At 40.7% G+C, this 285,228-nt stretch overlaps 22 protein-coding genes and 1 pseudogene across 35 annotated transcripts; 7 read left to right on the top strand and 16 right to left on the bottom strand.

The window, feature by feature from the left end:
* Positions 1-22,929: 22,929 nt before the first annotated feature.
* Positions 22,930-24,956, bottom strand: pomp (proteasome maturation protein). The gene is made up of 6 exons (XM_034212025.1): positions 24,826-24,956; positions 24,421-24,518; positions 23,868-23,928; positions 23,578-23,679; positions 23,351-23,444; positions 22,930-23,258 (listed from the first exon to the last, which is right to left on the bottom strand). Exons 1-6 carry the CDS (start codon positions 24,901-24,903, stop codon positions 23,191-23,193), a joined length of 501 nt encoding a protein of 166 aa, XP_034067916.1. The 5' UTR covers positions 24,904-24,956; the 3' UTR covers positions 22,930-23,190.
* A 1,124-nt stretch (positions 24,957-26,080) lies between these two features.
* cunh11orf65 (chromosome unknown C11orf65 homolog) lies at positions 26,081-29,866 on the bottom strand. The gene is made up of 9 exons (XM_034212114.1): positions 29,742-29,866; positions 29,096-29,186; positions 28,922-29,014; positions 28,792-28,845; positions 28,481-28,690; positions 27,245-27,375; positions 26,771-26,941; positions 26,569-26,624; positions 26,081-26,182 (listed from the first exon to the last, which is right to left on the bottom strand). The coding sequence occupies exons 1-9, from the start codon at positions 29,744-29,746 to the stop codon at positions 26,115-26,117; spliced, it is 879 nt and encodes a 292-aa protein (XP_034068005.1). The 5' UTR covers positions 29,747-29,866; the 3' UTR covers positions 26,081-26,114.
* A 45,929-nt stretch (positions 29,867-75,795) lies between these two features.
* LOC117543632 (receptor activity-modifying protein 3-like) lies at positions 75,796-99,054 on the bottom strand. 2 transcript variants are annotated; one of them, XM_034212023.1, is made up of 4 exons: positions 98,717-99,054; positions 83,200-83,229; positions 82,533-82,695; positions 75,796-77,935 (listed from the first exon to the last, which is right to left on the bottom strand). In XM_034212023.1, the coding sequence occupies exons 1-4, from the start codon at positions 98,766-98,768 to the stop codon at positions 77,680-77,682; spliced, it is 501 nt and encodes a 166-aa protein (XP_034067914.1). In that variant the 5' UTR covers positions 98,769-99,054; the 3' UTR covers positions 75,796-77,679. The 2 variants fall into 2 exon arrangements, with proteins under 2 accessions (XP_034067914.1, XP_034067915.1); XM_034212024.1 differs by having other exon boundaries at positions 82,533-82,692.
* A 1,771-nt stretch (positions 99,055-100,825) lies between these two features.
* On the top strand, positions 100,826-112,536 carry zmp:0000000991 (mucin-12). The gene is made up of 5 exons (XM_034212087.1): positions 100,826-100,996; positions 104,031-104,137; positions 104,240-104,408; positions 105,775-105,820; positions 106,504-112,536. The coding sequence occupies exons 1-5, from the start codon at positions 100,896-100,898 to the stop codon at positions 111,745-111,747; spliced, it is 5,667 nt and encodes a 1,888-aa protein (XP_034067978.1). The 5' UTR covers positions 100,826-100,895; the 3' UTR covers positions 111,748-112,536.
* Positions 112,537-114,246: 1,710 nt separating this feature from the next.
* On the bottom strand, positions 114,247-130,016 carry LOC117543614 (annotated as a pseudogene).
* Positions 130,017-134,557: 4,541 nt separating this feature from the next.
* On the bottom strand, positions 134,558-155,856 carry slc22a17 (solute carrier family 22 member 17). The gene is made up of 10 exons (XM_034212026.1): positions 155,370-155,856; positions 153,579-154,117; positions 146,330-146,433; positions 144,938-145,092; positions 144,590-144,755; positions 143,873-143,997; positions 142,879-142,984; positions 142,445-142,668; positions 141,440-141,551; positions 134,558-140,605 (listed from the first exon to the last, which is right to left on the bottom strand). Exons 2-10 carry the CDS (start codon positions 154,050-154,052, stop codon positions 140,329-140,331), a joined length of 1,743 nt encoding a protein of 580 aa, XP_034067917.1. The 5' UTR covers positions 154,053-154,117; positions 155,370-155,856; the 3' UTR covers positions 134,558-140,328.
* A 5,558-nt stretch (positions 155,857-161,414) lies between these two features.
* LOC117543657 (CCAAT/enhancer-binding protein-like) lies at positions 161,415-164,686 on the bottom strand. Its single transcript, XM_034212074.1, has 3 exons — positions 164,603-164,686; positions 163,318-163,596; positions 161,415-162,905 (listed from the first exon to the last, which is right to left on the bottom strand). Exons 1-3 carry the CDS (start codon positions 164,603-164,605, stop codon positions 162,600-162,602), a joined length of 588 nt encoding a protein of 195 aa, XP_034067965.1. The 5' UTR covers positions 164,606-164,686; the 3' UTR covers positions 161,415-162,599.
* A 466-nt stretch (positions 164,687-165,152) lies between these two features.
* On the top strand, positions 165,153-170,504 carry ngdn (neuroguidin, EIF4E binding protein). The gene is made up of 11 exons (XM_034211944.1): positions 165,153-165,189; positions 165,476-165,535; positions 165,968-166,039; positions 166,432-166,569; positions 166,662-166,746; positions 166,831-166,883; positions 167,110-167,221; positions 167,367-167,541; positions 167,710-167,863; positions 169,970-170,033; positions 170,317-170,504. Exons 1-11 carry the CDS (start codon positions 165,169-165,171, stop codon positions 170,334-170,336), a joined length of 954 nt encoding a protein of 317 aa, XP_034067835.1. The 5' UTR covers positions 165,153-165,168; the 3' UTR covers positions 170,337-170,504.
* A 1,323-nt stretch (positions 170,505-171,827) lies between these two features.
* pabpn1 (poly(A) binding protein, nuclear 1) lies at positions 171,828-186,834 on the bottom strand. Of its 3 annotated transcripts, none has more exons than XM_034211991.1 (7): positions 186,357-186,834; positions 184,175-184,283; positions 181,315-181,382; positions 178,714-178,820; positions 177,633-177,720; positions 176,970-177,163; positions 171,828-173,650 (listed from the first exon to the last, which is right to left on the bottom strand). In XM_034211991.1, the coding sequence occupies exons 1-7, from the start codon at positions 186,489-186,491 to the stop codon at positions 173,611-173,613; spliced, it is 741 nt and encodes a 246-aa protein (XP_034067882.1). In that variant the 5' UTR covers positions 186,492-186,834; the 3' UTR covers positions 171,828-173,610. The 3 variants fall into 3 exon arrangements, with proteins under 3 accessions (XP_034067882.1, XP_034067884.1, XP_034067883.1); XM_034211993.1 differs by having other exon boundaries at positions 171,828-172,545; XM_034211992.1 differs by lacking the exon at positions 186,357-186,834 and adding an exon at positions 185,953-186,104.
* A 383-nt stretch (positions 186,835-187,217) lies between these two features.
* Positions 187,218-193,348, bottom strand: zfhx2 (zinc finger homeobox 2). The gene is made up of 2 exons (XM_034212006.1): positions 191,124-193,348; positions 187,218-190,259 (listed from the first exon to the last, which is right to left on the bottom strand). Exons 1-2 carry the CDS (start codon positions 193,278-193,280, stop codon positions 189,864-189,866), a joined length of 2,553 nt encoding a protein of 850 aa, XP_034067897.1. The 5' UTR covers positions 193,281-193,348; the 3' UTR covers positions 187,218-189,863.
* Positions 193,349-193,405: 57 nt separating this feature from the next.
* Positions 193,406-199,279, bottom strand: LOC117543626 (zinc finger homeobox protein 3-like). Of its 3 annotated transcripts, none has more exons than XM_034212008.1 (4): positions 199,142-199,279; positions 196,917-197,075; positions 195,523-195,583; positions 193,406-195,207 (listed from the first exon to the last, which is right to left on the bottom strand). In XM_034212008.1, the coding sequence occupies exons 1-4, from the start codon at positions 199,145-199,147 to the stop codon at positions 193,481-193,483; spliced, it is 1,953 nt and encodes a 650-aa protein (XP_034067899.1). In that variant the 5' UTR covers positions 199,148-199,279; the 3' UTR covers positions 193,406-193,480. The 3 variants fall into 3 exon arrangements, with proteins under 3 accessions (XP_034067899.1, XP_034067900.1, XP_034067901.1); XM_034212009.1 differs by lacking the exon at positions 199,142-199,279 and adding an exon at positions 198,578-198,722; XM_034212010.1 differs by lacking the exon at positions 199,142-199,279 and adding an exon at positions 198,535-198,719.
* Positions 199,280-199,834: 555 nt separating this feature from the next.
* On the top strand, positions 199,835-202,399 carry thtpa (thiamine triphosphatase). 2 transcript variants are annotated; one of them, XM_034212066.1, is made up of 4 exons: positions 199,835-199,953; positions 201,119-201,188; positions 201,371-201,868; positions 201,978-202,399. In XM_034212066.1, the coding sequence occupies exons 2-4, from the start codon at positions 201,119-201,121 to the stop codon at positions 202,076-202,078; spliced, it is 669 nt and encodes a 222-aa protein (XP_034067957.1). In that variant the 5' UTR covers positions 199,835-199,953; the 3' UTR covers positions 202,079-202,399. The 2 variants fall into 2 exon arrangements, with proteins under 2 accessions (XP_034067957.1, XP_034067958.1); XM_034212067.1 differs by having other exon boundaries at positions 199,840-199,953; positions 201,374-201,868.
* A 2,415-nt stretch (positions 202,400-204,814) lies between these two features.
* dcaf11 (ddb1 and cul4 associated factor 11) lies at positions 204,815-219,094 on the top strand. Its single transcript, XM_034211960.1, has 15 exons — positions 204,815-205,050; positions 205,945-206,179; positions 206,898-207,025; positions 209,922-210,040; positions 210,283-210,347; positions 210,452-210,552; positions 210,855-211,001; positions 212,109-212,163; positions 212,520-212,588; positions 212,836-212,893; positions 216,323-216,508; positions 216,712-216,865; positions 217,280-217,432; positions 217,648-217,754; positions 217,966-219,094. Exons 2-15 carry the CDS (start codon positions 205,959-205,961, stop codon positions 218,065-218,067), a joined length of 1,665 nt encoding a protein of 554 aa, XP_034067851.1. The 5' UTR covers positions 204,815-205,050; positions 205,945-205,958; the 3' UTR covers positions 218,068-219,094.
* Positions 219,095-220,163: 1,069 nt separating this feature from the next.
* On the top strand, positions 220,164-224,116 carry LOC117543599 (fat storage-inducing transmembrane protein 1). 2 transcript variants are annotated; one of them, XM_034211962.1, is made up of 2 exons: positions 220,164-220,663; positions 221,590-224,116. In XM_034211962.1, the coding sequence occupies exons 1-2, from the start codon at positions 220,338-220,340 to the stop codon at positions 222,221-222,223; spliced, it is 960 nt and encodes a 319-aa protein (XP_034067853.1). In that variant the 5' UTR covers positions 220,164-220,337; the 3' UTR covers positions 222,224-224,116. The 2 variants fall into 2 exon arrangements, with proteins under 2 accessions (XP_034067853.1, XP_034067852.1); XM_034211961.1 differs by having other exon boundaries at positions 220,170-220,702.
* Positions 222,721-227,412, bottom strand: psme1 (proteasome activator subunit 1). The gene is made up of 12 exons (XM_034211963.1): positions 227,257-227,412; positions 227,094-227,139; positions 226,868-226,900; positions 226,688-226,750; positions 226,224-226,325; positions 225,180-225,237; positions 224,635-224,732; positions 224,329-224,397; positions 224,151-224,218; positions 223,759-223,813; positions 223,527-223,613; positions 222,721-222,955 (listed from the first exon to the last, which is right to left on the bottom strand). Exons 2-12 carry the CDS (start codon positions 227,130-227,132, stop codon positions 222,875-222,877), a joined length of 753 nt encoding a protein of 250 aa, XP_034067854.1. The 5' UTR covers positions 227,133-227,139; positions 227,257-227,412; the 3' UTR covers positions 222,721-222,874.
* Positions 227,413-231,456: 4,044 nt separating this feature from the next.
* On the top strand, positions 231,457-242,503 carry pck2 (phosphoenolpyruvate carboxykinase 2 (mitochondrial)). Its single transcript, XM_034211994.1, has 11 exons — positions 231,457-231,488; positions 235,946-236,158; positions 238,162-238,346; positions 238,437-238,507; positions 238,680-238,815; positions 238,902-239,089; positions 239,315-239,477; positions 239,565-239,780; positions 240,057-240,194; positions 240,767-240,862; positions 241,186-242,503. Exons 1-11 carry the CDS (start codon positions 231,457-231,459, stop codon positions 241,653-241,655), a joined length of 1,908 nt encoding a protein of 635 aa, XP_034067885.1. The 3' UTR covers positions 241,656-242,503.
* LOC117543622 (sialic acid-binding Ig-like lectin 14) lies at positions 242,272-247,885 on the bottom strand. Of its 2 annotated transcripts, none has more exons than XM_034211995.1 (7): positions 247,813-247,885; positions 246,872-247,255; positions 245,788-246,099; positions 243,871-244,134; positions 243,687-243,765; positions 243,533-243,572; positions 242,272-243,087 (listed from the first exon to the last, which is right to left on the bottom strand). In XM_034211995.1, exons 1-7 carry the CDS (start codon positions 247,883-247,885, stop codon positions 242,863-242,865), a joined length of 1,377 nt encoding a protein of 458 aa, XP_034067886.1. In that variant the 3' UTR covers positions 242,272-242,862. The 2 variants fall into 2 exon arrangements, with proteins under 2 accessions (XP_034067886.1, XP_034067887.1); XM_034211996.1 differs by having other exon boundaries at positions 242,858-243,087; positions 243,687-243,773.
* A 5,146-nt stretch (positions 247,886-253,031) lies between these two features.
* Positions 253,032-254,979, bottom strand: LOC117543613 (sialic acid-binding Ig-like lectin 7). The gene is given in 5 exon segments (XM_034211985.1): positions 253,032-254,011; positions 254,084-254,289; positions 254,291-254,384; positions 254,458-254,814; positions 254,934-254,979. Coding segments are annotated over 5 exon segments (1,077 nt in total). The 3' UTR covers positions 253,032-253,637.
* A 1,302-nt stretch (positions 254,980-256,281) lies between these two features.
* On the bottom strand, positions 256,282-262,296 carry LOC117543665 (sialic acid-binding Ig-like lectin 12). The gene is made up of 9 exons (XM_034212095.1): positions 262,138-262,296; positions 260,069-260,106; positions 259,781-259,830; positions 259,233-259,634; positions 258,579-258,881; positions 258,243-258,506; positions 257,764-257,857; positions 257,655-257,694; positions 256,282-257,492 (listed from the first exon to the last, which is right to left on the bottom strand). The coding sequence occupies exons 1-9, from the start codon at positions 262,261-262,263 to the stop codon at positions 257,232-257,234; spliced, it is 1,578 nt and encodes a 525-aa protein (XP_034067986.1). The 5' UTR covers positions 262,264-262,296; the 3' UTR covers positions 256,282-257,231.
* Positions 261,642-266,873, bottom strand: LOC117543667 (vascular cell adhesion protein 1-like). 4 transcript variants are annotated; one of them, XM_034212099.1, is made up of 8 exons: positions 266,642-266,873; positions 265,848-265,951; positions 265,395-265,769; positions 263,820-264,125; positions 263,466-263,741; positions 263,307-263,391; positions 263,133-263,190; positions 261,642-262,473 (listed from the first exon to the last, which is right to left on the bottom strand). In XM_034212099.1, the coding sequence occupies exons 2-8, from the start codon at positions 265,918-265,920 to the stop codon at positions 262,387-262,389; spliced, it is 1,260 nt and encodes a 419-aa protein (XP_034067990.1). In that variant the 5' UTR covers positions 265,921-265,951; positions 266,642-266,873; the 3' UTR covers positions 261,642-262,386. The 4 variants fall into 4 exon arrangements, with proteins under 4 accessions (XP_034067990.1, XP_034067991.1, XP_034067992.1 ...); XM_034212100.1 differs by having other exon boundaries at positions 263,154-263,190; XM_034212101.1 differs by having other exon boundaries at positions 265,881-265,951.
* A 117-nt stretch (positions 266,874-266,990) lies between these two features.
* Positions 266,991-271,681, bottom strand: fen1 (flap structure-specific endonuclease 1). The gene is made up of 12 exons (XM_034212103.1): positions 271,478-271,681; positions 270,696-270,814; positions 270,328-270,430; positions 270,098-270,200; positions 269,807-269,870; positions 269,517-269,626; positions 269,051-269,187; positions 268,807-268,873; positions 268,531-268,662; positions 268,286-268,437; positions 267,431-267,545; positions 266,991-267,328 (listed from the first exon to the last, which is right to left on the bottom strand). Exons 2-12 carry the CDS (start codon positions 270,775-270,777, stop codon positions 267,251-267,253), a joined length of 1,143 nt encoding a protein of 380 aa, XP_034067994.1. The 5' UTR covers positions 270,778-270,814; positions 271,478-271,681; the 3' UTR covers positions 266,991-267,250.
* Positions 271,682-271,714: 33 nt separating this feature from the next.
* Positions 271,715-280,383, top strand: tm9sf1 (transmembrane 9 superfamily member 1). 2 transcript variants are annotated; one of them, XM_034212094.1, is made up of 9 exons: positions 271,715-272,142; positions 273,660-273,871; positions 274,451-274,582; positions 274,796-274,918; positions 275,123-275,478; positions 276,950-277,104; positions 277,278-277,463; positions 278,501-278,774; positions 279,377-280,383. In XM_034212094.1, exons 2-9 carry the CDS (start codon positions 273,665-273,667, stop codon positions 279,768-279,770), a joined length of 1,827 nt encoding a protein of 608 aa, XP_034067985.1. In that variant the 5' UTR covers positions 271,715-272,142; positions 273,660-273,664; the 3' UTR covers positions 279,771-280,383. The 2 variants fall into 2 exon arrangements, with proteins under 2 accessions (XP_034067985.1, XP_034067984.1); XM_034212093.1 differs by having other exon boundaries at positions 271,715-272,193.
* On the bottom strand, positions 280,118-283,297 carry nanog (nanog homeobox). 2 transcript variants are annotated; one of them, XM_034212096.1, is made up of 4 exons: positions 282,755-283,297; positions 281,761-282,131; positions 281,533-281,670; positions 280,118-281,285 (listed from the first exon to the last, which is right to left on the bottom strand). In XM_034212096.1, the coding sequence occupies exons 1-4, from the start codon at positions 283,161-283,163 to the stop codon at positions 280,938-280,940; spliced, it is 1,266 nt and encodes a 421-aa protein (XP_034067987.1). In that variant the 5' UTR covers positions 283,164-283,297; the 3' UTR covers positions 280,118-280,937. The 2 variants fall into 2 exon arrangements, with proteins under 2 accessions (XP_034067987.1, XP_034067989.1); XM_034212098.1 differs by having other exon boundaries at positions 280,118-281,279.
* Between the last annotated feature and the right edge of the window lie 1,931 nt (positions 283,298-285,228).

Below are 285,228 nucleotides of genomic sequence, written 5' to 3'. Positions count from 1 at the left end.
AATTTATGCACAAACTTTAAGACCTAATATAAATAAAAGGGTCGCGTTAGAAAACAATTCACTCACAGATCCATAATCATGAAGGTGGAATCTAACTATATCGATAATAACATGTATGGAGCCAGGGGTAGAAACATGTTTTTTTCTGCTGTAAAGTTGGGCATTTTAACATGGGGGTCTATGGAAATTGCTCCTTTCTGCAGCCATCGTCTATCGGCCAATATATGAACTGCAGTGTGTGGCACTTCCGTATTGGCTTCCCGGCTCTACCCCATGTCAACATGTTACTGAAGTAAATAATGGAGTCAAATGGAGGCGTTTCAGGCGAGAGGGGGGAGTCTGTGGGAGAGACACACCCTCAGGAGACCATTAAAGGGATAGTGGAAATCCGCGAATTTTGGGTTTAACTTATGTATTTGTATTCAAAATAAGCATAATAAACAATTTTTTTTAATTTCATGCGCCTAGTTTCATTTTATTTTCAATTTTACTACGCCCTCTCAATGAAACGAAATACTTCGGGAATCGTCGGGAATCTTCGGGTGATGACGAGAGCATAGGAAGACAGGCACAAACAATGGCGGACATTCAATAGCATTTGCATGTGAATAGCCGAGTATATTGCCATAAATATGATGATTGATTATCAGTAAAAAATTCTACGTGACACAACGACATTGGATTAACCTTGAGATGCGTTTTTATTCCGTTGAACACAACTTTTGATCACAAATCAAAAAAGGTAAGACGTAATTATTGTAATATTTTTGGAACCGGATGTTGTTTACTTTCTCTTTTCTGGCTGATAGCTATAGGAATTCGAGGTCTTACAGTGATGACATTACATGTGTGGAATCTGTGGAGTCTCAGCTTTAAATCGTATATCTTGTTTGTGCAGTTAAGATAGTAATAAGGGCATTTCTACCGTGTGTTGTGTGTAAAAAAGCGTTAGCATTAGTTAGCATTGTTTCGCTCAATGCTAATTCAAAGGCTTGGTATTACGCTTGTGTTTTTTCTAGCTAACAATTGTTCTTATTGGCAGTTAGCGGAGTTTCTTACCTTTAAAAGGGTATGAAACATTAATAGTTTCATAAATGTTAAGAAGCCCTGAGACATGTGAGAGAAAAAAAACTGTGGGAGGGGTCCACTGGGGGGACCTTCGGGATTAACTGGTTAACAATTATTAATATTTGTAAAGGCTACAGGTGATCTTAAGATGCGTGAGCTATGCTTAGGGACCTACCAGTCAAGATGATTTGTGCGTAGGGGTGCATCATCTGGCGCCTGGTCCTGGTCATCCTCGCCATTGCCCATGCCGTGAACCATCACCTCGGGCTCGGGCTCGAACAAATAAGGACGTAATGGTCCATCGTCTGGCTCAATATTGTCACCATCGTCGCTTACTGAACCGGATTCAGATTCAGTTCCTAAAACGACATTTTCGTAGGAAAGCCGAGAGGATGTTTCTGATGTTTCGCTATCATCACTGGATACCTCGTACAATCCTTCTTCTTTGTCTGGTATATTTGCCCTTCCACGTTCATTCTGCATAGACGCCATGGTTTGTTATCGTATCGTCTTCCTAAGTTTTCGTCACTTCCGGTTTGGCTGAGTCGAACATTTCGTTTCTAAAAAACTTCGGGGAAGCTGCAATAAAGTGCTTCTAACATGCGTAAGGCATTTATTATATATTTTTAATCAGGTATGATTGTTTTGGTATGTAATTATGCTTGTATATAAGTTAAAACGAAACTATTTGAGGTTCCATTTCCACTATCCCTTTAACATATACAATAGCCTATATAATACACTACAGGAAAGCACAAATAAACAACATAGGGCCCCTTTAGCACACACACATGCGTATTTCTGTATATGAAATGCTTTTTTAGTCCGCAAGATATGTCTTTCGCATGTTCCATCAACATCCAACTAAAACAGCAATGTTGTGCTAAACTGCAAAACCCATTAGTTAACAATCACCAGCCAACAACAAAGTGAGAATGATTTCTAACTAATTTGTCTTTAGAAAGGGCTTCCTCTGAAGCACCAACAGACAGGGTTGTGCATATGCTGATACAAAGTAGTTGAAATGGATGGAGGAACAGTCAGTCTGCTGTATCTAAGCTTTGAAAAATGTCCTGAAAAAGCCTCCCTCAGACAACAGCAAGGCAGAGCTTTAGCATACTGCTGCGACCACAAATGAACTCTAAACAAGGGGAATAAAGAATATGACATTATGCCCTTTTTCAGGGATAATGCCCTGATGTCTAAGTTCAAACAAAGGTCCCAAAGGACTTAAATCAGACCCTGTTTGATTTAAAATCTATTTATACAGAGACCTTTTACTTTTTTTCCAATTCTTCCAATTCATTGCTGCTGGTATTTTGAAGAGTGAAGGACTTAAATCTCATCAGGACTAGTGGGGGGGAGGGCGGATTAAGAGTAACACTTTGGGGGGTGAAAGCTGATCCCTGAACAGCCTGCGGTGCCGATGTCAGCGTCTCAGTAATCTGTGTCTTCTGGACAAACTACAGCAAGAGTCTGACCTGAGTTCACCCCAGCCTCTGATGCACAAAGCCCAACAACACACCACGCTTAGCCTACTAACACACATGGCCTTACAAAACCTCGCAATATACTTGACTTATTTGGCATTACTTAAACAAAGAGGGATATTATGGTGAACAGAAGGTTTCTCTGTGGTGTGAGAAAACTCTCCATCTGACCCAGGATTTAAAGATTAGCATGAGGATAAACATGTGTATTTTCTTTTTCTAACACATAAAGCATCTCTGAGGCATCTGTTGACAATGAGATCACGCACCACATCCACAAGGAGCATGGTGGCAAACAAAAGAAGGAGTTTCAGCATCAGTTAGCGGGTAAAAACTAAGAATTTAAAATGTAAAACCCACAACACAGATCGAAGGGGTTTTGCTTATCTTTTCCCCTCTTAACCCTTCGCCACATGCACCACTCACAAAAAATGTTGATCAGCCTGGGGAGGCTTAACCAGAGCAGTCTACAGTAAATGTGTCATACTAATGTAAAAACACATTATAATCTGTTCAAAGTGGCTAACCTGCAGCTTTTTCTCATCGTCTTCTACAGATCAAAACTGAAATATGGTAAAAGGAAAGCAAAATAAGGCTTTGCTTCTGCAGCACGGAAGACCGACTGACAACATGGAGACGAGTCTGTGTCTTGTAATTGAATTCCTGTCAGATTTGCATAATGTGCTAGCTGTCAGCTTGTCATACGCACATCTCTCCAAACTTTCATTATGCCTGTTAGAGTGCCCACACACTGGTGCCCACATGGTGAAACACACAGCTATGCTCGCATACATATGCACACCCACAGAGCAGTTATAATCCTGTCTCTTTCTTACAGCTACAGTTCCACCCCTGACCAGCCGTCTTCTGCTAGTGTGGTTTCTTTCGAAGCTGTGTTTGACATTAGTTAAAGTGTCATCCAACTTCCTGCTGATTCACTTCTGGACCACAGATGGAAGCAGAGCCTTGCCTATTTTGATGCCTTTTCAATGTGCCATTTCATAAAGTTGTTTAAGCGAGCTGTAGCCTTATAAAGGCAGAAGAAAGGCATTTCAAAGGCAGCGAGGGAGGAAAAAGCAACAGGTTTTATTTAGTTTTCCGCCAATCTGCCAGTAGCGCCTGTGCCAAGGCGAGAGCGGGCTGAGCACAGTTAGCATCTGCAGACACTGTGGTGTACCAAGCAGCAAACACAGCAGATTAAAGAGGGGACACTGGAGAAAAACACTAACAAGGACATCCAAATACACAAATTGATATTTCAGTCACAGGACTTTTATTTAAAAGAAATCCTGTTTGTGAATTTATTTTATAGGCCTTCCATGGTGTTTAATTCTGTTTTGTCTCTCTTCCAAAAGCCTGCTTTCCCCCATGCCAGGAGTATTGGCACACAATAATAGCATAAATAAACAAAGCTGTATGCCATTTCAGGTGTCAGGAGGAAAATATGAAACTTTCCGAAAGCTCTTCTGTCCAGACAAACAATTGCCTCAAACGTGATCACACACACTGTCACGTTGTTAGCAAGCCGAGCATGGATAGCGAGTAGAGAGAAAAACGAGATGCAGCATTGCAGTGTCTCTCTGGCCGGAGACTGATGGGCCGGGGAACTCATTGCATTAGGGAAAGAGGGGTGGAGGACTACACAGAGGAATAGTCACCACACATACACACCAGTAGAAATGCATCCTGCAAACACAAATGGCCTGTCAGCATCAATACCAGCCCCAGTGTGTCACATTTATGTGAAAGGTTAAACGGAAACAAATGGTTGATTTGGCCGGGCACTGGAGCTCGGCGGGGGACAGAGCTGCGGGCCATCCCAGGACAGAGGTGACCACGGCAGGAAGAAGGCATCAATGTGTGACACTGAGTAGAAAAAGTAGTTTTTACAAAAAGTTTACTGTGAAATAACATTACCCTCTCAGAGTGTGAGAAGCACCTTTAGAAGTAACTGAAGCTAACAACTAAAGAAACTAATACTTTAACAAAGGAATCAATGTGATAGCAGCCAAACTGGTTCAGCACTTTTGTGAGCTCCCTGGTTATTCAGTGAAACGTGGATGACCTTAAACTTTTTGATGTTAAACACGACCAAAACTGAAGTTATTGTACTTGGCCCGAAGAATCTACGAAACAAATTATCTAAGGATATACTAACTATGGATGGCATTAATTTGGCCTCCAGTGAGACTGTAAGGAATCTTGGTGTTATATTTGATCAGGATTTATCCTTTAACGCCCACATAAAATCAATTTCAAGGACCGCCTACTTCCATCTACGTAACATTGCAAAAATCAGGCATATCTTGCCTCAAAACGATGCAGAGAAACTAGTCCATGCATTTGTTACTTCAAGGCTGGATTATTGTATCTCTTTATTATCAGGGTGTACCAAGAAGTCAGTCAAGTCGCTTCAGCTGATTCAAAATGCTGCGGCTCGTGTACTAACCAGAGTTAGGAAAAGGGACCACATTACTCCTGTTCTGGCTGCCTTACACTGGCTCCCTATAGAACACAGGATAGAATTTAAAATTCTTCTTCTCGCCTACAAAGCCCTTAATGGGCAGGCGCCATCTTACCTTAAAGAACTCATTATACCCTACTGTCCTACTAGGGCATTGCGTTCCAAGAATGCAGGGTTGTTGGTTGTTCCTAGAGTCTCTAAAAGTACAATGGGAGCCAGAGCCTTTTCTTATCAAGCTCCACATTTGTGGAATCAGCTTCCAGTTTGTGTTCGGGCGGCAGACACCCTATCCGTTTTTAAGAGTGCGCTTAAGACCTTCCTTTTTGATAAAGCTTATAGTTAGGGCTGATTAGATCCAGCCCCTAGTTTTGCTGATATAGGCTTAGTTTGTCGGGGGACATCTTACTTCTTCCTTCTCTCTGTCTATACCTGTGTACTCTCATGTTCCGATTAACCCAGCTTCCCCAAATGTCTTTCTTTTTGGTGTCTATATACGCCGGGATCCGGAGTCATGGATGATCCTGCGCTCCTCTGTCCTGGATCGCGAGCCCTGGATCTCGAGTCGTGGCTGTGGTCCTGGATCATAGGCCCTGGATGGATATCCTCGTGGATTCATCTTCCTATTATACACACATGCATTTCCAAACATTTGGACTACCTATGTTGCAAATGTATTATCTTTTCAATTTACACACGGCATCTATTGCACGTCTGTCCGTCCTGGGAGAGGGATCCCTCCTCTGTTGCTCTCCCTGAGGTTTCTCCCATTTTTCCCTTTAAACTGTGGGTTTTCTCCGGAAGTTTTTCCTTGTACGATGTGAGGGTCTAAGGACAGAGGGTGTCGTATTGTCATACTGATATTTTGTACAAACTGTAAAGTCCACTGAGACAAATGTAACATTTGTGATATTGGGCTATATAAATAAACATTGATTGATTGATTGATTTTTTACTTTTTCAACCCCCCCCAGAATTATGAAGTTGTCAATGGACCTTCATCCTTTGCTACTGTCATAATTACAATGGTTGCAAGAGATGCAATTATCAACATTTGAATTGATAATAAAACATTTCTAGTTCCTATAGCAAAACATCTTGTGACATTAAGTACTTTTACTCTTGAGCCAAAGGGTACTTTAAGTTCAACAATGAGATGGTATTCATTTGATTCATAGCAAATGAGTTCAGAGATAGTGTGAATAACTAAAGCTTATAAACCAAAAAACAAGTAGCTCTATACTGGCATAACATTGAGGCACACATGTGTAGAGGGGGCTGAGTTGAAATGTAGTTCTTTATTTACCTCCTAATTTCAGTTATTAGTGCACTTACATGGTGAGCATCAGAAAAACTGCATTTGTGTGTAATGATACAAATGAATTGCTTAGCCCAGGTCCCACAGAAGAGGTCAATCTGCCACTAAATGTTCATAAAGAAACCACAACTGATGCTATCTCCACTATTAACACTACTATTATAAATACATCTTCCCACACACCAACCTCTCCCACTGCTTCTGTCAATAACACTGCAAATACTTTGTCTTCAGCAACCACAGTTGTCATTAGAATTGTAAATGATATCATAAATTAATCACAGCAGGATTATCAGTTCCTGCAGTAACTATGGTTTTAAATCTACTAATTAAATACTCCTCCATTATAAGGCGGCCTGGCTGTGCAGAGGGTGAAAGACTTGTGCTCAAGGAATTGCAATAATGAAATCAGCCCTGTAGTTTAACCTTTCGCCTCTGCAGAAACAGGAACACGCTGCCATTTCCTGTGTGCTGGCTCATTCCTCATCCCATTTTTAAATATAAACTATTCCTCCAGCAGATCAACCAGATTCAATCCAAACTCAAAATGTTGTTATTGACGTCTTTGATGAGTTAATTATGCATTTACATAAAGGTCAGGGCGACAGCTGACGTGATTCACTCGACAGTACAGTATGGGGTCTATTTTTCCTCCCTTCCCCGACACACACCTCCTGTAAGCATGCTGGAGTTTATTTTCACATGTCACGTCATCAGAAATGTTCCCCTAATAGATGTTGTGAGTGTCCAATGTGGCAGGTTGGGAAAGGTGTCGCACGCAGGGATGAGTGACGCTAATGAAAACGCCCCTGTTGACGTGCAATCAGCTAACCACTACTGTTAACATGATAATCTGTCAATGAACATACACAACAGCACTGTTTTGGCTGTTACAAAACAAAAGGAATTGACCCACTTGGGCTACTCAGTGTGGGCCGGAGTAAAATTGACTTTACAGGCCCAGCGGAGATTGTGATTTTTTGGAAGGGGACTTCAGAGAAAGAATGCGATAAGAATAAACAACTCACCACCCACGGACAGCCAAAGGGAGACAAACATAGAAACCATACCTGGGAGGAGAAAAAAGGGAAGAGATTACTATGCAGAACAAAGAAACACAACAAATCTGAAGTATGGAGCAAGGATGCAGAAGCAGCATTGATTCTAATCCAGAGTGATAAATCATTAAACGCAGCTGTGCATTTGCACTGTGAGAAAAACAATCAACAATTCACAGGAAGTTCATTCATTTCCTACAGAGCCGAGGGACTATAACGGCAGTTGATGACTGTCAACCAAGAAGTTTGGACAACTATTCTGCCTGGATGGATGGGCGTTTGGTAACGACCAATCAGATCTTTCTCCATTTCATACAACTTATTTGGAGACTAAACGAAAACAGCTGTTTTTATAACCTCTATAATATCCATTTAATGTAGACTTTCAACGAAAAAGGTTAGCAAATTATATTTTGCACAATTTTGCGCAGCTTTGAAGTGGTTTATATTTAAACGGAAAATAAATAACTATTGGATATCAAGTGCCAAATCCAATATTTTGAAGCCTTGAGTAAAATCATGTTGTAATGGGGACTTGGATGTTTACGTGTTGACATTGAACATGTCTAAAACTAAACTAAAACTGGCCACAATGGTCACAAGACATTAACAGCATTATTATGCAGCCATGCCTCCAGGTGACTGCAGAAAAATCCACCGATTACACTTACATTAGAAATGGTGATGGGATTAATTCTATGTCCTCCTGAATTTTATTTGCATATTTTTGTCCCTCCGAGGGGCTTGGATAATCCCATTAATATAAATGGTGTACGGTTTGTGAGCAGTTAAAGGTGACTCATGTTATGAGCACACTGCAATTTTCTGCTGATCATATGGTGATGAATCATCACTTGAGTTCACAGCATGTAATACATACTGATTAGTATATTGGGTAATACTCTGTCTTAAACACAGGCAGGGCTGAGACACTAGCAACAGGGAGAGTTCAAGTCAAATAATCAATACACTGGGATTACTTGACAGTGGACATGGCCCATTTTCACCATATGTAATAGTGACTATGAGGAATTTTAGAAACATGAATAAAATACGTCTGAGGAAAAGGTGGGATTGACGTCAGAAAAACATGAATAGAAATAAACTGGTCCTTTTAATCTGTGAGACAGGATCTTACTTTTATTCTAAAAAGGTCTGTTGGCAGCTATCCAGAGCAGTGCTTTGTTGCCTTGCCATATTAGATTAATCGAATAAGGAAAATAAAAGGTTGAGCCGTGTCGTCTGACTGTGATAAAAGCAGAGGGGAGTCCAGGCCGGGGGGCGGGTACACACATCTACTGCTGCGATCTAACATTTTCATAAACACACTTCAATGTTCAAGGTAAACCTCTGGGAAACTTCTCAGAGTCAAAACTAAATCCAATCCATTCAGTCAGACATGATACACATATGTGTAGCTTCAGTGACTCATGAGTTTCCTGCAGTATAAAGAAATGCAGTAATCTCTACAAGCATTGAATTATTTAAATGGCAACTGGGTTTTCCTACTTTGTAAATCTTCAAACTATATGGTCTAATAAATAAATGCAGTCTTTTTGTATATTAGTTTTTTTTTTTTAATATGTGGTCAAAAAACTAAAAAGGCTTTGGTATGGCAAGTTCAAAGTCTGTATCTGCCTTTGAAAATCCATACCGATCAGAATAAAGTTGCCTTGAATTCTAAGACGTTATAGGCATGAGAATCTAGAAAGGCTCCCGAGAGAACCTTTAAACTTCTTTAAATTTAACACACTCCCAACAAAACACAATATATCAAAGACTGGTGTTTTTTTAAGTATGCAAAGGCACTTTGTCTCTCCCCTCCATGATGACTTATCGCGGTGCAGTCTGATTTGCTGAGCTGCATCTATGTGAGGTGGGAAGTAAAGAGAAAAATGTGAGAAGTTTCTCCAAAGTAGTGCTGTGCCTCGGAGGAATCCTCCTTGTGTCCTTGAGAGACATCATGTAGTGTGACTTAAAGACTTTGTATTCCTTCCCCCCGCCCTCTCTTTGCCTCCCACATCCCCAGGTTGCCGGAGGGGGTCTCTCCGCTCCGATTGGTTTTATTGGCAGTGGTTCAGTCGAGGAGGATGCCGGCGTGGCTCTCGATGTCTTGCTTGATAAAGATGGATCAGCTCATAACATTAGGCAAAGCAGTTCTCTTTCCCATCTCATTAAAGAGACAACACTCAAAGCGAACAGAAACATCCTCCAGTGTCACAGAGATTCATGTTGGGCTTTTCATCTCTTAGCTGTGTTTTATAGAAGGCTTATAGTCAGGTTGCGTATATTTATAAAGCACAGTCACGACACTACTGAGTTCCCTAATAAATGTTAAAGGACTTTTGCATGTGGCTCATATTCACGTGTCTTCTTTTCTAAGCAAGTGAAGCAGAGTAATATCTGTCATAATGAATAAACAAGAGCTACTGGAAATGGTTTGCATGCCATGTTAAGTGACAGAGAAACTGTCAAACCCTTTGTGAAAACAATTTGAGATGAGCTACAGTGTTTGAGTCTGACCTTATAGGCTCAAGAAACATAGCTATATTTAAACAGTTGTCTATGTTTTGCTATGTCTACTACTTTATTAAAAATGAGTTAATTGAATTGACAGATATGGCAATTCAAATGTAGCTTAAACTCACCCAATCACATCAATGTAACTACAGACAAAAGCTGAAATGCCACTTAGCATACTGCCTCTCTGCTAAACTAGCTTCATTAGCAGGACTCAAGCTGTTCTTTACTGCTACTTCCCCATTTAGTTAAGTCGAGTACTGTTAGAAATTCAAATCAATGTTTTGAGAGCATAATGTACCTTAAACATACCTTCAGTTTAAATGCTGTTTTATACTGAAAAACAAGAAGTTCTTGTGCACAACCAGTTGTTAAGCTTTACTCTGAAAATCCGTCATCTCCGGTTAGCATTTAGCATGAGGCTAATATACCATTTACTATAGAGGTGAATTTAGCAGCGAGATGATATGATGTTGCACACCGAAACCTACTGATTTCAACACTACAACTATAGAAGTCGAGATATTATTATTGTTGAATATTAAATTAAGGTAGTTTATTTGAGCACGTTATTGTTTACAGATGTGGGTAGCATGCGACAACATTCGGAACGACCGGAAACCAAACTGCTGTGAAGTATTTCCTGTATTTTTGGAGTATTGATTACAGCGTTTTAGAATGTGTTAAATGAAAAGTCATGAAAGAGTTAAGGAGGAGAAAAGGCGTGTTTAAATATATATTCAATGTACAATGTCTGTATCCTCTGATATGCGTAACAACCAAGCGGAAAACTGTGGGGAAGAGCCGGGAAGCCAATACGGAAGTGCCACACACTGCAGTTCATATATTGGCCGATAGGCGATGGCTGCAGAAAGGAGCAATTTCCATAGACCCCCATGTTAAAATGCCCAATTTTACAGCAGAAAAAAACATGTTTCTACCCCTGGCTCCATACATTTTTATTATCGATATAGTTAGATTCCACCTTCATGATTATGGATCTGTGAGTGAATTGTTTTCTAACGCGACCCTTTTATTTATATTAGGTCTTAAAGTTTGTGCATAAATTAGGGCGTGGTCACATTGAGTGACGGCTCTGTCAAGTGCCTGCCGCTGTTAGCTTCTTGTCTCTCTGCTAGCTGCTCCGTGAAGATAGCTACAGGGACTATGCCTGCTCAGCTCATCCAGGAAACACAACTTGTAGCCGGCCGTGGTTGTTTGTTCTTCATGCTTATATATCGGACTATTGTGACTCGCTCTGCGGTTAAAACAGACGGTGCATGAATGCGGTTTTGCGGTAAGTGAAATTCGAGTGCTTTATTTATGTGTTAATGTTTTTAATCAGCTACGTAATGAATGGTAAGGCTTGGGTTAGCATGTAAGCTAGTGGTAGCTACATTGGTGCTAACGATTGTAATCGTAGCCTCCAAGTTAAAATCATCGACTGTATATACATGCCCAGCGCCGTGGGAGGGCCAGGGAGGGCCAGGCCCTCCCATTTGACATTCTTGCCCTCCCCCAATAAACACGATTTTTATTATTTATAAAAATTAAAAAACATTTTTTTTTAATTTGTTTTATTATAAATAAACTGTGAACTTTCATGCTACGATGTATGTGATGTCAGATAGTAACTAAAACAAAAAAATCGCAGGCTACGTCAAATAACTTCATGTGTCTGTTGTGATTTGTGATTCGTCCACATTTAGACCAATCACAGCGTCACACTCTATTCTATTCTGGATTTGTTTATTGTGCATTCTGTAGACTCCCATTTATGTTTGAATTACACAATGGACATCAGAAATTGGCTCAAAAGGTCTAAGGATTTATTAAAACGAAATAGTGATGAAAGAGCTGGAGCCGATGCAGCTGCTGGCGACCCTGCACCTGCCGTTGCAGCAGCACGCCTTATGTCACAAGCTTGACCTCGGCAAACCCCGGGGCTGAGTTAGCGAGCCCAAGCCTTGATTCATCAAGGCGGCCGCCACCAACGCTGTCCCGCTACGAGGCACAGCTCCTTGTGCTCCTACCATCACCACCTGCGTTGCCACCTTTATATATACAGTCTATGGTTGCCACACCCTGTACCACACCCGCCAGCATCCTCCTGCTCAGTGCCGGTGCCTCCACTACAGACGCTACCTTGCAGCACATCAACAGGTATTGGGCCAGCAACCGCTCAAAGATCAACAGCCCCAGATGATCTTGGGGTTAATAAACCCAACCAGGTGAAACTGGATCGTTATCCAGGGAGATTGTTTTCAGGAAAGAAGCGCACTTTTGCCGCTGCATGGTACAACAGACCATGGCTTGAAGATTTGTTAAAAGCAGACGCAGCCTTTTGTTTCCCCTGTAGACAGTTTAAAGTAAATAGTAAATACATCTTCATCTGATGCGGCTTTTACTGTAAAAGGTTTTTGCGACTGGAAACACGCATTACAGACTGATACAGGACTGCCAAGGCATGCCGCATCAAAAGAACACATTTCATGTGAGAGTTTGTGGAGAGAGAGAGAGATACGCAAGGAAACAAATAAGGAAATTAGTACTTTGGTGCAGATCAGCTGGCACGGAGCCGTTATTACGTGTCAGCTGTCGTTGATATTATAGCTTTGCTCTGTCAACCAACTCCCTCTCAGAGGTGACCATGATTCACTCCACAGCATGTCCGAGTCAGGCAGTGGGCTCTTCCTATCGCTGTTTGAGTATGCAGTACAAGTACAAAGATGCATAGTTGGCCAAAATAATGGAAAGCATTCCCCACACAGCAACATACACCTCTCACGGCGATTTACCAGTGTTTGTGCTGCCACGCACACAATGTTTCAAAAGTGGTTTCGATGTTGCCCTTTATTTGTGTATGTATTTGCGATAAGTGTGCGTCTTTGCGCAATGCTGTTGGGCTTGCTGTTTGATATATATATTGTGCCGCAGCACGTGACGGTGTTGTGTGCCCTCCCATGAAAATCATATGCCCTCCCTTTAGATTTGTTCTGGCGCCGGGTCTGTGTATATATAAAGGTTAAAACGAAATAGACAAGTGTTAAGTGGGATAATACTGTTGAACAAACGGCTTCTGTTTGAGGTTGATAAAATAAGGTTACATCCTTGTAACTTAGAGATATTTTATTATGTAGGTAGAACTGTATGCATCTAAGATTAATTTAAATTGGCTATGCTCAAGTATGTAGACAAGCTAATGTCGAAGTAGTGTATGTGAAATCAACCTCACAATAAGATGTGTGTATATTACAATTATTAATGTCATATTTCAAGATGATTACTTAGATATTACAATATGGTTGGTTGAGCTGGAGTTCATTATTGAGCTTACACGTTAACGTCACAGTCATCTGAAGAACGAACCCAAACCTTGTTGTTTTTATTAATTGCATTACCAAATGGGTATCAAATAAACAGTAAGCATTGGTAACACAACTTCCAAAGTTACAGTAAAATAAAAAGGCCCCTGACTCGGACAATACACAATCCAACATGTTCAACAGAAGAAAATCAGTTATATTGTTTGTACACATGGTACTTTACATATATATCTGTTTGTTTAAGGTGTCCAGGTGATGCAGACAGGCTGGACCAGAGAGTGAGAGACAGAACTGGACTCCTCACAGCAGTGAACTTCAGCACAGGTACAAAGACTCTTTTTTCATACTGTACAAAGAATCAAGAAAGATATTGGTTTAAATGAATGAAGTATTGACTTGAATACACTGATATACATTCCATTAAACAATACTAAATACTAGATCACCTACACATCAGTTAAGTTGAGGGTTTTTTCCATGCAAAAAGTTACATTTAGATATTTAGCAATATGACTTTGTCAGCTTTCTAATGTAATGTATTGAAGGCAAAGATATTTAACACATAGTGAGAACTGCTACTATTTATCTCTCAATATTGTCTGTAAAAAACGTGGTAAAAGTTATTCTTTCAGTGAGACAACAGAGCAAGCTTCTACAGTTGCACTACGTTTTGACAGTTAAATATTATTTTGATAATAACATATATTTCAATGTTGATGAACTTCATACTGTTCATTCATAATCTGATTGTCTTTGTAGCTCATTGTTGAAATAAAAAAAAAACATTCCAATTACAAAATAATTATATCTACAGCCCCTAAACACACAAACACACCGCTTTCATAAATAACACACTTGTTCTGCAATAATATGTTTTATGTTTCCTGTCATTTTTGTTAGGAAAGGACATGCCTGAAAGACATGACATTTTCTCCTTCTCTGAGGGTCAAGAAGAACATCCAAGAGGAACATTAAAAGCTGATGTTATGAGATTTTAAGACCAGTACAGGACATTCACTAAGAAACTACTTTTATTGTAAACACAGTCAGCTGATCGAATGCAGCTATTTCCACATCTACACTCCATCAGCTGATTATTTCTATTTGCCTCACTTTATGAGCTTTACAACATGTACCTTGTTTTGCAACGTCACAAATAAATGGGGCCAATCTTCAGTCAGATGTGAATGTGTAATCTAACATTTTCAGTAAGAATAATGGACAAAAGGAGTGCAAATACAAATACAATTTATTGAAATGTGAACCAAAAGTTAATCAAATGTTTTAAATAAAAAGCACATATGGACAGAAGGTGTAAACCTATTAAATGTATTAAACACATTTAGTCAAATAAAGTGACCGACTAGGCCTGTGCAGTTGGTATCAGCTTTGCCCAGCATGGGCTCCTTCATCAGGCCTGGTCCTCCTCGCAGAAGAAAGACCCTCAGTCCTCTCCAAACCAACAGACAGGACGTCCATCACACGGAGGTTTCTCCCTGAAGTCTCTGCTGCTCTCTGGACACCACGTTGTCTCAATCCGTCCACACTGAATATGAGAGGGGGAAAATGAAAATAATAAATGCTTTAGACAATAAGAAACATAAAGTTGACTGTTGAGTTGCTCAGTTTTTTTAGATTGTCAATACTATTACTGTATAACTAATATCTCAGGTTAAGAGGCACATTCAAATAAAGATTGGTCTTTAAATACATTTTGTCTTTTGAATTGTTTGTCTAAAGTAAAGGATCTATAACTGGTACTTAGTTTTAATGAAACAGTCTGGTTATTATGCTGTATGGAGGAGGCCTCACAGGTAAGAGCGCTAACTAGCTACCATCACATGTACCTTAGCTTGACTTAAATGTATTAAACGTATAGTTAAGTGATATCAAAATATAAATAACTAATGTCATGCTAACATATTAATATTTGCTTGATTCCAGTGTTGAATTTAGCACAATTGCATACAAACGTTAAGGGGTTTTAAGATTCTGAAGTATTATGTTAAAACTCAATAACTTAGATTATTATTTATAGTTTTGCTGAATAGTTTCATGTCCGCTTACCTTAGAAACGCAAAATGCGACGGCAGCGTGCAGATGGGGAGCATGTTAGCTTAGCTTGGTAGCTTCAGCTAGCTCTGGAACTTCCAGCTCGGTGGCAGCAGGTCCCGCCTCGGCTCCGTCTCTTTGCCCTTATTTGGAGCAGGCTGGAGAAGGCGGGAGTTGAACTCTGGCGTCACTGTCGAGCCGTTAGTGGCCGACTCCGCCTACTAAGGGCTTCACGGCAACTCTGCAGAATCCTATGGGTGACGTCACGGACCCTACGTCCATTTATATATACAGTCTAGACTCTATGGTAACAACGGATGTCACTACCCGATCTGCAGCTCTGCCCGATCTGCAGTGCGCATGTGCGAGATGGTCCGCCATATTGGACAACTCCGGACGGCAACCCAAGTAGGACAAAATTGACACAGTGGCTTTTGGCAAAGCTCAAAAGGAAAACTCGAGAGAGATGAGTTATTGTTATTACGACGTGACTTCACTATTATTTAACAACTCTTTTTATTGGGTTCTTTTATTTGGGGTTAAGTACATTGTCAGAATAAGTGAGGAATGAATGTAACTTCTGTTAGACAGCCATATGCCATACATTTTTGCACACATTCACAGTAAATATGTATTCAGTAAGATAGCTGTCTAACAGAAGTTACATCCATTTCTCACTTATTCTGACAATGTACTTAACCCCAAATAAAAGAACCCAATAAAAAGAGTTGTTAAATAATAGTGAAGTCACGTCGTAATAACAATAACTCATCTCTCGAGTTTTCCTTTTGAGCTTTGCCAAAAGCCAGTGTCAATGTTGTCCTACTTGGGTTGCCGTCCGGCGTTGTCCAATATGGCGGACCATCTCGCACATGCGCACTGCAGATCGGGCAGAGCTGCAGATCGGGTAGTGACAACGGACATTAAAACGTTGGAGAGCGGGCCCGCAGGGAGGAGCCAGTAGAGGATATATAAACAACCGGACCTGAGGGGTTCGGCCTCTTTTCCCTCTGCTAGCGAGAGCCAGAGACAGCTGCTTTTCTGTCGGACAATATCCTGTTTATGAGTTTACCACGCTTTTTATTAATTAAAGTACCAATTTGAAAACATCTCAGAGACTCCATTTAGTCTCCTTTTAAGCTTCTCTTTCCTGGACACGAGAATAACCATCACAGATTAACAGTACCTAACCAAATTACCATAATGTTAGCTAAAAAGAAAACGGATTTAATTTGTAACATTTGGTTTTATTTACAAGTACAACTAAAAAGATAAATGATTAAGTTTAGTTTAGCTATAAAGCTATCTCACCAGCTAGCTTTAGCTTCCACATGAATCAGCACCTTTGCTTTAGGTATGTAGCATCAGTTAGCTGCTTTGATGTGATAGCAGGTCAATTATGGCATTTAGCATTTGTTAAAAACAGGTCAGCTTGACTCAATATGGACCTAATGTATAGCCACTTGGCCAGGCAGCATGGTGATAGGCCTAATGCCAATCAGTTTGTTCTCCTCTAGATTGGAGCTGTGTGACTTGAACTGACATTTGTGAAGAAAGAAAGGAAGGGGCAGGTGAGAGACAAATAGCATGACATTTTATCCATCTGTGAGATGTGGCGGAAGCAGCGGGGACTGCGAGGGTGTCTGACATTTGATGATGGCGTGGGAGAAGAGGCCTGTCCTTTACAAGGTGTGGGAGTCAGGTTTAAATTGTGTTACTTCACTGCGATTGATGTAGAGACGTCCCCCACCCACTAAGAGGGAGACATGAAGAGAAAGAAGGAGGGAGAGTTTAACACCCACGACAAATTGATGTTAGGCTACGCACCATCAGTCAAATCCCCATGAAAGGACAGGAAGTTGTCTATTTTGATTGCACACATCCCAGGCGCCTTCTTGTTACGAGGAATTTGCATTGCGACCTATATTTTTCTGCCTATTGACAATTAGATTTAAGAGTTTCAAAGTATTCAACTCAAGCAGCTTTTATATCATCAACTTGCCTAAAAGGGGAGATAAGAAGCCTGCAGTTTTCCTGTCAGTGGGTGCTGCTGAGGCGCAGGCCGTCAATAGAGAGGCTGAGAGAGCCAGCGCGCAGAATAGCATCCGCCTCCCACAGAGGCTCCGCGGGAACGCACATATTCTGGTGCAATAGCTCCAATCAACAGCTATTTAAAGACTGCAGAGCGTGGGTTCAAGTCTGAAACTAGATAGCGGAAAAACATTTGATTATTTTTGCATCAGAGAACTTCTTCTCTTTGTAGTTAAAGAGGAAGCCAATGTGTGATTATCAGCCACAGGTGTAAATAGAAGTTTATTATTCATCAGGGGAGGTGTATTGATATACTGTTAAGAAAAGAAGTGTGCACTGTATAGCGGAAAAGCTGATCATTAGCATTAATTAAGACTAATCTCATTCCCAGGAAGTTGAAGTGCATCTGTGACCATGGCAACCCGCTCCTGAATGGTGAGTGGCGGTGAGGCTCGTCGTCTCTGCACTTCCTCCGGCAGTCATTGTGATTTGTGGAGCAATTACCACGCAGCTAGAGGAGAAGCAGCACTTCAGCGAGACAAGTCACTGTCCTGCCTAATGCGTGACATCCTGCCGCTGTCTGCTACCACGGGCTCTCACTCAGGGGCCAGCACCTGAGTCTGGAGGGGGAGGAAACCACATGTTATGTGTGAGTTGAAGATGGAAATGGGGTCGAAAAGTTTGCTTTGGGTAAGAAGGTACGGGATGTCTGAAAGCTGAAATATAAAGTCAAGCAGAGAGTGTGTTGGTTTACTAACTGGGATTAAAAATAGCTCTGCAGCTCAGTGAACGGTGCCCTGAAACAAGAGCTAAATCACAGAGGCAGTGTTTGTGAAATCTCACAAGAGAAGATATCCTCCCTACACCAAAACAAGCTTTATTTGCCTTTTTTCATAAATGCGTCTCCCTGACATAATCGTAATTATGTCTTATCTGCCTTTGACTGTACATAAACAAAAGTGTACAGAGCTAGTGGCTCAGTCAGTAGGGGCTTGGACTGGGAGCCGTAGGGTCGCCGGTTCAAGTCCCCGACCAGACCTAAATATGGAGTGTGGACTGCTACTTGGAGAAGTCCCAGTTCACCTCCTGCCCTGCCGTGGTGCCCTTGAGCAAGGCACCGGACACCCCCATTGCTCCCCGGGCGCTGTACAATAGCTGCCCACTTCTCCTAGTACTAGACTCCTGGTACTAGGATGGGTTAAATGCAGTGGCCAAATGTCACTGTGTGCTCTGCATGTGTGACCATTAAAGAGGGGTTTCATCCCTCCCATTCTTCTTCTTCTGTTTTATGGGCACGGCGGTGCTTTGAGCTACATCCGTTTGCTAACATGCTCAAAATGACAAAGCTACCATGCTAATGGTAGAGCAAGTATTGGTATAGTTTAAAATTGTCGATTAGTACTCAACAATACAACCTGCATCTAAGGCCAACAAGGATGTCATACAGTTTGCAGATATTTGGTCAAATTTGAAAATATTGCCCGAAAGATAGCGTTAGATGAAAGTGTTAAGTGTTTACAAAAGTGATTGCAATTCATCCTAAGTGCCTAAAGGAAGTTTTAGGGCAATCCATCCAACAGTTGTCAAGACATTTCCCTAAAAAACTAAATTATCCTGTCGACCATAATTCATGCAACTTGTACAAAAGTTCCAGCCTGGACCAACATGGTCACCACAGAGCTATGTGTAGCTAAAGAGCCAGTCTGCAGCAACTACAGTGCACAGTTTAATTAAAGACTAACTCATACAGTCACAGATAAATATGTTGTACCAAGATCAATTTGAAGGTGTACAGATTGTAAAGAATAATGGATTTTAGTGTTACACCCCACACAGTAAATAATGAAAGAGTCTCTTGTTCAGGTCAAAAGTGAGGTTTGTGTGTACTCTACTGACTTCAGTACCCTAGTGTATAGTAGGCCTACAAGCTCCATGGACATTTTAAAAAGAGATCACTGGAGCAATGCACTTTGTAATGCTTGCTGGATATTTCCAGGCATTGCTTTTACATGCTGTATAATCTGGATTTGCTCAGTGACAGCACATGCAATGTTAGCAGAAAAGTCACTGTGGATCAGGGGAAAACATATCTAGTGTATTACAGTATGTATCATGGCTACCAGCTGGCCCGGGCTGACCCACAGGGAGTGTTATTTGTTGTCAAAGACAGCATCATGAGGCTTTAACAGCCTTGGGCTAAGCTGCTTTCCAGCCATGTATGAAGAATGGCATCAGGCTATCAGCTGAGTCCCCTTAGATCAGGGGTTCTCAAAGTGCGGCCCGCGGGCCAATGGCGGCCCTCGGAAATGTTTCTGGCGGCCCGCGATGTGACACGCTGAAATGCATGCGTTATATTTTAATCCTCCATGGTTCGTATCTAGTAAGAATTATAATGGAATTTAAGAATGGTAAAACTGCGCCCCCTGGGTTGTCATTCCTAAATTATGAATGACAGCTTGTGGAAAGTTTGCTAGACTACTGGTTGCATGGCAACTAGGCATCTCGCGAGTTGCGGTTAAGCGGAAAATCTGTTGTAAGTTATCATAATCAGAAACGGGAGTTAGCTAGCGATTTTAGCTAGTCACTGTCTGTAGATAACCCAACTTTGTGTCCTCTGCAAGTTCTTAATGTATACTGTATGTATAATTGGTTAGTAAAATAAAGAAAGGATTTGTTTTGGAATTATTTTGTGTTCCGTTTTTTCTTGGGCGGCCCTCAATCCAATATTGGGTACCTAAATTGGCCCTCACTCATCAAAACTTTGAGAACCCCTGCCTTAGATACTAAAACTAAATGTTCATAGCTGAGCCTTTACCAGCACAGGACCTGTTTATCTAATGTACTGGATCAGAAAGTGGGTTAACAGAAACACTGCAGGACAATGTGAAAAGCTCAGTGTGGATTAATACTGCCATCTTGTGGTCAAGGAGGAGATGTAAATTGAGGACGTAAATAACCAGCATAACAATTTAATTGAAAGCTACATCAGACAGTAAGTAAATGATTTGGAGATAATACGAATCTTATATATTCACTTAAAATAATAAATTGAATGCAGGACTATTACAGTGTATTTATGGGCCGTTATTATTTGTTTTGTCTCGGAAAGTAAGGCTGACAGTTATCAAAGAGTATTTTAAGTGTCAAGAGAGAAATCCGCATATAGATCAAAAACGGTCACAAAGCTCGTACACTAAAGCAATTATAACCATACACTTTCCTTTGATAACCAGTAAGCCTTACTAGCGAGACACTGTTAGTAGTTTTATAATAATACCTGACGTATGTGGCGGAAACTTGGGTCGGTAAAAGTTAGTACGAGTTCATAGAACGGAGAAAAACAGTATAACAAAAACTCACCCAAGTGATGGCTAACTGTTAACTCACGTGCATGTGTACGCTCTGCTTCCTTTAGGATATCTCCTCATTCTCGTTGACTCCAGGGTCAAGAAAAAAAAAGTTCGTTTATATTCTTATATATCTAGCATCCATGATGTGTTAATTGTTTGCATGTAACGTTAGTTTATCTAGCATACAGCGGCAACATAGTGAATTGCTGTCAACAAGGCCTGCAGCAGACGACATGTCGGACGCATGGCGGCTTGTTTGTCAAAGCGTATTCATATTAAACGTGAAACAAACTACACGCCATTTGCTCCGCAGCAGGAATACATGCGCCAGGTGTAAAGTAGATCGCATTGATGATGAGATGAGATTTCTTGCTTTACAGTTAGCTTAGATAAGTTAAAACGTTTAAATGTAACTGAAAATGTGCATTTGGATGTTGACAGGTTACCATAAACAATACAGCATACCCTATAAAATAAAGTAAATAGGCTGAATTTTTATTATAAAACTGTTCTGAATCTACAGCCACCACTCAAATCAATAACATGCCTAACATTAAATAGGTCAAGCTCCTTACTTTTGATTATCATTTTATCACACACCCAAACTAAATAGATCCAATAAATAACTAAGAAATCCACACTTTGCTCAAACTACACTGTGTTTGTTATGGTGTGTCTTCTCCAGGCTGTCTTCTAACATGATCAAAGTAGCTTTAAAGTGCAAGTTGTTTATGTTGGGAATGACTGACTCCGCGAGTGTATGCCATATTAATTTTTCATCAATAGGGAAGTTTCACATATATTTCCCCAAAGCAAGTGGTTGAAGCTCCCTTTTATGCAATTCATCAGTGTTTCATCAGCATCAGTTTGGCCTGAAACGGGTCTGTTACTGGTTCACCATTAAAACCATCAAAGTAATATATTAAATGTATGAATATCATATAGGCTGCAGTCGGCACATGAAACCAAACGATGTTATTGTATCTATTGTTGATGTATTTATCCCATCTTTCTCTTCATTTTGATTTTTAAAAGTAATGACATTTAGTGTTGTTTCTCAAGCAACTATGTGTTTATAACGTGTTTCAATTTGGCAAAACAAGTCTTTGGTCGTTATGGCTTATTAAAAAAAGTAACAGCAGTAGCAACAACTTATTATCTTTTGTACTATACGTGTTTTACAGTTATATTTCATTGAGTGTAGGAGATTTGTGACTTATAGACGGATTTGTCTCTCGACACTTACTCATCATCTTTGATAGTTAGTCAGCCTCCTAGTTAGTGTCATACTTACCGTTTTATCTTCAAATGCAGCCGGACTATCGTATTGGTTTTGGTTGTACACCATTGTTCAGACTACAGTTATTTTTCAAAGTTCCTATGAACACTTATCATCGCTGCCTATCAGAAAAAATGTTTTTTTGAACTAAATTCTCTGTTGTGACGTTTTTTCCCAGAATGCTCTGCGGGACGGGATTTGTTGTACATTTGACCATTTCAAGCTTATCTACACAAATATGTATGTTGTATTGGCATGGATATGTACTCATAATTTATATTCGTTGTGGACCGTCGTTTTAATAATTCTCCACCGTGTCTGAGAGACACATATCTAAGCTGCTCCATAAGTACACTCGCTACGTCGCTTCTAATTTCTCGGTTGGTCCGACGGCGGTGAGATTTCAATTGATTACTACAGTGAGTTATAGAACCTCTACGTTCCTTCTCTCCCCTGCGCCACCGCCGGCATTGACTAGCCTTTTGACTGTTTTAGCTTCGAGTTTTAATAACATATGTATAGCACATCCTTACAGAGAGCACTAGTAACAATGTTGAGCAGTACAGCATTTGTCTCAGGTAAAAGTTAAACTACATGGTTTTCAAATGTACTCAGATTAGAGTAAAAAAAAACAGTTTACACAATCGCCAGTAGCATGGTATTAGAAACAGTTTACACAATCGCCAGTAGCACGGTATTAGGCCATATGACAGTTTATGAGTGCAACATATAAGTAGTGTTAAGTGTTGCAATGTAGCATAATTGGTATCAAACAGCAGACATCTATAAAATAATGTCAGATTTTCTTTAAAGACTACCCGAAACTGAAGAATAGCAGCTGTTGACAGAATAAACACAACATCCTGTGACCTGATGAACACTTTCAGCATTTGTAATGGATATATTTAGACATGAAACATTATTCTTATCTTGCAAGGTAAAGAATGTATGAAATGAATCCGACACATCACATGAGGAAAGTTATGATGTTTATTAGAAATAACAACCGGATTGGAATCATACAAAAGCAGGACTGAATGCTTGGCTGAATGACTGTTTAAAACTCCAGATCTATGTGATTGACAGGGTGACCCAACACACACACACCCCCATCAAACCCCTTTTCTTTCCCCAAAGATTACCAACTTAATCCCCAAGCCAATAAACAAATGGATGCAGACAAATAATAAACCTAAATCTATGCATGTAGCTGTGTAATATGTGTGTCCATCATATTTTACATCAGTCCAAGTTTGTATTCCACCATCATGTGTGGCTCGCCCATCATTTCACTCTGGGTTGGATCTGCAGGGGAACAGAATGCAAACACAGGTTAAATATATTATTCAGAAAGTTGAGTGAATTGCTGTGTAAAGATGAAGGGCTGAGGTTCTCACCGTTGAGGATGTCCTCAAAGCCAATGGACTCATCATTTCCTCGCAGCGTATCTAGAGCCAGGTTTGAACTCTGTAAGAACGGCAGACGCTGGATCTGGAAGGGGGGGGGAAATCAGACAACAAGAGTTATGGAGGGAGAAGACTTAAAAGAAAAAGCAATGTACAGGGACAGGCGAAAGAAAGAAAATTGACAGTCAGGATTTGGGAGTATGCTGTGTGTGTGTTACCTGTCTAGCGGCTCTGTACTCCATCTGTAGTTTAAGTGGAGCATGCAGACCCTGGATGTTTCTGAGAGAAGAGAAGTTCATCTTGTCCTGGTTCAGCATGAACTGCACACCACAGAAAGACAAACCTCTTCAGTACTTTGGGACAACAAGGACATTTTCACACATTTCACACTTGTTCTGACTTACTGCTACTGATTTGGCTGTAACAAGACATTCTAACTCAAAACAGTTTTGTAGTTAAAACACCAGAAAGAAAATATACTGTGCCGAGTTTTCTAAAGATTACTCACATTTTTCTCGGACAGCTCCAGCGGGTGACTTGGAAGGAGCTCATTCTTTACGCTGGTAAATCTGTGTAGCAACAAAAAGAAACGTGACCAGGTGGAATACAGTATCATGTAAATGTACTGTGGTTTAAAGAGGTGCTGCTATTATAAACTTTGACCAAAAAAGAAAGGTTAGTTCAACATCCTCTTACAAGGGAAAGTAGTCAGACACATAACTGTGTGATGGCAGGATGTAATGGATAATAACAGGTACAAACGACCCAATATTGATTATGTTATAGTTGCGACTAGCAATTTCATAAATGGACAATATTATTGTGTTAATTATAATATTCGGATAAGCGGTAGAAGATGGATGGACAATAATATTTACAACAAAACAAATTGAAATGGGAAATCGTGTTTGGACAACTATCCATGTCAATTAAGTGGAAAACATACAACTAAAACCGGCATTTTTTAACAGTCGCACTGTTTGTGCAAACAATGTAGAATACGGTTAATATATATAGCATTAGATTACACAACAGTAATATTATTTGTTGCCATGTCTCACCCACTACGCAGAGAGTCCTGCACACCATAAGCTCCCTGTGGACACAAGCCTGCCACAGGTACGCTGTCTTTCAGCTGAGAGCGGAGTCCTCGTGTATTCTGTAACAATAAAATATTCACATTCACAACTAATATCTAATAAGAATAACTAAGTTCCAAAAAACAAAAGCTAACATCATCCTTAGCTAAGTTAGGGAGCCTCGTAGTTAGCTAAGAGCTAACTAGCATTAGCTCGAGTGACTAATCAAATTCACAACGTAAATGGGCTTCAGAGGATTCAAAGACAGAAACAAAGATGTGGGCAGGTGGAATAAATACGCGCATAAATATAGAAAACAATTACATTACAGTAAATATGCTAACGATAGAATAAGTCATATTACATGAGATAACACTATAGCCATACCATTGTGATTCCGTTTCTTCCACTTTCTGTTGGACACACTTGAATATCCGGTTGAGTCCCGTTTACATTACGACACATCCGGTTCAAGACGATCCTGTGTACCTTTCACTTGTAAAAATGCCCCGTTGTCTGTTAAATTTGCGCACAGTATGCGTAGTAGGTTTTATTTTAATATTTGTGTAATGTTTGACAGGTCTACCATATCTAAATACTACAATAAACGTCAACATCTTGCATGGATATCTTTATAAACATTCCATGAGAGGTTATAGACGTATGGGGGTATAGCTCAGTGGTAGAGCATTTGACTGCAGATCAAGAGGTCCCCGGTTCAAATCCGGATGCCCCCTCTTTTGCAGCGTTTGAGTTTATATTTCAAATCAATTGAAAGAGAAAAGTAGACAGACACTAACATCAGTGCAATCGATCCATCACATGCTTTTAATTTTAAACATTTCCTCTTCATACACTCCTAACACTCATAGCTGGGTCTCAGAGTAATTGACCAGTGCTCGTCACTTGATGATACTTGATGACATCTAGTAAATATCATGTTATTAGAAAAAACAAAAATAAATACAATAAAATGTCTACAGGCGCCACAAGGAGGGATCACCCTTTCCTCGAAAATACTTTTTGATAAATTATCTAAGAGTGTCTCTCTTAGCAACTAATTTGACTTACATGCCAATTATTGAAGCCATCTTTGTGAATTTGAACAGTACACCATGTTTTCCTTTTTGAAGACTCATTTTACATACATGGAAAGTCAGGGACACATACTGATCCTTTACTCAAAGTTATATATTTGGCGAACAGGCAACATCCAAATGAGACCCTAGAGTCCAGTGATTATCAGAGACATGAATGAATTCTGTGGATGCAGCCAGATGTCTCGAGCTAATATCAGTTTGATCCTTTTCAATGACACAGAGATTCAATAATAGATTGTTGATTGCGGGTAACAGGAGTTCATCTCATTAAAACCCTTTTAATGACTAATAATTATTTGAATATAATCACTTAACCGCTGTAATAGCACAAATCAACATAAACTCATCACATTGATCATATTTTTCTAAAGTGATTATTGCATCGATAATAACTTGATTGCATGAATAATATGTCTCTCGGAAATTATAATTACACTGGTTTGTGTCCTTTCTTTTAGATACAGTAGTGTTGCTCCTGATATGGAGATTATTTTAGAACATGTTTAAATGTGTATAGTTAAATCATCACATAAGCACTGTGATGGTTTTAACATAAATTACTTTATTCTGTATAATCTAACCGTCTTCAGCAGCCACAGCAGCAAGCTCGTGTTGATCTAACCTGGGTGGATATGAATATGAATCTGTAAGACGAACAGGAGGGCAAGAGAAAAATAAATAAAAGGGAGAAGAAGGGAAGAAAAACAGATCAATGGCAAACTGTAGGAAACAAAGCCATGTTCATCAATAGGTTTTCTATTACAGTATGTGAGATTTACACTATAAATTAAGCATTGGTAGTCCTTACTTAACTTTAACAGCAGATGGCGGTACAGCATACCATAACATGATTTCCAATGTGACAAAGATTATATTCCCCTTTACCCCCTTTAGTTTACCTCTTCGGCTTTGCAATTCCTGGATTCCTGAACTCGCTTGCTACATTTGTTTTTATTGTTCAAAGACAGCTTAATAATTCTGTTAGACAAAACTTCAGACTACTACAGATACACAAAAAAAACATATTTACCTTTGCTTGGCTCAGAGGAGTCACTGCAGGCCAAACCTCTCCAATCCTGCATGTACCTGCACAGGCAAGAATATATATATATTATTTTAACAAATAATGAAATAATTTCAAATGACAAGCAGTCTTTCCAACCGAGAGCATCAGAATGTCACAAACGTTTGCCGTTTACTACATTTGTTGACAGTGGAGCAGAGGATCTTACTCCTCAAAGTTGAGAGTGTTGGTCCAGGCCAGAAGCTCATCCAGCTCCCACTCCAGTATCTCAGCATTTCCCTTCTCCTTAATGGTTCCCATCACTTCCTGTGCTGAATTCTCCACCAGTATCGCCATGTGTCGATGCACCGGGTGAGTCTGCAGACGACCCTGGTTATACCTGTATGTAAGTCAAAAGGACATACATGTAATCACACCTTCGAGTTGTATTCCCTAATGTTTTTTATTAGACTCTCACATCTTTAAATATATCACAACATTTGTTTTTTGTTAATGAAAGGGTTTTCAAAAGTCAATAGCAATCTGTCTTTAAGTAAAACTGATGTTCAGCTTTGTGACTGGAATTTGGTAATAATACACAATCGAGGCTAGCCTTAACAGTTATCCTGTCATGACAAATTGAGGTCAGAGGGGCTGTTGCACAAACCAAATGCCTTGCTTTCGAAAAATACATAAAACTCACATGTGCTTCAGCCATTCTATTTTCCTCTTCTTCCGCCACATGTCTATATCCTGTTGCCGCTGCAACCTGGAATGGTGAAAGTCCATTTCCTTGTTAGCGCCGATCTCTTCGGGCTCACTCATGGACGCCACCTATCAGATAGGAAAGGAAACATAAAAACACTGACATCAGCTTTTAGTGGTTAACAGTTGATCTCAAATCTGACCATGTGTTTGGTTAAGTAAATGTACAAAACAGGTGGTTCTCCTTTCAAATTGTTCTAAAGGAAATGTCCATCAAACTACCCTGGCACGATCCAGGCTTGTTTAGTTTTTTCATGACTGTTAGCCACAAAGTGAAAATATCACCTCTCATCTCAGTGTTTCCCCTAGGATGGAGTCATAGCAGCGGTGCTTGGGTCCGGCAAAATGTGAGCACGGAGCGCGTGGAATTTTTCAGTGTGTGTGCGCCCAGCCAATATGTTTCTACAGTATGTGTCTGCCAGCACAAGAAAGGCTCTTGAGGCTCTACAGGTGTATTTTGCTAAATCACCTTTATTGAACATATAGTAACACAAATACTACACATCCACATAACAAACAATCAAAATAAAATGTATGCAATTTAATTATTTGGGGAGGTGAGGTGGAAGATTTTTTTTTTTAAATGTTGAAGTTAAATGCATCAATCTGGTGCACTTTGAGCACAACATGAATGTATGGATACAGCTCTCAACACTCATATGAAAGGGAGCTGTATTCTTTTCAATAATCCAAAAATCTTTAGAATATGATCAAAACCAATAACAAATCATTTAAACTTGTTTATTCTTATCTTATGTTACCTAGTTAGTATTCTTTCTTTTTATTTATGCATATTTTACTAATCACTCCCCTTTTAAACTTTTTTTTTTTACTGTCCTATAGTACACATTGGAATGATTTCTTACTTTATTTTTTACAACTATATTAAATAGATAAAGGTGTGCTCTCTCTAGCTCTCTCGCTCTCTCTCTTGCTCACAGAGGCTGTGTGCTCCTCCGTGGCGATGACGCGAGCGCCACGTGTTATTATTTTAATGTATAAAACAAAAAAGATTAAAATATTTTTTTTTTTTTGTGGTACCTGGCTGGCGCCCCGTAGCAGCGTTACGGTGCTGCTGAATGTATACAGGGGAAACACTGCATCTGTAGTGCATACTTTTCTTTACAGATAAATAACAGGCAGAACTGATAACTTTCTCTGACACGCTCTTCACCTTGTTACAGAAGAGCCTCCAGCTGTTGTTCTCCAATCGCCGGTACCATCCTGATCGGTCCTCCTGCTTAAGAGGCTGGCCTTGTTTATTCTGTTGAGCCACAGGCTTCTTCAGGTCTGGCTGGGTGTAGTCCTTCGGGCTGCTGGCACACATATCAGTAATGGGTCGATGGGTGTAGATCTTGTAATATATGTTGGGTGGAAAGGTCATCTTGAGGAAAAAGGATTAGCAAAATGTAATCAGATATGTCTAATTAGCACATTTACTTAGCTGTTAGGGGATTTAGCGCTTATTCATTATGTTGCTCCTACCCCTCCAAGTCGAAATCTGATGAACACGCCAGCGGCAGCATCCAGCAACTCTGCCTGCCACAGGAAAATTAAATCTCACTATTTATTGTATTTCTTCTTTTCATTTTATAGGGAGTATCATTTCTGTTACCTCTCGAGGATTGACAGATTTTAGGATCTTCTTGGGATCGCGCTGGTTGCACTCATTGATAAGACATTTGACATACTTGAACACCTCTATGCACTACAGTTTGGAAAAGAGAAACAGTTTAAGTTAATGTCTGTTGACTTTTATGTTTGCATGTACTACAGTGTGTACGCCCACCACATGTCTTCTCCAGGCCTTCTGGATTACTGTGGCTGCTACCTGCTGCAGGGTCTCCTGTCGAGGCTCCTGGGGACCCTTGTCCTGAGAGCTGGAGGCATATTGAGAAATGTAAAGAGAGAAAAGGATGAGAAGATGGGTAGAGGTCAGGTGCAACAAAATGAAACTATGAATAATATTTCTTGTAAGGTGCCCTGTTTTTATTCAAGTATTATATGCAAGCACAGTCCGAATCATTATCTGCTTCTTTACACTTTGGCTTAACTTAGGGAAATAGTATACCTCTTGTTCTACAACCTGTATTAACAATTAGTTTGTCATTATTTCACAGACAAATATTTTACATACAAAAAATTGATATATAATGTAATGTAATACAACTGTTGTAGCCCTATTTTAACGTTGTTTCTGATTTTGAAAGCAGAACATTTGATATATAAATAAATATGTGTTGTGTGATACATAATTACATGAATTATTTAAACATGTCAAAGAGTATCCTATGCTACCATTTAAAAACAAAACAAAACACAGGCTACACATCGTGTTTCATGATACATTATTTGATAATGCCAGATTTAACAGCGTGAATAAAACGTTGTTAATTAGCATTCACGCTCAATATATACAAAAAGCATATTCTTACCTCATAACTTCCTCTGTACTTACATGAATGTCTAAAGTTAAAAAGCTAACTAGCTAGTTTAAGCTAAATGCTAACGCGAGTTGAGAGATAATTTCATTAGGCTACCTAGCAACAAGTGGCTAAAGCTGCCGGAACTACTTTCAAAACAAAAGGGTTAGTTGACGGTCAAGTTGATATAATACTGCAGCAGCCACATTTTCGGGTAAAACTATCAAAATACAAAAACGTAGGTCACTTTGTGATATCAATAAAAATGCTGCCTGAAACGACCAAAATGTATGCTTTTATTTTGAAGACAGAATCCCATGCCATATGTGCAGTGTTCTGGCAAAATAAAGACTGGTGCTTCATATTTTCAGTTGATTAAATGTTATAGGGCCAGTCACCAACTTGTCACCAATGAACATGCTGCAGCTGAACGCAATGAATCAAATACAAATCCAGTTACATCCAAAAATAAACTTTCAATTTCAGCGCCCTCAGTCAGCTGTGGCAGTTTCACACTACATTTAAATCAAAAGAAGAAGAAAAACCAGTGTGAAGCTCTCTGTATTTATGAGCGGCTGGATATGTAAATATACATTTGTGTTGCTCACAGAGATAACCTATCTGATATGTGTGCTTCCCAAACTAATTGTGCTCATAATTCAGAACCAAAACAGTTGCAGATATGAATTGCTAACTAGACAGATGTCCATTATGTAAATATCTGCAGAATGCATTTCTTAACCAAAGCCTTTGGTCATGTCCCAAAACTCCATCCAGTTTTCTTCAAAGCAAAAGTCGGCTTCTTCTTTCAACTTGTTTATTTTCTCCAGTGGGAATGCTGTGTCATCTTGCCTCCAAACAAGGACGGTCATTTGTATTTAAATATTCCCAGACTTGCAGCACATAGTAGAAGTAGACTATTATATACTCAAAATCCAATTTTTTTGATGACTACATTTAGATTTCTAAGTATGTTGTTGGTTTACTGCCAAAATGTGATGTGAAGGCAGAGGAGGATAAGCAAGCTTTTGTCAATTACCTATACCACACACAATACATTTCAGATTGTGTGAGACAAATCAGTTTTGACAAGCAGTCAAATTAGTGGGAAATTAAATTGTTTTTTCATTTTAGGTTTGTTGACATTCCTGTTCTGTTCATTATTGTTAGAAAACACAGCTCTACTAATTTGTTTTAATTTGTCTGGCTGCCGAGTGAAACGGCAAGCCACAATACGAACACCTTCTGAAAGAGTGGACCTGATGAAAAGAGAAAGAGGTTTTTTTCCCCCAATTCACCTGATAATATCTGAGCAGATGGAGGAAGAGGTGATAAGATTTTTGTTATCTGCAGACACTTTAATCCAAGATTCATTCACTTCCAAGCCTCAATGGTCCTCATTGAGCCGTTCGCAGCAGAATACAAATTATCTTTGATGTGTGGGGGAAAAAAACATATTTCTGATTGAATGATAGATGTCATTGTGTATGCCGCCCTTGACCTGTCACTGGCACATATGAAAACAGGAAGATTAATGTGCTGTGCCCTTGTACATAACACAAGGGCACAATTCATATTCATACCATAACCATGGGTGTACCAATGTTCATATCAACTCTACATATTAACTAGGTGTGCAATATTTAGATAGCATAGGAGTCACTGAATAGTTTCTCTCACACAGTCATACAGCTGTGGTATTTCCTCCTTTGATTTGTGATTGTTGGAGTATTTCTGTTGTGGTTTAAGTTGCTTTTACCTCAGGGCCCAGGAGAAACAACTCAATTGAGAAGTGTTGTCTTTCCACACCCTAATCAATATGAGACAATACAAACACAACATTTATCACTTTATTGAGTTCACACAGCCACAGGCAGCTGGATTTTATTTATTTTAATCACAATCGTTAACAGAGTATTCCTCAGGACATTCTTTATTTTACTGCATGGCATCTTGTGCCATTCAACAGAATGGGTAACTGTTTAAGCTTTAAACAATAGGGGGCAGTATAGGACTAATGCACACGGGACAAAGGTGTTAAGACATCTGGAAAAAAATCTGAGTTACAAGAAAATGTTGAAATATATAGATAACAAAATATTAGTTCATAATTGTAAACTGTATTTAGATGATGATGCAATCACTTATCCATCCATACATTCATCCATCAATCCAGGATTATTACATTTATTTTTTATAATTTAAACACATATGAAAACAAATTTGCGTGAGGCAGGATTTCATTGTATTTATCATCTAACAGCTGCCAAATTAAGCGTTTAAGGAGAGTTGCTGCCCAAATTGTAAACCTACTTGATACAAATGTGTTATTTGGGGCTTTGGGCAATACATACTGCTGACTTAAATGAAGTTGTTCTAATCCCATGCTGATTTAGAGAAGAAAAATCGTGCATTTATTTTGTCTTGTTTAGACTTTCACAGCTCTCTCTCTTTACCTGCCTCAATGAGAGAGAATCTCACACAGGTAGCTTGTTCAATATGCTGCAGCATCAATATTAACTGGCACCAAACACAGAGACCGTGGTACCCCAGTGTGAGCATATCTTCTCTATTATTTAGCATTGATTTACGATTTTAATGATTGGTTTTAAAGCACATAAAAGCCTAGCCCCTAGATTTATTGTTGAACTTTTAACTTTTTATGAGCCTTTTATCCTCAAGCAACCCTTTCGGTAGGACCACAGGCCAGTATTAAGAATAAAGGTGACTGCACTTTCTCTATTGGCGCCTGCATTATGAAACAAACTATGTGAAGACATTGGGTTTGCAAAATCACATTTATCTTTCTAATTTCTTCGAAAAACATACTTTTACTCCCTTGGCACTGAAAAATATTCGACATTGTATCTCTGTTTATTAGTAGATTTAGTTGTAGTGTTGCTGCATTTGGGTTTTGTTATATGTAAAGTGCTTTTTTCGGAAAATAACTAGAAATATTAAAGATATTTTTTTTATACATGATCTTAAATTACCAGCTATAAGACTGACGGTACAGAACCCTCATCAGCCAGAATCAGCTGTTACACCAAATGCAAATTATTAATTATAATGACTTGATTCAAACACCCTCAAAGTAATAGATAAATGGTTGAAACACCAGCTCCTGTTAAAGGTTACGGTATGAATTTAAGGGTGAGCAAACCTACTTTAAAAAGTACATAAAAAATCTAGCTTGAAATCAATCAAATGTCACTCACACGTGGGTGGTAATCTGAGAGTATAAAAGATTAGGATCTGCAGACTTTTAAAAGCAAATCATACACAAACATACTGAAATATTATCCTTTAATAAACTCAATTGAATATGACATTAAATAGGTAGAATGTATTCAGAGGATGCTCATAAGGAGCACCCAAGTGGTCTGCAGGTAAAGCCAAGCTGCACCCAAAATCACAGTCATCACACACTGAACTGTTTTCTGCACATTCATTGTAACTCCTGGTGGATACAAGCTCTCTCTAAACACACACAGCAGAGGACCATGACTCAGGGCTCCATGCAGTGTGGTCATGGAGCAAAAGCTTCTTGTCTCATCAGCCCCACAGGGTGAGAGAGACTCAGTGGCTACATTCTTGTTTACTCTTGACACTTCATAGGGTTTAGAAATGGAAACTTTAATTACACATGTAGCCACACACAGACGTGAACACACTCACACATACAGACACTTCCAACACCAATTACAAGTCTGAACAAGATCACAGAGGCTTCATTTATTATTAAAGTGTCCTTAGCGATGCCTGCAGTCAACTGTGCATTACTTACTAGCTAGCTGGAGCATTCACACTACAGGTAAACGCAGATTTAAAGGACCTTTTTTTAAGTCTATCACTTCACATTACATGCTTAATTACTAATGGTCCCTTCTGCAAGAACAACTCCTATGAAAAAGTGCATTCTTATGTAAAGTGTGAAGATAATGTGTGGCATTGTGGTACATTTTTGTACGTTAAGGTAGACATTGATCCATGGGCCATAATAGGGCCCCTTTAAGAGTCATCTACAATCAAATTTACTAGGTACAGTTGCTAAAATAATTTTAAGGGATGAACACACAGAAGTATTTTCTTTAAGACGAGGGCAAAGGATTAGTTTACAAATTATAAACTTTCGCATTTTTCCTTTGTGCTTGTTTTCAGCCTTTAGTCTTTATTGATAAAAAGTTATGTAACATAACATTGTTTGTCATAACATTGTTTGTTATGTTTGAGCTCATTAACAGTGCATCACCCTATAAACAAATTCATTTACAGGGAACAGATAGCTCCAGGGTAGATTTGTATTGAGTCAGTAAACCACTGAGAATTGGCTACAACAAATATTATGTGCGTAATAATATGGTTTCCAACAAGCTATAAACAGAATGTTAAGATTGGATGTTCTACTTTTGCTTTTATATTTTATCTTAAAAAATGAATGGTTTGGGTTATCTCTAAAGTCCTGCAGTGGTGGACTGTACATAAAAATGACGAGAAAGACATGGTATCATTCTGTAGTTACTGACCTTTAAGATGTAGCAGAGATATAGAGAACAAAGCCCTGTACTTTATCAAAGTCATTCATCCCCTACACACTTAAATCAATATGTGGGACAATAAACCAAGCTTCTTCCAATAAAACTAATAATAGACTTAGGAGGGCCAAGGCGGAGGACAAACTGTAAGAACTTGAGTTTGTCCTTTCATTCTCTCGCTTCCTCACCGGCTCCATTGTTTGCTCTTCTTATCTTGCGTTTTATTTTCATCTTTATCTTTGATCCAGCGTATCTCTGACTCTCCTCTGACTCTCCTCTGACTCTCCTCTATTCATTTTCTCTTTTTCCTTGCATGTATTTGTCCTATTACTTCCTGTCATTTGAGAGTGACAGTACGGTGTATATCTATGGATTGAATGAACATGCAATTTAAATTAATGGCACTGTTTTTCCAGCTTTTCTTCACTCTTCTCATATTATTTTTGCTCCTCATTTCAACTCATATAGACTTAAATGAACAAACAGTCATTTGCCTTTTTTCATTATTTACCTTTTCTCTTCTTAGGCTTATATTTAATGGCTTCCTTTGAAAGTGCTTTCAGAGGAAGCCATTAGCTCCTGAGAGTCAATCTTTACCTATACTGTTTCTGCACTTCCTCTGTCTGTCTGTTTGCTCTCCAACCCGCTGTTATCCAGCGCTCCCTCTCTGAACAACTTAGCGACCCATTCTGGTTTTCATCCAGCTGTCCATCTGATGAAAGAAAGAATGTGTTGCTCTCCAAAGAGATACGGTCCAAAGCAGGCTGTCCAAACGTCTTTGACACTTGAGTGGTATACATGCAGGAATCCAATAGGATTTAGGGTTAAAGGCGCCTAAACAATCTCAATAAAAGATTGTACTCAAATTGAACTGAATAGTTATTTTGGGCTTTACTGGCCTTACCTTTTGTGTGCAGTATGGACCCATTAAGCAACTTCTAACATTGCATCAGTTTAACTTAAAGGGGCCCTATGATGCAATCACAACAGATCCTGCCAGATAACCAATCAGAGCAGAATGGACTCTGGTTTCAGAAAGAGGTTAAAAAGGGATGCTGCCAACAAAAAAAAGCGTGTCGCAGCAGAAGCAAAAAGTACACATTTTAACCTAAGAATGAGCAGAATCTGTCCTCTTTAAGCTAATGTTATCAGTCCTATCAGTGATCTTGAAATGCAGTATTATCCCGTTAATAAAGCCCAGTGGATCCAATGTTTCGTGAGATGATCAGAAAGGTTGTAAATAATAACGTCTTGATATTCATATATTTGATCTAGTTTACATTTGCATAAAGCTAAGAGGTAGTGCACTTGTAATGTCTGAATTATCTAAAACATATATCCAGAAGGTTGGCTTGTAAAACAGATATTTTTGATTTTTGGATAATAATGTTCCCGTTTGCTTTTCGTGTCTTCCAAACACTGGGGAAGTGTTTACACCTGTATAATTAACTGACTATGTTTATTTCCCCTTTTTAGAGATGTCTTATTAATTAGCCCAACATAAACAATGCTAGAACAAAAATTGCCAAAATATCAAAGCTTTGAGTGAGTTCTCTTTTCATTAATATTCATGGAAGTTGTTGTATGCAGAGTTTAATAATTTTCTAAGTAAAAGATTTAAGTAGTCTAGCTAAAACAATACCACCCAGTCCAATTAAGCACAGAATATGGACAGTGACTTTCATGTCTCTATTCTTTTGGAGGACTAATTAAAGATGCTATCTGCTGTGTAATAGCACCAACTGAGAGCCAGAAGCTATGGAAAAACAAGCTCATCTGAAAGTGAAGCATGGCATTGGCTCTCTGCTACTTTCATTTCTATCTCTTATAAACATGCATTTGATGCTTATATCGTTTTAATCACAGCTTGCAAAACTATTTATAGAAGCAGGCAATCATGCTTGGTGTGTGTGTACGTGTGTGTGTGTGTGTGTGTGTGTGTCTCAGGTGGAGGTGTATGCAATCAGGATACTTGTTGTTGTTGTTGTCCACGTAAAGAGGGTTGATTGCAGAACCACACAGACACTGGCCCTCAAACATCATCACAAACCACAAGAAGCCTGTCTAAGAGTGCTGCTTTTTCTCCTGTTATTATAATTTATTTGAGTGGAAGCCCAAAATAAAGACTCCCTGATCATGTGGATGTATTGATTGTTAAATAAATAACAATTCAAAAACCCTTATATCCTTTTAATCAGATTATAAATTGTGTGAACAAGCTGCAAGTTGTTAACATTTTGACAGTTTTCATTATTAGCTTGGTGTGTTTTGTATCTGCACTGTTCAGTATTGTTTGACCTCGCAGCTTCCATCCTTTACATCACAGCTCCTCCTGCTCCTAGCATACAAGCAAGCAATGGACGAGCTCAAGTTGGCTCAGAAAACCGTATCAAGGTTCAGACAGTTGCAAGTGGCAGGCTGATTACTTATGTATTGATTCTGGACGCCTCATTTACAGCGAGGAAACATTTTACCGGTTCTTTAAGAAAGGTGGAAACTGTTTACTTAAGGATAAGAAATAACAGTTTGCTTCTTCCATTCTCCTTGAAAGGAAATTATGTTTTCCTTTGCTCAATATAACATCAGCTGTAGAACAACTTGCTTGCTTGTACTTAAGAGCAGTCAAGCTTTGCATGTGAATTTGTATTTGGAGGAAAGAGAGTGCCTTGATATCCCGATCACCACAATGAAAGGCTAGTGGGGTTTCACTAATGACCACATTTCTCAGACTAGAGTGAAATCCTCCTAAATAGGACTGTGCCTGTGGCAGCAACAACGGGAACATCAAACGCTGTCTATTTTTTTCAAAAGTGTATAATTGGCAAAATAATCATAAGCAGCAGCGGGTTTTCTGCTTTTCTATTCTTATGAATTCCATTATTTTACCCATTTCCTGTAAGTGGTAAAGGCCTGCCTTTTAACCAGAGTGAATAGCTCAAAATGACTGCACTGCACATCCAGTGAGTGTTTTCTTTTCATCCCTGACGCCATGCTGCTGAGTAATGAATATGTGCAAATTCTATCTATAAAGAAGAACACAATAATGAGTCTCAGGGTTTTAAAAAACGTGTGATTGGAAGAAGTTGAAAACAACCCCCAAAGACCAACAAAAAGCAACCTTTAGTCACGTTAGCATTTAGACAAAACATCAGCCAACCAATGCCAACGTTACCATTTGACAGAAGCTGTGTATGTGTGTGTGTGTGTGTGTGTGTGTGTGTGTGTGTGTGTGTGTGTGTGTGTGTGTGTGTGTGTGGTGTGTGTGTGTGTGTGTGTGTGTGTGTGTGTGTGTGTGTGTGTGTGTCAGTAGAACACAGGTGCTTCCTCCTTCTACAGCTCTCTCTACTGACCTTCCCCTTTAAGAAAATTACCTAACTTGTACTAATATCCAGAACATACACACACAGATTTAGCCCAGATAAACTTTTTTTTCCTCATTATTTTTAGCAGCTTGAGTCATGGTTTCTTCCATTGTTCAAGATTAACACACTTGTTCAAAGCTGTTTGTAAGGTATTTGATAGAGCCTGTAAAATCAGAAATAGCCTCAGTCTGTTTTGTTATCCCAGGGTTGAATATTCGGTGCTATTTTAACACGGCCTTAACTGGGAACAAAAAAAACAAGGATTCCTTCCCCTCTGTGACCATTATAAAGGTTTGAATAGAGACACTGATTGTATCGCATGTTTCCCACTGGGCTAATTTTCAAGTTCCAATAGCAACATCAGCAGGCAGCTCAGGATGGTAGAAACAGAGAGGATGTTGTATAAAATCCAATCACTGACATTGGTAAAGGAGTACTTGCTTGTATATCAAGCATATATATATATATTTATTTATTAAAGAATCTGAAGCTAGACATCAGTGAAAATTGCCACAGCGAGATACAAAATCCAGCTCTTCTCTCTCAGTCATCACTCTTGACACAGATATGGTTTCCACAGGATGGGTGACTTAGTGCCGGCACGTGCAGAATAACCCTATTGATGGCTTTTCAGTCTGTCCAGAACTTCCCATAGAGCTCCTGCACAGCCCACAGGTTCGCTCTACTGTAAAAGGATGCAGGATGCCAGGTCTGAGCTGCACGATGCTTATATTAAAGGAAACAGGAACACATTGGCTCCAGTGGCTGTTGGCGTGCCAATAGTTACACAGTGTGTCTTACTTTACTCCTAACAAAGTTCACCGACTGAGCCACATCCTCTATATGAAGGAAGAGGAAACTTCTCAAGTGGTTTTAAGTAAATTATCACCTCGATAGGACCAGATTTATTGACAACAAAAGGTTAATGAATGCAATTCAATGAAAGGAAATATTGAATATTTATTGTTTAAGATAAATACGTAAGATCCGAAAGCACGTTTCAAGAGGCTTTAAAGAACAAAAAAGGTCCACAATATGTTTCCTCTTAATTAATTTTTATTTGCACCATTTATACTTTGCATCTGCAACAGTGAAAATCAATTTATATTACATTTTAGAAGCTACAGTAGTTTGTGGTCAGCTTCAAAGCACACAACTTTGACATGTTATTACATTACAAACAAGCGCCTCATTACACAAACACTGACACAGAAAACATTAGCATTGATTTGGAGTCATGTTCCAAATAACCCGATGAAAGTAAGTCCGATATTCACTCTGTTTATGTTTTGCTTTTCAAATGAGTCCTTCTCATGTTGCTAAATTGTGCAACATGAGAATGCATTTGTCAGTCAGTAAATGAGTTACTGCTACGTAAATGCTATTGTATTTCATCCACTCCTGTGTAGCTTCATTAAATAGGAGCAGGATTTATAGGAAACACTGACTAATTCTCTCAGCCCAAAGTGAACAATGCCATCCTCACGGCTTCCAGAATACACAAATAAAGTTTTTCTACAGCTGTAAATCACCAGAGTTCATATATTAATTCTTCCAACATAATTCTAGGTACATTTGTTATGCTTATTTTTCAAATTGAGTGCTTGAGTTATAGATTTCATCAAAGAATAAGCTTGAAGTTGGACGTACTTTCAGGTTGGGGTGGTGCCTAGTGCTTTGATTTTTCTAAAGGAGTACATTACAATACAATCTACAGTATAGAAAATGTGGTAAAAAATATATAAATAATCAGAAAACTCAGTCCAATTATTCTTAAACGTTTGTTATTTGTTATGGTGTCATTTTCTTTCACATTAACAAAAAAAACAGATGATATAATGATAAAAATGCGTTGTACACCCTCAAGCGTTTTCCCAAGCTGTTTCCTGGATCCTTTATTTTTTCGTTGTGTGTGCATTTATGATCTGAGAAAGTGAGCATCAATATCTTTTGAAGTTTTGGTGTACTAATGAAGTTATTTTGAGTCTTGTTTGTGTATGTGAGGTGCATGTAAAGCCAACAACAAAAGCCATGTGTCCACCTCAGGGACAATGATGAATGGGTTGAAAAACATATGGATTGCTCCAATTTCCAACTGAACTGTTTTTAAAAGAACACTATGAATGCCATCAGAATAACTTCAATAATATTCACATTTAACACAATAAGCTTCGAATAAAAGAAGTGTAACTATTTCAGGGGACATGTGGCTTGACTTGTCATGTCACAAATTCCGACAGGGGAAAAAACCACTGTCCGAGTTGATATATTTGGGCAATAAATCGACTGTCTACGTATAATGCTCATTTGCAGGGCAAGTTTATTCTAATCAAACGACATGTGACAAATCTCAATTATTTTGTTTTGACTAAAAACGAACTGGTTTGCATTGACAACGTTAGTTATTCATTATATGCCGCAGATCAACTAATCCGGGGAGCGGATTTATGACCATCCCAACAACAACGTCTAAATCCATTTAGGTTGATGTTTTCCCTTTAGACAAAAATGTTTGTGGAGCTTTAAGAGCCCTTAATTCACTCTAAGCATTGGTGGAAAACCTGCTTCTTTTGAACATCATTGGAGCTACAATATAAAATAAAATAAAAGACATTTGGAAATGCCAAGGGAGCACTCTTGCAGACTTCAGTCCTGACAGCAGGGAACAGGCTGTCATCACTCATAACCACTACTATAAGAGAGTAAACTATTGACGTTCTGATTCAATAGAGAAATACTAAAGTAGTGTAAGAGAAACACGTTCTGACGGGAGTTTCCTCTTCCCTACAGTACAACGGCTAATATTACACACAACTTCTGTGAGTACAACAAGACAACCACAAGTCAGTACAGAATATCTTAGTGTACTCTGTCGTTATCATGCTTTATAGTCGTTATGTCTTAAACAGCATTCTCTTAGGAGAGAGTGAGAAGCTGTAATTTCTCTGTCAACAATATAATAATACTATATATGTGCAGGTAGCGCAGGGTTGGCACTCGCACAGTGATACAAGCGCTGTACAACCAGGGATTATATACAAACTGCTGATGTAGTCTGCTCCTTTTGCATAAAGACACAAGATATCATTTTATTATGCATTACACCAGTGGTTCTCAAACTTTTTCGTTCAGGCCCCCCCTTTGGAGAAAAAAAAAAGTCGGGCCCCCCCAACACAAATAGTCAGGCTCAGTGGCGGCGCCAGAGATTTCTTTTGGGGGTGCTGTGGGGTAGCTTGACCTTTCATAGAGGGTGCTCAAACATTTAGGGTTTCCCATTAATGTACCGGGCGCTACAGTGGAACTTTCTACTGCAACACTCCCCACGCATATACACTATATGTACCCGCGACTGTTACAATGAAGGCTCGATATCAAGTCTCGGCATATAGGTGTAAGCAGGGGTAAAGTGCTATTTTTATAGGTGGTGTGTGGACCTCACATAGGGGGGTCCGGGGGCATGCTCCCCCGGGAAGATTTTTTAATATTGAAGTTGAAAGCATCAATCTGGTGCACTTTGAGAGCAAAATGAAGAGATCTATGGATACATCTCTCAACACCCAGATGAAACAGAATTGTAAACAGATTTACTATTTCTTTATGGATATTTTATAAATCACTCTTTTAAACTTTATTCTTGTTTTACTGTCATATAGTATTTCATAGCTGTTTTTCATGTATTCTCTTATTTTTTATAACTATAATGATCATATAAACGTGTGCCTCGTTCCACACACACACACACACACACACACACACACACACACACACACACACACACACACAGTGGCACACACACACACACACACACACACACACACACACACACACACACACCACACACACACACACACACACACACACACCACACACACACACACACACACACACACACACACACACACACACACACAGAGCCGAGCTTTAATGAAACACAGAGACCCAGACGTAATAGTACTGTATCATATTATTTTCGAATCAATAATTTTTCAAAATATGATTTTTTTTTATTTTTATAATCTTTTTTATTTTTTTTAATAACCATTTTTCCTCCTGGTCTCTCGCACCCCCCCTGTCATGCCTCTGTGCCCCCCTGGGGGGGCGCGCCCCCCACTTTGAGAACCACTGCATTACACCAACACAATGCTCCCTGGTGCAGGATTATTTCACGGTGATGACGTTGTATTAATAATGTATGGTATGAGGACAGTGTAACATGATTTCATGCATTCTTGCTGACTTGAGCTTCATAATGTATCTACATGTCAACATAAAAATGCAATCATTTTTCTATGGGAGTGTGCTAAACAGGCAGCTTTAGATTTACATTTACATGCATTTTCGCAAAATCGCTGATCCAGCTTTTTAATAAGAAGCAAAAAGCACTGAATGATGCATGCTGGGAGCTAACTGTTATAAAACAGCCATCTTCAGTTTACACCAACTTGTCCTCTGCAATTTAATTTAGAAGCAAAAATAATTGATACTAACTGGGTCCCTCTGGGGTCGCAGGCAGAAAAATAAATGAATGTGTTAATCCTTACAGAGGAACATGTAAACCGTGTCCCTGGATTCACAATCTGTCACAGTTTTGTAATCTATATAATTGTAATGGCACCATTGAATTGAATATGAATGTACTGTTCTATGTGGTATTTTATCTGCTACTGTATGAATATAATATGTCTAAAGGGAACTTATAATAGTCTGTGGTACTGAATAATACATTCCAAGCCACCTTTCTTTACTTAAGGGCATTTTATGATATATTTATATATTTAATAGGGTACTGTGATATTCTTACAGGGAGCGTTTGCTTTGAGATGATTCCCTTATTTATTTCTATGTTTTGTTTGAAGGGGCTTTGTTTTTATTTGGCTTTTTTTGGGTGTTTGGGAGTTTCTCTCCCACACACTCCCCCCCCCCCCCCCCCCCCCCCCCCCCCCAAACTCACTCACACTTCCATTGGCTAGCACTCTAACAAATGATAGGGTAAGGGGTTGACCAATCACAACAGAGCCGACCAGCTAACAAATCAGAGCACATTAAGGCATGGAAACATTTCACAGTAATTGAATACTCCAAATAAATGCCCAAAAGGTACCTGCACAATAATAAAATACACTTAGTGGATTACAAACCATCTTCACATGTCTTTGTACTTTTTCCTCAGCATCTCTTACAGTTCACTTTCAATGATTCACAGCAGTTGTAAATGTATCCTCCTCCTCCTCCTCCTCCTCCTCCTCCTCCTCCTCCTCCTCCTCCTCCTCCTCCTCCTCCTCCTCCTCCTCCTCCTCCTCCTCCTCCTCCTCCTCCCACTAACCGTCTGTACCCTCACTCCATCCTTCCTCCACGTTGTCACCTTCATTGCTCTAACTTTCCACCCACTCTTTTTCCCTTCCCTTTCCTTTCTGTCTTTCATGGCTTTGTCTCACATCAGTCCTCTGATCTCCCCGGCTGCTTCTTCATCCACCTTATACCTCTCATTTGCTCCTGTGTTTCCATGTTTCCTGTGTCTCCTCCTGTATGCAACATCCTCTCCTCAGATGGATTCGTCAATGACCCCTTTAATGCAATTACTGCTCATAACGTCCTCTGAGGCCAACAATAAGATACATTTATGGGAAATAACCCAAATGAAGTCGGGCTGCAGTTAAGGCCATTTGAGATGACCTAAGATAAACTATAACATTAGTGGCGTCGTGTGTGCAAGAGAAAACAGTATAAAACAGTTTCCCCTGAGGATAAATAGTGGTGTAACTACTCAAAGCACTGGAAGCCAAATCCAAAATGACTATACACTCATGATATGCATTTCCATTAATGCTTCTCAGCAGCCTGTGTGCATTAATCACATGATGTTTGCTTTGTGTTTCTGAGTGGAGGCAGTGTTAGGGGGGCTGCTGCCTCATTTGAAAAGCTGTGGAATAATTTTGTTAGGGCTTAGATTGCCAGGCTTCCGTCACAATTATGTGAAGCTCCATGTGGATGTTGCACTCCCACGGGCGGTCGTTCTCGAGAGGCTGAAATGTGAGTTGATGTGCTTCAATCACACTAAGAAAGGTGAGTTTTGAGGGATTGTTTGAATCATGTGAGAGTGTTGGCGGATCTGACGTGGTTGGGGAGGAAGTTCCAGAGTGTGGGGGAGGCTGCAGCGAAGGCCCTGTCACCCCAGGTCTGGAGCTTTGTCCTGATGGGCTGCAGTAGGTTAGCTTCAGTTAAGTTTTAGAAAATTGTTTTGCATCCACATTTTAATGTCAGTGAGGCAGGTGCTGAGCTGGGAGTGTGTGGTTGGAGAAATTGATTTTGTTGAGAGGTAGAGCTGTGTGTCATCAGCATAACAGTGCTTAAAGGGGACCTATCATGCAAAATGCACTTTGTGATGTCTTTTATACATAAATATGTGTCCCCGGTGTGCCGGGGAACTCACGCAGCGTCAGCAAATAAAACCCTCTCTCTTTTCCTCCGTACCCAAATCTTTTAAAAACAGGGGTACAACGAGCGGATACAGATTTGCTGCCGATCTGACGTGAAATCGGCAGCAGACCCACAGAAAGTTGCTATCAGAAACAATGCCTGATGTGTTTTGGACGTAATCTCGTCTTTGTTTACATTAGCAAGCCTCGCTAACACTGTACTGGAGAGCACAAGTGTTTAAAAAGCAGGAAATAAAAAAAGGAACTCACCTTGTGATAAACCCGCAAGAGAAAAAGCATTTGAGCTCCATGCTGTTTCAGAAATAATCTTTGATGTGGTTTAGAACAGGATGGCGTTTTATCACAGCAGAATTTAACTTTATCTCCGGTAGAATTCTGATCAGGCATTATCTCCACCTCCTCTTCTTTTTTTTTTCAAGCTAAGGACCCAAAATCCGCGTTTCTCTAACAGGGCTGCAAAAGAGGGGTATGAGCAGTATGAGGCATGGCTACAATGGGTAAACTGTTTGGTATTTTAAGCAAAAAACTTCACAGACATGTTTTGTATAGGTATGGCCCTACAATATATGTTTTCAATCTAGCATAATAGGTCCACTTTAATCATCCCCATCAGTGGTTTGGACTTAGTTCTCTTTCTCTACAGTCACCAGATTCTGATCCTGCAACATAATGAGTTGCTGTTATGTTTTCTGGGGAGTGTGGGAGAGAAACTGCAAAGGCTAAAGGCTAAAAACGTTGGTATGTTAGCCTTTGCAGACCATTTACATGCACAAAAACCTATATAACACGACAGGAAAGGAAAAACACAGAAAGCATAACAGGGCCCCTTTAATACCAAACATTTTTTCTTTTGAATAGAATGCATGTTTATTGCCCGCATAAATCAGCAGTTTTCCCATTGCTGTATTGTTGTGTTTGCCACTTCAATGATCCGATTTAAGAGTTCATCATTAGCGTGTTGTGATGGATATGATAATAGAGATGATGATGTGAGGGCAGCACCCCTGATGGTAAGACATGTTGTGGAACATGCTCTGCTAATAAAACCTGTGGCTTTTTTGATTGCTTTTAAATAAACATTGCCACAGCTCCATACCTCTTGTGGTATTCATGTCATTATGTCCAGTGCAACATAATGACATGGACTCTGAGGATTTAAACATTAAACTAAATTATTATTATTTTAATATATTTATTATGCAATACCCGCGACCCGACCCGCATCATCTTTGTTTTACCCAGAACTGAACCCGGAAAAAAGCGTTTGAAAAAATACCACCCGCGAATCAACTTTTTTGCGGGTCGGGACCCGATGCAGGACTCTGCATGGAGGTATATCACAGCAGCACCTGTGGCCAGCTTATTATCCACCTGAACAGTGTGGAGGTAATGGACTTCTGAAATAAACGTGCTTATGTAACAGACACTGCAAAAAGATGGAGATGCAATAACACTGAAGAAGAGGTTGTCTTGTAAGGACAAAGTTCAAACCTGTAAACTTTTGTACCGGCTCCCTTTGGGAGGTTTACAAATCTCCTTTGATATTCAGGATAATTAAAGTAATTATAGTAGGCAGACAGCTTCTTAAGGCAAGGTGAGGCGTAACGTTTTACAGTCTGATTAAAATCCTCTTAAACCACAGAGGACACATTTCTGGCTAATTAGGATTAACACTGAAATACAAGGTTACAGATACACCTTGGCCATCTTTTTTAATTCATACCTTGTACGACGTATAAATAGCACAGCTCCAACTCTTTTAAATTAACTAGATAATTGGTACAGAATACTTTCTCTTTTCAACATATGCTAATATAATTAACAATATTTTATTTTATAAATACATTGATTTCACCTAAAACCTATTTTCATGACATTATGGTTCATCCTGTAATCCATGTTAACACTGGTATCCATTTTGGGGACATGAGTGTCAAATTCAATTCCAACAGTCTAACTATAGCATATTTGTATGAACGTTGGCTGTTAAAACATGCCTTGATAATACATTTTGTATTATTATTGTTTACTGACAGATCAAAGTGTTTTTACCTCACAGCCACATCACAAAGTATTTCCTTCTCTCTCACATATAATAAATGAGACCTATTGTATGAAAACACACTTGCTGTTGTTGATCTCATACGGAGAGATTGGATGTTGCATAAATGCTATTGGATAATGGGCTTTCCGTCCAATTTGATATTTTGTTCAGATACATTAGACTAAAAAGACAGCCGGAACAATGTCTGGATGGTTGCAGACATTGTAATAAACATTGTCATTGTGTAAAGTCATGGATAAATTGTTTTAAAGAACTTCAAGTGGTTAAAATCTGCTACCATAACCATTGTAAACGGTATATGTAAGAACAGAGAGCTCGAGGGGTAGCTTAGAAACAATAAAAACAGCACAGAGCTTAGCATATTGTCAAGGTTTTCCTTTAAAAATAAATGTAAATCGAAATATCCTCAAATGCTGTGTCTTTACATGCATTACAGCGTCCTGTGTTTCAATTCCTAACAATATTTGAGTCAGAAACTTTAGACAGAGAGAGAGAGAGAGAGAGAGAGAAAGGGTTCAGAAGATTAATCGATGTTAAGAAGAGTCAGACAGAAGATGAATCAAACATGACAGAGTGCCCTGCACAGCTAGCAGCATTGTCGGCTTGTCACAACTCTACACATCACATTACTCTGTGGATAACTGAGAATATCTACTGCATTACCCATTAAAAGATGATATTCATCTTCAGAAAGGGTGTAGAGATAGAGAAAGACACACACAACAAAGGGAAAAGCCTGACAAAGACAGAGAGATAACACTGATATGCTGCTTCAATTCCTTCAACAATATAACAGCATTTTAAAAAAAAAGTCATAATGCCTCACCAGCAGCATCTCAAAATCTACTCCTCTCAATCTGAAAATTGGATAATATGTCTTCTTTTTTTCCAACCAAACTCATCTGGCTGAGTAAATATTGGATCATTTGTCAAAACTTTATTCATAAATTCTACTCTGCTCCGGGATAAAGTCTGAATAATGCAAGTGTGGAGGAAAAAAATATTAGGAGGTGTTTTGGAAGCCTTAATGCGATTCCATCGTTTTGTATCCTTCTGCTTCCTAGCTTTGATGTTTCCTCCCAAACGTTGAGACACTTTTACAGAGCTGTCATTTGTTCCTTTGTGTTTCATTTCTTGTCTGTCTTCCCCCGTCTCTCCACCCTCCATCCACACCCTGTTCTTGTTCTCTGTCTTTTAACCTGCTTGATTATTTTCTATGTAAAGCACAAAGCAGCTTAAACTGAGTCAGCAAGGAAGGGCTTTAGGTGCATATTCACTTCTCTACCATCAATCTTCTCTTACTAAATAAAGCACTACTGTATACCCAAGACACAAACAGGGACTTTTGCAGCACAAGCCATGGCAGAAAAAGGCAGAACACGTTTTGATTAAAATGCGATGGATGATCATACAGCTTCCAAAACAAAGACAAAATAAATACATTATAATCCATTATTTGCTGTTTTAAAGTTTGTAAAGGGTAAATATATTGACACAGTTAGATAATTAGACTTAATTGCTTGATTGTCCTGAAAATGTGCTTTTGTTTAAACCGTTAACTTACATGGTTGCTCTAACCTGTTTCCTCAAAGAAAGGCTAATCTTTGCCAAATTATTATGATTTAATACCCAAGATTTTGACTAAAGGACAATTCATTAAACATCTTCTAATAATTTATTGAAAGATCTCATAAAGCTTTACTCAAAATTACGACTCAGTTTTCATAATAACAAAATGTTTCCCTTTTATTTTTTATCGAGAAAATAGGACAATATTGTCACCATATTGCCGCTTTTTGTAAAAAAAATTGCAACATAGTTCTCTTCGGGCATTGGCCCTTAATGCTGACATTAAACAGGACCTATGGACGTGTAGCATTAATTAGAAAAACACATCCATGTCAATATGATGTTTGCCAACAGCTATACTGTATGTGGCAGTCCCTGAAGACAAGTCAAAGAAAAAGGTCTGCTTCAAATGAAAAATATGTTTCATTAATGTTAAATTAACTGAATAGTAATGAGGGAAAGTGGGGCTGTTAAATGAAGCAATGTAACAGTAGGAATGTATAAATACACAAACACACAAATGTGATGAATGGAAATGATTTCCAGCTCTCACACTTTGAACGTTGTGTTTACACTCACCATACATCCAGCCATGCATATCACTTCCTGACATGTGTGCGTTCAATCCTGCACCCTGCAGGGTTATCTGAACCCAGCAGGTGCAAAACTAAAGGTAAACTTTCACTCATTATTTTACATCCACACACACACACACACACACACACACACACACACACACACACACACACACACACACACACACACACACACACACACACACACACACACACACACACACACACACACACAATGCCATAACAGCAGGAGGTCAGGGTCGCGGTCGCTGCCAGCATAAACTAAGACTCATTACTGTAACTTCACATCAGCGCACAAGTGACCGGAGGTGAATAATAAAGGGCGACCATTACAAGGAAACATTTCCAGTCATACACAGGTCAGCGGGTTTCTGAACTCGCTCCTCTGTTCCAGCACATGGGAACTGTGTCAGGTCAAGACGATGTGCTAAAGAAACCATTAAAGCGGGTCAGAACTTTCTCTGTTTCTGCCATTGAGACGCTTTCCCAGGGAAATGATTTGAGCCTTATCGGGACAAAAGGCGTCAGGTTCGAGCAACGGGGCAGTGTACATCAAAAGAACAATGGTTTCTCCCATACTCCTGATTGCCATGGCAATTTTCCTTGCTATTGGGCGAGAAGACATTGCTTTTGTCACGTTGACCATGTAACAGTTTTAGACTTCAGAAATGAGTAAACCCCATTCTTATACGCTAAAAGGTATAATCCCATCCATGAAAAAAAGGATTTATCCATCTTTCTAATCTTTTTGAGCCGGCCTTTTGGGCTTTTTTCAGCACCGTTTTCTCCCCTTTAAAGGACAAGAAAAGGCCATTTGATAGCATCACTGACCTGCCAAGTGGCCTCAACTGGCTCGGAGGGTATTTCACAGACACGATCCCACACACACACACCCACACCCACGCTATGTGTGGGCTGAGGCCGCAGGTGTGCAGATGCTCATAAAAACTAAATTGGAGCACAGCCTGTGTAATGGTGTGTGTGTGTGTGTGTGTGTGTGTGTGTGTGTGTGTGTGTGTGTGTGTGTGTGTGTGTGTGTGTATGCCGCCACACAGACGCGGCTGCCATGCGAGGTGAGGTGTCAGATGGAGCAGTCAGCGAGATAAGAAGATGAGTCAGATAGTGAGGCTGAATTCACAGTGGTTTTAAAAAGGTATTTTATCAGCACAACACCTCAGTGCTATCTACATTCTTCAAATTTCTCTCTCCTCTCTGTTTCCTGAATGTCCTGTATCAATAGCATTAGAAAGCCTTAGAAAGATACAGACCATCAACAAACTCCGCCTGTCAGATTGACTGCGTTATGATGGAATACAGCAATATGAGACTGCGTAAAAGTGAGGATTTGCATCCATAACTCAAAGGTGTTTATGTTTCCTCCAGGCGTTCATTATTCTCTGCATCTTGAAAGAACAATCACAGATTAGCTCAGTCGAGATTGATGTCTTTCATAAGAGCAGATACGATGACAGCAAATATTACAACAATCTACAAGAAACATCCATTACACGCCAACTGCAATCCATCTCCACCATTAAAGCTTTGGTTTGTTAAAGTATTAAGGGACATTTCAGGGAGCGGCGTAGCATCATATTACCTGTCAAAAACGTTAAGGGCACAAACAAAAGGCACACCAAATTACTCGAAGTCTGTTCACTCAGCGCGAAGCATCGAGCAGTAAATAGCTGTCATCTGTTTTGTTTTCCCCGCAGAGCCGAGAGCTGTAAGCCTGTCCGCAGGGAGGAAATTAAATTAGTAAAAAAGATTTTACATTAAAGCCAAGATATATGCAGATGTTTTGAAGTTATTATTTCAATATAAAAAAGATCCTCGTTTGGCTCATTTAAATAAATATAAAAAGTACTGGGTAAGTATTTTACGTGCAATGGAGGGTACCATAAAATACACCCCGTTACGTCCAATGTTAATACAAAATACACCAGTTGTAGCCCCCCATATTGGCTGCAATACTTTTCCTGAGTACTGACATAATGTTTAATATCTATTTGTTTGGTTTTTACAATGGCAAATACTGAATATAAAAGGGTTTTCTTTTTTTGTTGCATGTACTGTAGGCAGCCATTGAGTATTTTATCAATACCCCATAAGGGAATTATTTTTATGTTCTCCTTGTTTAGGCCTATGTATATTCATTCTGACATCTCAACACACCATAATTCCCCTTGGGAACCTCAGCCAGTAGCTTTCAGTAAACTTCCTGTTTCCCAAGAGCTAACAAACTGTAAAACTGTCAGTCTATGTTGTGCTAATGTGTGTATTCAGTTGTGTTGCTTTGTTTTGTGTGTGTGAGTGTTTTCATTTTACAAGCCAATTCTCTTTTGTCAGAAAGCAAGTCAGGTCAGGGGTAGATTTATCTGCCTGTGGAAAAGATTATGCAATAAACATTTGACGACTGCAATGAAGTGAACAGAGGAGAGTTAGAGGAAGCTAATGAAGGGAGAGGTAATTAGCATGTTTTGCATATAGGACTAGACAAGCCTGTAAAGCCTACAGCATGGACGTCAGTAATTCTTATCTGGGTAAAGAATATAGCCGATAATGAGTCACTGGAATTGATATTTTTCCCAAAGTGTGAGGCAAAATATCTCTTCCTACTCCTCATGAAGCTGCAGAATGATTTATCATAAACAGAAGAACTGGCTCTTTTTGCACGTAAACAAAATGGCAGTGATTTAAAGCTGTACTATGGATGTTTATTTTCTATCTTAAATCAGGATGTGGGGTCAAGTAGAAGAGAGTGCACCATGCCTGTTTAACCGGACCCTATAAATCCACTGTTTGCCTATTGAAATGCTGGTGCTGGCAGAGAAAAGTTTTCCAAACACAGGAGATAGAAAACTGAAAGTAAGGAACAAAATGAACAGAAAATGTCACACTATATCATTTAATTGTAATAAAGTTAATTAAAAAACACTTTAAAGTGTAAACCACTGAGCTGAAATGTCACTAGGTGCCCAGCTGCTTAACTGTCTATCATCAGCAATGTGGAGGTTATATAACTCTTCAGGGAGTCTGTTAATTTCAGAAACGTTATACCAAGTTTTCATGATATCTGCATTATTTCAATTCTGCACCATGGGGTTTCAGTGCCTCTGCAATAGCAACTACTGAAACTAGTAAATTCAAGTCTGATCTGCTTTCATCGCAGCTCTTCTTCTTCCACTCCAAACTCTCTCTCATTAAACAAGAATGCCTTGAATAATCTGGGCAGGAGATTTGGTTTGTTTAATATGAAACACTTTAAGACACTCATTTTAATCATAACACACAAGTCCTTCAACCAGGGGTCTGTTCATCTCGAGGAACAACACTCAGGACATTAGGTCTGAAAGAGTTCAATGATCTGGAGGAATTCCATGATGGAGTGTGTGTGTGTGTGTGTGTGTGTGTTTCAGGCAATTGTAAATTCACACAGACCATGACCCTTGAGGCACCCTTTAGTGTAATGACACGCAAGACTGTGCTGTGTGTGTGAGAGTGTGTGTGTGTGTGTGTGTCTCTCTTCACTCTCACACGCAAGTCCTTTTTTTTTGTGGCATGAACAATTACCGACCTTCATATTTCATTGCATAAATAATATATTACCCAAAATGATTATTGAGATTCAAACTAATTTAAAACAATAATGTACCAAAGTCAACTTGTTATCCAGGTTTCACATTTTCTTTGTTTTTTCTAACTGTTGCCATCCCTTCACTTTTATAATCCAGACTGAACCGTCATTTACATTCGAAGTAGGGTCAATAACCCAAACTGTAACAAAAAACATTGCCTACCAAAAATGGAGGTAAGTTTGGATTTGTTCAACACATCATGTCAATCTTTGAGGCCATTATAATAAAGATCTGAAAAGATGCAACATCTTTCAATGGTACAAAACAAAGCAGATCATTTGCTCTGCTGCTGTATACTAGTGCCAGATAAATGATTGGAGCAGCTGCTTCAGTTTAACGGTTTTTGTATGCATCTTTGCTTCCTGAAGAAACCATAAGTCAACATGAAAGTAGCGGAGGGAAAGGCGTCACTAAATGGATTTAAATGTCACAAACTAATGGCGAAACATAATGAGAAGTCGCAGTTCTGCTCAGAGATCCGCTTCACTGTCAAGCTTACTTAATATCCTCCCAAAGATGTATTTGAGATGAGTTTCACCAACGTTAACATTTTTAGAAAGAGAGACGTAATGTGACATCTCGGAAAAGAAAGGGTACACATGTATCAGCTACTCTATCTTTATGCCAATTATACATTCCCTGATGCCCTTTGTTATATGACATGCAATTATAGTGAGCTCGTTAAGATAGGATACTAATGAGTTAATAAAAACTCCATCCCCCTTTTTCCCTGAACAGGATATATGAAAAATGTATGTATGGACTAATGAGTTATTGGAAAATACCATATCTTCTCGTGTCATTGCATACACGCAAACATGCTAATTTTGAGGTCCAAGTGAAACTACATGGAAAATGATACAGAGCAAATTTGACTATAATCGCTATATAGTAAGTGTAATGAGGAGGCGTATTAAAAGTGTACAAAGAATGCTTGGAACAATACGAGTGTTGTGCTACGTCAATAACATTATTTAAGAGTTATTTCCCACTGTCAAACTTCAATTAAAACCACTGGGACTGATAGTGATTACATTACGAAGAGCTGAATTGAAAAATGATGACATACCTCTCAAATTTACATGAACTTTTGAAGACCCCATTACTCTAGTGTGCATTTCCAGAGAGTCCACATAGCCTGTGTTTGACCCTATGGGTAATGTTAACTGTGATCGTTATTCTCGCGTCCAGGAAAGAGAAGCTTAAAAAGGAGACTAAATGGAGTCTCTGAGATGTTTTCAAATTGGTACTTTAATTAAAAATAAAGGCGCGGTAATGTTACAAACAGGATATTGTTCAGTCAGGAGAGAAAGTCTGCAGCTTCCTCTCCCAGGTGCCGGCCGTGCAGAAGAGAGCTTACAAGCATTCGTCCTTCCCGCTTGCTGGCTGTTCGCTCCTCCTCTCTGGGAGCTGTGGTGACGTAGGAGACTTCCCCCCTCGTTCTCCTGTGTGACCGATATCGCGTTAAACAGAGGATTTCGACATTTTACATTCATTGCTTACTTCCACATGCCTTATCTCTTTCATAACTGTATATGTAATACATGTTAACGGCGTCAATAGCCACTTTAATGATACTAATGGGCGGTAGTCCCGGATGTCGTCATGAAGGATTTTCAGAATAAAAGCTTAACAACTGGTTGTGCACAAGAACTTCTGGTTTTTCAGTATAAAACAGCATTTAAACTGACGGTATGTTTAAGGTACATTATGCTTTCAAAACATTGATTTTAATTTCTAACAGTAATTACACCCACAATGAGTTTAGATGCTCATTTGTGGATGGCCACACGACCAAGGGGTCCCCGGGATTTATTGTCAACAAAACATAGAGTACACAACTACAAACCAGCCTGCCTGCACCATGTACATCCCACAGTGACCTAGTGTTCCCACTAGCTGGAACAAAGGTGTCATTTGTGTGGGACGATATAATTATGCATGTTGGTCTGAGGCACATGAGTGCTGATCCTGGCTCCTTTTGTCTCCTCAGGGTTACTCTGCATCAGTGTCTTTAATAGCTCTGCAGCTTTAATGTAGGTAAGTAGGTGCTAAGTTGCTGCATTGGAACTCCCCAAAAATACTATCTGACATGCTTACCAGCACAGTTTGGGATTTTACACAATATCTGTCACAACAGTCTTGAATTAGAGGTCAGATACAGTATCAACCAGTCCACTTTTGAAATTAGTTATAATTTGCTAATGTATTTTTTTAACAGCAGAAAAAAATAGGTTTACAGGCAGCACTAGTTTATGGAGTTGGGTTTTGTGTATGAACATTTTTCATAAACTAGGACAATCCATTACCCTGTTTTCAGAGAAAGGTAGTTAAGTGGTCACTAAATCACAGAAACATTTATCTCTATTTGATTTACCGTGTTCCCCAAACAACATAATATGGCCTCAACTCTGCTGGTGGTGCACACAACCTTTGTTGATTTTCCAAGATGTATTTTTTTTCTGAAATTACCTCCTTAGCAAAAGTATAAAGGAGGAAACATTGTACAAATGTAATGGTTATCCACCTAGATCCACCTGAAATTAGATAGAAGACCAACATCACCCGGGGACTTGCACCACAGGAAATAGGTGTAACTGTTCAAGGATTTACCGTAGTGAGCAAAGTATGCTCCATATACTCACCAAGTGCAGTCACACAGACAGCAAATGGCACTCCACTAAAAGAAAACATGCAAACAAATGAGGAAACGTTGGTTAAACAATCAAAACGGTGATCACAAAACAGAAAAGGTAATGTAAGCAGGACAACAGCTGTGTAAAGCAGCAGGTGGGAGTGAAGTCTAAGGAGGCCAACTTGTGCATGAGTTAAATTAAATGGCTTACCTGTAACACCAAAAGCAACAGAGACTAAAGAAAGGGCCATATGGTTGGGGGAGGAGTCAGGCCTTGAGCTGCATTCAGGGACACTAAGCATTTTGCCACACCTAAGCATATTGATTTCATATGTTAGCTTGTCTTTGAGCACCAGGAAAAGCGCTATATAAATACCGTGTATTATTATTATTATTATTATTATACTTCCTTCATATACACAAAATACTGCTTGTGAATCCTGTACATGTGCATAAGATATTTAAATTACATTACATTGCATTTAGCTGACGCTTTTATCCAAAGCGACTTACAATAAGTGCGTTCGACCAACAAAATACAAACTTGAAGAAAACAGAATCATATAAGTACATCAGGCTTCATAGAGCAAAAACATTTCAAGTGCTACTCAACTGGCTTTAGATAAGCCAGCCCTTTATTAGTATATAAGTGCTTTGTTAATAGTTCTATCGCTCGAAGTGGAGTCGAAAGAGATGAGTTTTCAGTCTGCGCCGGAAGGTGTGTAAGCTATCTGCTGTCCTGATTTCAATGGGGAGCTCATTCCACAATTTAGGAGCCAGGATAGCAAACCCACGTGTTTTTGCTGATGGGAACTTGGGTCCCCTTCGCAGCGAGGGTGCAGCGAGCCGTTTGGTTGATGCAGAGCGGAGTGCACGTGCTGGGGTGTACGGTTTAACCATGTCCTGGATGTAGGAAGGGCCAGATCCATTCGCAGCATGGTACGCAAGTACCATTGTCTTGAAGTGGATTCTAGCAGTTATCGGAAGCCAGTGAAGGCAGCTTTGGAAATAAAATAAATGTTAAGAGCAGATACACATACTCACATTTGAATCATGCAATCAGACTGGATTTTTCCATCAAGCCTGGAGACCGCGCTGTGTTGTTTGGAGCGGGAACACAACTGCTAATCTTTATCTATACTTGACTTTATAATCAAAATAAAGATTATTTTCAAAGGTTCAAAATATAATATTCATGGTCTTTGCCTAGATGTATGGAGCTGCTGAGGCCTTTACATTACATTACATTACATTACATTGCATTTAGCTGACGCTTTTATCCAAAGCGACTTACAATAAGTACATTCGACCAGGAAGACACAACCTTGAAGAAAACAGAATCATATAAGTACATCAGGTTTCATAGAGCCAAACATTTCAAGTGCTACTCAACTGGCTTTAGGTAAGCCAGTCCTTTATTAGTATAAAAGTGCTTCGTTAATAGTTCTAACGCTCTTTAAAGTTCAGATATTATTGATTTCGATGTACACAGTATAATCAGTCATGTAATGTCACCCCTTTTCTTACCTGGATAGAATGGAGACTGTTTGTGCCCTGCTTAGCCTATATAAAATAAAAATAAATATATATAAATATATATACATTTTTATTTTTGTTTCATTCATTCGAGGCAGCGTCTGAAATGCCTTATCATCTCATTCCAGTTACTATCAATACCTCCCAGTCATTTCCTTTTGAGTGTGGGGAAAATCCTGACAATGAGTCAAACCCAGTGGGACACCAGGTCCTGTTAACAATGCTTCTGGCTCACATCCCAATGTTAGGCTTTCCCCCACTAAAAATAAATCAATGCTCTATTGATATCGTAATGTGGAAATCAACCAAAATGTGACTGCAACATCCTGAGAAATGTGAGAGAAATGATTTTGTTCTCCCAAATCACCGTGCTGCAGGCTAGACCAGAGCACAATAGAATCGAAATCCACCACAAGGGACGGAGTCAAATGCAGAAGAAAATACAATCAAGCAATCTGATTGTGTTGTCATTGTTTTTATTTTATGTGGCAACAATAGAAAACATGACACAGAGAACTTTCTGAAAGCTAAAAGAAATACGCCCTAATAATTAGCGTCTGGCTGTCCAATTAAAACAGCTGACACATGCACGTACTATAACAGACACTATTAGTTGTTTATTAATGTTGACCTAACATATGGGAATCTGTGCTGTCTGGTTTTTGTTTCTCACACACAGCATCCAGGGCTGACAGCAGCTCACTGAGTAGCATTAAAGCTTTGGTAGGTCCAGTAGCTCACCTTGTGGACATTATTTGTGTGGGTGCATTGGTTTTCCCATGTGTATTCTCTTGTTCCGATTAACCCAGCCAAATATGTTTTCTTGTTTTGTATCAACGCCGGGAACCGGAGTCGAGGCTGATCCTCTTGCTGTAGTCCTGTGTCTTGGATCCTCTATCCCGAGTTCTGGATTAAGTCGTGGACTTCGGGTCGTGGCTGAACCTGTCTCTGCGGTCCTGCCTTGGGTCTCGTCATGCTGCTTCCCTGATGGCTTCCACAGGATTGTAGCTGACATCCTCGTGGATTCATCTTCTTATTACAGACACATGCATTTCCTAACATTCGGTCTATATGCTATAAAATGTATTAGCTCTTCGATTTACACACGGCATCTATTGCACGTCTGTCCGTCCTGGGAGAGGGATCCCTCCTCTGTTGCTCTCCCTGAGGTTTCTCCCATTTTTTCCCCTTAAACTATGGGTTTTCTCTGGAAGTTTTTCCTTGTACGATGTGAGGGTCTAAGGACAGAGGGTGTCGTTTTTCTCATACTGATATTCTGAACAATCTGTGCTGTTGTATTTGCTGTAAAGTGTCTCTACTGTAGGCTATTTTTATTTTATGTACAGCACTTTGGCTCGACCAAAAATCGTTTATAAATGTGCTATATAAATAAAACTTGATTTGATTTGATTTGATGGCATGACCCTGTAAAGATTGGCAGAAAACTATGCTATATGAAAATATATGAGGGATTGTCAGATAAGGAAACATGTCTCAACCTGACTCAAAACAAGAACGTTGCAACCCATACTGTAGGACACCCATAATTACTTTTTTCCCACAATATCCCATATATAATATTGTCTCGTCCCAATGAGGTAAACATTGAAGAAGACAAATTGAACAAAATGTGAGATAAAAAGCAGTGGCATCCAATCAGAGAAAAAGGGAGTGAAAAAGATTGTACTCTTACTGTGCCCACATTCCAAATGCCATTTGCATAATGCAAGTTGCGATGCCTATAAAATAACTTCATGCAAACCCTAAAACTTAGAAGACACATGGCACACAGACATGGGGGACATGAAGTCTGCATGAAAAACATGCTAAACCACATAGTCTTAAAATAAAACAAAACAATAAAAACCAAAATCTATGATCCTGTAATACAAAAACAGATCTGTACAGCTTTACAGTATATCATGATACTCCGCTCAATGATGAGTGTCTCTCAGAACTCAGGACATCTGCTGTCATGGATCTGTAGAAGCAGCAGACAGCCAGCTCTGCTCAAGAGTCGTCTAATCTAAATGCCTCAAAGCTGACAGCGTGAGTGTGTTTCGGGGGTTATCGAGTGGTCTCCTGCCATCACTAATGCATACTTGACATGCGAAGAACACTTGACAGCGATATCTTGTCGAACCAAAGGAGAACAGCTCTCTGTGCCAAATATGGCTGAAATCACTTCAACTCCCCTCAACCTGGACCTTTCCCCTAGGTCTTCACATTTCTCTCAACAGATAAACCGTGTTTACTACGCATTCAGCTCATAGTTCACATAGCCGATAAAACCAATCCCCATTTAACACGCTACTTGTTTTGCATTAAATGTGTGTAATTTCAACGACACTATCCGGATAACAACTCTGACATCTTTGTAACAAATGTGTACTTTATTCAGACTTTTCATTTCTAGTTTGTGAATTAAATTACAACTGTTGCTCTCAAATCTTATTAGCTATTGCTAGCTAATTAAGCTAATGTTAGCTTAATGCAATGGTTCTCAAACTTTTTCTCTTTGGAGAAAAAAAAAAGTCGGGCCCCCCCAACACAAATAGTCAGGCTCAGTGGCGGCGCCAGAGATTTTCTTTTGGGGGTGCTGTGGGGTAGTTTGACGTTTCATAGAGGGTGCTCAAACATTTAGGGTTTCCCATTAATGTACGAGGCGCTACAGTGGAACTTTCTACTGCAACACTCCCCACGCATATACACAATGTACCCACGACTGTTACAATGAAGGCTCGATAATCAGCTCACATACATAGGTGTAAGCAGGGGTAAAGTACTATTTTTATAGGTGGTGTGTGGACCTCACATAGGGGGGTCCGGAGGCAAGCTCCCCTGGCAAGATTTTTAAATATTGAAGTTAAATGCATCAATCTGGTGCACTGTGAGAGCAAAATTAAGAGATCTATGGATACCTCTCTCAACACCCATTTGAAACAGAACTGTAAACAGATTTCCTTTTTCTTTATGGATATTTTACAAATCACTCCCCTTTTAAACTGTATTCTGTTTTTAATGTCATATAGTATTTCATACCTGTTTTTCATTTATTCTGTTATTTTTTTATAACTATAATGATCATATAAACATGTGCCTCGGAAATAATTGTTTACATTAATGGTGACCAAAACTTTGAGACCCACTGAGATAACACTGAGAGAGTCCTTTAGCTCACTGAGTCTCTCAGTCTGACAGGAGAGGACTCTCCTCCACTTTGTTGTTGAAAAAACTCCTTATATCCGTTAGCGTAGCTCGCTAGCACCAGAAGCTAACAACAACGATCTCCGGTACCGGTGCGCTCTCTCTCGCTCGCTCGCGCACACAAAATGGCTCGTTCCACACACACACAGAGCCGAGCTTTAATGAAACACAGAGACCCAGACGTAATAGTACTGCATCATATTATTTTCAAATCAATAATTTTACCCCCCCGTCATGCCTCTGAGCCCCCCAGGGGGGGCGCGCCCCCCACTTTGAGAACCACTGGCTTAATGAGTTTAAGATGGCCTACTGCTATAAAAGTTGGGACCGGAAGAATTGTTGACATTATGGGATTATAAAGTTGTCCAACTGGCACTGTCACTGGAAACTTAGCTAAAATGTAAATTGAAATTAAATGATTGCAGATTTGCTGTAAACTAGCTAGCTAACGTAGCAAACCGTGTCATTTCAAAAATACTGACACACACACACACACACACACACACACACACACACACACACACACACATATCAGACCCCTGTAATAGACTTGAGACCTGTGCAGGCCATAAATCCTCTCACCCATTGCATGCTGACCCTGAGCAGGATAAGCGTATAGAAAATGGATGGTTAGAGGAAGAGAACATAAACACAACACTTGCTGTAGTATACAGTACGCACATGCAACATACACAACCTGATCTATCAAATTATGTAAATGGGATCAGGTTAAGTGGTGCTTGGCCTTACATAAAAACACAGAGAATATAAAGGATTTTGGGGCTTTGTGTATGTATTTCACTGTGTATCACATTGTGCAGAATTACATTTGCCATTCCAATCCTGCAGACAAACATACATTTGTTCACTTTGTTTATATCCACCGCCTACTGTAATGCACATCTTATTGCACACATTCATCTGTTTCCTGCACATTTCATAAGCCTTGTGGTTGTTATGAAGTCTCATGGGTGTCTTCAGTCCTCCGTCTCCCACACATCAGTGTCTCCTCTCTGGCAACAATTCCAGGAAAGCTTCTTTAAAAGCTTTGGGACGCATAAAGACGCACAAACACAGTGTTTATGGTTGATAGACAAATATGTATACAGTACATGTACATGCTCATAAAATACACAAGAAACGTTATTTAACTTTTTTTATTTTAACATATTGCCTGGTGTGTTATATATTTAAATATAAGGAGAAGCAATGGGAATTGTAATTAACTAATTACTTGCTTTCAACATAAAAGGAAGCCCTTTGATATTTTGTAGATAGAGGTTGTGATTAAATGTGAAGCTCCTGCTCTTTCTATTGAATTGTACTGTTTAATGTCAGTGAAAGGATTCGTTGATGAGAGCACTAAGGGTTGCGACATTATGCGTGGATTTGGTTTGAACAAATGACATAAAGCAGAAGCTGCAGGTTTGATTAAAAACAGTAGCCCACTGTTTCTCCCTGACTGACCGGAAATGTTTAACTAGTGTTTTTATTTTTTTTACTTGAATGTTCCCTAACTAGACACCCCAAACAAAAGCAGATTATGTGCTATTTTGTGTCCACAATATGTTGTTTTTTAGACTAAGAGAAAATAAACATCCACAATACACATTTGTTGTTTATTTTTATACCCCTTTGTCTATTTGCTTCTGTGTTGTTTTCTCCCAAATTCTTCCAAAGCATTAGATAATGAGTCATTTGCACATCTGAACATAACATCTCAGAAAACTTTTATTACAAAGAATAAGTGTCTTAATTTTAGTGGTCAAGTTTAATGTTGTTGAATTAAATTGCGTTATTTTAGAAACAGGAAGTGGGAAATTGTTGTAGTCACCTCAGGGTACATGCACCAACGTGTGTTGACATTTATCTCGATGAAAAAAAATGATAAGAGTAAGCAGCTCGGAGTTTCTCTCAGAGCCTTAAAACACTTCACTGTCTGCTGGATCTTCAGATATAAAATTGCCCCTGCCACTGTACACAGATCCATGAAATCATCGCAAAAATAGACTGACTCTGGGTAATGAGAATATAGATCGAAACTTCTTTTTCGAAAGAACTCAACATATCACCAAGAACTTTTTTGCACTGAAAGTTGAGATTTACACCCCAAAGGAGGCGATACAAAGACATGCCAGGAGGCTAAGAAGACTGTTCAGCCTCTCTATCCTGAATAGATGTTCCTCGTATAGTTCTCAGCATGATTTCCCACATTGAGATGACTTTCATGGTGGCTTATTGCCCATAAAACCAATCTCCAGCTAGTAATCGCCTCTGAGGTTTATATATGTTCACAAAGCGCCTGCACCCAAAGGCCCCATCAATCACAAACCACTGAGCTCTCATTCGAACCTCATTCCAACAGAGTTAAGGTCTCATCAATCATTGGCTCTTAAATGTTGGGGGTTAATACAAAAGCATGCGGCATTCACATGACCAAAAATAGAAGAACAAATTCAAGAAGTTTAAAGAGAAGAAGTCAAACTTGTGGCTATTTTATAAACAATACTAACAGCTGATGGTAATAAAACTGAGCAGTTTGTTTATATAGAGAGCTTACTAAGTCATGGTCAGACATGGGAGATGAAGCATGTTAAATTAACCAAACATGGATGAGCTCAGGCTGAACACCACTTTAACACACGAGATGTCGTATACGTTGTAGCCAAATCTAAAAGAAGTTCGGTCAAACAGTTTGGGATTTGTGGTCAGGCCACACAGTACATGTCCTCAAGAAGTGAAGTGGGAGGCATATGCAAGTTCTAGTTAAAATAAATATTCATAAGCATGGAGGAGGAAAAGAGGAGAGAAAAAACTATGGGTTCAAGTGTTGGGTTATGCTTATTCGCTGCCATATTAAGTCAGCAATGTAATGACAAATGAAAGCTTTGTCTATCGCATGCATCACACACTTAGATTCCTTCTGCTTCAACACTAGCTAAATATAAACATAATCTAAAAATATCTAGTTTAGTCTGTTTGGTCAAACTTAACTCCACCATCCGATGACACTACTGGTTACAAAGAAAACACAAGATGGCAATCCCCAAAATGTCAATCTCGAGGCTTGAGATTGGAGCAAATGGTGACGACGAGGTAGCTACATACTGTAGGCTTTGTTTATACTGTGTATGTTTATAACCAACGCCAATGTATTCAAATGTTTTCTCTAAACATCAGAATTACATTGCGATCATTTCTAAAGTTTAGCCAGCAGCATGAGAAATCTAAATTAGAGGAGGACTAGACAGTTTGGGACCCCTGAGAACCATCTCTGGGGGTCCATTGTCTTCCTCATGTTGAGTCAGTGACAGGCAGGATGCAGGCCAGTGGTCAAACCAAACTGCATATCTGTGTGTAAACACAGCGAATCTCCACAGGACCTTTAGCCCAAACACAAGATAAAACCAAACATCCTTCCAAAGAAATACAGTAAAGAGAAAGGGGGGGTTATGTGTACACGAGGCTATAATAGGATCCAATGAGGGCAGTGTAAACCGTGGTGCATAGCCAAATATCACTGGGATGACATTGGGAGCAATCAATGCCTTTCAGTGTTTCTGTAATATTTGTTTACCCCTGCAAGTAAATTGGATTGAAGTTTCTTGGCTCCAAAAAGACAGGGGCATGATAGATACTGTACAAGCGCATTGATTGGTTGGATAGAAGGGACAAGTTGGCCCTTTCAAAAAGAAGCAGGATGACAGGACAAGAAGCGTGGGTGAAGTCTTAACGAAGGAGGAGGAGAGGGAATGTACTGGCCTCCCTCATTACACTTTCAAGATCCCTGAATGCCAAAAAAGATCAGTGGTATTTCAACAATCAAACAAAGTGTCCATCCATTTTGAATCAAGCTGCATTTTAGACGTGTGCTTATAATTAATTTACATTTGAGATGTTATTCATAACTGAGACAAAACTCTTTGTCCCAGTTAAATGGGATTGGGCAAATCCTAAATCCAAATCCGTATTAAATCATCCACTGATCATCCTGGATTGGAATTCATTAGCTTTCTCAGAATTAACGTGAAATGCAAAGATGCTTTGTGCAAAGAGAGATAATAAAGTGTATAGAGAAAGGCTGTTATTGTAGTCTGTTCTGAAAAGTGTTACACAGAAGAAGACTTCAGTATTGGATGCTGTACACCATGTTTTCATTTATATTAGAACATTCAGAACATTCATAAAATAAATGCTGTATGTAAGAACTGTTTTGTGGGTAGCAGCAGAGAAATAAAGAATGACTGTAGTTTCAAATCCTTGAGTAAGTAAGAGACAGCTTCAATATTTAAGGACACGTTTCATTATTTTGTTGAATAACATTTCTATGAAACTCTAGCAAAGAGGATGTGAGTTTACCATCACGTTTTAAAATGGAAAATGACACGAGGTCAGCTGTAGTTTTGACCCTCAGACGGGAGAATCTGCGTCATGCCTTCAGAATTGATGACTCACTTTGAATGAAAAACGGCCTTCAACAGTACAAACATCTGATTGGATAGTTTATGGAATAATGTTGGCCATGAGTTGTATGTTCCCACTCGTATTTCCTGTCCCCAACTACAGGATGTCATGCTAAACTGTGTCCTTTAAAACAGTCTGCAGTGACTGAGGTCTTTTGTGGCGTGAAAGGCAAATCTGGGACAAGTAATATCTTCCATTCTTCTGTCACTGTTGAAAACACTTCAAGGCTTCTCTCTTTGTATTACACAAACTTCTCAGAAATAAACAATTCAGCAGTCGGCTTTACAGAATCGTCAAACAACTCTAAAAGCAACGGTTGTGTGGGGTTTAGTTTTAAGCCTGGTGAATCTCAGCTGCTTGTAACAGCTCATTGTTTATGCACATCTTCACATTTTTAAAAAAGGGTTGTAAACTGCAGCACAGCAGGGAACTGCAGGAGATTAAAGGATCTTCTGAAAGCTTGAGGAATCATACCCTTCGCATCAGAAAGTGCTTTTTGTGACACACCCTGAAGCTCAAGATGGACCAAATCACAGATAAGAGGTTTTTTTTAAAGCAGTGGAATAATAATAATAACCACCTCTCAGATTCTGCAGCTATAATGCGAGTAATTATTGAACAAAAGGACTGGGTATAATGACTACTCTCTGATGTATTTGAATAAAAAAAGTAAGTGCAGTTTTATAGCTACAAAAGTTATTTGCCGAGATTGATTAAATATAATAAGTCAGAATACATTTTTTCTCAGTTCTGATATTTTCATTTCGCTAAGCTCTACCAATGGCTTTCCTTTTAAGATTTCAGTGTGCAGCATGAATAATCAGCTTGTTCGAATGGAGGAACAGAAAGGTGGGGAAGCAGTGGAACATGTAACATGAGATTATCACCTGTAGATGGTTATAATTCCAAAGTAAAATGTTTTTTAGTGGTATCAGTTATCAATCAATCAATCAATCAATCAATGTTTATTTATATAGCCCAATATCACAAAGTTACATTTGTCTCAGTGGACTTCACAGTTTGTACAGAATATCAGTATGACAATACCACGATATAAATGATATAGTATCAGATACAGCATTTAGATATTCCATTGTTAAACCTTCTTTTATCCAGTCTGTATTCTTCTTACACTCTGCTGACCCCTTAACACCGGTCAGAGGGATTTCTTTGTCATGAATGATTTAGTCATTTTCTGCAGAAATCTTCATGCACCTCCTGAAAGGAAGAAATACACCGTTTGAGTCCTGGACAAAAACAATGAAGACAAGGGACAAAGAGAAAGCTGTGGATTGCTAAAGAAATAAAGACATGCTTTAAAACATCATCCATGAAAAACACATATTTACTCTTCATCATCATTGGTGCTTTGCTTTGTTGACTAAGAGGCAGTGATTCAATGAAAAGCAATGGAGAAAATGATCTGATTATTATGGTCATTTTACAGAAAGGAGTCCCAGTGATGAAATGGGTTATTTTGCATATATGTAAATGAATATGTCTGATATCTACAGCAGCTTTTACATACAAATGCACACAAATATCGACAATTCTTCACAATGGCAGCTCCTTTCTTTTCTGTGGATTCACAGTAATCCCAGCCTCAGGGCAGATTCTCACAGTATCTCACCAAAAGTATTCTCTTTTTGTATTATCTTCATATGTAAAACAGCATTTCACACTATGACGGGTTCTGCATGTCACTCAAACCTTTTTCCTGCGGGATGCTGGCGGCTCGCCGTGGCAATATAATGACACTCAATGATTGCTGTCTGGCTGTCAATCGTAAAACTGAGACATCACTTTGTGTTGTATGTGTGGGATCGATTGTCATTCATAACAACTTTACATTCCAATCATTGTGGGCAGCTATTCGTTTCAAGGACATGTAAGATGTGAAATGCTCCCTTTAAAATATCAGTTTCATTCCATTAAAAACATTATATGTTTTCAAAACATTACATGTTCAGGAATGTGATTATATAAAAATCTTGCGAGTCCTTGGAAGGCGTAAAAAACACTGCAATGTTTCCATCTGTAAAAGCAGAATTTGAATGTGATTTGCACACCTCTCATAGAAATAGAGACATTTGGCTTGACAATTTAACTGACATATTTATTCCTCCTTTACCAACTGTAAAAAGAGAAATCAGATATAGTTTTATGCATGCAGAAACACATGCCCAACATACAAATGCTGAAGGAATGCATTACATTTCAAAGTCTGCACTGGCCTTCGAGATATCCTGGAGGGAGTTTCACTTTCAACTGCTTCACTCTCGTGACATTCGACTGCCTCTCCTCTCACTGGTGCTGATGGGTAATACAAAGACAAAGAAATCTAGCCAGATTTACAGGCCTGAAGGTGGAGGGGGTCTGCAGCTGATGTCCTTTCTGCTCTCATGGGATTCACACCACATTGCAGATCATACTAGACTCTTTGTTTTTGCATGTTTGTGCTAGTTCAAGATCTAGTAGGTCAGTACAACCTAATCTGTGTATGCAACACATTCTGAGCATAGCAGACTGACTGTCAGAGCAACCTTCACAGCCTTTATGAGGATATTAAACCCACTTCATCCAACCGTTTGAACGGGTATGCTTTGATAAGAGGCAATGTAAGACCTACAGTATGTATAACATCAAAAGGTAAAAGAGCAGTCAACTCCGACAACTTGAAATTTGAAGAGTTTGTCTATTTAATTCAGGTTCAAGGCCACTGTTTTTTCTTTTGATTTAAATATTAGAAAGCTTACGTTGGTGCAGTTTGTCACTTTATATGAAAACATAGCATAATGTACTGCAGGTGGAAACATTCCTTCACACCAGAGGGTTTGATGTGACTTTTCAACTCCTGCTGGTTAAATCTCCAAATCATCATGTTTCGAAAAGATTTAAAATGTTGAGTTGCAGTACTTTGAGCACTTTTACCAGCCCACAATTGCTCTCAACACAGACCCAGGTAGGTGTTTAAAGCTTTAAGGGCATTTTCACATACTCACAAAGTGGCACTAAACAACTAATAATTCTATAATATCTCTGATTGCTTGGCAACACATGTTTAACAAGGCTTTTATTGGAGGGTATTGACACAGGCAGCACATGAAGTGATTGGATCTGTAGTTTCTCTGAGTCCTTACCTAAACTCAGAAATAACGATGATGTTTACTTTTATTACCTGACTGATTCATGTGAATTTTAAAGGGGACTGGCATTGGTTTTATGGAGTTTTAAAAGGTGCAAAAACCATTCAATTGTACAGGAACTTCTTGGTATCCCTTAGAGACTGTATAAGTGGACGTAGTCATCATAAATTAAACAAGTGTATCGGTGTAGTAGAGCAATCAAACGCTGGAAAATACTGGAAAATACATTTTTAGGTGAAGGAAATGGTAAAAGTATCTTTAATGAACTGAAACAGACTCAATAAAAGTCAACGTTGTAAAAGGAAAACACGGAGAGCACCCAAAGGGGTCCAACAGGTCAATTCCAAGGTAGACCGGTCCTAAAGAATACCCTGCTTCATTGTCTATTTTCTGATAATATGGATGTTAACACAATTAAAATGGCACTGTAGTAAACTAGAGATTGAGAATAATGTTCAGACTTCTATGCAATTGAACTTGTTTTCCCAAATAGTAGAGTCTCCTCCTGCTGGCTTTTAGAGATAATCCTAGTTTAAGGCATATCCGCATTAGTTTCACTTTTCAGTCCTTGGGGTTACCCTCTTGTATCCCCACACATACTGAGAAATGTCCTCTCCTGCACCCTCGAAAGTGTCCTGACAGGGTGCTGCTCTGAACAGGATTGCACGGCCAAGCAAAGAGTTGTTCCTTGGGCTGAACATCGGATATGCTTTGCTTTAAACTGCTTAAAGGATATTTATACCAAGCACTGCAAGAGTAAGCATCCAGATAACAGCGTTCTCTCCCTGTTGGGGTTTTGAAGAAGGTCAGCACTGAGAGGCTCAGGAAGACTGCTACCCTCAGGCCACTATGATCCTGAATGAAGCCACTGCCTTAGACAAAAGGACTCAAAAAGGATATCTCTGGGGGTTTATTTGAAGCCTTTCTTTACTTGTGTATTACCTTTCACCCCATACTTCACCTTGAAGCTAGGTAACAAAGAGTGAAGCAAACTTCAGAAACGTTTTCTCCCCTGAAGATATTCCTTACAGCATAAAAAAACACCCTTATGTGGTGAGATGGGATTATTCTTTTGGGTCCAGCATGACTCATCTGAAACATTAGACACTATTTCTGTCTCCTTGCTTGCTTGCTTGCTTGCTTGCTTGCTTGCTTGCTTGCTTGGTTGCTGCTTAAAAAGTCAAACAGGCCTCTGTGTCTAAGGTAAGTGTAAAGGCATGCTAATAAATCAAACCGCTCCTGTATATTCCTGTAAGTTTCATTATTTGCCTGGATGCTAAAAGAAACATAAAACAAAAGGAGATGCAAGGGTTGATGATGTCACAGGAAATCCTGTTTAGAGACAGTTCAGCTCGTCTACTGGTGCATTGTGGGAGGTCACACAGTAGGCAAAAACATGAAGAAGATCAAAATAATGACATGCATCATGAAATATTCACATAAATACAGAATAATAAATCAGCCAGTTATGTTTGCATTAGCAATCAGCTGTGAGTGTTTTCATGAGTGCATATTAGGTGAATGCAAATCAACAAATGTAGATTGAAAACGTATTAATATGTATATCTCTACTTGTGTGTGTGTGCACTGTACTGTATGTGTGTAAAAGTGTGTGAGTGGGTGTAAACAGGAAGACAGGTCTGGAGGGAACTCTGCTTTTAGAATAAGGTTTCTTTGAATCCACTGTTGTCCTCACAGCAGCAGGATGCAACACCCAGAATGCAACAAGGCTCACACACGTCACCGGAAAAGTGAAACTAACTTCTGAGGTTACAAATACCTCAGAGATATACTTATACCTAAAAAAACAATAAACACTTCCTACTGACATCATTTGTGTCATCCATGAGCTTATTCCAAGACTTCTTGCTGTGATCTGGATGTAGGCTTCCCGACAACAAAATAAAGACAATAATTTAGAACATTTAAGGTAATATTTAAACCATTTGGGAAACACATTGAATAGCTTTCTTGACTAGTTTGAGATGAGAAAAGGGATACCACTCACAGTCATTGTGTTAAAAATGAAGCTACAACTAAGTTAGCCTAGCTTAGCATAAACTAACAAATCTGGTAAACAACTAGCAGACTGTCCGAAGGTCCAATACTGAAATTTATCTCAGTAATATATTAAATCCAGTTGCTTAATCCATACACAACATTTTCCATGAATTCATCGAGGTTTAATTACTATTACTTGGCTAGCATAATGACTTTGTCATCAGTGTTGATAAGAAATGCTAATTAGTGATCTTTAAAGGTGCCGGTAGATGGATTTTATCAACTTTAGATGAAAAGCCATTTACTGTCTTTATGCTGAGTTACTTAGCTGCTGCTTATAGCTTCTCATTAACAGACATAAGTGAGTGATATATCAATATTCTCACTTTACTCTCAGATAGAAAGTAAGCAAATATATTTCCCCAAATCTCAAATGATTGCTATTTCTGTGTTCTTTAGTAGGCCTTACACATCAAAAAAAGTCAACTAAGCTTATATTTCACTGAGATGGTTTCTTTGCATGAAGATCTGACAGAAAGTCTAGCAGTGCACTTAATAGCAAACGGTAATGATGCATACTTGTGTGTCTGCTAATTTCAAGTGACGAGCCACTGATGCGTACTTGCTTCAGTTTCCTATCGTTCCCATGCACCAGAGGGGTTTGCTACTAAAGAGATACCCAGGAGCATCTATAAAAGCTTCTGCTAACATGATGTATTACCAGCTGAATGATCACTGTGTCACATCAACAAGGCGAAGAAGTAACAAGATGAGGAAACTGTGAACATCTGCCAGCCTGTAAATCTGCCAGAAAGATAACTCAATAAGATTTCTCTAAAACAGGAAGTCAGCATAATCGTTATCTTCCACGTGTTCTTTCTCTACAGCGTGCACATCAGATTTTCACTGCACTGCAGCTATGACCCAGTTTTCAAATGACGAATCATTAAAATGTCATTGCATCTATGCACTCAGAAGGAAAATCAGAAATCTTGCATTCATATTGTATGGGTTATTGCAGAGCAGAGAGAGTCACTATGAGTTAGAGTTAAATCTATTCCTCCACCAGCAGCTTGTCAGTGAAAATAATGCCAAGATAACCTAGAGACGGCAGAACATTGACACAGTTATTGCAGAGTTGTCTCAAAGCAACAAACTCAAAGGAGAGATGTTGCAGAAATCAAATAAACTCTGAAACAGAGCCGGGAGTCCTAACACCATGTTACTGATGTAATGCTGTTATTGGAAAAACATGATACAAGATGTTGCGAAAATGTGCAGACATATTATTGCAAATATGTCTGTGCTTATAACATGGCACACATTCAATTAGTGATGAACTCTTAGATTGAGCTGCTCTGTTCCAGCAAAGTGCGTGTGTGTGAGATAGAGAGTGTGAGTGGGTGTGACAGAGTCCAGCTGCGTGGTGATCTGGCCAGCAACAGGGCGAGGAGGGCAAAGGGATCACTGGGGGAAAGGATAGAGGAGGAGGACAAGGGGGAGAAATATATGAGAAAGGTGAAAGCAGGAACGGGGATTAGAGGGATGGAAACAAGTCTGATCGGCTGATGAGGAACAAGCACTGGAGCTGGAGACGTTATGAGGCTGTCGTATCCAATACATTTGGTGTCACAGTAGTAATGTGTTTTGGCAGCCCTGTTTCCTTGTGCTTTTTTTGTTAAAGTATTCTGAAATGTCAGGGAGTAATCAGGGACTCTTACATTTCCTTCAATAGTCGTTTTCAGACCTAAACTTTGTTGCTTTCCTTAGAAAATACAAGATATCTCAAGAAAACAGGGTTCGTTTTTTCAGTGTTTTAACGATGGTGCATTAAATCAATCAGTTGCCCAGTACTTTGACATTTGTTCTGCCAATTGCACGCAGCTGTAGAACAAGAAGTGCAGTGAAAAGACGTCACTTGGAAGGGGAAATTATGTTTTTTTCCAATCTGTGTAGGGTCATTTAGCAACGAATGCTGTAGTGACGTTAAGAAATCACAAGGGCATATTCAACGATCAGCGTAATAGAACAAAAATGCAAAACTGGGAAAGAGTGGTTTATGGGGGTGGAGGGGCAGAGTGGGAACTAAAGAGGGTGAAAGATTGAGAGGATGTCCTGTTTTGGGTCATGTGCTTCAGAGCCTTTTACTGTGGGAAAATGTACGTGTATGTGTGTGTGTGTTTGTGTGGGGTCTGGTTGTGAGAACTGACTTTTGAAGGCCCACAGTTCTTGTAAAGACATGTTTGATAGTCGGCGTGGTGATTTATAGTCGTTAGAGGATGTGCGGCTAGCAATCTAAGGGCCACATCTAGTTAATGTAAGTCAATACAATGTACCTCGCAAATTTAGAGGACCCCATTGTCATGTGTGGACAGTATGTGTGTGTGTGTGTGTGTGTGTGCGTGTGTGTGTGTGTGTGTGTGTGTGTGTGCGTGCGTGTGTGTGTGTGTGTGTGTGTGTGTGTGTGTGTGTGTGTGTGTGTGGTGTGTGTGTGTGTGTGTGTGTGTGGTGTGTGTGTGTGTGTGTGTGTGTGTTTAAAGAGAGTTTCCTTCCCCACTCTGGGGCCTAACACAAACATGCCCAAGACTTAAACCATTAATTATAAAACTACAACATACAACTTCACACTGTGTACATTACATCTAAAATAGAACCATTTAAAAACACGAGCGTGGGTGTGCAGGCTGGGATCCAGACAACAGGAAAAGAAAGGGAAATTTATGTCGGAAGCTGAGAAAACAGTAGCTCCCTTTAAAACATATATATACAGACTCCATATATTAGCCTTCTTTTCACTATCATGTGGTATCATATATGAGCTTTAATCATTGCAACTACATCAGGGTTGAAGATTTCCGTATTTGTCGCTACCTTTAACATATATTATTTATATCTGTCTTGTTTTAAATGTCATCTACCATGTTTTTTTGTGAAGCAGTTTTGAATTAGCTTGCTGTTCCAATGTGCTATATAAATAAACGTGCTTTGCCTTTATCACTACTCTACGCCCTCACTGATAATGTTCAGTTTATCCTCACAGTATATTATATAGCATATCTAGGACATGCATCAGAGTAGATATGCTCAAAACGATTCATGCGCAACCTGAAATGTTGTCATATCTGTGCACTGGTGTGTGTCAGTGTGCAGTCTCGGGTTGGACTGATAATAATAGCTGGTAATTAAAAGATAGAACATGTTTAATTTATTATTGAGTTAACCATTTCTGCCATAAGGAAGGCTCTTCCTTTGTGTGCAGTCCCTTCATTCTTATGCAGTTATATTCAGATTTCATATAGCAGGGACATGTAAGCATGTGGCAGAGGGCAAACAGACTGCAGGGTTTATTTTTCAACTAAAAACACCACCAGCTGATTTCATTCAGCTGGTGGTGATGAGCTCATCAGTGAGATCACCTGCTGAGATGTCCTGATTGGCAAGGGCCAATAATATTCCTGACATTTAAGCATGAGTATATTTGAGAAAATAAGCAGGAATTCACTAGTTTCAATATTATAATGCAAGCAGAAAATAACTTTAATAAAGTGCCGGATACTGACATACACTTTGTAAAGCCACAGTTGAGCCACAGTTCTGCTCTCACACTTCCTTCAGTGCTTTTGGTAAAAACCGCTGGGTCAACCCACTTCCCTGTATTCTTCTGTCAACTCTGGGAAAAGCTTTAATATCCTTCCTGCTTTCAAGATGCTGGCCATGGAGGCGGCCATCCTTGAGGGCAACTGCACCGCAATGTGTCCCCTCACCGTGAACTATTGTCTGCTCTGTTTGTGTCTCTAAACTTTGCTGTTTTGCCTCTCAAAAGAAACAAAAAACCCTTGTCTGGCTTCCTGGACAGTTTCAAATTGAATAAATATTGCCTGATATCTTGCTGTTTGTTTGTTTAGGTGGGGTCTGTAATGATACTGTGATTGTTTTTTTGGTCATTCAGATGGACTTTTCCGGCTTTGTGTCTCCCAGTCGAGACTCGACAGCAATGTCAACATCATTGACCATCAGCCCCTGACAGTGAGGACTGCATTGTTTGACTCAGAGTTTATTTACATGATGCGATGATAACATTTAAGCCTACATTGCTGGGTTTTTCTTTGTATTGTTTCAAGTTTTACACAGACACGTAGCAAATCAGTCATGGTTTAAAATGTTTGGCTCTTTGTATAAGTCGGGATAATACTGTTGTCTTAATAAGAGAATAAAAAAGGCTGAATGCAGTCACACAGAATAAACTCTCCCAGGGCTTTCGTCTCCTCAAATGTTTTGACTGAACAAATTCGATGCATATTCCAACAGCACATATTCTCTGGGGTCGTACATTTGTTTTCCACCTCATTTAAGAAAAGGAGAAATTCATGGGACATCATTTATAAAAAAAGACACAGAGTCAGAAAGAGTATGATACAATTTTAAAGTGATGACAGCAAACATCGTTTCTTTGTGTCCCAAACCTTTTTAGTATCAGTGTTAAATAATGCAAAGGCTGTATTTTTTGGAGTCATACTTGACTTAAACGCTATTTCCAAGATGGAAACTTGCAAATATAATTGTTGGCTTTGTATCAACAAGGCTTTCACAACAGAATGCGGGAAATCCAAATGAATTAATCGTCTTTTTCTACGCCATCATACAGACAATTTAAATGGATTTTTTTGTCTAGCTTCTTTCTATTTTCTATGTACTTTGCTGTTATATCCACATATCTGCTCGGGCTCTACTTAATAATTCATTAACGCGGTTTATCTAACAGGCATATCCAGGGCCGGACTGGGACAATAAGTCAGGCCGGGAATTATACACCCAGCCAGGCCACTACCAGTTTTCTTTTGTGCTATTTTCCTGGATTTGTTTGTCAATATTTACAGCGTTGCTGCCCATAGTGATAGCCCTAAACTTTAAATCTACTACCCCAGAATAAACATATGGACATGGGTTACTATTTAAAAAAAATGTTCAAATCTATTTAGGAACCTATCCATGTGAACATATTTTAAGTGGAGGTGGACCTCAAATCCTCTAGGGCGGTCCGGGGGCATGCCCCAACCCCCCCCCCCCGGTAAGATTTTATTTTTTAAAAGGGGAGATAAAGAGACTACACCCATATGAAACAGAACTGTATACATTTAAATAATTATAAAATCATAAGAACATGGCCATAACCAATAACATACCATATCCAATATGAAAAAACATTGAAACTTCTTTATTTATTTGTTTTTGGTTCATTTATAGTGAGTGTGTCTGGGCTCCTGAACCAGCCTCACTCGTCTCCCCCCTCTCCCCCTGCTCCTCTTTGAGGCAGCAGCTTTTAGCTCTCAACACGTTTTTTATTATTATTCATGCATATTTTACTAATCACTCCCCCTTCAAATGGAAATATGTGTTTACATAAATGGTGACCAAACTGTTTGAGACCCACTGAGATAACTCAGACTAAGTTAACTATCTAAACACTCAGAGAGTCCTTTACCTCACCTGAGCTGTAGTTATCAGTCTCTCAGTCTGACAGGAGAGGACTCTCCTCCACCTTGTTGACAGCTCATTATATCCATTAGCGCCGCTAGCTAGCACCAGATGCTAACAACAACAATACACGTAACCGGTGCGCGCGCTTTCTCTCTCGCTCGCGCCCGCCACACATACACACACCCTCCCGAGCTTGAATGAGAGACCAATCGAGGGCTTTAGTGTATGCTCTGTATGAAAGTGGCCATGTCGGCAGGCCACATCATGTAGACAGCCAGTCACCCTCTGTGAGGCAGAGTCAGACCCACATTTGCGCAGCGTTGCGTTCACAATATATATATAAAAAAATCCTCAGGCCAGCAGGCCACTTAACAGGCCAGGCCATCGGGAAACCTCCCGGTCCTCCCGATGGCCAGTCCGGGCCTGGGCATATCTGTACTATTAACTCCTGTCTCATTGTTTAAAAGCAGTACCCTTTTCGCAGAGCATTGTTTCACGCAGCAGAGGGTTGAAACAAAGAACGTAGGTAAGTAAAACAAATAAATAAAAGTAGCTGAAATGCAGCTAATAAGCTACAAAATCTTTCCCCATTTTGAAATCACTCAGTTTGTAGAAAAGCAAATACTTTGGGAGATTACTAGTACAAGAGCACTAAAGGTTTATTCAACATAAAGTGTCTTCGTTAAAGCAGCGATAACTTCTAATCAGACCGAACAACTGATAACTCCTATCACCAGCAGTGCCTTAACAATCAGTAAATATTAAATGTTATTATCGTTTTGTAAACTTACTGTCATTGTAAATGTGAACACAGAAGTGAATATGCATAGTTTAATAAAGTTGAGACAATTTTAGTTTCACGCTCCTTTGGCACCATGCATATTGGATACATCAGAGATTGGTTCAACAGAGCCAGTGTTACTTTCATATGGACTCCAGATCAAAAAGCAAATTGGGACATCGAGCGTCTGGGTTTAATAATTGCCTTGTATATAATATAAGTTAAATAATTCAGTGAGCAGATCTTCAAAGTGTAATATTTACACGTTGATGAAAGCCAGTTATCTTTTAATCCTACACAGACACTTACTTTTACACGACACAAACTGAAAAAGGATTAGGATATGCAGGTTTGATTCATGAGCAAATTCTAAGCAGTTTTGTGTCATTGGGGAAACACCTACTGGTTTTCAATAGTCGGTTACACAAAAACAATGCTACTTTAAAAACTCCCAAGAGAGTCAAGTCTACAAGGAGTCTTAAAAACTAAAGGAAGGCCGTCTGAATCAAGTATGGGAACTCCACTGGTAACAATGTAAAATTACTCAATGGAGAGGTAACAGATCGTAAAAACATTAAATGGCCACACCAGGGGGAAAAAATGGCGACCACAGACGATCTCAAAGTGGGATTTGATTTTATGAAAAGCATTTTACTTCCTCTACCGGCAAAATCTCAAAATCAGTGCACAGTTTAAATATTTTTTCCATTAAAGTATATATTTATACATCGAAAATGGGTACATTCAATTGTATTGTATCACATCATAACGGAGTGTTTTGTGAAATACAATTAAAGGAGGCCAAAAGATGCAAGTGGCATTGTTTCTTACATAGATTATAGAAATATCTCAAAGTTAATGTCATTGTGATTTAATCTGAACAATTGATGCAAAATAAAGATCTTTTCTGGCAATAAAACATAAATTAACAAAGTTTTTCCATGGTTTACAAATGGTTTACACGCATTGGCAAGGTTGTTGCACTTTTTTAGATGATTGTGAATTACAAAAGAAATGAATGCATTTCATTGTGCAGAAGATACATATACATTGATTCACAAACAAAAGCTGAGAAACATTGCATCACAAAGAAACTTGTAGCAGTACATGTTAACTTGCTTTTTCTACAAAAGGAAGAAGCGCAACCAGTTATTTTAAGACAGCTTTAATCAGTTTCCACAGACAAAGATTGGCAGGTGAGGAGCTGACAAACAGACATTGATGCGTTATGCTTTGGAAGAAAATAAAAAAGCAATGCTTGGTTTAGTTTGCCTCGTGGCTGTTAGGGACTGCAGTTCAAAGAACCAGCGAAGTGGGAACATTAAATGAAGCCTTCCCCTAAAGGAATTCACTTCAAAGCATCAGTGTGTACTTCTCACTAGGGAGGCGATGCAGATACAGTAGACAGCACAGAGAGCAGAACTGTACAGTGTGAGGTCTCAATTGCAGTCCATAGTTCTGTTTCCATTGAGAATCCCTCTTAGTATTTTATTCAACAGTATCTGATAAGTTACACTGTTATAAAGCAGTCCGTGGAGGCTCAGGTAAGTAACACAAGAAATTCCCCAAATATATTAATCATAGTGTTGCTGTGTCTTTGGGTTGCACACCAGTGTATCCTCTTCCAGTAGTGACAATCTATTCAGTAACTCAACAATACGATACAACTTGCGGAATCAATATAAAGTCCAGATTTGGCTGAAAATATCATGTTAAAATATTTAACAAACGGTGTCTTCTGGGAATCTAATTTCCCACCAGTTTAGACTTGCCTCTGACGCTTGGTGGATGCTTTGGCCTTCAGCGACGGTTCAGTGCTCAGACAAGAATCTCCGAGGTCAACGGTCCGGATCCATGAGCTTTGAAGAATACACACAGATTCATTCGATCCCTGCTGGTCAATTTACCCAATAAGTGTTGTCAAACGACCTAACTCCTCTGTGTCCTAAAGGGATAGTTCAACAATCAAGAAAATGGGTTTAAGAATTAAATGAGAAGATTGACACTCCTCTAATTCAAATGTTCTAAGTAAAGAAAGGTACTGTTAGCAGCTGGTTAGCTTAGCTCAAGAATGGAAATAATGGGAAACAGCTAATATGGCTTTATACAAATGTAACAAGATCAACATCTTAAGCTCCCTTATTGATACTTTTCTCATTCGAAACAAAAGCGAAACAGTGTTAATTCACAAGGGGTTGTGTTGCCTCTGTTACCAGTCACAAAATAAATCAAAGTAGTAAAGAATCAACTGTAGAATTGAAATATTTGATAAACATGTTGAGTGACAGTATATCAACGTCAGAACTGTGAAAAAAACCTCAAGAAAACACAACTTTGCAACTGCCTATGTCTGGTTTGCAGAGCCACTTATGGGGTATTTTGACCAACTGAAGCAATCTCCCAAAAACTCTGTGCACTCCTTTGTATATAAATGTTTTAATGGAGTAGGTTGGGACCTTGAATTCTGTCTTTCTTCTCCCTCTACTTCCGTCTTCCTCTTGTCTTAGGCCAGGATATCGCTCCTCTTGCTGCACCAGACCACCAGGGCGATCATGGCCAAAGTGAGGAAAACTGGAACGAGGATGAGGATGGTTAACGTGTCGTCGGGCGGGTCCACCCATACAACGTGCTCCAAGGTGCAGTTGGAGAAAAAGTGCTTGTGTATGTGGATGATGTAGCTCTCTACCAGCGGGTTGGGCCAGTAGCAGCTGACGATGTTGGACTTTATCTCCGTGCAGAAGGTGAAGCGGTGGTACTCACTGGGGAGAAACACGGGAGGAAGAGAGAGGGGAAAAGATTAAAATCACACTTCTATTTTAGGTATCCCTGGAGTGTCAGACTTTTAATCTTAATACTTTTAGGGTACTTAAATGGACACAGTTCAAGGGATGAAACTACTGATTTGCATATAATGGTAGAGGTGGACAGTTTATTAAATGAATCACACCACGTCACACAACCCTTTAAACCCCTACTATGGTTGGGCTTGAATTAATCAAAGATATGATGGTTTGGTAAGTAATCCATCATTGTGCCTGGCATTATTCTGCCTTTTACTTCGATTAGGCCCAGGCCCACTACTCTTCTCCATTTCAACAGGCGATCAGTGCCTTCATGGAGATTCAAGGCTTAGAGCTCTGCTTTGATGAATCCATTCAGCCAGCCGAAATCCCTCTTTCCTGAATCCTCAGTCCTCTAGATCCAGATTTGTTTCTCATTACATTCAGTGCATTCTCACCAGCAGAACAGTAACAATAGTTATATTGTCTATAAACCCCTAAAATGGGTCTAAATCCTATGGATAAAATGCCTTGTTTACATCATTTGGATGTAAAGCTGTAGAATTTATGAGAAATAAAAACTAAAACGAAGGCACAGCCGGTAAAACCCATGTTATCATTGTTCAGCTTTACAATGCCTAAAAAGGCAGTTACTTGTTAGAAATTGGATTCAGACCAGAATTTGACCTTTTTGACATATGTCAAATATATTCTACAATAAATGTGTTGATTAGGAGAAAAATTCCAGGAGCTATAAACAAAAACAAACAAGCTGCATTAATCAGACGCCTGTACGTAGCCGGAGAGACAAACAAAGGGCATCAAGTACTGCCTGTTGTTATAACTGAAGAAAATACACACATATAAACGTTAGTGTTGACAATCAATCTCTGACTCTGATAACTTAACATAATGTAAAATGCTATATGTATTCACCACTCCTCTAATGACATAATATATGGAAATGTTTATGCTGCCGCCCTCTGTACTGGACATATATAAGGCTCTGACGTCAAGCTGTAACCATTGATTTGAAAGACATTTACTTAAGTGCTGCAAATCAAATAAACCCTGCTGCCTGGGGACATATGTATAGTGCATTGCGGGCAAGGAGGCACAACAGGCCGGTGATAACAACAGTGTTTGCTGAGAAAGGCTTCCTGTGAAATCTGAACTCAACAAAAGTATATTAATAAACCAGCGTGAAAGCTCAAATGTTCACGTGGAAACTGCAATACAAAGTGTTGCACTATTTGGATTGAGGCCCAAATTGCAGATTTTAGATCCCCTATGCATAATCATATCAAATATTTTCTAAAAATGTGATTTACGTCACTGCCAAGAACTTCAGACAAATACAGCAAGGGACTGTTTGGGGACTAAAGAAAATAACAGGATGGAAAGAAATACATTAAAAAACGATCAAAATGCAGCACGGAGGACTGTAGGGATTAACAGACTTTTGAAGTTATTTCCCAGATGTAATACATAGCAGCTAACAGGTTTTCAACTGCATTATATAAAATGCATTGCATAACTTTGAAAATAACCACAAACACAGAACAGGCTCATTCTTTGACTGATATATTTGTGCATGCATTCACAGACATGCCATTTTTGGCTACTTAATGAAAATAAGCCTATATTTTGTATAATAGTGTCTAATATGGAGTTTTCCTCAGATTGTCATTCCATAACTCCTCATGGAAACCCATAGTGAATCCTACACAAATAAAACTGCCTGGGGGGTTTGTAGCTCTGGAAGGCAAGATAAGATAATGTTCAACGGCTGATAAACTGAATGGAAATATAAATGGTGCACCTCCAAATATGCATTATGACTGGCTGCCATTTGAATACTTTGACTTTGTATATCCGCATCCATTTCACCCAGTTTTACCCTCTAAAACTGATAGCTGTGCTCACTGGTTAATCAGATTAATGTTATTACAAACTGTCCTGTAATGAAATTCAAAAGAATGAGGCAAGAATTGGTTGGGACTTACCCTACTATAACACCATGTGAAAAACAGTGCATCATTCTATCATTTCAATCATGAAATGTTCTCTCCCTCCATGGCAGGCCGCTTACAGTTGATAGTAACAGTCTCCTGCCAGTAGTGCGATCCACATAACCCACTTAAAATTAGGCTTACTCATCCAAATGGTCAATTAGTTGTCATGAGTTGCAGCAGGAAAAAGCTCTGATGACTTTAGAGCAGCATCTGGTCGGCACAGGGGCAGAAGATAACTCCTGATAGTAAACATATGTAATATAAAAGGGTCCAAATAGACCAACACTGCTGTTCCTCAACATAAGGCTGCCTGCTCCTGAAGCTGTAAACCACACAGGGCAGAAAATCAATATGTTATTAGACGTAAATGATTGAAGTGCGTTGAATGTACCCACTGTGGTCTGTTTACACTGTTTGTTTGGCTGTACCAGCTCAGTTGGAACCAAAACAGTCATGTTGGCCGGGTGTTTGTCCTATCACTGCAGGGAGGCCCGGCTCATTTGTCAATGAGAGGAGGCCTTGCAGGGGTCGATGCTTGTTCAAACACGAGGCCCCTCGCTCCAGCCTTCTCAACACTCCCTACATCGCTCTCACTCTTTCTCTCATGCCTTCTTATCATTTTTTCAAGGCTCTAAAGTAGGTTGCTTCCAAGAAACTCAACGTATCCTCCGGTCATGTAAATGAAGTATCATACACAAATTCACCCAAATGAATCATTCCTGTCATAAAAATGTGGACGTATGTAGGCAGAGTTCCTGGAAAGTCATGCAGCGTTTCCCACTCGATTATGGCTATGAAACAATCTTTGTTTTTATAGTTAGTGCCCTGAGGTGGTTCCTGGATGTTCCCAGAGCTAGACATGAAAACACTGGTGTCTTTGGTTCATGTTTGGCTGACATACTCTTCATGTGGTTGATCTTATCTTAAGGTTGCTGTTTCTTTATCCCACATTTCAAATTGCCTTTCATTCATAATCACTGAAATAGATCGATGTGTGAAAGTGTCATAAATAAACAATGTTTCTGGAAATCAGCATGTAGGTCTGACATTCCCTCGAGAGAAATATTGGCTTAAAAAGAAGAACAGAAGAAGCGTGACGGATGGGGAAAGCAGGTGGCTGTTCTTCCCAGAAATCTTCAAATTTTGCTCACAAATCTGTGACTCAGATGACTTTGATGTTGATTTTAAGCTCCCATGTACACAAGAAACTTCTCCCTCCCCTTCTGGCTCTTCAGTTCAAGGAAAGAGGTCAGAGGTGAGTGGAAGGAATGAGTTGAGAGCTGGATAAAGATAGATGCAGATGGGTGGTCAAGGCTAATGGGTCAATGGGTCAAAGGTCAGATGCTTCGTAGAAAAACAGAACTGGTTTTGGGAATCAAATCTCCAGCTGTTCTCCCACCCACAGACTACCAGCCAGCTGCATGAGGTCGAAATGGATAACAGTTTTCTTTCAAACGTGTGTTTATTGTTTTTTTAAAGTCCACCTGTATGACAACCCCTTAGCTTATACTTCAAAAATAGAGCACTCAGACATGAAGGCAAAAGTATTTGAGAAAAGAAGAGGGATAAAGATAAGAGCTTGAAAATACGGGGGGCTTTTTAGTGCCCAGATGTCACATTTATTTCATGGCTTTCTACTGGTTGACAGGTTTGCTCTGCAGTCACTCGTAATAAGCTGTACTGGTCGATTAATGTAAGGAGACAGTTTAATTTGACTCCTGTGTGTAGAGCAGATAACTGTCTACTAATCTTACTGGCAGCAGCTCATTTTAGGGCACATCTTTGGGCTCTCTATAACAGGAAATGAGCTTTTTCCGTGTTGCAGGCCAATTTTGGTGTCTCAATAATTAGGCCACCATGTCATGGCAAGCACACCGTAACCTATTTTAAGAATGAATTAAACAGGTGCAGTTATTTCCACGCTGTAGGGCCGAAATCTCCATAAGAAGATGAAGTAGGAGTAGCATTGCATGTTGCCGTTCATAATCCATTTTGGGAATATAATAAAATCAGGTTACTGGCCGTGAGAAATGCCTCAAAATACAATTAGCATTGAGCTGATTCTGTGAGTGTGGGTGTTTGTCTAAATGAATTGCGCTGCTACATGTGATGCGACAAATACATATATGCAAAGGGAAGCAAATATACAGTATATGAAGGTATTATTCGGATACACCGATTCGTCATCAATTGACATAATTTGCCACACGTGTTGCCACCCCCTTTAGCTCAGTCTTTACAGTAGGCAGAAACAATGAGGATAATCAGAAAAAGTCAATATTCTGAGGATTATTTTTTATATGTAATCATGAGATATTCAGACTTTCAATACCAACAGTAACCATTAAATGCTAACAGCCAAAGCAGAAAAAGGAAAAATATCTTAATGCAATATGGCCCAATGCAATTCTGAATGAAATGTTCTCACTGTTGAAACGTCCTGTATATTTCCACTGGGCCTATTCATTTATAGGATCATGATCATTTACACAGCTCCATTATTTGATTTCATTTGCAGCTAACAAACACAGTATATACATATATATAAAATATGTTTGTACCTGATGAAGTGTGTGAGGTTACACCAGTAATGTGGCTCTATGTGACCCATCTCCCGCTTGAAGTCCTCTCCACAGACCTCCACCTCCCACTGCAGACGGGACTCATTGCAGGGTTTCCTCGGCCGGGGGGGAGTGGGCTCTATGTTGATACTGTCAGTGGCTGCTGAGGAGGAGGAGAAGGAGAAGGAGAAGGAGAAGAAGAAGAAGAAGAAGAAGAAGAAGAAGAAGAAGAAGAAGAAGAAGAAGAAGAAGAAGAAGAAGAAGAAGAAGAAGAAGAAGAAGAAGAAGAAGAAGAAGAAGAAGAAGAAGAAGAAGAAGAGAAGAAGAAGAAGAGAAGAAGAAGGAAGCAAGGAAGAAGAAGAGAAGGAAGAAGAAGAACGAAGAAGAAGAAGAAGAAGACAGAAGGAATGAAAGAGAAGAAGAAGTAAGAAGAAGAAGGAAGAAGAAGAAGAAGAAGAAGAAGAAGAAAGAAGAAGAAGAAGAAGAAGAAGAAGAAGAAGAAGAAGAAGAAGAAGAAGAAGAAGAAGAAGAAGAAGAAGAAGAAGAAGAACATTTATAGGTCACATATCCCCATTTGTGTGGGATAACTCTGATAAATAGTGATGACAGAAAAGTAACTGAAATGAGACATGACAAAGATGGATGGATGGATGGATGTATTCCTTACCTGACAACCCTCTTATCATCCAGGCATTGACTGTGAAAAAAAAGAAAATATTATGAATTTAGAGTGATTAGAAACAGCTAGGTTCCCACGTGTTAATTAACAAGTAAATAAGACCATCATCTGATAGAAACTAACTTATTGGGTTAAAAATGTATTACAAAACAAAATCCTTTTCTTGCATCTGAACTCAATCTGTTGCATTAAGTTACTGCTAATTCAAACCTCACATTACTCTTGTTTCACATTTAAAGCTTTGCTTAAGTGCACTACATGAAAGCTTTTATTGTAAAGCAACTATATAGAGTTCGCTATAATTTCATAACATCAACATGCGCACTTTGTGACGACCTACTTCCAGGTGGATTAGCTGATCACATTTCATGCAGTAATTCCAGAAGAGATAACAGCCAAGGTGAGCCGTCAGATAAGCAGTTCCAGACAACAGGTTTTTTTACTAAAGGGAACCAGCACTTTAAGATCAATATCAAGGTAAACAACAGCTTTTACCACGCAATTCTGTTAGATGGAAGACTACATGCACATGGCTTAGCAAGGTGTGCAATTTTCCTAACCCTATTATTGCCTGAGATCCAATGCACTTTCAACTAGCGGCAAAACGATTCCCATCAGCCTCTCGACAGGCATAACAGACCATATAGCTTGTACTTTCATGTGAAAAGTGATGGTGCTTTTGGACTACAGATAGCCAACAGCCAAGAAGAGCAGGATTCATACACAACTGTCTTTTGTTTCAATTAGTTAGAGGAGAATCCAATTGACAAATAAGAACGAAGACCATCTGAACTTTGTGTTTATAATCCATTTAAGTGAACATTTTCATGAATAACTGAAAGAAAACATCATTATGTTCAGTCTTTCGGTGAACACCCAGCAGAGATAAAGAAGGAAAGAGAAAAACAGAGATTGATCGTGATAAAAAAATTGATATCCCAATGATACTCCTCCACACAAAAGGGCATCCATCACACAAATTCCCTTTTTCCCCACCTAGCTTTTTTCCCAAGCTCTTGCACACAGCAGCTCCTTTTTTACCGCAACAGAGTGTTATAGATGACGGAAGCTAAACATGCTGCTGCACAGGAAGGTGTATCTGCCTTTGAAGTGTAACACTTACAAAGTGGAGAATCTGTCTGAGAGACGCCCCGTGGGACAAACACTGCTACTAAATTAGCATGCTAAATATAGAGACCTCCCTGTTTGAGCATGTGAGGATGTTTCAACGTGGAGTGTTTGTGGAGGATCATATTATTGTACCTTACAGTATCAGCGGTTCCCGACCTTTTTCAACTCGGGGCCCACTTAGGAATTTAAAAAAAATGTGCGGCCCACATTCAACCATAAACCATACGGAGGCTAAATAAAGTTCTGAGAACATGTGACACGTTGTTAATCCAGAACAGACAAGGACTGTAATGACCGTTGCTAAGGAGGATCAAGAAAGAGAAAGGAAAAGAGGTTAAAATTTAAAAAAATCTTAATATCATACTACTTCCCTGATGGCTCCCACAGGATTGTTGACATCCTTGTGGATTCATCTTCTGATTATAGACACATGCATTTCCAAACATTTGGTCTACCTACGCTGTAAAATGTATTATCTCTTCGATTTACACACGGTATCTATTGCACGTCTGTCCGTGCTGGGAGAGGGATCCCTCCTCTGTTGCTCTCCCTGAGGTTTCTCCCATGTTCCCCTTTAAACTGTGGGTTTTCTCTGGAAGTTTTTCCTTGTACGATGTGAGGGTATAAGGACAGAGGGTGTCGTATTGTCATGTCTGATATTCTGAAATGTAACATTTGTGATATTGGGCTATATAAATAAACATTGATTGATTGATTGATAATAATGAAAAAATGTCCACACAAATCATAATGTTTTGCAAATTATTTGGCAGCAAATATTGAATTTACATTTACACCCTTTAATATGTTATTTGGGCTTTTAGATGAAGACCACACACAGTTAATAAATACAACGATTCCTCTGGCGAAGTCAATCAAGGAGTAATCTTAATTCAAAGTGTTTGAAGAGTAGATTAAAAACACAATTTATTTTGGAAAAAATTATTGCCACAAAAAATCAAACACTCAACACGCCATGAAATGGGAAATAATTAGCTCTAACGAAGAGTGGGATTAAAAGAACAATAAATATGTTTGCCATGTTTTTTTTTGGTGGTATTTGGTTGTCAACCTATTTTTGTTTGTGAAATGTTGAAGTGATGCTACTGGCTGTATCTTTATTTCTTCTGTTTTTGTTTTGTTGTTGTCTGAGATGGGAATGTCATGTTAAAACTAATTAAAATTAAAAATGTTTTAATTATTTGACGGCCCACTTGCAATGCCTTGCCAGGCCCACAGGTTGGGAACCGCTGCCTTAGGTGATCGTCTACGTAATATACACAGAACAATATTTGAGTAGATTTTGACCTGGTTTCAATGTATCTGTACTGTTGATTTGGTTTTGTATTGTTTCACCTGGTTTAACAGATGATTCGGAAGAATAGGCTGATATTTTGTTATTTTTCTTTCTTGTTAAGAGTTAAATTATTGGATTGATAGACACTTCTGTGTGCTAAATATAAAGCTACAGCTAGCTTAGCATGAAGACTGGAAACAAGGGGAACAGTTAGACTTGTTAGATCTCTAAATCTCACTATTTAATACTTTATATCTTGTTTATCAGTAAAAGAATGTAAGTGTAAAAGGGTGGTGTTTTAGTGAGTGGTTGACATTTTTTAAAAGCCTTGGGGAAACCTTAGGGAATTGTGCTACATTTGAAGATTGAGAAAGTAAGTTAAAATCACAGAATCCATTGTTGAATTTCAACAAAGGAGGACAAGGCTAGTAAAAGCTTTTCTATAAGAGACTGTCAAAGATGACATTGACTTCTCAGGCAAGCTGTTTCAGAAGGGGATCTGAGTTGGGAGTCACGACAAGTCATCGTCGTTCTTTTGACGGTATAAGGAGACAGATAAGGGTGCTGTCTAAGAATCCCCAGTAAGACGTCAATCAAAACTCATCTATTTCTGTATTGTTATCGAGAAGCTAGGCATTAAATACAATTCTTGTCTTCCCTTCAGACACAAAGAGACAGAAAGTCATTTCTCAAGAGTAGCCTACCACAAAATATGTAATTCTTGTCTGCTAATCAATTGATCAAATCCAATGTCATGGAAGATTACAGAGCACTCAAAGTTGAACGTTTCCCAACTTCATAGCCTGTCTTTCAGCTGTTTGGTTCGCACAGGACTACTTTTGCATTTAATTTCTCTTGATAATAAGCCTTGTGCAAGCTGGTCCAAAAATAACATCTCATATATAACAGCCAACATAAATACATCTTTACTACATCATCTCCTGTGAGGCAACAATCAGCAAAACCAAATATCCCACATGTACTCTTTCGACAAGCACTTAGGGAAGCACAAGCTCTGCAGCAACATTATAAAAAAAGGTTATGCCTAGACGAGATGATGTTACTCTGATCACATTTCGCTTAACATCAGTTGGAAAATGCAGTCCTAATTCTGAAACTATAAAGTGGCTTTTATCCTTAAACACAAATGGTGAATGCTTTTGTTCTTGTTTGTATACAATAATCATATGCTGTTGACAAAAAGACCAGCCTAGGAAGCTTGTCTTCTAAGTTATTAATAGTCATAATTAATCACAAGCAGGATGGAGCCACTGATGAAAATAAACTAACAGCAGGATTCCCTTCAGCATGATCTCTGCACAACTGCGGGGGAAGTTTTGAAACAACATCTTATCTTTCCGCTCTGTGAACTGAGGGAACACAAACATATTTGGCATCAGCTTGAGTCTGTGTGTATGTGAGAGATTTGGTTTTAAAGTTGGACAGTGATTCTTGCCAGAGTACGAATTATAACAGCTTGGTGGATCTCTCATCTTGTGACAGTTTGTCAAATGAATAGCAGTCTTGATTAAGATAACAGATTTCTGAGTTGTGACTACAGCAATATTTCCTGCTTGTAAAGTAGCTCCAGCTAATGTGTGAGCAATCAAATGTCCATTTACACAAGAAACAGACACGGATGAATAATTAGAAATGTAAGGAAAATAAGATAATACGCTAATATCGTGAGTTAGACAAGAACATTGATTCTTCAGTGAAATATAAAGCTATGAGAGTATTTTACCTCAGTCCGATAGAGATAGCTAAACAGCTGTTGGCTATAGCTTCATAAGAACAGCATTAGCCTACCTGTTTAGCTCTCTACAATAAAGCAACGTTTGCTTCCCACATTATCAATATATCGTTGTTGTTTTTTTGTATCATTTCAGCTTAATTTTGGTCTTTGTTACAAGACAAAATAGACATAATGCTTATGGAAACAACACTGATAGGAGCAGCAGTGTGAGAAACCAAACTATAAAGTCTGATGGCCTTAAAAACCAAACCAATAAAGTAGTTCAGCTTTAAGAAAATGTGCATAGAACATATGTATATTGTCTGTTTATATGGTCTTATAGCACAGAGCTCACCAGTAGGGATTTTCAAGACAAATTGCCAGTATCAGCCTTCCTCAGTAGCCTATCTCTTATCCTCTGCAGAGGGGATACAAAGCTCCAAAGCAATTTATCTGTAGCTGCCTCTACTACCATGAACACTTATATGCTGTGAGTTGTAGATTGTAGCAATGTCTTCACAATTTACAAAACCACAAGTGTCCATTTGCAGTAACTTTATGTGAAAGCCATTTTCTAATGGCATGAGCTGAGATCTGAGAAACAGATTATTGATGTCTGTGTTCCTCATATAGGCCTTTTACTACTTAGAAAATGAAACACTTAAAAAGTAATCAATTTGACATTAATGAATACATACTGACAGCCTCTCATTGAAACTGCAATTTCATCTTATACAATCATTACATCTCTCATTAGCCACATGTGGATTGATAGTTTTACCCTTTCACTTATTTTTCATCAGTTTCCTCTTCATTGTGTCACGGTCCAAACTGTGTCCCTGTTTGTTCCGCTGTGTGTGTGTGGAGAGGGTGTGGTTTCCCTTGCAGGCAGCAGCCTGATTGCTCTCACCTGGCCGTCCGACTCAGCTGTCCCTCATTATCTAATCAGGACACAGCTTATCTACTCCAGTCTCCCAGCAACTCACCGCCAGATTGTTTTCTACACCAGTGGTATTACATCCTCCTGGCTGCCCATTCAGTTATCCTGTCTGCGTGTAATTCCGTACTTTTTGTAACTTGTGTTTCCAGTGCAATCACTCGGCCATCGTCCACCAGAGCTTCCAGCCAACCTGCCTGCTTCTTCCTGCATCATACCTGCCTGCCTAGTTAACAGTCCAGCCTGAACTGCCTACCTCCACTCCGGACCTCCATAATCACAAAACCTGCCGGAGTCTCCGAAACAATAAACCATTTAAACATCTTCAGTCATTGCCTGCGCCTGGGTCCTGTTTAAAACATAATCTTAACACTTTGAGGTTCATAGTTATGCTAATGATTTGTTTCATGGCCACTGAGGACGACGCAGTTCTAAGATTGAACCAAGCTTTTCATCAGTTATGATTATAAAATGAGGAAACCTTTTTTCATCAACGTTTCTTTTAACATCATAGCAAAATTACCATTTTAATAGCTTATTCAATGAGAGTTTCTCTGGCTTTTGTGTTGTCAAAAGGATGCTTAATTTGAGAATACACTAAAAGGAGTATTTCTAGAGCAGCAGCTGGCTCTTTAAAGACACAAACTTATTCAAACTGGCATTAAGTCTAATCTTCGCCCTTAATGAAAGGAAGGAAATAATTACCCTTCAGGATATTCATTAGATTATCTGCGTGTGGTGGTTTAAAATTAGCAAGGCGCTGACGTGCTACAATTATTTGCTTCCTTCAAGCCTCCAACAAAAATCCATGAAAAAAACACTTCCACTCAGAGTTCAGAGTTGCAGAGTTCTTATAGACAGATATATACTTGTTGATAATACCAAACCAATATTTCAACTAGACCTGTTGAGTCATCTGAAATGTAGCCTTAGCACTAAATTATAACAGCATAAATCTTGTGAATTATGTCGGCCAAGCAGAGCTATTTTGAACTCGACGGAAACTAAATCAATTTATTTAAGTGTGTTACACGCTGGTTGACATGCTGCCAGTCCAGGGCCTGCTCAGTTGGCATGCTGTCATCCACTGGCCTGTTAGGCTGTCAAGATAAATATAGATAAGAGGGAAAAGGAAGGAAAGGACATAAATTGCCATCCATGTCCAAAACATAAAGCAAATGCATGATGTCTGTCAGTGCTTGTTTAACTACCTCCACCCTATTGTTGTACTTCCTCAACAGTATCATCAGTACAACAAGGTACCAGTGGATGGGAGGGTTCATAATAACAGTCAGATTTAAAGGAGGCCTATCATGCTATATTTGAATAATATATTGTAGGGCCATACCTATAATATTTATACGTTTTATTTTCAAAATACCAAACAGATCATGCATTTTAGCCATGCCTCATTTTGCTCTATTTTCCTCTCCTCCACCCTGTCTTTGCATGCGCTGCAGCTGACCACGCCCCCCTGCAAAGGAGGGGGCCAAGTTACGAGCGTCATGTTACCATGCTGTTACCAGCGCCATATAGAGAGTGAGACTCTGTCTAATAGTGAGACTAACATGTTCTTATTTCTATCTATATGGCGCTGGCTGTTACCATGCCACGGCAACCGCTCATTCCCCTGATAGGTGTAGAGTTGGCCATATAGGCGGAGCTCCTCGTCACTGACGTCAGACTATGTCGGGACGGGTGGCGCAGTGGTCTGTGCATCTGATTATCAGATCAAGGGGGGTGCTGGGGAACTCCAGTTCGAAACCCGCTCCTGCCGCCACTGCGTCAGGCCGTTGTGTCCTTGGGCAAGACACTTCACCCGGATTTGCTCCTGTGGGTAATGTCCACAGTACATGTATGATACTAATGTGTACTTGTAAAAGCGCCTCGATGACTTCGAGGCGTGAAGATGGACAGTGTGGCGCTGTGCAACGATCATCAGATCAAGGGGTGAAACCCGCCGCTGCTGCGTCTGTAAAGCCGTTGTGTCCTTGGGCAAGACACTTCACCTGAACTTGCTCCTGTGGGTATTGTCCACAGTACATGACCATTGCATGTATGATATGTGTAATGTGTATTTGTAAAGCGCTTTGAGCATCTGGAAAAGCGCTATAATAAATGTAAGGAATTATTATTAATTAATTATTTTCAAATCTGTATCAGTCTGTATCAACTCCGTTCCAGACCCGTTTTTAGAGATTTGGGTATGGAGGAAAAGAGAGAGGGTTGTGTTTTCTGATTCTTGGTGAGTTCCCTGACACACCGGGGACACATATTCATGTATAAAAGACGTACAAAAGTGCATTTTGCATGATAGGTCCCCTTTAATTAGAAGATTTTATTTTTTTTTGCATTTGGCTGCACTTTTTTATAAACACACGGTAAGAAGGAATAATGCATCTCAGATATGAAGGTTTTATCTGATTCCGTTTCTGTGCCTACAGCATTAGTTTAGAATCTGAAAAACAAAGAAGGACAATAAACCAGGCGTCCTTTTCCATCTTTCTCTTCCTGCTGCACAATTTTTCTCCACTGTCTTTCCACGCAGAGGGTGAGGGATAGTGAAAGGGGAGAGAAATGCACGGTGACATGTTCAAATGTGTCGAGAGCCTTGGACAAAATAATAACCAGAGCTGCACAGTACTTTTGCAATCCATCGCCTCAGTTATGCCAATTTAAAACCTGTGCTGTGTTGATGTACATACACCAGCAGTGAAGACAACTTCTGAACAGATTGCGAACATGTGAGACGATTCGAAGGCTCATTTTAATCTGCAAACACTCAGCACTCATGAATAACACCCTGACCTTCCACATAACTTTGAAGATCATTGAGTTCTTGGCCTTTCAAGCCATGCCCCCCCCCCCGTGTCCAGCATCTGCAGAAACACAACTGAAACAAGCCAGATCAATGAAGAGAACACAACCCTTCAAAAGGAAATGTTTATTTTGTTTGCAAGGCCAGACGGCAGCATAGAGATAGCATGGTTACCTCAGGTCAGAATATAGATCAAATAAGACTTTTTGTTTTTTACAGAAATCATACATAAAAAATCAAAAGAATAAGAAATGTTTTATGTCACTAAGATGTTCAATGTCACATAAATACTTTTTACATTTCCTGTTTTACAAGTATAAAGGTACTTCTCCTCCTTTCCTATTATTTCTCTGCTCAGATGCAGCAAAGCAGCTTCTCAAATAATAAGGTGACCAGACTGAGGTCACCTGAGGCAGATAGCTTGCTTTTGAGAAATATTCTCACTCCCCCCACAGATGAATAGAAAGCCTTTTAACCACAGCAGGCAGAGGCAGCCCTTAAGTGAATGTCAGGTAATAAAGAGGGTGATGTGGGCAGAGGGAGCCAGCGGATGAAACGCAATTTGACATTTCGAAAAAAATGTATTAATTAATTGTGAGCCCTTCATTTTATTATTTTAATTAAATTAAGAATGATGAATAAATACAATCTGATAACTGGTAGCCTCACACACAAGTGTTTCCCACATTATTCACAGAGGATGTTGCTGCTTATCTCCCACCCCCCCCCCCTCCTCCTCCCCCTTGCGCTAGTTTATTTTCCATTTGACTGAAAAGGATGCCAATGTGTAGGCAGGCATTTTTCCATTACTTCTGTGCTCTGTAGCGATATAAAAGACTGCCAGTCCTCTCTAGACTTATTTTATTCATTTGTGATCCACCAAAGTGTAAATAACATTGAAATAAAACATAGCAGCTTTATGATCAAAGTTAGACAGGAATTAACATGTCTTAACATGTGATGGTCGATGTTGCAACTCATTTTAAGTTATTCGAGTAGACATTTTGAATGTATGGTCCCTTCACTCACATTTATATTACAACAATAAAAGTTGGGGGCCCTAATATGGTTTTGGGGGGTTTCCCCTTTCCTGTAGTAGTGTGATGTGTAGGTTTTTGTACATAAACGTTCCCCCCCTTGCCTGAAATGCCTCCATTGGACTGCTTTGTTTTCATAGTGGCATCACTACGTAACACTGGCGTTTCTACAACACATTATAGGCTAAGGGGCAGCGGTTGACCAATCATAACAGAGCCAGAGCACAGGCAGTCTGAGAAAAATAAAGAACTTTTGTCACAGTAGAAGCACAAAATACCAATATGAAACCTGAATATGAGCATAATATGCTGTTGTATTTGTTCTGACTTTTTTCCATTTATTATCTGAGCATTAGCCTTACAAATCTGAATATGTCCAAAGCCACATGAGACATAGACCTGTCAGGCACACAAAGACTGATTTTTTTAAATGCTCTCTGCTTAGTTCTGAAGCTATTTTATTTAGACAAAAGCAATGCTTTCCCAAACCACCTGATCAGTTCCTATTGTCACACAGTGCTCATAAAAACAAGCATCCGGGGTTCAGAGTGCAGGCCACAGTGATTGACTGATGGATGATTATTATTCATCCAGCAGCGGATGTGCCAGGTGAGGCAAACAGAAATGAATTCTTAAACTCCGTGAAGGACACTGAATAAGAGCAAGACAGGGATTTAAAAATCTGGAGGGAGGGCATTGCACTTAAGGCATAATATATCAATCTTAGGGTTTGGTGCACTTGGCCACTGATTCACTCAAAACCCAGAAGTGGCCTCTCATGAAAAAAAAGTAAAAATAACTACAATTAATATTTTACTATGGGAGTACAAGATACACCCAGGAGGACATTCACTTCTTTCAGGTCAGAGCGGAAGCATCCAGGCTGTCAAAGTGGAGTCTTCCACGTGGGGGGGATCCAGGGGTCAAGGAGGAGTGAGAGGAAGAGGAGACTGGAGAATGACACAGATGTTCAAGACAGAGGGGTGCTTGGCAAACAAAAGCAGGAAGAGAAGGGGGGGGTGGTGAGGCGGAGTACTACATGACCATGACGGAGAGAGACAGAAATAAAATGCCAGTGGGGGAGAAGAGATAATTCATTATGTGGGACTTTCGGGAGAGAATTGCCATTTTTTTCAAACCTGTACCCTGTGCATGTAGTACAGGTGCCGGAGCAGGTCAGATCGTGATTGCAGGGATGTTGGTTTGACAGCATGTTGTGGGTGAACATAAATCTCTGAGGGCATTTGGGATAGCGGCTCTATATAAATGCAGTCCATTTGCCACGTGGAGAGGGAAATTACAGCAAAGCTTCAGCAGAATAGGCCCCTGTGGAGAGAACCCATCTGTCTATGAGCTATCACAGCTTGTTTGTGCAAGCATTGCAGCTGCTGCTCTCCTGAACAATGTGTCTGTGACATTTAAACGGAATAGGGTCATCAAACATGTTTTTTAAAGTGTGTTCGTATGAGCATAAACCGTTGCATTCTCACACAGATGCACAGAGAAGGCTGTTGGTGACAGATAAGGAGCACAGATGTGATTATAAAACTGTGAATGGCGGAATGTGGCGGAATCAGCACACGTATAAATTCCACATCATTCTTCGTTAGCAAAGATAATTAAAAGGAAAAACGTAATTAGAGAGGCAATTCACAATTCGGGCTTTCATCAGCATTCACTGTGCACTTCTCTTCAACTCTAGACAAGTTTATAATTAAAAAACATAGAAGCCAAAAATGGCCTGAAGCTACACTGTTTCACCCCGTCTCTGACAAACCACAACAATTAGCTCCATTGAAATGCTTGCCTCCAATAAAAAGCAAACATTTGTTGTTTGGAATAAAATGATAAAGGCTTGAATTACCCACTTTTAAAAAACACTAAATGCTTTTCACAGGAGTCTACATGGCGTGGCTACAAAGAGACAAAGCTCTAAATGTAGAGGTTCAGTGGAAAGTGGAAATGGGTCACTTGTTCTTCTCTGATAAATTGGGACTGGGCTCAATGACAAATGCAGGACCCCTGATTAGTTGTCTGCATCCTTTGGCAGTAAACACTTCACCCCGCTGAGCGATTCAGTCTCCCACACAGCCAGTCAGTTATAAATATGTCAACTTGTCCTGGCCATTCATTACAGTTCCTTGGCACAATCTGTGTGATAAAAGCCAAAGTACAGCAGATGAATGTGTTATCACTCTGACTCGGGCCAAATTCTCATCACCGACGTAATGGAAACAGCAATAGACAGACACATGGATAATGAGACAGATGAGTTCTGATATAAAACGAATAGGGATGCTTAAATCATCTCACAGATAATTTCCTAACCCATTTTGAATCCCCACTCCTCACAGACGCTTGGTCAGGACCCTATGGCCTCAAATTTGACCAACCTCTGAATTTGACGCCCATTAAAACCGGGCTGGATTACCCGATTACAATTTTCCTTGGTAAAACCGGTTGCATAAAAGTTGTATTTCTGTCAGTTGTTGACCAAGGGCCTCTGCCTTGGAGGCGGTCAGGACAGTGCCAACATGCTGTTCATCAACCTGTCTGAGAGACAAAAAGGCGAAAGAGTAACGACAGCAGAGGAGGCACAGAGGGAGACAGACAGACAGTGAGAAATATTAGTATGCCGAAACAGAGACAGTGTGACGAGTCATACATTAAAATTGTAACACTGGGTCAAAGACTGTGAGGCCAAACAAGAGCGCTAAAAGGGCATTAATAAATCCAAGACCTTCATTGACATTTGTGTTGCAGTCCCATATTAGACTGAACTCGAGAAGCCTTCTGGGAAGAGTCGGGGCAATTTGCTCACCACCATATTAATTAGAAAATGAACAAAATCCAAATCTGATATGTGTTCATTTGGTATTGCTCACCTTGTGATGATATGACTGCTGTAGGAGTATTTATTATAAAATGAATTGGTACGCAGTGGATAAAACTGACAGTTACCTGACGTGCAATCAATTATAAAGGTCTTATTACGAATTACGCAACAACAAACCTAATAGGCATTTATTATTACTTCCATTATTTATCACAAGTACGTCAAAAGGTGCATTGAAACAACTTTGAAACCTTCATAACCAGACGTCTCATGTTCTGTATATAACACAAGTGGAATCAGAAAACCCCCACTCGACTGGTCTGTATTTACCGAACATAAATAGAAGAACGCACATTAGACAGCCAACCTAGCATAAACAACATCAGACTCATCCATAGAAGGTAAATAAGAAGTATTGTATTGTATTCAACCTGATGTTACCTCTTCATGTCTGCTAAACTCTTTCTAACTCCACACCCCCAGATTTATTTTATTTTTTCTGAACACTAGCACCATGAACCCTGCCAGGGAGCTTTACATATAATCCTTGTAATGCTTTTACAACTTCTTACAGCTGTCACAGACTATTGCACACTATGCCTGTGGTGAGAACATTTCAACAAAGAGCTCTTCTCATACACCAAATCAAACTCAACGGACCTGTTTCTGAATGTCATGACATTTGGCCCTCTCAGGTCATCATTAGATAATTTCAGTCTATCATTACAGTCACCAGTTACACCTTCAATTCAATGCTGAGTATAATAGTGCTCATTACCTATTCTGTTCTGTGATAGAATGTGAAGGTCGTTTGGCAGAAAATCAGCTCGCTGTCAAATATCAAGACAAATAACTACCTTCCTCTTCCATCTCTGCCCTCTTGCTGCTCCTTTGAGGAGCATGTACCAGTGTATGACGTCTCCTGCAAATTATATCAGATAATGACATTTGGTTTTTCCTCTGAAATTAACCTGTTTTATTTGATATACAGTATTTTGAAGAACACATGACGTCAACACATTGATATATAAAGAATAGCTTTCATCCTGTGTATTAAGTGGAGTTTCTATGGTATATATGGAAACAAAATGTGTCAATCATAATTTCTCACAGCACAAATTGACATATTTAGATTGTCCAACAAACAGGCAAATTAATTTAGATTTGCACATCCAAACTGATGGAAGAACATTGCAGCTTTAGTACCGTTTTTAGTGGAACCTTTAAATAATTAATGGTGAGATGGATAAGCATTGACTTGATAGGTGCATAGGTGCCTCTGCAATCTGCTGACCATATGGTGCTTAGTCAGATTCCCACACTGGGACTAAGAGTCAGCAAGCCGTCAGCATGCTTTGAGCATGATGAGCGAAGAGACAAACCCTTCTGGTGAATCTTTAACGGCAACTGAAAGATTAATAATGCTCTTAACATGCTTCCACTCCAGGTGAGAGATAGTGGGAGCAATAAAATATCACACATTTGCCTATAGTGGATTGTAAGATTTGGTCTTTGGAGTGTGGAGACAATAAGAAATATCCTTTAGTCTGAACAAATAAAAGGCACTTTGGCAAAACCAGACACAATCTGCCCAGCTCACATTTCTTCATCTAACAAAGAAATGATTTGGATTGATTACTGAACTTGAAAGCCTTTCACTACAGGAAAGTGCAGGTGATGAACACAACTGTGTGTAACAACATCCATGTGTAAGGAAGCAGCCCATGGACATCAGCCTTTTACATGAACTGAGATCAACAAACAACAATATCTCACCTAGGGTCTATGAATAGCATTTTACTATATAATAGTTCACAAGAATGGTATTTCTCAGATAGAACAGAAAAACCCCAAGGCTTTTCCTTTGCTGTGAGACTGTATGCATAGCTGTTTATTAGGATAAGCAGATGCTTCCCAGTCAGTGGGAATCAGTGTTTTGCTGCGGTGCAGATGGGATCTTATACTCAAGTAACAAATCAGAACGATTTGTTTGTCTTTCAACACACAGGCTGCATCTGGCCTCCACCTTTCTTCTTCCCAACGGGGGTCTTGATGGGAAACTCTTTGAGTCTAGACAAGAGCTGTCAGAGGAAACCATTGCTGCATGTCTTCACAACATGGGAATATAATTGCTTTGACAGCAGCAGCTGTGGTGAAATTTGCCATTTGTGGACTCATAAAACATAGATAAGTCTGAGTCTTTTCTTCCTGCTTTCCATTACACTGGCATGTCCAGCAACTGAGCATAACACATGCTTTAAGTCATAAAAGGTCCATCTAAGCTAGTTTTCTGCTTGGCCGTACAACGCATAGGGCCACAGCTGCTACATAGCAGAGACCCAGGGGAGTCCAGGCTGAAGGTCCTGTCCAGACTTGGCCCCCATCTCACTAACTACCACAAGACTTTTCTCTTTAAAATGACCAAGGACTTCCTAAATGCATTCATGTTTTTACATGTATTTATAGATGTACACACTGTATGTAATCATCAATACTAATAAGTATGTATTTCATTTGGATATTCTGCATGGGCTACAGAACACTTGGCTTGTTTACAGCAATATAATGAAATATATTGAAATTTGCATCATGTAAATTGTCAACACCAGCCAACTCCAAATGATCATAACTCAGCTTTATTATATTATAAATTCTATATTTTATAATCTTACTCCATTGTTTGTCATTTGTGCTTTATGTATACATACACCTATATTCCACATACTGGTGACATAGACCTTCCATTTGTTATATCATCTTTTCTGTGTTGCCCTAATGTCTATTTATATGCATTTCCATGTCTATGCAAATAAAAAATTCAAATTCCTTTAATTTGTACACATTCTTGGACAATAAAGTTGATTTTGATTTTTTTGTGTACCTGCCTTTCAAAGGCGCTGAAGGTAAAGCATCACTGTAGATAAGCACCTATGTTTGAACTTCTTCTGAACCACAGACCTTGAAATTATAACCTTGAAAATCCTACAGTATATCTCCTGGCTCATGTATCCACATGGTAGGAAGACAGGTCATTTCAATCAGTGTCAGACCATGGTGGCCCCAATATCAGCCCAACAACAGCTCACTAGAGCACTCAGGCTACTTAACCAGCCAGAAGTCACTGTGCTGCACATCAGCTTGATATCTGAACTCCTCTTCACCACTGAGTCATTGCATTTACTCTGCTTACACTGCTACTACAGCTATATATATCAGGGTTTACAGCAGCAGATTATCTGGATTCATGCTTAGCAGAACACATCCACACGAGCATCTAAATCATGAAAACAGCTCAGTAATGTTTCACAACAGGATTCAACAACCATTAAACATAATTTAATTATTTAACCAATAACTAATGAGCTGGATCCAGAAATATCCATTAGCAACAATATAGGTCAGATGAGGTCTGTCCAAAGGGGCATATATTCCACATTCACTGCATGTGATGTGATAGATTTGCCCTGGGACTTCTTATAAGTCTTATTATGTGCACGTTGCAACTTGACACACTCATGAACACAAAATAAGATATAGAAGTGTGGCAATTTAATGATGAACTGATGTGTTCAATATCTGATTATGTTAATTAGTGGGAATAAACTCCTCGCTTCATTGTGATGCTATTTCAACCTGTAATAACTCACTATCCAGTTTTCTATCATTACCAAGCGTTCTGCAAATAAGAAAAACAAATATATAAAACATACTCACCCAAAATCCCAACAACAAAAAGTTTCAGTACTGCGAACTCATTTGTATCCATCACGCTGTTAGCAAATCCAATCGGATTTTGAATGAAACCTCAGCTGCAGCTCCGTGGAAATGTGCATTTGAAGCGAACCATCATTGAAATAATCCAAATTGTGTAAATCCGATCTCCGTCATGCTGTCCCGAGTCAAGTGAAATAAGTGAAGGATCAGTAGGGGTAAAACCGGAATAAAAACACGTAAATTAATCTGATCCCAGAGCGTGATTTTGTGATTGTCCTCGTGATGATCACTGCCACTTCTCTCTGGCGCCAGGAGTCAGGTCCACACTGTCCTGCATCCTCTGTGGGAGGAGGGGGAGAGAGGGGGCAGAGAGAGGGGGGGGAGATGATAGGGTTCCTACAGGTTCCTACAGAGCATTGACACTGGATTATGTTTCCTGAGTAACTGCGCAGATTGTATCCTTTTATATATATAGGCTAATATATTGAAATGTAATATTGAAAAAACAAGGATAGGCTATTTTATGCAGAAGACCCAACGAGAATCCAGCAATCAATAAAGACTTTAGTTTAGAATAAAATATGCAGTGCCTTATTTTCACACGTCTAAATGTAATGATGTTATATTAATTTAGGCATAATACACATGTAATTGTAATTGGCTATAGACCTTTAAATAATGAGGACATTAAAATGAAATGTTAAATGTTAATTAAAAATGTAATATTGCATTATAACTATGGTATTATTATGACGTAATTATGATAGATGTTAATCTGGATTAAAGTGAACCACTGAGCCACTGATGGATGCGGTTTATTTGTTCTTATGTAAAACAACACTGACCTCTTGTGGCTCCCTTTGGAATTGCTCCTATTTCAGACAACAGCAACACAAAGCAGTGACAACCATGAAATAATTCAGCACAACAGGTCCGGTGATTTAAACACAGGTTAATAAAAAGTCTAAATTGCATTTGAATGTGAATGCCTTTGTAATATTTTCCCTCTGCTGAAGATATGAGAAAAATATGAAAAAGGGTATCTTCCAAGTCTTTTCAGTACAGAGTTCCCTCTTTGTGTTACTTTCCCACTGCAGCTCAACAAGGAGTCACTGTTCAGGGAAACACAAAGAGGGTGTTATGTACAGAAATGGACTCACTCTGGAAGATACCCACTGGATTTGATTAAGACGTCGAAATTACAATAATGGAGTTAGACAGACTTGGAAAAACCTTTCACATGTTCTTTCAGCTTTAATGATATGGGACGTGATTAGTTGAATAAATTAAAGTACATTTCATCTTTTTGCCAGCAAAAATAAGTCAGAACAGGAAGTGGGCACTGTTCTTCCTGCAGACAATTAACCAAAACTGTAAATCTTTTGGCAGGTGGTTGCGGATGCTGACAGACAATATTTTCATATTTTTTAAAACGATTGGCATGCAGGAACACAACCTCCTGCAGAATTTCCTGAAATTATGCAACACTTTAAATATGTGCACATCTCTCGGTAGTAAAAATAAGCAAGTTAAACAACATAATCTGTCACAATACCTTAAAATGGCACACAGATTTGACATAATCTCTATGCACTAGGGATGAAGTTGTGGTTTTAGAAGTTGGTGGATAACAATAAAAAAAGGCTATATTTTATTATATGTTTGGGATTACATTTTGGCATGCATGCCTATAATGTGTAGATGACAGTTGACATTATGACATTATATGTGATCTGCTTTCTGCACATAGGCCTATGCTTTTGGGGATTTTTAGAGGACTTTGTAAGAAATGTGCAAATACAGTTACATGTTTGATCATAGTTTGGGAAAGTAGCCTAATCTTGTTTCTATCTAATATAAATGTATTTCCGAAGCGACGATCACTACAATGATTATTCTTGTTGCACCTTCACCAAAGAGCTTAAGTTTCCTGACAAGGAAATGACCAGGGTGGACTTTTCTGGAAAGGGACGCAGCCATAGTGACTGATTACAGTCGCACTTGTTCCGTTCACCTGTCTCACAGGAGGTGTTGAACTTTCACCTCCAGTGTGACATGGCTGGGTGACATACTGCTTTGTCTAGGGGCAGTTGCTGTCATTTACCCACAACATGTGTAAGATGAATTTCACTAATTGCCTGCCTGAAAAGTGAAAATGTACCAGACTGGTTAAAGTAGGATGTCAATAAGTGACGCAGGAGAGTTGGAGCGCAGAGTTGTAGGAGGAGAGACAGATACGCCTCAGTACAGAACAGCAGGAACACCGACTGCAACTGCAAGGTAGGAAAACATGTCTATAACGGGAATTTTACCAACAACTTTGTAATTATCATGTATTTACTGTGCTTGGAATCAACTTTCTTAATATTAAAAAGCACTTGTTACCTCTCAGTTTGCTCACTTGTGAGTTCGGAACCGCGCTACGAGCAGTTCTCTTGTACAGGGAAAAACTCCACCAAACCTCGCGTATAAATCTGCAGGTTTAATGTTTCAACTCGTGTCCGGGAATATATACCTCTCCCAGAGTCATTATAAAAGGTCCCACTATCCATTAACGAATGTTGTTTAATTCGGCATTAAGCTTTTCCATTAATTTATTATGTTACACCTGGTTCAGGGCTGAACACTGTCCACCATATTATGTTTGACCGCAAACGGAAGCAGGAATAACTTTTTTAATACATTTTAACTACAATTAGTTGTGATTGTTATTTTGGATGAATACATGTGTCGTGGCTGTGGAGCATAGCTGTAAATGAGTCATATTGATCTTGTTTTATTCTTGATTTGGGTCTACGTTAAGTTAGTCTAAATTCACAGATTTTCGTATAAGGTTTGGTGTGACATGCTTCTAACTCCTAGACGCATCTGGGCTCTAGTAAACCTTATTAAATATAGAAAATAATAAAGCTGATCTTGGACATCTGGATGTATTGGTTTAGAATTGACTGTAGCTGTTGTTTATTATGAATCATGTATGAACCTATTATGTACTCTGCCCTGTGTTATATCTAGCATGCAAAGCCAACTGAGCCTGCACTTGCATTGGTGTGTGCCATACACTAAACTAACACTGTAATCCAGATATTGTACAACAAGTTGATGTATTTTAGTTTTTAGTTCGGCGAGCTCATACATGCATACCCAGGCCTGCACTAGAGTTACCTCTATGGGTACACACACTGCTGCTGTCCGTGCATGTTTGGAGCCCAACCTCTGTTGATTATCTGCACATCCTCCTGCTAATACCCTCTAAACCTAAATCTACTGTATACCCATCCATACCCTCAAAGATAAACAGCTCCCTTGGAAAGCTGCCAGACACTGAAGGTGTGGCAGCAAACAGAACACGTCTCACTTTGTCCTGGCCACCTTTTGTTATTAAGTCAATAAATTGTCTTCGGGTACTTCTTAAGAAAGCAGTTTAGGGAGTCAATCATTTGCGGTACTTTGAACATTAAATGCCGTGTCGAGCACACACCCACATTTGAGTTCAGGCGGGATCCATGCAGTTATGTAAGTTTTAGCTGGCAGATATGGGCACACACCCACAGCAGGGCTGACCTCAAGGGAAGAATACACCAACATACTTGTATGAGACACATTGAGTAATGGTGCAGAGCTTAACAATTATTCATATGGATCTACACTATCAATACAAAATGAGACATAGTTCACAGACACCAGATAACATGCACGCTATGTCTACTACAGCATTGATGTTGCAGTTTGTATATAGAACACAGGGTTAGAGATCACCAAGTCCTGGATTTCATTTCACTTTAACAAATCTCAAGTGTCCTTATACCAAAACAGTAACACATTTGAACAATTAGTACTCTAAAGTAGGGCTGCCAACAAGCAATTATGTTCTTTATCAAATAATCTGTCAAATATAGCCAAATGAAAAGCTAGGAAATAGAAGAAGAAGAAGATGGACCTTTATTAATCCCCGAGGGGGAAATTCAGTTTCCACTCTGTCGTACACACATGCGTTTTTTTTACAGGTAATACAGTACACACAGTACACACTTTTTACAACATGCACATACAGTTATATGCACACACAGTTATATGCACACATGCACATGCAGTTGAGAGGTCAGAGTGAAGGCAGTCAGTCTAGCCGGCGGCAGTGAGCAGTTTGGGGTTAGGTGCCTTGCTCAAGGGCACTTCGGCAGTGGCCCAGGAGGTGAACTGGCTCCTCTCCAGTACCAGATAGAGAAACATAGCAACTAAATGACCCTTAAACCTTGTCCCCTTCAGACACTGTTCCTTTCGAGCTCAAATGGACCAAACAAGAGGTATCACATGACCATAGCGCTATTGTATCATTAGCCATGACTACAGTGTTACCTATGCAACTAAACTACAGCTTTTCATGCTCCATCATCAAAGGCCTATCAACAACATGTTCAGATGTCCAAGAGCTAATATTGGGTGTGATTTTATTTGATATGTTGCCTCAGGGAAGGGTAGGATAAAAACACACTGTACCATCCAAATGGAAGGCTTGTTGGCCTTGGCAGTGAAGATGAAGAGCAAGAAGAACTCCCTCCCTCCCTATATCTCTCCCTGCTTCTCTCATGTCCTGTCATGTCAGGCATTTATAATAGCCTCACAGGCATTAAGCTCTAATGAGGGAATGCGTCGACCCTGAAGGCAAGATGGATCGGAAGAGACAGATATGGTAATTATTTTATAAAAGGACAAGAAAGAAAAATCGAAATGGTATATAATATGTGCTCTCAACTGCTGAATCAGATTAAAAAGAGGGATCCTGAAATGTACCGGGCCAAACTATTGCCTACATTTAATTTGTTATCTTTAACAAACAAAGGTTGCAGTGACACGTACATTTATATTTAGATAACCACCTCATTTTGTTGGGGTGTCATCATCGTGCTCAGCAGTTGGCACACTAGCGTGGGTTCAGCGTTGGGCAGCAGCAAATGTGCATGTGAATGTTTTAGTGACTGTGTGAGTGGGTGTGTTAGCTCTGGTTGTAAGAGAAAGCGTGGACTGAGCAGAGAGGAATTATTATGTAACTCCTGCTTATCACTCCAGAGCTGTATAACTGATAAGATGAGGGAAGCCTAGCTGTTTTATTTTCCGTTGATTAACCTTTAGCATAAATCTAAATAGTTGAAATGCCCTTAAGCTGCTTCATTATAAGGCCGTACTGTGGCAGGTGATATAAGGGCTGCAACCAGCTAATCTTTGGCATTTTGTATAAATTCATCTCTTGAGCAATTGTAAAAATGCTAGAATTTGTGTAAATTAATTCCATCAAATGATCTGCTTTATGTCTTAGAGAACAACAGGATGAAACATTCAAGCAACAGAAGCATCGTGATGATGAGACGCCAACTGGACAGCAGTGTCACCCAACAGCCATCAGACAGGAAGAAACACTCACAGGTGACTTGCACACACAACCTTAAATATATAAGAAATATGTCTGGACTTTGTCAATTAACAGCAGTGACCAGAACATAATCTCCTATTTGGAATCTATTACAGCACTGATATCAAAAGCAGAGAGGCTTAAAGAGGAAGAGGCTGCTCACTGCGCGGAATCAAAGGTCCAGAGCCAGAAGCCCATTGAACAATTCACCTCCTGCCTCCAATTCAGACTCTCCAGGAATCCAGAGCTAAATCACAGCAAGGAATTAGCCCCCTGTCTGCACAGGTAAGCAAGGAAATAAAGACACTGAAACATGTCTGAACAAGATTGTGAAACACTTTCTGAAAGGGTCAGCTCCTTGTGTAAACAAGGAAGTGCACCTAATAATGTGACCCGTAAAAGTAGGTCTGACATGTGCGAATGTGTGTTTGCCTGTGAGTTAACAATATGTACGCACTTGTTCAGTTAGTGACTATACACGACATGCCCTGGTATCCCGGACAGGGAGAAAAGAAGCCTTCATCTTATTATCTTCCTAACATTCTTATCACAAATCATTTACCCCTGGGCAGATTTTCTGCATGACTTTACTTCCTCAATTCAGCCATGCAAATTAAGTTGAGGTCATTTTAAGTTAGTCTTCTATTCTAGTGGAAATATTTAACTTTTCTTTAGAAGTAATCGGATATGACATAATATGTGCGTTTCACATTGTTTATGGTGAAAAAAGTTAGCATTTGCGTGTGCTGCACATTTCCCCTTTAACATATTTGCATGCCTATGTGTGCTTGAGATTACAATATCCTTATCCGTAAAGGCCATTGACCGCTTTATTGGTTCAAGAGAGAACACACCTCTGACTTTCATACCATCCATCGTGACCTTATATAGATATCTTCGAATAACTATAATGGTCTGTGTACAGAACGCCCATGTTTGATGCTTGTGCTATCATGTTCGACATAAAAACACTTTGTAAGTGCTATCATAAATGCTTTTGAGGTGTGTCTTTAGTTCACAGTTAACTGTGAGAAAACTGTTAGTAAAGAAAGGGACAGAGGACAGGAATGCTGACCATCCTGTTGATCAGCATTGCTGTGGCAAATGTGTCTAATGCCTCAAATATTTCACACCAAAACATTATAGTACAGGAAGACAGGGTGTGTTCATACGAAGAGAGATATAACCCTTTTATGTAAATGTTATTGCTGAGATATGTTACTAGCTTTTGCTGTTAGGTATATCGGCAATACAGTTTGTTTAAACACCCTGATGATCGTGTTCTAAGCTGGTCGGTGCAGATGAAGTCTTGCTGTGTGAAACCTTACATAACAAATCAAGGTCTCTTGCCAAATCTAAATATCACATGCAAGATTCAAAACATTAAAGGCCAACATTTAAAAAAGGCAATTCTGACCAAGTAAAGTGTCCATTACATATCACTGCAAGTATATTTCTCTGTGAATGTACAACTGTGTAGTTTACATGACGAATGAAGGCAAAACTCCTGTCCTCTCGATGATGAACTGCCTTGCCTTGCGGTCTTCCTTATTTATGTACATAAGACGTCTGTTCACATGTAGATGACAGATGTAATCCTAACTAACATGCCTAATGGTTTTCATATCTCCTCTCTCTCCTGTTATGCCAGTTTAACTGAAACACAGAGGACTGAGACTAAGAACAGCAACCATTTGGTAAGAATGAACAACGATCTTTATCATTAATATTATAATGTTTAAGGGTTTATACTTGAACCACTACACTGAAGAGTAGCATCTAAAACAAATATTGAATTGCACGTTTTCCTCCCAGTTAATCCAAAATATTTTCAACAAGTCAATAATTTTAGTAACGCTACAAGTTAAAAGCCTCTGAATATCATTAAAATCCACATGAAGTAATTATTTTATTATTCATTATTATTATTTGAAAACATCAAAACATTGTTATGCCATTGTGTATTCTTTAAAACATCAGACTGATTATTATTTTAAGCGTTACAAGGAAAAGGGTGAGTGTCCTTTTGTGTTTGGCCTTAGAAATCTCACGTCTTTCAAAATAACCTGTTAGTCAAGATCAGAATCTCTTAAATTGCTCAACCATGGGAACAGAAGCCTTGGCAGAGCTCTGAACTCAGAGGCACACAATTTGCCAGGTCATTTGCATAGGTATGATACAACATTAACATAGGATGAGAGTCTGGCTTTAGTGATACAGCTAGACATAACCGATCTGTTTTTGAATGGTTAGATGTCAAAATGTATCTGACAAAAAATACAATTTATGATTAAGATTCCAGGTGTTAAAATAGTAGATATAATAAAAGATAAAATGGTATACAATATCTGACATGCAGTATTTTTGTATGTCCCAACAGATTAATGGTACAACATCACCACAAGACTCCACTATAAAGGTAGCCTGTGAATCTCCATTATCTGAAAGGATATCTTTTCCAGCCAAGAAGAGGGAAGAGGCTATTACAGTTGTTTGCAATGAATTGGAGGCTACCAAGGACTTCAGTATAACTCAAAGTTTCTCCAATCGGGAGTTTGGACCTCATGGGTGTAATGGCTTACACATTCCATGTGGGCCACAGCCAAGGACTAACACTATATCACTTGAGTTAGAAGAGGATATAAAAGACCAAACAAAGCTTGAGAGACATACTGATTTTGGGGAACTATTGAACACTAAAAGAACAATGTTGTCTTCCACTGTGGTAACTGTTCTTGCCCCACACTGGAATGGTCGACTAAGACGGACCAAAAGACCTGAAGGACCTGGCAATTCTGAAGGCCAGGGGAATTTACAGGATGTGACAAACACTGCGGCAAACCGTGCACATGAACGTTTTCAAGACACTGTGGACAGGCCTTTGTCAGCTGGATCACAAGCCCAATCAAGGGTGCCATGTCTGGGTACGAGGAGAAACACAGTGGGCTGGTCAACTAAGAGTGGACCTGCAAGCCTGGACTATGAATCTAAAAGGAAAATGATTCATACTGTCTCTTTGGATGTAAACTCTGGAAGAATGGACAATAGAAAAATGGACGCAAGTTCTGTAAGCCCTGTACCCAGAGCTTTATCTCCTTTGTCTCCCCTCTCCATTGGCCAACATGAACAAAGGATGAATCAACAAACTGGTCATCAAGTAGGACTGTCAACTTTAAGTTCAAAACCAACAACCAGCAGCCTGCTTCTGTCATTAAGAAGAATTCACTCAAATGGCAGGAACTCTAATGCAGATTCTTCGCCCCAGAGCAGTTCGACAAGTGATCGAGATGGAAAAGTATTCGCAACGCACCTTTCTCAAACCTTTCTCAACGATAATGGGCAAGACAGATCAAAGTCCCTCCTCTCTCCATCGCCCGTTTTTTATAGGACAAGTGAAAGTGGGCCTGCAGTATCCTCATTATCCTCCAATCAAAGAGAAAGGAACACATTTGAAACACGCTTCTTTTCACCTTCATTCATAAACAAAGACATGGAAAACACACCCTTTTCCCAACAACCTCAATCAATGAACAGGACCCAGTACACAGAATATCCAAGTAAAGTACCATCAGAGATGCGGGAGAACTGGAGGGGTTCAGACAAAAGTACAAATATATTCCCAGAGAGCTCTGCCTCTTCACCGAGACCTTCTCAATATGACCCATCTGCTCTCTTTAAAACACATTCCCTTCCTAGAAGGACCACCCTAACATCCACTTCCTGGTGGAAACAAGTGAACCAGGAAGGCAGTTCCCCTCTATCTCTCAATGATGAAATGAGCATCAAAGGCAAAACAGACACAACCTTAGTTCCACCCTGCAATAATAATACAAACTTGGCCTCTACAAGTCCAACTGACAACAGAAGATTCAGTGGTCAAATTCTCAATAACAGATTCAACAATACCACAAGAGAGTCAGTTCACAAAGGTAACATGAACCTTGCTATGATGACACAGGAAAGAACTCCCAATCTCAAACAAAGAAATGCTGGTGATTCACCTGAGCGTGAGTCACACAGGCTTGACAAACAGCAATATGGTTCCCATTTGGACAACAGAGAACCTCAAAAGCTTCAGAGTTTGCCCGATGTTGTGACTACTTCTAAAATGAGCAGACCTACAGGTAACCCACCACTGAGTTACCCTAAAGATCTCATCAGGCACCATGTAAATAATAGTTTATTTACAACAGATTTACCACCTACTTTGCTAGATGCCAAGAGCCCAAATACACCCACTGAGAGCAGCAGAAAGTTCAATAATAATCATTGTACATCCAAAACTAACACCACCCCCACATTTTCACAGAACAAGAACTCTCAAAAGTTTAACAAACCACCTCTTTCTCTTGCAACCACCAACATTCTCAATAGTCAAGAGCTTACATCTACAATGACTTTGGGTCTTCCCCTTACCCCAAACAATAAAACAATTTCCTCCTTCCAATCGGGTCCAGTTGGTTCACAGACCAATATGGGCATGTATTACACAGGCTCTTCCCAACCGCCTAAATTCCCCAACCCAGCCAATGCCACACCTCTTGGCGTTGAAAGACTCTTTGCTTTCGTTCACAAACCTCTCCACCCTGAAACTGTGTCCAGCCTGTTTCCAACTGGCAATGCTACCTCTAAAACACACTGCAGTCCTGTATCAACTGCTTCCACCAGCTTTCCTTTTACCACTGGCAGCCATCCTGCAGCCAGAGCTGCCCCCAACCCATCTCTCCTTACTCCTATCACCACTCCTGCTATTACATCATCTCCCATCATCACTGTTTCTTCTCTCCTAACCCCCCCTGCCACCCCTTTTAATACCAGCCCCAGCTTCTCAGAAACGTCTAGTCCTAAAGAGGGAAGGGAATTCTTAAGCAGCCCCGAAAGTGACACAAAAAAACTGCGCCCCCATGTTGAAGGAAAGAGAGTGAGACGAGTAACATGGGAAGACTCAGTGGATCTAAAGGATCCTGAGCCAATCACTAGCAAGAAGCCGGAACTATCTCAAGTCCCAAAAAGCCCTCTATCTGTCTCTAGATGCCCACAAAGCCAAAAAAATGCATCCATCTTTTCTTTAATAAGATCAAGCAATCCAACAACAAACACACCTCCTCTTTGCTCCCATACCCCTAAGACCTATGGCATACTTGTGGTGAAAGGAGGGAAGTATCGATCCTTATCGTCTGACTCTGCTGATTCAGCATCCAGAGAGCAAAAGAGGTTTAAGCAAAGACCTTGTGACAGTATGATCCTTGATCCAGGAAGACAGGACTCAACCACACCTAGACCTGAGAGGACACTATCAGTGGAGTCTGGCCCAGTTCATTGTCGTTCTTCTGCTCCTCTCTCCCTCCCTCCTGACTTTTCAAGTGGTTATAAACTTCGATATAGTGCCCCACCTTACTCCAGTCTCATGTCGTCCAGGTCAACACAGGGAGAAACTAAGACTATAATACCCAGATCCCCCCTCTTTCCGCAGTCTCAGCCATATGTTACCCCACATCTTTCTATGAGGACTGATCCAGTTGCAGCCACAACATTTCCTACCTCTAAACCCCCTCTGTCGCCTGTCAGACAACCCCAGCCCCCACCCTTGCCTTTCCAAAACAAAACTGCAACAACCCAAGGAAGTACAAAGTGTGGCGTTTCAGAAACGTATAACGTCAACTTTAATAGTAGCAAGAATAACAGCCAAGATTACCAGAATGGTCAGATATTACTTATTGACAACAGATTTCATGAAGGACTCAACTCCTCTTCACCATGTGTAACAGAAACACTGGTTTACAGTGTTAAATCTAAAGCAGATAGAGCTGTAGGTGCACCACAGTACACCACACCTAACCCTGTGCAACATACTGCGGTTTCGGTGGAGACCAGGTTGAGTCAACAGTCACACAGAGGGCAGAGTAAGGAAGGTACAAGAGAACAACGTGGCCATTCACCTCAGAGCTCCAGTGATAGCAGCTCAACAGAGAGTCAGCCTCCTGGTGAAAGCTCGAACAGGAGAGTGAAGGACAATGTACTGGGTAAGAGTAGATTTTTTTCAATGGAGGGAAACAATGAACAAAGCCCAAAGAGAAGTCGGTTTGCACTTAAGAAAAGTGTCAGCACACCAAACTCCAGTTTGCACAGATCAGAGTCCGAGAGGGCCAGCAAGACTAATAACAAAATGGACAAGGTCTTAAGCAAACTGAAAGAAAGATTCAGCTACAGACTGTCTGATGATGATGTATTGTTTCCATGGAAATGGAAGCGAGCCTCCCAAACACCTTCTGTTAGTGGATCAAGTGACATCAGTGATAGCACTATTGAGAGTACCCCCAAGCTAATGCAGCAAGAGCAGGACAAAGGGATGCTGCTGGGGGACAATGGAAAGGGAACAGAGGGAATTAATAGATGGACATCAAACAGATGCACTCTGAGACCACCCTCAGGTCCTGGGAACATAATGGCAGGAGGTGACCTTTGGTCGGACATGTCACATCCAGAAACTGACCAAAAGGAGCAAAATGCTTTTGCAGAACACAGCAACAGTCAAAACAAACCTCAATTTTCCATCCAGAGCCTACCAATCCAATTGGACTTTAAGGAAGACAGCGGGGAAGATTCTAACCCAACAAACCAGTACCTCTCTTGCAGGAGCCCTAATGCCTCTACTGATCATCCTACTCAGTTAGGTCGTTCTGCATCTAGCCCCAGAAGCCCCTTCTCACCCTTCTCTTCACTTTCGCCGGTCTCCCCATTCGCCTCACAGGATGTTTCAGACGATAATGTATTTTATAGCCCAAAGCTACAGCGCCGTAGAGATACCCCCTCACCATGTGAGCAGGGAGAAGGAATTAGCCTGGGGGGTTCAAGAAGAAGCCGGGCATCCATTGGTCCTCCAAGTGCAGGTCCAGGACAGGACGAGGAAGGCTCAGCATCGTCCTATGCAGACTTAAAGTATGGCATTGAGCCTAGGAGGTCTTTTTCTGTGAGTTCAGTACTGTCCAGCAGACCGTCAGGGCCTGGTCGCATCTCAACCGGATCCAGGTTCATGAGTGTGGGGGACCTCTCTGAATCTGCCTTGACTTGTGAAGGCAACGGTAAGGACCTGGATCAGTGGTCTGTTCATCCAGATTGGAGCACAGAAAAAGATTGCCAACCAAGTAAGGACTCTCGAATGTCATATTTGGCCAGCGACCCTGGTAAAATGAGGTCCAGATCTCTTCCTCGATCACTAACAAGGCGCTTGGCAAATTTTAGTTCAGAAGTCCCTGTTTCTCCTTCTGTAACAACCACAACCTCAAAGCAAGCCCGCCTTTGGAGCCCTAACATGAACACTCGTCACTTTGCATGGACAACAGAGGGTCCTCCAACCCCTCCTCCTACCCCACCCCTATCACCAGTGTCCAGACGCATATCCCAGCCCCCCAGCCTTTCCTCCCCGACCTATCCTGGCTCGTCAGGGGCCTCAATGCAAGTGGACAGCCAGTCCTCCAAAGGGCTTCGGCCCTCGAGAGGTTATGAAACCAGCCTTAGCACTTTTGAGGAGTCTACAGACAGCAGTTCAGACACAACAACAGATGATGAATATTATTTAGAAACGGGTGAAGACGAAGAAAAAGAAAAAGAGACAGAACTGTAAAGGCAAACATTTGCTTTTAACCGTCCCTTCGGTCAAAATCTCTTAGACCCGAAGTGGGGCTAACATCTGTTATTTAAAGTTTGTCTGCATGTCTCCCTTTCCTGGGACGTAAGGACAGTTTTTCGCCAGAATGATATGCTTTTTAAAAAATGTGTGGTTGCTGTCAAGTCCAAAATACCTTAGATGAGCAAGCATGATATTATCAGCATTGGTTTAAAGCTTATAATATATGTGCAGTATAACTGCGGATCTGTAATCTGCATTATTTAACATGTAAAGTTTTGAGGGTTGCATGGCATCAGTGAGGGATTTACATCTATGTAGTGTATGATCAAACTTGTGTAAGGTTGTAGTTTTTACCTAAATCCTTTCTTAAGGTTTGCATTTCATCCTGCTACTTAACAATAAGTGCTGAGGTAAAGTTGATAAATGTTCTATCATGTGACATTCCATTATCTTTTTAATGTATAGAGATTGAAATAAATATGGTAAGTTATTATTAGTTGTCTTTATTAAATAAAGACATGTATAAAACATGATGATTTATGCCAGATTAAGCTTGAGCTGGATATAGAGCAATCAACAGATGTTGTAAGATTAAAGCAGATTGTTTTTCTCAGTGTTGTTTAAATAAATGTATTATGCAAAATATGTTCTTTTTTAAATGTAATTCTACTGAATATTAACATTTGATGTTGAACATTATTCACTGCTTTAAACAGTGCTTGCTTTTATTTGCACATTGGCAATCTTAAATCTTAATATATCTATTTTATAAATAAATGTATTTCAAACAGTAACTCGTGTTTTTGGATTTATGTGTGTGTTGATTAAGTGTTTAATTTGAGTACACTTTGCTGCTGCTTTATGTCACATGATCTAACTATAACTCTATGTTGTACTTCCTAATTACATGTAACCGTTAGTGAAAAGGTATGCCACATGTCCAACAGAAGATCAGGTCCATTCTGCAGGTTTTTAATGAAATAATTCAAGTGCTTTGCCTTGCTTTCAAATTGAAATAGTGCCAGCTATAGGTGGGGCTTTAACAGTTTCACATTAGTCAAGTGGGTGTTCCCCTTGGTTATACGCTGTGACAACACAAGCTGTTATGGTGATGGTTGGGTAAAACATCTATTAGACTGGGTGGATTTGTAAAACTGTTGCTATATTTCTATGTTTGCCGCAATGTACTGCGTGTCCTTGTTTATCTATTCACTGTATGATTCCTACCAGAGAAACATTCACAGTGCGACAACACAATCTGCTTCGTATTATTAGCCATGACATCAACTGGGAAAGGCCTGGCTGCTTGTCATTATGTGTCATAGTAACACTGATTTTGAGCCTGTTTATCCATTCTATGTCATTATAGGAAAAGTGCAACACATCCTCCCACCAGCAGCCTCATCCAAAGTCCTGGGTTTTTCTAAGTCAAAAATATGTCATGGCACTGAGCTGACAAGAGAGGCTGACAGATAGCTTATCTTGTATTGTACAGTGATAGAGAACACAATCAAGCTTATCTTGTATTGCACAGTGATAGAGAACACAATCAGCGGGGGGGGGCTTTTCCGGCTGCATTCCCAAAGACCAAACATAGATAGGCTATCGGTTTGTTCTTTGGGAATGCAGCCGGATATACAAGGCTTATTTACTTAGTGAATATAAGGCCCACAGAAATAAATGCTGTTTTGGTGAACAATAAAACACATTTTAAGTCAAATTCTCACTTTAAGGTATAACAAATCAATTTTCCAAATACAAATTTAGCAGATTTGCAATAATTACTATATAACCTACTAATATAGAAATATTTGTTATGCTTTAAACGTGCACATGTTTGATAAACCGGATGGGCTGCAGACTCTGTAGTATGAAGTCTACAAAATACACACAACAACAGCCATCACCTAAAGAAATATATGTTTTTATTTGTCATTTCAACATGCAGTCAATCAATGTGTTAACTACTTAACTTCAATTAAATCATATTCCATTTTTTTCACTTATTTATCACTGCACTACTCCTTCAAAATGAAATATATTCAAAAATATATCATTATGGAGAATTACATTCTTATTATTGGAGTTCTGACCATCTAGTGGTGGCTGAGAGTAATTCACCTCAGTTGCTAGTTGGATTTGTTTGCTACAATAATCTTGTGTATGTTTGCACATATGAGAAATAATTTGAACCGCAAAATCCACACTGTTTGGATCATCTGACCCACCATTTTGGCAATAGCTGGATTATAATGAGAGAACACTGTAAGCAGGTCTCAACCACATTCAGCTGGTATGAGCACTATTGAACTCTTTCACTCCTCTCATGTCAAAACATGAAAGCAGCTCTTCCAAAAGCAGCTCAGGTTTGGATGTTGGGAGGCGCTGCATTCATTTGATGAAAGAGACTACGTCAGAGTGCAGGCTTCTACTTCCATTGTTTTCTTTGTAGAGCAGACTCACCTTTTTCCAAAGACAGAAAATACAAACATAAAGTGTTGCATTCATTTATTCCACTCGTGTTGCATGGAGAATAAATAAAAGAAATCTACACTCATTTGCAGGATCCCGTTGAAGGCTTCACTCTTCGTCGTGTGCTTTCTGTGCAAAGAAAAACATTTGGGATAATCAGATTTTTGTATTCCTGCCAACTCATTTCATATACTCAAAATGCAGTTATATACTGTGTGATTATTATTGGTGATTACTGACCTTAACGCCAATGTCCCGGCTCTTTGCCCTCAGCTTGTTGACCTGAGACTCTGCGATGTCGGCCCGCTCCTCTGCTTCCTCAAACTCATGCTGTAACTTGCGCAACTTACCCAGATTTCCATTGGCCTGTTCCTCCTGAAGAAAAGATGAGAACATGTTCAATTGTTATTGAGCTGTTTCATAAAGAGGCAAATAGACCATATATCAGAAGGGGAAGGTTCAGTGTCTTTGCTTACAGCCTCCTCTGCAGATCGCTTGTAAGATTTAACCTTCAGTTGCAACTTATCCACTAAGTCCTGCAGACGGCTCAGATTCTTTTTGTCCTCGTCCGCCTGTTAAATAATTACATAAGTCTTATTTCCTATTCAAATATAAGCTTTCATCTTAAGGTGAATGTTTATCACTGACAGTGAGTGTTTGTACCTGGTAGGTGAGCTCTTTGATGCGTCTATCGTACTTGCGGATACCTTTCAGCGAGTCACTGCTCCTCTTTTGCTCCATATCCACCTCATTTTCCAACTCTCTCACCTTAAAACGAACAGACATTGATTAAGCTTCATTGTCTCGTACACTGCTTATGTGAGGCACCACAGAGGAAGATAGAGGTACTCACCCTGGCCTCCAGTTTCTGAACCTGCTTCTTGCCACCTTTCATGGCGATTTGCTCCGCCTCATCCAGACGGTGCTGCAGGTCTTTGATGGTTTGCTCCATGTTCTTCTTCATCCGCTCCAGGTGAGAGCTGGTGTCCTGTTCCTTCTTCAGCTCCTCTGCCATCATGGCAGCGTCAGTAATGGCCTTCTTGGCCTTCTCCTCAGCATTCCTGCACTCCTGCACCGCCTCCTCCACCTCATTCTGCAGCTGAGCTGTGTCACATTCAAGCTTCTTCTTCTGGTTCAGCAGGCTGGTGTTCTGCACAGAATCATACATGTTTTCTTTTAGTACAATTAGTATGCAACATGGATATACACTCAAATGACGTGATGTCTGACATACCTGAGAGTGCAGCAGCTGAACTCTCTCGCTGACATCCAGCAGCTCCTGCTCAGCCACTTTACGTCCTCTCTCCGTCTGCTCCACCAGAGACCTCAGCTCGTCCAGCTCCGCTTGCTGCAGGTTGGAACGTCTCTCCACGATAGCAATGTTCTCCTTCAGATCATCATTGGCCCGGAGAGAATCATCCAGCTGAAGCTGCGCATCCTATTCAGAAAGATTTTGGAACATCTTTTAATCCTTTATTCCAAGAATTAATAGAATAAAGTCAACATGTATAGTCTCTTCTGTACCTTGAGGTGAGAATGGGTTGCTTTGAGCTGCTTCTGAGCCTCTGCTGCCTGCCTGCTGGCGAGGCTCAGCTGGATCTCCATCTCATTGAGGTCTCCCTCCATCTTCTTTTTTATTCTGACAGCCTCGTTCCTGCTGCGAGTCTCAGCATCCAGCGAGCTCTGCAGACTGTCCACCGCTCTCTGATGGTTGCGCTTGGACTGCTCCATCTCCTCCTCCTTCTCAGCCAGCTTCCGCTCAATGTCAGCTTTAACCTGGTTGAACTCAAGCTGCGCTCGGAGGATCTTACTCTCCTCATGCTCGAGGGAACTCTGTTAAAAAAAAACGCAAATCGGAGAGGAGGGAACAAATGAAAAAATGGCGTGTACATGAAAAGCATTTGCACCTCAGCTTCCTCTAAAGCAGACTGTATCTCAGCCTTCTCCTGCTCCAGCTGTTTGCGGGTCTTCTCCAGCTCGTGGATGGTCTTTCCTCCCTCACCGAGCTGCTCAGTCATGTCTGAAATGTCCTCTGTTTTTGTTCAAATACATTCATTTTACTATCCTAGGTCCAACCTCCCCAATGTATTTAAGTGTATGTTGAAAGATTAATCAACAATTATATCTTCATACCTTGCAGATTCTTGTTTCTCTTTTCATGGTCTCCAGATGATCCAGAGATTCTTCATAAGAGTTCTTCAGTTTAAAGACCTCGGTGCTGAGAGAACGAGCCTCTTTCTGGGAGCCTTCCAGCTCAGTCTGGCACTCCTCGTACTTCTGCTTCCACTCAGCCAGGACCTGATAACATTATTAATTAAATACGTTTATGTTATTGAATTATTCACACACAAAATGTCTAAATTCATAATCAATCAATGTTTATTTATATAGCCCAATATCACAAATGTTACATTTGTCTCAGTGGACTTTACAGTTTGTACAAAATATCAGTATGACAATACGACACCCTCTGTCCTTAGAGGGTGTCTATAATTTATTCTGTACGAGAATATACAGTGTGCATCTGGACCCGGTGACGACATTACCTATTGACGCAGCAACCACTGTAAGTTATATTCTTGTTTAATTAGACTTCTCTGTTTCATTTATTCGACTCTGTATAAATTGTTATGGTAGCGTAAACGGCTAAATCGCGTTTGAGAGATTTTAAATCTCAGATCTGCTCAGGCGAAACCTGCTTTACAGGTCTCAGCACTCAAGCCTGCATTAATATAGGCACGGCCAGTCTATTGTCGCATCAGCTGTAGATAGTTAACTAATTAGAGGGCGGTGGCCCTACAGCTGTGAGAACTGAACAATCAGGCGTCCATTTCGGGTAGCTCTTTCCTGGAGCGTCAGCTTCAGCGTCAGACTGACGAAGGCAAGGCAAGGCAAGTTTATTTATATAGCACTTTTCAACACAAGGCAATTCAAAGTGCTTTACAAAAAATGAAAGAGATTAAGAAAATGGCATTTAAAATCAGTCATTAAAAAGAAAAGCTAATAAAATAAACATTAAAAGAAAAAATACATGGATAAAAGTTACAGTGCAGTCAATTAAACATTAAAAGAAAAAAAGTACATGGATAAAAGTTACAGTGCAGTCTAAGATATGAATAGTTCAATTAAAAGCAGCGACAAAAAGAAAAGTCTTCAGCCTGGATTTTAAAGTAGTCAGAGTTGCAGCAGACCTGCAGGTTTCTGGGAGTTTGTTCCAGATATTTGGAGCATAATAACTGAACGCTGCTTTTCCATGTTTAGTTCTGACTCTGGGGACAGAAAGCTGACCAGTCCCTGAAGACCTGAGAGATCTGGATGGTTCATAATTTAGCAGGAGGTCAGAAATGTATTTTGGGCCTAAACCATTCAGTGCTTTATAAACCAGCAGCAGTATTTTGAAATCTATTCTTTGACACACAGGAAGCCAGTGTAAAGACTTCAGAACAGGAGTGATGTGATCCACTTTCTTAGTGTTAGTGAGGACTCGAGCAGCGGCGTTCTGAATTAGCTGCAGCTTTCTAATAGATTTTTTAGTGAGACCTGTGAAGACACCATTGCAGTAGTCGAGTCTACTGAAGATAAAAGCATGGACAAGTTTTTCCAAATCCTGCTGTGACATTAGTCTTTTAATCCTAGATATATTCTTTAGGTGATAGTAGGCTGATTTAGTAACTGTTTTAATGTGACTGTTGAAACTCAGGTCAGAGTCCATGACTACACCTAGATTTCTGGCTTTATCTGTTGTTTTGAACATTGCAGACTGAAGCTCAGCGCTAACTTTTATACGTTCTGCCTTGGCTCCAAAAACCATTACCTCAGTTTTATCTTTGTTTAATTGGAGACATTGGAGTCCTGCGGGAGTAAGACTGACAAAGACATTGGAGTCCTGCGGGAGTCACGAGGGAGGCAAAGAGGAGGCAAATCCTACTCTGATCGAGCTGGTGTCTTATTTCTCTTTTCTTTCGTTTTCTAGCCCCGCATGCTATAATCATGTGTATTTTCTCCATTCCTGTTCATGTGTCTTCTCGCAATTATCACTGGCCCCGTGTATCTCCTAATCGATATAACTGGCCTGCTCTCGTCTATCCCACGTGCTCCACTGAGATCCAACATCTAGTTTCTGGTGGCCTGTGGAATTGCCAGTCAGCTGTTCCTAAGGCTGACTTCATCTCTGGCTACGCCTCCCTGCAGTCTCTGGATTTCCTTGCTCTCACTGAGACCTGGATTACTCCATCCAACACATCCACCCCAGCAGCTCTCTCCACTGCATATTCCTTCTCCCATAAACCCAGACCCACTGGCAGAGGAGGTGGCACTGGTCTCCTGCTCTCTCCCAAATGGAGCTTTTTCCCTCTTCAAGCTACCTAACTTCACTCCTTCCACCTTTGAGGTTCCATGCCGTCACAGTAACCCATCCTATACAGTTAACCATTGTTGTTCTCTACCGTCCACCAGGCGCCATGGGGGACTTCTTGGAGGAATTAGATCATCTCCTCTCACTCATCCCTGAAACTGGCCCTCCCGCTGTACTTCTCGGAGACTTCAACCTCCAGACGGGGAAGATAGACGAACTAACATCTCTGTTAACCGCCTTTGCTTTCTCACTGTCTCCGTCCCACCGACTCATAAAGCTGGCAATGTCCTTGATCTCATATTCTCAAGGAACTGCGCTACTTCTAACCTCTCTGTAAACCCGCTCCACACATCCGATCACTTCTTCATTTCATTCTCTCTATCCCTTTCCAAACATAACAAACTAATCTCTTCTCATCCTGCACTTGTCCGCCGTAACCTTCGCTCCCTCTCCCCCTCTAGCTTTGCCTCGTCGGTGCTCTCAGCCCTCCCTTCCTCTGACTCGTTCCAACTCCTGCCTCCAAACTCTGCTGCAGAAACTCTCCTCTCTACTCTCTCATCCACTCTGGACTCGCTCTGTCCTCTCACATCTCGGCAGGCTCGTCAGTCCCCTCCTGCTCCCTGGCTAAATGATGCACTGCGTGCTAATAGAACCGTCCTTAGGGCAGCAGAGCGGAAATGGTGGAAATCCAAACACCGTGACGACCTCCTAACCTATCAGGCTCTCCTCTCCTCTTTCTCTGCTTCGATCTCTCAGGCAAAAAGCACTTTCTTTCAAGATAAGATCCAATCTTCCTATTCCAATCCTAAAAAACTATTTTCCATCTTCTCCACCCTTTTGGACCCTCCCAAAGCCCCTCCCCCCTCCTCACTTCTGTCAAGCGACTTTGTTACCCACTTTGAAAAAAAGGTTGATGATATTCGCTCTTCTTTTTCTGACTCACCTTTACTCACCGCTGGGTCACCAGACCCTCCTTTCACCCACACACTAACCTCCTTTTCCCCTCTCTCTCCAAGTGAGGTTCTTACCCTGATTACCTCTGCCCCGCCCTACCACCTGTCCTCTGGACCCTATCCCTTCAAACCTTCAGACTATCGCTCCTGATATTCTACCGTTTCTCACCCATTTCATCAACACTTCTCTAACTTCTGGTCACTTTCCAAACAGTCTCAAGGAGGCAAGAGTAAACCCTCTCCTAAAGAAACCCACTCTCAACCCGTCTGATGTTATAAACTACAGGCCTGTCTCTCTCCTCCCGTTCCTGTCTAAATCACTTGAACGCGCTGTCTTTAAACAACTCTCCTGTTATCTCAATCAGAACAACCTTCTGGATCCACACCAGTCTGGTTTCAAGGCAGGTCACTCCACAGAAACTGCTCTCATTGCTGTCATGGAGGAACTGCACACTGCCAAAACTGCATCCCTCTCCTCTGTCATCATCCTATTGGACCTGTCTGCTGCATTCGACACGGTGAATCATCAGATCCTCCTTCGCACTCTCCAAAAACTTGGAGTTTCAGGCTCTGCACTTTCCCTCCTCACCTCATACCTGAAAGACCGTACCTACAGGGTGACTTGGAGAGGGTCTGAGTCCGACCCTTGTCAATTAACTACGGGGGTCCCTCAGGGCTCTGTTCTTGGTCCCCTCCCTGTACACAAACTCGCTCGGATCAGTCATTAGCCCGCATGGTTTTTCTTACCACTGCTACGCTGATGACACCCAATTAATTCTGTCCTTTCCCCGCTCAGAGACCCAGGTCGTCGCACGCATCTCTGCTTGTCTAGCTGACATCTCTCAGTGGATGTCTGCTCACCACCTCAAGCTCAACCTTGACAAGACTGAGCTGCTCTTCCTCCCGGGAAAAGATTGTCCCACTCTTGACCTAACAATCAACATCGGCACCTCAGTTGTTTCCCCGACTCGTACTGCAAGGAATCTGGGTGTGACCCTAGATAACAACCTGTCCTTCACTGCAAACATCGCTGCTACAACCCGTTGCTGCAGATACACGCTTTACAACATCAGGAAGATACGTCCCCAGCTGACTCAGAAAGCGACTAAGGTTCTGGTCCAGGCTCTCGTCATCTCACGCCTAGACTACTGCAACTCCCTCCTGGCTGGTCTACCTGCATGTGCCATCCGACCTCTGCAGCTCATCCAGAATGCAGCGGCTCGTCTGGTCTTCAACCTTCCTAAATTCTCCCACACCACTCCGCTCCTCCGCTCCCTTCACTGGCTTCCGGTAACTGCTAGAATCCACTTCAAGACACTGGTACTTGCTTACCATGCTGCAAATGGATCTGGCCCTTCCTACATCCAGGACATGGTTAAACCGTACACCCCAGCGCGTGCACTACGCTCTACATCAGCCAAACGACTCGTTGCGCCCTCGCTGCGAGGGGGACCCAAGTTCCCATCGGCGAAAACACGTGGGTTTGCTGTCCTGGCTCCAAGATGGTGGAATGAGCTCCCCATTGACATCAGGACGGCAGATAGCTTGCACATCTTCCGGCGCAAACTGAAAACTCATCTCTTTCGACTCCACTTCGAGCGTTAGAACTATTAACGAAGCACTTTTATACTAATAAAGGACTGGCTTATCTAAAGCCAGTTGAGTAGCACTTGAAATGTTTGGCTCTATGAAACCTGATGTACTTATATGATTCTGTTTTCGTCAAGGTTGTGTCTTCCTGGTCGAATGTACTTATTGTAAGTCGCTTTGGATAAAAGCGTCAGCTAAATGCAATGTAATGTAATGTAATACTTATCAGGATGTCATTTCATATGTTTGTACCTTGTCAAAGTTTCTTTGTTTCTTGTCCAGCACTGCAGCAGCAGCATTAGATCTCTCCACATCCACCATGAGATCTTCTATCTCACCCTGAAGTCTGTGTTTGGTTTTCTCCAAGGATGAACATTTAGCATTAGCAGCTTCAACCGATTCTTCCGCATCCTGTAAGCGTTGAGTAATCTTTTTCCTAACGACAAAAATGCAAGAATGAAATCATTAGATTACATTTGATTACAGTTCAAATGGGAAAATCATAGCATAGTGTGGAACTGTCCTCAAATTGATCAATATAACTGCTAATAATCAACTGGATCCTTACTTAGCTTCTTCCAGCTCCTCAGTTCTCTGGATGGCATCAGTTTCGTACTTGGTTCTCCACCGAGCCACCTCAGAGTTTGCCTTGGACAAACTGCTCCAACGCAGTTTGCTCAGCTTTGGCCTCCTGCTCCTCCTCATACTGCTCCCTCAATAAATCACAGTCATGGCGAGCAGACTGCACTGCATGGGCAAGTGCATTCTTTGCCTTTGATAAAGAAACATGAGGTCAAGTCATTTTGCTATTAGAGATCAGGCTCTGTATGCTAAAATCAGTTTCACAGCTACCTTGACTTCCTCCTCCAGCTGTCTCTTCAGGTCTTCAATCTGCTGAGTGTAAGACTGCTTCCCTCTGGTCAGCTGAGAGACAAAAGCGCTCTTCTCCTCCAGCTGCCTGGTTAACTCACCTGTAAAATAAAGGTGGTATATCTTTATTTTCCAAACATAATCTAACAGTAGAAACACCACTAATTGTGTGCGTTTTTAAAATGATCACCATTTTCAGTTTGAAGCTTTGCTTTTTGCATTGTGAAGTCATTGATGATACGCTGGCCTTCCTCTGATTTCGTCTTGTATTCAGTCATCTGATCCTCCAGAGTGCGACACATTTTCTCCAGGTTGGTCTGAGTAAAGCAATTCATATTATTAAGCAAGTCATACAATTTCCCAAGCAGTATTTTCTGTATATTATTTCATTAAGCCAGCAACTAGTGGTTTTAGCTTAGCATAAGATTGCTAACAGTGAGCTTGGTTTTACCAAAAGCAGGGTTCATACACTTTTTCACCAATGATTTTCAATGACTTTTCCATGAGCTTTACCTAATTTTCCATGACCAAAAAAAATGACTCTTTCTCAGCGGTACCACAGAAAATGGTTTATTACAACATGGAACAGGAAAATAAGGTCTGCATATGAAACATGTTGTAAAACAAAATACTTATATCAAAATAGTATACAGGCTTACTAGCTCCTACAGGCTAAAGCCACTGTAGACTAGAGGCGTGATTGTAAACATCTCTCACCATGCCATTTTACTTTTCACTACGATACAGTATGTAATGTATTATCATTATAGTATTACTATTTCGGCGATTAGATAAAATATAAATTATATTTGATGCAACTTTAGTTACATTTTCATGACTTTTCCAAAACTTTGGGAAAAATATTGTTTTCCATAACTTTTCCAGGGCCTGGAATTTACATTTAGAATTTCCATGACTTTTCCAGGTTTTTAATGACCGTAAAAACCCTGCCAAAGATAAACTCTAGACTTTGTGCTTATCCAAGTTTACCAGTAGCTTCATATTAACTACAACAGACATGAGAGGGACACCACATCATCCAGCTCCAGCCTGAGCTCGCTCTTTTCTTTCTCCAGCTTCTGCTTGACTCTCTGCAGGTTGTCGATCTGCTCTCCCAGGTCAGCCACGCTGTCTGCGTTCTTCTTCCTGAGGGTAGCAGTAGTTGCCTCATGCTGCAGAGTTGCTTCTTCGAGGTCTCTGCGCATCTTCTGAAACTCGGCCTCCCTCTTCTTGTTCATTTCGATCTGGGCAGAAGTGGCTCCCCCGGCCTCCTCCAGCCTCTCACTGATCTCCTCCAGCTCTCTGGCCAGGTCGGCCCTCTGTTTCTCCACCTTGACTCGAGCGGCTCGCTCTGACTCCAGTTCCTCCTCCAGTTCTTCAATGCGAGCGTTAAAGAAATTCATCATATGTTTAAAAAGTTGGAGTAAGGGGAATACACCACAACCAATAAGCCTGAATTGTGCAGTTACCTGTAACTCCTTCAGTTTCTTCTGGAGTTGAGCCCACATGGCCTGCTCATCTTCAATCTTACCTAAATACTGGCTGACTTCAAAGTCTTTCCTACAAAAAAGGCAAAAGGGTTCATGTTGGTAATCAGCTGTTGTTGCACAATGGGCATCGAGTGTGAGATTATAAAAGACAAGTTATACTTTTTGAGTTTTTCCTCCAGCTGCTGCTTCCATCCAGATCCATCACATTTTCTTGGGTTAACTTTAAGTCCCCTTCCAATTTTCTCTTGGCTCTTTCCAGATTCATCCTGACTTTCTTCTCTTGCTCCAATGATCTTTCAAGCTAACATACAACAACATCCAAACATTACCCATATATTTTCTATACACAATTTGAGATTTAGTTGCAAATACCATTGTACTCACGTCATCAACTTGCTGTTCCAGCTTGGTTTTGGCCTTGGTCAGAGAGTTGACTTTATCCTCCTCACTCAAGGTCGTCCAGCGTTTGCTGATGAGCTTCCTGAAGAGCTTTCTTCTCTTTGGTCAACTTAGCAATGATTTCATCCAAAGCTGCCATCTCCTCAGTCATGTTTTTAACCTTAGAAAACAGATTACAGCTTATTGTGAGTCAGGAAGATAGAAACATTATTGATTAATACAGTCACCGGTCCTTAAACCTGCAATGACCAAACCAAACCAAATAAGAAATCTGAAAGGCGTTAAAACTGCAGTCTGGGGATCATTTTGTGCGGCTTTGGCACTGCCATCCTACATTGATATCTGCAGTTATTACCTTGTTCTCTGTGGCATGCTTTTCCTTTTCCACTTTAGCCAGAGTCAGCTCCAGATCATCAATGTCTTTCTTGAGTTCTGAACACTCGTCCTCCAGCTTTCTCTTCTTAGCAGTCAGCTCTGAATTAATCTCCTCTTCATCTTCCAGCCTCTCTGTCAGCTCTTTGGCTTTGGCCTCAAGCTGGATCTTGCTCTTGATCAGACCCTCACAGCGCTCCTCAGCATCTGAGAGATTGTCTTGTTCCTGCAGACATCAGATATAACAAATGCTGTTATTCATTCACATTTTAGTACAATTCTGTACATTTACTGAAAAATGAACGACTGATGTTACAGTTTGAACGTGGAGCTGCAGGTCGTTCTTCTCTTGGAGGAGGGTGACCATTTTTTCCTCAAGCTCTTTCTTGCGGGACTCAGATTTAGCCTCTTTGAGCTTCACAAACTCCTCCTTCATGTTTGCCATCTCCTTTTCGGTCTCAGCTGATTTCAGCAGAGGTTTGATCTTGAAGTACATCTTCATCCAGGGCCAATTCTTGACGCTCATGAAGGCTCGCACGTTCCACTGGATCACCAGTATGGCATCCCTGTAGAGAACATCTGTAAGCTTGAATTCTTTATTCACCTTGTCTTATTACAGTAAAAGTTAAGCACCAACCTGCGTTCCACAATTTTCTGGAACTCAATCCTAGCGAGTACTCCTCTGGATCTCGCTTGAACTCCGGTGAGGATGAGAGAGAGTCGATCGTCTCTCATCTCCTCAAGAAGACCAAGCAAACCGGCTTTAAAGAACACCTGAAAAAGACAGAACGTTTTCTTAACCTTTTCCTAGCACACTTATTTATACCAACAACAAATCCTCCTCTTTGTAAACACAACCAACCTTTGTGTGTCCCAGCTTATACTGCTCATGGTCAATATCCAAGGAGCCCAAAAGTTTCTCTGCTCCTTTCTTATTGTCAATGAACTGTCCGTCAGGGATAGCATTAGGGTTTAGTATGCGATATCTGAAATAATACAACCAAACAGTATTACAATGAATAAATATGCTTGCAAATTAACACATTTATTTAATATCAACGACCCTAGTTGTGAAAGAGCAATTTCTTGCCTTTGTTTGAAGTCCCCATACTGGATCCTGTTGGGGAATCCCTTCCTGCAGATCCTTATGCCTTCCAGCACACCGTTACAACGCAGCTGGTGCATGACCAGAGGGTTCTCCATTGCCCCCGGAGTCTTGGTCTCATAGGGGATGAGGCAGCGCACAAAGTGGGGGTGAGTTGACTTGAGATTGGTCATCAGTTTGTTCAAGTTCTCCTGTAAATGAAGACAATATATTAACAGGTCCCACATACCAAATCAAGCATACCATATAGACATATTGTACCCTGTGTAGTGCAGAGACAGTCTGGAAGGAAGAGCCTTTCTTCTTTCCTCCCTTTCCTTTGCCTCCTGCATCTATGGATGTATGGAAATAGTAGATGGTAAGGTAAGTCTAATTTTCTTCCTATTTGATGTTCGAGAGAATTAATGAATTGTCGGTGTTAAAGATCTCTTACCTGAATCTGCACCTGCATACCCAGCAAACAGGATGCCCAGTAATTTGAGGTTGGACTTCTGAAACAGTCCCACCACGGTCTCATTCAGCGGGTCCTTGTTCTTCACCAGCCAGTTAGAGATATTGTAATCAACAGTACCAGCATAGTGAACAAGGGAGACTCTGCTTTCCCCTTCACTACCCTGGGCTTCTGGAAGTTTGGACTTTTACCCAGATGGTTGTCATACAGCTTGGCTTTAAATGTGGCATCACTGGCTTTGGGGAACATGCACTCCTCTTCAAGGATGGACATGATACCCATGGGCTGAGAGAAGGAAAGGATTAGAACTGCATGTAAACCAGTCAAAAAGTATAGCTTACATTTGTTACATGAATTCTGAAGTTTATCTCTGCACCAACCTTCTCGATGAGTTCAATGCAGGCTGCCAAGTCCATACCAAAGTCAATGAACTCCCACACGATGCCCTCCTTCTTGTACTCTTCTTGTTCCAGCACAAACATGATGGTTGAAGAACTGCTGCAGCTTCTCATTAGTGTAGTTGATGCACAGTTGCTCAAATGTGTTGAACTGAAAAGCATTGAAAGAAAGAAGTTAGGAAAAGTATGTTTGATCCTTACTACTCCATATAACCTTTTATACTCACATCAAAGATCTCAAATCCAGCAATTTCCAGCATGCCAATGTAGTACTGACGGGGTTGCTTTGTCTCCAGAGATTGGTTGATTCTCACCACCATCCACAGGAACATTTTCTCGTACACTGACTTGGCCAATGCTCCAATAGAGTAGTTCACCTGGATAATTGCATGAAATCCATTACATTTACATTATTTTTTAAAGGTCTGATGCATTGCTTGCATTTTCAACTCACTTGCTGCACATTTTGACCTTTGGTGATCCACTCATTGCCTACTTTCACTCTTGGGTGACAAAGGCCCTTAATGAGGTCGGCAGAGTTCAAGCCCAACAGATATGCAACTTTGTCCGTATCTGTAATGGATTTAGTGACAGGGAACATTTTCAACATCATTTTGTGGCAAAAAGGCATGACTTTCTGGTAGTTATATTCTTGAGTAAAAGTCAATTGAAGATCCTTTACCCTCTGTGCCGTCAGGCTCTGCTTGCTCTTCCCTCTGCTTCTGTTTGAACTTCATGTTTCCAAAATGCATGACGGCACCAGTCATTTTGTAGATGCCGTTCTTCTCTTCTTGGGTAAAGCCCAGGACATCAAAAGCTTCCTTAAACAATGAAAATGAAACTTGAGTTAGCTGTGAAACTGTATATGTGGATTTTTTTAACCAGCACTATGTTTCATTTACATCAGTAGCCATTAGCTCTTCTGCATCATCAATGGAGGCTACGGTTGTCTCTCCTTGGGAGATGAAGGCGTAGTCATAGGGGTTGTTGCTGATTAGCAGCATATCTGTTAAAGAGAAACGTTTTATTCCAAGCTCGTGGCGTTTCTTTTAGGTCAAATGTATGGACTCATATTTCTCGCATCAAATGACATCAAAACGCATTTTAATGGCCAAACTAACTTTAAAATAGGCATTTTCCATCGAGAATAAAACGAAGTTCGGCCTTGTTTTTTTTTTCTTCAGGGAGAAATTTGAAGATCACGTGACGTCAAACAGAGCACATGGTGTAGTCCAAACGATAGCTGGGGATTCTGGGTAGTGTAGTGTCTTCTGCCATCCTTTACTCCGAAAAAACATTTGTTTCTCCGAATCGAAGGGGAAAAATACAAAAGCATTGCACACAATTTAAACCAATCAATGTTGTGTAATTAACAAGGATAATCTGGTGTTTTTTAGTCGAGTAGTGCAGATATCACTGTAAAATCAATCGACAGTAAGGGGAATACTTACTTCCGGGTGTACAATTCTCCGTTATCCAATGAGAATGGACGCTCACATTGCCTTTAAGGGCAGTCGACACAAACGAATGCCGTGCTTCCATGAGCGTCCATAGAAGCATATGAACATCCCGGAAAGCTGAAAATTGACGCTAAGGGGCCCCCCCCTTGCGTTGAAAATGGCCGCTAAGGCCCCCCCCCCTTGCGTTGGAAAAAGCCGACAGGGGACTTGACATAACGTCAACATAGGCCGACCTGGGAGTGAGGATGTGTTGACCTGACAGCATGTACTGGTAGGCGTTGTCAGAGATGGAGTAGATATGAGGAGGAGCTTCACTCCTCTTCTTCCCCCTGTAGGCGTTGACCACCGCCTGATCGTACACTGGCAGACACTTTTAGGGGTTGACAGTCACACAGAACAGCCCTGAGTAGGTCTGTTGACAGAGACAGATAAAACAACTCTTTATTTATTGAATTAAAGATGTCATACAGTAGGAAGATGGTTAGATCTGTTGTCAGCAGTGAATTGGGCCGGTACTCATCTGATTTTTACCCATGTAGTACCGGCACTTCTTACTGAGTACCGGCAAGGTGCCGGTGCTCAGTAAAATGCCGGTACTCAGCCGCCGGCCGCCGGCGGCACGTCATGACGCATGACAACAAATATGCCCTGCCGGTGGCCGGCGGCATCTCATGACCCATCTATGACGCACCGCAGCGATAGACTAGAGCAGAAAATACATCACATAACGTTAGCATTTTGAAAATGTTAGCGTGGCTTAATACTAGTGTGAAAAGACAGCGGTTGTCGCCGGACAAGGATTCCCTCTCTCCTTTCCTGCTGAAAGATGGTGAGTGTACTCAGGGACGAGGAGTCATTTAACCAGCCGCCAGTAGGAGTCAGGCTTAGTAAATCTGTTTACAGTTGTTTCATATGGGTGTTGAGAGGTATCCATGTATCTCTTCATTTTGCTCTCAAAGTGCACCAGATTGATGCATTTAACTTCAATATTTAAAAACTAATCTTCCCGGGGGAGCATGCCCCCGGACCCCCCTAGAGGGTGTCAGGTCCACTCCCCACTTATAAAAATAGCACTTTACCACTGCACCCCCTCTAATCTCAGATGCACCCTGAGTCATTTTGTTTAGTGAGCCTTTGTAAAATATACAGTAAAGAGACAAACCCACCAACATTATAGGATATACTATGACTTTGAGCCAAATACTTGTTTTTGGGCTGTATAAATAAATTCACTTGAAACTACTGATATTCTGTACAAACTGTGAAGTCCACTGAGACAAATGTAACATTTGTGATATTGGGCTATATAAATAAACATTGATTGATTGATTGATTGATTGATTGAAAGAAACAGTTGCTGATTTAGAGTACTGGCACCTTTTTTATTCCAATTCAAGCACTGGGTGTCAGACTCACGTAGATCATCCATGCTGCGTAACGCTCTGAGGTTGAACAGCACAGCAGGTTCATGGAGGAAAGTGAACATCGCCATGTCCTCAATTTTATCGAACTTTGGCGGGTTCTGAGGGTGAATATCTTCCTCCTTATGGACTACAGTCTGAAACGATTTACCACAGGGAATATCTCTCAACTCAAATTGTCATAAAAGTAATTAGTTAACATTGAAACAACCATTCTCCCAATGCCGTTTCTCAGTGTCAATATACTTACTTTTCCAAACTCAGTTTCAACGGTGACTTTGTTACCATCTCTTAAAGTGACTTTGGCTTTAACGTACTCCACCTCAGGGTCGGGCAAAAAACACTCCTTCTTCATGTCAAAGAGTCGGGTCTGGGCCTCCAGGCGCTCTCTATCTGACTTTCTCAGGAAGGAAGCAGCAGCCCCAAACTCCGCCATAAGGGCGTCGGCTGACATCTTGAAGGCTGTACACCAAAAACATTGTTTATTTTGGTCCCTGTTGTAGCAGTTAAACATAATATACAAACTGTGTATAACTTATAAGGAAATGCGTTGTGAGGGTTGGTGATTGAATGCATTTCTATATTATTGTACAGAACATCACAGGCATTTTCGTAAAAAATCCAAAAATAAGAAAATACTATTTGCAATTACTATAAACGATGATAATCAAGAATATGGTAGTGGTATGCTAGGTTTTTATTGATTTATTTTTTCAAGTTAGCATAATTCAGAGAGGGTTTAGAGACTATACATTTTCCTATATTGATTTTATTTTTGAAAAGCTAACAACATTGATTGTTTACCTGTTTCCTTTTCGCCTTGATTGAATTGATGCGTCTCTGGAAAGTAACAACAGAAAGATGAACATAGTATGTTCAATATGTGACATAGTTTAGTCATTACTTGTCTGGGTACTTACCTGCAGTTTCCAAGTTCCCCGAGCTTAGCCCTCTTTCTGATCTCCTCTTTATATTCATCCTGGAGGCAGAGCATCAACACCCAGCCAACCAATGAGGGACGAGCAGTAAAACAAGGGGCTCTAATTAAAAAAGAAAGCTCTGTATTTGGAGATAAAGGTGTGGAAAAAAATAACTGGCAAGTGGATTTTAGATCAGCATCTATTTCAGTTCTCTCCTTGAAGTGACTGAAAAGCCAGTAAATTACAAAACATATTCATATATTAAACCACTTGTTTGCCAGAAATATGTATGTGGATCTATTCCTGTTTGCTCCTCAAGGGAAATATATCTTGGATATAATGATGAAAATATAATAGCTTCACCAAACCTTTTCTTATGTATATTAAAGAACAAAGGAGCATTACAATAGGCATTGTCTGTGTCTACAGACTGTGCCATTGTCTGTCTTCTATTATCCTGGAGGATAAAGATAAACTTGTGAAATTTTCTCTTGCATTACTTCTCCCGGTGGTTGACTTTTTGGCCTCCCAGTGGACCTCAGCTGACCTTCCTTCATCTTTAATAAAAGATCGGGTATGAAAGCTGCCTGCTCTCAAAGGTTTCAGTGACCATACTGTATTTAAATATAAGGGTCATACAGTACACTTACCACCTCCCCACCACACACACCTTATCACGTTATCAATGACAAAGTGCTTCTAACAAGTGTTCCATTAACCGAGCAGATCCTTCAATGACTTTTATTGAGTGGACCACCTGAAGACCTCCTGAAGAAGCACTGGGGCCACTTTGTCTTAAACAGATTAACACTTTCAACTTCAGACTTGGAGGTGTTGACAGTTGCTTGTCTGCAACCGGCGGACCACCCCTCAGAACGTCAAGGGACACGTTGGCTGTCATTCCCAGCTGCCTGTCCTTCTGCTGTCAACACGGCTTCATGAGCAGGGGCCCCGGTCTGTTTGTCAAAATGGGAATTAGAAAGATATGGCAGGTGGTTAACAGACATACTGTATGTGACATAGGGGGGTTTTGTATTGTTTTGTAGTGTAATCGTCTATGTGATTAGAAGTCTATGATTTATAGAGTTTGGATCGAATGGAATTATCTCGGATTGGGCAATTAAGAAAAAGGCCCGTGTTCAAAGAGTTAAAAGGCTCCACATTTTGAGGAAAATGTTGTTGCTTTTATCCTGAGAGTTTAAACGGGCAGATTGATACCTCAAGTGCTACATGTTCAAAAGCAAATAACTTAATATAAAGACTGGCAAGCATAGATCAAAAGCTGTATACAAAGTTGACGTAGCAATCATGATGTCAATAATTGGACTATAGTTTACTTTGAAGCCATGTATTCAGAAAAACATAAGAGCGTGGGACTTTGTACAACCAAACTCTAAAAGAGACATTTTCAGAAAGTGTTTAAAGCCTCTCAAAATACAACAAACTGTATAAGTGCAAGAGCAGTAAATTGCTGATATTTTTCTTCAATTTAGATGCTCTTTAAGACTGAAAGTGAAAACACTTAAGTACAACCCATACTGAGAGGTGTTTATGGCACATTCTCTCCTTCTGTCCTTGAGCTCAGAGATAACCACATGACATTAACTAAGCCATTACAAACTTCTTTGGCACACTGAGGCAGATCGCAAAGGCCCCGTGAGTCACTTTGTATCAAACTTTTAGACTCACACTTACACACCTCCGGCATAACAGATATAAAACAGCTTTTATAAACAGCTCTGCATCTTCAATATATAGTCACCTCTTTAGGGGGTGGTCAGTTATGTCTATATTGACCAAAAGAAAAGATGTGTTCAGTAATCTGCCAAACACAAAAACAATAATGGCCTTTGTATCAATCAGATGACCTTTTTGGAAAAAATAGTACGTTCTTTAATATTTCTTAAGTTCTTTAATATTTCTTAACAATAAAGGTTCAGTGAGAACATAATGACAGTTGCAGCTGTTCTGGGATCAGGTCACCCTACGTTGGCACTAGCTGCTACCTCAAACTGAAACTCTATACTCCTTGTTGGCCTGACATTGTTTCCTTCTATTTACCCTTGAGGACAAAGATAAACCTGTGAAATTGTTTTGGGATTACATCTACTGAGCTCTGGTGAAAGCGCTGACCTTTGCCACACAGCAATGACATTACTATTGTGAGTGTGTGCTATTAAATAAAATAAAGTGGATTTTCTTTACCAATTAAAATGCTTAAAAGTGAATAAAAAAATGTATTGGTTCGGTGCCAAACCCAATCTACTGCTCTCTTTTGACAACCAACATCATGTGCAGCTATCTTCTTTCAATTTAATTTAATGTCCAGCCATTTGGGAGCAGAGAGGGGACAGCATAAACTCAACTTGTAAATCATCTGAATTCACAAGTGGTCAGAGTAAACACAAGGATCAAACCAGCTATTTGTGCACCATGCGAGGTGTTAAGCCGTCAGATATTGGAGATGACATCTAACTCCTCAAGAACTAAACACTTGATGCCCCACACCGCAGACCCTAACCCTGAGGAATCTAATTAGCTTTCACCAAACTAACCCCGTCAGTCCTCGGCTGCTAGAAGAGCTGGCCTCTGGCATGTTCTTCTGACAGTCTTTGTAACTGATTCCCACATACTCATTCATTGGAAAGCAACACCTTGTGTGATTGATTTAATCGTTTATTGGACAATCTGAGGAGTGATATATGATGGTTGAAACTGGACGAGAAGAGAGGGATGTTGGGAAGTTGGGAGATTTAGGTTCGGGTTGTCTGTTTGTCTCCAATGGGTTCCTAAAAAGATATTGGTGGAGAAACCGATCAAGTTAATGGTGATTAAGTTTGCACAATCATAACATCTAAACTGCAATTCTCAGGTTATCAAGTATCATGCGTACCATATTGTGTTCAATATTGTAGTGGTGAACTTTCAAACATTTAAAATGATGATTAAACACAAAAGTTAGCCAACATTTAGTGGCGATCCATGCATGTACGTATACAGTCTGGCATCCAAAACTAGTAGTACATTTGTTTTACTTGCTCATGTAGTAGGAAAAAGAGAGACTGCATTCATTCAACTCCCACATGGCATTTCGAGCCTGCTTCTGAATTCTAACAAGCACTCGCAATGTAAATAACAAGGTCCTGAGCTCAGTGCTGTGCTGGGGTCCTGGATTTATTGCTTCAGCGAGTAAAGGTCAAGTGTTCTGTCAAATGCTTTTGGGGAAAGTGTGCAGCCCCTCTACATGGTGTTAATGGTTTCCTATGTGACTGGAGAAAGTAGGACGACCTATCTCGCCCTGCTCTCTTAACTTTCACTGATCCGCACCTCGTGTTCGGAGAGGCGTGCTCTAACCATGGATGTATAATAAGGGCTCTAACCTTGAGGCCATTGTTCTTCTATCAGGGTGGAACATAACAATCTGTGTTGAGAGGCTCATTCTCAGCTGCCTTGCACTCGTCAGAATGTCTCTCCTGCCGAGCTGCTATGTCTGCAGACAAAGACAGACGGCAAGCTGACACCAGCGGCCACTTGTGTCGCTGCAAATGGAAAAACGTTCTCAGTTTCAGGTGTTTATCGCATGGTTATGAATATTTTATTCCATTTCTGCTCATAGATCCCATAATTACCACACACACTGGCCCTTATTTTGTGGCAAATAGGCTGCTTTATTAATAAGAGATCAGAGTCCTTTGTCAACCACTGCTTACTTTCTAACTTTTATTTTCCAATCAATTCTGAAAAATGTGTTTTTACATGTTCAGCTGTTGTAAATTAATCTACACTCTGAATCCCTAAGCAGAGTCTTCTGTTTTAACACTTTAGTTTAATGCATCAATCATTATACTCAGAACAGATCATATATATTATTCTGAAATGGGCCAATCTGCATAGTTAGTACTTTAAGTATATTTGAATGCTAATACTTTCGTGCTTTTACTCGAGTAACATCTTGATTGCAGGATTTTTACTTGTAACCGAGTACTCGTGCACTCTGGTACTTCTACTCTTACTCAAGTATTGAGCCTGTTGCATGTCTCCATCTTGTGGTTTCAACAGGTACTGTCTTCTAGCACACTTCATTAACGTGATCAGTGACCTGACACACTTTTTTCTTATATCATTAATTAGTGGTTAGGCCAGCAGGAAAACGGAGCATTGCAAAATAAATCAATAAATAAATGGAACTCACCAGCAGCCGAGAGGAGGGTTTGCTGATCAGTCCTCATTGTCCTCAGAGCTCACTTGTACAGAGTTCACACCATACATACTAAAGAGCTCTACTCTTCTTAATTCACTGTCAGGCTTCCCTCTCGGTCTCAAAACTCCCTCCAAAACAATTCCCTTCCCCTTTGTTCCCCAGGCCACGCCCCCTTACACCTGGAGGGGACAGCTCACCTGATCAGTGCCTAGTGGGAAGAGTCAAGATCAAGCAGGGGAAATAGCACACACAAGACTAATGAACTGGAAATAATGTCAGTTGATTCGTTTTTATACAGTGGCACAACTTCACACATATATTGGTATTACTAAAAAAATGCACATGTCGTTTATTCAACCAATTTTATTTGACATTAAATCAGGTTATATAGTTAACTGCATAACACTCATAATTTAACAGGTCATCAGTGGTGTCAGACATAATACTACTCGAGTCAAGTAAAACATAGTGATAATAATTATCAGTGTATACATGTTAGGACTTTGAGTGCAACATACAAAGAGGGGAAGAACATTTACATAAGGCTGACGGAGGAAGAAGCCATCAGCTAAAGTGTCCTTCATAATTATTTTAGTAAATCCTTTACGTCAGAGTCCAAATGACTCCCGCTTCCTCTTAAAAATCACACACCCAGAAAAATAATTACCCAAGAACACAAGCATACATTGGGATATTTTTGTGAAGCACTAAAATGGCCATGCTTTGGTAATTCTCCGTCATGATGTAACCATGTGGAACATCAGCCAGCACACTCAAAAATAAAAAAGCCATAAGGGAAAGTATTTCCTCGGTGCGTGGTTGAGGAGTCGGGGGTTCATTTGGAGCTCTAGGGCCCTCTTCAGCTCCCATTGAGCATAATCACCGGGCCCTTTCTCCAGCATCGATAAACATTCAGGCAAGATAACCGATGACCTCTTTCAAAACGTACACATTTTAGTGCTGACATACAATATATGTGCCTGGTTATAGAAGTCATATTTAAACTTCTACTGTTCATACCCGTCTATTCTTTTACAGCTGGTCATCTAGAGAGTTATTAAATAACTGTTAGCTTCTGAGGAAATACAGAAAAACGCCCTGCAGTGCTCCCGGACATGCAGAGAGGAATGTTGTGACAGTTTGCAGCCAACCCAATTTAAAAATCTTTAGCTTAATACTTAAAAATGCTAGGACTCTGGATAATTTACTGATTAAGATTAATAACAACATAAATAAGACATACATATTGCTGGCTCCAGGCCAGACCAAAGAATTGGTTTACACAGTTTGAACTCTTTTCTGTTTTAAGGCCTTTTTTGTTATGTGTTTGTGCCCTGATCAGGCACTCCTAGTGTGATGTGTCATGTCTAGCTGTAGTTTCCTGTGATGGTTTTGTAGTCCTTATCGTTTCCCCTCCAGGTGTACCCATTTGTAATTAACCCATGTGTGTCTTGTCTCGTCATTACCTCATGTATAAGTATTCTGCTTTCCCCTTTGTCTGGGGCTGATCCTGTCTGTGCAGTATGTGTTCTTGTCTGTCATTACTTTATATTTCCTTTGTTCAACCATGGTGGTAATTATTAATTAAATTCTTTTTTTGATTACTTCGGCTACCGTCTCCTTTATTATGTTGCCTTGACTCGACATTGAGCCTGCTAACAGTCAATGGTAACGTAATATGGGGGCTTGTGCCAAACTGATTTGAGCAGGAATTTGGTGGTGGCCGCTGAGCTTAGTCCACACTTTGAATTATGGTTGACAGTGTCGTGTGTGTGGCCCATGTTTTATACCCTCTTGGTAAATAATTCTCCAATAAGGAGCGTTTTCATCCAGCTAGGGCAGCTGGACCATTTTCTATGCTGGTCGGGGTAGTAGGAAGACCCTGTCAGGCTCCTCCTAGGCCGGCGTATGTCAGCTAGTTAGTTATATAGGGGGTCTGATAGTGAGGGATGGAAACGTTTAAGGGATGGGCTTTAGGTTTTTTTTTTTTATAAAACACACGACAGTTGTTAATCTCTTGCGAATAATTTTGAGTGTGGATGCTTCAGAAGGTCATACCGGTGCTCTTCTCTATTTAGTGTATAGCGGTAGGGGAGCGGTGGCCAGAGTTATTAAGAACAGACTGTACAGACGTGTAGGGTGAAGCCGTTTTTTTTTTTTTTTTTTGTGTATATGTTAATTGGTTGGTCGTATATGCTGGTGGAAGCGGGGTTGGTTCTTTAGTTTCTTCCTCCCCCGGTGCGACGGGTACTAGGGCAGGTATGCCTGTGAAGGTATGTGATTTTGTGGCTAGGCCAACGGTCAACTTGTTGGGCTTGTGCACTAGGGAGGAATTATCGGGGATAGCAGATTATTACGGTGTCAGGCTTGCCCCGAGCATGAAAAAGCAGCAGCAGCGGTTAGCGCTGGTGGAGGCTTTGACCGCCAAGGAGGTTATGGAGTGCTCTGTGGGCAAACCTGAGGAGGAGGAGGTAGTCACATGTGACCCGGTTTCGGAGAACCAGGTTTTGCTGAGGAAGATGGAACTAGAGTTTAAATTCGAGCAGCTGAGTCCTGCAGAGCTGGTATTTGCGCATTCGGTTAGGGGGCCGCTTAAGCTGCTGAGGGAGAAGTGGTTGGGGGAGAGCGAGCCGAAGAACCTGTTAGACTATGTCTGTGGCTTTAGGGAGAAGCTGAAGAGGGCATGTGAACTAGCGAGGACAAATCTGAGTGACACACAGGGGAGGATGAAGGGCTGGTATGACAGGAAGGCTCGGGATAGAATGTTTGTGCCAGGGGAGAGGGTTTTAGTGTTGTTGCCTGTCCCAGGCTCCAGCTTACAAGCACGGTTTAGTGGGCCGTACCTGGTTAGAGAGAAAGTAGGGGATTTGGACTACCTGATCGAGACACCGGATCGTGGGCGGAAGACTCGCTTGTGTCATGTTAATATGATTAAGCCATATTATGTGAGGGAGCCTCTGGTGAATCCTATTGACAGTATTGTTGTTCCCTCTGCGAGTGTGTCCACTGTGCCGGTGTCAGTTTGTATGTTGGCCCCATCTAGCATTGATGAGAGTAATGACAGTCTTTGTTTTTCAGAGGGGGTTGGAGAACTGGAAGATGACGTCATTATTCCATCCAAGGCGGTCGTGGAGGGACGGTTGACAAACACTGAGTCATTGATCACTCTTGACTGTCATCTTGGCCATTTATCAACAACGCAGCGAGATGATATCAGGGGTTTGGTTGGGTCTCATTGTGAGCTGTTCTCCGATATTCCTTCGCGCACTAATGTATTACAACATGACATCGATGTGGCGGAGGCATTACCCATTAAACAGCACGCGTATCGCGTGAATCCATATAAGCGGGCGCGGTTACAGAAAACGGTGGAATACATGCTCACTAACAATATCGCTGAGCCCAGTTTCAGCCCATGGAGCTCGCCGTGCTTATTGGTTGATAAGTCAGACAAGACAGATAGGTTTTGTACGGATTTTCGCCAGGTAAATAACGTAACTAGGCCTGATAGTTTTCCATTGCCCAGAATGGAGGACTGTGTCGACAGGGAGGGGAGTGCGTCTTATGTAACCAAGCTGGATTTGCTGAAAGGATACTGGCAGGTGCCACTTACGGATCGCGCTAAACTAATTTCTGCGTTCGTGACACCTGACAGTTTCCTGCAATATACGGTAATATAGAGGATGGTGAATCGTGTGCTGTCAGGCGTACCTAATTGTGAGGCCTACCTCGATGACCTCGTCATCTATTCTGACGATTGGGAGGGGCACATGGTTAGTTTGCGGGAAGTTTTTGACCGGCTTGGTCAGGCAAACTTGACCCTAAACCTGGCCAAGTGCGAGTTTGGCAGGACGACCGTCACCTATCTTGGCAAGGTAGTGGGGCGGGGGGAGGTCCGCCCTGTCCACTCCAAGGTGGAGGCGATACTTGGCTTTCCAGAGCCTGCTACACATCGGGACCTCCGGTGTTTTCTGGGGATGACGGGGTATTATAGGGGTTTTTGCAGGAATTTCTCAGCGGTAGCTTCTCCCCTCACGGATCTCTTGAGCCCGAAGATCCCATTTCAGTCCATTTCAGTGGACGCCTAGGTGCACTTTTGCGTTTCAGCAATTAAAGTCCATCTTGGTCAGTGCTCCTGTCCTCGCAGCGCCTGTGTTCACAAAGCCTTTCAAGTTGGCTGTGGATGCTAGTGAGCTGGGCGCAGGCGCGGTGCTTCTGCAGGACGATGACGGGGGTATAGAACATCCGGTGTCGTATTTTTCTAAAAAGTTTAATATACACCAGCGGCGCTATTCGACAATTGAAAAGGAGGCATTGGCCTTGATTTTGGCTCTCTCCCATTTCGAGAGTGTATGTCGGTTCATCCCAGGTACCGATTAAAATATACACCGACCACAACCCGTTGGTCTTTATAGGCAGGATGCGGAATTCGAACCAGCGGCTAATGCGCTGGAGCCTTTTCCTGCAGGCCTTTGATGTTGACGTGGTTCACGTCAAGGGCAAGGACAATGTGTTGGCTGACGCGCTATCACGGCTGTAGTCGGGGGGTGGGTGCTATTTATCCATGGGGTGGTGTGGGGGTTATGGCCGTCCATACCGGTGCTGTTAGTACAATTCGTATTTTTTATTGTGCTGACAGTATTATTGTTTCTTGTTTCCTTCTTCTGTTTATGTTTATTCCCTCATTTCGCCTTGGGGTTATGGACATAAAGTTGGGTGTGGGGGTGTTATGCGTTTGTGCCCTGATCAGGCGCTCCTAGTGTGATGCGTCATGTCTAGCTGTAGTTTCCTGTGATGGTTTTGTAGTCCTTATCGTTTCCCCTCCAGGTGTACCCATTTGTAATTAACCCAGGTATGTCTTGTCTCGTCATTACCTCATGTATAAGTATTCTGCCTTCCCCTTTGTCTGGGGCTGATCCTGTCTGTGCAGTATGTGTTCTTGTCTGTCATTACTTTATATTTCCTTTGTTCAACCATGGTGGTAATTATAATTAAATTCTTTTTTTGATTACTTCGGCTACCGTCTCCTTTATTATGTTGCCTTGACTCGACATTGAGCCTGCTAACAGTCAATGGTAACGTAATAGATTTATTGAAAAAGATTGAAGATTCAACTTATTGTCATTATGTTTCTCTGCATTTGACCCATCCTAGTGTTAGGAGCAGTGGGTTGCCATTATGTACGGCGCCCGGGGAGCAGCGTAGGGAACGGTGCCTTGCTCAGGGACACCTCGGTAGCACTTGGTCTTTCCAGGACTTGAACTGGTGACCTTCCAGTTGCCAAGCCAAGTCCCTATGGACTTCACCACCACCACCCTCATTCCAAAACTGATTGGTTTGTACAACTGTCCCTTAAATTTGAAGATTTTGCTCAAGTTAACCACCATCTTTAAAATAAAAATTCAAAGTGCTCTGCACCGCTTCTTCACTGTACAGCGTACTGTACAGTTTCCAGCTACAGGATCTGCTTTAATGTAACTCAGATGCCCTACAAGTTAAAGAAACTAGGTCTAGAGTATTTACAAGGCACCAACACTCAAACAACATATGTTGGAGAATAGCGGTCCACCCCTGTTGGGAGTGCCACATGGGAGAGTTTTTCCACATGGGAGCATTTTACCACAGGTGTCACAGGAAAGTACACAAAGCTGACTCTGCTTTGATTTTGCACACCTCCGAGCACTTCTCCTGTTGTCGTACACATCAAACACCACAAAAAACGCTCTACGTCAAATGCTAGGAATAATTTGCCGACTACTCTCCGGGCCCCCTCTGGTCTGGTGTGCCGTATCAAGCAGCTAACATCTCTACGACAGACGCACAGATGCAGCAGTGTATGCTGGTGTGCACATGGAGATGAGGATGGAGACTCCCTGCATGTGTCGCTGTTAGATCTACACATGTGAATGGCAGGAAGAGGAGAATGGTGAAGAAGAAATGGCAGCTCGACCCAACCGCCTGGAATGACTTGAGGATGATATGTTAGGAAGCTTAGAGTCTGATCACCGTCCCTCATTGTCCAATCATCTGTGCAGCTCTCCTCCTCTGCATGATGGATGTGAATGTTCTAGCTGCAGAGTGGGTGATTTGAATCCATCCGACTCTTTTTCAGGAGTGTGTTAGGTCTCTGGGTTGGGCGTGGATAGCAGCGGCACGTTGTCCCTCCTCCTCCTGCCTAGCGGGGGGCGCCGGTACTGCTCCCCGTCGCCCAGCGTCTGCGGCAGAGGCTTCCTCTTGCTCTCGGGCAGCAGCAGGATGGACAGCACGGCCAGCAGGGCCAGGGAGGAGTAGACCACGTGGTGAAGGAAGTACCCGTAGTGGTTCCTCAGGTCCATGAGCGGGGAGCTGAGGCGGCCCACGCAGCCCAGAGCCAGCACTATGCCCACACCACTGCCCCTGCACACACACACACACAGAGACAACTTCAGGGTTACCATCTGTACTGATTATATTTTTATTGTTCACTCTCCACTTATCGAGGACAAAATTCTCCTTTCATTTCTGTATTGCTGCTGTTCGGTGTACAAAAAGAAGAATTCAAGTGGATTGTTTTCTTCTAGAGCCTAAACTTTTTTTTTTACAAAGTTTAATCTTTATATCGTTTACCTATTGATTGTGTATCATTTTAAAAGAATAGTTCCATATTTTTGGAAATGCACTTGTTTACGATTACTAACAGTTAGATGTTGTTCTATAAATATGAAGCTGATTATTCTTGTTTGTTTCTTGAGACCATTCAAAACTTGAGTTTAAGCATGTCTTTACCTTTGGACAACGCTAGGCTAGCCGTTTCCTCTGTTTATGCTAGGCTAAGCTAACCACATCCTAGCTGTAACCTCATATTTGGCAGACAGACATAAGAAGGATATAAATATTCAAATATGCATATTGAACTATTCAAATATGGCTTAATAAGATGTGTTTAAGAAATATCAGGTTTTACAGAGTAAACTACCATAAACCCCCCCCCCATCAGGCGTTTCCTTCAGCTCCAAAATATAATGAGCTAAGCTGTCAGAAATGTTCAGTGACCCCTGTCAATTAAGACATTTCTCAGATATCTAAAAGCGTCTCTTCATTACTTATAGATACGTTGATGGAAATGTACTGCATTTTTCATGTCCTTCATTTCAGTAGCTGAGCAGGCTCATTTTTCACATCTCAATATATTTGTACAAAACATAATAACGAGGAGAGTTGTAGCTTTTAAAATCAGTGTTGATGTGTTACCTGATGACGGTGGGCATGATCTCTGCAGTGAAGAGGATGCAGAGGGAGGCGGTGGCCTGGGAGGAGAAGAGACCCAGCACTGAGAAGACTGTGATGGCCGTCTCACTGAGATCTAAAGGGAGGAGGAGGAGGGACAAGCATCAGTTACTGTGGACTACCATAATGAACTGCAGCCTTTCTGAAGATATATCATGCTGCCCTGTTGATTTGAAGTGATGTAGTACTCTGAGTCATTTCTCTACAGCTTCCAGACTACTGTAATTAACAGTAGACACAGAAAGCAGTGAAAAGAGGTGACCTGAAACACACCACCACCCAGTGCTTCGCCCCCCCCCAACGTTTGATGCATGATTAAAGCTCAGCACCTGACACAGCTTTGACATTGCTGCCACTGCAGTGTCCTACATAAACTGGGTGTCATACTCATGTTCAGCCACAAGGAGGAGACTGAGACTCAGGCAACTGTGTGAGAGTGTTTGGACATCATGCTGGGGAAAGACAAAGGCACCTGGAACATAATTTTCCATGAACAGATCTGACCGGTTTGCTTTGGATCCGTTTCATATTGCATGATTAACTTAACACATAACTATGGTGGTTAATCATCTATTAAGCTAACTTTGACCTTCATTCCAGTTAGAGGAAATAAAACATGTAATCCTCAAACAAGCCTCACATAATGTCTCTACAACAACAGAGGTGACTTGTGAGTCAATTTGTCACCCTTTCCTGAACAGCTAATATGAATGGTTAGCATCACATAAGTGAGACCCAGGATAGACTGGACACTCTTTTGTGCACCAGTCAATCCTGAAATTAAATACGAGCCATCGTGGAAAAAATATGTTCCCTTGTTGCTTTCTTAAATATTTGTCCTTGAGCTGCTGGGATGCAAGAAAAATGACAGTTAAGTATCATGGTGTCGTAAAGACTATCAATAGATTTCTTCATCCCTCTCCAGGTTTACTTGGCAAAAACAATATCCTGCAACTAAAGCCTGCTTACACTCCATGAGTCCCAGGAGGATCAAAGAGGCCAGCCCCGTCATTGTCATGGCGAGGAGCAGGATGCCACGGCGACCGAACCGGTCTACCGTGGCCCAGAGCAGCAGCCAGGCCCCCCCCCCCGCGCACACCGACAGCAGGTACGTCCAGTAGAAGCTGGGGGCCGTGCCTCTGACGTCTCCACGGAAAGAGCTGTAGCAGTGACTGATGCCGTGAGAGATGAAACTGAAGGAGGAAGGAAGGAGAAACAAAGAGTAAGCAGTCATTGTTCATTAGAAGTTATTTATAGAAAAGTGGTAATAATCAGTCAAGACACTATGAGGATGAAACATGAGACTGCAGCAGCAACCAGTTCCTGTTAATAAAAGTGCAGCGCAAACTAAAGTGGAAACTGCAGAGGTGCTAAATTACTGTCACGAGTGTGGGATGACTTACGAGGTGAAGCCCAGCACACACATGTTCTTCCAGATGTTCCTGCTGTGGAAGAGCTCGGGGTAGGACAGGTGGGGGCGTGAGGAGGGGGCCGGCTCTGAGTCCAGCTCTGCAGCATTAAAACAGGAGTAATTTACAACAACAGACAGAGAATGATGACCTGACCTGGATTCTCTTTTAATCAATAGCTCACTGTCAGTGTTTATTTATGTCTAAGAAACATGTACAAGAGGACAAATCAATGTTCCAATGTCTATTTGTCAAATAGAGTTTGTTCAATAGCCAGAGAATGAACATGTATGCTATGGTAACACTTGATGTTAACCAATATCGTAATATTTCTGCAATAAAAAAATATTTATACGAGATTCCAAGAATATACTTTGTTCGGAGTTTCAGCAATAAATTTCCTTTGGAAATGCATGGATGTATTGACTGATTTTTACAATATGCAGAGTAATACATATTTAGATTAATGTGCGGTGATGAAAGTGTTACATTGAGCACAGCATTGTTGATTATAGGTTATAGTTTTTATAAATTATTGTATAGTTTTGAAATAATACAACAAGTAGAAAATATTTAAATATATTACTTTATAGGTACTTTTACATCAATTGTCATTATTTCTACTTATATAGCAGTGTGATCTATGGGGAGCCGCAACAAATGAAGGTCAAATCAACGTCACCAAATGTATCTTATAGTGGCACAGTGGATATCCACCATATCATTATCTATGCACGGCATCATGCCTTATTCTAATTGCATGGCTCTTTAATAAATCATGAATTATAATTGAGCATCATTACCTGCTCGGGGTAGTGCTGTGTGTGATAGGTCATCATGTTTTGAAATGCACTGCATCAAGTAACCCATAAATAATAAATAATGCAGACTTCATAAACTAAACCCAGCATTGATGCAGGAAAATGTGAGCTGCTCTCTTTTTGTGGAGGACAGTAAGAATCTAAACTCTCTGCACACACAAACACACCTGTGAAGCTCTCGTCATCCCTCAGGTCCCTGTTGGAGTTTCTCCTCTCAGTGAAGGAGTTCATGTCTGCAGATCTCTCTGACAGAAGGAGCCAGCGAGGAGACTCAGGGAACACCCCAGGAATGCTGCAGAAGAGACAAAACATATGTTCGGCTCAGTCTTTGATCTTTGCTGAGCTTTCACCAGCACTTATAACCAAATGTGCGTCTTGCTTCATGAAAAACAAATGTAGGTCGCACATTAGCAGAATTCCTCCAGCTTTATTTCTAAATCTGTAATCCACTGCTAGTAATCATACTTTAATCTTTATTAATTTTGCTTTGAAACGGCAATGGAGGCTAATCTTGTTACAGAAGTCCTAGGGACCGGGGAACATAAACAAAGTGGCCCTAATGCATTCTGACATGAACTGAAAGCTTCAGTGTGACGAGGGCATTGGAATCAATACGGTCCTACAGAGCGTTCGGCCAGACAGCTGGCATCAGGACACTTTATCAAAAGACTATCAGGTTCCTTCACTCTCCTGTCCCCCCAGTTTCACAGGGAAATAAAACATGTGTCCATATAGAAGTACACAGAAAAGAGGAACATCTAAATATGAAAGGCAAGTACTGATTACGTACTGGATGGAATAAAAGAGCTAAAACTGAACATTTCACAGGAAGCTTACAAACAAATAATCCTACATGGATATTTTTTTAAACAGATAAGCAGTACCCGTAACTGAGGAAGAGTGTGAGGGGGGCGGCGCCGGCCCCCAGCAGGCCCCTCCAGGACTGGCAGCCCAGAGCCACGGCCAGCAGCAGCAGCTCTCCAGCAACAGTCATCAGCCCGGCCAGCATGGTGACCAGCAGCCTGAGAGACGGCTCACACAGCTCCAGACCTGAAGGGCACACACAACATCATTACTGACTCATTTAGGTTCATCATAATTAACATGGTAAACAACATAGCTGTAGGTGGAAAGCTATATAGCGTTTTTCTCAACTAATGACATACTTTTAATCTTGCTTGTTTGTACATTTACACTAAAACAAACTGTGCTTTAAATGTTGAAATACTCACGTGTGATGTACAGAATGAGGTAGACTCCAGCACTAGCTGCCGCCAAACAGAAACGCATGACGATGAAGATGGGGGGGCTCGGAGCGACACACACCAGCACCCCGAACACCACCGACAGGGTCAGAGAGGCCAGCAGAGTCTTAGACCGGCCTAGCCTGCAGGGAAAGGACACACATTTAACAAAAACATCAACAACTTATTCATTAATGAAATTGGCATATTGTTGATATATATTTTCAAAAAACTATTAAGTAATTGTCATAAAACTAAAAGGATTAACAAAGACAGTTAAATCTAAATCAAGGTAAAAACATTTAAACCGAGACTTGCAACAGCAAAAAATTATCTTGTAAGTCCTGATTATGCAAGAGCAAAAACACTTCACATAAAATAAATATTAACAGCAAGAGCGTGGAGAACAGAAAATAGGACAACAGTCTACTGTGAATATAATAGATAAGAAACACAGTTAGAACTGAACCATTAGCCTTTCTACCACATTCCTGAATGTATATATGATGGACAGCCTATCATTTTTTACTTAATACAATTTTAAGGCCGGATTTAAAGCCTAAGATGAAAACTTGCAGACAACCTTAAATGTGATATTACCTAAAACTTAGCAAAAGAGATGTTGCGATCACAAGAAAATAAAAAAAGGCATTTTTCACCTCAGCTCACTTGCTGATAAGTAAATGTGATGATTAGCCATTTTGCCATGCAGGTGCAGCATTTTGTATCCAGCCTGCAGATTAGCACTGCCCCCTGTTCTCCTTTGTACCAGGAGGCAGCATTAATTCACCAGTCTTAACAAACAGACACTAGGCTCAATTGGTCAGCAAATAGATGAAGGCTGTTAGCTGATTAAACTGGCATCATCTCCCTCACAATTCCCCCTAAAAACTACTGCTTGCCCTCTGTGATTTTCAATCTGACAACACAACAGGCACAGGCTGGAGCCATTATGACAATTATCAGAGGCTGTGCCTAATGCAGACAGCCGTGCACTATGCCTGAAAAGATAGCATTATAAAGCATTTCACTTTCATAAAGGCCCTAACTCATGCCTATGTGTAGTAAATCGTGATTGAGATACATTCTTTAGTTCATCTTGCACAAATGTATGTCTTATATAATAGATGGAAGCGGCTTTAGAAAATGACATCTGGGCTTCTTGGTACGAAAGCTATCTTGCTTTCATCTGCAGGATACCATCTGCAGACTGGACTTTGGTGTGTGTGTGTGTGTGTGTGTGTGTGTGTGTGTTAGTGAAACTGCAACATAAAGACAAGAGACTATAGATTAAGGAACAAAGTGATTTAAAAGCGCAGATGTCTGCAGAACGAGCTATATTTGTGTGTGTGTGTGTGTGTGTGTGCGTGCGTTCGTTACCTGTCAGCGGCATAGCCCAGGCCCAGACAGCCTGTCAGGATGCCCAGGATGAAGCACACCTCCTCCACTGGGACCAGCCAGTACTGACCACACACCAGATCCCACTGGACAGCACACACACACACACACAGGAGACAGATCTGTTAGATGATCTGCTCAGGTTAGCACAACAGCATACATGTTAGAGAACTTCAAGTCATGAGGAAAACATCACCGCGCATATTATTTTCCTTACAAAACATGGGAATTATACTAACATTACTGATTTGTATTTATCAGGAATGTATTGAGTGTAAAGAGTAAAAGACAAAACCAATGTTTGTCTGTTACAATGACAGAAAACGGAACAAAAGCAAATCATTGATTGAGAAAGTATAACTGAATGACCGTAACTCATTGAATTATCCACACACTTTTGATAAAGTATTAAAACTGTAAAACAAAAGTGTTTTGAAGATCAAAAATATAAAGATCACAACTTTCCACCTCAAAACACGACTGTGGTGTATGAGTTCTGAAGAAAACACAAAGACAAGTAGAAGCTCTTTGCTCACAAAGAGAGTTTGTAATGCGTCACCTTCTTATCTGCATCTTTTATAGCCTTAAGACAAAATGTATAACACCACTGAGCATTCACATTTATTGTTAACTTGACTCGTTACTCGTGAAGAAATATGCCTTTGGAAAATCAAATCAACTTAATGAATTACTTAGATTCAAAAGGCAACGCAGCACAAGGCTTTAATTTAATCAACATAATAAGTTATTATTATTATTCAATAACTTCACAGAGATAGAACAAGAGAATTACAAATAACACTTATTCAGCTTTGTTTTGTTAAATATTTATGAGTACACTTAAATTGCAAAAGGCTGAGAGAATAATGCAGTAAAAGTAAAATGATAACAAAGGAATACTTAACTAAAATATGACTTTGTATTCAGAAAATGGTATTACTTGTATAATTAATAGTAGTACTGGCAGTAGTAATAGTAGTGTCACATGCATTAACTGTGTGACTGTACTGCTTCTACATTAGAAGTCAGAAAATGTGTAAAGAAAAAAGCTGTAATCACATTAAGCCGACTCACTGATTTGCATTAACAGCTGAGCTCTGCTAATGTCTGCATCCACTGAGAGCAAATCATTTTAATGATGTAGAGAGGGGAGCAGAGGGCTGGTCGTAAAAAGGCCTTACATAATCGGAGCCCGTGCACAGAAACATAAAAGCCTGTCACATAATATCAGCGGTCGTACTGCTGAGGCTCGGAGCCACTACAGTGCACACCGGGCGGGTAAAGGGCAGCAAAACAAAGCTTTGTGCTCACAGGGAGGACTGCTGAGGACAACAGGAGGAGGTGAAATGCAAACAAACAGGTTGGTGAGCTCCTCAGTCCGGTTCTACAGATGACGCTCAGGCTTCGATGCTCTGGGAGGAAACCTGCAACCAAGTCACCCTTTAACATTTCTCACTGGGCCTCGCCTTGGCTGGGAGATAAGCTCAACTGAGACTTTGCCAACTCACGTTTGGTTGTACTTTTCCACTCAATTTATCATTAGTCAGACTCTGGACAAGAACAGATTTGTATCAAAACGTTAAAGCCCGTTTAGTATAACTGTTTAGCTTTATACCAAGACAAATCTTATGATTATATCATTTTGCTGTGCTTTTAGGACTTAACACTTTGCAAAACCCATCTGATTGTGATTATATAAAAAAGGGAATGTTTGAACTATTATTCTAAAAGTAGATTTTTTTTTAAATATTATATAAACAGATGTCTTTCTTTAAACTGCGTAATAACATTTTTAGGTTTGGAAATTTCGGCAAAAAACAATACTTAAATCAGAATAGTTTTTTGCTAAATATTATAGCTTTAAGTAAATAATGCACCTTCTGGGATTCCAATTAAAAATTCTGAATATAATATAGTAAATGTATTGGAAAAAAATCAATTGAGAAGGAGTTGTGTTAAACCTGATATGAGTTTTCCATTAAAACGCTGCCATTAATGCAGTCCCGCTTATTGATTTGCTAAGTGATTCCAAATGGGCATATAAGTTAACACCAAGAAATATCAAAGATGTAGCTATTGAGGGTTGACATATTAATAACCTCAGGGAACATTATCATCATTCTTCCGAACCGTAACGATGACGTTGAGGAAGTGTCTGTGCATTAGCCGTGGATCCAGCACGGGAATGTTAAGTGGAGATGCCTCTCGTTCAGTGACACAGTATGTATTGATTGTGGTGGAGGAGCAGCTGATCAGAGCGCCTCCTGCTTCCTGCTCAGAGACTGCCAGCTCAGCACGGCGGAACAGATCATCATGACAGCGGAAATAATTTAGGAACTAACCCTGATTTAAGAGACAAAATAGAACAGTGTCCATGTCCCGCTCAGTATGTAATACAAGGGGAGGACGAGACTGTAAGCTTGTAATTTTCCATGTGTCTATAAGAATGCATGTGCACACTTTATCCTGCTCAATGCCTCCCTTGGCAGTGTGTACGTCTCCTCAGCTTGCTGCAGTGCTGTGGGTGGATTACCAGCAAACTGCCCTAATACCACGGACTATAGGCCTGGGTGTGGTTCCCACATCAGAAGGCACCAGAAATATAAACAGACACAGTTTCCACTCGGTGACCTGCCCCAGTGGCTCTGTTGACATTAACAAGAGCAAGTCAAGGGTTCTGCTATTGAATAAAGCTATGGGGTAAATGCATGTTTACTCCCATCCATTGCAAGTTAAACAAGCAGTGTACAAAGTGACACTTTAATGCATCAACACAGAATGTACTTGCTGTGTTTATAACATTGTCTACATGTAAGGATAATTATAATACATGTACACAGAAGCTGGTTTCTTTTATTAAGTTAAACAGCATGAACCAGCTTTCATCAACAGCCAGACCTAAATCTATAATGATTATACGATATACAATTGTTGATACAGGGTTATCATTCTAACCTGTAGAAATTCCTGTGTTTTAGGGGACAAAATGTGATTCAAAGCTAAGATAATTACATAGTAACAAATATTTACTCTTCCACTGTAGCTTATCTTCAACATTGTTCTGCTGTTTATAAATGAAACCCATTATTATTATAGTTGTCTTATTTAAAGCACTTCATATTTGATTTCAAATCCCAAAGTGCTACAAGCAGTGAGCATGAACAGTATAAATAAACATTACATAGCACGGTAGAATTAATAAAAAGCAATAAAATATTTAAATAAACAATAGAAATAAAAATAAAATAAAATGGTGGTAAAAAGGTCTAGGCATAGGCTCTACTGAAAATATGGGTTTTGAGGCCTTTTGTAAAAGCCTCCACGGTCTGTGGTGCTCTCGTGTGGTCGGGGAGAGCATTCCACAGACTGGGTGCAGCCGAGCAGAAGGCCCGGTCTCCCATAGTACGGAGCTTAGTCCTGGGGGGTTTGAGGAAGTTGGAGTTGCTGGAGCGGGTGGTCCGCAAGGAGGTATGGGGGATGAGGAGTTCCTTGAGGTAGGGAGGGGCAGTTCCATGGGCACACTGGTGGGTGAGGACGGAGACCTTGTATTCGATCCTCAGTTCCACGGAGAGCCAGTGTAGTGCTTTAAGGATGGGGGTGATGTAATCGTATTTGCGCACCCTCATCAGGATCCTAGCAGCGCTGTTCTGAATGTATTGCAGCTTCTGGATGCTTTTGTTAGGGATCCCGATGAGGAGTGCATTGCAGTAGTCCAGCCTGGAGGAGACAAAGGCGTGGACCAGCTTTTCGGCGTCAGACAGAGTGAGTGTGGGGCGGAGTTTGGCGATGTTCCTGAGGTGGTAAAAGGAGTTCTTGCACAGCTGTTTAATGTGAGCCTCAAAGGTCAGATGGGCATCCATTTTCCCACCCAGGTTGGTGACTATTGAGGAGAGGGTAATGTCCTGGCCGGAGAAGGTGATGGTGGATGACCGAACCTGGTGTGGGGTGCCAACTATAATGGCTTCGGTCTTGGAGCTGTTGAGTTTCAGGAAGTTCTGCTTCATCCACGCCTGAATCTCCTCCAGGCAGGCAGTGAATGTGGGTGAAGGCAGGTCTGCAGAGGAGGTAGGGTTGATCCTGAGGTACAGTTGGGTGTCATCAGCGTAACAATGGAATGATACTCCATGTCGGCTGATGATAGAGCCAAGGGGGAGAATGTAGAGTGTGAAAAGGGTGGGGCCGAGAACTGATCCTTGAGGGATACCACAGGTGACGTTGTGGGTACCCAACTCTGCCTCGCCCAAGGAGACGTACTCTGTTCTCCCGGTGAGGTATGATCTGAACCAATCAAGGGGAGAGTCAGAGAATCCGATGGTGGAGTGCAGACGATGGAGGAGGATGCCGTGATCGACGGTGTCGAAATCTGCAGTGAGATCGAGGAGGATGAGGAGAGAGGGAGAGCCAGCATCAGCCGACATCAGCAGGTCGTTGGTGACCCTGACCAGGGCAGTTTCTGTGCTGTGGCCTGAGCGGAAACCAGACTGAAACTTCTCAAATAGGTTGTTGAAGTTTAGGTGGTCCTGGAGCTGAGCAGAAACTAGTTTTTCCAGCACCTTTGATAGAAAAGGAAGGTTGGAAATGGTTCTGTAGTTGGCCAGGACTCCCGGGTCAAGGGAGGGTTTTTTGAGACGAGGTTTGATGACAGCGGTTTTTAGGGCAGAGGGGACATGGCCAGCCTGGAGAGAGAGGTTTACTATCTTAGTGATCATGGGGATCATGGTACAGATGTACAATTTCACAAGAGCTGACGGAAGGGGGTCCAGGACACAGGTGGAGGGCTTCATCCTCCTAACGATGCCCTCAACCTCTCGCTGAGAGATGTCCGTGAAACAGCGAAGAGGCTGGGTTGTCCCAAGCTGTGGGTCAGCAGTTGGAACTGGAGGTGCAGAGGGGCTAGAGAGGATGGAGCGGATGGTGTCAACTTTGTTTGTGAAGAAGGCGGCGAAGTTGCTACACTGCTTCTCAGTGGAGTCGGAGTGGAGAGGACTTTGGGGTTTGAGGAGGTGGTTTAAGGTGGAGAAGAGTTGCTTGAACTAAGTTACATTTCAAAGAAACAAAAGTATGGCCACAAGCGAGACATTTCTATGTACCACTCTTTTTTTATATTTGTATATGTTTTGGTTTATAAAGTACAAAACTGATGCAAATCATATTCCGAAGCATGACCTTTAAGATTAAGATCAACCTTGGTGTTCATTCATTTAAAGGGGACCTGTCATGCAAAATGCACATTTGTATGCATGCATATGTGAAAAACGCAGCATCAGAAAATAAAACCCTCACTCTTTTCCTCCGTACCCAAATCTTTTAAAAACGGGGGTACAACGAGCGATACAGATTTGCTGCCGATATGACGTCAAATCGACGGCGGACCCACAGAAAGTTGCTGTCAGAAACAATGCCCGACGTGTTTTGGACGTAATCTCGTCTTTGTTTACATTAGCAAGCCTCGCTAACACTCAGAGCTAACCTGTACTGTAGAGCACGTGTTTAAAAAGCAGGAAATTAAAAAAAGCAACTCACCTTGTGATAAACCCGCAAGAGAAAAAGCATTTGAGCTCCATACTGTTTCAGAAATAATCTTTGATGTGGTTTAGAATAGGATGGTGTTTTATCACAGCAGAATTTAACTTTATCTCCGCTAGAATTCTGATCAGGCATTATCTCCGCCTCCTCTTTTTTTTTCTTCAAGCTAAGGACCCAAATCCGCGTTTCTCTAAGGCCCAATCCCAAACCACGCCCTACACCCTACCCCTACACACTCAACGAAGCTCCCTCCTGTCAGATGAATGGAGTAAATACAGTGGCAAGCTTTGGGACGGCCTTCCCTCTCTCCGGCAGAAACAGTTAATGCCATAACTGTATGTAACAATGGTTTAAAATCAGCATCTCTTTGACAAAAAATGTAAATTAATAGCTCAAATAAAACTCCAAACATCTTTAATTGTGTTTGATCCTAAGTTAAAACATATGAGGTTATCATGAGGTTGTTAACATCGCAATTTATCAGTGGATGTTTGCTGGAACTACTTGTAAACAGCATGTTTCCTGACAGACACACACAGCGTTGAGACCGGTCAGGTAGAGACCGGTCTCAAGTCAGCACCGATGCAGACTCGCTGTTTGAGGGCTTGATAGCCCACTACCCCTCCACACCGCTCCACACTCGTTGGTTTGGAAACAGCACTTAAAGTGGCGGACCCTCCGCGCGAACGCGCAAACGGAGGGGTAATGTGTAGGGGTAGGGTGTAGGGCGTGGTTTGGGATTGGGCCTAACCGGGCTGCAAAAGAGGGGTATGAGCAGTATGAGGCATGGCAATAATGGGTGACCTGTTTGGTATTTTAAGCAAAAAACTTCACAGACATGTTTTGTATAGGTATGGCCCTACAATATATGTTTCCAATATAGCATAATAGGTCCACTTTAAATACACTTTCTTTCTTTCCTTACTCTCAATGGTTAACTGGTTATGAGAAGGAATTGTTCTTACTTAGTAAAATATATTAAAGAAAAACTTCAGAAATCTGTCAAATCTATCTCTCAGGGCCTGTTCAGTTTGACACAGTGACGTAGGTGAAAACAAACATTTCTGAATGAGTCACCGGGCATTCTTCAACGTGGTTTCACAACTTTCTCGAAAGGTGCCAAAAGGTTAGTCAGATACTCAGGTGTTTTCCGATTAGCAGATAACGCAGCGAGTCTCGAAGTGAGAAGCTGACCAATCATGTGTAATTCTGTTGTGTAGCAGGGATGTGTTTGGAACAACAGCATCATCCTGTCCTGGGATTCATTTCTGAAAACAGTCTGACTACCTCACACGCAGGTACTACACACATCAGTTCCTGCAGCAAACAGCAGCTTTGTTTAGGGAAATGGCATCAGGGATCTCCCAAATCTCTGACATTGGCCTTTTTTTAAGGAAAGAGTTTTCACAACAACTCATGTCCCCATAGAAACCTTACAAAAGCAATTAAAGGCTCAAGGATCTACTGTACAAACCACCAGCATAAGACTTTTTGTCCGACTAATCCGAAAAATGTGCAGCTTATATTTAGCAGGGCATTGCAAAAAAGGAAGCTGCATGCTCAGCAAGACCCTCCTGTGGATAACTACCGTTTCATCATTTTAAAGACCTTAGTTCATACATAAACAACATGTTGCCCCCCCCCCCACAGAAAGGCAAAACAATAAACTATGCTAGGATTGTAATGAGAGGGTTTAGGAGCTTACCTCAGTGACGATGTTGTTCCTCAGTCCTTCCGTGACGTTGTAGTCCCATCCGGCCTCGCAGTCCACCACCGCTGACTGGCTGCCGTTGAGGTACTGCTTACAGTGAGACAGGCCCCCGCTCTCCCCAGGTCTCCCCCCTTTCTCCCAGGGCAGGGAGGCGTTCAGCACCTCGGGAGACGGTAAGGGCCCCGGCAGGTGGCAGTGGTGGGGCGAGGAGAGGGTGATGAGGGGGTCGGAAGACAGCAGGAAGGCCAGGAAGAGGTTGGGCAGGATGGAGAGAGCTATCAGGACTCGCTGCTTCTTCCTGCCCAGAGCCAGCACCATCACCTCACCCGTGGGAGGCAGGGAGGGCGGGGGGGGGAGGGAGGAGGAAGACGGGGCTGGGGAGGAAGGAGGAGGGGAGGAGGGGAGGGATGGAGGAGGAGCAGGGCATGGGGATGGGGAGACAAGAGGGGGAGAGTCTGGGGAAGTCATTGTTGGTGTTTAACAGGGAGGATGTTGTGACCACGGTTGGTTCCCAGGTAGAGAGACGTGGAAAACTGTGGAAAGAAGAAGAACACAGGATTATTTTATAGTTTAAACAGAATATTTAACAAGATTATAAAAACATTCAAAACATAGTAAAAAGCTACAAGAAAATAGTAAATGAATGATGGCTGAATTCCATTTAGCTACTTCCATAGTGTCCCGGTATCATGCTTACTTCCAGTATTTAAAATCTGATTATTTATTTGACATAATGGCATTACTAAAATGCTAGGGTGTGTCTACTGGACCACGTGTTGCACGTCACTTGAGGAGTGACACTGATGTGAAAGTTCACAGGAACACAGCATTTTGGCCCACACTTGCAGAGTAAGAGGGGACACACTGGGTCCTTTCACAGTGAGACTACACTATTTTAAATACTGAGCAAATATCTGTCCAAACTTTTCTACTGAACAGAAGCACACTGTACCACACAGGAGGAGGTTGTTTATTTAATCCAATTCTGTCCATCAACAGAGAGTAAATTCACCACTAGGGTTATGAGATCATACCTGAACACTTCTCATGTAACCACATGTGACCCAATTTCAGAATAGATAAAAGAGCTCAGATGATAAATGATGATTTGTAGGCCAAAACAATTATGGATAAATACATGTAATGTTTGCAGTAGCCCTATTTCAGACCCAGTGGTGTTTTATGCTTCTAAAACTCTAGATATTGGTTGTATGCTTGTTAAGAAATCAAAGTTCATTTGTGCTGACAAGTGTTGCTATAACAGTCAGTAGCCTTTATGGGAACATAAAGAGACAGAAATGCACATGTATAGTTAAAAAGATTTGTGGTTAGAGAAAACCCCTGAAGTGATGGGTGTTTTCAGGGAAGAGGGAGCCCTTGCCTCTCTGTATTACAGCAGTGTTCCCGGTTGAGGGCAGGAATGTGAACAGCCTGTGCTTTCCTCTGTCGGTGCACATGGAGCTCCTCTAACAGCCAGTGTTGTTGCCTTGCACAGGGCCAGGAAGTCTTAGTTTCCACACAAACAAAAAAAGGAATCCCAATGGGTTACATAAGAACTTTTACACGAGGGGGTGACAAGGGACGTGGGGGGAATTAACACCCAGGGGCTGGCTGGCCTCTGTGAAGTAGCTACTAACAATAAAGAGACAGCGGCAGTGTGAGGAGTATTAAATGAAAATTGTAAGGAGTGGAGCGGACTCGAACCAGCATTGATAAAGACTAACACCTGCTCCAAACGCATACAGTGACTGCGTGGCTTAAGAACACACGCATACTGTTACTTACCCCTTTTGAAGTGTTGTCAAATGTGAGCCAAAATGCTACTGCCAGTGGTCTCTTCCAAGCGTCCAACACATTGCGGGGTAAAGGGGGAGTACTTTCACCGCATTCACCGAGTCTCCTCCGTCTTGTCTGTTATATGGAAATACATGTCCGTCCCGGAGAAGTGTCGTAGCCTCCAATAAGCACCGCTGCTGCCTTTGACACACGCAAGGACACCGGACTCCTGTTAGCCACTTTCACATGAGATGATGCTACTGTTCTCTCAACGTCGCTGCTTTTCAACGCTGCTGCTTAGTCCATTTGTTCTGCCTGTCGAGATTACAGAAAATAATTAAATAAGGCATAATTGTTTCCGACATCATCTTAAAGGGGAACGTTTCGTCGGTCAGCCGGTCGCGGACAAAGAGCGGGTGGAGAGCTGCATTGGGAGAAGCCTGTTTATAGAGACCAGCAGCTGGCGGGACACTTCGACCCCACTCGGCTAAAACCGGCAGAGCGACGTCGCCTCGTCTCCCTGCTGCCGAAGATCCTTTATTATGAGCTGCTGTTTCACTCTGCAACAAATCCTGCTTCATCTGTTCATGTATTTATTGACCATCGAGATCAAAATGGTCAATGTAAGTCCCTGACCATTTTCGTCTCTATGATGGTATATGTTTATTTAAAGCAATGCATTAAAACAGGGAAACATTTAACTACATTCTTATGATAAAAAAGGTATAAAACAAAAAAGAGTCTGAGTGCTATATTATAACAGACTTAGGTAAAAAAGGATAACATGCAGAATTACTTATTGTAGGTATTACATACTCTAACCAAACCACCATGTACATTCAGCTAACTATCCTCTTATTTCATATGAATATTCAATCAATTTGTAAAACTAGTGTTGGCAGCAAAGAGGTTTAGAGAGGCAACCCTTGTCTGTATGGCATTTTTTATTTAGTTTAAAACAAATTGCATGACAAAAACACAGAACCGCTCTTGATCAAATTCAAAAGTGCATAGAGAAACTAAAAGTATTTGCAATAATAATTTTGTGTACACTTATATTAGCTATAGACACTAACTCGAGATTTTGCACCAGTCTAAGAATAAACATCAAACATTGGGATTGTATTTGGACAGCAGAAGAAGTACACAGATGCATGGGTTGAGTGAGATATCTGTCATTTATAAAATATCTCTGCAGAAGGCCTACTTCTATGCTCCTGCCGCATGGTGGAGCCATAAATCACAGACCAACACCAGACACCTCACCTCCATGGTCCAGGCTGATATGGGTTTGATCTTTCTCATGAAATGAAATAATCAAAATGTCATTCTTATAGGTGAGAAATGTCACATTTGTTCTCTATAGTTTGAGATATTATTGATGGTCCTTGAATTTACAGTAATAACATCCTATTTCATGAACAAAGACATGACCGCTGGCGCTGGTGTGAGCCAACCATTTGGTAATGACCGCTAAGCTACACTTAATGGCACTAAGCCAGTTTGTTTCACTCATGTTGCAGCAGCCAATAGTGTAAGGCTTTGATTATATCAGACAACACACACATTGCTGTAAATCTGAATGTTGTAGGTCATCATGAGTCTAAAAATTGATAATTTAAAAGATTCTTGCAAAAAATAAAAAGGGCCAAGGTATAAAAATAGATAAATTACCCTCGATGGGACAAACATGCCTTGAAAAGCCCTGTACACTCATGGATGGGTTACTGAACTGGCACAGACCCAGGGGCCCAAAGTGTATAGGGCCTTCACCTAGAACATGTCACTCAAAGAGACACATACTGACCAGGAAGAGACTCAAAATGACCATGAATACATGTAAAAGGACTGGGAAGAGACAAAGGTACTTTGAAAGAGACCAAAACAACTACAAAAACACTCAAAAATGCTGCAATGACACAATTAAATATCGCAAACAACTATGAAAAGTGTTTTACCACTTAAAGACCTAGAACTCAAAATGACTACAAATAGTCTCACGTTGACTACAAAGAGACACAAGACAACTACAAAAACAGGCAAAATTAATGCAAAGTCAGTGTCTCTTGCTTATGTGTAGCAAAGGGCCTTTTCCATATCAGTGGCCAATTGTCTCATAATGCACCCATGTTTACTGCAAACTCTGTAATTGCAGGATTCTTTCTTTTTATTTGATTATGTTGTGTTATGTTGTTTATGGAAAGTTTTTTGGAGGTGTGGTTGGAGCCTGAAGCTGAGAACGCCAGGCATCTGACCGCAGAGCTGTACAGCGGAAGTGCTGAAACAGAGGTAAAGAGTTTGTTTCCCATATTAGGACTGAATATTGTGCAGCTTGTACGTTAATATTCAGTTTCTGTGGAGACAATTCTGATTACTTTCTTATCTACTGCAATAAAAAACCTTTAATGGACAGGAGCAGTGAGATTGGAGCTCTTCTCTGGGGTTGTGGTGGGCTTCATATGGGCTGCTGCTGTTGAGTAACGCGGTAGGGATTAGGTGAAATACGGTCTTTCTTCACTCTGTGGAGATGTCGCAGTCCTGGGACCACAGATTACCCCACACGACTGCGGGACATTTCAACAGACAAGGACACACAAGAAGTCATTGTGTGCTGCTCTACACATGTCCTCTGTAAATGTTCTTAACTCTTTATAATAACACAAATGAATACATAATCAAATATTTGGCAGTATAGTGCTCTATCCAATGATAACATGCAACCACCACTCTAAAAATAATGCTCCATCTACCCTATGCTGTCTTCCTATCATGACAATTATGATCAGATTTATATACAGCAGATTTGAGGTCCACTCATATGGAAATTAAGTCCAACTTTTTCTTCTTTTAGTGGTATTTTCAAATGCTTTTGAGCAATCATTGTTTGTAGCTTGCACTTTTAATGACACTGATTGTCCATGCAGATCTGCACTGTGTTATAAATAGTAATGAATGAATGAATGAATGAATGAAAACTTTATTACAGACTCAGGGTCCAGATAAAAGACAAGACATAGATAAAAGACAAGACATTACATATAATAAATTACATACACAGCATAAAAAGAATTCATAGTTTAAGAATAATTTAAATGAGTGTCCTACAAAGAGACAACTATACCAATGTCTCCACAGCTGCGATTGGTAGCGTGTAGTACTAAACCTTATGTTCGATAAGGCCAAGAGGATTTCATTATCACAGTCATTAAGCCGGCAAATACATTTATACATAAGATTTCTTAAAACAGCTTGTAGAGTATTGACTCCTGCAGCCACAAACATTTCACTTGCACCAGACCATCGAGGTCTCTTCAGTAATATTCTCATGGTATCCTTATAAGCTACTTGAAGTTTCCGTAAACTTGCTTTTCTGTAGTTTGACCACAAATGTGCCGTATAGAGCGGTGTGCAATATGCTCTGAACAGAGACATCTTCACTCCATCTGTACATGCACCAAACTTACGTAAGAGAATGTTTGCTTGTGCATACATCATGCGGCATTGCCTATAAATATCTGTCATTTGTTCTGTAATAAAGTGTCCAAGATATTTAAATGTATTACAGACACTAAGATTAATATCAGACAATTTAAAATCAGGAAATTTCAGACATTTATCCTCTTTGATTCTAAAGATCATGACAGCACTCTTACTGGCGTTGTATTTGATGTCATGTTCCACACCATACACAGAACAAACAGCAAGAAGCTGCTGAAGACCAGCGCTAGATGGACTCAGCACAACAAGATCATCTGCATACATAATATGGTTCACTAGAGTACTACCAATCATGCATCCAGTATTACAGGCTCTCAGTCGCTTGGACAGATCATCAATATAGAGGTTAAAAAGAACTGGGGACATAATTCCACCTTGTCTGACACCATTGCTAACCCCAAATGGGGCTGAGACCCTATTGCCCCATTTGACTTGCATAGTCTGGTGGCCATTTTTTTAATTAATTTTTTTATTTAGCCTTTATTTATACAGGTGTAGATCTCATTGAGACACAAGGTCTCATTTTCAAGAGAGACCTGTCAGTGGTAACACTACCACACAAAGTTACAGACAGACAGGACACTAAACACAGAGGCAACACTAAAATACAACATCGTAAAAAAGTAGTCATTAAAATCCATATACAGCAGTCAGATATAGCAGGTACAAACACCCACAGATGATTTCTCCAGCTTTTTTAAAATGAGTTTAAAATCCGTGATGGGTATCAAAGTTGTCAGCTTAAGTTCCTGCTGAAGTGTGTTCCAGGTCGAGGGGGCAGAGTATGATATGGCTTTTTTCCCAAGCACCGTGCGTACTGAGGGGACGGACAGAGTGATGTAATGTTGAGATCTTAGTCTATAGCTGTACTGTTTGTGTGATATGTAAGTGGATATGTAGAGGGGCAGCAGTCCAAGCATAGCGGTATAGATGAGTTTGTACCAATGCAGTGACCTGCGCATTGATAATGATGTACCAGACCATACCAGTAGACCAGAATTCTCACAATGTATTTGGGCACCCCTCTTTGACTCAGTTTAACAAATAACTTCCTATGATTAACACGATCAAAGGCTTTAGAAGCATCAATGAAACACATAAGAACTGATGAGTTATTACCTCTATATTTGTTGACAATTTCCTTTAAGGCGTATAATAATAAAGTCATCTAATCTGTCCAGCAGAATTCTTTCTAGGACTTTTGACAATATGCTGGCTAATGCTATGGGCCTATAGTTGTCTAGGCTTCCCACTTTACCGAAAGTAAATTAATGTAAACTTTAATGAAACACTCGTGGACGGTATGTGATTAGTTTAAGTACGTTTTGGATTAATAAACTGGCACAGTTAACAGTGTGGGCGGATTGAAGTATGTCATTATTATCTGTTCAGTTTGGTGAGTTAGAACATTTTATATATACACACGAGTAGTAGCAACATGATGTATTCAAGAGTAACAGTCATTTGAAAAGTGTCCACATTGAAAGAGATATATTTTTCATAAATTATTGGAACATTAATACTGATTTATTAACATTAAGAGTTGTCAAGGTGATGCTAATCTTGAGGATATTATTAACAATTGAGTTAAACTTTTGGGTAACCTTACCTATGACAACAAAGATAATAAACATTTCTAATAATAAAGTTGATCTTAAAGTCAATAGCAAATTAAGCTGTGAAACAAATGTAATGGGATCAAAAGTGCAATAAATGTGGTGCAAGTACAAAGTAGCATCAAAAAAGTATTGTATTTGAGTAAAATCACTTAAGTTTTCATTTTTTTAAAGGGAAACATTTGTATAAAAGAGACATAAACCTATCCATATTGCCTCAATTGGTATTAGTTGTCACCGATAATAAAATAAAGCTAGGATCAGATACTAAAAATTATTGTTTAAGCTTCTTTCTTGTTATTATTACAGAAAGAACGATAGGTCATTTGGTCATAAATCTTGGTAAATGCAAAGGATTCCCATGCTGTTATCTAACAGTGTTGAAAATAGATCAACTAACTATTGCTTTGGGCAAAGATTGAAAGAAAAAAAGCCAAATGTCTGGCTGGTTGCCCCCACCCCATCCTCTGCATCTCCTATCTCTGTGTCCCTTCCCTGCCATCACAGCCACAGGAAGGCCCTGGCAGCCCCAAACACTGATACTATCTCTGCGCTCCGCGTCTCTGTCCTCTCTGTGTCGAAATGTTGCCCATCCCACAAAGGGAAACCGCGGGGGAACAACGGTCCATGGCATGACGTCCGTTTCTGTGGCTAGACAACTTACGGTAAATAATGTGGCAGGTGCACGTATGTTGCCTGATGCAGGATAATGAGATATTAAGGTTATATCACAACATTTTCTATGAGAAAGAACTGTTGTTAAAGGTTCAGTGCAATGTAATAAAGATTTCAAAGGTTGTTTGGGGAAGCAATGAATGTGCTTCAATAAAAGGCATATTTTGTCATAATTTTTGTATATATTTGTCATGTGAAAATAGTATAATTTGTCAGTTTTTTCAATACAAGGGACTTGCAGATATAAAAGACATTTTATACAAGCTTAATCTCAATAATTTGTTTATTTAAAGAACATTTTTCACAAAGTATTGCTATAACAATGCTTGACTATAAAAACACAATCGACAACATTAAAGTTTACAAATTATTTAAACATTCTTTCAAGTAATTCCACACTCACTTAGTGACAAAAGATAATAGTATATACAGAGAGACATTTAGATTTCCATTCAATCCCCCACACACCACAGGTAGTTGTGTAACCTTGTTGGGCAACAACATTTACAATCATCTCCGACAATGACAAGAAGTGTCAAATATATGATTAGGCAATGTTTGTTAAATCAAATAAAAACAAGACATCTGTATAATGCACATAGTGGTTTTCTTTTTGAAAGCTCTGTGAGATTGATGCATGCATTACAGGAATGCACTTTTGTTATACCCATGTTTTGCTTGTGTCGCATAAATGGACTAAGCTACAACTGCGTTTTGTTTGTGTTGACAGTTAATGTTCTGAATCGTTCATTGCAAAGATGGTATCTTCAAGGAGATTCAGTAGTTAATTTGGAATTTGTGTGCAGTTTTTGTGCATTTTGCAGCAATTAGGATTTTTACATCTGAGGTACTCTCCCTAAAATCCATTCCCGCGCCACATAGTCGTATTAAATCTTGATATGCACATATTTAACCCCTCGCATACGGTTTATGTGCAGTCTCTTCATTCACAGTTGAGAATATACAATGACATCTACATTCAAACCACGTCTTACTGATTTACATTAGGACTGAATGTCTCTTGTTCAGGTGATTATTTCATTTATTTAAAAAGTCCAGTGCATTAGCCACACATTTTTAAAAACCGAGGTCAGCAGGAAGTTGCATGGGGTGAAACCCCCCTTATAATATGACTGGAAACCCCCCAAAGCCGAGAGTACTAGGGTGGAATCCAGGTCTTTTCTAAGCCAAATTTGAATGCTGTATTTATTTATTTTAGGAATTCAGATTTCCCATGGCCTCCTATGACTGTTTTCTTGGATCTTTCTGTGCCTCCACAAAAAAAATCTCTCTAATACAAAATCCTTCATCTTCAAATTAATGCCTAATTATTTTATAAATGACTTTTTTCACAAATAGATGCAATATTCAGCACCAACAAGAAGAATTTAGAGGCCTGTCTGGACACGAATATTGAATCTGATTGCTATGATTAATACAAATGGTGGTTCTAGATACCGGCCTCTCCTGCAGCCCCCCCCTCGGCTCCCTGCAGGTGCCGCTGGGACAGGATGTGTTTCAGAGAGTCCAGCTCCTGTGTCAGCTGTCCGATCCTGCTCTGCAGCCTCTGGTTCTCCTCCTGCAGCTGCCCAGCCCTCTGCTGGGTCAGCAGGATCCTCCGGCGGGCCTTGTCCCTGCTCTTCCTCACAGCCACGTTGTTCCTCTCTCTCCGCAGCCGGTACTCGGCACTGTCCTTGCTGAGGCTCCTCTTGTTGACCGGGGCCCGCAGAGTGGGCATGAGGAAGGAGGAGAAGTCCTGGAGAACAGGAACACAAGCAGAGGAGAAAATACTTAGATCTCTTACACTGAAACAACTGAAACGTTGACTTTAATTACATGTATTATGTCAACAGATTTCACATAACTGTATTAGGTTAGTTGAAAGCAATAATATTAAGTTGCACCATATATTTCTTATTTAAACGTCATATTATTGCTTCAAACAAACCTTATACAGTTATTTATTATAATGTAGCATATTGTGAAAATACCCCAGTGAACTACAATTACCTCAACATAAGTTGAAGTACTTGAGTAAATGTACTTAGTAAGAATCTGTCACCTAGCACAAGCACCCCGTTTGATGATTTCCCCGCCTCAGAAATGTTGTTGGAATTGTTATATATTAAGTACTTATATTTTTTATCTTTACACACACTAACACTCACCTGCTGCGTGTTGACATGGCTCAGGTGGTGGTTTGTGTTTCCTGCATTGGAAGTGTTGCTGAGACAGGAAGACATGTAGGGCAGATAAGACAGTCCCATCATCTGCTCAGAGACCCTGTCATCAGGGCCCCCCCGCCCCAGCCCCTGAGCCTGGCCGTACGGCATCATGTCCATCTGAGACAGCTGATTGGACGCCGAGGTCTGGTTGAGGGTGTGGTTCTGACCCGGGTATGAACCGGCCCACTCCTGGATCACAGAAGAAGCCCTGGAATCAGACATCTGGGGGAGAGAAGCAGCAAATAAATGAAAAAACACAAAAAGAACAATAAAAAATACACAACAGCTAGAAAAGTAACACACGAATAAGAAAGTAAAACAGATCACAGTGGTATTCAGATCTATGAGTAAAAGTAATACAACAGTGTATCAAGTACCAAAAGTTAAAGTACTCATTATGCATAATGGCTCATTTTAGAATAATATAAATCATATCACAGGGTTAAAACTAGTTATGTTATATCACTGGGGTATAATTAGAGATGTATTAATGTCTAAGTATCACTAATGTGACAGCTGGAAATGTTTTATACTTTAAGTAAAATAGTGTCCTAGAAGTGCAATAGAAGTATAAAATAAGAATAATAATGTAAATACATCGAAGTGGCTCAAAATTGTGTAGTTTTACCCAGTTAAATGTAAATAGTAAATAGTTAAATTTGACCAATGAGAACAGAACAACTGCAATGTTAAAACATGCACAAATGTGTAATGTAGTTAAATATGTTGTAATTCTATCAACAACATTAGTAAAAAGGTGGAATACATGTTACTAACAATGGTAATAAAATGGAAATATCCTAATTCTACTCCCTCATTCTATATTGTATATCTAATTTACTCTTGAGATTTCCAATAAATATGAAAATAAAACCTATACGAAAAGGAAACCATTCAAAGGAGAGATGCAACTTTGGCAGGTCGTAATGTTTAAAGTGTACAATAACAGCATATTATAGCTGAAACAATTATCTACAGAAACAATCAACATTTTGGATTTTATTTTTTTTTAAGGTAAGAAAAAGCAAGCCTGACATATTGAATATTTGCTGTTCATATTTGTCTTATTTAATAGTAATTATTGTGTCTTTAGGTTGAAATATAAAGACTGGTTGTGATTTTTTTAAATGTTTTAATTAATTTCAGAAAATAATCAAGAGATGAATCCACTGCTAATATAAGTGCAAACTATTTTTCACACTATAAAAAAACTTAATATCTGACTTACCATGATTTGGCACTTCAGCTAGACTGTTCTTCAGGTCTGTCTGACAGTTTGACTTACACTGGACTGAGAGACAGGAGACACACACACTGACAGGTACTCACCATCACTTCTTTCTCCCTCTCCCTCCCTTCCTCTCTCTCTTTCTCTCTCTCTCTCTCTCTCTCTCTCTCTCTCTCTCTCTCTCTCTCTCACACACACACACACACACACAACACACACACACACACACACACACACACACACCACACACACACACACACACACACACACACACACACACACACACACCAGAGCACATGCACAAACAGTAAAACGAGGCAGTGTAATTATCTTGACATTCAGTATAATGCCAATAATGTTACCAATCTTACCAAAGTAATTTTCACTGTAAACTAATTCTGGAACACCGAAATTAAACAGATGTGTGAGGTCACTAACTACTACTGTCAAAAACATTATTTAACTTTACGCTTGCTAAAGTGTTATCATCGGTTTTCATGCAATTTTTGTAACGCGCATAATCTCTATTGTCCGTCTTCCCCTTCCGTAGACCACTTTCAAACAAAATGGCTGCCCCTATTGACAACGTGAGTTAAACTTGCTAGCTGAAAATAAAAACATTTATTTAATATTTCTACACTTTACGTCAATATTATAGACATTTCTGACGATGTATAACGATGCTTTTATCGTTTATAATTGATATTGGTAAAAGCTAGTGATAATACTTTTTTTAAATGACTCAAGTTAGCCAGTTTGCCACTAGCTCACTCGTTTTTTACTAGCATCTCTACTACATTACCCACATTTTGCTGTAGATAAATAGTGCTATGTGTTTTGCATTGTATTTCTGACATGTTTTCTTTCTGACAGGATTTAATAGAAAGGGATTTGCCTACAGCTGTACAGCTACTGAGGAACCTCACAGAACAGGTAAGAACTTTGTGTTGTAATAATGCTCACTAATAGAACCATTAGAAACAAATAGCTATTACATCTCAAGGTGACATTACAGAAGATTAAGGATAAAAGACTTGTCTATCACATAAAAACAGAACATATTCTTAGTTTAGTGGCTCACCCAAAACTAATAAAAAAATACATAAAGCTACATTAAAAAACAAACAATTCAAAGACAAGTCAGAGCCAGTGTTCAAAGCTGCATTCAAAAGAAGGGAAAGTCTATAAGCCTTTAGTTTTTGTTAGTTCAGTCTTTTTTTCCTGGTTATTTTGGTATGCTTGAGAAAATATTATTTGTATGTTGTTTTGTATTTTTGGTGGAATTGGTCATCAAGTGATTTTATGTCTCATTGTTATTTTACTGTGGTGGTTACTTTTCTGACTGTTTTGCTTTTTTCTCTTTAGCTGGCCTCAGTAACAAGTCATGTGCGTGAGCTGATAACAAAAGTCAAAGATGGGGCATTCAAGACATCAAAGGTGAGTGGGATCTTGTTATCTAAAATCCTGGACAGCAAGGCTAATAAATATGAAAAACCAAACATCAGATGTAAACAATAAGATAAAAAAACTGGTACATGACAGGATACAATTTAAGGAACCAGCATAAATTCCGAAAACATGTAGTAAATCGTTAGAAAAGTATAATGACTAGTAGTTTGTTAAATGGGATTAAATATAAAGTGGTAAAAGCAGTTTTTATGTTTGCAATTACAATGTTTTTAGAGAATTTCCCCTTTTTTAGGCATCTGTAACTAGGGAATTTTGTTTTGATCCTCATCTAAATAAAACAGATTGTAAAGAATTGTTTAGCAGCTCTGATCTAGACGGACAGTCCTTCCTGACTCACTCTCTGTCTTCTCTCTCTGCAGGGTTTGTCTTTTTTGGACCTTCGGTATCACCTGCTGGTCTTCTACCTCCAAGACCTCACTCACCTGATCAGCATCAAAACAGAAGGAGGCAAAATAAAAGACAGTGAAGCCATAAGTAGACTGGTCACTATAAGAACGGTGAGATGATGTTAGAGATAAGCTGCTAATAAAGAACCTATTTTTTTTTATTCTTAAAGCTTCTAAATGCTTTTTTCTCATCCTGCTTTAAGGTCTTGGAGAAGATGCGACCGCTAGACCACAAACTTAAATACCAGATTGATAAACTGGTGCGCACAGCGGTCACTGGCAGTTTGGGTAAGACTGATTGGACTGATCTGAGATCCTTCCCTCCATGTTTAACAGGCTTCAGTGTATAACAATGTATTATCTTAATTTCAGCTGAGAATGACCCACTGCAGCTGCGTCCTAATCCTGAGAATCTCATCAGCAAAGTAAGGGCTGATTATCGTGATCATTTTAATAACCATTTTTGTCATTAATAAACCTTAATGCTTGTGCCAAACTGAAAACAGTAAGAGTAGCAAAATTGTATTAGTTATTTTGGGATAGTTCTTTTTTCTACATTTGCTAAAAGACATTTCAGACGAGCATTGATTTAATAATTTGGGATGAAAACACAGCATTGTAACTGATTTCCTTCTTTGCTTCATCAACCAGTTGAGTGAATCTGAAGAGTCTGAAGGTGAAGCTGAGAATACAACGGAGAAGAAAGCAGCCCACTCTAGTGGCAAGAAATATGTACCTCCAAAGATTGCTCCAATGCATTATGGTAAGGTCATTTGTCTTTTTTAAACTGTTATGTGTTCTGTTTCTTGTCAAAAAAATCCAAATCAAATCCCTGCTCAGCCATAAAATCAAAGATGTTTCCCATGTGGAATATTTGCATGACAAAAATCTCACCACTTGTCCTCCAGACGGTGACATGACAGAAGCGGACAAGAAGAAGGCTCTGTCGGAGCGTCAGAAGCGAGCGGCCCTCAGGAGCTCAGTGATCCAGGAGCTGAGGCAGCAGTACAGCGACGCTCCGGAGGAGATCAGGGACAGGCGGGACTTCCAGAGCGACAAGGAGAGCCGCGACGAGCTGCACAGGTGTTTAACAGTTTGATTTATTTCAACAGGTAGAGAAGCCTGTTGGCCGATAGCTGACAAGATGCAAGACAGTGGGGTTTTACCCTTTACTGGAATACTTGATGAGGATATTGAGAGGAGGATTTTTAGATGAGTTTCCATCCTCTATAACTCTTTTCTTCCTCATAGGAAAAATTACGAGGAGTCTATGTTGGTGCGTCTCAACGTGCCAACTCGTCAGAAGAACGCCAATAAGAGAGGATCCATGTCCATGTCGGGCCAGCTGAACAGCATCACACACTTCAGTGACATCTCAGCACTGACCGGCGGCGAGGGGGGCCAGGTGAGCGTACACTGACATCTTTACACAAACCTCTCAAAGGGGGTCACATCCCACTCAGGGCTACATTTGTAAAAATCAGAATATTAAAGTTTGAGAGGAATTTATTGAGAGTTTGTCTCAGAGAGAACATGAATTTGGGGCTCTAATCAAGTAGTAGACCCTTAACTGGAGAGAACAGGACATGCTGAATTGTTCATATTTACTTTAATTCAATTTGGGCTTCCAAGTGCACATAATGAATGTCAGAATGGACACATGCTGTACCTGGCGCCATCAAATACTTGTGTATTTGTACGTCAGTTGTACGGTGCTGTTGGCAGCCGTTACACTTAAAGGGGACCTATCATGCAAAATGCACTTTTGTACGTCTCTTATACATGAATGTGTCCCCGGTGTGGCAGGGAACTCACCAAGTGTCAGAAAACACAACCCTCTCTTTTCCTCCATACCCAAATCTCTAAAAACGGGGCTGCAACGGAGCTGATTTTTATTTGAATTTTTCTGACGTCAGAAAAGGGGTGCTCCGCCTATATGGGCAACTCTCCACCTATCAGGAGAATGAGAGACCGCTCGAAAGCGCTGGAGACGCTGTAGTACATATTAGGGGTCGATATTCCGCATTTGACCGATTATCGGTATCGGCCTTTTTTTAATAAAATTGCCGATAAAACTTTGGCTCTGATGCGGCCGTTTCTCTGGCTGCAGTCACCACTCTGTGTACACGAGCAATGTCCCGCCCACAGCGCTATCTGATAGGCTATTACTGAAGCTTTTCCGGGCGGGAGCCAGAGAGGCGGGACCTTTTCAGATTACAGGCAGGTGCGAAAGAACGCAGACACAGACTGAAGCAAGCAGCAGCGCTGAGCGGCAGAGCCATACATGTGTTGAACTGAAGTTCAATAAACATCCCTATCCCCTATGCTGAAGTTGCAAAAACACCACGATCTTATGATCCAATTCTATCAGTTTCCCAGTTACACAGGGACGTGGGAAGTCAGTCAGAGTTGGGGGTGCGTGCAGCATCTCGCAGCGGAGTAACTGTGGTACGGAAGGGGTGGAGCCTCGCAGTTTTTCAAGTTGATATGTGAAGCTAGCCAACATGTATCTAGCAAATGTTTAGCAAAATATTAGAAGTGAGGCTACTAGACTAACGTTAGGTCGACTGTAATAGCCTCACTTTTAATAGTTTGCAAAACATTAGCTTGCACTAGTGTTTTGCAGTTGCTAGCAGCTTATTGGGATGTTATGCTAGATAGACAGGCATTGTTTTGATATAATGAATTAAGCATTATTGTTAGTTAAGCATGTCAGCCTGCAGCCCCACTTCTTGTCTCTCTCTAACTCATTGCAGATGGCTGCACTAAAGAAAAGGGCACAGAGAGGAAACCAGTTGTAAGATGTTTAAAAGTTCATTAAACATAATATATGCTTAAATGCATTTCAAAGAAGTTGTGTTGGAGTTTGTGTTATTCTACATTTTGACACCAAGCTTTTCTGATTTTACTGCAAATGTATATCGGTTCCAAATATCGGTTATCGGTCTCCTTGATTACTAATAATCGGTATCGGCCTTGAAAAAGCCATATCGGTCGATCCCTAGTACATATGCCAGGCCTGTAAGTGGCGCTGTAGTCTGCCACAAAAGCAGAATCAGCCCTTGCAAAAACAGGGCTGGAAAAGAGCAAATAGAGCGAAATGAGGCATGACTAAAATGCATGATCTGTTTGGTATTTTGAAAAAAAAACTTCACAGACATGTTTTATATAGGTATGGCCCTACAATATGTTTCAAATATAGCACGATAGGTCCACTTTAAAGCATCAACAGGTTTGGTAAGCCACCCCCCTCTGTACCCTGTCTGAATTTACTGTCGTAAAAAGTACTAATGAGTCAGAGTATTGACTAGCCTGCCTCGTGCTGCTTGCAGATGTGAAAAATGTATTCAGCTAAATGTGTTTGGAAAGTCCATCTGCTATGTTTAGATTTGGTGCCGGACAACATGAGAAGCTACAATTGTTTATGCTCTTCTCAGTCCGGCATGAATGGGAGCGTTGTTTTTATTTTGATCACATTCCAAATGTGACTTTTTTTTCTTTATTGCTGCAGGATGGGCTTAGCTCTGGCCCCAAGAAAAAGAAGAAACTCATGAAGAAGAAAACCAAAAGAAAGGGTAAGGACTTTCAAATATACCTCCAGTACAAAATGCATTTTCCTGCCATTTGAGAAAAAACAATTATGCTCCATTACCTTGAAATCCTACTAATTGGTGCACTTTTGGTAGGTTAAATAAGATCTTTATTTTAGAACCAAAGGTTATTCTATTCAGATATGATTTTGGTTTGGTGTAATTTACTTTTCAATACAATGTTTAAAAATAAGAAAATAAACCACAATCAAGTGCTTTTTTTGTATTTTAATCCTGTTTGTGAATATCTGCGTGTCCTTCTCTGCAGCTTTCAAGAAGCACAAATAGACTGGCAACATGATGTAAGAGGACTTCTACATTCATCATCGTTTTAGTTTATTCTTCAGAGGATTTGGAAACAAAGAAGTCAGTTGTGCTTGGCATACATTCTCCACCTCTGCAATATGTATGACTTTTTCATTCAGTTTGTCAAATAAACATTTACCTTTGACTCTAGCATGTCTTTTCAATTTTATTTATGTCCATCAGAGGGCAGTCACATTGCTCCCTTATCAATTATGATAAAAACTGGAATGTTGAGTGACTTTCAAGATAACTGCCATCTAATTACCTCCTGCTAGGAGAGACATGATAATGTATTGCGGACCTGTTCAAGTATTCAATTATTGATTTACCTTTTAAATAAACATTCAGTTCCACCATGTGTACACAATAGCTTGGGAAGCAGCCAGATGCTGCAGGAACCTGACAACTATACAAATGTTTCAGTATGCTGGTCTCTGGGAGGTACAGTGTGGTGCTAAGTTAACCCTACTGTTAGCATTAATTAGTAAGCATACATGTAGACATTTCAGGGCTACAACCACATTTTTCATTGGCAAATCGGGTTATCACTTTGTCAAAAATATCAAGCCCAATTTCTCAAAATTTAAGGTGTTAGTTGAAAACCCAAAGAGCTAACGTTGAAGAGGCTGCAAACATCATTCAGGCATAAACATTTTTTTTTGTTAAATCATTTCTCTTTTTAATAAGGATTGCAGCACTGTATAAACATAGGAAGGACAAGTCTAATTGTTGGAATAGTATTTAGTGTAGTTTAACATTTTCCTATGGTAGACAAGAGTCGCTTTCACACCGCAGTACTTTTCCCACAAAGGTTCCTCAGAACTTAGTTCATGAGAACTCTTTAGTTCTCATGAACTAAGTACAGATCGCGTTCACACCGGAATAAGTCCCTGCGGGAGGATTAGGCAAATGAAGCCGCTGACGTCACTTCTTCTGCTTTGGGTTTACTCGCACGCCGCAAACAACTTCACGGCGTATACTGCCACCCGAAGTCCCGGGAGTTGGGGACTGGCTTCAGTAGAAGCTGCTGGGAGTCTTCCGAGTAAATCGCCAGAACGCCGACACCTCATCTCCACCGCTCCCATGTTTTCTTTTGTGTTGCCATAAATTAGTCTCTCTGCGTTTCTGCGCTGGGCTAATAAATAATGCGAGGATAATAAAATGGCGGCTTCACAAAACTTTTTGGGAGTTTTACGGGGCGTGGTTTGCATTCCGCCCAGCCAATCAGACACGGGAACCTTTTTCTGCCACGAAAGTCCCTGCTCTCTAGCAGGGACAGAAAAGGGGGTAAAAAGGTTCTCATGAACTAATTTTAGTTCAGCTCTTCTTGGTGTGAACGCGACATTTCGGAACTAAAGTGGGATAAGTACTGCGGTGAGAACGCGCCTATAGTCTTGTTAATTGATATTAAAGCATCACTTTTTACCAGCGGGGCAGAAATAGAAGTCAGAACAAACTCAGACACAAACAGTCTAATTTTTACACAATGTCTTTATTTTTTTTCTCTAATTACAGACTCATGGGTTAAAAATAAAATTAAAAAAAGCAAAACATTTGTTCAAACCCACTCCCTCTTTTCAATAAAAGAAAAAGTCTCCACACAAACCCCCACCCCTGAAGTTCCCCATCCTAAAATAACAGCTCCGGCCCACTCCAATTATTAAATTAATACTCAATGCCGTTAGCTTGTCGGCCTTCCTCAGAGAAGCCGTGGCTGCACTGCGCGTCGTCAGAGAAAGGGGGGGGGGCTTAAGGTCAGCGCTGTACACCCCCTGAAAAACACCCTCGTCTCTGGTCCTGCCCTCCTCACCCTCACGCAGACTAGCCTGCCACTCCGCTAAGTTGGCGTCAGCTCTCTGAATATAAATAATGTGTTGGATTGGCTGCCTGTTAACGTGCCTTGTGTGCTGCTGTGTGTGTGCTGCTGTGTGTGTGCTGCTGTGTGTGTGCTGCTGTGTGTGTGCTGTGTGTGTCGAAGTGTGAAAGGGTCTAAATGCATCATCAGCGTTTGCTGTTGTAGTAAATGCCCCCCGCGGCAGGCCTGTGGTCGCCCTGCCCCCCTCCCCCCCACACGGACAGGATGGGGTGAGTGTGCATAGCGGGAGCAGAGAGAGAGAGAGACGCTGCAGAGACAGTGGGGGGGGCCTGCGCCACTTGGGGAGGGGTCGTCAGCCTCCACTGGTCCTGAAACCTGAAACGACAAGAAGTGGTCTAATATACAGAGAGAGGACGGGGGAGGGGGGGGAAGACGGGAGACAAGGATCACAGAGGGCGAGAGGGAGGGGAGAAGGGGGATGGAGGGAGGGGTGCACGAAAATAAAAACATCGATGCCTGTCAAATGAATAAAACGAGCTGTGGCCATGCCTGAGTTGGAGGTGACAATATGGACGAGCGGCGGGGAGGGGAGGGGGGTCAGCAGGAAGACCCCACCCACGAGAAAAAAAAGAAAAAAAACTAAGCATTTACAATCCCACTGAACACTGAGGGTTCATCACTGTCCAGAGAAAAAACACAATCTATGGTGTGATGAGCCAAACAGCAGGGCAGGGGGGAGAAAAAGCATGAGTTATAAAATGCAGCAGGGGTAAGGGGTGAGGCAGACACAAAGGGGGGGTTTGGGATGGGTAGGTAATGATATACTCCAAACCACAAACTTAAAAACACAACATATATCCTGGCTGAGTGGAAGTTTCACATATGTACGTATGGTACATTCAAAAACATAACAGTTGATTTTCTTGTTGCCGTACCCACCCCCCCCACATGTTTTTTTTTTCGTTTTTTTTGGTGGCGGTGGAGGGTGAGCTGTGTTGGTGATGGTGTGAAAGCAGGAGGTCACAGCCAGACCAAAGGAGACACATCTGCAGCCTGAGATACCACCATCTTCTCTGCCCCCACATGCCCCGCCTCCCACACTCCCCTCCCTCAAAAAACAAAGAAACGAGCCACCGATTCCTCTCCCCAATGGCCAACTGATACCTTACCAGGGGTGACGCACCAACCTCCGCACACGCACGCTCACACACAATCGCACACTGCGGCCAGTCAGTCTCTCTGTCCAGGAGAGCTTTTTTTTTTTATTCCTTTTTTTTGTCTTTTTTTTCTCTCTTCTGGGATTCTCTTCTTTTATTGTTGGGGACTTTTTTTCATATTGTGTGTGTGCGAGTGTTTTTTTTTTTTTTTTTTAAATGGGAACAGAGAGGGGAGAGGGTTGATAGTATGGGAGTGTTGGGAGGGGGGGGGGGGGGGGGGTGTTTAGTAAGGGGAATACCACGATGTTGTTCGCCCTCGGCCCCTGGAAAAGAGAGAGAAAAAGAGGGTGAGTTTTTTTTTCTGGTTGGCTTAAGAAGACTGACACCAATTTCCTGGTGTGATATAATGTGTGTGAGATTGTGGCCAGAGAAAGAGTCTGCAAACTGAAGGGGAAAAAATATATTTATATATTTCAATATGACAGCGTTCACAATTAATATATCGACATACCATGTTAACGGTATTGACAAGGAGTGGACTAAAGTGCTGAAAGAAGCTGAAAGCAGCTTTGTCAAGAGAGAAAAAGTGTTTAATTTCCAGATATTGGAATAATCATTAGTGTGTGGGTGTGAGGGGACAGCAAAGGCACTTTCTCTCCCTCTTTCTCTCTCTCTGTGTGTGTGCGAGAGCCGCCTCTGGGGTCACTGTGGGGAAAGACCTTGAGGACAAACAGCACCACACATGCCCCCAGCAAGACACGGTGCACATACATACACACCGACACACAGTTGACAATTTGGGGGACTCACAACTGCAGCATTATTATTTACACTCACAACACTGCCTTACACACAATCCCTCCACACATCTCCTCTTCCTCACACACACACACCATTCAGTGGCACCGAACAGAAAAAAGGCCACACTGGGACAGAAGTCCGTGGTTGTCAGTCTAGATGCTGAGGTCAGGCTGCAGTAATGAACCCTCGTTTCTGGGAGTGAACGCTGTAAATGTGAATCTGGGTTGGAGTATGTGTGTGTGGGAGGGGGTTATGTACATGCAAGGACATACACTCTACGTAAGCACAGGAAGGCAAAGATATTCTGCATCGTGTACGTTTTCTGGCTCATGTCAAAATCTCGAATTTCCATCGTGTATACTTGGGAAGATGACAATAAGGATGTGAATCAATGCAAAGCTGGAGACAGAGGCCAATTTATGAAGTGCAAGTTATAATAAATGACTTGATTTAGCTTTCAGCCAAGGTGCAAGGGCTTCCCTATGCCCATTAATACTATTCAATCTATGAAATCTTCCCAAGCTCACAATGGGTCATTGCAAAGATTGTGTTATTCTTCACCATGGATGTGTTCCAACAAGACAAGGCACACGTGAAAAGCGTTATTTGGTTCATATCTGAGCATGATTCTGTTCAGCTGCAGCACAGTCCTGAGAAGACGAGGGATGAATTCCTAATGTAGCAGCCAGACTGCTCCTCTGCAAGATGTGACCAAGGCCATTTAGGGTGGAACAACTCTCTGCCTGCTACTCTGTAGGTGATTAGAACATATTAGCCAATGCTGTATGATAATACAGACACACATTGTGCTTATCTGTGATACACTTAAGGGTGTTTTCTATGATTATTAATACAGTTGTATCACTTAGCAACAACAAATATTTCACAATCTCAGAACTGCCATGTTCCATCTGACTGACTGCAATTTACTCAACATCTTGAACTGTTAATATGCATGTTTTTTGCCATTCATTATATTAACATAACTGTGCACACATAACCTAGCACACCAACCTACAACTTAAAGCCTTTAAAGGAAAATGCAAAGAATGCTTTACGCTGATAAACTACACATGACTATCAGTTCTTTAAGCTTCTGCAGATTTTATGTAGTATCAACAACCCTTTAGCTTCCCCACATATCTGTGTGTGTTGTCCTGCCGCTCAGCAGTGAGTACACTGGCAGGGTTAGGGCTTCTTGGTATGTGGGGGGGCGGGGGCCGAGCGCACAGAGAGATTCTGACCTTGAGGTTCAGACTCTTTCTCACACAAAGGAATGAACAGAGATGTAACCATTTCTCAGGTTACATCTCCAAATGCAACCCGTTACAGGCAGTCTTGCTGAAATGGGAATTCATTGCACAAATACTACTAAGAAGCATGGGAATAACTTCAAAGAAAATTACACAAGCTAAAATAATTAGAATAAATAGCTGCTCGTCAGAAGAACTTGGCATACTGTCGTCAAGACTGAAATACAGATCTCTGTATGAAGCGCTTTCCAAAAGAACTGCTGCAGCATCTTTTCCTGGAATATCCTCTGTTGGACATTAAGTTTGAAGCATCAGTCAAGGCAAAAGGTTCCAGATGCGTAGCAGGGTGGATCAAATCAGAATCTCTCGATCTCAAAGCTCAGTGCGTGTGTAGGGAAGTTCGCATGCTGATCAACGTGTTTGGCGCCACACCTCCACAGTTATGGAGTTACCACTGACATTCTTTGTAGCCTGGATGTATTCCTGCTTTCAATGACTGGCCACATTTGACAGTAAAAGGGAAAGCAGATTACCTTGTTCCTTATGTCAGATTTAGAAACTGCAGTTAATAGTTGGCTGCCAGGTGTTTTCATCATCTCATGCTGTGAACGTCTTAAGTTATACTGGCCTTGCAGTAGAAATAAAGACTACAAAAGACTGTCAGGGTCTCACTGCAGAGGTCTAACAAAACACCATGTAGAAAGCCACCCTGTGCACAACACTGATCAACACCAGGCTAACTCTGTGGGTCAACATGGATCACAGTAATGGCATTACGAACACACTATTGATGGGATGGAGCAAACAATTGCTCCGTAGAGAAAGCAATGCTAAGGGTCACAGTACTGACTAAAATGATTGATCATTCCTTTGCTATAAAAAGGATCCAATTACAAATGACATCCCATATTTCCAAAAGACATTAGCATAAGAAGCAGCTGCCGGAGTTTTAGCAGCATCTTTCTGTTGTTGATTAATTACTGAAGAATGGGGCACTGACCCGACTTAGTTCCAACTAATGCAGAGTGTATGTACAGCCTGGGATGAACAAACTGATGTGCACAGAGTTGAGATGTTATATGTGATGTGGCATGCAATGAGCCCCGTAGTCCCACAACCGTTGTGATTTCTAAACCCACCACATGTACCTGTGTTTCTATTAAAGTCTCCAAAACAATCTATATACCACTATAAAGTTGAAGGCAGGATTGAATTTGATTTAGGTTCCAGTTTGCGGACACTACGAACAATGGCGAACCAATACAATATTTTATAAATGTATATTGTAACATTATATACTTCCTCATCGCGTTATTGTTTTTAAATACAAGCAGAATACTTTTGAACCATTAAAGGAAAATCTAAGTAGCTGAAGAATAGCAGCCTTATCTTAGTTTCATTTTTTCTGTCTGTACAACAAATAAATAATAAATATCTACAGGTCTATGTAAATCATTTTGCCCTCCTGGCTGGTCATGATAGTCTGCCTCGTTCGTCCTGTCCTTAGAGAAGCTAACAGTGAGTGAGGTGCAGTGCATGTAGTGTTCTCCCAGGGTCTCAGAAGAGAGGCGTCTCGGCGTGAGCTCACCTGAAGGCCCGGCCTCTGCCTCTGGGTGGTGTGTATCCACTGTAATAGCGCGCTCTCGACGAGAAGCTTCCTCCTCCGCCGCCTCCACCTCCTCCTCCTCCACCACCGCCGCCTCCACGTGACCGGAACCGAGCCCGTGGAAAGCCGCGGTCTGTGGTGCTGATGCCGGGTCTGTTTGTTCTCTTAGCGCCCACCTGAGGAGCGAAGAGTTACAAAAATGAATGTGACCTTATAAAAACAGATTTTAGGAACGCTGCTAAAATTCCTGATTATTATTGAGAGGTTTATCTCAACTCGGGAAAAAAAATTCACAACTGTCTTGATTCCGACTTGGAATTACAAGATATATTAAGGTTTCTGGTGTTTGTATTCCAATCATGTGCTGCTTTGGCAAAGGCATATAAAGCCATTCCACTCACTGTTCACCCAGTGTCAATATAGGTCAAATATGTTGTTGATGTAGTCACTGTTACTTCGGCTACAATATATTGAGTTCAACAATTCACAAGATAAAGTTACAGTTTTTAGAACACAAGGGATAAACATGCTTAGGCTCATTTAAGAGAACATGTAAGTAACCGTGAATGTCTTGTTTCCCTTTCACAGCGTTCACACTTGTCATTACAACCGTAAACTGCTGAAATCTCAATGAGCGAATCTTACCTTTATCTGCCTTCCTCTAAAAAGGGACTCATCCAAAGCCATGGCTGTCCTAACAGACTCTTTGTCTGAAAACTCAATATAGGCAAACCTGAAGAAAACACAAAAAGATTAATCAACTGGATGTGGAAAACTTGATTCGCTTCATCTTTGATAAATAGTAGAATAAATGGGATCTCAGTTGTCTTGACTTGAATCTATGATTATTAAAACACCAATTTGACACCAAGACTTGGTACAGCATGTATGTGTGGTTGGTTATAACAAAAACGTTCCCCTCAGCTCTATTTGCTAACCTAGATTCTTGAATAATCACTGCGTGTGGGAGGAACAGTGGACGTACCCATTGGACCATTTCTAATTCATGTCATTGGAGTCCGAACATCTCCGAGGTCTTTATCTCTACATCCAGACACCCAAAACGTCCTCCCATTGAACATGTGAAAAGGACTCTGCGGCCCAAACACAAATATTGAAGTGGTGCTTTTGTGTGATTCTTTGTAAAGAAACTGACTTATCCGTCCAGTAACTAATTGATTTGTCATTAAAATTGACTGTTAGTTAAAAATAATACTTATGGATTTGATAGAATTAACTCTTGTTTTTCAAGGTTATCACAAATATCTGAATTGTTAAAGATATATTACACTCTGAATAAATGAGTTTGAATAAAGCAATCTCTAGTGATCTAATGCAAACAGTTTAATGAAAAATGTATGATGTCAGCAACGGATACCAGATTTGTGTTATCTGCTAAAAAAAAATGTAAACAAAAAGTAAAAGTGAAAGCGCCACTCACAAAATGCTGTCAGTTGTTCAAATCTGGTCCCAGCGAAACATTACTGTTGAGCCCTGGCTTTTTTTTAACAAAAGCAATCACATTCAACCATCCAGCTTTATTGAAACTTCATGATTTGTATAGATGCTTAATGAGAAGGAAAAAAAAGCTGTCTACCCAGAGCAGTTTTTTTCCCCCTCTGCCAACGGCGTGACTTTGGTGTATTTGATATACAACTTGGGGTCCACCCCTCCACTGATTCAAACACTGCATTATGAGAGACACAGTATTATGATGGCGTGTTACCCTTTGGGATGCCCTGTGTATTTGTCACATAGGATGGTGACTCTGTTTACTGAACCGCAGCCATGAAAGTGAGCCTCGAGCTCTTCTGCCGTGGCACCATAGTCCACCTGCAGAAAGACGAGATAGAAGGTTAGACACCAAGAGAGCTGCATCACCACTTCTTAAGCATATGCACATATCAAGATTCATTTTTCATAAGGATATGCTTCATCGTGGACATTTTGTGTGCTAGTCTTTAAGGCATATCCACAAATCTTTTACATTTACAGACTGATATAAATGGATAACAAAAACTCTACACATCATCAAATCGAGCCCAAATACATTCATTGTTTTTTTTAAGTGTTATTAGAAATGAGAATATGAATATCTTCTAGAGTTCAGTTACTCCTTTATACACAGCTTTGACTCATTCTATGGCATGCAACCCTAAAATGGTTTGTGTGTAAGGGGTAGGGGTCGACGGGGGGGAGGGGCTGCGAGTGGAGCCTCACAGTTTTTCAGGTTGATATGTGAAGCTCATTAGCTAGCCAACATGTATCTAGCAAATGTTTAGCAAAATATTAGAAGTGAGGCTACTAGACTAACGTTAGGTGGTCTACTGTAATTAGGGTTGCCAACCGCCCTGTATTAGCCGGGACACCCCGTATTTGAGCCAAAAGGGGCGTGTCCCGTACGGGACTTTGATTGTCCCGGACTCCCGTGTAAAGGGAAAAATAAAAAATATGTTTCTGTTTGCGCGCAATGCAGTGTGTCTGGCTGCGTGCCTGTGTGTTTGTGTGCTGTATGCGAAGGGCGCTAGGACCGCTCAGTTGACAGGGCAGGCACAATGCTTGCACGTGTGTGTGTGAGAGTCAGTCAGCTGATTGATGGGAAAATGCTGGGAAAATGGTTGGTTGAAGGATAACATTAAGTCTAATAATGATGTACCGTGCATGTTCACATCATGTATACTTTGCATTACTTAATACCATTTTTCAAATATTTTATTTTTTAACATTTTGGACAAAATAGCCAATTGTACATCGAGGTGCCCAGATGTCCCTAGTGCCCACCTATCCGATTTGAACATGCTGATGTACAATGTGATGTAGTAGCCTAATGCAGGTGTAAGACCATTGTGTTTGTATTGTGTTATAGGTATGCATAGTTTTATATGCATTTTGAGGGTTTTGACCCCTCGAACCCTAGGGGGCTGGCTCCCCCAAAAGAATTAAATAACATAACACCGAAATAAAGTAACAAAAAAGTACGCGGGAAATCTTCGCGGGCACGCGCGCGGGGGACACGCACCTGTGTCCCGTTTCTCCATTTCTGGAAGTTGGCAACCCTAACTGTAATAGCCTCACTTTTAATAGTTTGCAAAACATTAGCTAGCACTAGCGTTTTGCAGTTGCTAGCAGCTTATTGGGATTTTATGCTAGATAGACAGATATAATAAATTAAGCATTATTGTTAGTTAAGCGTGTCAGCCTGCAGCCCCACTTCTTGTCTCTCTCTAACTCATTGCAGATGGCTGCACTAAAGAAAAGGGCACAGAGAGGAAACCAGTTGTAAGATGTTTAAAAGTTAATTAAACATAATATATGCTTAAATGCATTTCAAAGAAGTTGAGTTGTGTTGGAGTTTGTGTTATTCTACATTTTGACACCAAGATTTTCTGATTTTACTGCAAATATATATCGGTTCCAAATATCGGTTATCGGTCTCCTTGATTACTAATAATCGGTATCGGCCTTGAAAAAGCCATATCGGTCGATCCCTAGTAAGGGGCACCAGCTACCTAAAATAAACACTAGAGAAGTATATGGGCTCCATTGCTGAGATTTAAGACACTGTAAATAAAACAATTGTTGCCAGGGTGCTTCCCGCAGCTTTATGGCAGAGTAGCAAAGAGAAAACCATTTACCAGAACAGAGAGGGGAGAGGGTTGGGGAGTGAAAGACCCAAACAATGCTCTTGAGTCATTTTCTAGCAAGAAAGGGGCTGTGAATACTTTAACAATATCCCAGTCTTTGAGCTACCACCACCTAATTCCAATTAAGCATTTGCTAGAGGAAGGACACACAATCAGCGGGTATAACATGAACGTGGCTAATAGATTTGCATCACTCTTAAAGGTGGGGTAGGAAAGTTTGAGAAACCGGCTCGAGATACACTTTTTGTTATATTCCATGGAGTGCTCTTAACATCCCGATAGCAATGAATATCTGAAGTGCTTTGACAAAAAAATCCATTAAAAAAAAATGTCATCTGTGGAAGCCGTAGCGCTGTAAAAAGCACGACCAATCATCTGAGCCGGCCCGGCTAAAATAAGTGGATGGCCTACCTGCCTGTCAGCCTTCCATCTGTGCACAGACTTATCTCGTGCCCTCATTGGTCATGTGCGCGTTGGAGGAGGGGCTCTGTGAGGAAGTGGAAGATTTTTTCCGGCTGTGTATTTTCAAATTCTAGCGCACTCGAGCTGGTTTCTCCAAAATGACCTACCCCACCTTTAAGTCATGATTATGAGTCAAAACCATTAGAATTGATTTTCCGTGATTTCATAAGTTGCAACAGAAAATGTGGCCAAAATGGCATCTAAACGGGACCATTACTTACGTTTCCGACGTAAATAGATCTGCCATCTGCTTCCATCTTTTCCTCGATGGACATGATGACAGGGCCGACTGCACAGGGGAAAGAAAACTTTGTATTTGAAGTGCATTTACAATGTTAGGTCCATCAAACTTAAGTCCATTATCTGAAATTGGTGTAGGGTTCTAAGTGATTTTTTAAATTTTGTTTCAAGACTATTTGTGAAGTACTGAATGTTTCCCCCATTCTCTCTGATGTTTGCATTTCTGCAGCATTATCAAACCTTTAAAGATACACATTGATCTGCAAGTTGTGCATAAAAAGCCACTGGCCCTCCGGGCCGGTGGAATTGTATTATCACTGGTCCCACCATTGTAACCACTGGCCCGGAGCATTCGTCCAAAAAAAATCGACTAATAATGAAGAAAATTAACATAATAGTCATTTATGCACTAACTACTTGTACTACAACATTTGAACAATCAGTTCTTCCTCAATTGTTCATATCTGGTTTATTAAAATAATGATATTGTGGTCATTGTTAAAAAATGTCTGCTATTATTATGAGTATTATTATTTGTATAATGCACTTTCTGCCTTCCTGTCATTAGGAGTTAGACATGTAATGGCTATAGATTAGATTAGATCCTTCATTCTCCTAAACTGCTGGGACATTTCCCTATAGCGAATACCTTTATATTCTCTACTCTTCACTTACTTGTCAGCATAGGTCGGCATTGATGTACAGAGCCGACAGAAGACCTTGTTTATATTGGCATCGTATTGAGAGGTGCAGTGACGCATCCTAAAACCAGGAAGTAAGCTGCTGGTTCCCGCCACAAAAAGCAATGGGATTTCTCCACAGGGTTTGGGAAAATAGCTGGAAATTAGGTCTGTGGAAAACAAACCTGTTTGATAAATGCACGTTTTGTTCAGCCGGATAATCTCCACATGTCTACCCTACTTTTATAATTTTCGAATCATAAATCTAATCGATAGATTATAAAAGGGTTTTAGGATGCGTCACTGCACCACTAGAAGCCAACTCCATCGATCAAGCTGGCTGAAACTGGCTGAAACTTTCTCTCCCTCTTCTTCTCATGCTCCCTGTCACTCTCCAGGGAGAGTGACAGGGTGACTCCTCCGAGTGACTCCTCCGGTGACTTTCTTTTATTTGAAGATTGTTTTTTGCACGGCGCTTGGCCGGTTACCGCTGGTATTAAAAACATTTTGGCGAATGGTTAGGTGGCGCGATAATCTGTAGTCAGTGGCGGCGCCAGGGTATGGCTGGGGTAGGCTACAGCCATACCAAGAAATGGCTTAGCCCTACCTTAGCCCGACTATGTTAAAGTAAGCATGTTGAGAACACGGATTGCGAAAATCTACCGGTCGTGTCCACAACACACAAACTGATCCTGCTGTAACAACAAGTGCACGTTACTGACGCAATATGGTTGAGACCATTCGGGCTTATGCTAGAGGGGTGCAAGGAATAGTCCAAGTAGTGGGGGAGTTTTATACACTAAAGGTGTGGAAATTCTCTCGCGTTATAATATCAGTGCGGCCGCGGTCAGATCAAAATGCCTCCGAATGCAATTTGAATGTCTATGTTTGAATAGACCTACAGCCAATCAGAGCAACGAAACGTTGGGTCTGCTGCGTCATGCATTACTGATACGTCACGTTCACAGGGGAAAATCCCCAAACTCGCTCCGAGTAAATTGCAGACAGAAAGCAGAACTTCTAGGATTAATTGTATATTTCGGATGGATAGATTTGTTCTTAAACGTCCTCGCATTGAGGTACAAGTTGAACAGGTGCCAGAGTCACACGACCCACCTGAAGAGTGAATAGTGAGTTTTGAATATATTTTTGTAATAATGGGTCATTTGAAAAAGTGTTTTGTATGACAATAGAGACACAGGCCACCTGTTGTGTGCTGTGTCTGTCTCTCTCCGTTTACTTGTCTCTCTCTCTCTCTCTCTGTCTGTCTCTCTCTCTGTCTGTCTGTCTGTGTCTCTCTCCCTCCCTCTCTCCGTGTCAATTCTATATGCCAACTTTTCTTGTTTCTGCCGCTGCATAGCATGTTGTAACAACGTGGAATTAGCAGAATAGGCTATTGTATTGTTTAACTCACACCTGTTGCTCTCGATGTAATTTAGCTGATAAAAGGAGACTAATAAAAGCCTCACGTGTGGCGTTTCACTGTCAAGGGGTGCGATATAGCGTGTATGTAATTTATATTACAAATACTGACTTGAGCCCCACCACTGTATGGGTTAGCCCTACCATAGATTTCCCAACAAAAATACTCTCACGGAGCCTGCTCACACTGCAGCAAACAGCTGTTTGCTTTTCACCCAACAATGACTCACGATGAAACAATTTAACAAAATTGCTAGTCAAAATACCAATAACACAGGAAACATTTTTTTTAAACAGTATTTTTAGTGGCCCGAGCGGGCAAGTGGAAAGTATGTTATGCTGGCCCGGGGTGTCTAAATAGTGCTTCCGGGCCAGCGGGCCATTTATAATGTCGAGCCCTGAAGTGTACCGCTAAGATACAAACAAACAGGCTTCATTTAACAAAGCCATGCATCAAATATAGATTTAGATGTCAAACCTAACAAAGGTACATGCGGAGGGATTAATCACAGCTTTGTACACTCCAATAATAAATAAGTGCATATCTTAACACACGTTAAAACTGTAAATTGGGGTTACAGGCTGAAGAGGATTCAATAGTTTAATTTCTTATGCGAGTATTGTGATGTTCTTTCATAATTTTTACGTCAATTTATTTGATAGTAGGGGAGAAATTGAACATGTGGACAGATTTGGAGAGGGAAGAGGCTTCCCAACTTACAAAAACACACAAACGCACCTGGTGGGGGGCTGAGATTCATCTGTTTCTCCACCTCGTTCTGGAGCTCCTTCAGCTTCTCTGCCTCTTCCTCCATCTCTCTCACCCGGGCTTTGATTGCCTCCAGCTCCTGCAACACAGACAAATCCATCAGTTCATTGTGAGTTATTACAAGTGTCATTATCACTTGATATAGTGGATGATAAAGGTATGCTACAGGGAAGTGGAGGTGCGGCGTTAGACAACCAAAATCTCCAACTATTAGTAAATCCAGGTAATAATAGTCAGATTAAATCATAATGAAACTGTTAGCTGCAGCCCTGCAGGAAGATGGCAGAGGAGAAGGAGATGCTGCACATGTGAAAGTGATGCTGCAGTCCTAACATGACCTCAATCTAAGGAGAACCAAGTATCTGTGCTGATTCTGCCCAACTATAACATTTGAACACAAATAAATCATACCAATTCCAGTAGATAATTTAAGGCAATGAAAATATGTGACATATGCACTATACATAAAAGTGAATATGGGCCCTTTTTCTCTCAGTTATAAATACAATATTTCTGGCTGACATTTCTATGGGTTCATGCTCGTGATAGACATTTGCATTTAATTTATGTTGACAGTGAACATGTTAATTGATAACTAAATGTATGTGCTGCAGCTCTAATACAACTGAAATTAGTCTTTTAGGAAACTCAGCTGGAAACATATTTGGGCCAGAGATGCTGATGAGGTCTGAGGAATAAAGACATTGTGGAACCCACAAAACAATCACTGCAAAAAGAAATATTCCTATAGTAAACTGAGAGATGTCCTCACATGGGAGTAGACCCCCCTGTCCAACAGTGGTGCACTGCAGCACTGTGGGATTCAGTCCAGCCCCATCTAGGCCTGAGCTGACAGGATGTGTAATGTAAAGGCTCTTTGTACAGCAGGGTGCAGTGACACAGACACCCATATAAAAAGCAGGGTATTTTCACTAAAGGAGAGTGGGGGGGCTGCAGTGCAGAGTGCACCACATTCACACTGCATGTGATGTACCCCATTATTTCTTAGCTATCCACCCTTTAGCCACATGCATGTGGAGATCATGGAAGAGGGGAAGTAATCCACCTACACGGCAAGATTGTATAAAAAAACCAGCAACACGACACCTTGGGTCTTATTTTTTGTTGTCGCATATTCAGTGGAAGCTCATCCAGTCCCCTCCCTTCTCTCAGGCTTGCAAAATATTGAAGGATGCAAACCCAGCCCCTCAAATACCGCAACCCCTGCGTTGCATGCCGCGCTCTCACTGCCCAACAGACAGCAGTGCAACATCAAAACCCACCTGGGCATGCTGCAAATACATAATCATGGATTGTGCACGAGTCTGCAGGTGATGGAAAAAAAAGAATAGGCAGCCTGACTTGTTTTTTCACAATTGATCTTGTGTCCAACTGATGCCAATACCAACCATCTGACAATGAATGACAACGATGGCCAGGCAGGTGCATGTCTGTCTCCACCCCAGCTTTGTTAAAATGAGCTAGCCTGATAGCATGTCAGGCTCCTGTTATGGCAAAATAATCTAGCTAGCCGGTTTAAAGTGGTTGAAGGTGAACAGCCACATTTTATATCGTGAGTACGGTTGACATGTCCCTTGGTCAATTTAGCTGCAGCACTTAATACTGGAGCTTGTGATAAGCTAATGTTAGCCTGCTGATGCTATGCCAATTGCGTGTGCACACACCGGTTTTTTGTAATGCAGCAGCCTGCACAACTGGGGAAATACAAATATAAAATAAATCATTACCGTAAGCAGGTCGCCTTCTCAAGCAGGTAGACTCGCTCAGCGGCGGCTAATGGCGACGGCCTGTCCTACCCTCGCCCCTCAATGTCTCCTGCATCTCCGTTTCACATTTTTTGAGACGAGGATTCCCCCCCTCAACAGCTCGAGCTGCTCCCTGGCGCAGAGAAACTAGCGCCGCTGTTGCGCCAAGATGGCTGCCGACACAACGCATGTCACCACCCATTTATACTGCACTGCGTGAACCACAATGGTGGTCAATATAGACATGGCTATAGCAGTAACGCATGTGACCCAATATTCGTGGACTAAATTGACACATATCGCTGCTTTCACTACCTAACTTACTACGCGTTTGCCATACCGTAACCATGTGCGCTCTCACAGTTGAAACAATGCCCTTCACTTACCGGGTCTTCAATCGAGGCCTCCCCCTCTTCTAACCCCGGTTCTTCATCACCGACTCCCGGGTCTTCCAGCTCGGGATGTCCGGGGTCTGAATCTAGTAGAGATTCCTCCGCCAGTCCGTTACCGAACTCCGCCATCGTTCCAACTGTACCGACGCTCCTCGTGGCCAAACCAACGTTGCAGGCCCCTACTCACGCGCAAGGGGGTAGTGAGCGGGGCGGCGGAAAGAAAAAAAACGGCGGAAAACGCCGCTTAGTAAAGTTAAAATGGGGATTAAAATGCTAGCTACAGTTCCAGCCACCACTCAAACAGCACCCCACGATGAAAAATAACTGCCGTTTCACTCGATACCTTTAAGCATAAGTCCTAATTAACGTCAGAGAACCTAGTTTATTTACTTAAATGAGTGTATAAAAAAGGCGAGTAGTCTACACGGAGCGGCGGCGTCCCTTCAGTTCAGAAATGGAAGCCGGGGGCGGAGTCATGTATCACTGCGGGCGTAAAACTCTCAATCCTATTGGTCGGTGCATTATTCTGGACGTTCCTTTTTTTATGTCTGCCGCGTTCCTATTGGATAGTCAAGCAGGATTTTCCGGTTCCCAAATAGCATGTGTGCTTTTAATTGGATTAGGTTTCTGTCATTCATATTGGTTTTGGTGGTTCGTGAACTGGCAAGGCAAATTAATTCCAGGCACACTGTGTGTAGACTTTAGTCATATAAATTGTTTCCTGCAGTGTGACCTGAGTGACCTTTATTTGAAATATGCCCCTCTTGTAAATGTACTTTTTTATATATTATTAATTTAAACCATCAAAAAAGTACAGATAAAAGCCCCAATCGCACTGCAGTCAGACAGATACACTTGTTGTTCAACTGATTTTATTTATTTTTCTGTATATCAAAGAAAGCATAATGGAGACCAAACACAAAAAAGGCAGGTACAAGTGAGGAGGAGAAAAAATAAGCTTAATCAAAAATCTAACACCACTGCCACTATTATTGTTCAATATTAGAGGAATACCATATTGTTTTTGAGCAAAAAGGTGGCATTAAAACCATTATGGATCAATAATAATCAAAAAACAGTGATGGGTAGTAATGAAAAATCGTATAAGTAGTAGTACAGTTATAACAATAGTGATAATCAAAGTGACAATGAAACATAAGAGTAAAAAGCAGATCTCCATAAAAACCTATCTAGTTTGGACAGTGCAACACTGTGTCTGTGTGTGTGCGTTTGTGAAATCCCAGTCTTGAAGCTAAAGCACTCCAGTCCGGTTGCTTGAAACACAAGATACAGTTTCCAACAGGAGTACAAATTATTACTCATGAAAGGACATTGTTACCATCCTGGTTTCAAAAACCACACCAAGTGACTTTAATGTCGTGTAAATGGCTGTGTTCATCTGAAATATCTGTAGCTTGTGCAAAAATTGTGGACTAGTGCAAGTGTCAAGCTGTGGGATGTCCTTTACAGTTTGCATTTACAAACACCTCTCCTGCTCTCTGTCGACCTCAAGATTGCTTTTTGGTTTTTGAATGACAGAAAGCGAAGGAAGGATTACTTTGGAATATCAGTTCTTTTTTTTAATATATTTCTTTACAAAAGTTCATGTTTTAATTTTGCATTTTGTTAAAACTATCAATAGTAACATTAATATACAACTTAAATTGAAGGAAAACATCTTTAGTATGTTATGTGTCCTTCAACACAGCACCATAGCTCTCAGTCAACACGTTTAATGTTTCCCAATTTGCTTTCAAGATTTGAGTATCCGTTAGTCCCTTAAGGATACTAGTAATACCCAACTTTCTCCCTTGTTATGGTTTCCAAATATAAGAACTCATGTCACAGAATTACATGACCAGAATTATTAACTCTTTGTATCAAAACAGAACAAAACACATGGGGAACAAAGTATGGGAAACAGCCCATTCCAAGCCCTGTTATATAATATTTCTAGAGGCTTGGCTTTTGACCTAAATAAAACAATCTGTTACATCAGTTATTAATTGCTTCTATTGGCTTTTGTATAAATATTGAAGTTAATAAAATGAGTACTTAAATGTCCCGTCTTATGCAGAGTATTCATGGCAAAGACAACCGTAAATCCATTAAATTGGTCTGACCCTCCGGGCCAGATGAGGAGGAAATCAATTCACTACTATTATACGAAGATCACCTGGGCTTAAATTCAGATACCTGGGGTTGTTTCTTCTTAAGGCTGTCAAATTTCTAACGCACCCACAGTTGGTGAAAACATTTATTTTACCCAAAAGTTTGAAGAGCTGCATTTCAAAATGAGCTATATACCATTGGGAGGGAAAGGGAAATCCACAGGATCAAAGAAATGTGTTGCAAAAACAAGATAGTTGGTAGTTATGTAATTATAGTCCTTGGCCAAGAGTGCTGAAAACTTTAGAGGCGGAATTTGCTATGTTCTAGGTACAGAATGGCATTGAGATGTTTCCCCCCCCCAATAATATAAAAGCCTTTTGGAACAGAGCTCTTCATGTACATAGACAGGTCTGCTTCTTCTACAATATTATAGTCACACCTAAAGAAGGTTTTATTAGACTAGCAAAAACCAATTTATCTCACGTGATTTATATTAAGGCATCCAACATGCATTTATGTATCTTTCCATAAAAGACACTTGCATTAGAATGCTTAAAAACATTTGAAACTAGGTAAAATGTGTCAAAAGTGCGATATGCCGAGACTTTCCTCAGCCTCTCCTTTTGCCCTGTCTATTTGGATTGTCATGAAAACTGCTAACATGTAAATGGGGACAATTCAAAAGCCCTATTCTCTCTAAAGTACCTATTTTTTTTATCCCAATGAATGGACACAACACTCTTCAGATCACACTTCTGTAGCAAATAAAAAAAGGTGACAGTCAATACCACTTCTTGCTCTCCCAATGGTTCGGTCCAGTCATATTATATCCAAGCATTCTTTGCCCTAGAAGTGAACGTAGGCATGAGAAAAACAATTCCACAGGAGAAAACTGGGAGTTATTTATGCAAGTTTTTCACGTTAGTATCCCAAAAAGTTTCCGGGCCTATCGTCAAATGGCCACTTGCAAACAGGAAACACTTTTGCATCCGTCTTTAGGTTAGCAAAGTTCAAGCATGGCAAAGTTGAGTGCCTTTACAAATCATAGGAAGGTAATTGAATTAGGGTAATATATAACCACAGGAATAGGACCAAACATGTTTGGATAAAGTGAGTGAGGATTGAGATGAGTTCATCACTCAGCATCTGAGTGTGTGAAGCAGCATGGAAAGAGTTTGCTGTTGTATTTGATTCCAGGTGAAGTCTTTAGATTACCGGAGTTCGAGTCGGTGAAGGTTGAGCAAGGGATAGTGGGTGCTGGGGGAGCTAGTTTTTCAAAAACTAAAGAATATTAGCTCTTGAGGATTAGTGCTCAAATTTTATTAAAATCTGAGGAGCCCAAATGGGTCCAAGAATAGTCAGTGTGCAGACCAATCCTGATCTGAGTCTTTAACTGTTGCTGGTGGCCGTGGGTGGAGGTGAATCGATAACCATCTCCCCTCCCGAGCTGGTTAGCGGAGTGGACTGAGGGACCTGCGAGCCGGTGCCGTTCTTGTTGACCAGCGTCGTCGGCTGGCCAAAGTTAGTGGTTCTCAGGGTTGCAAGATGACGTGGGGAGAAGACGTGTGCCCTCGCCGCTGCCCGGGATTCAAAGGAGATGCTGCAGGCGTCACATCGGCCTGTGAGGGTCTCCTTCGGCCCTGGCTGACCCGCCACTGGGGAAGCTGGAGATTCAGTAACGGTCAGCTGAACTGGTTTCGGAAGAATGGGACGATTGGCTTTGAGAGCGTTGTACTGCAGGTAGCTTCCCGAGCTCATGTCTACTTTTCCACCTGACAGAGGAGACTGGGAATGGGAAAAGGAAACAAGAATAAGTTTAACGTCACATATTTTTTTAATTCAAATTGGGGCTTGAAGCAACCAGCTGACATTGAAGCCCTCTATAATTTCTACACACAGAATTCTGAAATGTTACCTTTTAGAAATGACTTGAACATGAAATGTGAATGAAGTGTTTCCAATTGTTTGACAACTTCAAACTAAGCAACATTTGCATAAAAATTCATTTAAAAAAGTCAGTTTTGGTAAGAGTATTACTAAACTAGATTACCAACACTGAGAGACAGCAGTAGAGTACTTCAGGCTTATAAACATTTTGCTTTCAGATGAAAAAAACACCAAAAAAAAAAAAACTTGAAACGAGCAGTGCCGGGTCCTTGAAATTAAATTCTCAATATCAATATTTAACCTACAGAGATGTATATCATAATATGGGAAATGTATGTCACATCTGCTATACCTCACAAAGCTTTAAATGTGCAGGGCAAAAACTTTAATTATTTTTAATAAAAATCTGCTTGAAATCTCTCATTTATCATTTTAAGTTTGTAAAACAATAACAGTGAGAGCACCACAATATGCCCTTCCCCTGCACTGTTGCAACCTCCAGCAAGGTTATGTTGAATCGTTGTTTACTCTGCTGTACCACGTATTGCTCATTTGGGGTCATTCAAGTTTTTCTAAGACTTACTGAAAGTCAATATCTGATAATAGATATTGCCCAGCTTTAGAATAAAAAAGGTGCACAGCAGCAATGGGATAGCACGTTTCCTGTTCTCAGTGACCTACATTACATTACTCTATAAACAATGATATTACCAAAGACCTTGAAAAATACTGTACAGATACTACGTCTCCTTGCCCACTTACCATTTTCTCTTGCTGCAGCCTCCAGCGCTTCTCCTTGGCTCTTGTGTTTTGAAACCAGATCTGCACCACCTTGAGCGGGAGGTTGAGCTCGGTGCCGATGGCCTCACACTCCATCGCATTAGGGTGGGCGCAGGTCTCGTAACAGGACTGCAGTATGGACAGCTGTAGGCAGGACAGGTGTGTGCGTGGCCTTCGGCTGGAGTGAAATTTGCTTTCTGTCGGGCTTGATATAGCTACGACCGGGGTGGAGGGGCTGGCCACTTTGGCAGAGATGGGGGTATTGGGGCTAACTGGTGCAATGCTGGGGGTAGGAGGAGGGGGAATGGTACGAGGAGACGAGTGTTTCGGAAGAGCCAGCTGTTCTCGCGATAAAGTGTTGATCTTAATGGGAACCTTGGGGGTCCAGTAGCTGAGCCCGTTCTGTTTTTGTGGCACCACTGTCGTGGCGGGGGGCCTGTTGTTGATGAGGGCGGTGGGCAGCTTGGGCACCATGCGGTTAGTGGTTCCTGGCCCAGAAACCATCTCAATGTCATTGTCCCTCTCATCGTCAGTCTTTTCTTCTTCGCTCTCGTCTTCTAGCTTTCTTTTCTGGGCCGGTCTCGGTGCAATGGGGATTGGATCCTTGGGTGGGGATAAAAGGACAGGCGTGATCATTTTGGGTACAACTTTGACCATGGGGACGTTGCTGGTGGTTTCGAGCTTGGCCTTTGGCACTGCAGAAGCACTGCTGCTCACAGGAGAGACAGTGGTAGAGGAAACTAAGGAAACTTCCCTAGGCTTGATAGGAACTGGGCAAATTTTTTTCCCCACAACAGGGTTGGCCAGCTCCTTTACCGGCTCTCTCTCCGTCTTAATGAGGGTGCGTACAATAGGAGTAGTTGTGATGCACCCAGTATTATTTGGAGCAGGTTTGTTGGAGAAAATGGGTTTGGAAAGAGGCCAGGTAAACTTGATTAGAGGTTTTCCAACCGCTGCCAGCGTCCCATCACTGATGAATCGGACCTCGCCCTTTCGTTCCCTGGCCCTCATGTTCTGGAACCAAATCTGGACAACCTTCTTTGGAAGGTGGACCCATTCTGAAATCTGTTCAAACTCATGTTTCCCAGGATTTGGGTCTTTGAAATAGCAGCCATACAGAATGTCAAGTTGTTCAGCTTGAATGATGGTTCTTGAACGCCGCATATCCCGATACCTTTTGCCTTTGGACTTCCTCTGCTGCTGATCCTGCTCCCTCTCCTTTTCTCGCTCTCTTTCCAATAGTGTGGCATTCATTTTCTCTGCTGCTCTCATGTAGATACTAGACTTTGACATGTTATAGTTTATCAGACTCATGCCGTTGGAGGACATGGAATTAATAGGTTCAGGTTTCACCTGGACTACTACCAGACCTTTGGAGGTTGGCCTCAAGCCAAGGCCATCCAGCAGTTGCCCCTTTTGTGCTGCAATTTTATCAGCCAGAGATGATGAGGAAGAAGCAGATTTTGAGTTATTTTTTCCCATGCTGAGATCCAGGGCGGACTCACAGTCACCACCATTAGACAGGTAGTGGGAAGTTTGGCTGTGTGATGAGAGGGAAGGCGAGAGAAGGGAGCTGGAGAAGCGTGTAATTGTCGGTGGGTTAGGGAAGAGGGGTAACTTGCACCCATCAAGCAGTGTAGGAGTAAGAGAGAGGACATAGGGGCTGAGGAACTGAGTAGAAAAAGGAGCAAGAGACAGGGGAAGTGAGTGGAGGGCACTGGTTGGAATTTCAGCATGGGACTGTGAACCTGGAGGATCCCCTTGGGCCTCCAACTCGAGATCAACATCAGAGTCCTGTCTCTCCTTCTTCACCTCCACCTGATCAAACTCCCCCTTCAGTTTTTTTCTTTTTGCCCTTGGACCCCCTTCATTCTCCTCATTTTCATACTCATCCTCTGCATCAGATAGAAACACGGTTGTAGAGCGCAAAACCTTTCCTCCGACCCCCACTTCGGACTGCCCGTCTTTAGCAGGGCTCTCAGGGCCCCCCCTTAAAGATCCATTCTGACTTTCCTCATCAGACACAATGATGGAGGTGTACACCTCATTTTCTGAGTCCGAAGTGAGACAAGAATCCCCCCGACCTCTCCTTCCCAAATTCCTCTGTCTGCGTTTCCCTCCTGTTCTAGACAAATCCATTGCGTGGCTACCTGATGGTTCAATATCATCTTCTGCTATTACCAGTGAGCTCTCCTCGTCATCATAGTCATTTTCTGAACTTTGGGAATGCCTTGTAAATCCTGCCAAGCGTTGAAGGTGTTGTAAGCCTGTGGCCCTCTGCCTTTGTTTTAGATGTCTGGCTTGGCTCAACCACCTACGTACGTCTTCCTCAGAAAGCCCTACTTCTCTGCCAGTGCCTCACAGTCCTCACGGGGAGGACTTGCAGCATCAGCCTCACTGCGCGACTCAAAAAACGCCCAGAGAACCTCCGACTGGAACTCTGACAGCACTGGAAGGTCTGCATAAATGAATCGCATGTCATTACAATGGCCTCGAGTTCGGTTCTTCGTTAAGGCAATTGTGTTTGGGCTGGATTTTGGGGTGACAAGAGAGCCACAAGGGCTAGTGCCAGATTGTGATTTTTGAGGGGTAGAATCAGGGCTAAGTGTAAGATTTAAATTTAAAGGACTTGAGCTTGAGTTGCTGGCCACAGATGCAGAAGGCGAGAGATTCTTATTGCGGAGGCTCTTGTCTGTGCCCACTGGGGAGAGATTCAGGCTAGCGTCTTTATCACCTTCCAGGTCCAACTGATTAGTCGAGCTGTCTCCATCTGTTGTGCTATCTCTATGTGCCTTTCCATTGTCTTCCTTATTCTCAACCTTCCCTTTGACTTCTATATTGGGACACTGTGCAGATTTGTTACTGTCCTCTGTAATCAGGCTATTGCTGTCCTTGATCTGATCCGAGCCATTCTCTTCAACTGTCACATCACTGTCCAGCTCTTCTTGTTCTTTCTCACACTTTATAGTCTGTTTCTGCTCTTCCAGGCAAGGCTGCATGTTTGTTTGAACTCCTGCAGAGGGCCACAGGTTTTGTAAGCTGTTAAGTCTTTGGGTTAGGAGAGCCTGCTGTGCTGTGCTCAGACCTACAAATGGCAGACACTGGGTTAGGAGCTGGCCTCGCTGGTTCTCTTGGTGCTGCTGGGTTTGGGCTTGGAGCCCATTCAAGATCAAGGGCAGGACCATTTGCGGCTGAGGCATGGCGGCACCAGGAACAGCACCAGCTGCAAACAGGGAGGGGAGGAGAGAGTGTGGGAGGTTGTTGGGGCTAGATGTGAGGAGGGTGAGAAAGGCTGAGACTGCCTGAGCTGAGGCCACAGGGGACGTGAGGAGGGAGGGAGCTACTTGAGACGTTTGAATCTGCTCTCCCTCTTTTGTAGTAGTCCCCATTAAGGTCCCAGGAGCAGCACAGTTGGTGGTGGTAACTAACTGACTGGTTCCACTTCCAGATGTGGTCACTTCAGTGTTTAAAACACCGGTGGTGGTTCCTCCCAAACTAGCAGTGGCAACTGCGCTTTTTGCATTTCTGCTACGGGTCTGGTGCAAGACAGATTTCATATGGCTCTCAAGGGTGATGGCATGATTGTAAGAGACGTGACATGTAGCACACTGGTAGGGTTTGTATAATACATATGGCCGAGAAAGGAAAGGAAACGAGGAAGCCGGGGGATCGAGGTCCCCACCTTGTTTTGCAGGGCCTTTTGTCATCCTCTGAATGTGGGATGCAGAGTTGTAATGAACTTTCAAGGCAGTTTTGCCGGGAAAAGTTTCCTGGCAGGCATTGCATTTGAATGACTGGGTGTTATTTTCAGCTTGCACACCATTTTTAACTGAATTGTCCCTAGTGTCTGGGATTTCTGTGTTTTCGGTTGTATTTTGCCGTTTGGCTCCTGGGAGTTGATTTCCCTCCTCTTCTGACACTGACTCAGCGTCGCCTCCCTCCGGTTCCGTTATTCTCTCTTCCTCCATCTCTTTGTCTCCGGGCGTCTGGGTGGCGTCTGAACTCTCACTAGATTGGCAGGGATCTGCGCTGACTTCAGCGTGCTTCAGTTGGGAAGATTCAGCACCTGATGAAAATAAAAACATGTTTCATTTGTATGTTCTAGTAAGCTGAGGTCTAACAGAACAAACAAAAATACAGGACAGAATAAAAGTTATCCGGCTCATCAACCTTTTAACCCAGATTATCTGCAAGTTTTCATTGTCAATGCTTGTCCTTGGTATTTATTTATATACTTTTGAATTGTCACACATCAATTAAAAGAGCCACACATATCTATATTATAGAGTAATTAGGGTTTCGCTCGATAAAAAAAGGTTGGCAATTACAGTGTTATTATAAGAACATAAAGAAAACCATGCATGTGTGTTACTACACTCACCTGAAGACTTAAGATCACTTTTGTTTCCTTCTCCTCTACTGGAACCCTGTTTTATAACAGCCTGTTGGAAGAAAATGAAAGGGAGTGTCAGCAAAATTCCCATAGCAAACCTAACTAATGGTTCCTTTCAGATGAGCTAAATGCTGTGTGGCTTTTGAGCAGCACAACATTTGGGCGGGACTCATTGATGTGCAGTTACATAGCAAGCTTGGCAACTCTTTAATTTATAAATTACCCTAAAGGCATAAATTAAGAGGTCTTTGATAATTTAATCCACCAATGACATTCCTTCTATTTCTTTACATTTAACGTGCTAAATTGTCCTCCACCCATTGCAAATAGTGTGTTAATTGCAGTGATAATTTGATCTCTACTCAACCAATACTTTTAACACTCATTTAAACAATCAAAATAACTTTGCCTGTCAATCTGCATAAATAAGTGATGAACAGAAACAACCCAGTCCCCATTCACACTAATTAATAGAGAAGTAATGATTAGGTAACTAATCGGTAGTCAATGGACAGAAGATTCTTTAGCAACTATTTGGATAATCCATTAATACTTAAAGTATATTTAGATTTAAATTATAGTTTAGGATTAACAACACATTTAAAAAGACATCATCTTTGACTTTGAATAACTGTGAGGGACATTTTTCACTATTTCTGACAAGATTATTAATTGAAAAAAAATAAAATGTAATTGACAAGACTATGCAGAAAAACTTTAAGTGTATTTTTTTCACTGATTGTCTGAAAAAAAATCTAAAAAGTCAATCTAAAATTGTTGGGCTGAGGAAAGTTTAATTAAAAATGTAAAAGACCATTTATGACTATTTTGTTCAAATTACAGCTTTAACAAAACACTAAGATGTGAATATTAATGAGCACTAAACTATGTAAATACATATGATAATATCCTAGGATAAACATTTTTGTTAAATAAAAATGTCAAATTCATAGCCTTTATGTAACCAATTTTACTTGTGTCTCTCAAACCAGGGGACAAATAAGGTTATCCGTATGTCTGAGGGATCGTTTTGTATCTAACATAAAATATACAACATAGGGAGGACAAAGTAACAAACAAATGATCATACAGTACATCAGCAGTGAGTACTTATTTGGTAAAGCTCATATGTTTTATAAAAGTTAATTTAAAAGTCGTTGACAATCTGTGACCCCTGTTCGTCTTTGCTAATGCAGTTTTCCTTATCACATCATTTCTATTTACTGCAGAGCTCCAGCATTGCAATGCATGTGATATTTGGTCCAACCCCTGTATATCAGTCAGCAACAAGTGGGCTCATTAAACATTATGCATATATTTGATGTACAACCCAAAGTAATTAGGTTTTACACTTTGAGACTAGGCTGCCCGGGCATACTTACAATGTCCAGCAGATTGTCGACACAAGATGGAAGTACGCTGTGTTGCTCAGTGAGATGTAGCGACAGGCAGGATCTGTTGGGTTGCCCTTTTTGGCACAGGGGGCACAGCCACTCAGCCACTCCATTGCTTTCAGTGCTAAATGTCTCTCCAGACTCCTCCTGACAAGAAAGGAAGTACATAGAAGATTTTAAGGAATGCTACACTTTCTGGGTCTGTTCTTATTATTCATCACAATTGCAGAATAAAAAAAGAAAAGAAAGAAATTAAGTAATTTCAACAAGATCAGAAAAAGAGTAGCACCCCAAAAAGATAAAAGCAAACCATTGTGATAAATATATATAATGTAACAAGCGTTTTAACTGTTGGAAGCAACAATCTGAGGCAATTTACCATAGCCTTCAATAGGTATGCTGTGTCCCGTTTACCAGTAAAACTATTCCTAGATCAGTATTTCATAATTAAAAAAGGTCTCTGACATTAACTTTGTTGGTTAAGGAGGTTCCCAACACTTAGTCATCAATGACCGTGTCAAATTACAGAATAATGCAATTATTTACATGACATCTTTGTCATGTAAATTAGTACCCACCTAATGCTTTCAGAAGGGTTTACATTGCACCTTTGAGAATTCTAAATACTAGACTGTTTAATAAGGCTTTGAAATCAATTTCACATTCAGCAAACTAATGTATCACATTTACAGGACATTTGTAGTAACGCTCAATCCAGATCATAACACGCACTGCTTGACAACTAAGAGTACACAGTCTGTGGAAACACTTATTTCCCCCCAGTTTTGAACAAGTAACGTGGCCAATATATTAAATCTGATCTGAAGCTCGACGTGCGTAATCAAATGACTGTTACTCCCTCCCACGCAGTTATAAGGAAGTCAAAATAGACCACTGGTCTGGATTTCACCACGCAGCTTTGATGTATTTTTCTGCAAGCTTTCGTGATCCAAGATGCAACCAAGACAGCAATCCTCGCCCATGAGGAGAAATACCAACACAGCTACAAAGCTCACTTCCTCGTCATGCCAATTAGCAAGCTAGCAGGGTAATATGAGCAGATAATGTTTCGAAAAGTCTATATCTGCAGTTTATATCGTGTCTAAAAGCTCCTGAAGTCGAGTTTCAGATTTGAAAGCCAAGATATAATAACCAGTTTGACATATCTCTGCTCATAGTTGGCCAATTAATGAGCAGTCTAATTAGCTATGCCGAACAGCGATGAATCAATTAGCTAGCAAGCTAACGTGAGGTTTAGAAGCCCCCCTGTAACGTCGCATTACAGTCGTGTTTGTACAAATGCTGGTTAGCTGTTAGTTTACTGAAAATAACACCGCAGTGATAGCCAGACACTTCTCAGAAACTGCAAAACACAGTACAGTCGCATGCACAATGTCGCTCTCGTTTGAGCCCAGACGATCATTACATTAATAAACAGCTAAACAGCTAATAACAGTCGTGTCACTTTGCTAGCTAGCCTGTTAGCAGAGATAATTAACCGCTCCTCAAACTGTCTCCAACTGGCTGCTCTCCGCAAACTCTGCCTGGTCCAGGTGGGAACTGCAGCTCCGATACACCGAGTTCACCCAGGATACAAAATACTCACACTAGCGCTGATCAAAAACCTCGGCCTCGAGTTATTTCCTTACCCCTCTGATTGTGGGCTGACAGTCGGGTATGTAGTGTTACTCCGCCCGCCGCCTGCTGCTCAACAGCGCAAATTGAGGCCTAGTCGGACTAAAGCCATTTAATTAATGAACGTGGGCTCCGTTTACAGATGTGTTAGAAAACACTCGCTCCCCCTCCTCCCTCGCCGCCCAGCAGACCCCCTTTTGACGCGTCCTAGCGCTCAAATTCATACCTTAAATATTTACGGTGCAACACATGGCCATTTAAACTATAATTTTAACAGATTCGAGCCGTAATTGGCGAACGAATTAAACGCTGAAAAGCTACTTGAAGCGGAGTACGTGCCCCGCGGTCGCCTCGACGATGGGGGTGGTGTAGGGAGGCGAAGAGAGAGACGGGAGGCAGAAAAAAGTTTGGATTTAATGTTGGATTCTATATGGGATCGGATTAGTATGGGGCACGATCCGTCGTTTGCTCGATCCTCTATCAGTCGCAGGCCACTCTCCCCGTTCAAATCAGCACAATTAACCGATCGCAAAAAGACGTGTAATTAAGTTCAGAGCAATTAGCTAATGCGTTTTTACCTGCATGGTCGCCGCTCCAGCACGCACACACACACACGCTTCCTCCGTGGCTCCTCAGAACTGAAAAGTTTTCTTGCCTGCCCTCCCTCTCTCTCTCTCTCCCTCTCTCTCTCTCTCTCTCTCTCGCTCTCCTGTTCTCCCCCTCCCTTCATTCGCCCTATCCCTCTCTCCTTCCCCTCTTCCCTATAGTAAACAGACCACAGCTCCCCCCAAGGCTGATTGCTGACATTCAGAAGGGGGCAGCTATCAAACCCCTTATGTAACCCCGCAGATAATAGAGAGTATTAATGAATCCTGAATTCATAATTGAGCAATAAAGAGAAGGCATGAAAAAATGCATTATATTTGTTCCCCCAATAAGTGTGTCGATGCCTAGATTACACTGAATCTTCCCTCTTTTTTACATTAAAAGGTGAATACAAAATGAGTCCCCATTCTGCCAAATTGGATTGTCACAAAGAGTGTGACGAGTTAATTAAGGCTGAATAATGGAGATGTGACTGCAGAGCCCTTACGCAGCACTATGAGCGCGGTTTATCACTTGTTTTTAATTCAATGAAATGATAGGTGTGGCGCACATAAACAGTCGAGTATGTGGAATAAATATTTATGAAGCAGAGGGGATTAAAACTGCACCATCTGTATGCCCCTGCGTTACCGGGACAGGAAGTGATGTTCCTGAATACCCTGAAAGGTGTCTCCAATTACGCCTGTGCAAAATAAACTGCGCTGACGTGTTTGTGCTGCTGATTGATTGTCTCGCTGGCTTTTTGGTGCCGAATTATATGCACATTAGAACTTGACTTGTGAAGGTGTGTGAGTGTACTGTTTTCTACTTTGATGGTGGTATTTGCTGCTCTCTAGTTCACTTTGGTGATTTTACTTGATCTACTTATGAGCCTGCAGCAGCTTCGAGCCTGTGCATGATGACAGGTGTGGCTGCTTGAGCTCTGCGGCGGTGTAAAGAACACAGTTGTTACAACAATAACAGTTTAGTTTGGAGCATTTACAGACAGTTTGCAGTAGAGCTTTCAAATGAAATTATACTTAACATAATGTATTTTGCAAAACGCAAGAGCAACCAAGGTTATGTTACAGAAGGAGTGTATAACATTGTTGTTGTGTTTATTGCTCGCACTGGTGTTACGTAACTATAGATTTACTCAAGTACTGTACTTGAGTACAATTGTGAGATACTTGTACTTTACTTGAATATTCAAAAAATACTCAAGTAAATATCCATGTTATGCTACTTTGTACTTCTATTCCACTAGATGTCAGAGGTAAATTGTGTACTTTTACTCCACTACATTTATTTAATTACTTTGCAGATTTTGATTAATGATGTGAAATATAATCAACTCTTAAATCAGACTTTAGTTACACCTGAAATAAATTCACAAGCTACCCTGCAGCATACAAAGTCATTAAAACTAACTGCAACTTTAACAGCTTTGATAACACTTTAATGATCAATAATTATAAAACATATCATATATATTATTGTGGAATGGGCCAATCTGCACAATGAGTACTTTTACTTTAAGTACTTTAAATAAACTTTGATGCTAATACTTTTGTACTCTTTTGAATGCAGGACTTTTACTTGTAACAGAGTATTCCTACACTCTGGTACTTCTAATTTTACTCAAGTACAAGATCTGAGTACTTTTTCCATCTCTGATTAGTCGTGCATACCTTTGTTAAACTCATTTTACACTAACAAGTTAAATGGAACAACATTTTGAATTATTTAGATTATTTAATTTCTGGGATTTTATTTATATTGATACATTATTATTTGTATTTTGTATGTATAAAGCACATTTCTCATTATATATAATATTAATCTTATAATTCTCAAATAAAACTTACACCTGCCTCTAAGTATTATTACCATACAGATAATTATCATATCTTCAGTTGTATTTGTGGCCATACATTATTGTTGGTGTTGATCTTGTTCTGTTATTTCAGATGAGTGTTGAAGTGGAGAGAAAATTTGTGTGCAATGCCGACACTCTGAAAACCCTGGAGGAGATCGGGGGTATGTGTTTAATTACACATTACTCATGTGTAAATTATGAACTGAGGCATTTAAATGATGCTTTGATCCACATCCATTTTTAAATGTTCACTGAAGGAATGTAATGAATCAGCCTCGTTAGTTTTTTATATTTAGTTGTACATTTTTTCAATAATCTATTTATCTTCCTCTTTTTTATTCAGCAGTGTGTCTTGGTCAACGGCAGTTTTGTGACCAGTACTTTGACACCCCAAAGTTTGATCTTACTTTGAAAGACATGTGGCTGCGTAAACGTAATGGGTGCTGGGAGCTGAAGTGCCCAACAACAGCGGACAAGGCAGAAGAGACGTCTGGAGAACAATCTAAAGCAGCAGCAATGTGTTCCCGCTACAAGGAGATAACAAATCTGCCTGAAATTCAACTGAGAGTTAAAGAGGTCATAAAAGACGTTTGTGAGGACAGTGAGACGGAGACGAGCCCCTCGCAAGAGGAGGAGTCTTGGATGAGCAGAAATAATCTTGTGTGCTTTGCAGAGTTTACAACAGTGAGGAGGTCGTTTACTTTAGAGGAGGAAGGGGTGCAGGTAGATCTGGATGAAGCTGACTTTGGCTTCCATGTGGGGGAGATAGAGGTCCTACTTCCAGAGGGAGGAGATGTGCAGTCGGCCCTGAAGAAGATTGAGAGAACGGCTGGAAAGCTGGGTGAGCTCAAACCTGTCAAACTGCCCAACCCATTAGTCATTCAGAATCATTATATACCTGTAATACGACATATGTTGCTAATCTCTAAATATGTTCTTCCTTTTTACAGGTCTGACCGGAGATAAGCGTGTTGAAGGAAAAATGCATGCTTACCTTAGGAGAAATCACCCAGAACACTTTGCAAGACTACTGAGTGAACATATTTTGTAGGACATATCTGTAACACAAATGGTTAAATAGTTTTTAAGATGTACATAGTTATATCTATATAACTGAGCCTTTTACATTTGATCTATAAATTGTCCAGACTTAGTATATTCCCTTACTGTAAAGACCTCAATCCCCCATCCTGCATTAGGAATTTTAGAAAACAATAGGCCCTTGAAATGTACACTTGCAGGTTGCTTAATGGTTGTGTCCTACATGCAACAGTTATATTTTTGTCTGGCTGTAATATGAAGAGTGTGAGAGGAAGTGTGAATACTGCAAATAAATGTGGGGTGCAATACTGTTCACTGCCTTTAACAATGATTGTTTTGTACTGTGTGTGTTGTATTAAATAACAGATGTTCAGACATTTATGACACTCCCTGAAGAAGGTGATAGGGCAGAAATGGCTAATTTTTAAACTGACTTCAGCAGCTGGATTATTCTTGTCTATAGAGAGATGATTGAGAGATGGAAATATATCTTCCCCTGGTCTTACATCATCAAACCTGTGTGATTCATTTTTCTGCAGCTCCACTCGGCACTAGATTCTATAAATATGTAACATTTATGTTGATGTTTCTATAATTTGCATTATAATCAATCAATTGGCCTATATTTTAGCTTTACGTTTTAAAAGAACATTTGACTTGTGTATTAAATCATAGCGTGTCTTTTCATTATGATGTGATAAGTTAAAGTAGCCACTACAAGAGCAAAAGGCAGCATGCTCATTTTAAGCAAAATAGATCTCATTGTAATTAGTATGCAGACGCTGCAGGAGTCTACTGCTGTGTCTTCATTCAAATCCGCACAATCATCCATATCTGCAGTACTGCAACAACAACACTGATTCCTCCATAAGAGAGAGAGAGACAAAAGATGGGTTACCACTGTCACGCATTGATCGTCGTCTTCAATTTCAGGCTGTGACCAATCAGTCGGAGGTGATGGAGGGGGTCTCTGAGAGCTTGAAATCAGCCCTCCGCTGGATTGCTCTGTTGATCATGTCTCTACTGTACCAACACCTGGTTTTGGGACCTTTCTCTGGACACCTGTGACGCACACACAATAACAAATTAAACAATGAAGGGTAATGTGATATAGGCAACTTCACTCCGAGAGCAATCATCAGTCATTTGAGAGAAACACACCAACGCTTCTCTTGTGTATCAGTCTGCATTCGGACAGCTGGAGGCCAACTTCATGCACAAACATTGACTTACTCTGCCTTTCTTTTCAAACTTAATATTTGATATCTGATATACTTTATTAATCCTCGTGTGGAAATTGTTTCTCTGCATTTGACCCATCCTAGGAGCAGTGTGCTGCCATTTTGAACGGCGCCCAGGGAGCAGTGTGGGGAACGGTGCCTTGCTCAGGGACACCTCGGTAGCACTTGGTCTTGCCGGGACTTGAACTGGTGACCTTCCAGTAACCAAGCCAAGTCCCTATCGACTTCGCCACCACCGCCCCAAATGCAGCTGCATTCTTCATACAAGATAACACAAAACAATATTCTACTTTAAATTTTGCATGAAACACAGTACAAGTGTTTACACATTACAAGTGTTGCATAAATCATGAATGAATATTGATGATATGTTCAACCTTTTGAGACCGCCTTAAGGTCATCTTTAAGCCTATGTTTACATGTTCAACCCACCTTTATATCAGCTTTGTTTTTGGCACAACAGACTGCACAGACACAGCATGTCTTACTTTGATAGCAATACAGTGCTACATTAATGTAGAACTTTTTTACTTGATTAATTATTTACAAATAATTAACATATGACAACAATCGTAACTAAAATGAGCATCTCTGCTTCAGCTGAGGGGTTTTGGCAAATAATGACTTGAGGCACCTGATTCTTGTTTGCACCCCAGAACAGCACAGTCTAACATATTAGGGGAGATTTCTAAAAACAGGCCACATCACCAAATCTCCACCTTGAACTGCTTTAACCTAAATACCCCAACACATTTCTAAATTGACCCTTGTGTGAATATGCACATATATTGAACCATGAATGGATTCACATTATGTGAGATACCTGCAGATTTACATCCCAAACTATTACTAATGCAGCAAATTGCTTCTCAATTGAACAGCTTGTTGCGACATTGAATGTTTTTGTTTGACTATTTATTTAGCTAATGATGCAGGGCGTGACATGACAAGCTTCACATTTCAGTTTCTATTATTCTTTACGAGACAGTGAATCTGTGGCTTGGGACCAGGTGATCCAGCCTGGCTAATAGAGGCAAATGTCAAACATGTATGGATTATGAGATTATGAACACATGCCACTTAATGTGCTGCAAATTCAACCCCAGAGATTGCCTCTAAATTGTGACATCTTTTAATGTTTTCAGGAATTTGGACTATATCCTTTATTTCTTATTTATTTTGTAAGTGATCCATAAAGCCATCTACCCAAGTCAACTAATCTTTGAAATGCTCAGAGGCACATTTTAACATTTGAACATGTTATTATGCTAAAGCTGTAAATCCTAAAATCTTATTTTTGTTTCTGGTTTCTGCCTTACACTTGGCTTTATAGTTACTCTGTATATTTGTTTTAATTGTTAGTTTTGTGAAGCAGTTTCAAACCTCAACACTGCTTTGTTTTGAACTATGCGAAGTGCCCCATTGATTTTCAGTTAACTTGTTATCAGTAGGCAATACATCTGGCAGGAGCGACAGCGCGGCTGATCACGTGACAGAGAAGGGCAGGGAGGGGCACGCGCAGGGTTTTTTCACACTTTTGTAAACAACATGGCGATTCACGGACTGGCCCTGCTAGCTTACTGATAAAACACTGTGCTGCCAAACGTCAGCCATTGTGTGTGATAAACGTTATATATTAGAACTTGCGGGAGTCACGCGTTGGCTTTATTGTTAAGTTCGCACCGAGACGACAAAGAGTTTGGCCGACGAGCTGTCAAGAAGAGCGTCTGACAGTCAAACGGTACCGTTAGCATCTGAGCTAGCTCTGCAACACCAACCTCTGCACCTCAATCATTAGAGCTAGCACTGATGCTGGTCGATTTGTTTTCAGGACATGGAGTTTGAGTATTAGAAGATGTGGCAGTGCAATGGCTTGAGCAAATAACTGGAATTGATGATGACAGTTGAGCTAAAACAAAGCTGTCTTGTTCAGCCATTTTTACCTAACTTCTGGTTTATCTTTTCCTTTATTGTTATACGACCTGAGGTACTTGATGGTGAATAAGATAAAGACTGATAGAACAAGTATTCAGATCTCTGACTTTAGTTATAATATCAATAGTATATATTAAGAACAATGAATACATTGAAAAAGTATTAGCATCCAAATATACTTCTAGTAGCAAAAGTAAAGGTTGTTTTGATGCACTGAATGTCCCATTTCAGAATCATATAATGATGGTTATTTAAATATAATTATTGATGCATTCATTTGTAATTACTTAATATTGAAGCTGGTAGAAGGTGAAACTTTAAATACTGCTGTGTAGTTTACAAAAATAAATACATAATTATTTGTTGTATAATTTGTCGTCAAAGAAAATCTGCAAAGTCACTTTTAAAGTTATTAAATGTATGTAGTAGAGTAATAGGTCAAAAACATTTCCATCTGAAATGTAGTGAAGTAGAGGTATAAAGCAGGAGGAAATAAAGTACGAATATCTGTAAATAAAGTACAGCACATGAGTAAAAGCACTTATGTATACGGGAAAAAAGGGAATTATTTAGAGACTTGATTTAAACTGCGAGCCATCATTTCGAATTATTACACATTATTACACTGTTATTTGTGTACATGGCTTCCCCAGGTAAATCTAAAACTGTTATTTAATTTCCAAATGATTCTCCCTGCCAGGCCCTCTTCAGTCTATGGGCTCTCAGTCCAGTTCTGGGATGTCTGGAGGAAGGGGCTCTTCCAGTGGCAACCCAGCTGAGCAGTCAGACGCAGCAGAACCGAACCAGAGCAGCAGCAGCAGCAGCAGCAGCAGCAGCCGGGACCGCAGGACGGCCGACAGGCAACAAGGAGACCGACCGGCAGCTTCAGAGGAGGACGTTGACTTAGCTGAAGTGCTGGCTTACCTACTGAGAAGGTGAAGAGAGAGGATGTTGTAATGGCCTTAATAGTAAAACAGTCAATAACATGTGTACTTTGCACCTCTGTGCCCAGTTTGTTGTTTGTCTCTATTCATTTTTAACAAAAGTGTTCAATCAGTAAAAAATAGTATTTCATATTTTCTGGCGTCTCGTAAAGGTAGCGTAAGTGAATACTTAAAACATGTAACAACTCATCCCTTGAAATCCTGTTAAATCTACAGACCATCCTAAATGTCTGTCAAGGGAGCAAATATTGTAAACCATTCATTACATCACATCACTAAAGCTAAGAAGTGTTGGGGGCATTGGGGAATTTCCGATCCTTATACATGTTTGATTTTCAAAGCCGTTTAAGTGGCTGGGAAATGTTTGAATATTCCTCCTGTGAACCACCACACATTTAAGCACTGATCCTTAACAGTGGCAGGTCCTTTGTTTCTCCATGTGTTACATTGGAGTGAAAAAAACATTACAAGAATACATCTTTACCCACAACACAATGGCACTTCTGCTAGCTTGTCTCCCCATTGTGCTGCTGCTGGACCAATCTGTTGTCTGAATGAACATTTAAGTATGAGTAAATTCAACACTCTGTTCCAATGTTCTCCGATTTTCCTTGAAATTATTTTACATGCACACTATTTCCTGTGGAGGAGGGTTATGTTCTTTCCATTGTGTATCTAATTTGGATTGAATGTGTTTATGTGTGTGCAGGGGCCAGGTCCGACTGGTCCACGGCAGCGGGGCCACAGGCCTGCAGCTGGTCCAGTCGTACTCTGACTCTGACGAGGACAGCGACGGAGCCTGGGAAGGGCGACTGGGCGACCGCTACAACCCCCCAGGTAACCTCCCACTGACACTGTTCACTGTGAAGGTATAAAGGTAGAGCCATAAATGATATCTTGCTTTCTCTCTGACATTCTGTTAAAACACACATATCTACATCCTGTTTTAATTAGCTGTGTTTTGGGACACTGCACTTCTGTTTGTCTTCTGTTTGGTTGGAATCAGTAGCGTAGGCAGACATTTACTTTAGGGCGGGCCTGTATAAAATAGGGTGGGCTGGCTTTTTCCAGGGGGGAAAATTACTTTAAGGTAGGCCTGGCCTATAATAATAATAATAATAATAATAATAATAATATATAATAATGCCCATTGCCAAGCATCGTTGTAGCATTTCCCTCCGAATAATGGTCAAAGACTTGACTGATGATCTCCAATATCAACGTAAGAGCTATAAAGACACAAAAATAACAAATACATTTAGGCTCCATTCGTATTAGAATCACTTTAGCATACTACCAAATGTTAACTGTAAACAGACAGCAAAGCTACAAAACAGCATAGCCAAACGAATTAGCACAAAACCCACATTTTTACATTATAGACTAGTTAATACCAACCTTGTGCCTCTTCGGGGGGTGCTAAACTTAAACATAAACGTTATCCTTTACTTTCTCCGTGTTTATATGCAGATATTACTTTTCTCCGTTAATCTCCGCTTCTTTTCTCTGCCACGTTGTTTCCATAGCAACAACAACTTCCTGTCAACAGCGTAAACTCGCCTTCAAAATAAAGGCCTCTAAATAAAACAAGAAGTTAACCTAAATTACATTTAAGACATATTTACAACTGCAACGAAAGTAACAAAAACAATGTAATATCCTTTTCAGTTTCACAGAACACAAATTTAGTTATTTACAATCGTTAGGTAACTCTTTTATTGCACTAGGTAACAGCAACAATAGGTTGTAGCATTCAAACCTGCTCATGGACTTGCAGTGGTCCTCGCTTTTTTTATGTCTCTCCAACGAATTACGCAGGTGCTTCCAGTCTACATATCCATCCCTCCTGAAGGCACCTTCAGCTCCTGGGCTGGGGAAATGTCTGCACATTTTACAGAAAAGCGCTTCCGTACTTGCGCTGTATTCCACCCAGGGAAAATGTTCATACCACCTCGATGAGAAGCACCTTGATTTTCCATGATTAACAGTGTAGGGGAACTTCTTCAGTTTTGGCTGTGAAGGCGGTTCATCAAGTGCAGACAGATCAGCGGGTAGGCCTACACCTGCTTCATGCTGACGACTGGGAGCTGGAGGGAGCACTGCTAGCGCCGTGGAGCAAGCAGCCGTAACAGTATAGTCTCCGGAGTCGGAGAGCCGGGCCCTGGATCGCTGCTAGATGAGAGCATCATTTGCAGGCAGCTCTCTCACGTTACTAATTGGGCGCGCGCCGGAACCAACAACCAGTTTTTACCGGAAATGAGTTCCGTTCAGAGGATAAAACACATACAACATTAATTCTACTCGATATTTGTTCACTTAAATGTCACGTTGAATGCTTGGATATTCTCAATGGGTGAATAAAAATGTTTGCTTTTCTCAGAGCAAGCCAATGAGTAACAGGCCCGCCCTGGCCCTATGGTGGCTACGCCACTGGTTGGAATCCACCCAATACCCAGTAACAGAAGCATGATGAATACATATCAATGCGTTGAATCCTTCAATTTAAGACGAAAAGCAATTAACAGTAATGCTATTGTTTGTATTAAGTAATACCCAAAGTAAATGTTATTTAAAGGAAACAAAGTAAGTTGTATGAACTGTTTTTACTGTGTTTTGAAAGGTTGTCAGTTGTTAAGTAATTACTTACAACAAATACTTTTTTTTCAAAGTCTTTAATGTTAAAGGTCCCATGTCATGGCCATTTCTACTGATCATAATTCCATTGTTGAGGTCTTCTAGAATAGATTTATATTGTTCAATGTTCCAAACTCACATTGGTTTCTCATCCAGCATCTCTGTATAGTATGTGTATTCACTCTCTGTCCTAAACGGCTTTTTGGAGCTCCTGCCCCCCCCCCCTCCCTGTGAGCCCAGTGTGCTCTGATTGGTCAGCTCGCCCACTCTGTTCGGATGAGTTCACCACCGTTACAGAGGAACATTCTGTGTTACAATGGCGTTAGCAACCAGGAAATGACACCAGTAATGACAAACAGATGAGAATGCTGCGTGGGGTCTGGGTGCCGTGTTGGCGGGACGTTGCGCGGCTCGCTGCTGCGAGGAGCGTACAGTGTGAGCTGGGTTCATTTCCTGATTGCTGCGTGGGGTCTGCGAGACATCGCGAATGGACGCGGGAAGGAGGAAGCACCCCCAAACGCGGCGCACCTACAGTGTAAGTGCGCCACAGTTTCGCCGCTGCGAGGCTCCACTAGCACCCCCCCCCCAGGGCGTTACAGTTTCGCCACAGAGAGAGAGTGTGTGTGTGTGAGGAGCTCCACGGATTGGTCCATTTGGGTATGGGCACGTCACCATACCCAGGAAGAAAAAGAGAAATCTCCAACGAGGCGTTCTGGGGCATAGACAGGTATTTTCTGTGTTAGAGTTTTACTCGCTACAGGGTGTACTTTGAGGGTTTTTGACTCTGCAGACCGTTTACATGCAGAAAAACCTTCATAACACAAGGGGACGGGTAATAACCAGAAAAGAATGACATGGGACCTTTAAATTAATTGTTTAGCTGTAAAATGTTTGGATAAAAAAACAGTATAATTTAGTTGTTTGTGTATCATTTGTCAAATGGTCATCCAAATATTCCAATGTGGCAGTTGTAGGAAAGTGCAGCAGCTTGTTCTCATAAATATGCAGCCACAATTTTGAATCAGAATGTATCTTTTGTAACAAATTGTGAAAGTTTGATGTCGGATAGAAAGTAATACCAAGTCTTGTTTTCAACCAGTGGACACCCAACCAGACACGCATGAAGTGGACCAGAGTGAGATCCGAACTCAGATCCTGCTGGCCACCGGCTCCTCTACGCTGAAAAACCGACACAGTTTCACCCACATGCTAACAGAGGTCAGAGTGCAGAGATACAAACAAAAGCAGCAATAATGTAGAATCAAATTGGCCCATTTTCAGCACTCATGATGTAACAAAGATTATTAGTATTTATCAGTTTCCTCCACATATTTGTAAATTAATTTTTACGAAGTTTGCCAATATCAAAGATGATTTAGGTCACTTGTTCTGTCAGTACAGTTTGAAACACACTTAATGTTGACCAATTTGTTGTTTTCTTTTTTGACCTACTCTTTTAGAGGGAACAAGGCAGATGTAGAGGCTCCAGTTTTTCCCACGGAGAGTGCAGTCGTATCCGAACACAGTAAGTACTTTTTAAATTCTACACCTTTTCAATATCTCTTAACAAATTACAAGATGGTCACACAGAGAATCAATCAAATTATTTTGACCTTTTTCCCTTCGCAGTTTTCTGCCAAACTATGTATCCCACAAGGATACGTACCAGCAGAAAGCCTTCTGTGGAGTGTACAGCGAGGATGGCAACATGTTCCTCTCTGCCTGCCAAGGTAAACATCCCGAGATCCAACATTGGAACCCAGAGGAACTGAAACAGACCTGATAATGAGTCGTAGTGTTTGTTTAAAACAACGTGGACCACTAAATAATCAGGGCCATTTGTGTAGTGTCATGGTCGTTGACAGACCAGTATTGCGCTATTGCTGAAAATAACTATCAGACACCAGATTTGTTTGAAACATTCGAAAATAAGTCTTGTGAGCGAACAACAAGACGAGGGCCAAAGTAATGTCATGTGATAACAGCCACAAATGATATAATATACTACATTTCTTCCTGTTCCTCGCTGCAGACCAGAACATCCGCCTGTACGACACCAGCCGGGGACGCTTTCACCTACGGCGGACAGTGAAGGCTCGGGATGTGGGGTGGAGCGTGCTGGACGTCTGCTTCACCCCTGACTCTCAGAATGTGCTCTACTCCAGCTGGTCTGACTACAGTAAGGCTAACGGAGCCCTAACATACAATATAATAGAGTGCCACAGTGACGCATCCTAAAACCCGGAAGTAAGCTTCTTCCGGTTCCCTCGACAAAAAAGCAATGCAATTTCTATTGCTATAGATCATAAATCTATCGATTAGATTTATGATTCGAAAATTATAAAAGTAGGCATGTGGATATTATCCGACTGAACAAAATGTGATCCGTCTCTTAAATGTGTTACCTTATTTCGAGCTATTTTCCAAAATCCTATGGAGAAATTGCATTGCTTTTTTGTCGAGGGAACCGGAAGAAGCGTGCTTCCGGGTTTTAGGACGTGGCACTCTATGCAGTTAGTCAATAATGCTAATCAGTGAAGAACACCTAGTGATTCTAGAATAGCCATGTTATCTATATTAGCATTTGACTGAAGATAGGAGTTCAAGCAAGGGAAGAATAGCCGTGGAACAACATTTCGTCAATATCAGTTAAGGTGTACGGTATATTGAGAATTCACAACGTTACTCTGCGTCAGGGAACTGAAGCCGTTAATCTCTTAGGCACCAGACTCCTTTGACAAAAACAACTATTTTAAAGGGGCCCAATAATGCTCATGTTCTATTTGTATGTTGTGCTTCTACTGTGACATGTTTACATGCTTTAATGTTCAAAAAGCTCTCTATATTTCCTGTATGAAACCAGAGCCTATTCTGCTCTGATTGGTTAGCTGGCTGGCTCTGTTGTGATTGGTCAACCAATTAGAGATGTCCCACCCCTTGTTTGTGTTATTGTATGACTCTGTCAATGGAGTCTGGTGAGAAAGCATAGTAATGGCTTCAGTTCCATATTGGAAAGCGAGGTCAATCTGTAAACATATTAAATAAATACTGTAGATTTTTCTAGGTTGGCCTTTTTTATGTGTTTAAATATATTTTGTTGCTGCCCCATACACAGAATCACTTGGGTTCTTTTTCAGTTTCTTCAAAAACTGGGGATGTGACACTATCTAAGTACCTGACAACCTTTTCTTTAAATAATAATAAGAAAAATAAATATGAATGAAAATAAAGCTCATATATGATGTTGTATTAATATAATCTCTATCTCTGTCTGTTTGCCCCACAGTTCATTTGTGCAGTATAGATGGAGACAGTGAAAACCACACCGCCCTGGACCTCAAGTTAGTGTTTTCCTCATAGTAACTTATAACACATCAGAGCAGGTAATCTATCACTGCCTACCAGCCGCCCTCCTCTCCCTCCATTAGCACCTAGATGAATGACGCTGTCAGAACATGTCACCTCAACATCCATCCTCTCACTCTGTCTGTGTGTGTGTTACTCTGTGAAGGGAAGAGATCATTATTTCAACAAAGCACTTTCATTATAATCCCATCACTCGTAACAAAAGCATTGTTTAAGAGGTGATGCGTGCCTTTATCTATCTTATTTGGTGTGTGATGACATACAATAGGCTGTGTGATTCAATAGCAACTACTGCTACAGTGTCAACCTGCTTGTGTGTTGTGCTTTGTAGTCCAGATGAGAGGAGGTTCTGTGTGTTCTCACTGGCTGCGTCCACAGATGGCAACGAGATCCTGGGAGGGTGAGTACAATTTGCTTTTATGTTTCAAGGCAGTGACTGACAGGGTTGAAACGAGGACTGAAGTCTCTTTCAGAAATGTGAATTCAAGCAGCCAGTGAAATACTCTCCTTTAAGCTTATTTTTGAATACTTGAGCTCTGTAGATAAAACACTTTTCTTAAATAGGAAAGCACACTCAGAAAAGCAAGATCATTCTTATTCAACCTCTTAATTAAAATGTGTTCAATTTCTCTCCCCTCTCCTTTCAGAGCGAATGACGGCTGCCTTTACGTTTTTGATCTTGAGCAGAATAAACGAACGTTGAAGGTTAGTGCGTCTAATTGTTTTTTTGTTTTGCTTGTGGGTCCGCTTGTACCGGCTTTCGTGTCACGTCCCCTCTGTCTGTTTGTGCATCATCCCGCGATCAAGGTGAGCCAGACATTAGCGGACCTCCATCACAAAAAGTTTCACACCGCCCCTCTGTCTGTAACGCAGCAGCAGAGAGTCAGGCTCCACCCTGCAGTGGGACAGGGGTTAAACCCTCCTCCCTCCTCCTCTCCCCACAACTCTCCTCTGTGTAGTCAGTAGCTGCCCATTACCATCTGCTTCACCACTGTCTTGTGCTCTTTCTTATTCAGTCTTTGTTATTACCTCTCCGTCAGTGTGTCTGCGCTTAATCTCTAAACCTCTTTTCCTATTATTGCTATTTTTCACCTCAAGAATACATCTGGTGGCAGACCCGGCGGCAGACATAAATTTCTGGGCAGGCATTTGATTTGCCCACCCCGACACTTACATTTCCCGGGAAATCTGAATTGTCAAAAGGAGGGGGGTTGTTAGACGCTCGACATTTGTCAACGGGGGGGGGGGGGGGGAGGAGGGAGGCGCTCGTGAATTGTTGTTACGGAAAGAGAGGGGTTTTAGGTTGCCATAAGGCTGTTGACGGTCTTATTATACATCCATTGGTTGGTTTTGTGGCACATTTGTAACGCTGTGCCAACTTGAGCAAGCACGCAGGCAAACTTGAGCGCACACAGGGTGGAGAGGTGGAGTGAGGTTGAGTGATGGAGAGAAAGGGGGAGAGAGAGATTGAGCGAGGCAGAGAGCCTGTGCAGCGGTCTGCTTGCGCACAGAGCAGGAGTTTGTGAGAGAGCCAGCTTGAGTCAATTTCTCTTCAAAATATAATTGATTGCCAGCCTTCCCTGTCCCTGGCTGGCTTGCTAACGTAATTGATTTCTTCTAATGTGCCTGCATTTGGCGCTGAGTTGCCATATTCCTTTCGTGAACCACTTCCTGATATCCATTGTTGCAGATAAATATAAATGATAATAGCCAAACTAACCTAGCAAGAGTAAACTGACAGGCTGCTGTGCCGCATCTCACTCAAAAACCCACACGACTCAACCCAGCGAAAAACCAGTCTCGTGCGCAGCCTTTCATTCAGAATTTCATAGCAAAATAAAAAAACTATATTAAACAATTCTTTCAACATAGTTTAAAACAAAAATAAATATTAGGACAAAGCCCTACAAATAAAAACAACAAACATAATAATATAACAATTAAAATGTTGTATTCAGCCCTGATTAAAACAGCGGGCACAAATCCTGGATGGGCGGGCCCGGCCCCATGGGGCCCACCCATGACGCCGGGTCTGTCTGGTGGTAGTTTATATCTTACTTATTGTTCACGAATCCACCAAGAAAACCAAAACCTAATAACATGAATTGCCTGTGGCCAATTTCTAATACATTTATTATTATAAATTATAATTTATCGAGGACCATGCATAAATGGGTGAACAAATGTAAAACACTGGTCGATTCCAGGCTTTTATTGTGCAAAGTCTGCAAACTGACTAACATTGGGACAAAATGGACAAAGAAATAATACAAAGGCATATATAGTCAACCTAGAATGGGTTAACAATTGTCGTTGGATTATTGGTTAAACAGTATCCTAAACCTATTGGATATGGATCCAAAGGTCACTACTTTTATGGCTGTAATTGCAGAGTGAGCGTCATCCCGTTGTTAGACGAATGTGTGTGTCAAAACACCACAGAAAGGAAATTAGAAGTACACAACACATGCATTGTACTGTCGCTACACTTCCAAAAGCTAGTTTGTAGCTCCACCCTGCTCATCTGCGGCAGAGAAGTGTGCTGATAATGTAATTTCCTGAGCCGGTGTCCTTCAATCTGGCAGAAAGATGTGTCTGCCAATAAATCAAACAGGAAATACTGTGTACACGTGACCTCCCAAAACAAGTTTTTGGGCCTCAACTCAAGCATTGATAGGTTGGTTTGAGGAGGTATGCCATGCCCGGCGCCGTGGGAGGGCCAGGCCCTCCCATTTGACATTCCTGCCCTCCCCCAATAAACACGTTTTTTATTATTTCTAAAAATTAAATTATAAATAAACTGTGAACTTTTATGCTACGATGTATGTGATGTCAGAACAAACAAAAAAAATCGCAGGCGCCAGGCTACGTCAAATAAATGCATGTGTCTGTTGTGATTTGTGATTCGTCCTCATTTAGACCAATCACAGCGTCACACTCTGCCGCCTATTCTGGATTTGTTTATTGTGCATTCTGTAGACTCTCATTTCTGTTTGAATTACAAAATGGACATAAAAAATTGGCTTAAAAGGTCTAAGGATTTATTAAAACGAAATAGCGATGAAAGAACTGCAGCCGATGGTGCTGCTGGCGACTCTGCACCTGCCGTTGCAGCAGCACGCCTTAATGTCACAAGCTTGACCTCGGCAAACCCCGGGGCTGAGTTAGCGATGATCTGGGGTTAATAAACCCAAGCAGGTGAAGCTGGATCGTTATCCAGGGAGATTGTTTTCAGGAAAGAAGCGCACTTTTGCCGCTGCATGGTACAACAGACCATGGCTTGAAGATGTGTTAAAAGCAGACGCAGCCTTTTGTTTCCCCTGTAGACAGTTTAAAGTAAATACGTCTTCATCTGATGTGGCTTTTACTGTCAAAGGTTTTTGCGACTGGAAACATGCATTACAGACTGATAAAGGACTGCTAAGGCATGCCGCATCAAAAGAACACATTTCATGTGAGAGTTTGTGGAGAGAGAGAGAGATACGAGAGGAAACAAATAAGGAAATTAGAACTTTGGTGCAGATCAGCTGGCACGGAGCCGTTATTACGTGTCAGCTGTCATTGATATTATAGCTTTTTTAGCTGTCAACCAACTCCCTCTCAGAGGTGACTCGATTCACTCCACAGCATGTCCGAGTGCAGTGCATCGGAACATAAACCATGCCCAAGGCGGGCTAAACAGTTCATCGTCTCCGTCTCTACTATTTCTCTCCGAGTGCAGCGATGAGGAAGCTGCCATCCGTAACCAGTGTGCCTTGCTCGTGATTTACCAGTGTCTGTGCTGCCACGCACACAATGTTTCAAAGTGGCTTCTATGTTGCCCTTTATTTGTGTATGTTTGCGATAAGTGTGCGTCTTTACGCAATGCCGTTGGCCTTGCTGTTTGATATATATTGTGCCGCAGGCCCGCAGCACGTGACGGTTTTGTGTGCCCTCCCATGCAAATCATATGCCCTCCCTTTAGATTTGTTCTGGCGCCGGGTCTGAGGCATGCATCCATTTTCTGTCACGATCTTGACGTACACACACACCTTCACACAGTCATTTATATAACACACTGTGTCTCACAAAGAAAATCAAACAATCTCCCCACATGCTCGCACAGAAAAACTGACTCTCTCTTCTGCTCGGCAGATTGATGCCCACGAGGACGACGTGAATGCGGTGGCGTTCGCCGACAGCTCGTCCCAGCTGCTCTTCTCTGGCAGCGACGACGCGCTGTGCAAGGTGTGGGACAGACGGACGCTGCGGGAGGACAGACCGCAGCCTGTCGGACAGCTGGCCGGACACCGAGACGGCATCACCTTCATTCACAGCAAGGTGGGGGGGCGAGGGGAGGAATGCTGCTGTTGTTTTATCAATCTGTCAATGACAAGTTCCACCGAAGCCTCATTGGTAGTTGGATTTGACCGATGATTGGTTGGAAGTTGATTAATGAAAAGCTAATATTAGCCTAGTGTAATCTACCCGGAGGTTTGTTTTCTTTTCTGTCTAAAACTCCTCATGTGTTGCTGCTCTGCTAGGGAGACGCACGCTATCTGATCAGCAACTCCAAGGACCAGTCCATCAAGCTCTGGGACATCAGGAAGTTTTCCCCCAAAGAGGGGCTGGCAGCTTCCCGTCTGGCTGTCACGCAACAAAACTGGGATTACCGCTGGCAGCAGGTTCCCCAGAGAGGTGAGGCAGAGAAGGAGACACTAATGGTGAATGAGTCAGGAGGGTGAAGTTAGAGGACGAGAGGAGACACGTCTGGAGAAAAGAGGAGGAGATAAACATGATGTGACGTTATCAAAGGAGCGAGACAGGGCCAATGACAGGGAGGTGGAACGTGGGTGGACATGTGTCTTGAGGGTGAGGGGATATGACATTATTTAAACAGCGCATGGAAAAATAACCAATGCAAGTCAAAGAGGATGGAGGGCCTAGAGGAGAGGTGAAGGATGGGAGCTAGGGTAATGAAATCCAGCAGGGAGGGAAAATCCTCAAAAAACAAACATCTGCCTATTTTTTAAGCCAGAATACAGATGTTAAGGACATAAATGAGCTCTCTATGTAGTTGTGATCACTTAGTTTTGTATGTGTTTCTTGCAGCCCTGAAGAGACACAAGCTGACAGGCGACACCTCGGTGATGACATACCGCGGTCACGGCGTTCTGCACACCCTCGTCCGCTGCCGTTTCTCTCCAGAGTTCACCACCGGGCAGAGGTTCATCTACTCTGGCTGCTCCACTGGCAAAATCATCAGTGAGTCTCACCATGTGATCATATGTGTGTCTGCAATGTGTAGGACTGGTATTATGTGTCTCCATTATAGTATTGGCCCTATGTTGTGGATTGCCTTCTAACGCTGCATCATCTCTGTGTAGTTTTACATGGGAAATCAATGCAGTCGGGTAATTAGAGGGGCATGATGCAGACAAGTACTGAATATGTTGATTTTTCTTGTGTCTTCTTTCCAGTTTATGACGTTCTGACGGGCAGCGTGGTCTCCAGACTGTCGGGTCATGAAGCGTGTGTGAGGGACGTCAGCTGGCACCCGTACGAGGACAACATCATCAGCAGCTCTGTGAGTCTAACTGGAGTCCATGTGTAAACGCTTGTGATCAGAGATATTGTTTTAATTATAAATGTTTATTGAGGGGAATTACACCAGATATTGTTTTCTCAAGTTAACGCAGTACCATGAAATCAAGAGAAGTTTGAAGTTTTGCAGAAAAGTGTTGCAAAGACAGGATGTTTGAGTGACCCTGTCCTCATCCACCTTTGTCTCTCCACAGTGGGACGGAGCGGTGCGAATGTGGGAGCACAGAGAGACCCATCCGCTAGAGGAGGAGAGAGAGCGGGAGAGAGACTGTCCGATGACGGACAAAAACCTTTAAGATGGTGAGAGAAGAAGAAGAAGAAGAAGAAGAGACACAAATGAAAAGATGAGGAAATGACCTCACTGCAGAAAGAGCTCCGCTGACCCTAACGAAGGAAGACAATAAGCCCTGAAGGACAGGGAGACTTAACCATCCTTTACATTCAATGCTGGATATGATTGATTTCAATTACAACAAGTTGAAAAGTGTAAATCTGGAGGGCAATAAAGCCTAACATCCAAGTGCAGATTAGGACTCAGTGGGACGGCCTGCTTCTGTTTTTGTTTTTGCCTCACTGTCAACAAGCCAAAGCTTCTACACTTGGCCCGGGAAACGTGCTCAAACATGTAGCACGGCACTTACTTAATGAACAACGAAAAAATGAATGGTAAGTTGGTTATATAGAAATCCATTTTGGGTGATGCAGGGAGAAACTGACAAGGGTAATTCTGTATAAATGTATAGTATTTTAATGGTATGTGCATTCAGGGAGGGGGTTTAGATTGTTGTCAGTGTGCTGATTAGGATGTTGGTGTTATTAATGACATATGCTGTGTCCTATTTGAGGGGCTGTCAAGTTAAAGGCTGGTTATATTATATGAATCCAGCACATTATTTACCAATTGCCCCAAATTAGGGAAACTTCCTAGTGGCCAACATCCTATTTCGTTTTCCATTATACCAAGTTGACCGGGAAACCCGTAACATGACTTTTACTTTCAATTTCATAATGATTTTATGTTCAAACCTCTTCAAACTGTCTCAAGTTTAAACACAACCCCTCTAGTAAACACAGCGATGGTCTGAAGTCTTATTATTGATCATGTGTCAGCACTCTACTCTGTAAAACAAGCCCTGGGTGTTTTCCAATATAAACCTCTGATCTGTTTCAAAGATTTGAATGTGTGTGATAATAATAGGTATTACTTTGTGAAGGGACTGGATCAAAACGTACACACTGATCTGTATATGCAATTTTCAGGTGTTCATAGTTCACTCTCAGAACATTGTTTTACAGTAACAATAAAAGCTTTCTTTCAATGTATTGCAGGATACTACATTGTGTGAGAATGAAGTACGTAGATGTTTTCAAATGTTCTCTATCGGCAAAGCTTTAAACATGCACAAGTGAGACTCAGAGAAAATGCTGCAATTACATATAGAGTTAGGAGTGAACTAAATGGAGAAGTGGCGATTTAGACACTCGTCACACTGAACACAGATCACATGAACAGTTTATTTCCCCTACAAATTGAATTTGCCAGAAGCGCATAACAGACAACTGACAATAAGCTGCTGTCACTTGAAGGTCATTGTAATGACAGCAATGCAGTTAAGTGGTCTAAAATTAGACGGAGATTCCTTGACATGTCTGGTTTTATTTTCACTTCCTACTTAATATATCACAAAACAGCGGTGGTAATCATTCATCCTCTCGGCTACAGTTTTAAGGAAAGGAAATAATCATTTATCAGGAAAAGGAGGCCACATCTGAGGAAAACTTGGAAAGTAATCAAAAATGCTTTTCCTCTTTGTTTAGTCATTTTAAATCAGAATTCACTTGCGATCTTGCATTTGAATTATGGGAAGAAAGTCTCCCCCTTGTATCTAATCACATGAACACTATAACATCTGTGTAACAAATAACTTATGGACTTTTCTTACTGCTGTTACTATGGGTGTAGAGCCTGTATTAGTAGTGGGACTGGATGTCCTGGCTTGTGAAAGCAGTTCTTGTATGTTTTATGGAGCATAAATCCCACGGAAAGACTACATTTACTCAATTTGGCTCTGGGAGTTGAGAGGGTTGGAGTGGCTTTGGGCCTGGAAATAAGGGGGACAAAGTGCTGGGAGAAACGCAGCTGTTGATGGCGCCAAATGCAGACTGGCAACAGTTTACAACTTAAATTAGTGTTGGCTCTGACAGCTGATGCTAAGAATGGAGAGACTGAAAGAGAACCAAAGAAGGAGCTAATTTTATGTCAGAATGCTTCTTTTAACAGCAATATTTCCAAAGTAGTCGCAAGGAGCAAATTCACAAAACGTTGGATCCTTTTTAGAGAATAACTGGGTCACTTACAGCAGCAGCTATTAGCATGTCCACACTCAGAGTCTATGTTGAGAGGGGGAGGGCTTTGGAGGGTAAAAGGGACAGAGGGGTTGTATTTTTATAAACCATGTGTTCCCCTGCACGTCTGACAGTGATAAAGTAGAAAGGCTCCCAGAGCAGAACTGGTGTGCCTTTCAAAGACAAAAGAAAGTGACGCAGACTCCACCAAGGGGCTCAAATGGACACAAAGAGCAAAGAAGAGGAGAACACTTTAATTCAAAAACTACTTAAGGTCTCATCAGGAGGACAAATGGACATGGATTTAAAGACTGAAAACTCCTCAAATGGCTTCTCAACACAGATCAACTTGGAGAAGTTGCAAAAGATGGCTGCAGAGCTGATACTGCTGGGAAAATTCCTCGTGAGACTCCTGAATGCTGCTCTGGTGTTTGTAACAAACTTGCTGGCCAGGATGTTAGGGAGCAAGCTGGTGAGAGGACACTTCCACCTGATGCTGTCTGCGTTGCTGCTGTTTGGTCCTGTGCTCAGCCTCTGGGTGCCAAGGTACAGCATCTTCGCCAACAGCAACAACTACCTGTACAGGTATGGTTGTGATTCTGCTTTTAAATGGAAATGTCATATGTGAGAGTACACTACTGCTGGAAACTGATAAAGTGGCCGCATGATTTTCAGTTAGATCTGCATGCTTCTTTAAAACTTGTCATGAAGGGGTCTCATTATGACCCCAAAGGTCATTTAACTCACCTGGTTGAAAGACAGTTACATTTTAGAGCTAAACTTACACTTTACACAAACAAAAATTAAGTGGGTAGTCATGAATATGTCTAATGTCCAAACAGACTTACACGGGTATGACATAAGTACATAAGTTAAGTCATTGTACGTAAATAGTTAATAAATCGATGTATTGTGTCATCTTTATCATTCTTGGTGTGAAATTATGTTAACTTTTAAAACAAGTTTTCACACATTCTTTGTCCTGAAGTGGACAGTTTAATTTACGAGCAGTAGGATACATCCTTTCTCATTCAGTACAAAGGGTTTTGCTTCTACAGCCTTTTTCAGACTGGCATGAAAATTAGCTTATTAGCTAATGCTAACAAATTCTGCCAGACTCCTTTTTACCTGTGCCACTCGTACGTCATGAATTAGCATTTAGCATTATCCTAACCTGAGGCCCATTCAGTAAAGGTTAATATATTGTAATATTTAAAAGTTAATATATTGTAATATTTAAAAGTGAATAAATTACCATAAAGCTATTTGTTATTTGAGAATTCAAGCCAATCTCCTTCACCACCGTTCATCCTTTGCTAGAACAAATTTAAGTGGATTTAATATACTCTACCTTATAAACCTCCAGTAGATCCGATTTGGAAGAGGCACAAATATATGACTTTTTACTGCATGGTTGTATTGTATTTTGAGGATTTATAGTGACTTTTCATGGGATTTCTGTTCTCTCACAGGAAGTTCTTGAAGTCTACTTGGGGCTGGACCTGCATCTTCTCAGGTTCCTTCATCCTTCTCCTCTCCATCTCAGCCCGTCACCCCCGCTCCCTCCTCCTGCGCCACCTCTCCCGGATCGTTGTGGTAGGGCTGCTCTTGTGTGTCTGTCACCGTCTCCTCGCCCTGCTGGAGGACGCATCAGGAACATGTTATGAACCTTTGAAAGGCTCCTCGGTACAGCTGCTCCTGCATGAAGACTGCACAAAGCTCTCCTGCCTCAGAGCCAACATGGTGTGGAGAGGTTACGAAGTGTCCCAGGACGTCCTCATCGTCTGCTTGTGTTGCCTGCTGCTTGTGGAGGAAATGTCTGTCTTTGGTCCTTACCTTGCTCAAACAAAGATGTCGCCAGGAGCCCCTTTGAGGTTAATCTTCCTTCTGTGTGTAGTCCTTCTCTCTCTATGGATGTTCCTGCTTCTGTGTTTGCTTGCACACTTCCCAAAGTTCCCGGCCCAGCATCTAGGAGGAGCTCTGGGCTACCTGGGATGGAGGGGCCTCTATCAGGGGTGGTACAGACTCAAACCCAGCTGGGGCTGTCCTGCTTTGCCGGGAGAGGGGCTTTTTACCACCACGGACATCCACAAACAGCCTCAGTAGTTTGAAAAGCATTAATAGATCATGTTTTAGGGACATGACAGACCTTTAAAGCTCAGGCTCAAGTCAAAATGGCTTCCGTTTAGGGTTGTCAGAGATGAAACACCAAATAACTCTTGGCACCATATCAATAGGCAAATGACTTATTAGGCCTGGTGATAATTTTTGCATTCACAGGAAATTGTGCCATTAGTCCTGAATGCTTGTATTCTGCACCCTTAGCATAGAGTATGATGCAAAAAAAGACTTTAAACTAAATTGATAGGTACAAGGGTTTTTAAGTCACATGGTAAAAAAACAAAACGTACTTTCTAAACCCTATAATTGTTTTTGGTTCCATTATATTTGTGTTGCTGCCTGTCTTGTCCAGGTCTTTCTTTAAAAAGAGATTCTTGATCGCAATTGGACTCCTGATTAAATAAAATAAGAAAATGTAGGTCAATGTTTGTGTGAAACCAGAGTTCAAATTCCCATTCGGACAAACATGAGAGCAGACAAAGTATCGGAATATGTTGCTTTATTTTGTAATCTGAACCAAAAGGGAGGCACAATGAAAAAAAGAAGACATTTTTGTCAGAGCGGGTGTAATGTTACTTGAGTGTCACACAACACTGGTTGCATCTTGTTAGAGAAGCCTGGGAGTGTGCTGCAGTCTCAGTAGATGAGAGCCTTTCCGTCTCCTCTGGGCTTCTTAATCTTGTCATAGTTCTTGTTAATGATGTCGAACAGCACAGCCTGCAGAGGGAGATACAGCGAGACACATCAGTGGAAATGGTGCGCGAGAAAGAAGATATTAGAAAGATGGACGACGTGTGAGAGAGACAGAAAGGTCAGAGGCAGTAATAAAAAGAGAGGGAGACGATCAGATCCAGAGCTATAATCACGTCAAACAGCTCCTTTCATCATCACCTGTACCGCCTTGTTCATTAACAGCATCAAACACAGGAGGACAATAGCCAGAGGAAGGAGACAAACACTGATTAATGGATTCGGGATGGAGCACCAATCAATTTTACGAAAGCACAGCAATTAGTTTAATTACCCTCCTATTAAGAAGGAACGGATTCCATTTAGCCGCCGGGACAAGACTGGAATATTTTATAGATTGCGGGTAGTTTTATATTTAAAGTGCAGAGCGTGATGACAACAGATGGAATATTAACGTTGATAAATGTGATTTACAATATTCAGATGACACGGACCGTAATGACGTCAAATGATCAACAGTTGCTTTTTTAATGCAATTTTCTATCTGATCCATTTCCAGATTTCTCTACACTGACAAATATATTAAACGGAGTCTTACATATGTGTTGCGGATGTCCAGGACTGCAAGGCGGAGCTCACAGTACTGATACCGATCCAGCTCATGGACCAGCTGTCTGTAGTCTCCCTGCAGCAGAGAGCACAAGACAGAGTTTATAAGCAGAAACACACGGAACATGGCTCATCCAGGAATGTGTTTGACAAATGACACACAGAAGCACAAATACATGTTTCTTAAACCACTCTGACAACAGACTAAAATAGATACTGACCACGTGGTTTTGTTTGGAGGCTTTGGCCACAGCATCACCTCTCTCACTGTAATATCTAATTTAGAGCAGAAAGAAAAGTTTATAACATTCATAAACAGGCCTAAACATCTTTTAAATCACTTAATGTTCCCAGTAATTGTTCAAACATTTAAAAATGGTGATATCTAATTGTGATTGAAGCAAATCTGTAACATGCGGATCAGTGGCCACTGCAGCTAAAAGTGACAGTTATGGGAGAGTGCTAAATACTAGTTTGGCGTTTAGCTAAAATGCTAAGCTAACACATCCACACCGATAAAACAATATATTTGTGTGACTGTACTTTTTCTTTATCATTTTAATAAATAAAAATGGTCAACCAAAAGTGACATACTGCATGTGTGGGCTCTTACTTTGAAATCTGAGTTTGGAATGCTTCGATCTTGGTGCGTGTGTTGGTCAGCAGCTCGAATACTTTCTCCTGTTGGAAAAATATATATATAAAACCTAGTCGACACATTTCACTAGAGAAACTAGTAAACCAAATGCCAAATATTCTAGTGCTCTAACAAATCCTCCTTGTTTACCCACCTGTACAGCCACTCCAAAGTTGTTTCCATCTTCAATCTTAGGGATCTGGAGCTGCACCCACATGGACACCTGCCCAGGAAAATCTGATTAGTTTTAGTATTTAATGCAGTATACAAGTTTGGGATGAAGGCAGCCAAAACAATTACAACCCAACACTACTTTATAAATGTGTTTGGCATGAAATCATGCACCCAGAGGCATATTCCTTATATATGCTATGCACTAGAGAAGTAAAGGCTACACTACATTTGGGAATAATTACTTCTTGTTATAAAATCTAGCTAAAACACTAAATAAGAGACTGACCGTGTTGAGCTTCTCCTTCAGAGTCTGGACCTGAGGCTTCACCTCCTGCAGGAGACTCTCCACCTTCTCGTTGCTGCAGATGGGACCACAAGGAGGCCCTGGAGGACAAAACATCCCAAAATATTGCTTTATTATTCACAATACAAGATCAATCAGGTTCAATAAGGCGTCACTTGGTGTGCTTTCTAAGATTTTTTATTTACATGCATATAAAATGTCTTGAAAAACAAATACCAATCAATTATATCTTGCAGGGATTGTTTTGTAGCTAATGTATTCATAAATATTTCATGTTTTTAAATTCCCTTTTATAATGGTTTACCTCTTGCAATGAGGTTTGTGAAATTAAACTTTTGAAATCGCAATGCTGACATTCTCTTTATATTACCACTTTCCCCTTTTATAAAAAAAAAATTCATATACAGAAAACTGCAATTGAAGAGGGATAAAAAAAACAAAAAACAGACCGTTTAATACTGATAGTGTTGCAAAGTGTTCTACATCCACTGCAGTATGCTGATTTATGACATCGTCCTCATGCCTACCTGAATCCTCGTCCTCTTTATCGCCGTCCTTGTCTTTCTTCCCCTCTTTGGCCTCTTTCTGCAACATGAGAACAGGAGGCAGCAGGTCAAAGAGTTTTCAGTGCCTATTCATCTCTTAGACAGCTCTTCCACATGCTTTTTTTACATGGCTAAATGAAGATGTCAACGTTTTTTCTTTGTCTAAGAAATTTAACCTAGTTCCATCAGTCCCTGCTCCGTGCACAAAGCTTCTGAACGCACCCCAACAGCCAGGTTTGTTCCCAGAGCGGCTGTATAATCCCAATTATTATTTCAAGCCAGTTTTCCCCAAATAAAACTACTGAGATTGGCAGCGCTGCGCCCTCCTCTTAATCCAAGTGTGAATTGTGACAGCTGCTAAAATAAAAAGGAGAGCATACATAAGGGATATAAATAATAAAGGGTCATTTTACTGAGTGATTTTTCTGCTTTCCTCTTAAAGTCAATGATCATTGTATGCTGCATACAGCACATTCAGTATACTTGTAAGAACTATATTTAATGTCATTCCAATAAAAAAATTGAAGCTTTTTTGATGCCAGATAAAAAAAAAGCATATCAGGTCAATTTAGATTTTTAAATATCACCCACTCTCTTCTGGATTCTGAAGCAGTCCTTGGTTAGGCACAGCAATTGTAACCATAGTAACACGCAATTCAGACATATTATAAAACACTAAATATAAATCCTTGACAGAGGATCCCGGTCGACTGGCTTTATGCAGCGCCCAAGGAGAAATGTGATGGTTAGGAAACTAAAACACTTAACTAAGACTACCTATTATGAAGCCTATGACACTAATTTACTACAGAACTGGTGTCTACTTCCCATTCATCCTCTAAAAAAACCCTGAAGTGCTCTTAATTAAGCATTACACTGATAATTGGTCACACTTTCTGCCTTCTAAAACAAAGAAATCTCTTGTATGCCTTAAAGTATTTTGGCTTCTTCCAATCAGCATGCTTCCTTTATTGGAGTGGCATAATATTTTTAGACAGCCTCAATGCTTCGTGAAGTGGGACAGACCTCCTCTTTCTTCTTGCGTTTGGCCTCCTCTTTGGCTAGGTCTGGGATCGGGATGTCCAGCGGAGCCTTCAGAGACGCCAGGTCATCACAGCTGAGGAAAGTCTGATAGAAAAACATAAATGTTTTGTTACATCTTTTAGGGATTGAATTACCCTTTCATATGTCAAGTGCTCTTTCAGCTCAGGATCAGCCGAAAGACACTAAGCTATAAAAAGTTCTATTGTTGAGAAAAAAGAACAGGAAGCAGGCTGCAAAATCAATCCAGCCACTCACTCCAAAATCCCCTTCAGGGCCCAGTACTGGAAAATAAATACGTACTTTTAATCAAGTGCTGGACTTAATAGGATTTTTCATGCAATATTCTTACTTTAAATGTAGTATTTATACACTACTGTGTTTGTACTTTTACTTCATAAAAGGATCCGAATACTAGACTACGATATGGCTAATAGAGTCACATATACCTTCAGCAGCATCTGCAGCTCTTCAATCTTCTGAGGGAAAAACTTGTAAACCAGCTCTTCTGCCTGTTAATTAAAAAACCAAAACAAATGTGGTTCATAGACTCAAAACGTTTCTTATATAATGTGACAAACATATGTATGGGACAGCTGCTAGAGGTTTCTGACCATAATATACATTACCTCTTTGGTGAGCTTCTGGCAGAAGTCATCCACCTGCACGTGAAGAGATTATAGGTTCAATTGAGGGATTAACGATTATATTTAAACACACAGTATCTAGTCAAACCTGTATGTCTAGTTATCAGAACAAACATTTAACTGAACACCTGAGACAGACAGGCAGACAGACAGACACTTTGAAGAGAAAGGGGTTGATACCATCATGCTAGCAGACATACGAGCTCACCTGTTTCTTCGACTCGACACGAATACCCACAGCAGCCATTTCGTCTCTGTGGATGAAAAATGAGTTAATACGTTTATAAAAGCGTTTAAATTTGAACAAACTGTAATCAAGAACAATAACTGTGTGTAATTTAATGCCGTGCACGACACGATCCAATACTCACAGTTACTCAGCAGAAAAAGCGAAAATGAAAGTAAGTTTAGACAGTTCCTGACTTTCCCTTGGATATAAAAACAACTGTTGCATTGTGGGACTTGTAGTTTTTAGCAAGCGTTTAATTTCTCATAAAGTGCCATGAGAAACATCCTAGATAGCCTGAAGGAACACACTCACAAAATGGTTACGATTTGTTTTAATCACGAGTATAATCAATAATATACATTTGCTAAATAATATATATTATTTAGAATGACTGCATATAATCATTATATTATACGTTGTAAATACATACTTCTAGAAAATAAAGAGACTTTTTTTAGAAAATACATATTTTTCAACTGCAACCACAAAAAGCAATACATTTTTGAAAAGTATTTGCTTGGGTAATGTGTACTAAGACCACTAAGACCTGTGCTTTGACACACACACCAACAAACTGCGTATGGCGTATGTTGTGTATCCGCTATGAGATCTAATTGTGTCCGCTAGGTGGTGCTGTTGTTCTAAATGGAGTAAATCAAAGTATTTTGAAATATAGGTAATTTTTAATATCACCAGAGCAAAGGTGAAGTTAAAGGTCAAATGTGATGTGTCTTTTTAGTGAATTCAAACAATATACTTATATAAAAGGGTGTGTGGACCAGTCTATATGACACAAACAAAATTCTGTTAAATATATTACAAGTGATTCAACTGTGAAATTGAGTGAAGCTTTTCTCTTTTAGTGGGATTTTAAGTATTTAAAGCCCCATTTGATTCAAAAAAGCATTAATAGCCTACTAAAAGTTATATTAAGACACATATTCTCTGGTCTTTGCAATCCAAGCAGCACGAAAGCACTACTTTATCTCAGTATTGATCACTTAAATCCTGAGGCCAAAGTGTATCTGCTGTTGTGAGCAGATCTGCTGTATGGTAGGGTCTTTCATCACGAGCTGTTTGGACACAAAGCACGTCAGAGCCTCCCATTGTAAACACAATCAGTGTTCTCTGCACTCTAACATGCCATCATTATGCCAAATACACTCTGTGATACCAGACTTTGATATCACATCAGGAGATTAAAAGAAACGCTGCATTAATTGAATCACTTGTTTTTGTGTCTGATCATTTCCTTTTACAGACTCTCTTTATCTGGCCTTCAAACATCTGTAGAGCGTAGTATCACACAGTGGGACTGGGACGTGATCAACTATTCAAAGTTGGATCCAAAGGGCAAAGGGTGCACGTGTTTACAGTGCCATTAGTTATTGATTCTGTGATTTGATTGAGTGAGTGATTACAACTCAGTGCAGTGGTGTGTTATTCGGTTCAGAGAGGCTGTTGAGAAATACTGTGGACAAAGGTTGTTTATCTTAACCAAAGTGGAGCAGGGAGAACTTGAGGATATGTGACTAAGTCTGTAAATAATGTCTTTGTACAGCGTTCACACATCCCCCTCCACAGATACAAACACATTATATTAACTCAATGCATTGTGACATTATAAATTGGTGAGGTTTCTAAAACTCAGCACCCAAGGGTGTCTTAAATGCCGCAACGTTAAATGATTTAAGCATGTTGCAGCATTTCTGAATGATCTCTTTCATAAAACCCTGAAATGCAGTTGTGGCTGTATGGCATGTATGCATTCATTCGTTGTGTGTGTGTGGCTGCTGACTCGGCAGGCCCTATCAGAGGACATGAGAAATGAAGGCTGAAGTTTAACCAGTCATGTTGTATCGCTCGTTATCTCATTTCTACTGTAAATTCTTCTGTCCAGTCCCCACCCCCTTTCTTCTTCCCTACTCACAGTTTGTTTCTGTGTGACCCCCTCCCCCAGCTGCCAGATAGAGAGAAACATTAACAGGAAACTCACCATTTAAAACCTAATCGCCCTGCTCTGTTAGTATAAAAAAGGCTTATCCATGTTGTAAAAGTGATAATTTCAATATTCTCCTTGAGGGTTTACTAGAAACCCACAGAGGGACACTTCACAGCCTCTAATGGTAAGGCAGAACAGCATGAAATTTGAGCTCAGTAGTTAAAATGATGATGTAACATGATGTCAAATTTCACAAAGATTAAGTTTAGTTTTTGAGGAGGGAAGAAGGGGAGAAGTTAGGAAGAAGAAGAAGTTGGTTTTGTCAGGTTGATTTTTTTTAAATAAGCTTTTTGCAAAAGTAACCCCTGTTGGGGAAATATTTTCCAAGGCCCATAACTTTGACCCAGTTTATCAGTTTAAACTGTCCTGACTGAGCACACGCACCTGTAACCTTGGCTGCTGTGCTCTCAGTGTTTTGACTCCCTGTTCCTGCCTGTTGGCGTCAGCTGATAGAGGTACTATGGTTCTATCTTGTTGTGCACAATGTTGATTATTCTCTCAGAACTAGCTAAATACATGGGTCTGGGGTAGAGTTCTTCGGAATTGGTTTGGCATCTCAACTGTGTGGTCAGATCGTGGCCCATGAGGACATGTCTTGTGAATTTTCCGTCCGAAGCTCCAAATAAACCGTCAGTGTTTGCCATCAAAGCTCCAGATCTCCTCGTGTCTCTCTGAGTCCTGCTTCCAATACCTTCAGAAGTTTTCCCCACAACCCCTGGAGCTAAAACAATGACTGCCTCTAGCTTCTCAAATGTGAGGTTGTGCTGCATTTCTTGATATTCCACGAAAAACTGTTTGAAGCATCTAATTGTTTTTTTCAGACAGTCCAGCAAACAGGCAACTATGGGATATTTTGTCAGGGACACTTTTCGCTAATCGGTTAATCATTAAGCAGTTAATTAAAAAAAAATTAGATAATAGAAATATACCTACGATAAAGATATACACTGCAACTTCAGACTCAGCTTTTTGGTACTTGCATAATTTATATCAGACTAAAAAGTCTGATATGTGTTAACTGTATACTGTTGCGAGAAAAATGAAAAATAATACAATAACGTCATTTTGCTTGCATTCTGGAACTTGACATTTACATTTAGTCTCCCATTGGATTATTGTTGTAACTCTGCATTAAAGGTGAAATCCACTGATGTTACAGATTCAGTTTGGTACATTTCTCAGGATTGTAGTTTTGTAGTTGTGCAAATCTTTTGTGGCTCTGAAGGGAGATTTATAAAGAAATTGGAGAAAAATAATCCAGATATTATCATCAGGGTTTTGGATTTGGCTCAGAAAGCTAAACAGAAAGCCACAAACCTATAAAAGATCCAAATTGATTCCGGGAAATAAATGTCTTAATATCTTGTCGTTCCCTGCTTCAATGTCCCTTTTTTCTCATCTGTGTCTTATTAATTCACCAACTTTATGACAATGCAGGAAAATATAGTTAACAATAGATGACAATTTCCAACTCATCTATTGAACATAGAAAAGAAAAACACAGAGAAAAGTAAAGTGGGCTATTTCAGTAACAATAAGAGAAACAATTATAAGTAATGGGATTAAGTGACATAAAATACAATGTGCAGGATATACAAAAACATATCATCATTTGAGGAGTGACGTGTACAGACAAAAGGACATTTGGTTGTGAATGAATATTGCAAGAAACATTTACTAAGTTTGATGGGCTACTCACTTGTTGCCTATTGTAGCTGAATATAGCTTACCACCATTGTAACTTTTGCAATTAAATGTATACAAGCATTGGTTTCATTTTGTAACCTGAAACCTATTATTCACGTAAAGCTTTTATAAAAGGGGGTTTCACATGGACACTCGGTGAGATCTATTTCCGCACCCCTGCTCGTATTTCCGCTGTTTCTCTGTTTTGCGGCGGCGGTGCAGGAACTACAAAAACTTGCGTCAGCCGGGAGGGGCAAGCAGCTCAGAGCTCTGAAGAGGACAAACACATGGACACAATCCTGCGAAGAAGTAAACTACATTATATTTTAATTAGGAAGAAGGAAGCCCTCCTCTTTTAAAGATCAGTCCGCGGCCCTTTGTCACTTTCTAAAGCAGCGTGAGGCGTTTAGGGACCCTCGGAGAAGTAGTTTGCACAGTGACCGTGCATCAGCAGCAGGACGGGATACAGTGATCACATCAAGGTGCATCCGTGTGAATGTCCACGTTGAACAAAGTGCAAGGTTCCCTCTCAGCTCAGATATGAGCAGCGACCAGCTCTAGACACCAAGCTCCCAACTTTTACTCCGCAGCTCACTTCAATGTGCCTTTTTACACATTTATTTTTTATAAGCTAAGTCATATTTTGCACCGAAAATGTCCTGCCTGTTGCTGGGAGTCATACGAAGGTGAGTGTTGGACACTTGTTGTTTGTTTTAAAGTCGTGTTTTAGCTTCGAGAACAACACATTTGAGTAAGTGCGTCAGAATATTCAACATGGCTAAATGGTTTTGTCATTCATTCAAGAATATGCAACTCAAAGTTAAAGTAAATTGCCTGCTAACGAATACACCCTGTCTTTTTATTTCAAACACATACAGGAGATATTATGATTGTTTCCTGTCAAACATATTAAATATAGAGCTCTTCTGGATAGAGTTGTTTCTCACCATTTTTGGACAAAAAAATGCACACATTTTAACAAAAAAGAAATAATGACACATTTCATAGATTTTTTTTTTTAGGAACAATTGACTCTAAAGTGCCCCAGTTTTAACAAAAACTTAGTAATGACAGACATTTCATAGATTTAAAAGATGCTCTTCTAATGAACCAATGCATATGGCACTATATTCCAGCATTGTTACATCTTAATTTCCATACTAACTGCTGCTGAAACTTGTCCAACTTGATCTTAGAGACAACCATAGATAAGAAGGACTTGTCCATATATCTTAAACCATACTAAACGTATGTGCTTTTAAAAGGGGGCTGTCTTATTCTGCATTCCTTCTCTTCACCACTTTCCCCTTCCAGGCTTTGTGATGACACCCCATCACACAGGGACTCTGACAATGTGAGCACTGCATGGCATTGTGTGCTTGCTTTTATTTGGTCATTAAGAATGGATGTGAGTGACACCATTGCACGACATGTGATTCAGTGACAGGGAGGCCCATGTTGCTGTGCTCTTCTGTTTGTATTTCTGCCTGAGAGATAGTAAACTGCTGGAGAGCAATCGCTCCTCAATTTGCCTGAATGTCTTGGAGCATGTTCCGTGTATTTTTCCCTGGGTACTCGCTGTACCGTGTGTGTGAGGATAATGAATGCAGCACGTGTGCATGTTCTAAGTGATACTCATGGCTTGTCTCATGAGTAGACTCTGCCCTCAAGAGGCTATTGACCAGGATCAGTGTGAGGGGGGGGGGGGGGGGGGGTCAGTGTAGGCGTGTCTGGTTGTGGTGTGTGAGGATTGGCTTGCTGACTGGAGGTGTGTCAGGAGGAGAAGTTGCTCAGCTAGAAGCAGACAGGGGAATGGATGCCAAATCAGGATTATCTGCCCTTTGACATTCCTCTTCCGCCTCGGGACAAATTCCTTTGTTCCAAAATGTGCAGCCTTTTAAAAATAAAATATTTCCTCTTCAATCCTACCGAGATTTGAAAGGGTTTCCTAACAGATGATGTCTAGATAAAGTGATACATTTCTTGAAGCATGCTCAACAGGTACAGGGAAGTGGGTCCAGGAGTTAGGAGGCACGCAGAGACAAAAGCATGAGAAGATGAATTTCTGTAGGGGGACATAGGGGGCATCAGAGTCTGGAAAAGCATCTATTTATGATGCAAAGGAGGAGTAACAAAGCTGTTAATCCTGTCCCACTGCTTTTATCTCCGGTCTCAAGTCAACCATCGCCGATAACTATTGAGAAAACAAATGGAAAATCAACATACCCAAGATTAGTTTATTCTTTCAAGTCCAGTCCAACTTGTTCAGATCCTAGTCCCATTTGTAGTTAATGTTCAGCAACTCCTGAAGGGTTACAGTAACAAGTGGAATAACGGAGTTAATTATTGGTAGCATAGCTAATGTATTTACTGTGTGTGCGCGAGGAAACAACTCACCAATGCTCATGTTAGACGACCTAATGGAGATCCTAACAAAGAATAGTTAAAAAACACCCATCTCTCCAAAACATATATGAGCAGTCCATTATCAGACAGGCAAACAAAATAGTGTCTGATCCCACCCACATACTCCACCCAGAATTCCAGCTCCTACCTTCTGGTAGAAGATTCAGGGTTCCCAAGAGCAGGCTGAACCGCTATAAGCACTCATTCCTACCAATGTCCGTTAAACTTCTTAACATTGACAGGAAGTGAAATGTAGTCGAAGTCAAATGTAATGAAATGTACTTTTTTTTAAATGTTGGCCATGAGGGTTGTGCAATAGGTCGCCATTGTCAGTATGTGCGTCTGCGTGTATTGTGTTTGTTCAAACGGTGTATGATTGATGATATGTGTATGTCTCTTAAATGTCCACTATGTTTGTATATTATGTACATGTATGTGGAACTGCTGGACGGAGCCCAGAACGAATTTCCTTACGGGGACAATAAAGTATATCGTATCGTATCGTAATAAGAGCTGTTCAAGCAGAAGGTTTTATCTTATATCAGACCAACAAAGTGTCTTTTATCTTTTAGTCTCATTTGCCTTAAGGTCAATCTTGGTTGTTTGCTCTGATACAGTAACACTATTGTTCTTTTAGCTCCCCATCAGCCTCATTTTTTCAGTTTATTTGAATCAAAAGTTACAAAAACAGACACTTTAGCAAAGTTTATTTTACGAAGAAGAGTGTTTAAGTGTGGCTAGATGCATGGATACATCAATCCCTTGAGATTTATTTTTAGCCCCAACATATGTTTGACATTTGGGTTTAGAGAAAAATGTGCCAAAGGCTTTTTGGCAGATTGCCAATTAAGCTGTACATTTTTCTAAACATGCTGTACTTTGATCTTTATCACAAATTAAAGCACTTTTTTAAAGAGGAATATCAATAGTAAATAAAAATGGAAAACGCTTTAACACCGCAAATTACTGTAGGGAGATTTTTCAGTCTTGAGAAATATCTATAAGTATTCCCTTCAAGCGAAATACACCCCAACAACCTCCTTAATTGAGGTTGCTTTGAGTGCATGACAATGACGGGGAGCAGCTCAGTCTACCATATTTATACTTCCAGATTTTCTCTCATCCAGACTAAGGTGTGTAAACAGGAAGAGGGTGCAGTCCAGAGACACTTTAATCAGAAAATAGACCTGGAACCTTAGAATGTATAGAGAAGTAAATAGGGGTGGAAGTTCAAGGTCAAATGTCATGAGGAAGAACTATGCCCCCATTGTATGCATGCAACAATATGTGCTTTGTAAGGTCACCTGCATTACATACTAACAGTACCAATACAAAACATTTGATCTGAAAAGCAGACATTGTTATTTGTAGTTCTAAAGAACCAAGATGGTGATGGGCCGAATGCTTCAAATAGGTAGTTCACAAACCAATAGAGGATGTCTTAATACATGGACTACTTGTTTAGCTACAGCCAACCAGACTGTGTCAATATTACAAAACGGGTAATACACTTTGCTGTCTCTCACTGTATCTCCAGCCTGCATTCTCAGCACAAACTGGCTCAATGGTTGGTTCATGATTGATTGCTCCCGCATCAATGGTTAAACATCTGGCGTGGTACAGGATGGGGAGTTTGAACCCTGAGGCGTTAGTCTGCTCTGAGCTCTTTGCCCTGTCAGGCTGCATGTTATCGTTTATCCACTTTGAGCCTCTCTGCGTTCCTGCCGCCTGTGCCCAACAACCTGATTTACTTGTATGTCTGCCTACAGGCACAAGAAGACGTGCGTGTGCCTGTAATGCACGTATGTAATGGCACACCGAGTGCAGGCAATTGAGAGCATCGTGTGTGGAATTGATTGGACAGACAAAGATGAGTGTGATTTGTATTTCCAGTCAAATAAGTAATTGACACGGGTCATTGTATGTTGAAAACCCCCCTTAATGTATTTGTTCTGGGCTTCTCATCTCTGCATACAGGATAACAAATGTCATATTTTTGGACATTTCAAAGAGGCCATCTGGGGTCATCCACATTGTCCACAGACAGACAATGGAATAGACGATGTGTGTATGTGCTTTGTTTTCTACAGACACACACAGGGTTGTGGTTTACCAGCTTGCATAGCTACTGTGCTCTCAATGGCTGCTGTTTGTGAATATCATGCTGCTATAAAAACAATAGGCCGGCCCCCGCGTGCCCCTCTTTGTGTGGTGAAGTGTGTTTGAGGCTCTCAGGTTGCACTCAAAACTGCATGAAAGCCACCTTGATATCACCGCTGTCATGTGAATAGCACGCGACTCCAATTTAGGGCCTTATTTTTAACTTGTGTTAGTGCTCATGCAACTCAATCGGTATCTGTTAGAATAAAAATGAACAAAGTGAGAGACTGAATGCGTGTTAAGGTCTCTCATTGAGATGAATAAGGACACATCCCTGCATTATATATCCTGGTCATCCTGGGGAGATCATCTAGTTTCTTCCTACTTTGCTAATGTCAGCTCCTAATGAGAAACATTTGACAAAAAGCTGTGTTCTCCTGTTTAGATGTTCTTTTTTTTAACTCATGTTAAATTGTTTAATTATGTAAACTCATCAATTTGATGTAAGGAAGAGAACAGTGAGGTCACAGTAGCATTAAAGAGATGGATTTCAAAACAGCACGATGAGGAGTTTCTGTAAATGCAATCGTTGTTGCAATTTCCATTTGAATGACTAATGTCCGTTTGTTTTTTCCAGACATGGTGCTGTTGGGGCAAGTGTCGGGGTCCGGTCCCTGACCTCCTTCCCCTCACTGCCGCCGGCGGTGGCTGACTTTGTGAAGGGGGCGGTGGATGAGTGTAAGCCCGCCCACGTGCATGTGGTGACGGGGACCCCGGAGGAGACGGCCAACATCCTGGCAGGTCTGGAGAACGAGGGGATGGTCAAGAGGCTCAACAAATATGACAACTGGTGAAGACACATACTAAAATACATCTATATGCTGATGGTTTTTTAAGAGGGGTTTGTAAATGTATCAATCATAGCCTGATTTTAAATCACATTTTGTATCCTCATAAATATTTGAATGGTTGTTAACAGTGTTGTGCTGTTATGTTAAATGTTTGTTTTTGATTTTCATGTACTGTGTCTTGATATTTTGTCTATGTTGATGTTACATATGGAGCTGCTGTGATGCCAAATTTCAAAAGTCAAATTTCAAACTTGATCTGACCATTAAAATATTATCACTATCGTTTTATTTTTGGAGAAACAAAAAGAGAAATCCAAAAACGAATTGTTATTATTAGGGATGCACGATAATTATAGGCACGATAATTATCGGCCCGATATTAGGAATTATGACGTCATCCCGATAAACCCGATACCAGTATTAATAGCCCCGATAATATACAATATATTTTTTGGGTAAAAAAAAAAAAAAATACTGCGGTGTGGATTGGGATGAGGGGCGCTTGTTTTTCACTCGGCTCCTCCCGTTTTGCCAGTACTGTGGTATAATTAGTGGTTTAGGAAGAGGGGAGTTCTTCACAAATCCAGCGCTCCCTAACTCATGCCTGGCTGTGACGTAAATGGTGTGCGGCCGTGAAGCCAGGACAGTAAACAAACATGTCGTCGGTGGTATGGGCGTTGGAGCTATGTGCAACTCAAGGCATATGCTCGAACCGGAGCAGCCTGGACGCTGAAATCATGTTGCGCACTATCTGTGCTGAGTGTGCTGACTTTTCGTACAATGTCCCACTGTCTGGCTTCCTGCATAAAGTCAAGTGCTCGGCGCAGTTGTGGCGAAATGTCGCTCCTCTGTTTTCATTTAAACAGCTCCGTATATCCGTTAGCGCAGCTAGCTAGCACCAGATGCTAACAACAACAATGTTTGTTTGTTTGTAGCCTTTATTTAACCAGGTGAAGCCCCTTGAGATCAAAAGATCTCTTTTTCAAGGGTGACCTGCAGGACATTAGTTACACATGTAACATAAAAACAACAGAACAACAATAAGGATGACATACAACATAATGTACAGGGTACAGTTTACAAACTCTATTTACAGTGACAGGTACCATGAGTATTAAACAGCATGTCACCCAGCCGAGTTTTAAAATGATGCAGGGGAACCAAAGTGCTCAGTTTTAAACATGTTTGCAGACTGTTCCAATTTAGTGGAGCTGCACAACTAAAAGCTTTCTTCCCTAAGACAGTCCTAGCACTTGGCACATTTAATAAAACAACATCATGAGATCTCAGGCAATATGTACTTTCAATTCGTCGAGAGATCAGAGAGCAGATATAAAAAGGTAGTTTACCCAACATGGCTTTGTAAATGAACATGTACCAATGACTGAGCCTCCGTACAGTTAGTGAAGGCAGACTTGCCTTGGCATACAGGGTACAGTGATGAGTAAGTGCTTTATAGTTAGTAACAAATCTCAGGGCACTGTGATAGGCGGCATCTAACTTTTCCAGGCAATGGGCAGGTGCATTCATATAGATGCAAACAATGCACGTAAGGTCTCTCTCTCGCTCTCTCGGGCCATACATACACACACCCTCCCAGTCCTCCCATTAGCCAGTCGGTGCCTGCCGGTGAGCGTGGAAGTGTGGTCTGCCACAAGCGGGCGGCAGGAGCGGGGCTATCAGCATCAGCTTGTAGATGGTATTTTAAACTCGATGCGCTCTGAAACTACGGGGCGGCCGAGGAAAAAAAATACACATGCGTTAATCGCGTTAAAATAATTAGTGGCGTACATTTTTTTATTATCGGTATCGGTCTTGAGAAGCAGGAAGTTATCGGTTTCAAAAAACCAATATCGTGCATCCCTAGTTATTATTTTCATCCAGGCTAATCCAATGTACAATATAGGGAATTGTTAGATTATCGCTTTATCCTATTTAGCTTAAGTGTCCCCTTGACAATAAGTTCCTCTGCAACATCCTCTGATTCCTGCTCTTTTTCCAGTTGGTTGGCGCGTACAGACCCAAAGGACGTGGCTCGGGTGGAGAGCAAGACTGTGATTGTGACCAAGAACCAGAGAGACACCATCCCCATCCCCGCTGGGGGGGTGAAGAGTCAGCTGGGCAGCTGGATGAGCAATTCAGACTGGCAAACAGCCAGACAGGAGCGCTTCCCGGGCTGCATGACGGGTACGTTGTGGGTCAGCGGAACAGCATGAGAAGTCGCTTGTAGAGGAAATATGTTCTGCATTAATGTGTTATCCATTCTTCTCTCTGCAGGTCGCACCATGTATGTGATTCCCTTCAGTATGGGTCCTGTCGGCTCGCCTCTGTCTAAATATGGTGTCCAGGTACTGACTTCTTCCTTTCAATACTTAATCTTCAGGGAAAGAGCATGCAATAAAGCGATAAGCCTTCCTATCACACAATGTGTTCGAGTTATCGCTGAAGCCCTTAATGGTCATTACTCACTGAACTTTCAGGTTGTAGATCAGCATGATAAACATTGTCTTCCACTTGAAGGTGACTGACTCACCGTACGTCGTGGCCAGTATGGGGATCATGACGCGCATGGGCACCCCCGTCCTGAACAAACTGTCTGAAGGAGAGGAGTTTGTCCGCTGTCAGCACTCACTGGGACGACCTCTACCACTCAAAGGTACACATTCAAAGAACCTGCAACAAGTTGTTACAAGAGTTTTGTATTTCCAACTTACAAATCTCCCCTCTCTGCCTCCTCTCCAGCCCCCCTGATAAACTCGTGGCCCTGTAACCCGGAGCAGGTGCTGATTTCTCACCTGCCAGACACCCGGCAGATCATGTCCTTTGGCAGCGGCTACGGAGGAAACTCTCTCTTGGGGAAGAAGTGCTTCGCCCTCCGCATCGCATCCCGCATCGCCAAGGACGAAGGCTGGCTGGCCGAGCACATGCTGGTGAGTGTGGGACCTTGCTGCCTAAAGCTGCCCTTGCATGATCAATTATTTCATCTGTGCACACCGCGAGGTATGGTGCAAATCCTTGTGGTGAGAACAGCTAGTTTAGTTACATTTTTCGACTACTGCTGAACATAGTTGGTTAAAAGGTGCCGAGTCATGGCGCTCTCTCACTTTGACTTATGATGGGGTTAAAAATGATATTCACCTCTCTCCCCTCCTCAGATCCTGGGTATCACCAACCCTCAGGGGGTGAAGCGGTACGTGGCAGCAGCCTTCCCCAGTGCTTGTGGTAAAACCAACCTGGCCATGATGAAACCGTCTCTACCCGGCTGGAAGGTGGAGTGTGTGGGCGACGACATTGCGTGGATGAAGTTTGACAGCCAAGGTGAGAAGGAGGAGGATGTCTCCCACACATAGAATTGCTTTGTTTCCTTATGCGTGGTGTCAATAATCCTGACGTCTGTCTCTGCAGGGAAACTGAGAGCCATCAACCCTGAGAACGGATTCTTCGGCGTGGCTCCCGGCACCTCAGATAAGACCAACCCCTACGCCATGGCCACCATCGCCAGAAACACCGTGTTCACCAACGTTGGCGAGACCAGCGATGGAGGAGTGTGGTGGGAGGGCCTCGACCCCCCTGCCCCTGGTGTCTCACTCACAGACTGGCACGGCAAATCCTGGAAGCACGGTAAGATAGTTTACACATAGAGCTATAATTTGATAATGTATTTTGTTATCTCTTTGTTTCATTACATAAACTATGCTCTCCTAAAAAGTCCAAACTAACTTAAGAGTAACTAACAGCTATAGTATTTATAGTGCCATCTGGTGGTGTGTCTAAGCATCACATTTTTAGAAATGGAGATTTATGATCAGACATTGTATGAACTATAATCAGGTGATCGGTTAAAAACGCAATTTTACTTTTAAGGTAGAATAAACGTTGTTCTCCTCTGTATTAAAGGAAGCTCAACGCCGTGTGCCCACCCCAACTCCCGCTTCTGTGCCCCGGCGGCTCAGTGTCCCATCATTGACCCCCTGTGGGAGAGCGAGGAGGGCGTTCCCATCGACGCCATCATCTTCGGAGGCAGGAGGCCTGAAGGTTTGTGCTGCTCTCAATTCACATCGAAGGAAATAGTTGCCAAACGTTGTTGATAGGCATAGCATTTGTATACATTACATTACATTGCATTTAGCTGACGCTTTTATCCAAAGCGACTTACAATAAGTACATTCAACCAGGAAGACACAACCTTGAAGAAAACAGAATCATATAAGTACATCAGGTTTCATAGAGCCAAACATTTCAAGTGCTACTCAACTGGCTTTGGGTAAGCCAGTCCTTTATTAGTATAAAAGTGCTTCGTTAATAGTTCTAACGTTCGAAGTGGAGTCGAAAGAGATGAGTTTTCAGTTTGCGCCGGAAGATGTGCAAGCTATCTGCCGTCCTGATGTCAATGGGGAGCTCATTCCACCATCTTGGAGCCAGGACAGCAAACCCACGTGTTTTCGCCGATACATGTTTTACATTTTAGTAATTAGCTTAAGTTCGTCTACAGGCCTCTTACATCTCAGCCATGTTGTCTCATCCTTCGACAGCACAATCAAATCAACTATATTACGTAAACATACAAGTACCTGTACATTAACTGTGACACGTATTGATGTTGTCAGGAGTCCCTCTGGTTTACGAGTCTTTCAACTGGCAACACGGAGTCTTTGTTGGAGCCTCCATGAGGTCTGAGGCCACGGCAGCTGCTGAGCATCACGGTACAAACTCACATTTATTTTTCAATACCTTTTTAATAATCTATTTTCTTTTATTTATATTTTTCTTCCTACTTTTCAATTGAATTTGGGTTTAAACTTTTATCTTTTTTTTTTTAAATAAATAAAATAGAAAGTGACTGATTTAACACTGATTTGATTATATATTGTCTTATTATAGTGACTAGTTTTTAGATTGTCATCAATTTGGCTGTATCAGCCATTAAAGGGTTGTCCAATTGATAGGGTGTTTTAGGTTATGGACTCTGGTATAATAAGGAAGTCACTTTAGATATGACTAATATTGCTTATTCTTTATCCTCCAGGCAAGGTGATTATGCACGACCCTTTCGCCATGCGTCCGTTCTTCGGTTACAACTTTGGCGACTATCTCTCTCACTGGCTGAGCATGGAGCGCCGTAAGGCCCCCACCCACCTGCCCAAGATCTTCCACGTCAACTGGTTCAGAAAGGACCCCGCCACCGGCTCCTTCCTCTGGCCAGGCTTCGGCGAAAACGCTCGCGCACTGGAGTGGATCTTCAGGCGCTGCAGCCGGGAGCGGGAGGACGAGGCGGCCAAGAAGAGCATCATCGGCTGGCTGCCAGAAGATGGCGCCATCAACACTAAAGGTCTGAGCGGCAGTGTGGATATGGGCGCTCTGTTCGATGTGCCCAAGTCTTTTTGGCAGCAGGAGACGAAGGAGCTGAGAGCTTACTTCAGTCAGCAGGTCGGAGCCGATCTGCCCGCTCAGGTGGAGGCGGAGCTGAAGGCGCTGGAGGACAGAGTGCACAATTAAAACCCTACTGACAGGAAGTTCATCCTGAAACAGGAAGGAAGTCACTGATGGCAGGATTCAGATCATTATGGTGCAATTAGAGTCACAGGCTTTTGTTTACATACACAGAGAAGAAAGTTTTTACAATGTAAGATACGTACTGATAAGCTTGTATGAATGCAACGCCTCAAAAAGACCATCACCCAGGCCAGTATTACACTTTCTCTGTGCATGAAAACACAACCAGTGACTCTTGGCTTTCTCTTTTATCAAGAGAAATATGTTGGGAATTAAATGTCCGAGATAAAAAGCTAATAATTCAATAACTTTGGACACGACTTCACACTACAACTAACTCTGAGGTTTGACTCCACATGAAGGCTAGATTTTGTGTCAAGCTTGATATGTTGAGAAGCCAATGCCACTACCTCCATATATTCATCTGCTATGGTACTAAACATGGCCATTAATGTGGCCTTAAAGTGGCTTTTTAAGACATGTTACCAATACAATGTCTAGGCTGCTAATGTTATAAGCTGGAAACCAAATATTTTTTTGGCATTGTTCTAAAAAAAAGTTCTAAAAAGAAGGATTTTAAGTGAATTTGGGCACCAGATAATTGAATACAACATTAACCAAGTCTCAACAAATGGTCTTTTATTTTGAAACATTACAGCAGGATTTACTATGCATAATTCATCTTGACACTTTTGTAATGTCTGTGATTAAAATGTATGATTTCAGGTGATGTTTACACACAAAATGTGAAATGTTGGACCAATAAATGCAACTGAGATTATTAGGTTATTTTTAGAAGTTGTATGCCACGGTTTTTATTACAGTGAAACAAATAAATATCTTCAAATGCATAAACTGTCTCTTGTACCTTATTGTAGATAACTGAATAAAATGTAAACATGTAATATATCACAAAATGAAATCGAATACAATATTTTATGTACAGTCAAGTTCCCTATAATAAATTCTCATGTCTTTTAGCATAGTTCCCCATGAAGACTTGATCTGACATGCAGATAAACACAAACAGCCATATAAGGTCAGTTTTCACATATAAATTACAATGATTTACAAAAGTATCTGAGCTGCAGAGGGGGGAGGTTTTAAGCTCCCCTTTTTTTAACCGGTTGGTAATAAATACCCTTCCTGTTGAGGTGTCTTGTTCAACATAAAGACAACACCTTATATGTAAACAATGTAAGTAAGTGTGTTAATGCGTCTCAGATGTCTTCTTCACTTGAGCGTAGAGGTCCTTTGGTCTGTTTGCTGTCTCTGACACTTTGACCTGAGCGTACAGCGTGTCCTCCGTCTGTCCACCGTCCTGCTCTGAGACAGGGGGACTTTGATTCCTCTGCTTGGAGAAGTCGATCTCTCCGTAGTGGATTTCTGTTTTACTCGCCAGCTCTTCAACAGTCAGCTCTTCACCTGTTTGACTCTGAAGATAGGAAGGGTTGTGCAGCTTTACAAAAAAAGTTACGACAAAAACAAGATAAAGTGCAACAGAAACACATTGAAACATGAATTTCTTTAAAAGCTTAAATAATAAGACAAATAAAAAAGCTTAAAAAGTATGACAGGTATATAATACAAGAATTAAAGTTACAGTGCAGTGTGAAATATACAGCTATGATGCAAGAAAAAGGTATAAACCCAATATGCAAATAATAAAATATTGTTATTCAATTTATAATACACACATAATACTGTTTTGGCAAGAGTTCAGCATTTTTTAAACTTATTTGCCTTGGTGTTCTTTTTGTACTTCACAGTAACGGTTATAGACGATCTCTTAACCTCAAAAAAACGAATTTAAAGCATTACTATTGTTCTTCGTTCAATTGTGTCACAGTAATATTTGTTTTTCAGTTGTTTGTACTCACCTGACTCTGTTCTGCCGTCGGATGTGTTGACATTAAACGCCTGCAACATGTAACATTAATGATACTGTGTTTTAGGTTCAACAACCAGAGTGCCATGAAGATAACATGTGAGTGCATTTAACTGAACACCTTCTTAAAATGTTGCGATACTTACCAACCACAGAGAACCAGGCAGATGAGTACCACGATCCCAACGGTTCCTCCAATAACCACCCCCCACTGTTCAAAGTTGACTTCACCCCAAGACAAAACAAAACCATATAAGAGACTAAATAAAGATCTAAGTGTTGAACATTAACAATAACAATGTAACCTTGCTGGGTTACTTTAATATTTACCTATCATAGTCAGCAGGATCGTTGTTGACTTTCCATTACCAAGCTCATTTATGGCCACACAGTAATAACCTCCTCTCTCTGTGGCATTAAAGCTGTAAATCTCTCCCTGTGAGACGTTCATGTCTCCATCTTGGCTCTCCTTGAACCAGGTGAAGCTGCTGACGGGAGGCTGGGCTCTGCTGGAGCAGCTCAGCTCCACCCAGCCGCCCGCTGACACCAAACCTGAGGGCGGACTGACGGAGGCGGAGGTGTCCTTAGGAGCATCTGAGGAAAAAATGTGACATTAACTGGGTCATTCTACAGAAAAGGTGGAAGTACTGTCACTTACTTTTGCAGACACCAAAATACATGACGTTGACCTAATACCAGTGGCGAACCGTCAGGGCCTTCAAGGTATTCAGAGAATACCCTCAGATAAAACAAACAAAAAATCGATTTAATTATATAAATAAAATGTATATAAAATGAATAAATGAGAATCGTATCTGTGTTGTTGATCTGTAATATCTCAGTGTTACGTTGATTTGTTTGTCCTTCTGGTCCTTCTCGGACCATGCACTACGCATTTCAGTGGTTTTGTGTAGAAAAGAAAGCAACCAATCAGATCTTGTCCTTCAACCAAGGTATTCTACATCCTTGATCGAATGCCCTGGCCGTTGCAATTAATTTCCAATCTTTTCCAATCTTTATTCCAGACTCAAGGTCCATATCACATACAAAAAGACAAAACACACATCAATAAATAAGATAAAAAGCTAAACACAAAACAGATAAAAACAAACAGATAAAAACATAAAATCAGTCCAATCACAGCTAGCCACATGCTCACTGTCTGTCAATGTCTCCAAATCATCAAGAGGAAGTTGTGAGTACCATTTTCAAGACGACAATTCAGTGAAAAGACGGACATTATAATGCCGCGGGGGGAGGGGGGCGGCGGGGGCCTATGTGTCTACAGAAGGTCCAGTTGTGATAGACACGGTTCGCCACTGCCTAATACTCACATTCATTATATATGTTGAATACATAGAGATTGCCTTTGCAATGGTACTCAATTAAAAAAATTGTTTTATACATAAATTGCAATTTATTTAAAATGCCAAGTTCAAGGAATTGCCTTGTCACTTTGATCATATTTGTTTTTCAATAAATAAATCTCATTCATATTTACATAACATTACATACATTAAATATAACATTGAAATGGTAAAAAAAAAACGCAAATTATTATTAATAATATCCAATAAATCGCAGTCACCCAAAATTACGTCATTGGTGTTACTGCTGCACAAAACGCTTTTATTTTGAAGTAATGTACTGTCTCTGAAGTGCCTCCTGTAACAAGATATCATTTGAGGCAGTGCAGTGGACAAAGACATAAGGAAAGTCAGATACTTCTTACTTTGTTTGTTAAAGGTGTCATTTTATCTTTAAATTTCACGTGCGTCTTTCAAGTCTGTCATTAGTGTTACTCATTTCATAGCCCTAGGGGTGAACATTTGAATGGGGAAATGTATTGTATTGAAGAGTTAAACGATTTTGATATTGACTGAAGCCATATTTGGTCACATTGCAGCCATTTTGTTAAAATGGTAGTGTTTTCTCCAAATTGTCACTGGTGTTACCGTCACTGGTGTTACTCTTCTTCCTGGTAACACGTAACACCAGTGACATTCCTATATAAATAAGCTTTGTATAATGTATACAAATAATTAAAAAAATAAAAAACTTTAAGCTCTACTTGTTGTGGATTCATCAAGTTAAGAGTTAGTTATTGCTATTTAACCGGGTTTAGATGTGTTTAGAAGGAATATATTTCAGCAGATGTGTATCACCCAGATTCCACCTTTTCTGTAGAATGACTCAACTTCATTCAAATCATACCATCATGTGCTGACAATCACAGGTTGTTCTTACATGAAACATGGAGAGTCTTTGTCTCCTCTGCTGTCTTCACATCTTTCCCTTGATTCACAGGATAGCTGGCAGAGCAGGTGATGTTGAATCCATCATGTTGGTCTGTCAGAGTGAGGCTCTTCTGGATCTTAGTCATGAAGGTCCGATCTGGGTTTTCCTCCATTGTGTTGGGAGGGTTTTGTTGGAGAGTCCAGGTGAGTTTAGGAGGGGAGTGTGGACAGGGAGCTGAAGCTGAGCAGGTTACAGTGACAGACTCCGCCTCCTTCAGATCATCTAGGTTTGAAATGTTAATTCTGGGGCTTGGAGGAGAATCTGTGGTTGAAAAATTATCAGATTATACACTGAAAAACACTGTGCTGCGTGTGCCTTTAACCTTTATGTAAGTGTAAATTCTCATGTAATCTCCCATTAATAATTTCAGGACCTTTTAGTTTTATCTTGGAAGGGAAAAAAGTGAACAAAGTCACATTCATTTAGATTTTTCCTGTTACTGCTACGGTACTTCCCCTAGGCATGTGATGCAGTAAAATTCTGCATTTACAGTGTCTATTGATAGTGTATTCATACATTCAAATCAATGACGCCTGGTTTCTGTCACATTTAACCAGAAGTAAAAGAAGAAGTACTCGGACCCTTAACATAAGTAAAATACGATGTTTTTAAAATATTCCATTATGAATTCAAAATGTTACTGAAGTATTGGAGCAAAGGTGTTATTATCAAAAATGTATGTGTTAAATACTTGGTTAATAATGACTATAAAGGGCATCATATCATCAGCATATCATGTGATTTATATGAAAAAAGTAACTGTGTTAAATAAATCTAGTGGACTAAAAGTATGACATTTGTTTCCAAACAGTAGTAAAGAAGCAGTACATCTACTTTAAAATGGAAATACTCAAATAAACAATTGAGTAACTGTACTTAGTTACATTTCACCACTGTTTTAACCAGCACTCATACGGTTGAACAGCCTACTCCAGAAATGTGATGTATAAAGTTCACTACGTTTGCTGTTTAGATCAAAATGGCACCTAATTTAACTTTTTATTTAAAATCAAAATTGTATAGAATGTCTCACCTTTGACTGTTATTTCTAGAGGATCACAGGCAGCTGTTGCCAGAAATCGTCTGTTCTCAACTCTGAAGAAGTATTTGCCCGTGGAACTTGTGTTTAAACTGTGAAATAAGGTTGTGCAGTTTCTCTGACTCAGGTCTCCGGTGATTTTCATTAGGTCGCTGATTTCTGCCTTGCTACTGTTGAAAATCACTTTGTCTGGATTGTTGGCAAAGTCAACAGTGTCATTAATCCACACTCCGAAGGATTCTCTTGAGCCATCAAATGTGTCTTGAACGTTGCTGTTAGCACTGAAGTTACATGGGATATGAAGACAGGATCCATTTAGTGCTTCCATCTCATGAGGGGTTGTTAGGAGCAGGTGAGTCAGACACTCAGTGTTAGCCCCTGTGAAACAAATCTTCATGAATGGAGCAGTAACACTTCATTTGTTTAGCACCTGCCCTACCACTATCCTACAACCATGAAAAACAACATAAACATGTGACGATTTGAGAGCAATGCACGCGAGCCAATAAATTACACATATTTTAAAAGTTGTAAAACATAAGAAAATAAAAAGTACAATTGAGTTAAAAAGGGGATTAATAAAATCACATTCATATTTAAAAATTTGAATACAATACAAAAATAATAAATAAAATAACAATAACATTTTAGAATATAAACAGGTGATCAATATAATTACAATTACATTTTCAATTTAAATGTAATTAAGTGAATTAAATAATGTAAAAAATGGTATAAACCATTATTAATCAAAGGCCTGGCTAGGTGCATTTTTAAGTTAACTTTTAAGATTTCCAGCAGCTCGTATCCTTCGGGTATAATAGCTAAAAGGTCTTGACAAAACACAAACGTTTTCTGTTTTTTGTTTTGTTTTTTTAAATCAAATGAATGAATTAAAGCATTTTCCTGAAGTAAACATGGAACAAAGAGCTCACCTGAAAGGAAGAAGAGACTCAGTAAAATGTTGGCTGTCACCATTCTCACAGACTGGACTGCACTGAATGTCATAATAATGCAGTTACTCTCAGAGTGCACCGAGCTTTGCACAACCACAATGTTCTGTGGTTTAACTGATTTACTTATGCAAGGCAAATCGGCACCTAACAAAATAATACAACTGTTGGTTAGACAGGAATAAATAATGTTTTCTTACCAAAGTAGCCCACATCAATAAAAGAGCAACACTTAGATCCTTTGGTTGGCACGTTAAAGGCAACAATGGTTAAAAGTGTTAACTTAACCTAATAGTAAAAGTGTTCACTTCCTTTGTTGAAGCTGTGGTCATCGAAGCCGACTTCCTATGATTTGAGAAGAGACAGCATGTGCAGTTGTTTACAGCAGAGAAATAGAAGAAGTTCTCACCCTTACCGCTCATACATATTTTGCTTTTCACACTAAGTGTTTCTCTATATTAAATATATAATTACTGGTGGATGTGGGGGAAACTTCTGTAGCAATTGGAAACAGGACTCAGAGAGGCACGAGGAGAGCTGGAGCTTTGATGGCAAACACTGGCGGTTCATTTGGAGTTACGCAAGGCCGTAGACCTCTGCCATGGGAAAGGAGACAGTGAGAAGAGAAAATGAGAAAATGACGAACTGTGTTGAAGGTTGAATACCTACGCAAATTATTCCCTAACAGTGGATACATTTAACTGAGCTGTACATTTGAGGTTCTGTGCTTGAGTATTTCCATTATCAGTGGGAGAAATATTAAAGGGGTCCTGTTATGCTTTTTGGGGGGTTTTCTCTTTCCTGTAGTGTGTAATATTAGGTTTTGTGTATGTAAATGGTCTGCAAAGGCTTAACGTTCCCTCCAGAGGGAGTTTCTCTCTTCCCCGTGAGAGCGTGTGCTCAGTCAGGACAGTTTAAACTGATAAACTGGGTCAAAGTTATGGGCCTTGGAAAATATTTCCCCAACACTTAGTTACATTCTAACACCCATCTTATTAATTGTTGTGAAGAAAGCTACATTTAAAATGACTAAATGAAATAGAATAATTAAAAAAACAATAAATAGAGTTGAATGTATTTCTACTTATTGCCTTTCAGTCCTGAACTCAATCATGGAAGCAAACATTAACATAGTGTCATTGTCATTTCCTCAGTGCGAGTGTGAGAGGAAAAGAGAGTTAAAGAAGTTGTAATTTAAACACTCATATGGACTCAATCATAACGGAAACAAAACCACAACTTCCCTAACATGGTAAACAATGATCTGATTACACACAGACAGGAATATCTGTGGCACTTGATTGGTTTAAAATGACGTTAGCTTGCATGCAACACCGAGGAGAAAAAGGAACTGTCACTCTCTTTGATGACCACATGCAGAAGGAACTCTGTAAATGGTGACATTGAGGAAGGAAGGTGTTTTAATGGTGAAATATGAGCATAACGATTATTTAAAGGTGCTTAAAATCTATTTTATTTTGGTGAATAAAAACCAAATTAATGTGTGCATCATTAAAATTGATTCACGATACATAAATAAGAAACTGAGATTACTTAAAAAATGCCATTTCAAACATCTTAAAAGATGCATGAGTGCTTCAAGTGTCACACACACACACACACACACACACACACACACACACACACACACACACACACACACACACACACACACACACACATATTTACATGTTTACAACTGACATAAAGCTGCAGATGTGGGAGGTTATGAGTTTCCCCTCATTATATTGAACTGTTGGCAGTAAAACAGTCCAGGTCTCCATTTCTACAAACTTGAGTTATTCAATAATGTTTATCTTCGGAATGTTTTAATGGATTTTGTGTCTTTGCATCATTCCTTCACTTGAGCGTAGAGGTCCTCTGGTTGCTTAGCAGCCTGTGTTAGGCTGTCTGCTGTGTTTTTATACTTATAATATATATATAATGGGGCGAAGCCTGCGAGCTAGTTCAGGCAGTCAACTCGAGCACTTATGCTGCATTCATACATAACGCCCCTTGCCACTCTACAACCAACCAAACAGAGTCTCCTTAATATGCCGCTCTATTGAACCTGCCAGATATCTCTCCATGCATTGCTTGCTGCTGCTATTGCTGCAGCTACCTCTACGTCGCTGCTGCTTGCCTGCCCCACCACCACCCCAGCTTCCACCCCAGCTTCCACCTGTAGGCTCAGGAGTTAGTTATTTAATCATCACTCATCGTGCTATGTATATCTATGGAGTGATGATGCCCGAGCCTAGTCGCCGAACTCAACTATATGCTGCTTCTAATAAACATGTTAAAGGAACACGTGAGTTGTCTGACTGAAATATAATTATACCCCCCCTCTCTGTCTATGAACAATGTTTGTAATTTCCTAGGAAGTAGATTATTTCTTGCTCTGTACATGATTTGTGCAGTTTTAAATGTAACCAGATCCGTAAACTTCAGTGTGTGTGACTTCAAGAATAATGCATTAGTGTGTTCAAGATATAACACACATATTATAGCCCTTTTTTTGTAATGTGCATAATGGCTGTAGGTTTGTTTTTGTAAGTGTTTCCCCAAATCTCCCCACAGTAACTCAGATATGGCAATATGAGTGTATTATACAGAGTATATAATGATTTGTAGTCCAAAACGTGTCTTGCTTTCCCCAATATTGTGATAGTCTTATCCAGTTTTGCTTTTACATGATTGATATGAGGTTTCCAGCTCATTCTGTGCTCTAAAACCACACCACGGAACTTATTTACTTACTCTTTCTATGTGTATGTTGTCTACTGTCTAGTATTAATGGCACCTGAGGATTTGTTTTATGTTTTCCAAAGAGCATAATCCAGTGGCGTAACTAACGAAGAGATTACATTTTTTTTAAAATTATTATTATATACCATTTTTTGGGGGAGGCCCCAATGGCATTGACCGGTTCACGCAGTCTTCAAAGTAACTAAGCAACCTACATTAATTTGTCATTTGTCTGTCCAATGACTTTGCTCCCTTTCATGTCATGTGATACCTTGCCTGACGAGCGAACCGTTTAATCAACCTCAAAAGTTATAGGTACTGTAGCTAGCAGCAGCAAGTTTGACAGCATTATAAAAATGTAATAGCTTGCATTTATAATGTACAGCAAACCAAAGTACAAGAGCAGCGCTCAAAAGAGAAAGGACAAGAGATAACAAGGAGATGTAACGGCTAAACTGACAAAATTAGGTAGATTTTTTTGTCATACATCGTCCTCCAAATCTCGATTAATTCTGTAAAGTGATTGTGTGATTAGTTTGCTGTGCCGTTGTCAAGCTGTGGTGGTCTGATGCCAGGGCAGGCTGTGGTTGGTAGCCTACATGTGGCGCTTATGAGTGGTTGTGTGTGTCCGTGTGTGTGTGAGCGCATCAGTGTAGGCTTATGTTTGGGGCGATGGGCGGGGGGGCCCCAAAACAATATTTGCACCGGGGCCAATCACAACCTTGTTACGCCACTAGCTTTGTTTTGCTTATATTTAATGATAATTTGTTCTTATCAAACCAACGTTTTACTTTAATCATTTCTGCTGTTATTACCTCCATTAGCTGTTTCAAATTGTCACCAAAAAATATTAGTATCATCTGCAAATAAAATACATTTCAATATATTTGATACTCTGCAAATATCGTTGATGTATCAGGGGTGCCCAACCTTTTTTGAACCGAGAGCTACTTTTAAAGTTGCCAGTCTGCCGAGATCTACCAGTCCAAATAGAGAGGCGTAGCCATTTCTGACAGCCTACTACCAGGTATAAATACACACTTCTACTTGTATAAAACTGACCTTTGTACAATTAATACTTCATAAAATCCTGCAGATCCTTTATCTTACCTCTTTCTAATCTACACACATACAAGTATTCAACTGAAGTTACACAACAGTGTTGTTGATACAGAGTTGGAGTTTATTCACACGTCACTACAGTGGGTAATGTTTTCAAGAAACATTGAACAGTGCTGCCACATATGACACAGGGAAAAAAGAAAATACTCTGAACCCTTTCTTTGCCATTATATAAAAATAGTGTTGCTACAAAAATATAAATTAGGCTTACTAATAAGACAACTCAGATCTGAAGCTACACAGGAATCTGCTGCCAAAGTGCAATAAAAAAAGATTATCTAAAAAATGTATAGAATCAAACCCTTTTTTTGTCGCATTTTAGTAGAGTATAAAAAGAAATGCCTTTAAAATAGGATGCAAGCAACTCTAGTTTCTTAACCTGAATTGATAATAGACTATAATCAATTTAAGTTTGCATTCTTATACCATTTTGTACAATAATTATAATGAATAAGTTCAAACTTACAGCTGATTAATAACGGTATCTAACTTTAGTTTTTATTATATCAAAAACCTGTTGAAATGCTACTGTTATTTTTTACTGTCCCCAAAAAGCGCATCGGCAGCCTCCAGGAATGCTTCTTTCACAACTTGTGTTTCGCAAGAACGTGACTGACACGATAAGATGCTATGGTAGCAGCCTTGCTCTTGTTGTTGGGCCTGGTGGAAATGGACTGCTGTGCATTTAGCTGTCCTTTCAGGCCCCTCCCCTTTTGGGAGCGGAAGGCAGAATTAGGAGGGAATTCCGTCTCATCGCGTTTGTGCTCCTAAATTACTCTTCTTCGATAAAGCCACGCTCGCATTGCAGATGAGACAGATGGACTTTGAATTGGAATAGATACAAAAATAATCATCCTCCCACTCGGAGTGAAAATTATATATTTTGGGCTCTTTTGCTTCTGCCATAATTGCGGTCTTGTGTGTGTGCGGACTGTCACTCCTGTTGACACGGACAACGTCAGCGAAATAGTGCCCACCAGCCCACACTTGGGGTCACGCCGGCCAATCACAAAGCTTTGATGCGTTCAAGTGCATTATTCTGGCACAGGAAGATTATGTCATAGGACATTAACGATAAAACCGAATATTGTTGTTCTATTTTTAGACACATCTCGCGATCGACTGGGAATCTCCCCGCGATCGACTGGTCGATCGCGATCGACTGGTTGGGCACCCCTGATGTATATGATGAACAGCTTTGGACCCAACACAAGTTATGTTCATGTATTCTGATGATGTTCACCTATTTCAACAAATTGTTGTCTGTTGTTTAAATAATCTCTCACCCAGTCTAATCCCACCCCTCTGATGCCATACCTTTCCAGTTTCGTCAGTAAAATATTGTGATCTGTGGTGTCAAATGCTTTTTGTAGGTCTATAAATATTCCCACTGCTTGTTTTTTATTGTCCATGCAGTTTGCTATTTCCTCACTTAATTCCATTAGTGCCATAGATGTTGATCTGTTTTTCCTGAATCCATATTGACTGTCGTTCAACAGCTGATGTGTTTCCATGAAAGTCTTTTTGTAAAAACCTTTTCAAGGATCTTGGAAAATTGTGAGAGCAAAGAAACAGGCCTGTCATTTGTGTAATGGTGTTCATCCCCAGTTTTTATATAATGGTATAACTTTAGCTATTTTCATTTTATTAGGGAATTTACCAGATTGAAAATACAAGTTACTTAGAGGTTTCTCTAAGTATTGAAACAAACTAAATATAAGTGGCTACTTAAAGAAGACATGTAACTAATGTAGCAGAAGTTCCACTTTTTAAACCTGGTTTTGAGAAAATTCTGATGAATTGAAGTAAATAGGTGAAAGGTTGAAAGGGTGAACAACAGCAAAACTATATTGAAACATTATTTTGCAAGCTCTAAAATAATTTGGGAGTCAAATCCAAATGTTTAATGTTCAGAGGGTGTTTTTTTCTCTTTTATATTAGCCATTTCTCAAGAGTTCAATGTCAAACGGGTTTAGTAATATATGAGAAGTATTTTGTTGTTGTAGTATTTCTTTAAAGGTCAAAGTTAGTGGGTCCAGTCCTGTACCTTTGAGTTTAAGATGGATCGTTGTTGACTTTCCATTACCAAACACATTTGTGGCCACAGAGTAAAAACCTCCTCTCTCTGTGGCATAAAAGCTGTAAATCTCTCCCTGTGAGACCTTGATGTCTCCATCTTGGCTCTCCTTGAACCAGGTGAAGCTGCTGACGGGATGCTGGGCTCTGCTGGAGCAGCTCAGCTCCACCCAGCTGCCCGCTGACACCGAACCTGAGGACGGACTGACAGAGGCGAGAGTGTTCTTAGGAGCATCTGAGGAAAATGTGAGATTAACTTAATTCAAATCATACCATCATGTGCTGACAATCACCAGGTTGTTCTTACATGAAACATGGAGAGTCTTTGTCTCCTCTGCTGTCTTCACATCTTTCCCTTGATTCACAGGATAGCTGGCAGAGCAGGTGATGTTGAATCCATCATGTTGGTCTGTCAGAGTGAGGGTCTTCTGGATCTTAGTCGTGAAGGTCCGATCTGGGTTTTCCTCCATTGTGTTGGGAGGGTCTTGTTGGAGAGTCCAGGTGAGTTTAGGAGTGTGGACAGGGAGCTGGAGCTGAGCAGGTTACAGTGACAGACTCCGCCTCCTCCAGATCACCTGGGATCTCAATGGTGGGGCTCGGAGGAGAATCTGTGCAGGTTGAAAACAGAATTAGTATTTAATCGTTCTGTTTTCGCTATAACATTATGATAAAAAACCTTACCTTTAACTGTTATTTTAATAGGATCGTCAGAAGCAGTTGCTTTAAATGACTCCGTCTTAAATCTGAAGAAGTATTTGTTTGTGTAACTTGAGTTTCAACTGGAAAACAGAGTGCTGCAGTTGTTCTCACTCAGGTTTCCAGTGATATTCATTGGATAGGTGTTCTTTGCCTTATTACTTTTAAAAATCAAATTTTCTCCAAGGTCCTCATGGGTGTTTTTAATCCACTTTCCAATTCTGTTGTCAATCTCCGTTTCTTTTGTAGCACTAAATGTACACGGGATGTGTAAACAGGATCCACTCAGTGCCTCCATCTCCTTCGGTGCAGTAATGGAAAGGTCTGCGCAATCCATAGAACCTGTCAAACCAGACTTAGAAAGGTTAGAAAAATCAGCATGAATAGACAGACTAAATATACCTCAGCAGCGGGATGTTGCATGCAGTTTTTCCCGCAGCAATGTTGGTAGACAAGCTCACCTGAAATAAAGAGGATGTGGAGTATCACGATTTCTGTTGCAGACATGGCTCCCAGCTCCTAAGTTGGAAAGAACAATAATGCTGACACTGTTTAAACATGTTTTAGAGCTAGTACAAACCGGAGTCATCGTGTTGAACAGAGAAACCGATGCTAAAAATCTATGATGCAAATGATTCCTTCTCAGTCTTAATTCTGACAAACAAAAGGATCAAATTAAATATTAGATCATTTAATGTTTGTTTTTTTAGTTCATGAAGAGTAATTTTTTAACATACTATAATAACATCTGGAAATGTTCGAACTTCTTACCAAAAAATCCTATATCAAAAAGAGAGATGCGATGAGACTCTTCTGTGGGAAATGAATATCAGAGTGTGAATTTGAGTTTGAATGCAAATAACCAACTTCCTTGTGTAGGGTGTAATTTTATCCCGGGGATACTTCCTGTGTTTCCGCTCCACGCAGAGAGTCCTGCTGGTTTAGTGGTACCAGTCACCTACATTAAAAAAACAGGACGTACATGTGAAACCAGAAAATCAGAAATCCTTTCTTCTTCCCGCAGTGGGAACATTTACAGCAAAGTATAAGAGTTACATATTATATAAAAAGGCAAGATAAAAATGTAATAATAAATAAATACACCATGATAAAACAAATATGCAGCAGTGTCTACAAATAATATATCACATTAAAAAACAGAATACTGCAACAACAAAAAAACACTCTTTATGCAGGATACAAAATATAACATTAGAATAATTTTAATTTAAATATTATTAATTTGTGGCATTATATATTTTAAAATATAATTTTAATAATTAATAATTTTATAATTTCTTCAGTTTTTATCACTAATTCATAACTTTTTTTAATGTAGTATTGTGGAGCAAATGTAAGATACTTTCTTTGCAACTGGGTAGATGAGTTGAATATTACAAATTCATATCACATCCTTTAAATAAAAGTAACTATATGACATTAAATGAAGGGGACAGTACCTTACAATACACCACTGCATTAGGACCACCGTGTGAGCAACAGTGATACCTAGTGGACACACTCTCTATTACATGATCTGTAATGAAACATAAAACACTGCAACAGAACTCATGCCATGTCCTACATCCACTTGTGTAAAGTAACTAAATACATTTACTCAAGTACTTCACTTAAGTGCAATTTTGAGGTACTTGTATTTTGAGTATTTCAATTTTCTGCTACTTTATACTTCTACTCCACTACAATTCAGAGGTACATTGTGTACTTTTACTCCACTACATTAGTTAATACCTTTAGTTACCTTGCAGATTTTGATTAATTATGTGAAATATAATGACACATTTAGTCTTGTTTTTGTAAATTGTGTTTATTTGATGGATTCATTTGTATTAAGTAGCATACTGTACATTTGCACCTCTTTAATTTGGAAGCCCCTGATAGCTTTGCATCATCCTCTGTATCATTATAAAAATAGGCAACAATACACATATTTAGCTATAATCAATGAATATTTTAACACTGTAAAAACTTCAACACCCCCTCTGCTGTCATCAGATTGTGATTAATACGATGCTAACTCTTGATTGGTGCACAGAAACAGGTGACATCATCTTTTCCAACCTAAGCCACACCCACGTCAAACTAGTGAGAGCCTCCATGGAAAAAAGACTCATGTGAATTTCAAAACTGTTAAAAGTTATGTCAAAAAAAGATAAATATATATATATATACATGCTTCCTAAATAAATACATTGAATACGACACCCAGGCCTACTATATAATAATAATACTTTATAGTTTTTCAAGTTGGGAAGTGTTTTAAGCATTACATACAAATTAAATACCTGTTGGTTTATTTTGTGAAATGACCTTTACACAAAAATACACATAATTTCTCAGATCATATCTCGAGTGAAAATAACAGATGGTTGACTAAACCAGATAATTAAGATATTTAAAAATGTTTACTTCCTATTTTATTCGTCATCGTCTAACTTTACTGTACTTCTGACAAGGCCTAACAACTCCTCTTTCTTTGTTTATTTCTATGAATAAATGGCACTCTTTTAGTAATACTTGCAAACTAAATGTAAAATATTGCGTATACTGCATGTTAAAACATGCAGTATGTTGCAGGGCCTTTTATTAAAGAGCCAAAATAGATTTTTAAGAACGATAAATACCATAAATATGACACTTTAAATATATGGCAAAGAACTTCAAGTTTTGAAGCAAATAGGTTCTTGTGGCAATAAAAAAAACGGAATATTTGTCTAAAAAAATCCATGTCTATACATTCATTTCCTTTTCACTTGAGCGTAGAGGTCCTCTGGTCTGTTTGCTGTCTCTGACACTTTGACCTGAGCGTACAGCGTGTCCTCCGTCTGTCCACCGTCCTGCTCTGAGACAGGGGGACTTTGATACCTGTGCTTGGAGAAGTCGATCTCTCCGTAGTGGATTTCTTCTCCTGTTTCTGTTGCTGCGGCTGATTCTTGGACAGCTGTTAGCCTCTGCGTATCATTGATTTGTGTCTCATGTTCTCCCCTGATCTGCTCCCCCTGCAGAGAGTTGAGAAATAGAAATAGGAACTCTGATGAAACCCCATGACAGTGGTTCATTGTGCCACATTTACTCACAGATAAGGAACTTAGTCAGTGCAGTCTCCAGTCTATGAAAGTATTCACAACATATATGTACTGCACATTTGAGTATTTCCCCACCTGTGACTGTTCTTGAGTTGTATGTTTGGACTTCAACCACCTGGAAGAGATAAAGAGCGGTCAGCTTCATGTAATAGATGTGGATATTAAATTGATTTGAGTTACTTACCAAACAGCAACAGCTAAACAGATGAGTATCATGATCCCAATGATGCCCCCAACAACTCCCCCCCATGGTGAAGAGCCATCAAGCTGTTCCGCTCCTACAGGAAAAAAAAAAAGTGTGGCTGTAATTCAGATTTCCTATAGAGCTTGACTTCATACAGTAATTAGGAAACACAGCAATGATGAAGCTGAAACTCAAAATGTTTTCTCAGTTTATGAAATTCTGTTTTCTATTTTCTCTCTTCCTCTTTTCACTTTCCTTTCCAATCACAAATCTCTTTTCGTCCTATTTTATGTGGCCTAATTTGATGATATCCTAATTTATCATTTATAGACCACATTTTTCGATGTAAATATGTTTTTAACTTCCCATTAAACTCATTATTCCTATTTTTGCATATATTTACATTGATGCATTAATTGCTTTATCCAACAATACCTGCTCCTATTTCACAAACGTATGCAGTACATTTATGTGTTTACCTCCGTTAGCCAGATGGATCTTTGGTGATGTTTCTTTACCAAGCTCATTTGTGGCCACACAGTAATAACGTCCTCCCTCTGTGGCATTAAAGCTGTAAATCTCTCCCTGCGAGACCTTGATGTCTCCATCTTGGCTCTCCTTGAACCAGGTGAAGCTGCTGATGGGAGGCTGGGCTCTACTGGAGCAGCTCAGCTCCACCAAGCTGCTCGCTGGCACAAAACCTGAGGGCCGACTGACGGAGGCGGAGGTGTCCTTAGGAGCATCTGAGGAAAAATGTGAGATTAACTTCATTCAAATCATACCATCATGTGCTGACACTCACAGGTTGTTCTTACATGAAACATGGACAGTCTTTGTCTCTGCTGTCTTCACATCTTTCCCTTTATTCACAGGATAGCTGGCAGAGCAGGTGATGTTGAATCCATCATGTTGGTCTGTCAGAGTGAGGGTCTTCTGGATCTTAGTCGTGAGGGTCCGATCTGGGTTTTCCTCCATTGTGTTGGGAGGGTTTTCTGGGAGAGTCCAGGTGAGTTTAGGAGGGGATTGTGGACAGGGAGCTGGAGCTGAGCAGGTTACAGTGACAGACTCCGCCTCCTTCAGATCACCTGAGATCTCAATGGTGGGGCTCGGAGGAGAATCTGTGGTTTTTAAATGTGAGGATACAGGCCAATACAGTTTTCAAACAGTAATCAAAAAATGTACATCTTGTTGTAAAATGTGAAAATAAAGGTCAGTCAGCTGCATCCTTTATGTAGATGTTGTCATCCACCGGTCACCACATGAGACTCATATCTGTGCATGTAGACGGGCATTATTTGTAATAGTAATGCACACAATATTATACACTGTCATATATTTGGATTTAGCAGGTTTCAGATATTATGACTTTTTGATTGTCTGAATAATTTCTGTAATAACTGATACATTGATTATCCTAGATGTATAGTTTAACAATAAAGGTAAGACTACTCCAACAAAAAGTCTCTTACCTTTCACTGTTATTTGAAGAGGATCACATGCAGCTGTTGCCAGAAATGGGCTGCTCTCAATCCTGAAGAAGTATTTGTCTGTGTGACTTTTTTCCAAACTAGAAAACAGAGTGGTGCAGATTCTCTGTCTCAGGTTTCCTGTAATGCTCATTGGATATCTGTTAATCGTCCGATCACTGTGGAAAATCACGTTTTTTGGTTTTTGGCTAAATGCGGGCTCTTCTTTAATCCACACTCCGAAGATTTCTCGTGAGCTGCTGAAGCCCTTATCTGAGCTATCTGAGACAGCGCTGAAGTTACACGGGATCAGCAAACAGGATCCCCTCAGTGCTTCCATCTGCTTCGGGGTGGTGATGTAAAGGGCCTTAGAACAAGTACCTTCAACAAGATGTGGGAGAAAATCTGCAGGAAGAAAAAAGAGCATATTAACAAACTGTGTCTAGTAAGCAAATTGTATTCAAACTCAGGATGTGAACAAAGGAGTCATTCTGATATTTCTGCTTTTTCTAAGTAAAGATTGTAAACTATTAAAGTAACAAACATCTCACCTGAAACAAAGAGGACTAGCAGTAACATGTTGGTCACCATATTCAGGATTCTGGATTTGCAAACACAAGAACACTGTTACTTTTCATTTGTAGTAATCACACATATAACGTATTCAGTTTTTACAAAGTGCCTTTTAAAGCAACTTCCCTACTTCAATGACACCACAGAAAACTTGCCCTGTACAACCAGGGTTAGTTAGCACTTTGCATTTAAAGGCATCTGCAGAGCTGTGCTTTCAAATCTATATTACAAATACACTAGAGGAGTTCAGTCAAATGTTTCCTTACCGCACGAGCCCACAGGAAACTGAACTAACCTCCAGCCGCTGTAATATAAAGAAAGAGGATTTGCTTTTAAAGAAATGCTTCCCTTTTTTAGAGCCAACACTGCTAGAAATCACATGACTACATTTGCTGCATTTTTTGTCAACGCTGAACTTTTCTTGTGATAAAAGGGGAACAAACCACCCCTAACCGAGGTAGAACAAAGCACAATCATTACGTTTTTAAAGTGGATGGTTGTGTAAGAAATATTTTATTGCAATTCAGTCAGACAACTCACGTGTTTCTTGATATGTTTATTATAAGCAGCATATAGTTTGAGTTTGGCGTCTAGCCTCAAGCCTCATCACTCCACAGATTTACAAAGAACATTGAGTGATGATTAGATAAATACCCCCCCGAGCCTACAGGTGGAAGCTGGGGGTGGAAGCTGGGGTGGAAGCTGGGGTGGAAGCTGGGGTGGAAGCTGGGGTGGAAGCTGGGGTGGAAGCTGGGGTGGAGCTGGGGTGGAAGCTGGGGTGGAAGCTGGGGTGGAGCTGGGGTGGAAGCTGGGGTGGAAGCTGGGGTGGAGCTGGGGTGGAAGCTGGGGTGGAAGCTGGGGTGGAAGCTGGGGTGGAGCTGGGGTGGAGCTGGGGTGGAAGCTGGGGTGGAAGCTGGGGTGGAGCTGGGGTGGTGGTGAGGTGGAAGCTGGGGTGGAGCTGGGGTGGAAGCTGGGGTGGAAGCTGGGGTGGAGCTGGGGTGGAGCTGGGGTGGAAGCTGGGGTGGAAGCTGGGGTGGAGCTGGGGTGGTGGTGAGGTGGAAGCTGGGGTGGAAGCTGGGGTGGAGCTGGGGTGGTGGTGAGGTGGGAGCTGGGGTGGAAGCTGGGGTGGAGCTGGGGTGGAAGCTGGGGTGGAAGCTGGGGTGGAAGCTGGGGTGGAAGCTGGGGTGGAGCTGGGGTGGAAGCTGGGGTGGTGGTGGGGTGGAGCTGGGGCAGGCAAGCAGCAGCAGCATGAAACACAGGAGCAGGAACATGAACGCAGCAATAGCAAGTGAACGCAGCAGTGGCAGCAGCAGCATAGCGAGGCAGAGGCAGGAAGACCTGGCGGCTTAAATAGAGCGGCATGTTTAGAAGAATGTGTTTGGTTGGTTGTAAGAGGGACGAGGTGCGTCACACATAATGTATCATTGGGCTCTAGTTGACTGCCTGAACTAGCTCGCAGGCTTCGCCCCATTTTTGGTCCATAGCCAAAAATGGTGAAAATGTAGTCTTCTCTTGTATCTCTGTAAGTAATGATCAGAGTGTCCATACATTTGGACTGGATGTTAACTGAGACAATAAAGCAAAGATTTCATCAATACCTTTTACTATCTTTGTAATACATATATAAACACACATGAATAATAGGTGGAAAATAAATTGGCAATTCAAAATCCAAAAGGTATGTATTTACTTTTCTGTTATTATTGAAGTAAGGAGCCAAATCACCAACTTCATTAATTATTAAGTACCAGAGACTGTTCTCTTTCTTAAAAGGAAGGAAGTCAGATGTTCAGGTTTCAAATGACATGAGTCATGTCGTGAACAAAACAAATTGACATATTTCAAGAGCAATAAGTATGAACTTTATTTAATTCATAATGTTGGTGCTTACCATTTTAAATATTACATTTTATCATCATCAACACAGTCACTTAGATATCTAAATGTATTTGTATAACATTCAAAGCTTCTGCACAGAATTCTTTTTTAACCCCTGATTTGTTTTGTATTTAACACAGTTCACATGCATCCAACAGAAATACAAGTTAAGCAATTACCAAGAAAAAGAACAAAATAAAAATCATGTGCCATGATTACGTTTAACGTGAGACAAATTAATGAAGAACTTTTTAATTTTGCGTGTATTTAATGGAGACAAAGAGCAGGAAACACTTCAACATTCACTGGTTTAGGGTCATATTCAAAGAACATTTAGTATTTACAGAAATCTTAATTTTAAGTGGCACACTAAGGCAAATAATTACGAAATACATTTGTTATCCTAAACCAAAAATACCTGAACATTTTGTAGAAAGCATTGAAATGATTGTCTTACCAAAATGTGCAATTCAGGAAGTAATGTAAGGTGTCCAACAAATGTTCTACAGTATTTAGTCTTGCGAGACAAAAGGAAGTGGGGACACACACACCAGGCTTTTGTATCTGCTGGATGCCATATCATGACCCATATTTCGTCTCTCTGCTAATATCCTGTTTTTAATTTCAACACACCACTCACTGCAATCCTGTAAGCCACTCCTTCTTAATGTGGAACATATAAGGCAAATCAATACAGCATTTTCTTTCAGTAGAAGTGAACTGAACGTCTTCCTTCCTCTTTGTGACTCAGGATGTTTGTAACACGGTTGAGATATTCTGCTTCTGCTGCGTCCTGAAAAATAAGAGGGGAGTTTACTGTAACTTAAAGAGGTTTAGTATCTGTAAAGATTAAAAATAGTTGCAGCATGTAATTTGTGTAGCCACAGAATAACAGTTATGTCTCAGGAGCTCACAACACCATACACTGTACAGCAGACGGAGCAATCAACCAAATAACTAAAAAGACCCTTTAAAGGTCACCTTTTATGCAAAATCCACTTGTTCATGTCTTTTATACATAAACATGTCTCCCTTCTGTGTTAAGAGATTCTGAAAGTTTCAGGAAAAAAGATTCCCTCTCTTTTTGTCCTGATCCATTTATATAACAACCTGTCTGAAAATGAGCTGATCAGATTTTGGCCACTTTGTGATGTCATAATGTTTTTTTGGGTTGTACAACCACTAGCCAATCACCAACCAAAGAAACCCCCGCCCACCTTATCCCCTGAATCTCCTCCTAGAGCACCATTGCGTTTGTTCAAACCAATCATCTCACAGAGGGGCGTGGCCAGCTGCAGCTCATTAGCATTTAAAGCTACAGACACAGAATCAGCACTTTCGGAACAAATACAAATAAACCTACAAATAAACCCTAGCTAATCGATTCCTAAGAGCTCAATTAGAAACTATTTTCAGTTGGTTTTATTTTGGTTTTCATGAAGTTACAGATACCTCTCCTCGTCTGGTGAATACCTTTTCTGGTTTAGAAGAGCGCCTTGATCTAAACCAGCTGGAAAAAAAGTAAAAACAAATATTTTGTTTATGTTGTGATGATAATGATCTACAGCCAAAGATACAAATCACTGTGTAGCTGCATATGTCATATCACACGAGAGTTTGTCTCACCATTCAAAGATGACCAGTGTACTGACGAGCATTATGATTCCCAGCATCTTCAGTATCAAATGACCATCAACCGTCTCATGATCACCTGCAACCCAACAGCATGGTCATCTTCCACTCACTGGGAAACAGAACATCTCAAACCATGACTCCGGCAGCTACCTTCAAATATCAACGCACGTCCTTTCGATAGTTGAAGGCCCAACACATTGCTGCACCCACAGAAATATGATCTGCCTCGATCACTGTTGGTGACTTCAAATACATAAAGCTGTGTGTTATCTCCCATCGTGTGCAGTCGGCCATCACTCATCATCATGAGCCAGGCAAAGCCGTCGGCAGCACGGATTCCTCTGCAGGAGCAAGTCAGATTCACCACGCTGCCGACTGACACAGGATCAGCTGGACTGACGACCACCGTGACATCTTTGGGAGCGTCTAGAGGACACATGGAACGATGAGAAAAGATAATTTGTCTTGCCAGCTGCTATCATTAATAAAATAATGTAATGTTACATGAAACATGGAGAGTCTTTGTCTCCTCTGCTGTCTTCACATCTTTCCCTTGATTCACAGGATAGCTGGCAGAGCAGGTGATGTTGAATCCATCATGTTGGTCTGTCAGAATGAGGGTCTTCTGGATCTTAGTCGTGAAGGTCCGATCTGGGTTTTCCTCCATTGTGTTGGGAGGGTCTTGTTGGAGAGTCCAGGTGAGTTTAGGAGGGGAGTGTGGACAGGGAGCTGGAGCTGAGCAGGTTACAGTGACAGACTCCGCCTCCTTCAGATCACCTGGGATCTCAATGGTGGGGCTCGGAGGAGAATCTGTGGAGTTTTCATACAGTAACAGATGTTATCATAAAATGAAAATAATACAGATTGGTCACAAATCTGTGTTATTGTATTGTATATTATTCAAGTGTGTCATTAAATACCCTAAACATAAATAAATAAAACCTTGACTTAATCTTGAAATAGTAATTATAGTGACTTAAAGAGGCCATATCATGTTTTTGGAGTCGTCCCATTCCTGTACAGTGTTAAATAGGTTGTGTGCATGTAAATGGTCTGCAAAGACTACAATCCTTTAAATTCCCTCCAGAGTGAGTTTCTCCCACAAATTCCCCGCCTGCCTGAAACGCCACAAATGTTTACTTCCGTAAAATAGTGACATCACTAGGTCCAGCTAACCAATCAGAGCAGACTGGGCTCTGGTTTCAGACAGAGGGTGAAAAGAGGTGCTGCAGCACAGGCAGTATGAGAAAAATAAAGAGCTTTTTGAACATTAAAGCATGGAGACATGTCCCAGTAGAGACACTAAATACTTACAGTATATGAAACGTGAGAATTTGTCAAATCATGTCAAATAAAATAAAACTATTCTAACAAGCGTATTTATAAAAGACTACGGTTTTGGAGTCCTTTAAGGTTTTGATTTGTGACGTGGAATAGGATACAATGAATTTATTTGTTTTTTAATAATGAGCACACTTCAGTCATCAAGAACCAGATGTGTTTTTTTTGTCCTAATCCTTTGGTGTGGTTTTGAAATGAAGTTTAGCGCAAATTCAATGAGGAAGACCAATCCTCTGGTGTTACACGTCATTTCAATAATCTCTCCTCTCCCAATAAGTGATCGGGGGCGTTACTCCCCAGCTAGCCAATCTTCGCACCCGCTAACCTCTTTAAATCTGCTCTTCCCTCTCTGTCAGTCGTCATTTCAGGCGTTAACGCACAACCCTCCTCCACCCCTTCACCTCCTGTCTCCTAATACAGGGCCAAGCTAAAAACTTCTCCCTTCAGACCAGACCGAACCACTTATCACCACCACCAGTGTCTAGACCCCGGGGGGTTCATCGGAGCGGTTTCCCCCTCCTGAATGATCATCCTGCAAACCGGGGCCTAATCACCAAACATTATTTCATTCACTTGTAGTAATCCGTCAATCGCTATTCCCTCATATCAGGCGTCCCGGTAATAAACATGTATTTCATACATCACGTCTCTCCTGATTGAAATGTACTTTCCTATCAGCATGTTACGTTCTCTAAAAGTAGGCCTATAGATTGACTGACAAAAACAAACTTCTCTCACCTTTAACTTTTATTTGAAGAGGATCACAAGTTTCCATTCTGCGCCGGTTGTCGATCCTAAAGAGGTAGCTGCCTGTGTAACTTGTGATTACACTGGAAAATAGGGTCGAGCAATCGTTCTGACTCAGGTCTCCAGTAAGACTCATCGGATAGATATTTTCCATCATGTTGCCGTTGAAAACCACTTTACTTCCAAAAATGTAATAATAATCAGATTTAATCCACAATCCGGATGTTGGTCCTGTACGGTCAAATGTCTCTTCTGCATTTATGCTGAAGTTACATGGGATCTGCAGACAGGATCCACTCAGTGCTTCCATCTCCTGAGGTGTGGTAACAAGAGGCTGAGCATGTTCAGGACAAGAAGCCAGAGCACCTGTGGAACAAATTCATGATTAGTTCACATGGAGAAAAAAATCAGCACGAAGGGAATGTTTATAAAAAATGATCCTACAGATGTTGTCTTTGCAGTGAGGGAACAGTTTACCTGAAACAAAGAAGACACCCAGTAACATGATGGCTGCCATTTTCACACACTGGTCTGCAGACACTTCTCACCTGGATTTAGAAACAGTGACAGTGCGGTTACATCCCATTCGTCGTCAGGATAAAACCCCGAAGTACAATTAATCAACTAAATACTTAATAACTATCTATGGGTACTTCTATTCATTGTACTCAAGTAGTTTCTTTGTATTGTACTTTTTACTCTACTAGGCTACTTCTATTTGATGACCTTAGTTACTTTGCAGATAAGGATTTCTAAACCTGCGAGATGAGACAATGGACTGCAAATGCAACAGCCAAACAGTATAAAAACTAAATAAAAGTACCTGCAACTTCAATTTGAAATGCATTTTATATGTTACTGCATCATTAAGAATAATATGAATATAGTATTTTACGTTTAGTATATGTTATTGATTGTACTTGCACTCTTTGATGTAAGTCAGATTTTAAATGCAGATTTACTATTTTTTTTAATTGTGGTATTAGTACTTTTAGTTAAAGGATAATTAAAATATATAATACTTCTTCCCCTCACTGATTTCTTCCTTTGGACATTGTACCCCATCTTGAATTGTTATATTCAATAATAATATCCGACAAAGAAACATGAAAATTGCAGTATTTCATCGTTTTATCAGACCCTATTTCTCTTATGATTGAAAAGATGAACAAAATAACTATGTGGCTTAAAACGCTATATTCAAATTCACTAAAAAGCAGTAACATTATTCATCTTACCTCGGGGGAAATGGAGAAAACTAGGCGTTGAACCTTACAAAAGACCAAAAGACTTACTTCCACATCGGTCGGGTAATACAAAAGGATGTGAAACAAGATTTAAAGCTTTTATAGCTGCTACACACCACATGACCCGTTTCTACAGAAAAGAAAGCACTTGAAACTATACTCATATCCTGTTATTTTATCACACAAGCACAATAATGGACACACTATAGTGACGGATTAAAAAATGTTTTGTCCTCTTCTTTTCATCTTTAACCCGATGTACTGTATTTTGTCGTACTTACATTTAATTTAATTTAAAATAAATATGTGACAAAATTCAAATCAATAGGATGGCAACAAATTGTTTTACAAATATGCTTTTATTCAATACCGGAAAACATACTTTGAAAAAAGCCTCAAACACTTATTTAGATATTCTTTTTTCATCAACAAAATCCTGTTGGTCATGTACATACAGGATTGTTCAGCTGAACCTGTAACATGCAGCTTTCTCCTGCCTCACCTGGAGCCAAACGTTGGTTTTAACACTTTTTATTTAATAGGATGATATTTATTACAATATGAAATCTAAAAGGAATCACAAGGGGCCCAATGCTCAGTCTATCTTCCCTTCTTGAATTTGCCCGGCGTGGCTCCGGTCTTCTGCTTCTTCTTTGCAGATCCTTTAAGCTCAGGTTCCTTAAAGAAAAGCAGAAAAAACAAATCCATTTAGGTTCAGAGAAAATGCAACGATCCCATTGTTTTGGATTCACAGTCACTCTGATATTGCTCTGAATGTACCTTCCGCTTGGAGGACAGAGACCCGGTGACGCTGAAGAAAGAGTCGAGTCGTCCCTGAGTGCTGCCCTGTCGGCTCTTGGAGATCTTCTTACAGCCGTTACGGATCCTGTCCTCGCTGCACACAAATGCATCAATCGATAAATACAAATGCACATTATCGTTATCGTCCAGTGACATTTCCAGGTGAACTTTGCACACATTATTTCTCAGCAATAAACAAGCATTTAAACCAGCATTTAGAAGATGGTCACGAACAGACTCAGGTATGTGCTCTCAACCTGGGGCTCGATCATTTGGAGAAGGATTTGCGATATGACTTTCAATATTAGAGAGTATGCTTTTTTAAAAATGTTCTTTAAGATATCTTTGGGCCTTTATTAGAGACACCACGCTGAAAGGGGGAGAGAGGGGATCACATTGCCTGCATTTTTTTTTGTAAACATTATTCACGATAAGGGTGAAAAATATATCAAAGTGATCTTAGTTTGATTTTAAAAGGATCTATACTGAACAAGGACTTTTTAATAAGTCTTTAGAACACCATTTGTAGGTCTGGACTTTAATAATTAATCTCGAAAGGTTTTTCAACATATGTTGCTCACTGATATGGCATTAGTCATTTTTAAGATTTTTATCAAATTAAGATGGATGTTGCAGCTGCATCTAAACCACATATATGACGGGAAAAGGCCATATAAGTGATGCTTGGACTACAAACTCTGCCTCTGTGACTGGCAGCGCAGCCTAGTGGTCAGACGGTGTATACACAGCTGATCTGCTCATATAATCATTGCAATAACACATGTCATGATCATCATCAAAGCAACAGATCCCAATGAATCTCTGCTGGTTCACCTGAACTGTTTCTCGCTACACATGTACTGGATCAGCCCCTCCTCATCCGGCTCCCCCCACTTCAGATCCACAGTGGAACAATCCACCACTTCTGCATTTAAAAACAAAGCTCTGGCCTCTCTGTAGAGCCAGTCCTCTGGAGGGGGGTGCTTCTGCATGAAGGAAAAAAAGGACATAAACAATGAGAAACGAGAACTCATTCATTAAACTTCCTGGACGTATGGATGGTAGCAGACGTGGATTACCTTGGTGTCGATGTTTTCGAGGATCTCCTCAATGCTGCCGTGCTGCTTGATCAGGTCGATGGCCCTCTTGGGACCGATTCCCTTGATGGTGCCGCAGTAGTCACAGCCCAGCAGGATACACAGGTCTATGAACTACAGGAGGAGAGAGGCGGAGTTAATGCAAACATATCACCTGTGTACCTGGTCCAACGGTGGTTATATTCCCACAGTGCAAACTCCAAATAAAAAATATATATTTGTATTATTATACAAATTACTGCAGCAATATTTCTTTACCTGTTCATTGGTGAGGCCGATGTCCTGCAGGATGCGACTGAAGTGGAACTCCTGGATAGGAAGTTTCCTAAAAACAAATACATTTTGCAATGATTTATCAAGTCCATAAAATAAATAAATTCTTATTACTATTGTTTGTGTTTCAACACAGGGCATATCATCTCCTCTTCAGGAACCTCTGTGCTACAGAGGCTGAGAGCAGTGGGTATGAACGATGCAGTGACTGTGGGATGCAGGTGCTTACTTTGCTTCACTGGCGGTCATGTGTCTGAGCAGGATATTTGTCCCAAAGGTCAGCCCGTCCATATCCTCCGTTGCTGTTCCAAACACCTTCCCTGCTTTAACCAGAGCAGCACAGCTGGCCTCCGCCTCACACGGAGCCTACAGGACAAAACACATCCAATGATATTTCCAATGATGATTCCCTCAGACCTGTTCTGCTGCCGTTGATCTCTCTGACATCTCTCTGAGGGCTTAGAGTAGGAGGCATTTCACTGTACATTCACTTTAAATGTACTTCATAATTTATCCAAATGTATAAAGCGTGAGAGGATTCAGGTTCAGTTGTTAAGGCACACAAAAATCTACTTTTTCTTTTTGGAGATAATAACCATGCACTTGCAAAAACCTCATGATGGGATATATTTTACAAGACTTATTGGAAAAGTCTCTTTTGATACAAATCCAGTAAAAGTGAGAGTAGATCTTACCTCAACGTAGGGCACTCCCATCAGGGTCAGCAGCTTCTTGCACTCGTCGTTATGATGCTTGGTCACTTTTACCAGACGCCTGGTGAATTTGTCGATATTCTCTTGCTCCCCTGGGTCAAGACAAATCATTTCAATAAACATTTACTTCATAACCAATGCAACAATCTCAACCATGTAAAAAAGACTGATGATGTTGGTTTACACCCCTGCTAATAACCAAATATACACACTGATTCTGATCCACCACATATGACAAATGTTAAAGAAAGGGATACAAATATTAACTGTACCCATTTCCTGAGCTTGAGCAAGCTGCTTCTCAGCTTCCGCCCTCCTCTCCCCTCGCTTCTCCAACTAGGGGTGACAAGAAGAGCAAAGATAGAGTAAGAGAATGAGTTAACAAAAGACAGGACGTAGGGTTTTAAAAAGCAAACATAAATAATGATCTCAATAATACAGTGAGTGCAATTGTAGTTTCCCCCTTTTGATTACCAAATAGCTAACACATGTAAACAGCAGTAAAACGTTTACATGGCATTTACTGATCTATCAGACAACAGGAAATCAGAGCTCATACTAACCTCTGCTGACTTGAGCTGTGGGGGCTTTCCGTCAAACACGTACACAGGTTTGATTCCATATTCCAGCATGCGGATCGTCCGGTAGAACATCCCCATCAGGTGGCTGAGGAAAGGAGGTGGCAGAAATGTTTCAGCATTGGGTCCAGATATGAGCTACGTAGTCTAGGATCAAGAAAATAACTACGGCCTCTTTAGTGTGTCTCCTATTACGACTTAATGTCTGGCTTTACCTCGTCGTCTCGCCATCCTCATTCTGCAGTAGGTTCCCGTCCTGTCTCACAGCGATCAGGAACTGGTAGATACACATGGAGGCATCTATTGCAATTTTCCTACCTGCAAACGTTTAGAAAAGCAGTTAGCTAACTATAAGGCATGTTTATAGGGCATTGTGATCTATGACATGGTTTCTATGCAAGGTTTCTATCATTCACTATATAATGGCTCTTATTTCTGGAAGTGATTCATCCTCCATCTCTCATATCCCCATACCATCTGATACAGCATTGATCCCAGGGGAGATCATTAAACTGTCATCTGATCTCTTTCACATTTCTAGTACAGTCATCAATAAGTAGGGAAAGGGACCTGTAACATTTACCAAAGTAGTTCTTGATGTCTTGCTCTTTGATGGCACCAGGGGCCTGATCAGCGATCAGTTTAGTAAGCCCGTGAATTCCCATTGTGTTTGGCTGAAGCTCAAACTGAAATCACAAAAATCTGAAAAACAATGAAATGATGTTTAATTATTATTCTGTTGTCACACACACACACACACACACACACACACACACACACACACACACACACACACACACACACACACACACACACACACACACACACACACACACACACACACACACACACACACACCACACACACACACACACACACACACACACACACACACACACACACACACACACACACACACACACACACACACACACACACACAACACACACACACACACACACACACGCAATTGAGGTCTTCCAGTGTTGTTTAGCATATAACATTACACGACTCTGTTTTTAAAGTTTACATTGTGTTTACATGCGTCCTACTTTGACTGATGCATGCCGAAGTAAAGATTATTCAAGGAAAAGCTACCATACGCTTGTTTATATGATTGTGGATGACGGGGAAAGAAGGACATATTCAATGTTCAGTTTTTGAGGGGGATTTGGTTTGCAGGACAGACCGTGTCATGGTGGTGAGTAGCTTTGTCACACAACGCTTTAAAGCTGCAGCTGCTAGGCTAAATCATAATCAATGTCACATGAATACTTATTGTACATGCTAGCAGGGGATAGCATTATTGTATCGTTGTACTTTACACTTTCGATTAAGTTAATCCATTTGTGTTTATTAACTCACCACGTAGCTGTTTCCCTCGAGTCTGTGAGCACTGTGGCGGGTCTCTTTAGCGGGAAATCAAATATCAGACATCGCCTATCAATCTATCGAGCTCGTTATCTTCAGAGACACTGAAGAACTGCGCATCGATTGTGCACGTTTGATTAACCAGGTCTGAGTTCTAGTGAGGAAGTACTGGAAGGGCATTCATTGGTTCATTGAGGTTGAAGGAAATCCGGTCAACACAGCATAATAACAGAGTCGCTTATGTCGAGGGTTCAAAAGGTTTGAATTGTGTTTTTCGGTTACGTTACAGCAGTAAAATAAACCTGGTTAATGTCGAATGGCTCGTGAGAGGAATATTTCCCCGGCTGTGAATTACCGGTAAGGTCGGAGGTGTGTTTTTGTTTCTCCGCCCACTCCGGAAAACTCAACTGAGTCGTCGTTATTTTTATTTTTTAAGGTGACGTGGAGTCGAACCCCCTCTTCTACACTGGCTCATGTGTCAATAAAAGTACTTGGTGTACCCGGATAGGATCGCCATGAATGCATAATACGTTGGGACATAGCACCGTGGTTTTCCAGGATGTTCCGCTGTAAATCTTTACATTGAGCATCGGCGCATACCGGAGCAGAGTGCAGTGAGTCGGGCCTGAGACAGAGGAGACAGACGAGCGGACAGACAGGTTTGGTCGGATCTGCAGCATTGGACCTGGAGTGACATAACTGTGATACTGGTATAGTAGATTTCTCCAACTACCACCCTGTAGTCATTTGAGTCGTCCATGCTTAAAATAAAAATCCAATATGCATCTTTTGGATAACGCAATGTTGATTTAGATAAGTTGTTTGTTTTACACGAATCAGGGAGGCCCATCATTATAGTCTCATTCATTTGAGTGGAATCTGCTAAACAAATAGGAGGCCCACTGCGTTTTCTGACACTGTAATAGTTGAGCTTATTGTAAATGTAGTATTAGAGAAAAGTCAATTTCGCAATCACTCACAACATTTTACTTAACAGAGTTGACACAAGCATGGCTTTTTTAGTCCTCGGTTGCTGATGGAGTTATTGGCCTCGCTAAAATCATTAATTGTGTAATCTAAAAACAGTCTTTTCAAATGTGATATTTTAATGGCTGTCCTGGCACTAAATCATTTAGGAAGTCTGCATGTGTCATGCTGAAGAGTCATACCAGGAAACAGATTGACACTGAAGAGTATACACACACACACACAAGTGATCTGCCTCTTGAGACTTACCTTCTGAACCTCAGGAGAGAATTCATCAGAGAGCTCGTCCACACTAGCAGAACTTCATATACCACTCTAAAAAAAAAGCTAAATCATTATTTGCTGTGAAAAAACATGCCCACTATTTAGCAAGCACATACACTCAAGTTTAAACTGGTAACAGCTGTCACCGGAGCATTCCAACTTTTCCTCCTTGTTAACATTTAAAAAAGTCAGCATGATGATCCAGAAGACAGAGTACAAGTTGTTATAATTGCGATTGAATTGCATTAAAACTGCACACAGACATCTCAGAAAGGTTGCATTGCTGTGACTTTTGACCAGTAACGTGACATCAGTGCTGAGTATGGATTAACCTCTTAAATTCTATTATATCAAAATACATTATCATTGCTTTTCTTTGTGAGGTTGAAGACAGGTTAATTATCAATTAATAACATTTCAGATTATTGGTTTGAAGGTCTGTATTTGTATATAAGTTGTCAATGCTCATTTAGGGCTTTCAGAAAAGAAGAATTTGAGAACAACAGTATGCCGATGAATTCTGGGGAGACGCTTTAACAAAATAAATTATACTGATCTGCAGAACAGCATCCTTGTGCTATGACACTTTGTGTATACTCTCGCAAAGTCATCACAGATAGAAACAAATGAACAGAGCTCATTTAATTCTAGTCATAAAACCCCCCTGGACTATAAAACTGATGAAACTCATTGTAACCCACAGTGTCTCACAGCTGTTAGCGTGTCTCTCATTATTCATTTGTGTGTGTGTGTTAGAACAAGTGAAGTGACATTGCACAAAACTCTCCCCTTGACACATAAATCACACATCAGGTGTGGCATGGACATGACTTGACTTCTTGACTTGGAATGAGACATACTGTTAGTCTTAGGACGGATACACAGCTGTTCTCATGAACTGATCCACTGTCCATCTTTGCACCAGGGGTTATGCGGTGTGGAATAGGACACCTGCCAGGGGGCTGCCAGAGGACGATGGGCCTGCACTGCGTCTTGATCCTGTGCTTGTTCTCAGGCTGGGCAGTGGGCTACAAACAGGGGGACAACGTGACTCTCTATGTCAACAAAGTGGGTCCTTATCATAACCCCCAGGAGACATATCACTACTACACCCTGCCTGTTTGCAGGCCGGAGAAGGTCAGTCTTTGTTCTGATTCACTGTGTGTTGTTGTCTGCTGAAGCTCACAGAGAGAGATTATGTTGTCATGCTAAATTTAAGAAGAAATAAGGATAACAGTTACGTCTCAGCATTTCTTGTAACATTTATCTGAAAGGTAATGTTTCTCCACTAGGCCACGAGGGTCCAATTCAACTTGGAACTTTACTGCAAAATGGCTTGGCTTAATGTTGCGAAATCTATGAACACATATGATTTGAATACAGAATAAAAATGACCCTTTTACAGGTAGAAAAATGGGTAGTATATGTTCAAATGTATTTATAACACAGTATAATATAGACTGAAATAAAAGGTATTTTTGTTGCCATCTGTGATTTTATGTCGAGAGAATTTCACCTGGTTTAAGATTTAATTAATGTCACATTGCTTAAGAGACATGTCATTTCAGTCGTGTTATTTTTTAGTTATGTTCCCTGCTTTAATTACCTCATCATAGCTTTTAAGTTTTGAAATCACTTACTCACAGATTTGTGACCAACTTGTGCTTTCTGCTGTTTGTACCCTCTGTTACTCATGTTGTAACACTTCTTCTTCAGGTGCATCACAAGTCCCTGAGTCTGGGAGAAGTGTTGGATGGCGACAGGATGGCAGAGTCCTTATATTACATTAGATTCAGGGAGAACGTGGAGAAAAAACCTCTTTGCACGCTCACACTTTCAGAAATACAGGTATGTTTGTGGACAGTTTGAACTTAATCCGTAAACTACCAGGCACCTTGTGTAAAGCTTAAATTCTCCCGGATCATAGTGTACTTGTAATGTAGTCTGTTTATGCTATCTAGTGCTTTTAATATTTATCATTGCTTAACATAGTGTGGGGTTAAATGCCGTGGCCTGTGAAACAAATGGGGTCTGATTGTGGATACGTTTTGTGTGTCTCAGGTGGACGAACTTCGTGAGGCCATCGAGGAACTTTTTTACTTCGAGTTTGTCCTGGATGACATTCCAATCTTGGGCTTTGTAGGCTACATAGAGGAGAGCGGCTTCCTGCCCCACAGCCACAAGGTAAACCTCTTCCTGAGGGATTGTGGGATATGTAAATTCTATTTGGGAGGCAAAGAGAAAGAAGGTGTACGGTTTCATCTTTATGCAAAGTCCCTGTTTCATCTGAACCACACCTACTGTAATTATTTTCTTTGAATCTCTCTCTTCCTCTTTCTCTTTGTTTACTCTCCTTTGTCTCCTCCCCTCCCCTCTCACCCCCTACAGGTGGGTTTGTGGACTCATCTGGACTTCAACATTGAGTACAATGGCGACACAGTGATATTTGCCAATGTATCAGTGAAAGAGGTGAAACCTGTTCCCCTGGAGGAGGGCGTGGGTTCAGTGGGGGGAGTCGGGGTGGGAGGAGGCAGCCTGGTCGTCACCCACACGTACAGCGTGCGCTGGTTCGAGTCCCCTCTGCCTCACTCGAGGAGAGCCGAGCGCCTCAGAGATTACTCGTTCTTCCCCAAAACGCTGGAGATCCACTGGCTCTCCATCATTAACTCGCTGGTGCTGGTGGTGCTGCTGCTGGGCTTCGTCATCATCATCCTCATGCGGGTCCTGAAGAATGACTTTGCCAGGTTAGTTGGGCCTATAAATGTGAGACTTTGTGTTTCATGTCTTTTAAATATGGAAATTATACTATGGAAAGAAGATAGGCCAGGGATGGGCAACTTTGATGGTGGTGGGGGCCACATAATTGATGTACTGGCCACCAGGGGGCTGCAGATTCACTTGGAACACACACACACACAAATTCCATGTATTGTATGTAATTATTAACAAATATACTCAGTCTGACATCTTCATTGACATTTTACAATCTTTCAGGGAACATCCTCTAATAATCTCACTAAACAAATATCAGTTCACAGAAATGTTATTTAATTTTTACAAGTGGCATGTTTGTATTGAACAGGTTATTTAACAGTGGAATACAACTATTTTTCCGGGTCCGTTACAGTTTGTTTTCTGTCTTGGTTTTTAGAATATTAAACTTCTTTCGCCAAATTCAGATGATAAATACAACTTTTAAGCTTGTAAAGGCATAATTACAAGCGGTAACTTAATGTCACAGCAGGCATAACAACAGCCTGTGTTTCCCCGGGAAACAAACACAATACACACAAACGCGTCACAGATTATTTTGCGGTATTTGGCTGCCGCACGAAATCATATACGCAGATCGCGACGTAACTAGGAGTCTAGTGGATGGTATCAGTACTACAAGTAATAAAATAAAATATATATATTTCTTTAATTAATTACGTTGTTTATAAATGTATCTGAGGGCCGCAAAAAGAGGAGGTGGGGCCCCTGGGCCACCATTTGCCCATCCCTGCTGTAGGCTATTGAAAACATCTTAAATATAGTTAAAAGAGTTTTACAATCTTATACCAACAGAAAAAAAGTAAAGTCATTTAGACAATTCTGAAATCTATTGGGAGGAAAAACATCATATCGCAGTTTTTCTCTTGAGATTTTTAAAGACATTTATCACAATTTTTTTGGACATTTTCAAGTAATAATTATATAATCAATTTATAATTTGTAAATACATTTGATAATTTGCTCAATTATAAAAAATACTCAGCATGTGCAGCTCTTATTTGACTGTCTTTTGAGAAGTTAGTAGGTACTTTTTTCCAAAGATTTATTTAAAAAGTCTAAAAAAAATTACATTAAACTTTAAAGGCATACATTTCGGCTTTAAATACTTTTTACTCTCTTTTGGACATAAGGCTGTGGAAGTCTGAGTCCAAGGACAGGCTAGTTTAAATGTTGTATACGTTAGATTTCTATTACATTTTAATGAAAGAATTATAACATTTTGTTCATGTATATTCACAGATAAATACGGATGATATTAAATATCCAGGATTATATTTTCAAATTGGCACAGTATCAAAAAATAGCAAACAGGAAATCAAATCTAACTCCAAGAATGGGAAATAACTCAAATCAAGTAGATCATTAGTTTCTTCCTCTATCTTCTCACTTAGTCCTCCTCATCTACTCCTGTACCTGAAAGCCTTCTCCCCTCACCTGCAGGTACAATGTGGAGGAGGAGGGCGGCTGTGATGATCTGGACCAGGGAGACAACGGCTGGAAGATCATCCACACTGACGTCTTCAGGTTTCCCCCTTACAAAAGCCTGCTGTGCGCCGTGCTGGGGGTGGGGGCTCAGTTCCTTACTCTTGCCACAGGTGGGCATTCATTCTCAAATACACCCAAACAGTACTAGGAGGATCATTGTTCTGTTTGAAAACTGAGCACTCAGACAGCACTGACCCGCAGCAGCAGTCTTTGTACTGACCAGTAGAGGGACATAACAGGTCATATGTAAAGGTGTCTGATCACTTTAATGTGTCCTCATCAGGAATCATCCTCATGGCTTTGCTGGGAATGTTTAACGTGCATCGCCATGGCGCCATCAACTCTGCTGCCATCGTCCTGTACGCTCTGACCAGCTGTGTGTCGGGCTACGTGTCCTGCAGCTTCTACACACAGATCAACGGACAGCGCTGGGTGTGGAACATCATCCTCACCTCCTCCCTCTTCTCCGGTGGGTCTGATATGGAGGGTCTGGGATCACTTCACACTGGTTGTTAGAGCAGGGTAAACAGTACTTAAGATAGGAAAGATAAGATACGATTAGACTTTATTTATCCAGAAGGAACATTTTGTGCCAGGGTTACACAATTAAAGCATTTGAATTTTTTTATATTTGCAGGTAATCAAAACTTGATTTATCTGTTATTGCATAAGATTATCTCCTCTCTGCCAATAGCTTGAGGGTTACCCATTTAGCTGCTTCCATCCTCAGTACTTGTTTTCTTTTCTCCTTATTTCTTTCATCACAGCTCTTACATTTCCCTCTTGACATTTTAAATGTAGGCATTAAGCTGTCATTGAAAAATGTGATAATTAAGCTTTAAAAGGAACCAATTGATACGGATGAATTTTAACTGAGGTTTGGCCTTTTAAACTCTCTGTAGATTCACATTATGGTCTCTAAGGAGCAACATTTAGCTAACTTTTATACTTAAATAATGTTAAGGATGTATTCACAATGATTGACCATTTTGTAAGTTAGTAACTTTACCTAAACTTTTCATATATCGTCTATAAGGAAGCTGTCTGTTTTTTTACACTGCTATTGTTCATACACACTTTTGCTTTAAGTGTTACTTTACACATTTAGAAGAGAACTGGAATGATTTCACCCATGCCTAGCTTTTACAGCTTTGATGGAATTACTTTGTGTCTTTTTAAAGCCTAGTGTATAACAGCAGTCTCATTTGTGCTCTGTATAATGTGACAAAGCTGTTCAACTCAATTTATAATCTATTCATTTATGCAGGAGTTCTTGGTTCAGGTTCAAGAAGTTGTTTTAAATAGAGCATTTCTGGCACATAAAAAATGATCTTATTCAGTAACCCAGCAGCTGTATATTTTCATCATTAAAAAGAAAAACACATCATTAAATATAATGAATCACTTAACCCTAACCCATTTGAACTATACCCTGGTGCATACTTTCTCAAAAAAAGGTGATAAAAAATGCGTGTTCTTTATTAAATCCGTCCTTCATCCCCACAGCTCCTCTATTCCTGACATGGAGTGTTGTGAACTCCATCCACTGGTGGAGCGGCTCCACTCAGGCTTTGCCGGCCACCACCGTGCTGCTCATCCTGGGGGCCTGGGTGCTGGTGGGCTTCCCGCTCACCGTCATCGGAGGCATTGTGGGAAAGAATCGAGCCGGCAGCTTCCAGGCGCCGTGCCGCACTCGAAACATCGCCCGGCAGATCCCTACGCAGCCGTGGTACAAACACACGGCCGTACACATGGCCATCGGTGGTTTCCTGCCTTTCAGGTGAGACGTCTTGATGTGTGGGGAAGGGTGCTTCAGTCTAAGGGAGAATTTAAGACCACCTCTCCATACAGTTAAACAGTTTTGGTGTTAAGTGATTGGGATAGTAATACCGTTCTTCCCAACATTATATTGCTGAACGACGATTCTACTATTAATCTATTCAACCAACCTAAAGGGCTGCCTTCTGCTGGTTTAACTGCAAAGAAATCCGTATTACAATAAACACCCTGTATCTTATGTTTATTGATTAATGGATATCTTCCTTTCATAATATATTAATCTCCAAGCTGTCCTTTACATCTGTAAACCATTCTGTAGCCATTAGTAGAGCTGTGATCCTGGTTATACGTTCTCCTTGGACTTTTTAATTTTTCTGTATTTATATTATTTGTATCTATACTTTTGAAGATAGTTTGAAAAATAAAAATTGGTCACAAAAGAAGCATTGTAGGAGAATGACTGATTAAATATCTTTATTTAGGAATAAACTTTGGAACTGTTAACTACCAGGTGTATCCAGACAAATGGTAAAAACATAAAAAGTACAGCCTTTTGATTTTTGTTTTACACCCACTTGTTTCTATTTTTAACATTTGTTTCAGTGCCATCTCAGTGGAGCTGTACTACATCTTCGCCACAGTTTGGGGCAGAGAGCACTACACGCTCTACGGCATCCTGCTGTGCGTCTTCGCCATCCTCCTCTCAGTGGGCGCCTGCATCTCCGTCGCGCTCACCTACTTCCTGCTGTCCGGCGAAGACCACCGGTGGTGGTGGCGCAGCGTCCTGAGCACCGGCTCTACCGGCCTTTTCATCTTCGTCTACTCTGTTTTCTACTACCGGAACCGGTCGTCGATGAGCGGCCTGGTGCAGAGTACGGAGTTCTTCGGCTACTCTCTGCTCACGGCGCTGGTCTTCTCTCTGATGCTGGGCAGCGTGTCGTTCTGGGCCTCACTTGCGTTTATTCGCTACATCTACCGTAGCCTCAAGATGGACTAAAAATGTGAATATACACATGGCTATAAACAATCCTCATTCTACTCTTGCTTTCAATCATACACACATCTCCTATGCCACAGGAGTAAAGGGGCCTTGATTTTAGCGAGAGCCGATGGTTGAAATAAAGCTGTTATTTTAACACGGTTGGATTATGTATTTAAGGATAAAATGGGATAGTTGTGTACTATCAGGAGTGAATGTGTAAAAATGTATGAGCTAGTGGGGGTGAATGAATTTAATCATTGTATGATGTAGTGGCATCTGGTTCCTACTTAATGCTTGAATAAGGCTTGGCAGGCTCTAGTCTTTAATCCCCACATTGCACCAGTTACCCACTGAAGCGGCTGTCTCATACTGTAGTTTTATTAAAAATGCAGCAGTGCCGGTGTTACATGCAATTATACTTCACCCACACACAGTATCAACAGTCAATTTACATATTGGAATAATAGTTTTGCAAGTCACCTGTCAAGCTCCACATGGCCCAGAGGATAAGAGGAATGCAGTTTAGAAGAAAGTTGGTGATGGGAGCAACATTGTATGTTATGGTCACCATTGACTGGTTTTGGTTCTGATGTAAATAGTCTTTTCAATAAAAATGCTTTTAACACAGTGCCAGCAAGAAATTCAGGATTTTTTTTCATGGGTTTTATATCCTTGTACATTTAGAGAAGCCAATTTGAACATCTTTATGATCACAGAAAATGCTACATTTGTAGTTGCTATCCTTTTTTTTTTACATTATTGCAAGTTTGAGTCCTGGTGTCTTGCATATGAAGGATTTCCCCATTTAGCCATATATGATTCAATTACAAAATAAAAAAGTAATCACAGTTTGTCAAAAAATGTCAGCAAAGTTACTGGAGTGAAACTGGCTTTTATAAAAAAGTGTGTGCACAGCAGATATCTTTCAGTACTTTGCTTTAAAAATTGTTATAAAAAAAACAACGTGATCCAAGAATGCATCCAACACCACCAAGCGCAAAGAACACACCAACATTAAATAGTTGCATATCAAAAATAAAACGAATTGGTAAAAATACTTTTGATTGGGTATATGTACACTCGACCATGCAAAAAAGACTTCAATCCCAGTGAAATGGAATATAAACAGGGCTGTTGGGTAAATATTACAGAAAAAGCTCGAACTCATCAACCCAACAACAACTACTGGCCGTGGTACACCATGGCTGTGCCGCGGGTGTCCCCGTCTTTGCTTTCGAATCGCGTGTCATGTCCAGTGTTATTTGCAGGGGCGGCGCTGGCTGAGTTGAATGCCATGTTGTTGTATTCATAGTGGTTGACTCCTGGAGGCATGGACCAGGCCTGGGGCCTGGGGGGCACTGCGGTCTGGGACGAGCCTGAGGCCCAGGGAGGGTATCCAGCAGCTCCAGCAACAGAGTTAATGGCGGCCAGATAGAGGGCGAGGTTCTGAGGAGCCGCCTTTTTAAAAGACGTCTCCATCATGCGCTGATTGTAATGCTCCTTCAGCTGGGGCCGGGCTTCTCCCTGATACTGAGGGGAATCAGGGATATTAGTACACAATTTAGAAAAAAGTGGCATTCTTATTCTTACGTTTGATCATGTTTCGTCACGCCTTTAAGGTCATAACCAGACTATGGTTGGGCCTCCATTATGGACGTCTTGTTTTATGTCCTAGCCTCTGTTTCTCTGTTATTAATTAACAGGAAATTTGAGCAGGACAATGTCCAATCACACCTTTATCAGCATTAAATATTTGAGCAAACAAAGAGCTACTCACAGGTGGGATGTGTGGTGGCATATTGGTGTACATGGGTCCACGAGTAGGGCTGTTTCTGTTGTAGCGCTCCGACACCCAGCTCGTGTCCTTCTGGTGCCTCCTGAGCTTCATCCTTCGGTTCTGAAACCAAGTCTTAACCTGAAACGCAGAAGAAAGAGCTTCAGATGATCTGAAAAGATGCATACATTTTGCTGTGGATGTGATCCAGGACAGCCATTAATCCCTCACCTGTTTGTAGGACAACCCAGTCAGTTCTGCAACATTCTTCATCTCCACCGGTGTGAGGTACCTCTGAACACTAAAGCGCTGGACAAGAGCATTCATCTGACTCTCAGAGAAGGCAGAGCGGACCTTTCCTTTAGGGGTATTTACAGCCGAAGCCTTCGTTGGGACAATTAAGGGTGCATTTTGGGTATCGTTGGTGCACATGTTCCCATTGACAGGAACAGTTCTGGGCTCCTCCATGACAGAGCTGGAAACATCCTCTCTGGCATCAGGGCTCCTACAGATCGCTTCTTCCTCCAGCTCTTTCTTTGCCCATGTAGCAGGGTCAGCCTGGGGGACACTTCCTTCTCTGCTGCTCCCAGAACTCCAGGAATCTAAGAGAGGGGAACGGACACGGTGAGCAGGGTCAAAATTGTTCCGAGCATTTGTCAAAGCATCACATAACTGGACCTCTGTGGGGGACATAACCCCAAGGAGGATTATATTTAACTACATCATGCCGAATGTAGTTGTGCCCTAATTAACTGTGTATTGGAAATGGCAGTTTTTGGCATATGATCATACATTATGAAGTTTCTCTTCTTCATACCAGGTTATTAATGCACACTATAATATAAGCAATATTACATTACATTATTTCGCTCAATAAAAGCACTAATAATGTAAAGGCCCTGCTGTCTGCTACAATGTATATAAATAAATGCAATAAATAAACACTGTTTTTGGTACTTTTTACATGTATTTACTTTATTAAACTGAATAGTTAAATATTTGTTGGCATTTTCAAGTTCTGTCGCTAGATGTCGCCACTTGTTTCAGCGGGTAAAATCAGTGGCGCGATATTTGTGACTAACAAACTAAAATGGAACTAAAGTGGACTTCACGGTCAACATTCGTGGAAGAAATCCTCGCTTTTTGCAGCCATGGGGGAAATGTAAGAATCATAATTTTGTTTCCCAGTTTTAAAGTTGCATGCGAGTCAGTGATAGCAATTTACCTGGTGAGGTGTGAGTCTCCGAGTCACTGGCGGTGTTGCTCCCGGCCCGCCTGACCACATGTGGCCGGGTATCGTACTCAGGCCGGTGGGGTTCGGCCAGCAGCAGACGGCCTGCTTGGGAGTCGCCCAGGTAAACCGCCTCGGAGCCCTGGTAGTGACCGTGGCCGCTCATGGCGTGCTGCCCCGGGCTGCCGGGTGGAGACTCCTCCCGAGTCCGGGGGGTGGAGGCGAAGTAGGCTGGGCTGACCCCGGCGTTGTAGTTGCCCAAATCCGTGACTCCGGGCGCTTCTCCCCAGCTGGCCGTATTCCCGTGGTTCTGCTCCGGCCCGGGTTGGTAAACGAGGCCGTAAGCGTATGCGTGGTAAGAGGGGTTATAGTTGTAGCTAATCTGCGGCTTCCAGTCGGCCATTTCTCCGGCGTATCGATAACAATGTAAAAACCGCAACTAAAAAATAACCAAACAAATGTGAGTTTACTGCAGGACGAACCCGTTCATCCACAGGGGCGATGCTAGGTCCTGTCCAGGTAAAACAAGCGGTGTCAACTAACTTTGAAAATTGCGCCCATCCTCCAGATGTTATAAAGACGTGTGTGGGTGTGGCCAGGTATGGAGGTAGGTGTTGGGATTGTTGGAGCCAATCCCTTTGACTCATCCTTCATTGAAGGCAGTGATGCCATTTCATTGGCCCACTAAGTTTGTTAAAATTTGTTTTACATTTTTGGGTTTGGGACATGGGCACAAAGACAAACTAGTTTAGAAGAGTTTTAACCACTATTGAAGTAACCCTCTAAAATTACTTTTTATTTCAATGCTACAGAGTTAAAGTTAAATGTCTCACTTGAGTTATAATCTACTGGAAGGATTATATGAAGCCCCTCATTTATTGTGTGTATTGTTTGGTTTTGAAATGCTTCACTCAGGCACTCATGTGCTTGCATGACATGGAATATAATCTCACGGTTCCATATTGAAAAGTGTTTTTGTTTCAACATTTAAGAGCTTCATAAAGATGCTTACATTATGCATACTCCTAATATAACATTTGTATGTATCTAGCTAGATCTATCTCAAAAGAATCCTGTTAATTGTGATGCCCTAATCCAGCATGTGTCTCTTAACAAGAGTTATGAGGCTCAGATTGTAAGAACTGGTGATCGTTTGTTTGAATTGTTAAGGATGAGATTTTGAGATACATCATTTACTAAAAAAGATAGAGCTAAATTGATACTCACTGATAATACACTTAAAGCAACATATGATATTTTTATGGCAGCTTTGGTATTTAAAACAAGCTTCACTGACTGCATGAATACATTGTGCTGCCAGAGATCTAGCTCAGCAGTATAGGACGGTTTTACAAAACATAAATGAGTTACATAAGAGGGCTATCCAAATAGTAAACAAACTGATGCCTTGTCAGCACTAAAGCGTCAGTTTGCTTTAAACCATGGCCAAGTCTGTTGATTCCCCTAGTGGCTTCATTATGGTTTTTTGGGGCTTCTGTCAAAGATCAAGAGACGAAACATAGCATCTGGGTCTCAAGTATGAATAGTTTATCACTTTACCACTCATACTTCTTAGTCAGCGTTTTTGTTATAGATTGAGAAAAACTTAAATTGAAGGCAGTGAAACAGCTTACAGACATGTTGAACAGAATATTTAGCTTGAAAGAGATCTATGTGAGATTGTAAGTGTTTACAAATATATTTAACTTTAATTTGTGCACTTTGAACATAAGAGTTTAAAGACAAATCGTTGTTGCTTCAAATCCCAACTTGCCCAAATTCTGTACGGTGGGTTGGCAATGTTGTTACAGAGTGTTTTACCTCCAAATGCAATCCCTTTCACAAAGATGATTTAGATTACCTGCGTGTTACCATCCAAGGGTTTGTTGTTGTTCCCCCTCCTTGGCTGTATTGACGTGGTAATGAATCAGTTAGTGATGAATTGATGCGAGAACAGTGAGCCTAATGGGCACATAAGCATTTTGACTGATCTCTGCCTGGACAGGGTGTGTTTTCTGATCTTGTACAATCCAAAGCTCCCAGGAGGGGGGCTGATGGTGTGGGTGGAAAAAGAGTGTGCTTTGAATTAGCATTGGTATGTGGAGAGAGGACAATAGATTATGTATGCTTATTGTAGCCAACTGTATTTGTAAAGTATATTTGAGAGACACTGCTTTTGTAAAATAAACTGCAGTGTCTAAACATTTGAACATCTTCAAGATGTTCCTACTCTCCTAAAATACAACTATAACAGCAAACACTTAATACCTAGCTGTGTGTGGTACAAATAAAAAACCGCTGAGTGTGATTTCTTGCTGTCCCAAGCTACAGTTTACATCATTACTTCTTCAGTTTTTCTTTCTTGCATAGTGCAGACCAATCACTGGTGTTGTTGTTTCAGTACTTTACATTTTGGGCGTGATGTGCGAGACCACGAGAATCTCTTTTGTTGACTCAAATGTATGTAA

This window comes from Gymnodraco acuticeps, unplaced genomic scaffold (genome assembly GCF_902827175.1).
Source record: "Gymnodraco acuticeps unplaced genomic scaffold, fGymAcu1.1, whole genome shotgun sequence".
In the NCBI taxonomy this organism is placed as follows: Eukaryota; Metazoa; Chordata; class Actinopteri; order Perciformes; family Bathydraconidae; genus Gymnodraco; species Gymnodraco acuticeps.
This window is presented reverse-complemented; position numbering and strand designations above follow the sequence as displayed.

Bases quoted from the DNA above. Each gene is read 5' to 3' on its own strand.
- LOC117543622 (XM_034211995.1), bottom strand. From the start codon at position 247,885: ATGACATTCAGTGCAGTCCAGTCTGTGAGAATGGTGACAGCCAACATT. The intron at 247,256-247,812 runs GTGAGCTCTTTG...TTTGTTTCACAG, and splicing joins GAGTCTCTTCTTCCTTTCAG to GGGCTAACACTGAGTGTCTG. The intron at 243,573-243,686 runs GTAAGTATCGCA...TACATGTTGCAG, and splicing joins TGCCTGGTTCTCTGTGGTTG to GCGTTTAATGTCAACACATC.
- dcaf11 (XM_034211960.1), top strand. From the start codon at position 205,959: ATGGGCTCTCAGTCCAGTTCTGGGATGTCTGGAGGAAGGGGCTCTTCC. The intron at 212,164-212,519 runs GTTAGTGTTTTC...TGTGCTTTGTAG, and splicing joins CACACCGCCCTGGACCTCAA to TCCAGATGAGAGGAGGTTCT. The intron at 217,433-217,647 runs GTGAGTCTCACC...TCTTCTTTCCAG, and splicing joins CTCCACTGGCAAAATCATCA to TTTATGACGTTCTGACGGGC.
- psme1 (XM_034211963.1), bottom strand. From the start codon at position 227,132: ATGGCTGCTGTGGGTATTCGTGTCGAGTCGAAGAAACAG. The intron at 224,733-225,179 runs GTAGGCATGAGG...TTTGTCCTCCAG, and splicing joins TAAAGAGGACGAGGATTCAG to GGCCTCCTTGTGGTCCCATC. The intron at 223,814-224,150 runs GTAAGAGCCCAC...GCTCTAAATTAG, and splicing joins TTCCAAACTCAGATTTCAAA to ATATTACAGTGAGAGAGGTG.
- thtpa (XM_034212066.1), top strand. From the start codon at position 201,119: ATGAGTGTTGAAGTGGAGAGAAAATTTGTGTGCAATGCCGACACTCTG. The intron at 201,189-201,370 runs GTATGTGTTTAA...TTTTTTATTCAG, and splicing joins AACCCTGGAGGAGATCGGGG to CAGTGTGTCTTGGTCAACGG. The intron at 201,869-201,977 runs GTGAGCTCAAAC...TCCTTTTTACAG, and splicing joins GAGAACGGCTGGAAAGCTGG to GTCTGACCGGAGATAAGCGT.
- LOC117543657 (XM_034212074.1), bottom strand. The intron at 162,906-163,317 runs GTGAGTGTTAGT...CCTGTTCTCCAG, and splicing joins GCCATGTCAACACGCAGCAG to GACTTCTCCTCCTTCCTCAT.
- slc22a17 (XM_034212026.1), bottom strand. From the start codon at position 154,052: ATGACTTCCCCAGACTCTCCCCCTCTTGTCTCCCCATCCCCATGCCCT. The intron at 142,669-142,878 runs GTAAGTCATCCC...TTCCTCCTTCAG, and splicing joins TGTGTGCTGGGCTTCACCTC to TTTCATCTCTCACGGCATCA. The intron at 140,606-141,439 runs GTAACACATCAA...GTGTGTGTGCAG, and splicing joins ATCATGCCCACCGTCATCAG to GGGCAGTGGTGTGGGCATAG.
- LOC117543665 (XM_034212095.1), bottom strand. From the start codon at position 262,263: ATGATATGGCATCCAGCAGATACAAAAGCCTGGTGTGTGTGTCCCCAC. The intron at 258,882-259,232 runs GTAAGAGACTTT...TAAAAACCACAG, and splicing joins TCTTCAAATAACAGTGAAAG to ATTCTCCTCCGAGCCCCACC. The intron at 258,507-258,578 runs GTAAGAACAACC...ATTTTTCCTCAG, and splicing joins AAAGACTGTCCATGTTTCAT to ATGCTCCTAAGGACACCTCC.
- pck2 (XM_034211994.1), top strand. From the start codon at position 231,457: ATGTCCTGCCTGTTGCTGGGAGTCATACGAAG. The intron at 238,347-238,436 runs GTACGTTGTGGG...TTCTCTCTGCAG, and splicing joins CTTCCCGGGCTGCATGACGG to GTCGCACCATGTATGTGATT. The intron at 240,863-241,185 runs GTACAAACTCAC...TTTATCCTCCAG, and splicing joins GGCAGCTGCTGAGCATCACG to GCAAGGTGATTATGCACGAC.
- fen1 (XM_034212103.1), bottom strand. From the start codon at position 270,777: ATGGGAATTCACGGGCTTACTAAACTGATCGCTGATCAGGCCCCTGGT. The intron at 269,871-270,097 runs GTTAGTATGAGC...TGTCACCCCTAG, and splicing joins CACAGCTCAAGTCAGCAGAG to TTGGAGAAGCGAGGGGAGAG. The intron at 267,329-267,430 runs GTACATTCAGAG...CTTTTCTTTAAG, and splicing joins CTCTGTCCTCCAAGCGGAAG to GAACCTGAGCTTAAAGGATC.
- ngdn (XM_034211944.1), top strand. From the start codon at position 165,169: ATGGCTGCCCCTATTGACAAC. The intron at 166,040-166,431 runs GTGAGTGGGATC...CTCTCTCTGCAG, and splicing joins GGGCATTCAAGACATCAAAG to GGTTTGTCTTTTTTGGACCT. The intron at 166,884-167,109 runs GTAAGGGCTGAT...TTCATCAACCAG, and splicing joins CTGAGAATCTCATCAGCAAA to TTGAGTGAATCTGAAGAGTC.
- cunh11orf65 (XM_034212114.1), bottom strand. The intron at 29,015-29,095 runs GTGGGCGTACAC...TCCAAACTGTAG, and splicing joins AGGCCTGGAGAAGACATGTG to TGCATAGAGGTGTTCAAGTA. The intron at 28,846-28,921 runs GTAACAGAAATG...TTCCTGTGGCAG, and splicing joins AATCTGTCAATCCTCGAGAG to GCAGAGTTGCTGGATGCTGC.
- nanog (XM_034212096.1), bottom strand. From the start codon at position 283,163: ATGGCCGACTGGAAGCCGCAGATTAGCTACAACTATAACCCCTCTTAC. The intron at 282,132-282,754 runs GTAAATTGCTAT...CCCCTCTCTTAG, and splicing joins GGAGACTCACACCTCACCAG to ATTCCTGGAGTTCTGGGAGC. The intron at 281,286-281,532 runs GTGAGTAGCTCT...GATTCCCCTCAG, and splicing joins TGCCACCACACATCCCACCT to TATCAGGGAGAAGCCCGGCC.
- pomp (XM_034212025.1), bottom strand. From the start codon at position 24,903: ATGTGTCGTAATGTAAACGGGACTCAACCGGATATTCAAGTGTGTCCA. The intron at 23,929-24,420 runs GTGAGACATGGC...GTTGCTACACAG, and splicing joins CAGGACTCTCTGCGTAGTGG to ATTTACCAGCGTAAAGAATG. The intron at 23,445-23,577 runs GTAACACACACA...CCCCCCTTCCAG, and splicing joins AGTACAGAGCCGCTAGACAG to ATCCAGCGTCTGCCGTTCTT.
- LOC117543599 (XM_034211961.1), top strand. From the start codon at position 220,338: ATGGACACAAAGAGCAAAGAAGAGGAGAACACTTTAATTCAAAAACTA. The intron at 220,703-221,589 runs GTATGGTTGTGA...GTTCTCTCACAG, and splicing joins AGCAACAACTACCTGTACAG to GAAGTTCTTGAAGTCTACTT.
- zfhx2 (XM_034212006.1), bottom strand. From the start codon at position 193,280: ATGGATTTGTCTAGAACAGGAGGGAAACGCAGACAGAGGAATTTGGGA. The intron at 190,260-191,123 runs GTAAGTGGGCAA...TCCCATTCCCAG, and splicing joins GGCTGCAGCAAGAGAAAATG to TCTCCTCTGTCAGGTGGAAA.
- LOC117543667 (XM_034212099.1), bottom strand. From the start codon at position 265,920: ATGGCAGCCATCATGTTACTGGGTGTCTTCTTTGTTTCAGGTAAACTG. The intron at 263,742-263,819 runs GTAACATTACAT...TGTGTCCTCTAG, and splicing joins AAAGACTCTCCATGTTTCAT to ACGCTCCCAAAGATGTCACG. The intron at 262,474-263,132 runs GTATCTGTAACT...CTTATTTTTCAG, and splicing joins TATTCACCAGACGAGGAGAG to GACGCAGCAGAAGCAGAATA.
- pabpn1 (XM_034211993.1), bottom strand. From the start codon at position 186,491: ATGGCGGAGTTCGGTAACGGACTGGCGGAGGAATCTCTACTAGATTCA. The intron at 177,721-178,713 runs GTAACACGCCAT...TGTTTTCTTCAG, and splicing joins TACACAGGGCATCCCAAAGG to GTTTGCCTATATTGAGTTTT. The intron at 172,546-176,969 runs GTGAGCTCACGC...TTGTCGTTTCAG, and splicing joins GGCAGAGGCCGGGCCTTCAG to GTTTCAGGACCAGTGGAGGC.
- zmp:0000000991 (XM_034212087.1), top strand. From the start codon at position 100,896: ATGTCAATAAGTGACGCAGGAGAGTTGGAGCGCAGAGTTGTAGGAGGA. The intron at 104,138-104,239 runs GTGACTTGCACA...AATCTATTACAG, and splicing joins ACAGGAAGAAACACTCACAG to CACTGATATCAAAAGCAGAG. The intron at 105,821-106,503 runs GTAAGAATGAAC...ATGTCCCAACAG, and splicing joins CTAAGAACAGCAACCATTTG to ATTAATGGTACAACATCACC.
- LOC117543626 (XM_034212008.1), bottom strand. The intron at 195,584-196,916 runs GTAAGTATGCCC...TTCTTCCAACAG, and splicing joins TCGACAATCTGCTGGACATT to GCTGTTATAAAACAGGGTTC. The intron at 195,208-195,522 runs GTGAGTGTAGTA...TATTTTCATCAG, and splicing joins AAGTGATCTTAAGTCTTCAG to GTGCTGAATCTTCCCAACTG.
- tm9sf1 (XM_034212094.1), top strand. From the start codon at position 273,665: ATGCGGTGTGGAATAGGACACCTGCCAGGGGGCTGCCAGAGGACGATG. The intron at 273,872-274,450 runs GTCAGTCTTTGT...CTTCTTCTTCAG, and splicing joins CTGTTTGCAGGCCGGAGAAG to GTGCATCACAAGTCCCTGAG. The intron at 275,479-276,949 runs GTTAGTTGGGCC...CCTCACCTGCAG, and splicing joins CTGAAGAATGACTTTGCCAG to GTACAATGTGGAGGAGGAGG.
- LOC117543632 (XM_034212023.1), bottom strand. From the start codon at position 98,768: ATGGATACAAATGAGTTCGCAGTACTGAAACTTTTTGTTGTTGGGATT. The intron at 83,230-98,716 runs GTGAGTATGTTT...TTTTTTTCACAG, and splicing joins TTTTGTTGTTGGGATTTTGG to TCAATGCCTGGATGATAAGA. The intron at 77,936-82,532 runs GTACAAACATAT...GTTTCTCCCCAG, and splicing joins AACCTCACACACTTCATCAG to TGAGTACCACCGCTTCACCT.